A 288,358-nucleotide genomic window follows, 5' to 3' on the forward strand; every position below is an offset into this window, starting at 1 on the left:
GTAGAAGAGACCATTGACCACTTGGTGAATGATTGTCCGATTTATAAATTTCATGATGGTTTCCAAGCTATCCATTCAGTTTCAGATTCTTTTTTAGAATGGGTAGTTAACTTCAAATCGATATAATGAAAACTAATATTTAGTACTCCTTTCTGCTTCTTTTTTTTTGTTTTAGGATCCAATTGGAAATTATAGAGTCGTCAACCGAAAAGAGAGGATAAAGAAAATTTTGTTTTGGTTGAAGAGGAAGTCTTTCAATATAAATTATGTCAGCTTATTCTGTAAACGTTTACACAAACCAGTCACTACACCGATACGGGGAGACAGAGTTTTTGCTGAGGTTTTTATCTGTTCTCTTGTATCATACGTTGAAATGTATGATGCCCCGTTACATTTCCTCTGCTAATACTGAGATTCATCGACACATATGCTTGATTGTTTGAAATTAATATTTTGTATTGCTCTTTCTCAAAAGAATATATATATATACTATTTTTGTACCTAGAATTGACTGAAATAATAAAAAAGATACGTTTGAAAATCTTGAGTTTTGATGAATTTGAGTTGTCCAAGTTCATCATCTTCTGATAAACTTACAATAGTGCGTATTTGCAGAATCGAAAATAAAAAAAAAATTTTCGAAAAAAAAACATTTTTACATTTTTGGTCCAAATCGCAAACAGTCTTTTAATACTACGTATTTGCAGGATCGAAAAAGAAAAAAATTTTTTCGAAAAGAGCTTTTTCCGCCGAAAAATTTAAAAAAATTTGAGTCCACATCGCCACCATTTCTTTCATAAGAATCCCATTAACTCATGAACCGTTAAGTTTTCACCCAAAGTATACCTAATGATGCAATAATATACAGGGTGCGCCATTTGAAATAAGGAAGAAGTAGTCTGTTTCAGGTATAACCGGGAGTTGTAGAGATCTGAAAACATTTCAAGGAGAAATATCATTGTCTCAAACCCCAATATGCAAATTTTCAGCTCAAAATTATTATTAGTTTTTCATAAACGTCTAATTGACCATCTCGGTGAATCACCCTGTATATTATGAATAGCCGAAATTTATATGGGGTCATCTATAAACCAAACCGGATACCAATTTCATCATACTGTGGTGCTCTCCTTGATAACTTCCACCACTTGGAAAACAAGCCCAACAATTTCACGGAAAAATTAACCACGCTCCTCTATTTAGGTGGTGGGTGTATATGGCAAGGACCACTGAGGATCCAGGGATAAAATACCGCAATTGTCAGAGAGAGGGCGCTTCATGATAGATGGTCGAGAAGGTCTCATCAAAATACCTACCACATCATCAAAATCGTATAAGAATCGTAAAAGTGAACAACTTCTTGTAGCGGCAATTTTGGACTGGCATAGAGAAATGAATCAAAAGTTGTTAAGAAAAGTCTTAAATTCATTTTTATAATAACTCCGCCTGTGGTGGGTGTTGGGTGGATTGAGTAGCCCAATAGCTGCCACTGCCGGTCCCAAGCCCGGATAAAGGAGGAGGGTTGTAGGGTGAGGCTAGCGACCTACCCTACGTAATCAAAAGAAACACTGCTCACAGAACCCAAACCGAGCCTCGGAACACGACGGATTTACTGATAACGGACCAAGCGAGAGTAAGGAACACGAGAGGTAACACGAAGATGAGAAGGAAGAGGAAGAGGACACAACTGAGGATAGGATGCTGGAACGTAAGATCTTTTAGTGGAAGAGACCAGGAAATCATTCTAGAACTGCGAAACAAGAAAATAGACATCTGCGCAATCTCCGAGACGAAGAAGAGAGGGAAAGGAACCGAACAGTATGGCGACTACATCTTGATATACTCCGGGAGGCCAAAAGAAACTAGAGCGACGTCGGGAGTGGGAGTACTCATAGATTACAAATATCAGAACATCATCAGTGACATCGAATATCGGAGCGATCGAATACTAAAAATCAGTCTGAAACTGGAAAACCACTTCACACACATAATATCAGTTTATGCACCGGATACTGGAAGGCCAACACAGGAGGCCCTCGACTTCTATGAGCAATTGCAATTAACAGTTGACAAGATACCCAAGCAAGACCAAATTATTATCATGGGAGATATGAACGGGAGAGTGGGTAACGAGGTAATTCCAGGAATTAAGAACGTATTCAACGAAGAAATCATAAATGACCGGGGAGAGATGCTCATCGAATTCTGCACCTACAACGAGCTAAGAATCAACAACACATACTTTCGTCACAAACCTCAACATAAGATTACTTTCCGTGGGAGCAGGGGTGTAACTTCTACAATAGACTACATCCTTACGAATAGAGCAATTGTACCAGAACAAGTGTTAGATATTAGATCATTAACATCGGCAAACATAGGGTCTGACCACAATTTGGTGCTAGGTGTGATATCTGGAATGAGAAGACCAACAAAAGCGGACAAACAACACGATCCAGTAACAAAGTTCAACATCGAGTCCCTAAAAACAGAGAGCATACTCGACTTATATAGGAGACGTTTGACAAACAAAATAGAGGAAACAACAATCGGTGACCAACATACGGTGAACGAGGCGTGGAAAATACTCCTAAAGAACATAAATGAAGCAGCCGAAGAAGCGCTGGGGAAGAGAACAATCAAGGCAACCTCACATCAGCGGAGAGAGAAGCCCTGGTTCACATCGGAAGTAAAAGATCTGGCACAAGAAAAGAAGGAGGCACATCTAACCTACATAAATAACAAGACGCCGAGAAACTTTCTAAAGTATACTGAAATTAGGAACAGAGTCAATAAAAGAATTAGAGAGATAAAGAAAGAACACTGGGAGAACTTTAGTCGAGAGATGGAAAATGACCTATATGGAACTCAAAAACGCATATGGAAGATGCTCAGAGCCGCGAAAAAAGAGGTAAATGAGACAGTGCAAATACATAACATCACCGCGGATAAATGGAAAGAGTACTTCACAAATCTGCACTCCCAGGATAATGACCAGCCACTAGAAAGGAGACAAAAACTGCGGCGAGAATATGCAATAAGCTTGGAAGAGGACAAGCGGGTTACAACAGAAGAAGTGATGGACGAGATGAAACATCTCAAAAACGGAAAAGCTCCCGGTCCAGACAACATTCCTAATGAACTGTTGAAACAAGGAGGAGTAAGATTGGCTGAACAGCTCACCAAACTATTCAATAAGATTCTAGGGAGCGCAGTAATACCAGACGAATGGAAAGAGAGCATAACAATACCTTTATTCAAAAAGGGAAAAACATCAGATCCAGCAAACTACAGAGGAATATCATTGTTGAACACCTCCATGAAACTGTTCACTCGTATACTGGGACAACACATATTGCAACACACCAAGCTATGTGAAGAACAACAGGGCTTCCGCAAAAATCGTTCCACGGTCGACGCTGTATTCGTTGTTAGACAAGTAATAGAGAAATCCATTGAATATGACAAACATGCGTACTTGTGCTTCATAGACTTGAGTAAGGCATTCGACAGAATACAACTGACGGATGTTGTGGAAGAACTGAAGCACAGAGGAATACATCCAAACATTGTAGAGACGATAAAACAACTAAACACAGGCAACACTACCACAGTCAAGACAAGAGCAACCACAACCGATAAAGTAAAGATCAACCTAGGAGTGAGACAGGGAGATAGTCTTAGTCCACTGTTATTTAATCTGATAATGGACAGGATAATACACAAAGTACGAAGGGTGAACCAAGGATACAGAATGGGGAACGAACTATTGAAGATCTTGTGTTATGCAGATGACGCAGTACTATTTGCAGATAGTGAAGACGGGCTGCAATGGTTAATACAGGCATTTTACAGGGAGGCTCTAGAACTCAATATGGTAATATCAATCCCTAAAACTAAGAGCATGGTGATCGCCAGGGAACCCCGCCGATGTAAGCTGGAGATAAATAACAAAATCATCGAACAAGTATTCTCCTTTAACTATCTGGGCGTAACGATATCGCCATATGGAAGCTTAAAAGATAGTGTAAGACATCAGATGAATAAGGCAGCCAGAATATCGGGGGCCCTAAGGAATATCATCTGGAAGAACAATTGCATGACAACAACCAGTAAAGTGAGAATTTACAAAGCATGTGTCAGACCCATAATGACATACGCGGCGGAAACAAGAGCAGAAACAGCTGAAACTAAAAGAATGGCACGAACAAACGAGATGCGAGTTTTGAGGGCAATCACAGGAAACACATTGAGAGACCAGAGAAGAAGCGACGAGATCAGAAAAGAATGCCAGACGGAGGACGTAGTTAGATGGACCCGCGCGAGAAGAAGGTTCTGGAATGAACATGTCTCACGTATGTCAAGCGACAGAATAGCGAAAATCGCGAGAAACGGAAGACCAGCATCCAAAAGACCTGTAGGGAGACCCCCAAAAAGGTGGAAGGACAGCTGGACCTCAATATCTCAAGAACGAGAGGAGGAAAATGGGTGAAACAAGCTAGCAAGCTTTCGTAAAGTAGAAGAAGAAGAAGAAGAATAATTTCTATATCAGAGAACATCAAACCGAAAGTTATAACAAAGCTTCCTCCTACCTTTGGTAGACATTTAAGCAATATGGTATATAAGCTTTACATGTAGGCATAATTTACAAGTAGGCTCGAAGGCTTACCTATACATTGATCCAAATAAATGAATATAGATTGAACTTCTGTTCAGAAACAAAGGTTTTTTTCAATGGTCATGATAGCAAGTTTCATTTTCAACTTCAAAGGATATGGTCACTATTTATATTAAGGCTGTTTACTTGCTTTGAGTTTTCGAAACTGGTAATTTATCTGCATGAATTTCAATAAAGGTTTCTAAAAGGAAATACTTCTCCGAAATTCATCCAAGTATGAGGGAAACATAGATATTATGACAATTGTTAGGAAGCGTATGCTATTTGGATTACGCAAATAACATACATTCAAAAATTCCCTGATAAGTAGAGAGAGAAGATACTTTAGTAAAAATGTTAACATTCATGGCGACAGTTTCTTAAATTTATATAATGTGTAGATCCTACCTATATTTATCTACATAGCTCTTACTCTATTCAATAGTAAAAACTATAAATTTTATATAGGAATTACGGATTTTGGTGTAACACTTGATCCTCTACTGGGTTTTCTCATATTTGATCAAATAGCAAATAGGTACTTTGGGCGGGATTAGTTAAGCATATTATGGTCCCTATCACATACTAGAACAATAATTAAGATGTAAGGTATTACTCTTAAAGTGTTCTTAAAGATTTTATTGTATGCCGTCTAGCATTATTAAGATAATATAAATTCGAAACAACTATATGCAACACACATTTTATGAATATCGTAGATTAGGTTTATTTTCAAACTCACGAATATTACCCATTTGGAGAACAGTTCTGTGAAAAATTTCTACTTACTTCTATATGATATATTGTGGATGTTGAGGATGTTTCTATGAAGTCAAACCCTTCAAAAAACATGTGAATACAAAAATACCGTATCCATTTAAAACATTGAAATAAACATTAATTTTAAATCTGTTTTTTTTTGTCCTTATTCAGAGGCTTTTCTTTATTCTATATAAAGCTATATTTAAATTTCCTTGTTTCACTCGTATTCTTTCCCACTGGAAAATCGTTGTTCAGAAACATTAAATTTGTACATAGATACGAACATTTTAAAACAAGAAATATTCGTGAGTTTGCGAAAAAGTATAGGTAACAACATTTTTTTTATGATACTTGGAAGATATCGCATCAAATTCGGCCATTTGAATATAATATATGTTAATTTATAATACTGCAAAAACGAGTTTGTGAATCGTTATTGTCGCTTACAAAACTAATTTATCGACAGACTAGAAAATGAGGAAATGCTTGGGATGGATCTTTCTTCATTTATAACCTGAAGAAATTGAAGAAACCTTTTCCTTTCTCTGGTGGTGGACCCATTAGCATCGGTACTTGGTTCTTGTGGGTGATTTTTATCTGTAAAATTGATGTGATAAATTCGTTTTTGCCGAAATTTTTATAAAAGGCGGACTACAACAACTTCTTATGAAGAAGATAGGAAATAATTGTTTCCAATAATTAGAAAATTATCATTTTGATCAAAATGAGATCTATCTGAAAGAAAAACAATTTGAATTTTTTTGAAGAGGTACTTAGATGCTGTGAAAATTTATTTTCATTACTAAGTAAGATAACAGTAATCAATCGGTAGACACTCATGCCACTTTTGAACGACGTCCATTATTTTTTAGAGTGCTACACATTTTGTCAGTACATATGTGTTATGCCATTTTTAGAATATATTAAAATATCGAACAAATAAGTTATCCCAAATTTTGCATTTGCCAATGAGATGTCATATGTTGAAAAACTGAAAATAAAGAGCAATTTCATCAAAAGCACATGAACAAAATGAGCCTCCAACTGATCTAAATCTAAAATCACAAAAAGATCGTCAAAATTGATCATTCGAGTAGATCGAAATGATATACTTATATATTTTTTTTTTAAATCGTGGTATTGTGCACTCTGAATTTTCGTTGGAATATGGAGAAAAAAATTGTTTCTCCGATTGACAGCAAATATTAATTCTGAAAACATATATATATATATATATATATATATATATATATATATATATATATATATATATATATATATATATATATATATATATATATATATATATATATATATATATATATATATATATATATATCCATCTGCAAAGTATTACTTTTCAGCAGAGTAACTACTTTCCTGTCAATCCTGTCTAGGTAGCAGAATGATTATTGGAATAAAACTTTCGACATTTTTTGACAATCAATATCCTACATATATCATTATAAACAATCGAAGAAAAAATTATATGTTCAACTCGGCAGCAAAGTAGATTGACTGCCGCGGCTGATAGTTCATAGCCGAGCATAGCGAGGTTAGGAATTCAGCCAGGGCAATCTACTATTATTATTTTTATTATTTGAACTGGGGCCGTTTTGGTTCGGTAAGCCTTCCGGGAACTGCGACCATGTAGACCTTTTGTTCTCTACCCTACTCAATCATAGAAACCCAGGGAGGTCGTCAATTACGTTAATGAAACTGACAACCTCCTTAGGGGTCTTGGCCGTAACCACTCTGGTATCCAGGCCGGCTTACCAATGTAATTGGTTCTTAGGCCAGCCAGCTCCGGCCACTTGCATACCAAGTGTTCGGCTGTTTCTGCTTCCGATCCACAGAGCCTGCAAATCTCGTCTGCTGACTTTCCCATACGGTACAAATGATGTTTGTACCGACAGTGACCTGTCAGCAGTCCCACCATCACCCGAAGCTCGGCTCGCGACAGCTTCAGGTGCTTTTTGGCGTAGGTAGGTGAAATCTTCACGAATTTCTTTGCCTGAACAAGTCTAGGAGTGTTAGTCCAGTGGATTGTCCTGTTGTGCAACTCCCATAGCTGCATCGCAGGTTTATATTGGTCTTTTTATATCCCACAGAAAGGCTCAGGTCCAGCAGGTGTTAACCTTGATGCACTTTTTACAAGTTCATCAGCTCTTTCATTTCCTTCAACCCCACAGTGCCCTGGTATCCATTGTAGTAACCTTATATCCTCTGGCCAGTAGCTTTATGGTGTTACGGCACTCCCAAGTCAGCAGAGACCCCTGGCAACACGATTCCAGGGATCTCAGCGTGGTTTGGCTGTCCGTGGTGATGTAGATATGCGCCCCCTTGAGGGCAATCTACTACTTTGCTGCCTAGCAAAACGAATAACTATAATCTGAGCGTTATTTTGTGTTTGAGAGCATAATTATCAAGAAAGACCATATTTGTTGATGAATTTTCCATCACGATAAAGCACCATCTCATAAAATAACATTTTTTACAAAACTCAAATTATAATTTCTACTGATGTAGAGGCAGTGAAATGAATTATACAAATTTTGTGACTTATTTGCCAATTCTCGAAATTCTTTGAAAAAAGGTTAAATTTCGTACATTTTCTGACCTGTATTCACTGTCCTTGCGAATATACAGGGTGTTCTGATTTGTTTCCGACAAACTGAAACGGGTGATAGATCACATCATTTTAAGCAAAAAAGTTCCTATGAACATGGGTCCGGAAATGCTTCGTTTCCGATATACAGAGTGTTAAAGTTGAAAAAATAATTCGCGTTTTCTTAAATATCTTTCGACTGATTCCAAATAATTGCATGAAAGTTGGTACATAGGGTTTTTTGAGGTGAGAAATTCAAATTTGTGGTCGATTTGGTTGTATTTTCTAGAGGGCGCCACTGGCAATCATTTCGTCCCCTTTAAACCGTAGCAACTTTTCTGTGCTACCCTGTACGTCATTCTGGACTAAAAAAATCGATTCCCCTGACTTTTCTAGTTAAAAAAGGTATAACTCATTTAAGTTGCTAGGGGCAACCGTTTCAGAGAAAAACGCATTTAAAGCCAAATCCATATTTTTGTAATCTCTAAAAAATGTAGAAACAAATTTGTAATAATTTTAAATTAAATATTTTTTAGGAGTAACAATTTAGAACAAAACAAAATAACATAATAATTTTTAAAGAAGGTGTTCGAAATGTCCACCGTTCTGTTGAATGCTCAAATGACATCTTCGAATGATTGATTGTTTTACATTCAACAATTGTTGCGGCAATAGATTTAAAATGGCTATACACAATGACAGATTTAAAGTGTGTTAGGTTCAGATGTCATTAATTATAATTATAGTTAACTAAGTTAATAGCTTATCAACAAATACAGGAAAATGGTATTGGTTACCAAAGGCCCGAACGAAGCATACAAAGAAGAAATCATCTACAGAGAAATAGGATTTTACAGACCTTCGAAGAAAATAAAGCCTCAGTATTCGTAAAGCATCCCAACAACGCAATATTTCAGGAAACAGAATATTCAGAACACTTAAAAACAACAATTACATAGCATACCACTTCTACTTATTAGTGGGCAATAGAAAATCCGCATGCATTTCGCCTTAGAAATTTTCAAAATGAATTTAAATTTAATATTTGAATAGGAATAATTTCATGAAAGGATTTCGAAGCAGTCAAAACATATTAAAGAAAACGCGAATTATTTTTTCAATTTTAACACCTTGTATCTCAGAAACGAAGCATTTCCGGACCCATGTTCATAGGAACTTTTTTGCTTAAAATGATGTGATCTATCACCCATTTCAGTTTGTCGGAAACAAATCAGAACACCCTGTATGTATCTAAGCGACTTCCGAAATCTGAATGAATGTAATCCGGAATCCACCTCTGCTATTATATAGTTCCGCCGATTTTTCTAGAATCCACATGAATATATTGACATTTTCCACCGCACCGTGCCAGAGGCTCACTTATAGACTGGCTCTTTACAATTTCAAAAAAATAGAAATGGAATCTCTTTCACAAGCATTCTTACCGTCGTTGGAGGCTGCATCCAAGGTTCTCCATCAATCTGCATTGGGAATGTTTTTTTAGTTTTTATCACAACCGAAGAGCATTGGGCCAATCTTCTTCCGCTAGCTCTCAAGCCAGTACGTACTTGACCCATATGTAAACAATTCTCCAGTCCTATGACTTCAATCAAACCATCGCCAATATCTGAAATGAACACAAAAATCGAATTAACATTTTATTCAATAAGACACCAAGTTCCCTTACCTTGAACAGCACCTTTGAGATCGATTGAATTAAAACTACTAGTACTCATATCTTTTTGCCTCTTCTTCTTCTTACTCTTCTTCTTCGTACCTGTCAAATTATCACCCCATAAGTTCGAACCTCCATGAGTGTAGGGTATATTCAAGAGGGCAATTCCTTGTAGAGGTAATCCGTTTGCTAAATCTAATGAGACGTTGTCGCACTGAAAACAAAAAGAGACATCTGATCGAATCATTCAAAATTGAATACAATGAGCGATAGCTCAAAAACGGAAGCGATCCATACGAGTCTTGGATCCTTTGTCAAATAGAACTTTCGAGTAGTTCGCGAACAAACTAACTATATTTCACCTCTAGGTTTCTAAGTAATTGAGGATATAATGAAGCCATGTTGGTGGCTTCTTAAAGCGTGTTCTACAAGTTCACCTTATTATTTACAACCAAACGCTGAACATTGAGTTGTATTATCTTTCAATGGAACAGGCGCAAGGCGCAATGCTTACTCGATTTTCGATCACTAAAATTTCCATGAAAGCATTCATGATCTAACCTGAATTCTATTGCACAATTTCATCAAAATCTAACAAATAGAATGCAAGAATTTCAGGTTACAGGAATTTTACATAGGTGTACAACTTTGCTTCCACCGTTTTTTCCGAAATTCGAGGCTTATTTGTAAAAAAACTGGTTATACATTTACGATTCAAAGTATTGTCTATCGCTGGCCGCTACTTTCTCTCATCTTTCGGGCAGCGTACGAAACCCGCTTTGCAACTTCAAACTTATTCCTAGTTTGTTAAGAGTTGGGTTCAGTGTATCAGAGTAAATCTATATCTCATTGTGATAGAGTGCTAATGGATGGGTTTTTAGACTCACAATATACACTGGCTGGTGAGGCCTATCCTAAACTATTCATCTTTGGCGAGGTAGACTTCTATGGGGAGGTCTTCTAACCGCACCATAATAGAATGTGTGTCATCGTTATCAAGGAGTGGTTATGAAGATAGTACATAGAGTCTGGAAACAAGGACAATGGGTTGATAGCGAATTATTCAAGGGAAATCCGAGAAAGCTCTAAATGGAAACAGCGGAGCACCAGAATCAAATTTGATGAAACGTACAGTTTAATTTTTCCAGACAGAGATCGATGTTTCCACCAAACAGGCTTCTCAAACCTGAAGGTCCCACTAGATTCACTCAAATCTCCTGTAACATCCACAGGGATCGGTGTGGAGATTGTGAGGAAGACACTGTTCAATTAGGTAGACAGAACTGTTTGTCATTCTTTTATAGAGAAGCATTTCTGAATCTTGTGATAGTCAGAGGATATTAGAATATCTCTCTTATGTGAAGAGCAATTCCTACCTAATAGTGGAATCACAGGAAAGCTCTGCTTCTTTCACGGTTATATTGAGGCAGATGCATTATCTAAGAGGGGGCTCGATAAGATTATGGATTTTTCTGTCGTAAATCTATCAAAAGCTCCTTTAGAAGAAGGTTGGACCGAAAACTTTTTTCTGAATTGAGCAAAATGTTTAATCTTAGGCGATCAAGGATCAATTATTGGGAAGCCGTCCTCTGAGTCAGAGATCAAAACACTCCTGACTCTTGATAGGATACAACTGGTTACCTATCTAATGAATATTTAAATCGAATGGGATTAACCAGTTGCTTCTTGTGCCATTGATACAGGAACACTGTTGAACATACCTATTCTGTTTGTCTAAGCCTAGCCTTACTGACATACCTAGGAAACTCAACACTCCTATGGTAAGGACTTTCCCTTCTACCCTTCTTCTAGTTTGAGTATCTCTAATATCAAGAACATTGGACCACTAGGCCTCAATTCAGCCTAAATTGATACCTCAGAGGAAGAAGAATGAGATATTTTTGTTTTCATTTCCATAAGTGATTACCCCATGAAGTTGGACATATTTGATCGTGAACATCTTGTTCCATTGGTACAGGAACAATGTTGAACATATTTTGTTTGTTTAAGTTAGCGTTACTGACACACCTAGGAAACTCAACACTCCTATGGTGAGGACTTTCCCTTCCACCCTTCTTCTAGTTTGAGTCTCTTTAATCTCAAGAACATTGGATCACTAGGCCTCAATTCAGCTTAAATTGATAGTCATCCCATGAAGATGGACAAATTTGATCGTGAACACCCTGTACACAATGTTAACTTACCTCAATATCGATATGTTCGTGAAGATGTTTGCAAGAGGCTGCAAATTGTTCTGAAGTTGCGTATTCGAAATACCATAATTTGTTTTTCATTCTGCTGTTGAATTTTTCAGGATTCTTCTCTCTTTCGAGATGGAACTTCACACAAATGGCAGCATCCTGGGGAGAAAATAGACGTTAGGTTATATTCTTGTGGGCTCATATATTTCGAAGGAAATTTATCGACTATAACAAGCGAAATATAAAATATGGCGATATTTTATTTTGGTATTGGAACGTAACGAATGCTGAGGAAGGCATAAAGGTATTCAAATTTGTTTTATACAACTCCGAGCTTTTATTATGTGAGCATGCGAATTTTAGACGCAGCTATATTATTCTGTATGGAATAATTCAGAAGAATATATTCGAAATTTCACTCTGTACTAAGAAATATTCATTCAGTATCATTTTAACAATTAGGTTCTACTACGTATAAAGTAAACATGAATTGCCTGAATTGAATGAATGAAAGAGAAAATGAAGTACAAAAAGATAAGGACAGTCCCTCGCAGAGAGATGCTAACCGTAGACACCTGTTTCGGGTTTTGATCTCTCATCAGTACGGTGAAAAAGTGTTAGGATGAGCAACACTTGAAAGAAAAAACAAATAAACAGAGTCAACAACAGAAGCTAGCAGTCCATTTGTGGTTTCAGCAGGAAGACCCAATGGATTTTCGGGAAAGGACAGAGGGACTGTCCTTATCTTTTTGTAGTTTGTTTTATGAACATTTTCCCTCGTCATCCTTTCCACATGATACAGAAAATATGTAGGATTCCTTGCAATCAATGAGGTTGAAATAAATATACATCTTTTGGTATTGAAATGTGAATCTAAAACAAACAATTCTTGGATTCGAAAAAATGCATACCAAAAGTGGAAAAGCCCAAAATGATTCAATGTATCAGCGAAAACTGTTGTACCTATTTTAAATGAAAATTCAGATGGACGCCTTTTAGGTTTCGACAAAGATCCAGTAGATGTAATTCACACAGAATCCTTGACGTCATACACCCATAAAATTCATATTCTGAACAAAGAAAGTTTCGTTAAGAATTCTGAAAGGATTTACATTATTCATATATCAAAGGATTTCGCAGGAGAAGCAGGTGATTGTTAATTCATCCTTTTCCATTTACTGAAATTGCGAAGGGTGTGAAATATTATATAAGTTATTGCATTTGCGTCAAAGGTGGAGGACACAAAGTGCAAAGAAATTGGTTTGTTTGTAGTTGTGCTGAAGGGCTTACGAGGACAGAAATTTCTCTGCATTTATTTAATGACTTGCTTGATGTTGAATTGGATAATTATTCGATAACGTTGCTGCCATTCTTAGAAACTCAGAAGGTAAATTGTTACTGTGGTTATTTTAATATTGAGCATTTTGCTTTTGTTTAATTACTACCTTTGACTAGTTCAATATTTCTGCCAATTTTGATCGAGAATCTTTAGAGCCTTCTTAGTTGTTCATATTTTATGTCACGGAGTGTACATTGAACAAACTGTTTGGAAATAAAAACTGTTGTCGCTTACTGAAGCCTATTGTTTAAGTGACAATAGAAATCACATTCTGCACGAAGTCTCAAATTGTTATCTCATACGAAAATTTCAACTAGGTCGCATCGTCGCTGAAATAATGAGCATTATCTCTTCAATATTCTTGTTATACAGGGTGAACTTAGAAGGAAGTGTTAGCATCACTCATTTGCTGTTGAATGAGCCATATTTATTGATAACCAGAAATCAACATTTTCCGAGATATTTGAGTTCTTGCGATTTTTAATTTTTTTTTTTCACCTCACTACATTTTTCGTCAATTTTTTGTTGTCCAAGTTGGATTCAAATTTTGAATTATTTTCATCAGAAATGGATATGATATGTATAAAGAAGCAAAAGTATGCTGAATTAGATGATGAATAAGAATTAGTATGATCTGAAAGTTGGTATATGAAGAAAAGAATATTGAATTTTCAATATAAATTTGCCTGCAACTTTCGAATTCCTTAACTTATGTCCAACAAAATTATTTCAAAAATTTTCCAAATTCCTTTTTTATTTCCTAAGAAAGTTTTCGTTAGTATGCAGGATTGCAGGCACTAGTTTTGCTTCATAAGATTTTTATTTGAAACGGGAAAGAAGCAAAGAAAAAAATAATTCATCAATATTTTTTATAACAATTAAACTCGAAATTTCAGTAGAAAAAGTATTCATTAATTATGTTTGAAATGACGTCCACCATTCCTTATACATGCACGTGCCCTCTTTCTTACTTTTTTCAGTTGTTACTTTTCGCCTGAAATATTCTCTCGATCTTCTCTCATCTGCTTCGTCTATTCTAACGGTGTTCGATACGGACTTCTTGCTGGCCACGTAAATAATCCAAAATTTCAATTAAATTTGGTCAACGTAGAAGAAATTGACGAAAAATGAAGTAAGTTGAGTAATCTTTCAAAAATTCTTGTGATTTTTGAAAGATTAAAGAAACCAATTTGGCTCAAACACCAGCAAATGAGTTATACTAACACGTTCACCAAGGTTCACGTCTAATTTGGAAACACTCTGTTTATCCTTAAGTTTCGGGCCTCGGAGAATTTAAATTTATATCCTTCTTGAATTTAGTGTGGTTCCAGTTATGTGATCAGTTTCAAATTTGGCAGGAAGATTGAAATTATTGATATCTACGCCAGTTGTCGATTTGGGTACTTTCATTGATTGCAGCTACGCACTTGTTAATTATAACTTGTTAATTATCTTTTATATGATTCGCGCAAACCAGTGCCGTCTGTAGGGATTAGGAAATGAGCATTTTTACTCGATATTATTAATTGTTTTTAGTATTTGGTAAGATGAAGTATATCCAAATTCACTTGAAATAGGTAGAATATTTCTAATATACAAGGGTTTTCCGAGTTCCTTAAAATTTATTACGGACAATTTATTGTCGTACCAGGCGATTGGAATAAATCCCAGTAGGGCAGTTGATTGTCTATCGAAATAGTATCGATTTGGTCACTTTCATTGCTCGAAATAGTACACGTGGCAATTTGATCGCTCTTATTGGTGGAAGTTGTACTCATCTTCCATATCTCCTCAATACAACTGGTTTGAGGAGTTATTAGTAGCCGTTCAGAAAAATTTAATTAAACACCGATAGGATTCTATGTCATCGAAAAAATGAGAGGCTTTTAATGATTTCGACGATGACGATAAGGTTTGGCAAAATTTTGTGTCACATGTAAAAAAACCGAATATTTTGCGATCAAATCTATTCCTTCAGTTACTTTCAAAGTCGCTAATGATAAGTTTTGAAGAAAGTGATTTTGCATTCTGAGAACCGTCATAATAACATCAAAGAGAAGATTTTTGGTGGAACCGAAAATGACTAAGTGAGATTAACTAATATAATTTCCTCTACAATTCCATCAATGTTATTATTAATTTACTTTTACTTTATCTTCAGACTGTCTTAATACTTAGTTGATAATGTTCCTTGCTAGTATATTAAAAGTCTATAATATAGAATATTCTAATTATAATACAGTAGCATTAATAATGTTACAACAAATGATATTCACATCGCGAATCATCTGGAAGAATTTTGTTTTCAACTCTAGGGCTTAAAAAGTGTACACCCATCTGCACAAGCGTTTTTATGGAGTAGTTCAAGTAAAATTGAAATAACCACATACCGTCAGACAGCATGAAGACAAAGTTGTCGAGAATAATCTGAAATGCATTTTGCATAATTTCAAATTGGAGTCCCAAAAAAAAGTGATAACAGAACTTCTTCTATCTTCGATAGACTCGAAATCAAAAAAAACATCAAAAACTCACCACACCAATCGAGAAATAATTGTTGATGATGTTGTAGGGTATCCTGGTGTCAGCCTGGTTCAGATCTGGATCAGGAGGGTCGCTATCCGTCAGTTCGATGAGCCATCTGTCGAGCATCACGGTTGATGCCCTCGCTATCTTGTGGAGGATTTTATGAATGGATTCGCCCTCGTAGCCCCCGCCCCATCGTAGGCATCTTGCCAGGTCGTTTCCGGTGCCGAGAGGAATGACACCAACAGCCGGTTGGCAATCAAGGTCCACTTTATCTGAAAATGAGGGATTATACCATCCGAGAACTTGAATATTGGCCTTAAAATTCTTTTCCGGCACGGCTGAAACGGCCGGATTGGAGGGATTGTTCAAGGTAGAGGAGTGGGGGGTGCTTTATGAATGGCGTTTTGGTTTATTATTTTTAGTAATGAAGGTGAAGTTGACGGAATATGCGTCAGATTTTTACGGGTTGGAACTTGTTAGCTGCTAGAAATATTCAATTCTTATCATACCTGCATTATATTCTTTGTTTTATTGACTTGAAATGATTAAAGCATCACGTGAGGTGAAAGGGCTTGTACTTTCATACGTCAATTAGACCCTTAGAGGCCACATAACTATAAATCTATACGTATTTCCAAAGTCATGATTGGCGTATGAATGAATGAACAATGATCACCAAAAGCTCATGTCTTCACGTCGGTGCTTCTTATGCTAGAATCCCAGCTAGTTCAAACTTTTTTTTTCAACATAAAATAATAGAAAGAAATAAAAAAAACATTCATATTGATAATTTTTTCGATATTTTCTATGGTTCTGACGTCGCTTTTGACTCGAAATTCTGTGTGTAGCTTTGGATTTCTATTCTAGATATACACGTAAAATTTCAACTGGATCAAAACTGTAACTGAAATATTGGGTTTTTGTTTTTCGATCTTCTGCTTGAATGATTTATGATGCGATGATCTTAAGATGCCATTGAAAGATGCATGAAATTTCGCAAGGAGCTGGAAATGGTTATTCTTTATACAGGGTGGTCCAGATTTTAGTGCAATAACTTTTTTCTTGAGAGAAAATTCATCAGAACATATTAACATGCATCGTTTTCGGAAAACAGGGTGTTGAACTTCAAGAAAAAACCAGTTTTTTATTTATAACTCTAGATAATGTAATGTTTAGAATTAGGTAAGTGTCTCCTGTCAGTATTATTCAGTCGTGTAGATATAGGGGTGTAATATTCCTTTTCCTATTGAAAATCTACGGCATTGTTTGTTTTCGAGAAAATGATTTCGTTTCTGAAATCAAACGGGTTTCACTAAAAGGAACCTCTATTGATTTTTCTTCATACATAGGCGTACAACTTTGCTTCCGCCGTTTTTTCCAAAATTCGAGGCTTTGGATACATTTGAATACATTCAATAGTTATACATTTATGATTCGAAGTATTGTCCATCGCTGGCCACTACTACCCCCCAACTTTTCGGAAAAAGTACGAATCCCGTGTTGAAAAAACTGGTCATCTTTGAAAGCGATCCACGAATCGATCCAATTTTTCCCTTCTTCATAAGACCGGAAGTGCTGGTCAGCCAGGCTGTGTGTCATTGATCGAAACAAGTGATAGTCTGAGGTTGCAACATCTGGAAAATACGCCGGGTGGGGTAGGACCTCCCATTTCAACGTTTCTAACATCACTACATCATGTCTCTCAATGTATTTTCTTAATGCTCGACCCAAACGCATTAATTGCATTCGATAACAATCGTCTGTGATTGTTTCAGTCGGTTTTAACAATTCATAATACACTACGCAGAACTGGTCCCACCAAATACTGAATATTCGGTTTGGCGGTCGACGTGGAGCATGACCGGGATATTCCCATGATTTTATACATTTGGGGTTATCGAAAGTAACACATTTTCCGTCTCCAGGCACAATGCGATGCAGAAATCCCTTACGTCTTAGCTTCGCAAGCAGCTGTTCACAAGCAAACAAACGCCGTTCAACATCTTTCGGCTTCAACTCATACGGCACTCAATTTCCTTGTTTCTGAATCCCAAATAACAAAAATAGTAATAAATAACAATATGAATAACAAAAAAGTGGAAAATACGAGGGGGCGTTAAAGTAAAGAATTACCCATTCCCATGACTTTCAGGCATTTTGACATCGCTTGTTGCGTCACTCCCAATGATCCTGTCAATTCTTGTTGCGTTTGACACGAGCCTTGATCGAGTAATGCCTCCAATTCTGCATCTTCGAAAACCTTCTCTTTTCTACCGCCATGCTGGTCTTCGACGTTCTCTAGCGTTGAAACCACTCTCGGTACGTTCTTTCACTAATAACGGCCTCACAATAGGTATTTGCGAGCATTCGAAGAGCCTCAGCCGCAGATTTGTTCATATTAAAGCAGAACATTGAAACCTCCCGCAAATGACGAGAATTTGGCTCGTAAACTGACATGTTTAATCGAGAATAACTTTATGATGCATACACAAATCGACTAATATTTCGATGGCGTTATGTTGAAAAATACCAACCTTATTGTATGACATTTACGATCTTTTTATTTCGACTACCACTGCCATCTATTGCGAAACGACGGAAGCAGAGTTGTACACTTAATAATGACGGAAATAATAACTAGGGCTAGACCTAAAGTCTATAGATTACACAGGTGGTCTCGTAACTTAGGTTGAAAAGTGGAGTAACGCGTCATCCGGTGTCTGTAAAGGTCTATAGGGTGTCTGTATCGCCATTGACCATCTTTGACAGACATTTTATCGTAGCTATTTTATGATTGAAGATATTGAAGACTATATAGGATAGGCTAGAAACGATGTACGCGATTAAACTAATAAAAAAATCCGTGAAAAGCCACTATTTTATTGCGATCAAATGTTATTTATTTGAATGAGTACACCGAGTGACGTCACGAATGGTTGACGCTGATTGGTTGAAAGTTACAAGGCTACCTGTCTAAATCTATAGACCTTGCTCTAGACCACTTAGAAGGAATTGTACGGCTTCGAGTTGAATCAGACAGATGGATATAAGATCCACTCTAAACTAAACAAAAACGAGATTTCTTTCGCATCGAAATAATATAATGACTACGTTGCACAGAACATAGACCGAAACGAAAATTCCCTAATGAAACCGCCGAATAGCTTTTCCTCCATCGATCGCTGGCATCTGTTCCCGCAGGACGCATCAAAAACGAGAAATACTGCAGATAAATTCCGAGATATTCCAGGTATACACAGAAGAAATCAGATTCGTTGTTTTCCTCCCACAGGATCGTTATCTGATTCCGTTTCCGTGAATAAGCTGCTTTGTTATTTCCCCGTAACGATTCCAGGCAGATTGCAGGCCGGATCTTTTCTTGCTCCTTTCTGGAACCCACCCCGACTGATGGCCGCATCGCGAAGGCTGGTTTGCTCTCTTTTCCGTCCGAAATAATTGAAATATCGAGGAATCACGATCACGTTCTGTCTCCTGCGGGAGATGCCAGACCCGTAGCCAACTCATCTCCTGCAGAAATTACGAGGGCACGTAAACGAGCAGCGCCTGCTATCTAAAACGAATTATGTGGGTTTAAATCTTTCGTTGGTGGTTTTGAAAGTTCATTCGAAATTATTTATATAGTAGTTTTATATTCCTTTTGAGTTCAGATGAATTATGTTTATATTTCGTGTTATTAGATGAAGTAAAAAGAAATCTATTATTTTTCCAATGAATGGCTTCAGTTATCTGTAATTCGCGTTGTATAAGTCTGATTCGGTTCTACTGGATGGCGTTACAAAAATGAGATTTCGTACTACAAAAACTTACCCGACAATTTTGTGATTAGTTGACTCAATTTAGTTTAAGTGCGCGTCAATGATGGACACCAGCAATGAGAAAATAAGCTATATTTTACAGTTTTTTTTGATAAAAGCAAAAATGCAAGTCAGGCGACTGAAATGTAAAAAGTGTTTATGGCGAATCATGCGCAACTTTGATTTCGTCGATTTCGTTTCGGTAATTTCGAATTCAAAGATGCACCACGCACTGGAAAGCCAATTGTCGAAAATGTCGATAAAATCATGGACATTGTCGAGTCCGACCTTCACAAAAGCACTATTTCGATTGCCAGAAGCTAAGGCTCACACAAAGAAGCGTTCGGAACCCTTTGCATAACACTTGTCTCAAGAAGAAGCTTGATGTTATCATTATTATTATTATTAAACATCGATTAAAGTTTAGGCAATGTCTATAAACTCACAGAAAAAATATTTTTTTTTAAGAGGAGAACAAGGTAACAAAGTAACAAGTGCTTGAAAAGCGAAAAATAAAAAAGATTATCTGGAGAAAAAAAATAACACAATAAAATTACACACTTTTACTCGAATGCCAAGGTGTTGAAGACTGGAGCGAGAAGGAATTCGTGACCAATTGTAGATGTGCTGTCGTACCTCGGGATCACGGGTGAAGCCAGGATTCAGCAGGCTAATTTAGTTTTTTAGCTGTTTGGTATCTGATATATTAGTGATAACAGAAGTACCAGATGTCGTCCGAGATGCTGCAATTTCGGCAGTCAGGTTTATTTTTAATCATTGTTTTATTCCTCAGGATCTTAGTAGCAATCATTGGGTTAGTGAATGAAACTTTTAAAATCCTTGGACGATCGGTAGAAGGGGCGCCAATTCTTGCAACTGAGATTCGGTGCGAGTTTGCATCAGGAGCTACACAATCAAGAATCCTCGAAACAACAGAGGAATCCTCATTGAAATTCGTCTCGGGTACACCACGGATCAAAACATTGTGGGATCTCTGAAGACGATCAAGCAGTTCGGATGGTTGCATGCTTGGATTAGGACAGGTAATAGTGGAGAGCTTAGACTTTTCAAATCTTGATAGCCTTTGATTAGAAGAATCTACAACGTCTTTGAGTGACCTGTGGCTCTCAGTCAAGAGATCAATCCTGGAGGAGCAAGTGGCAATATCCAAACCATGCTGATCAATGGTTTGAGAATGGGTGGCCAAAGTATAGTTGTGACGAAGTATTTCAGACGAGTGCTTCTCGAGTATGGATTTACACTCAGAAAGATCTGACTGAATGATTTGTTAGTTAGCTTTAATTATGGGAATATCAGTAGATATCTCATTCAGTTTTCTCATGAGTAAAGCAAACTGATCTGAGCTCAGAGAAGCCGACTTTAATTGTTGAGAATCGACCAGCGCCGACGAGGAGGATGATTTACCACGGAGAGATCTACCCTCCATCTCAGAACGTAGAGGAAATTTGTTCTGAACAAAGTATAAAGGGCAGATTTTTGTAGCAGGAATAGAATAGGAAATCACAGAATTTCACGAGTCCCGACTGTACTATTGACAATTGGACTGTCTGAAGGAAGCAATCGCCCAGAAGTGGCCAGCTTCGACCAATAGGAATTATGTTCCATCAGGACTACGCTAAGTCACACCTCGCAAGATGTTCTTATGCATCCACCTTATATTCCGGACCTGACATCGAGTGATTACCATCTGTTCCTGTCCATGGCGGCCAATTTTGCTGGTGACAAATTCGCTTCAACAGAGGCTTGTGAAAATCAACTGCTTCAATTTTTTGCCAATAAGGACGAGGGCTTCTATGAGAGTGGCAAAATGATATCTCCTTCAAAATGGCAACAAGCTATCGAACAAAACAGCACATATTTGACCTGAATTGGATCACTAAGTAAAGTCTTGTTTTTCATGCAACTTACTTTTTTCAAAAGAATACAAATAATGAAAAATCTGTAAGTTAAATACTTCAAAGTAACCAAGTTACTATACAATACGAAATATATTCTTCCTTTCAGCTCTATATGTCACACGTTGTACAACTTCAAACTTCTATACCTCATACAACATGATAGATAGATAGATAGATAATGCTTCTTTATTTCGAATAAACAAATACAATGTTATACAAAGAAAAAATTTAAGTGAAATGGTCAGAACAAATAAACTAAAATACTCCATTGGGTCGATTCGACAAACCCACAGTGGGAAATAAGGTTGCGAAACCCACAAGCAAAAAACCTTTCGAGACTCGGAAAGAACTAGCTCAATTTGAACCTGAATAATTCCTAGTCTATATTGGACGCTGCTCGTTTGTGTGATCGCGTAATTCCTGCAGGAGATGAGTTGGCTACGGGTTCGGCATCTCCCTCAGGAAACAGATCGCGATCGTGATGTCTCGATATTTCAATTATTCTGGGCGGAAAAGAGATCCTAGTTACCATAACTAGGTATCCGCGGTCTAACTCGCAGTGAAGATGAGGTGAATTACTTAATCTGGTAACTAAACGAATAAAAAAGCAGGGAATAGCCTGCTTGATTCTCAAAAATTTTCAGAAGTATCGGAGAAATTGTTACTAAATTACATTGACATCATGACGAATACAAATCTTCACACGTGGAATTGTCAGATCCAGCTCATCTTTGAAGCTCCGAAGGCTCGGACAGGAAGTTTTTATGCATCCACCCTATAGTCCGAATCTGACACCAAATGACTAACACATGTTCCTGTCTGGGAACAGGGGATACAAATTTGGCCTCAATTGAGGCCTGTGAATGTGTTGTCCGAGTTTCACCAATAGAAACGAATCGGAACATATTTGACCCAAATATGATGTTTGTAACACATTTTATACAGCATTGAAATGAAGCGAAAAATACGAAATTAATTGTTACCCAAACTGATATATCTAAATTGGGACACGAGTCAAGATTAGCAAGTATCAATACATTTTTGCATTTAAGTCTTCGACTTAACAATGGATCCTATGTTTGTGCTCACACCGTAGAGATTCACGGTTTGACTTGAAATCAAGTCGAGTATTAGTTTTTCAATGTCAAGTCAAGTATTTATTTATCAAGTACTTGAAGTATATCAAGCTACTTGATTTTTAGCAGTTTTATTGTGTAGTATGCACATCAATAAAAAAATGATGAAATGAGAAGAAACCTTGCAAAAAACACTTTTATTTATGGAAATCATTATATACAAGAACCAAAAATATCAACTATTTCAAAATGGAAGCACAAATAAAATCACTATAAAACATAACAAAATATTAAAAAAAAAATTGTTTCTCAATATTGAGAAACCTTCAAGCACAATCCAATCCATTTTCCATCCAGTATCTATATATATAAGTTGAAAGATTGCTATAATTGCTGTATTGCCCTCGAAGGCAACTATGTTGAATAATAAAATCGAATTATGCCAAAAAAAATGTGTTTTACTATGGTAGACTGGGGACTTTTCAGTTGGCCTGTCACTTGAGGCATTTTATGGAATTTTCGCCTTATCTATTGCGTGTTTTTGTAACAGTAAGAGCAGCGCTGAAAAATTGTCTTCCAATAGGATCTGAAGATGCTCGCGTTGATAAAAAATCTTTGGCCGTTTTAGCCAAGTTTGGAAAACATTTTCGTCACTCTTCCATCATTCCAAAATATATTAAGAACTGTCAGCACGTAGTCCAGTCAAGAATTTGTCTATTTCATGATGCCAAGACATTTTATTTGCTCGATTCACCGGAGATTTCTTGAATAAACTTAGGTGATCGATGTCAAACTCACCTATTTCTACTTTTGTAGTGACTCTACATGCCCGAGAGGTGGCGTTACTGGCATCTCGTAACTCTCTAGTAATGCATCGGTGCGTTCATTTGTGCAGAGTTACCTCTTCACGATGGTGTGAGAGGGTGTGCCTTGGCAGAGATCGCTGGATAGCCCAACTGATGAGTCCACCAGCGATCTCGGGACGAAACACCATAATCCCTTGAGATAGGACACAACTTAGGCTCGAGAAACTTTGAATGATCATTTTATCTGAGCGCGCATGAGCTTGAAGAAATATTTGCCGTGTGACTCGTAGGTATCTAGCTCAAGTAATATCAAGTAGTTTGATATCAAGTCAAACAATTAGTATCTCAAATCAAGTCAAGTTCAAGTATGTAATTTGTCTTGACTTGATGAATCCCAACTCACAGGACTAAACTTAAGATTGTCTGATGGGATTTTCACTATGCAAAAGTCTATCTTTACTTATCTAATAGATAAACATCCAATTTACGATCTGAGTTGAAACACTAAACAAACTTTTCCAGCTACAAGATAATCAAACGAATGTTTCATAAAGTTTGTTCCTCTTGTTAGCAAATTGCTTCCTGCAAAAAAAAAATTGGCCTCTTTTACCTACTTTTATCTGTTTCGTTTCAAATACGTTTTTTCTCTTTCTCCGAGTTTAGTTTCGAACGAACGAAGCCCATCCTGTGAACGGGCGAGATGCTGAGTAATGAACTAATGGGATCTGCGAATTCCATACGGATGAACGAATGATGATGCAATTTGGCCCTTCGTTAAATTGCCCGGCATATTCCGGTGACAACAGCTACCGGATAGGGATTTATAACGAAACTCTAGAGTTTAATTGAATAACAGAGGGTCACCAACTTTCCGGGGCATCAACTGCAAATCGAATCGGGATGGTTCCGAAATCAAACTTTCTTTGAACTCATATCGACGATCGGACTGACTGAGGCGTTATAGGTAACTTTCAACGTTATGGATTTTATTTTGTGTCAATCGGTTCTGGCGAAAGTTTCAGGCAGAACCATAGAGTAATAAACATAGATAGAGGGAGTACGCAATGGTTAGATTACGTTGTCGGATTGTGATATATTTTCAAATCCACAATTTTACTATATCGTTATCAATGTATATTATATTGAATGAAATTTATTTATTTGAGTGATTCCCGATTAAATATGCAAATTTGAATATTTGGAATCGGCTATTTCTTCTAATTGTCGAACTCATAATAAGCAGAATATTCATTTTTTTCTGGATCTACCTACTGGAATCCAATTTTGGGCAACTTTTGCTCTTCTAATGTCATCTGTTGTTTCACGTCGTTTGGCGCGCTTGAAGTTTGTTTTCTGAATTTCTGATATATTTAGGTATTCATCTCAATAAATTTTGAGTTGGTATGAAACGTTGATTCACTATGGGACATAAAAAGGGCGTTCTTTGTGAAGAAACTCGCGAATTGAATGAAATATCGTATCACTGATATGTTTTCGTTTCCGCGCGCTTCTTGTCACATTTGATAGTTCATGTTGGGGACAAAATTTGCTTACTGAAAATGACATATGCTCCAGCTATCTAAGCTTATTATTCTGAGGCTAGAACCAACGACAGGTTCATGAGACTTTTGTGCACTCGTTGGTTAAACACTTCCCAGAGAAATTAACGCACAGCCGAGTAGGCAACAGTTTAGTATACATTTTCGTCAAAACTACTTGTCCGATTTGGACTTTTTTTGCAATGACATCTTATATTATTCTTAACGATGGTTTGCAAACAGTATAGGCATAGTAACCTCTATTCTAAAGAATAAAGAACAGAATAGAATTTATTTGCTCTCAAACATGAAATATAAATATAGGGTGTAGCAATTTGTAACTCTGTGGAGTCTAACAGTTACATTATCAAGTTAGAATTAATTTTACACTTCAACCTTCACTCTGCATTATTTTCTTTTTTGATTCACTTCATTATCTCCGAATTGTTAATCGATCTTTTGATATAACTAAACTACAATTGATTATAGCTATTGACTCAATCCACTGATCAAAAATATAGTACGCCTTATGAATAGTGTTCTTCAGCACTGTCAAGTATTAGACGGTTTATAGAGAAAAGTAGTACCATTTGGTAGACTTCAGCGTTGTCAAGTGGAAGATAAAATTTTCGTTTGTTCCTGATGAGTGGAGCTTCCGGCCTTCGGAGTTAAGATTTTAGTGTACCATCCAAGACATGTTCAGTTCTTGTAATATAAAACTGTATAATGTTTTTCGTTATACATGTGTTATTCTTGATTCCGCTACCAGGGTATGGCCAGCTAAGAGTCCAGATTTAAATCCCAAAGAGAATATCTGGGATATTCTTGGAAAAATATTATACAAGGAACGTTACTTGAATACTTTGAAAAACGTATGGTAGAGACTGATTGAAATTTATGAAGACCTGGAGTGAAATGACAACGTCTCTTATTTTGAGTATGTTCTATCATTGCCAATAAGTTATTCGTACCAGAGGCGTACATACTCGTTACTGACAATATCGTTTAACTTGTTCCTTTTTATTTTGTTCCGTTTTTTCGTTGTTAAATTTGGATCTTCATACTCCATAAAATCAGGTTATGCTATGAAATGGTGTTACTCGGGTAATAAGAAAGATAATGAAGTGAATCAAAAAGGAAAATGTTGAAAAAAGATGAGGCTGAAGTGTAAGTTTAATTTTGACTTGATAATGCTACTGTTACACTCTACAGAGTGTTACAAATTTTATAGAAAAAAACAGACTATAATTGCGACACCTGGTAATGGTAAAATAGAGGTTTTTATGCCGATATTCAAGATCATTTGTGATATCTTAAAACATGTTTATGAAACACATACAGAAAATATGCATATAATACGATCTAAGATCCGCACTCATCTTCGTTTCTTTCTAAATTATTGAAAAGGGAAATTCACAACTAATAATAGATAGATATATGTAGTCTTTTTTTTAAACCAATTAAAATTAATGATAGTCTTCATTTTCTACCTTCATTTTCCTTTCATTGGTGAAGGAAATTCAGAAAAACACGATAAGTCCAGTTTTTTCTAGCGATGAGTCGAAACCCACAAATTTCGTTTCTTCAAGAAGATTACTATACTATAACAACCTTGAACAACAAATAAAAATTAACATTCCTTTGTTCAATGGAATGCTGCTTTTCCAAAGGAATATTAATGCTAGTAGTAGCATTCCTAACCTCAAAAACTCACCCATAGTTTCCAGTACCCAACCAACAGTGCCGTCGCCACCGCAACATATGACCTTGAAGTTCGGCACGTCCTTGAACATATTCAACCCCTGCATGGGACCACCTGTGGCCAGGTTGTGAACCTGTCTAGGGTTGAGGATGTATTGGAACTTCCTCATTATGCGCAAACCTTGCCTGCCTCCAGATTTGGGGTTGATGAAAACCAGAAGGGGGGCAGTGTTTGGGGTTGGCGTTATTTGGAAAGAAATGGCCGGTTGCTTGTTCGCTGTCGTGTAGGTGTTCTGGAAATGAGGTGAGAAATAATTGTTCTCTCTTCGTTTGAGATATTACGCCGCTTCAAAGTACGCGAGTGTGTGTATGTTGAAGTTCCATGCGAACTAACCATTAGGTCAGTAGGACTAGAGGTTTTAATGAGGGAACATTCGTGATTACTAGAAGGATGGAGGTGAAGTAATTTTGTGTGTTCATTATGGATGCACTAATTATGATGAGAAAAACTTGATGTTCCGCCTGGGTTTAAGTGTTCAAGATGAAAAATAGGAAAATATTCTGAATTACAAGGCTTCCAAAGAACGTGGTAACGCTATATTTCAATTACAATTATACTTTTCACTTCATCTATGTGATTCGAATCTGATTTAAGTATAGCCTATGAAAATATATTTGGATATTGAATGTTGCAGGACTATTTCTTCCTAAATGTTTCTGATGATTCATTAATCACATATAACACACTGAGTGTTCTATAAGTTCTATGACAAACTTTAACAGATGATGGTGGTGCTCATTTCGAACAATTTTTTCCTTATATAAACATAGGTCCAATTCGCTGTCGTTTATAAGTTAAAATAATTCGAAATAATTTACTTTCATGTTTGAATACAAGGTCTATTTGGGAACTTTACGTTTGGAATTGAAGTCGAGGAATAATATACTTCAAAAATTAGTTGGTTCTTCATGCTCATGCCAGCACTCTTCGTACGGCAGCTTTGGCCTTGGATTTTTCTGCTGCTGAATACGGTTGTTCTGTATGGTTCAATAGTGCTCATGTTCATAAAATAGATGAACAGCTTAACGTTTCTATGAGAATTATCAGTGGAACTATTATATCTACACCTTTCCATTGGTTACCAGTGATATCACATATACTTCCGCCTCATATTCGAAGACAGATTCCAGTCAAGAAATCTCGGGAAAATTTTCATTTCAACTCGAACTTGTTTCCATTTGTATCTTACCTCCCTTTATGGATTAATACTTTCCTCCAATCTAATGAAAGTGACAAGGAAATTTGCTGTTCGGAATGGTGCTCTTGTAATGTCTTCAAAAAAGTGTAATCGTTGATCCTTCACAAAAAGTTTCAGGTTTCAATCTTCCTAGAAAAATTCGATGTATTTCAAATCGACTTGAGAATGGTCATGGTCGTTGCAATAGTATGCTCTTCAAATGGCATTCTATTGAAAGCCCACTAAGTGAGTGTGGTGTAGAAGAAACTATTGACCACTTGGTGAATACTTGGCTCTTTTATAAATTTCTTGTTGGTTTCCAAGCAGATTTTTCTACAGAATGGTCGCTACATTCGCTACATTTATTACACTTTTCTGGTTATCGTCTTTTTCGTTTTCAGATTCAATTATAAAGTCATACACCGTTGGTGAAGATAGAGGATGTAGAAGATTTTGTTTGGATGAAGTGGAAGCCCTTCAATATGAATATTTCAGCTTATTTTGTAAACAAATACACAAACCAGTCACTGCACCAATACGAGGAGTCAGAGTTTTTCCTGAGGTTTCTTATCTTGCTGTTGTATCATACGTTGAAATGTATGATGCTCCGTTTACATTTCCTCTGCTAATACTGAGATTTTATCTACATGGCTTGTTGTTTGAAGTTTATAATTTTTGTGTTGTACAGTTGTTCGTCCTAGAATCAGAAATTGACGGGTCCGAGTGATTTTCCACCTTGTCATTTCAAAGCCGAAAAATCGAGTTATGTTTTCGTTGGACCAAACTGGATTTTCGACATTTTTTTTCATATTCTTGTAACTTCTAAACGAAAACGAACAAGACCTATGTTCATAGGAAAAAAGTGTTGAGTGCAACTATTATCTGTTGAAGTTTTTTTATCGATATTCTTGTGGATTTTTTCTTGTTCTGGTGAAGCTGTTGAATTTTATATGAAGCTTGAAATATCACATTTCAGATCTAAATGCATCATTTTGTTTGTCAGAAGGAGCAATTTTCGAACGGAGAGAATTGAATTCGAATACGAATTCGTCATCAGTGGGTCGAAACATATGATATTGAAACTATTACCGACTCACAAATCGAAAATTATTGAGCGATATGTTTGAAAAACGACCACTCAACAAGAATTTTTTTGAACTTCCCATGTAGAAATGCGTACTTCATGTTACTTCCAGAAATCATCTGCCAACTAATGATGAATCCTCACGAGACCACACTGCATTGAAGTAATAAAACAAGTGTCTATATTAAGGCCAAGATGAATATTTCTACAACGAAGGCTTTGAGATGCAAGAGGAACAATATAGTTAATGCATATTCTCCTGAAGGAGATTATGGTAATGAATGAATTCTAAGGGAATTACGTAGTGACATGTACAGGTACAGTACGTAATCTATGCGCGTAATCCAGTGCGTTATAATCATGAGAAATGATCCGTCAAGTTCTCGCAAGGATTAATTAAAGCAAACTCACATTGTCAGGTCCGTATTTCGAACCACGTTTCTGCAAAGATCTCTGTCTGTCTAAAACTATCGGACATATGGCCGTTGGAGGAAGGATATGAACATTATGCTCTCCCAATCCACATTCAGCCTTGACTTGGGAAACACATTTATTATGGAGCTGAAAAAAAACAAAACGGAAATATAAAGGGTGTTTTTTTAGAGCTATGTAACTTTAAATTGCAATAAAACAATGATGGCTTATTCGATTGACATGAATTTTATTTATCCGCAAGATAATCTTGTGGCATTACATTTTGAATATGATTTCTGGCATATGACCGCCACGGCTGGCTCGGATGTAGTCCAATCTGGACGTCCAATTTTCGATGACTTTTTCCAACATTTGTGGCCGTATATCGGCAATAACACGGCGAATGTTGTCTTCTAAAGAGTTTGTGGCTTATCCGCATAGACCAATGACTTTACATAGCCCCACAGAAAGTAGTCTAGCGGTGTTAAATCACAAGATCTTGGAGGCCAATTCACAGGTCCAAAACGTGAAATTAGGCGGTCACCAAACGTGTCTTTCAATAAATCGATTGTGGCACGAGCTGTGTGACATGTTGCGCCGTCTTGTTGGAACCACAGCTCCTGGACATCATGTTTGTCCAATTCAGGAATGAATAAGTTAGTAATCATGGCTCTATACCGATCACCATTGACTGTAACGTTCTGGCCATCATCGTTTTTTGAAGAAGTTCGGACCAATGATTCCACCAGCCTATAAAGCGCACCAAACATTCAGTTTTTCTGGATGTAACGGTGTTTCGACATACACTTGAGGATTAGCTTCACTCCAAATGTGGCAGTTTTGTTTGTTGACGTAGCCATTCAACCAGAAGTGCGCTTCATCGCTAATGGACGTAGTGCGCGATACTTATTCCGCACAGAACCATTATTTTCGAAATGGAATTGCACTATTTGCAAGCATTGTTCAGGCGTGAGTCTATTCATAATAAATTGCCAAACCAAACTGAGAATAAATCACTTGACAGCTATTGAATCGGTCGCCATCTCGAACAGTAATTCCAACTTAAAGTTATATACCTCGAAAAAAAACACCCGTTATAATATTGGTCCAGCACACAGGGATCTGACATGTACTCACAGTATTTTGGCACCACCTGCAATGAAGACCCGTTATGCCCCCCTTGACAGGTTTCCGACATCTAGCACATTTTCCGTGACAGTTGCCTTCCACCCAGAAATGGTTCAGGGTTTGTGAAGACTTTTTACTTTTTACATACGTCGCTATACAGCTGGCTGGTGCTCTGTGGACGCATCTTTCATGCACCGTGAATTTACAAACTGAAACAGAAGGAATATAGATTAGCTGGTTCTTGTTATAACTTCATTTTCGAGCGCTCGTTCACCGAACGCCTAGGTCGTATTTGACTCACTTATGACGATTCAAAAACGTCAACAAAATGGTTATGAACGCACAGGATTTTTTTGCATCGATATGTGATAGTAGATAAAACATGTATTCATTAGTAAACCCCAGAAGCTGTCATAGCTATCCAAAGTGACCAAAACCTCAACCATCAGTTGGCAAGGTTATTTTGGAATGTGCATGGTATACAAGGTGATTCACGAAGTTTTATAATAATATAAAACTTCAGAGGAATTGAAAAAAATCGCAGGGAAAATTCAAAATGAATTTGTTTAAATGCAGAATAATAATGAAATTAATTAATTAATTAATTAATTAATAAATGACTTTATTCCAAAAAACTTTTGGAAATAACTATTTCAGACCTATCATTGACTAGGTTCATTGTTCAAATGATATAGGTCTGAAAAAGTTAACGCAAAGAGTTTTTTGAATAAAGTCTTAATATATGCAATAACTGAAGTTCCCTATGGATTCGGTACTTTCCTTGAAAGCTGAAGTAACTACAAATCAAGTAGTAGTTTTTCAATGTCAAGTCAAGTATTTTAGATCTAGTACTTGAATTATATCAAGATACTTGATTTTCAGCAGTTTCGTTGTTTATTTATTTTCATTTATTTATTTCACTGATGGTAATATGTTCTTTCCAAATTTCAACATTCCTCAACCCTTGCGAATAATATATATAGTTCGTAAGGCATATTAACCTCGATTCTGGGATTAGTGGTTCCTCATTGCGGATAATCTTCAGCTTTCTGGATCACTTAGTAGATTGAGCGTCGAACTAGTTATTCGGAGGTTACGGGTTCGAGTCCCGCTCGAGGAGGCACTTTTTTCATAATTGAAAATTCATCTGAATGCCGTGAAATTGATTTCATTATAAAAAAAATATGACCAGAATCTGACCCATAATAAACATCAATGATCTCTTACTAGTAAATCTCAAAAATCATTTACATACTTACAAGTACAACATAACCCCTTCTTTCCAAGGCCGACCAACATGTTCAAACATAAATTACAATAAGCCGGTCTACTGAAATGCTTGAGTCTCCATAAGTGATTGCCGTCCTCTTTCACATTCTGATCTAAGCCCAGAAGGACAAGCAGCGGGATTGTGGTTAAACCACCACGTTTCCACTCTTCGAGGGATACTGTGCCATCCGCATCGTAATCGATCTCTATCATCATGTCCTGGAGGATCTGCAAAAGAGAAATTCGAATAGAAACCTAGATGTGAAATAAATTAGCACATACTGTCAACGAAGGTCATTTTGATTTGAATCAAGTCCATAACTTGAATTATTGAAATTTGTGCAGTTGTAGGAAAAGAATAGTGTGCAACATGTGGAGAAAGTCCTTTTCTCGCTCGTGTGTTTGCGGCACTCGCCTTACAGGCTCGTACCACAAACTTCCACACTCGCGAGAAAAGTTGGACTTTCCCCACTTGTTGCACAATATACTATTTTCTAAGATTGTAATGAAATATTGCCTTTATATGATCATCTACTTGCATTGAAAACGAAAGATTTTGCATGATATACGCAAAAAGCATCATGAAATGATCGAAATCACCTCAAGGATAACAAGAATTCAACTTACATTCAATAAGGATTCACATTTTACCTGGATATTCAGATAAAATGAAAACTTTTATTATTAGGTGTACAACTTTGCTTTCGTCGTTTTGCAAATAGATGGCTGTAGCGATAAGTGGTAGTCGGAATAAATAGATCGTAGATGTCATACAATAAGCTTAGGTATTTGTTAACATAACGCCATCGAAATATTTGTCGATTTGTGTCTGCATCATAAAGTTATTCTTGATTAAACATGTCAGCTTACAAGCCGAATTCACGTCATTTGCTGGAGGTTTTGATTTTCTGCTTCAATATAAAGAAATCTACTTATGGTGAGGCCGCTTTTAGTGAAAGAACGAGTCGAGAGTGATTTCAACGCTTCAAGAACGTTGATTTTGACGTCGAAGACCAGCATGGCGGTGGAAGAGAGAAGGTTTTTCGAAGATGTAGAATTATAGGCATCACTTGATCAAGACTCGTGTCAAACGCAACAAAAATTGGCAGGATCATTGGGAGTGACGCAACAAGTCATTTCAAAATGCCTGAAATTCATGGGAATGATTCAGAAATGAGGAAATTCGTTGCGTTTCGAGTTGAAGCCGAGAGGAGTTGAAAAATGTTGAACGGCGTTTGTTTGCTTGTGAAGTGCTGCTTTCAAGGAAGAAACGGAAGGGATTTCTGCATAGCGTTGTGACTGTGGAGACGAAAAATGGGTTCATTACGATAATACCAAGCGCAGAAAATCATGGGGTTATCCCGGTCATGCTTCTACGTCGACGGTCAAACCGAATACTCACGGTTCCAAGGTCATGCTCAGTATTTGGTGGGACCAGCTCGGCGTAGTGTATTATGAGTTGTTAAAACCGACTGAAACAATTACAGGCGATCATTATTGAACGCAATTAATGCGTTTGAGTCAAGCATTGAAAGACAAACTGCGTAGAGAAACAATTGTTATCTTTATAATAAAAAAGTGAGAATTAGCATAACCTGTAATGAATATCAATTAACCAAAATGACAGAAGTTTCAACAAGGAGTATTGTCCCATATTAGTCACATCGAAGTAGAATTTTAAAGTATGAAATTGAGTCTGCGGACGATAAAGAGATCCTTATATGTATAAAACAATATACAAACAGTGAAATTCAATATGTAACATCGATAGGAACACTAAATCTATTTATCAAATTTCCAGGATATTGAGGAGCTGATAATGATTTGAGATATTCTACCAGGAAATAATTAATCATAAGGTAAAATTCACAATGTTTTTCGAAACTTTGACACATCAATGCCTGAGATATTTCTCACACAGTAAAAAGTTTCAATGGCTATTCAATAAGAGTTATTCTGATCTCCATTATTATTTCATTATGCAAATAACTGTAATAACTATTATTTCGAATGCGAATAACAGTTATTGAAAATGTAGGAAATATGAAAGAGCTTCTGTGTTTCTGAACAATTCCTATTGACATAATGAAATAGAGGAGGTTAAGACAGTAAGAAATCTGAAAAAGATACAGTGCAGCGAAACAATTGTTATTTACATAATGAAATCATCGAATTCAGAATATTTGATGTCAATTAAATGGATTTTCACCAAAGTAACGACGAAGTCAATTAAACACATTTGACAGAAGTTTCAACATCGACATTATAATCACATCGAAAACAGTCAAATTTTTCAGTATGAAATTAAGCTGTGAACGATAAAAAGGTCCTTATATGGAAGAATATACCAGAATTCATATAGAGAACAAAATTCCATATAAAGCAGCGATACGAACACTAAAAATCCATATCAAAATTAATAGTCGGATATTAAGAAACTAGTAATGATTTGTAATATTCTACGAGGAAATAATAAACCAAAGTGAAAATTTGCAACGGTGAATCAATAACCGATATCTTTTTCACGTAGTAAAAAGTTTCAACTGATAGTTAATATGAGTTTTTCTAATCTCCACTATTTTATTGAGAAAATGACAATTGTTTCGCTGCAACTGTGTAGCGAAGCTACTGAGCTTCGTCAGATTTCTTTCATTTTGAGTAACTTATCCAAAATGTAAGAAATCTTAAGTGTCTATGTGCAGAGAAATCATTTCAACAGTTATTTGGCTACACACACGCAGCTGTTTCAGATTTGTTATATTTTGAATAACAGTTATCTACTCAAAATAAAAGAAATCTGATGAAGCTACTGTAGAGCGAAACAATTGTTATTTTCATAATAAGAAAGTGGAAATCAGAATTATATTTGATATCAATTGAATGTATTTTCTCCAAGTGAAGACCTTGTTCTTCAAATACTTGAAAAAAGAATTAACATCGATTATTGTCCCAAATTAATCTCAACGCCAACTTTCAAGTTTTAATTAGTCCTGCAAACGATGAAGTTGGTTCTTATATGAAACAATAAACCGAAATCGATACAAACAATAAAATTCCATATACACCATCGAAATGAACACTTAATCCATTTATCAAAATTGTCGGATATTAAGAAACTAATAAAGATTTTTAATATTCTATGAGGAAATAATAGGTGAATTAAAGTGAAAATTTGCAATGATGAATCAATGACCGATATAATTTTCACGTAGTGAAAAATTTCAATTGATATTCAATAGAGTTATCCTAATCTCCACTATTTTAATATGAAAATAACAATTGTTTCGCTGCAACTGTTTAGCGAAACAATTGTTATGATATCATCTTTCTTTCATTTTGAGTGAGTAACTGTTATTCAAAATTAAAATAATAATAATAATAACAGGTCCTCATTTTAACCTCAGCGAAATCAAGAAATCTTAAGAGTCTATTGTACAGCGAAATTATTTCAACAATTATTTGGCTACATAATAGTTCTTTCAGATTTCTTTTATTTCGAATAACAGTCATTCAAAATGAAAAAAATATGATGTAGCTACTGTAGAGCGAAAGAATTGTTATTTTCATAATAAAACAGTGAAAATCAGGATTATATTTGATATCAACGAAATGTATTTCCACCAGCTAAAGACCTTGTGAATAAAATACTTGAAAAAAGAAACAACATCGATTATTGTCCCAAATTAATCACAACGCAAACTTTCAAGTTGAAATTAATCCTGCAGACGATAAAGATGGTCCTTATATGAAACAATAAACCAAAATCGATAAAAACAATAAAATTCCATATACAGCATCGAATTGAACACTAAATCCATAGCAAAATTGCAGGATACTGAGGAACTGAGCCAAATAAAAAAAAAACATCACATACCACTCCGATTCTGACGTGACTGATATATGTTAATACTACACTCGCATTAAAAAGACTAAAGCAGATCAGGACGGCTAGATGTTGGAGTGGCAGCCCTGATGGAGGTATTGCTGCCTAGCTGACCAATTTGAATAATTCATGAAGGATTGACGCATTTCTATATCCCGTATGGATTCGGAACGGGGTATACATTCTGCATTGTAATTTATCGAAAAATAGAACGAGGAAAAAACGACGCTGTTGAATGTTCGATAAACCCCACGCATTTGGCCTTTCTGTTTTGACATACAGATAATGGACGAATGGATTGAACAAGGTGTAATCCATCGGATCATAACGAGAAAGAAACAGAGCTTTTTTTGCTGGATTACATTTGCTTCAAAACAAATGTTTCAAAAAGTGGGGTGAGCGAATGGAAAACTTGCACTGAAAGCTGTACTCTTTCACTTCAGTTTTTGATGCAGCTATGTATAATACTTCATTCTTTTAGTTTGAGATTCCGATCTATGAATGCTAAATCACCAAGAATCAGGAATATAATCGACAATGAATTCATAGTTCAATTTAATATATGATTTATTCAAGAAGAACTGCTTTCTTTTCGTTAGCATCTTTTTTTGATGATTTTAGATATTTTACGAGAAATCAATGAATCATAGTGAAAAATTTGCAATGTTTCTTGAAATCTAGAGATATCAAATAATGGAAAATCAATGCCTGATATATTTTGCACGAAGTAAAAAGTTCCAATTGATATTGAATATGAATTATTCTGATCTGCACTATTCCATAATGTGAATAACAATCATACAGTAGCTTTTTCAGATTTCTTACATTTCAAAAAACGTCGCTGTTGAATGTTCGATCAACTTTACGCATTAGCCTTTCTGTTTTGACATACAGATAATGGACGAATGGATTGAACAAGGTGTAATCAATCAGATCATAACGAGAAAGAAACAGAGCTTTTTTTGCTGGATTACATTTGCTTCAAAACAAATGTTTCAAAAAGTGGGGGTGTAGCGAATGGAAACTTGCACTGAAAGCGGTAATCAAGCATTACTTTTTCATTTCAAATTTTGATGCAGCTACAGTAGCGTACCCATCCATAAGCCATAAAAATATTGGTTATTCGTTTCCGATGTCCAAATTTACACTTCTTGAGATTGATGTTCACCTGTCGAAGTGTCAGCTGTTGTATTCAAATGCAAAAACATAAAGATTCGTCTTCTTTTGAAGAAGTTTTCCAAAGAAGTTTCCTTACTCATATTAATATCGTGATATATAAGGTTGTCACTTATGATATATATTCCCATTGGGGGAGATATATCCCCCTCACCCCCCTGGGTACGTCACTGTGCAGCTATGTGTAATACTATATTCTCTTAGTTTGAAAATCATATATATATAAATTCTAAATCACCAAGAGTCAGGAATATAATTGAAAATGAATTCATTGCTCAAAAAACATCAATTTAATTTTTGATTTATTCGAGAAGAATGACAAAAAAATGTCAGTAACGGCTGAAATAGTCATTCCAAATTTGAAGGAGTTGATTTTTGAGTGTCGATATGAAATAAGAATTTTGGACGAAGTTGAAATTTAGTATTCGCCTCCTGCCATATTGAGATCATTTCCATAGTAACATTCTTGGACGTTCGCCAAAAAAAAAAAGTCAAGCTCAGTGCAATGTCATTGCATTGAATCATCAAAATGGAGTGCTTAGGTTATACTTACTGAAATTATTCGTTAAACAGGGTGTTTCATTGGGAAACAAAAATACTTCACAGGTGCATAGGTGGCACCAAGGCGGTTCTGGAGATACCCCATTTATTGGGTCTTACTGTCTTAGTAGCCGAGATACAGGGTGTTTTATGATTTTTGCCCGTTTCTTTCTGAGGCCATATCAAACGAACCACCTGGTGAATTTTCTTCATATTTGGCGAATATGTTCCTGATTGAGAGCCCAAACGTATCATGCAATAACCGCCTTGAAAATCCAGGTCCGGGTTAACAAAAAATTATGAATCGTTTGAATCCTCGAAAAATTTCCCTTCACATCAGAATTTTGAAAATCACTCGAGCTGTGCTGTTGTGATGTTTCGCGAACTACGTTTCGTGAATCGATGCATAATCGAATATTGTCTATGCTCTTGTGATATTATAACTATTTATTTAACGAATAATATTTTTGATTTCTATAAATATAAACCAAAGTGCTGCAATTTGAAAAATTTAATGGCATTTCACTGAGCTTGAGTTTTATTTGTTTTTTTTTCGGCAACGTCCTAGAACGTTACTAAGGAAATGATCATAATATGGCAGTTGGTGAAAAACCAAAATGACTATACCACGTCTCCTAGTAGGCTCCTCATATTTCTGAAAATTTTTCTGGAGCTGTTTCTCTATCTGAGTAGTAGATTTAGAAGGATCTTAGAAATCTGATTCCACCCAGACGTTATTGTATAAAGAGGAACCAGTTTTGCAATCTCATACCATAGCATAACGAAAGGATAGTAAGCCAGTGTAGTGCTTTTTTCGATTCTGTTGATGTTGAGCGATATCTAGTTGTACTCACGTTTAACTCGAATTTTACTGTCAAAAATTGGTCCGTAAAGTGAAGCCCTCTGAAAAAATTTGTGTTATTTTGAAGAACTAAAATATTTGAAATAGAGTGGTCAGAAGATTTCTATATTTTGAATAAATATTCAATGAATATTCGAATATTCAAATGTAGGGGTAACTTAATAATAACATAAAAATTGTTGGCAATGTCATGCGAACCCTTTTCAACCACGCCACTGAATGAATTATCGTATTATTTCTGCGCCATCTATAGCTCATGATTCAGCGCCATCTATTATCGAGTTACTTCTCCACTTTGGGTAGTCACCAAATCCAAATACAGTAGCGACCCCTGGTGACTATTTCCTTGCCGTCAAACGGCGGTTGGCTTACTATCTTTTCCTTATACTATGCTCATACTGAAATTTTCGATAAAATATTTCCGAGAATCACCCAGTCTTGGTTGTTCGTAAATGAACAAGAATTATGTTTATTATGCAACTATATAGTGAACTATTTGACTTCTATCAATTTGTCAAGCTATCTTGAATTTCAGAAATATCAAAATTTTATCGCTGTGAAACGATCGTCGCTATAGACAGTTTATCACTAAAAATAGAAGGAATGAAATAGTCAATTCAAAAATCATGGAATTTCTAATATCCACCCGATTTATATTCGAACGAAACACCGTCATATAAAATTCAAGACATTTTTATGGATTTTATTTACTACCTTACGAATATTGGGTAATATCCGACAATTTCACCCCATAACAATAGCCCCATTTCCCGAATTGTGTAACTGAGCCGATGAAACACTGAACTGCACGTATCATATTTTCCCCTGCTGAGTAATCGATTTCCCGAATACGTATTCGTATATTTTTAGGACTCTTTTATTTGCTCATTCAACAGAACCGTCAGCTGTTTCTATTCACTTCTGCTTTCACGGAAAAGCTTCCGGCTTCATTTCTGCACTCGTTATTCTCTCCGCCCACCTGACGGAACTGTCACGGAAAATGATACTTCTGGGGATGTTTTCGAGAAGTCGGGCGTGAGAAGCCCTTGGCAAGAGGAGACATAAACCCAATGTGTAAGAAGGTATCGAAAGGAATATCACTCGAAATTCAGTCAGAAAATCGTGAATTGGTTTGTATAAGGTGTAGTTACAAGAAAATCATTATTTATGCATGAAAAACAAGGCTTTGATTATCATAGTACTGAACGGTTGTGTTTAGAATTAATATAATCAGTTTGAACCCTTATCATACTCCGCCTATGAGTTTCATAGATTTTTCTAGAAACTGTAGGGCCGTGTGCAACCAACCCCACTTGAAACCACTTGAAACCTTGCGAGTCTATGCCGGAACGCAAGTTATTTAGTCCATTATACAGTCCACTAGCATAAGCATATATATGTAACCATCAGAAGTGAATATATTATTCGTTAACAAATAGCGTTTTTTTATCGTAACATAAAGTTGAGAAAATACCCAACAGATTGAATATGCGCCGTTTTGTTCGATAACTTATTGCCATTTTGAAGGTAATATCATTGTGCGTCACTCATAGAAGCCTTCGTCCCTATTGGCAAAAATTTGAGACAGTCGTTCTTCACAAGCCTCTGCTGAAGCGAATTTTTCACCAGAAAAATTGTTCGCTATGGACAGAAACAGATGGCAATCACTTGGTGCCAGGTCCGGACTATAAGGTGAATGAATATGGAACTCCGATCTGTTTCCTGGATTTCTAGCGAGTCACCATCGATGTATGTGCTGTGGAGTTGTTCTGCTGGAACACAATTCTTCTCATATTGACCAAAGCTGGCCGCTTCTGGGCGATTGCTTCCTTCAGAAGGTCAAATTGTTCACAATGCAGTTCCGAGTTAACAGTTGTGCGTAGGGAAGCAGTTCATAGTAGATAATTCCCTGCCAATCCCACAAAATACACAGCAGAAACTTCCTGGCCGTAAATCCTAGCTTTGGCAACCGTTTCCACCGTCTCACCACGTTTAGACCACGACCGTTTTCGCTTGACGTTGTCGTGAGTGATCCATTTTTTATCACCAGTCAACAACCGCTTCAAAAATGGGTTGGTTTTGTTGATATTCAGCAACAATTCACAGATGGAAATTGAGCCCATGAGGTTTTCAGCATTAAGCTTCTTCTTGAGACCAGCCTTATGCAAATGGCTCTAAAAGGTTTTTTGTGTAATCTTTAGCTCTTGAGCGATCGAAACAGTGATTACACGATGGTCAGACAATGTCCATGATTTTATCGACATATTCGCATCACCGAAACAATAAATTATGAATTTTTGGAAGTTTTTTTGCCATTAAGTCAAAACGGGAATGAGGTGTGACTTTTTATCTTGCTGGAACCTCATATCTTTCAATTTATACCATACATTTCGGCCAAAAAAAAAAAACGGTAATCATTTAGCTATATCGATGCAAACTGAAGGTTTAATTGACACCTTCTTCATTTTCGAAGAAGTAAAGGTCAATCATTCAACTAGACTAAATTTCGCATCGTACAATTATGTTTTGTGGTCTCTCGGCAGTTATATGAGGATATTCATTGCACCATATCAGACAATTTTGCTTGTTTACATAGTCACGAAATCAAAAATGCGATTTGTCGCATTTGAAAAATCGCCATCCAAACGTTGTTGTTCAATCACCCAATTGGCATATATTCTAAGCGTTCCAAGGTCAGCTGGCTTCAGTTATTGTATCAACCGAACCTTATAGGGATGGAAATGCAAATCTGGATGAAAAATACGCCATAGTGTGCCGTGAGAGCGCGCCTAATATTATGCGCGTCGACGAAAAGATGAATTTGGATCTTCTTCAACACTCCCACTTACAGCAGCAATATTCTCGATCGGGCGTGCATTTTGATTATGTCGACCATAACCTGCCTGTAATATACGAAATGTACTAACTATAGAATTTTATAGTATGTTTTAACATTCTTCACACGTTTAGCAGTAGATGAAAGATTCATATTATTAAACAGCTCAACTGAACATATTACGCTTAGGATGACAGTCCTGGATACCCGTGAGGTAACGGCCAAGGCCCCTAAGAAGGTTGTCAGTTTTATCAACGCCATTGATGACCTCCTTGGGTTTCCATGAATTAGTAGGGTAGAGAACAAAAAATCTACATTTTCGCAGTTCTCGAAAGGCTTACCATCAAGCCACAACGTCCCCAGTTCAAATAATAATAATAGGATGGCAGTTCTGTTTGCCATATGTCATTGAAACAGGGCTGTGAAATCTGGAACACGCCATGGACAACCTAGTGTAACCTCCACTCAATAAGTACCAATAAACAATTTTTTCTTGAAAATTGGACTGCATTCGTCAAAAAATTTCTGAAGTGGGTATCATATAAACTGGGATGTCAATGTCATCCGAAAATTATAATCAAGAGATAATCGGACTACGATCTTTAGATTTGAGAAGAGATAACTTTAGCATTATGCTTATTTTCAAACTTATCAATAACCTCATCGATTGTAATTATTTAATGAGCAGAATAAATCTCAATTGTAGTCCAGCGCTCCTTAGATCTCGAGAGGTTTTTCACATTAGCTTTGCGCCAACAAATTATAGTGTCCACAGCCCATTATCTAGAGCTCTTCGCCTAGCTAACAAATGTCAGGCTGATATATTTTCAGTATCTATATTCACCCTGAAGAAGCACTTCGAATCCCAAGCTCTTACTAGCCCGCTGGCATCTCAGATCTGATTTTTGCCTATTGCACAAAATTAGTGAAAACATTTTTGATAGTGTATATTTCTGGAAATTTGACTTTATGATTGAGTTCTTGTGATACTTATGTGCTTGTTTATCTATGTTCTTATATATTATAATGAAGATTGTTTTTGTTAAAATTTTTCATCAATGTAAAATGGCTTTGCCGTCTGATCAAATGAATAAATAAATAAAAAAAGACACCTGCGAGAGTGATACATGTAGCCCAAGAGCCCACGACGGCCAGACCTTCATCACTTTCGAAGAGCTTAAAGTTTTTCCGTGCATGTCCACATCACAAGTAAAGAAGACCAGTGACTATAGAGTATGGGTTGTGGTTACTTCGGCTAACAGGTAGTGAAAGTGTATGAAATCATACCTTAATTTCGTTGAAGTATAAAGCTCCATTTTTTATATTTTTGTTGCGACAAAAAGCGATTAAACATAATGTCTGTGTCTAGCCGAAATTGTCCTCACAATACTTAATATAAATTTACCTAAATTAGTGTAACAAAAGTCTTTCGTGGTACTTGTGTGCTACAACTTTCTCATTCATACGTTTTCCAGAAAGATACAATAGAGAATATATTTTCCTTACCTTAATAAGTGTGCAGGCACCATGATTCCATTGCGACAATTTAGAGAATAAGAAAAAGAAGAAGAAATTCACGGTGTGCAATATGATTTTATGTTTGTAACCCAGGTATAAAACTGGGAATGAAAGGAGTTCAGTAAAGTAAGTTACGAGGTGACCAGTTGAGTTAGTAGAGTGTTCAATAATGTTTCCAAGTGCTGTACTACAATAACGTTCTCGTCTGTCGTCCATCAGTGTTTTAATAATCTTCACGAAAACGCGAAACCCCAAACTTTCTTCGGGATAACTTAAGACAACAGGCCATCCATCGTCGGATACTAATGACAGTTGCTATCCCATGTCAAACACCATGTTCAATTTGACCATGGTTTTCATCGATTTGTGACAAAAAGCCTTTTCCTGGTGGAAGAGAACTAGAATTGAAGTCGAGGACAGAATCGTTATAAGTGAATGGATCTTCATCGTTGGAGACCATTCCCGACTCGAAATTCTGAATGAAATGATAGAGTGAACTGTTCGGAGAACGAGCTATGTGTTCATCAAATATCAGATACCCTGCATCATCTAAATGGTTGAGTATTTGCACTTCAAAACTCGTTTATATCAGACTGTTATTCAGGAACTACACTAGATATTATTTACATTTATGGATATTTTGATGACGACGCCGAAGCTGTGAATGGGGATTATAATATAAAATTCAAATAAAGAGAATATTTATCGTCGAGTATTGCTTTATTCCTGCCAACAAGGAACTTGTGAAATCGATAGCGAGAATTTCTGAAATGCGCCCTTATTGCTGTCGTGATAATAAGTTGTGGGATCAGAAGATATACAGGGTGTTTCCTAAACATGCGGCAAAAATTCAGGGGGTTGTTACTTGGACTATTTTAAGCATGTTTTGTCCTTGGATGATTTTTGAAAAACCTCTTTGTTTCGAAGATACAGGGCGAACAACATTTTTCATATTTTTAAAATTAATAATAGTTTAAATAAAAATGCGTACCGCACTGTGTTTACTAAGTAGGTACAATTTATTTTTAAATTTGTTTAACAACATTCCAATTACTAAAAACGGCCAGTTTTTTGACTAAAAATTGATAAGTGCAGATGGTAAAGGAATACAGATTAAACACGGTTTTCATTTGAATTCGTTTTGTGATGTATTAGCAATTAACATTTTATCTTTGATTATTATGAATCGCTATACAAACACCGAGATGACTGACATGCATTTCATTTATGGACTTGCTGATGGAAATTCATTAAAAGCTAGTAATTTTTCATAATAAAATGTTATTATCTGAAATTTTGTTTCCCCTATATCTTCGAAACAAATAGGTTTTTCAAAAATCATCAAAGGACAAAATATTCTTAGAATAGTCCAAGGAACAACCCCCTGAATTTTTGCCGCATGTTTAGGAAACACCCTGTAGATGAGCTCTCCTTGTTTCTAATTAGCTTTTCAATATGCAGGGTGTTTCTAAATTGATGCGACAAACTTTAGGAGATGCATGCTCGTTTGTAATTAAGATGGGTCTTTCCCATAACAAAATTTCCTCAGCCCATCCCTTTCCGGAATATCACCCTTAAAAGGAGGTGACTAAAATTCAATTTTTATTTTTTTTTTAAATTCCAGTGAAGATAGAAACTGGAAATTCTGTAATTTTCGTGCACTAGCAAAGGACTAACCACGGGTATTTTCTCAATATTCCTGTTACATTATACGGGGGAGAAATTAGCAACCTTTACTTTATTTCATATCAAAACTTTTTTCAAAATGAAGGGTTGCTCATTACACCCCAGTATAATATAACAGGAATATTGAAAAACTACCCGTGGTTAGTCCTTTGTAAGTCCTCAAAAACTACAGAATTTCAACTTTCTAGCTTTACTGGAATTTTAGAAGTGGAATCAAGCTCTTTAGCACAACAATATATGAATATGAATATATAAAATATGAACTACTTGATGCTATTAGTTTTTAAACAAATTTCTGCGAGAATTTTAAAAATGATAGCTGACGATGTGGCAGATCATCTAGCACATATGATCAATCTGTCCATCTTAGTGTTTTTTCCAAGGTCATTGAAAGAGTGGTAATGAATCTTATGACTAATTACCTGAACAAGTACAATTTAATTTCTAATTGTCAGCACGGTTTCGGAGCTAAGAGATCCACTCTAACCGCTGCTCTCCACTTTTTTGATCACATTTATCGCTCTTTGGATAGAGTACTTTGCGTATGTAGTATATTCTTTGATGTCACAAGAGCTATTGATTATATTGCGCCACAGTTTATCATCAGTAAATTGTACAATCTGGGTTTCGGAGGAATTTTTTGGATTGGATTTCAAGCTTTTTATCTAATCGAACCATGTGTGACAAATATGAAACTGAGTTAGAAGTTCCCCAGGGTTCTGTTCTGGGGCCGCTACTGTTCATTCTCTTCCTTAATCACGTGCCCTGTCACATTGTTGATGAGTGCTCAGTAATTTTTGTCGATGATACTTCTGTGGTGGTCTCGGCACCGAGCCGTGTTGAGCTTCTGAATCACTGTGAAATTATTCATTTAATTTTTTTTTCCTCAAATATTTACAGGAGATGTCAAAAAGAGTATAGATAAAAAAAATTTCTTCACAATAGTAATAGGTATAGTACACAACATGAAACAATAGTTGCGACCTTCGTACATTGGTGTCAAACTAATGCTCTGATTGTCAATATGTCTAAGACAGAATCAGTCATATTCGAAATAAATGAATAAATTCTTTGGCCGAGCCACTTCGTCCACAATATCAAAACATAGTGTTGAAATCAAGCGATTCAATAAAGTTTTTGGGTTTATACGTTGATAAGAACTTGAGATGGTATGAACACGTGGATCATGTTTGCTCATCATTTTACGCTATTAGACGCATTAGAGACTCACTTCCCTTTAATGCAATTTTAAATGTTTATTATAGTTTATGTTACAGCCATATAGCCCATAATATTTTGGTATGGGGTAATTCTGTTGAATTCAACAGAGTTTTTATATCGCAAAAGAGAATAATTAGGATGATGTTCAGGCTGGGTTATCGAGATCATTGCAGACCTATATTTATTGCAAATGGTATTCTGACAGTACCTTGTATCTTTATTATTTAGTTCTTGCAATATGTTAAAGAAAATGAATCACTATTTGTCAAGTTGTCTAGTTTTCACAGCTACTCTACAAGATGCTCATTGTATCAAATTATGAAACTTTACAATCATTTACCAGATTCTATCAAAATTTTGGATGAATTGAAATTTGAAACGAAAATTAAGTAAGTAATGCTTTGTAGAGCATACTATAGTGTTAGAGAATACTTAGATGATAATTCTCTTTCGTGAATGTATATACATAGATTGACTTGTCCTATACATATAATGTCTCACAGGATCAAAAAATATTATTATTATTGATAGTTCTGGAAAGGAACACTTTCCATAATGGCGTAAAACAATCCCATAAGGTATATGGTATTGCACCCCAAAACTTTAATGGCCTCTCGACAAATTTTGGAGAGGGTAAGAGAAAATATCAATGAAGACATAGAATCGCATTAAACCTATATAGCGTCGTTTCAGAGAGGCAATGAAGGGAAGTTCTCGAATGTAACGTCGTTTACACTCAGTGACCGTAAAATATTTCATCGAAGTAGGAACAACCGCATCGGAAGTAGACATTTTACGATTTTATTGGAGTCACTCACCGGCTTCAATTCGGAAACATCCCATCCTAGATACTCGGCGACAGCCATCATTTGATTTATGATCGAATCCATCTCGTTCTTGTCCAAGACACCGTTGCCATCGGTGTCGTAAAGCCTGAACATGACTGCAACAAAAGAAGAAAATGATTCGATTTGCTGAACCATAACGTGTGTCTTGTTGGAAAGGAGAAAACGGAAAGAATCGACTGATCTTTCGGATATTATTTTACAATAGGTATGTATGAGGGAATAAGGTAGGAAAGAAGGATCTTCTGCTAGCTTGTTCAACCAGATATAAAGGGTGAGTCTTCGACTTCTACATATATTTTAACAGTAGATTATTGTCGAACCCTTTTTGCTTGCATTTTTTTTCGCTTCAGTCTAGATGAGATGGTGTAGCCGTTGTGAATTCTCATAATGGCTATGCCACCCCTAGAAACCTGCAGGGTGAAGTTTTTATGAGTATATATGAGTTACTATTCAAAAACAAAACAGCGTGAACTCACTTATTCTATTCCATTTGGCGAACGCCAATTTGTGACGTGTCGACTTTGAGTAAGCCGGGTCATAAGTCTGAAAATTCGACTCGCGACCGCACTCAGTGAAGATGGAAGTGAGTTCTTTTGAAATTAGGTGGTAACTAATAATGGACGCCAGGTAGAGATGTGCCTGTCTTAAGAACAAATTGCGTACTCCTCTATCAGAGTATCAATAAAACTAATGACTCAATGTCAAACATTCATTTAAAATTACAATTTGCAGTGGTTGGTATATAAAACAATGAAAAAGAATTCTCTCAGTTACCAAGGAACAGAAGGGCTTCCCAAAAACTTCACCTAACACTGGACATATGCCAGAAGGGCTTTCTATAAACTATACCTAACACCAAATACCAGTAGGGCTTCTTACAAACTATAATAACTAACCTAATCCTAAAAACAGAAGATTTATATCAGCTTAGGCTAAACCTTAAACTTAAGTACCGAAACTTAGCATAAACGGAGTTCAACAAACTCCAGCTATACCAGATATTTACTACAGATATTTGCATTTAATAGGTATTCTAGACACCTACTCATGATTTCTTCGATAATTCATGATAATAATAAAAAAATAAAAGAAATGATTTGTATTTCAAGTATTTTATTCAAAAATTTGGAAACATAACATAGGTTCTCGAAAATGTTGAAAGCGAAGGATGCAAAAGTAATAACAACCACTCAGTTAAAAATGAAAACAAAGGAAACATAACCTACACGAAGGATGTCCTCAGTCTGAGAATCGTGCAATCAGCTGAGTATAAACAAAAAATAAAACAGTAAAAAGGAATGAAAAAATATGGAACAATGTATGAACTGATTGTGTCAACAAATAAAACCATAAATTATAGTCATAAAAAAGATAAAATAAAAATATGGAGAGTAATGGAAACAAGAAACATAAAACAGTGTATGCTACAAAACTAATTACAGTCTCTTGAACAGGGGGATGTAGTTTTTGTTCAAATTTAAGTTTGTGTGTATGTTTAAACAATTATCGTTCATCGATATTTCATCCTCAATATGAATATTCTCCAAGAAGTCTAATTTCGTGTAATTCTTCGTGTTTGCCTGCAGCAAAATTTTTGCATTCTCATTCGTTGAATGAAATGTGGTGTCCAAAGGCAGATATGTCCGGGTATCTCAGGTGTTCCTGTATTCTTGTCTTAAGTGGTCTACAAGTTCTACCAATGTATGTGGCGGTGCAATAATCACACTTAAATTTGTAGACGCCACTTTTTTCGAGGGTGTTCGTTCTGTCCTTAGCGTTATTTAAGGATCTTCCCAAAGTCTTAAATGGCCTCGTGGAAATCTCAACATCCGGGCAGTCTCGCTTCAAAATCTCGACTGATCCACACCAGATTTTATTGATTATGAAAGGCAGGGAAATAATTCATGATGATGACAATTAATGAACTGTTTTATTGTAGCTTGGAAGCCAAATAAATGATTTATTCAGTGGTTACCGAGGTGGTTACTAATTGGTTGATCACGTTTGAAAATACGAATGAGTGGAATTAGTATGTTCTCTCTAAGTGCTAATAGCTATTTATTATCATTCAATTATTGATGTATTTTCGAACTCTGTTATATGTAAATGCAAATATTCTATTCGATATATTCTGACGTTATGACGTCATTGATTGCAAATCCGAGATGCCAACTTTGCTGAATTCAGCTCAACGACGCACGCAAAACCGGGCAATTTCTAAGATTTGTACTGTCAACCCTTTGGTATGTTGCCAATGTACTTATTTCATTTAATTCGTAATATGAATTGTTTTTGATTGTTTTCGATTTGGTTTTGAAGTTTATCAGCATTAATATAAAGTTTTATTTCATATTGATTCATCATAATTAATTTTCCAGTACACATTTAAATGTTTCCAAATTAAATCTCGAAATTTGTTTAGTACGCATTAGGATGTTTTTGACAGTCTGGCAAACTCATTTTCCTACAATTGCTGAAGTCATGCCATTGCTTAAATAAATGAACTATATTCTACCATGGAAATAATTGGTTTCACAGATTTCCATATGGAGTTGCCAGTTATAATTTGTAATTATTTTGTGAAATTAATTCATCTCCGTCTTGTTATGAATATTTGAACGAATTTAAAGTTGAAATTTAATTATTCAACTATTTGAAAATGCGGTCTCTTTTTGTTATGATTGCATTATGTACGTTCTCATTTTCTGTATTTGAAATGTTATAATCCAAGATGAAACAAACTTTTCTCTTGTAGTACATCTCACAACCTGAACAAATCGCTCATTTCATCACGATGAAAGTAAGTATTTTATGGTTCAGATGTCCGACAGGCCGCAAACATTAACTTTCAATCCTAATAAAGCTTCCGTAAATATGGTCTTTCGAAATTTTGTACGGATTATCGAATGCAATTTTGTACAAACTTTCATACATCTAAATGTACCATAAGAAGTCAAAACTTCATGCTGAATTTCATGTTCATCATAACTTCATGCTGAATTTCATGTTCATCATGTATCCAAAGCCAGAACAAATTCAAGAATCGAGATGAAATTTTGTAGGCAGTTTTTTTTTATTTATTCGTTTATTTATGTGTCGTACAAATGTGATCATAATAAAAAATGATCTTTAATACCACATCAAGGCCAGACAACCTAAGCGCTTGTGTGGCTTGTTTTGCACCTATCCTACCCTTCGACCTGATTTCTAAATCTTCTCAAACATCAATATTCAACCTAACTGAAAAATAAAAGTGCTGAACGTGCACAATTTTGTATTAATCGTATCGTCCGAACCATAGAAAGTCCAGGATAAATTTTCAACTAATCACTGGTTTTTTTTGAAGTTTTTCAACATAATTTTGTTAAAATCTGTTTGACTGAGAAAATATAATTGTTCAAATTGTTGATTATTTTCCATAATCAAGTACAGAACCAAAAGTAAAACAGTTCATTAAGTCAATATAAATATAACACGAGTACCTAGATGTACCTAGAAGTAGAATATACTCACGACTCCCTTGAGTCTCCTGAGTTTGCAAGATTATGAATTCAAAGTATAAACATCTATTTTATGCAAGGTGGTAAGCTTCTGCTTGTTATTGAGTATACACAGGATCGATTCCAACCGGAAGCAGAAAGAAGAAGAAAGATGTGTCATAATTTCACTATGAGTTTGAGTAACAAAGGTGTGACTCAAGTTGCTGAAGGACACAGTGATGAAACCTACGCAGAACACGCCTACTTCAAACAACTCCGAGCTTGCGAATCTCACAGAAGACTATTAGCAAAAAGAAGGAGTAAAATACAAATTCAACAAACTCCTGTTTCACAAAAAAGTAATTTTCTCCTTTTTCCTAATTCAGAATGAGTTATTTTATGATGCTTTTGCAAGAGAAGTTGCCATTTTATTCAGGCAACGTTGAATATTCCGGAAAAGAATAGAAATATTATCTCACTGTTGTATAATATAAGGGACATTTTGAACCACCCCTCTTCGCTAATCAAATTTTGGGGATAGGGCAAATAGGTGGAAAGATATGATGATGGTTTTTATTTCAGATGGCCCCCTAGAGAACAGTGTTGACATATCTGGGCGATTTCCCAGAATTATATTTATTACCCTCGTGAGAATCTTTTGTTGAAGGGATACATTGGATGAACTCTTCAATAAGAGAATAAGAAATTATGATAATTTTTAATAAATATTAGGAATTTGTTCGTTCAACCGGATGGTTGAAGAGATAAGAACGATTAGTCGAAGGGAAATAGGTAATGATCTTTTTCTTTTTTTCTTTATAGGGATTTTCATGATGTAAAAATTTTTTCACATATTTCCTGTGACTCTTCTCATTCCAGAACTATGAGCAAAAAATTTGGAATGGTTATCATCGAAGCAAACTATTCTGTTTTTCATAGGAGGATGTTCACCAAGCTTGGTGAAAGAGTATTTTTTTACTTTGCATTTGAGGACATTTTTATTAATTTCTGTACTCATTTGATCCAATAACGTTTTGTTTATTCACTATCGCTCGTTTCACTTTTGTTGAGACAGTCAATGAACCGTAGTGACCCTGCATGACCAAGAGATGGCGTTACTGGCTTAGCGTGGCACTCAAGCCCGGCACCGGTCGGTTTTGTGAAACTTACCGCACTGCGGCAGAGTCACCCCTCCACGATGAAGAGGGAAGGTGTATTAAGCAGAGTGATCTCGCGATCAAACATCGCAATCCCCTGAAAGAGGACACCTTCAAATTTGAATCGAAAACTAATCACAATAACGAACCAAAATAGGAATTCCAACTTGCCAGCTGATATTTCAGATTTTGGTCGCCGTCATCGACTGCTTTTCGCTCAGCTGACGCTTTATTTGACAAGAGTGTAAGTGATGAATCCTACATTCAAGGTCAGCAAACCATAATTTAACCGTTGTTTTCAATGGAGCAGAATCTGAATAACATTTAACAAGTTTGCACAGTATTTTCCCAAGCTTGATACTAACGAAAAGAAAAATTTTCATACTGGTGGCACCATCTGTGCATCATACATCGGGAGTATTGTAATCACTGACTAGTGCTATAATCTACCAGCAGGCATGCGGTGTCATTATTTTTAGTCAAGTAGTGCAATGATAGACAACGTTAGATATTTCCAATCATAGGAAAAAGTCTTCATAATCTAATCTTTAGAGAATTTCAAACAATCTACTGAACAAGCAGCCAGTTGAACAACTTCAATAATTATCCAAACATAATTCCAGAAATTTTGCAATCAATTTAATTTCAGCCTGAGGAACTTGTGGAGTATACTGTTTAGGTAAACTTTATTCGGAACCATTCAGTATTTTCATGCATCGTCGAGTTTTGTTGAACTGTCTGCATATTTTAAAGTTTGCCCAATTTATGGCGTTTTTAAGCTGAGAACATCCATGCAAATTTACGAGGAGGATTCTGAGTGATCGATAACGAATGCTAACAAAATAATTTTCGGTGTGCTATGAATCGACTTTCAGGGTTTTAATAAGCCTATTTTGTGAAAGCCTTCTATAATATAGTCTTTGGATATATCTCGAAGTAATAAAAATAGATAGAAGGAGACCTATACACAATTCGTGTCTCCATTATGGTTATCTGGTTATACAATGTGTCTCAAAAGAAAGTTAATATCTAAAAAAGCTATTAGAAAAAACTAGTTGTCAAAAAATGTTTATTAATTATGGAAATATACAACTTCATTTCGAAACTTTAATTCACGAAGGAAGTAAGAAATGTGATCTTTGTGTCAAATATCACAGGTATCTGAAATGTCTTTTGATTCCGATCAATATGTCAAATTTGTTAGCACATCTATGCTCCCTCTATATTTATTACTCTGAGGTTACACCCCATCCCAACCTTTGTTAAATGTATTGGGGTAAATTACTTTGACAAATTTACGCAAGAGCTCTAAAGGCTTGAAGTTTCAGTATAGGTTAGCCCCATCTGTCATTATGGACTTGTGCTCTATCACACACTAAATTTCCTAGATGAATTATTGGGATAAAGAAAGAGGTCAATCGACCAAATAGACCAGATTTATGAGATTATGGAGAAAATCATGCTTACGGGAACCATCTACAATCAATTTCTGAACTGAATGGAGATATTAGTCAGTCGTGTATTATCGATCATAGGGTCAGGTAATGGAAAATTTGAACAGAGAAAGGATTTCCATGTAAGGGCCATGTGCACAAAGGGTGCTTTAGGATGTTGTAGTGTAATGCATTGTTACAAGCGATGGTGGTTTCGTTTTCATTGACCGCCAGTATAGCAGCTATTATATTCAACAGAGGACTACTAGGAACTGTGACATCAAGGTAAATACGAAAAATTCACTAACATACACTTACTAACTAGGTACACCGAATTTGAAAATTTCAATTAAGATATTGAGAGAACTTAAAAAGTATTTCAACCAAACCACATACGCCATCTCTTTCCTATTAGAAAATATTGAGGGTTATTGAAACCCGAAAGTGGTTTTGGCGGAACAATTTGATCATAGGAATTCTTGATCCCTTATATAGAACTCAAAAATCATTTAGGATTATTCAAAACTCTCAATTTCTTAAGCTTGGGGGCTTTAACTGTCGTTTCATCATCACCTTTTGAAGTAAATTTAATAATACATTATTTCGTGAATAATGAACCGATTTTGAAAATTCCAACCTTCAAACTTACCAACAGTCGACTTCTCTTTATATTGAAAAAAAAATTTTTTTGGGGTTTGATGCCACCTTCATGGAGTTGTTGAACGAACCCATGATGGAAATTCGTTCCCCTCAAAACATAAGCTGATCCTTTTTTTTTTTTATCTTTGAAACTTCTTCGTTTCTGAGTTCTGGGGGTGGGTACAATTTTCGTTGGGAAAGACTGTATAATGAAAATAACTTGGTGTATATGTAATGAATGTGAATGATAATTCGCAATGAGTACAGGCTCATTGAAAGGATATTCAACAAATTCCCGGTTCTATCCCAGTAAAGTGAACGCAAACGAAGTCGTTGTCACCCCTCACATTTTATTAAGCATTAAATCCGTCATCCTGGCTTAAGATAAACACCCCAGGGTAGTTGGCACTGTTGATATCCCACGATACAACAAGTAGGTTCCAATTTCACACGATTAGTACAGGATGTCAAAGGCAATAAAAATGTAGTCGTAAAAACTCTAGAGAGGTTTAAACATAAACAGAACATAAAAATCTGTTCTACTCGGAGAGGGACCATCAACGCGGTGGTCCGCGTCCAACAAAATGGTTTCCAATTTAGGCGGTACCAACGGAACAACCCCATGTCAATAGTACATAACATGGGGTGGAACCAATAATCTAGGTACATAAGGACAATCACTCTGATTGGACGAAAGAAAAAAAAGATAGACGCTTAGAAAAATTTGGTAGAAGGAGGGTGACGATTATTCAACGATAAAAAACAACAGTTTTCAATTCGGTAGTTAGTTAGAGTTAGAAGTTAGAAGTTGGAGTCAGGGGGTTAGAGTTGAAGTTAGAAGTTAGAGTTAGGAGAGTTAGAAGTTAGAAGTTCGAGGGTAGAGAGTAAAAGTTCGGGGTTCGGTTGGAAGGTGGGACCAAAAGGGGAATTTGGTTTCGGAGTTCAAGTTCGATTCTTAGTTGAATAAAGTTCAAGTCGGTTTGCGGGAACGGTTGTCAGGAAAGTTACAGATAGGGAATTTGTTGAAAGATTTATTTGAACAGTGATTGTGATATCCAGGGTAAGGACATTTAATTTAATTTTATAAATATTGGTTGATGATTTGTCTCCTCATAAAAAAATTTACCAAAATAGTCCAAGATTGTCGAAGGTTATAATTTTTTTCTTATTTTTTGTCATAGGCTAGTGATGTGCAAAATTTATTGATTGTATTTTTTTCTCATGAATTATTTCAATATTATTAAACTTTGTTATCTAATAATACTTGGTCTCATTCAGTGAAACACCTCCTAGAAAAGATCAAATATAAGACTTATCCTAGTGCATAAGCCGGACGCACGAAAGGTTCTTTCGAAAAAGAGAAATTGAGTTAATTTCAACATAACTATACTGGCTGGAACTATTAGAAAGCCGCTCTTCTAATAAGTTCCTATTTAAACATTAACACCCAAGAACAGGCCAGTTTATTACAATGGTGACAGCGGTGGGATCTATTTTGATCTTTTTCTGAAAAAAAAAACTCTGAGGACTCACAATTGGTATTTTTTTGGGTTAATAATACAGATTTATTTCCAGGGAAATTTGATTTCCAAGTGATTAATAGTTCAGATTTATTTAAGTAAATATTGTTTGGCGAGGAGCAGTAAGAGGATTACGAGATCGGTGTACAGGAATTTGTTGTATGCATTGATATAATTTTTTTTATGAGAAAATTTGAGTAGAAATTTTATTCCTTATTATTTTACTAGAAATTTTGTACTAAAAAAAAATCATTTTGTTTGTTTATACAGGGGTTAGCTCAGAAGACACTTACAATGTTCCCGACGGTTAGCAGTAACTCTACGGCGATTACAAGTAGTTTATCGCAAATTCCATTTAGATACCCTTTAGGAATGATCGCAACAACTTTAGATGATTTTTCAGGCAAGGACTCAACCAGATATTTTGAAATATTTGAGCTTAGGTCAAAATTAGACGGGTGGAGTGAAAATGAGACGTTGACACTGCTTAAATTGAAACTCGTAGGGGACGCGTATAATTTTTTTAAATCTGATATCACGTTGAATTTTTTATCATATGCGGAATTGAAAGTTAGATTTCTTCAGAAATTCACTTCAGTTAGGTTGCCTTGGGAAAATCAATGGAATTTGAATAATTGTTTTCAGAGACAGGACGAAGACGTGTCATCTTTTTGCACTAGATTGCGAACTATAGGGACGGAACTGTTAAGTGAAGATTTGGCCGGGGCAACGAAGGATGAGGAATCAGGTATAAGAAAGAAAAATAGGGACTTCATTTTGAATCAATTCAAAATTGGCTTACGTAAAGACGTTATGAGGGAAGTCGGTATGTTTTTATTACGCGAAGAAAATTTAGATTTGGAAAAAGCGGAGGAACTAGTAAGATTGCAAGAAACGTCTCATAAAATGTTGCAAGGGAGATTATCTACAAGAAATATATCGACAGTTAATTTCGGAGTAATATGTCAATTTTGCGGAGAAGTAGGTCATTCGGCAAAGGAATGTAGAAGTACTTGGGCAAATTGGAGGAACGTTCAACAAAACGTCGAAAAAGGCTGTTATTCTTGTGGCAAACCGGGCCATTTCGCGAGGGAATGTCGGACTTTTGGGAGATCGGAACGAATAAATCAGGTAGTATGTTTTTCCTGCAAACGGACAGGACACTGGTCGAGAGAATGTCCAACGAAAAATTGGAGAGAAACCCAATATCATAATAATCATCATTGTCAAGGGAATAAAGAGTTAAAGATCGGAAATATCAGGAGAGTTTACCTTGATCAAAATAAGTCGGAAGAAATACCGAAAAATGAAATAACGGAAATCCAGGAGAGTGAACCTCGCATTGAGAAGAGGAGCGCGCAAGCGGCCGAAAAAATAAATGACGATATTTTGACAAAATCAAATGAGGTTAGGGAACTTGAGGTGGAGACGCAGTATAGAGACATGGAAAATTCGAAAAGGAGAGAAGTAAGGGTTTGCGGTATTACACGGGAGAATATAACGGATTTCGAGAAACAGGAATCGCCTTTCCGAAAAGTGATGAAATATGAAAAGTTGAGAGACTTTGAGCTCGGGTCAGTTGATTCAGTCGTGAAGGCAAAGAAAAAGCGGAAAAATGATATCACTTCAGAAACAGGGGTTGTCATTCCGGTTCGTTCGGAAGCATTAATACCGGCAGAATTGAAGGGCAATTCGGAAACCAACAACTTATTCGGTGAAACATTGAAAAGTGAAGTTTACGACCGAATGTACGAAAATACTGGGGATGCAAAATCCGCAAGGGTTACAAGGTTTAATAAAAATATAGTAGACCCTCAGTTCAATGTGGGAGATTTGGTATATTTGAGGAAAATGAGCGCAAAAAAGGAGTTATCTAACAAATCATTGAAAAACTGGGGTGGGCCGTATAGATTAACCGAAATAATTGGTCCCGTGACGTGTAGAGTAAGAAAATGCGGAGGAAGAGAGGAACAAGTTGTTCATGTAAATAGATTGAAAACGTACACTGCACGAGGTAATGAAATGAAGGAAAAACTAGAAAAACGCGTGAGATCGGGATATACGGACCTAGATACGGATTCAGATGAAGCACGGAAGGAAATAGAAAAATTCCCCCCGTTTTTGATCCCCACTTGGACAAACCAGTATGAGGATCAGGGGGAAAGCGAAGAAGAATCGGTAGAAGTAGTTGAAATTCCTGTTCGACGATGTTCAAATAGAGTAAGACGCCCACCAGATCGATGGGGCTACTAGATACTAACGGCGAAAGACAGCCTCAGATACCGTGAGAATTTTTTAGTTTTATTGTAGTTTTTGGGTTACGTTTAAGTTAGGATTAATTTAGTTGATAGAGTAAGATAGGATAACTTCGCAATGGGTAACGTGGGGAAAATCTTAGAGATAGATATGACCTTCAGGAGATGTGAATCGGTTCCTGCCCTTTTCGTAGATTCCAGGGACTCGCTGACTCAGAGAGCGACAACCTGATTAAGGTACCCCTTCTGGGTTTTGGATATTTTAGTTGAATTTAATTGGTATCCATGGTTTTTGTATGGTTTAAAATATTCTTGAAAGAAAAGAACATTGTGGTCGCTGAAGGACATCCCTCGCCTGCAGTTTCAAAAGTGAGCACAATGTTTTATTGTTTAGTAGCAATGGGTGGAATGTTCTATTGGATGTGTAATGTTTTGTGTATTTCATTTTAATTTAAATATTGTATATTTCAACGAACTTTGTTGAGAGGTTTTTTTTGTGTCCTGTTGTAATTCATATAGGGAGTACGAGGAAGAAGAAATCAACCGTCTTGAAGAAGGACCAACTCGTAGTTAAGGGAATAACCTTCCTCCCAAGGGTGTGTGTCTACCGCGAATAGTATAGGTGCGGAAGATAACAATTAATTAACGTGATTTTCCGATGTGTCGAAAGCGACAATGAACTACAGTTTGAGTAAAACACCTGAGAAGTATAGACAGTTGTGTTAAGGAAACAGGCGAAAGGGTTAAGTTAGAGGCTATGGAAGAAGTTGTTCAGTTGTTCATTAATGAGATGAAGAGAAGAAAGTCAGCGAGAAACTGAGGATGCAGAAGAAGTTTACACAAACCGTAACTTCGTACAAATCCGACCAAGATATACACTACGATTTACGAATATACTGAAGAAGACATCAACGATGCCAAGAGAATCGTCAAGATTGATACCGAACGAAACCATCGAACTAGAACAACATTTCATAGTACTTTAACTACACCCTAATGGATGGAGAAGCAGACTACAAGTCTTACGCTCAAGAAGTGAATCGCGAAATACAAACAATATGTGTAATGATAGTGCGAATTTCACGAATTATTGCGTTACATTAAGGACAAGTGACACTATGTCCCTTATCTATCTTTGGAGGTTATTCCTGAAACAAAGGTTGGGTCCAGGAGAAAACGAAATATCGTCCTGAATTTTCGAAAACACTAGGAGCCGGCATGACGACACCAGTATGTACCACGAAATCCGACAGTGAACTCACAGCACTCCAGGTTGGAGACAGTGAAATGGTCAAGGAAAGAATTTTACAAAAATGATAGATGAATCTTGCCTTTAATTTTAGGTTGTAGATTTTTGTTTTTGTTGTTGAAGATTTTTGAATTCGATATGTAGTAAGGGAAAAGAACATACCACCTTAGTGATAAGAGATTTTTTTTTGAGGGATAAATTTTAGATATGTTGATTCACCTTTTTTTTTATATATGTTGGAGAATGCTTGATTGCTATTGCATTATTATAGGTATACACTTATTGGATATATGTATGTGTTCGAGGGACGATAAATTTGGATTATTGATGGTAGTAAGGGAAAAGTTATGACAACCGATGTCAAAACTTTTTCAAAGAGGAGAGTAATGTAATGAATGTGAATGATAATTCGCAATGAGTACAGGCTCATTGAAAGGATATTCAACAAATTCCCGGTTCTATCCCAGTAAAGTGAACGCAAACGAAGTCGTTGTCACCCCTCACATTTTATTAAGCATTAAATCCGTCATCCTGGCTTAAGATAAACACCCCAGGGTAGTTGGCACTGTTGATATCCCACGATACAACAAGTAGGTTCCAATTTCACACGATTAGTACAGGATGTCAAAGGCAATAAAAATGTAGTCGTAAAAACTCTAGAGAGGTTTAAACATAAACAGAACATAAAAATCTGTTCTACTCGGAGAGGGACCATCAACGCGGTGGTCCGCGTCCAACAAAATGGTTTCCAATTTAGGCGGTACCAACGGAACAACCCCATGTCAATAGTACATAACATGGGGTGGAACCAATAATCTAGGTACATAAGGACAATCACTCTGATTGGACGAAAGAAAAAAAAGATAGACGCTTAGAAAAATTTGGTAGAAGGAGGGTGACGATTATTCAACGATAAAAAACAACAGTTTTCAATTCGGTAGTTAGTTAGAGTTAGAAGTTAGAAGTTGGAGTCAGGGGGTTAGAGTTGAAGTTAGAAGTTAGAGTTAGGAGAGTTAGAAGTTAGAAGTTCGAGGGTAGAGAGTAAAAGTTCGGGGTTCGGTTGGAAGGTGGGACCAAAAGGGGAATTTGGTTTCGGAGTTCAAGTTCGATTCTTAGTTGAATAAAGTTCAAGTCGGTTTGCGGGAACGGTTGTCAGGAAAGTTACAGATAGGGAATTTGTTGAAAGATTTATTTGAACAGTGATTGTGATATCCAGGGTAAGGACATTTAATTTAATTTTATAAATATTGGTTGATGATTTGTCTCCTCATAAAAAAATTTACCAAAATAGTCCAAGATTGTCGAAGGTTATAATTTTTTTCTTATTTTTTGTCATAGGCTAGTGATGTGCAAAATTTATTGATTGTATTTTTTTCTCATGAATTATTTCAATATTATTAAACTTTGTTATCTAATAATACTTGGTCTCATTCAGTGAAACACCTCCTAGAAAAGATCAAATATAAGACTTATCCTAGTGCATAAGCCGGACGCACGAAAGGTTCTTTCGAAAAAGAGAAATTGAGTTAATTTCAACATAACTATACTGGCTGGAACTATTAGAAAGCCGCTCTTCTAATAAGTTCCTATTTAAACATTAACACCCAAGAACAGGCCAGTTTATTACATATAACTTTGCTTCCGCCGTTTTGAAATAGATGGTTGTAGCAGTAAGTGGTAGTCGGAATAAACAGATCGTAGGTGTGGTACAAGAAATTCAGGAATTTGTAAACATAACGCCATCGAAATATTAGTCGATTTGTGTCTGCATCATAAAGTTATTCTCGATTAAACATGTCAGCTTACGAGCCAAATTCTCGTAATTTGCGGGAGGTTTCAATTTTCTGCTTTATCTAATATGAAGAAATCTGTGGCTGAGGCTCATCGAATGATCTCAAATACCTATGGTGAGGCCGCTATTAGTGATAAGCCGAGAGTGGTTTCAAAGCTTCAAGAACGGTGATTTTCACGTCGAAGACTAGCATGGCGGTGAAAGAGAGAAAGTTTTCGAAGATGCAGAATTAGAGGCATTACTTGATCACCACTCGTGTCAAGCACAACAAGAATTCAAAGGATCCTTGGGAGTGACGCAATAAGTCATTTCAAAACGCCTGAAAGTCATGGAAATGATTCAGAAACAAGGAAATTGGGTGTCGTACGAGTTGAAGCCGAGAGATGTTGAACGGCGGTTGTTTTTCTGTGAACAGCTACTTGCAAGGCGAAGACGGAAGGGATTTCTGCATCGCATTGAGACTGGAGACGAAAAATGGATTTATTACAATAATCCCAAGCGTAGAAAATCATGGTGATATCCCGGCTATGCTTCCACGTCGACGGCCAAACCGAATATTCACGGTTCCAAAGTCATGCTCAGTATTTGATGGGACCAGCTCGGCGTAGTGTATTATGAATTGTTAAAATCGACTGAATTAATCACTGGCGATCGTTTATGCGTTTGAGCCGAGCATTGAAAGAAAAATGTCCACATTACAATGACAGACATGTTGCGAAAGTGGTCAAGACATACTTGGCAACGTCGAAATGGGAAGACCTACCCCATACCCGCCGTATTCTCCAGACGTTGTTTCCTCGGACTATCACTTGTTTCGGTCAATGGCATACGGCCTGGCTGACCAGCACTTCCGGTCTTACGAAGAAGTAAAAAATTGGATCGATTCGTGGATCGCTTCAAAAAATGACCAGGCTTTTCAAGGCAGGATTCGTACGCTGCCCGAAAGATGGAAGAAAGTAGTGGCCAGCGATGGACAATATTTTGAATCATAAATGTGAAACCAGTTTTCTACAATAATTCCGGGAAAAAACGGCTGAAGCAAAGTTTTACGCCTATGTATATGGAGGGCAGGTTTTGTAGCATGATACATTGCAAATTGAATAATATTCAAGAAAAGTTGATAAAAATCTGGGCGTACGCCAATGCGTATTTTCGTTCATATGTACCCGATACAGTGAAACTGTCAAATCATTTCTTTTCCTGGTTTCTTTGAATAAATAACGACAATTATCGCAGCCAAATTTATATAATTTTTTTCCTTCATTCGTGAAACCCTCAAAAAAGGTTTTTTTTGGTATTTTTTTTCTATACTGAATTCCTGATTGAAGTTCCTGATGAAAGCAGAAAGTAAGATTAATACATTGAGAGTCCTTGTCAAAAGACAGCCCAACGACATTGTCAATTCTCAGCTTACAAGCCGAAGTATTTATTGTCCATTCTCAGCTTACAAGTATTCACTCTCCTTACTATTGAAGAACTGTCAGACCTGAGTTCTTTTCAATTTCGGTGGAGAAAGATTGGCTCAGTATAGAGCTACGACTTTTATCTCTTTCCCTTCCATTTGGTGAATTCAGAGAACGACCCAAAACAATAGACTGTGCTCGGGCATTTTGAGTTGTAATAAAGAGGTTACAGTCTATGTGTTGGCGGTCTAGGATTGATTCACTTCATAAAGAGAATAAAATACAATTCAATTGATTGGTATGAAAAAAACCAATAACACACGTTTCCTCCCACTCAGTGATCCATCATCCACGTCCCGTTATTCTACAAAAAAAACTTTCAATCGGAAAGCCTCACTGATTGCCGCAGCCGAATTAACGACTGTCCGGCTCAATGCCGGCAAAATTGCGTGAAAGGCCTGATTACGCCAATGCGAACACAATCGCAACAATTAAACTGTCGCAGCTGCAAACGCCAACGGGCTGAAACAGGTTGGCGTTAGAGATGAGCGATTCCGTGATTTTCTAAATCACGTTATGAAACGTGAACGTTATTTTATGATATCTGTGAAATTGAAGCGTGACGTGATCACTACTTAGAAATCAGATTCAGGAAACAGGTTGGCGAAAGGGATGAGCGATACAGTGATTTCTAAATCACGTTGTGGAACGTGAACGTTATTTTATGATAACAGTGAAATATAAAGCGTGACGTGATCACTGCTTAGGAATTGCGGATTTGATTACGTTCCATGCTGTGGTTGTTATCAATATTTGTATGAATTACCCCAATTTTCACTCGTTTATCTCTGTATCTCGATATGCTGCCTTTTTCTGTTAATTCTTAGCAGGCGTAAATGAGCATAGCCAAAGATATCTATTCTTTAGAGCTAACAGATTTGTGAAGTCCATATATGGATATGAATAATTTTGAACATCGAATTAAAAGTAACATACACACAATAAAACTCAAATATATAATGGAAAAAATAAACAAATAATCAAATTCCAATTTTATTGCCAGCACCAATAAGAAAGTTATTCAGTAGATACTATTTCTTCGTACCAAGTAGGCAATCCAATTCCGCAAATGCGGAATCCCTCTGAAATTCTGCGGCATCAAATTGCGGTATTTTTCATGCGGAATCTACGGGATTCAATATTAAAATTGCATATTAGACAATAAAGGCGCGAACGTCTTCTGAAACGTCCCAGAAAGCAATAAACCACTTATAAGTTACGGACGAAGATGCAACACTAGTTACTGCTGAAACTATACTACGATTCATGATCAGCAAATTGAAAAGTCATTATTGAGTAGAGAAATGGTTGAAGCTTTATTTTCTGGGATAAAAGAGCGTCGTTTTCATTAATGACAAGTATGGTACTGTATTTGGAAAACCCAGGCAAATACTCGGCATTTTTGAGATAACAGTCAATGTCTACAAATGGCCAAAAAGATACATTTTTACTTCATGGTAAAACGTCTTTAGAAGACAAAACACAATCCCAAACCGAAGACCATTTCACTTATGCTGATGATGAAGTACCTTCATCTAATCTAGCAACGAGATGTGAACCATCGTCTTTGAATTCAGGAGAGGAATCGAATCATAGTATTCGTACTGCGTGGGTACCAGAATCAAAGGCTTCTTCTATTGCTGTACGAGCACGAGTATGTACAACACTTGACCAGTTATTAGAACATGAAATTAACCCATTTTGAATGCAGACGGAATAGGGGATTACATACTTGGAAGCTGTTTACAACTCCGACCCTCGACTTGATTTCCATCAATCACAAACGCTCAATTTTGAATAACAAATGGTTTCCAGATGGAAAAACTGTGAGACAGCACTTGTCGGCTGATTTACCCGCAGCAAAACTTGACAGCTGTTGCCATGAAATAAACACTTTTATACTATAATATGTTTTTAATAAGACCTGTTATGAGCAAGTTTAATAGGTTGAGTATAAAGAGTATATCTATACATGTATTGTTAAATATCCCCCATTCTTGCGGATCCGCGGGATTGATAATTTCTATCCCGTGGATACGCAGGATTGATATTTTGATGTGGGATTGGATTCTCTAGTAGCAAGTATTATGATTGAACACCTTCTACAAAATACTCTCTAAAAATATACAATTATGCTAGTGGGAAAAGGTTTCAAAGCAAAGGAAAAATCTGGTTTTGAAATTTACGATTGCAATTTGCAACAAGGAATACAACGCTAAGAGAATTATGATACGAACGGTGATATCCCCTGGAACTATTTATATGTGATCTGTTCCAACGGTGATCACGTCACGTCTGTATTCGTTTTGGGGAACTGCGACTACCTGTGAAATACTGATTTCAGTGATTAAATCACAGTTCTTGAAATAGCGCTCATCTCTAGTTGGCGGAACGACGACAGCACTGCAGTTTGCAACGCGGGGACTCCGGATCGAAGTCCGGGACCTTTGACATTTGGTCTTCGCTCCGTTTCCGTGAACACGGAAGCATCAGCGATTCGCGGATTCGCCCGAATCTCGAAAGTTTCTGAATTGCAATCTGCCGTTACGCTACTGATTCGCTCGAAACTCGTATGAGGCGGTGTTTGCGGGAAATAGAATCCGGGTTTTTTTGTGTGTGGGAGAGATGGAACTTTTTGCACGGTATAGCTTTCTTGGTTACTTACGTTATCTGTTGGTAATAACTTTGCCTTCAACAGTGGAAAATTTTCAATTGAAAAGTCTAACAAAACGTTATATGTTATTTGGCTATATGTTATATTCCCACAAATGTTATTTGACAGTAATACATTATTAGCAAGATTAAATGAAATGTTGAAAATACCCAAATCTAACCAAAAGACCAGACAACGTATTTTCAAATTTCCATTTAATCTTGTATATAGGGTGTTTCCAAATTAGACGTGAACCTTGGAGGATGTGTTAGTATGACTCATTTGCTGTTGTCCGAGCCTTATTTAGTGATAACCAAAAATCAAGAGTTTACGAGATATTTTAATTCTGATTATTTTTGAACGATTTCTTCCCTTACTTCATTTTTTGTCATTAGAATTTTGAATTATTTTCATGGCCAGCGAGAAGTCCGGATCTAACACCGTTAGAATAAACGAAGCAGCGGGAAGATTTGAAGTAAATCACAGGCGGAAAGTAACAATTGGAGAAATAAGAAAGACGTGTTTGTATAAGGAATGGTGAAGGTCATTCAAAACTTTATTTATAAATACATTTTCTACTGAAATTCTGAGTTTAATTGCAATAGAAACTATTTAATTCTTTCCTTTTTTTGTTTCGTTCCCCTTTCTAATCAAAATCTGCTGAAACAAAACTAGTGCCTGCATTCTAACGAAATCTTTCTTAAGGAATGAAGATAGAATTCGGCAAGTTTTAGGAATAATTTTTTCATACATATATTGTGAAATTCAATTGAAATATTCAACATCTAATACAGAATAGTTTTGCATTTTTCTTACATGCCATATCCTTTTCTGATGATAAAAATACCAAAGTCAAATCAAACTTGGTCAACGTAGATAAAATTGACGAAAAATGAAGTGAGATGAGAAATTTTTTTAAAAACACAAAAATTCAAATATCTCGGAAAATGTTGATTTTCGATTTACAATAAATATGGCGCAATCGACAGCAAATGATGATACTAAAAGCTCCTTTAAGGTTGACGTTTGTATAATGAAGGGTTTTCTAATAAGAGGATTCATTTTGACGTATTGGGGGAATCTCAAATCGTAAAAGCAAGGCATTGTGGTGAAATGATGAAGAAAAAAAATGACGAATCCGAAGAATAACGCATATTTGAAATGGTTAACAACGAAAAAATAAGAAGATATTCATACCTTGAGGCGAAAAAAAGAACAAGAAGAATGACGCAAAAACGCAGCACACATTGACAAAATTCCCATGAACAACTGGGTTTCATTTTACAAACAGCTATTGAAAGAGACAAGACAAGAATATAGCACACAGGATTTTTAACAATAATTCTTGGATTTTCCATTTCAATGCATTGTTGAAGCTTCAATTGTTTCATATTTAGTAATGCCTCAGTTTTACTAGTCAAATGTCGAAACATGACAACTTCAAAAGTGGCAGATAAATAGTGGAAGATTCAAAATGAAACCTCCAGTTGGAAAACCTCTCAAGTAAGTGTTTTCACAGACGATTGATAATTTACACGTGCTAGCTTGCCTATGATCACGCCACTTATAATAATAAGATCAGAATAATTTTACAAAAACCAAAAGATGGTAGGTCTCATATATCGGCTACTAGGCCACTGGTAATGTCACTAGAATAATTGAATTTCACAAAAAAGCCGATAGATAGATATATTTATTAACAGAATAAATTGAAGACACAGCAAACGTAAAAGTTGGTAAAAAAACCCTGCAAAGTCACTTAACCAAAATGAAAAGACATTTGATGTTTTGCCGCTTCCATAGACGTGTGTACATCGGGCCCAACATTATAAGTAACAGCAAAAAAAGGAAATGGAAAATGAAATCGCGCAGTACTATTTTATTTATTTCCTGTTGAGACACTAATATGGCAATTTCATTACTATTTTTTTTGATGATTTTTTCTTATGAATTTTACTTTATTTGTTGGTTGTAAAAATTTCAATCACTCAAGAAAAAATTAGCCAAACTTTCACCTATTGAATGATAAAATATATCACTATCAACAATTGAAGAAAGCTGAAGCATTCAACTCATACATTTTGATGAAGAGTATTTTATGGCTACCTATAAATAACATCGCAGGTAGTTGAAATTCCTAAAGTTCCAAGGATTCTATATCTAGTATACTCACATTCAAGCTTATCTTCCGGTCTACCGGCTTCAAGGAGGGATAAATAGCATACGATGTCCTTCAGCGAAACTTTTACGCTGTTGACGTCTAGTGTGCTTGTTTTTCTAACGATATGTCTGACTTCTGAAACAAATAGATGAAATGAAAGTGAAATGTTCAGCATGAAATTTGGTGGAAAATCTTTTGGCGTATCGCATTAATCCTACCAACCTGAGGATCTCATTTATCATTATCACTGAGATAAATTTAGAGGTATTTAATTTCAACATAGTATAAGAATGCTTCATGAACATAGAATGAGTAATGTAAACAAACAATAAAACAGAACTTAATTTCTACATATTCATTTGTCTCGTAGACAAGTTTACATTTTAATTGAAATCGAAGAAAACTTACAGCCAGTCTATTCATAAAAACAAGGAGATAATAAAATTCACAGGTAACTTAGAAATCATAAGAGATCATAAGAGATTCAAGAAAACGAAGTTCACATTCGTTTTTCCTTTCGAAGAAATATTTCGGAAATTATACAATTAAAATATTCTCTTGTCAAGTCAAGTTCAGGGTGATTCACTTATCTAACCCTAGTTTTCAACCGAAAACGGCTGAATATTTCTTTATTCTATGAACAAAATTTTGTACAAGTCAATGTAGTTTTGAGATGCGCATTAAAATTGGCTAAACATTTTTTCCCCAAGAACATACCTTGTTTATTATGCCATTCGAAAGATGATACAATTCGAATTTTTTCTTCGAAATACATTTTTTTTTTCATTATGAACCGTTAGCGATCTCTTTGTCAAGTTCATTCCATTTTATTTTTTGAATTGTGAGAGTGTGCCTTGTTTTGGAGTCATAGATACTCGTAATTGGGGTAATGCTTTTTCGTGGGGATTATTAAAACACTGATGGACGACAGACAATTCTACTAACTCAACTGTCATCATCTCGTAACCTATTCCATCAAACTTTCTTTTCCGAGTTTTACACCTGGGTTTCAAACATAAAATCATATTGTACACCGTGAATTTCTTCTTCCTTTTCTTATTCTCTAAGTTGTCTCCCTGCTCAATGGTATCATAGTGTCTGCACATTAATTAGGGTAGGGGAAAGATATTTTCTATTGTATATGTAGAGTTTTTTTATGGTTGTCTAGGGGTTTATATAAAAAGGCCACCGGTACTAAACTATTGTTTATTTACACTATGTACAATTCAACTTCAATTGAATGTACAGCCACTGAACTTTCGTCTATCGAACTATCGAAGCTATTTTATTCCGTCTAATTGTTAATAGTCTAATTATCAAATTATCTAACTCGCTGCGTCTACTCTTTTACGTTGAACCATATGCGTCTATCACGTCGAATTCTTCAACTTTTTCCGTCTAATCTCTAACGTCGAATACTAACTATGTCCGTCTATTCCCTAACGTCGAATTCCACCCTCGTTCCTCTGTATCGTACCTCAGTCCTCAAGTCTCAAGTACCTCTTCCCCTTACGTCTCCCTATATCGATAAATCTGCATGGTCCAACCTTTTAGGGTCGATCGTGTAGTTCTCGTTTCGTAAAGTCAGTACCGTATCATTCAGTCGGGTGTTAAGAATTTGGATCCCACATATATTTCTGAGAACGCTATGAATGATAAGGTTCCACGAAAAACCATTCTTATACTGATGCAGGTAAATTTATATTGTGGCGACAAATTAGTCTAATTGCTTTTTGTCGCCATATATATAATTTTGTAAATTGAAAATCAAGGAGGCTTCATAACAAACTATTTCTTGTAGTCCTTTGTGTGATCAATTATTCCATTCATAGCAGCTTACTGATTGAATATTTATGATAATTTTCCAGAGGATTTTGAGAGCATTATTTGAATTTTTTCTTCTCGAAATCGGTAGCAGATACTACAAAATAACAAGAAACCAAGAATTATCAGACTACATTTTCTCTTTATATTTTTTAACTACCAGTGGTCCACTAAAAAAAAGTTCTGCAGGAAATAGGCCATCGAAATTGGCATATCATGTGAACTTCAAATTGCAATAACTATGCCAAATTTCGGTTGAACTTGAAAAAACTTAACTTTAACACCCTGTATTCAGAAAACAAAGTGTTTGCGGACCCACGTCTACAGGACTTTTCCTTCTTGAAATTACCCAGATAATCTCCTTTTTTCATTTGTACGCCCACAATTATATGTTTTATGCTTCCATTTTTGAGCGTACGTTCTCTGAACTTGAGTGGAAAATTACATCTAAAGGCATTATTTCTCTCTCTTGAAGTCCGGAAAGAGTATCAAAGTCATTCCGTTAACCTAGCCTATTAAAGTACTCGAGCAGAACCTCACAAAACTTTCGAGTTAACCTGCTCGGAACCAAGTATCTTGAATGCCAACAGAATACCGCAAAACTACTAATTGTCCCACTCATATCTTTCTCTATGATCCTGCGGTTGGAAGTTTAGCGTGAACTACAACGAAGTTAGCTGCACTAATCGCCAAAGACCACACAATGTCATTCATCTTATTTTTGGAACAAGGAAAGATGAAGGGAAATCGTTACATATTTCAGTAATCAACCTGACTCCAATATTCAAGGGTTTTTGCACAAAGAGCATTCTTCATACGTTCCAAGTAAATAATAATAATAATAATAATAATAATAATGTTTATTTGAGAACGCTCTGTTACAAATAAACTTAATCACAGAGATAGATAATCTATCTGTGCGTGATACAACATTGAACCAAAAAATATTTCTTGCAACTTTCCAATAAAAGAAAAAAAATATATATATTTAAATATCTCAAAGTAATTGTATGGAATTCCTGTCCGATCCAAAGGCATTTGCTCGATTGGGGCTCAGCTGCGCCATCTCATATATTATCAAACAAAGTCATGATCATCAATGACCAGTCAGATGAAAATTTCCATGCATTCCCAGGGATATCACGCTTGATTAACTAAATCTCTGCAGAGCAATCTTTTTTTTTCGTAAATCCAAATTTTTGTTTGTTTTATAAATTTCTTGTGGTGGCAGTTTTTCTCAAGGTTTGCTGGTAATATATCATAAATTCTGGGCGCAAGATATGAATAATTTCTTTGTCCGATTCTTTTGAGTGCTCTAGGTCTATGATGTTTCTCATAATTTCTTGTTCCATACCATGAAAGGTTTATTGTAACATATAACATATTGAAGTGAGTAGGTAACTAGAAATACTTCTCTAAAAACATTAAAAACTCAGAAAACAACCGATGATAGATCACGAGATATAATGCAGTATAGATGCCAAAGCTCAGGAATTAGCAAATAATCTTCTCATCACAAATTCCAAAGTGAAGATAAATATCGCAGAAAAAGTATTGAATATAATATACATTTTCAATAATAATATATTTTTTAATAGTATATTCTAAAACAAGTTGCAGAATGGGCTTCTATGCCAACACGAATGCGAAATTCTTATTCGTAATTTAGAATAGTCGATTTTTGGGTTTAGTGGATGGATAAATGAGATTATTGGGTGGACAAATATGGACCTACGATGGACAAACGATCCTGAAATTATGCATTTGGTGACAACTTCACACTTTTCAAAATTTCGAATGATCGATATTTCGGTTTCTGTGGTTGGACAAATGAAATTATTGGGTGGACAGAAGTGTACTAATATTGGACAAACGCTCTATGGAATTTTGAATACTTTTTTGCAATTTGGGGGTGCTGCTCAGAAAAAGAACGAAATGATATATTTTCTTATATCGCTCGAACGGTTCCTGGACAAATGAAAAAAAAAGGGTGGACGATCGTGGACCTACGATGGACAAACGATCCTGAAATTTTGATCCCAAAATTCGCATTTGGGGGTGCCAGCTTCACACAGCCTTCAAAAGCCGCTGTTGCATGATTTGACAAGTAGAGTCAAAGGCTCTCCAAGGATACGTATAAGGATCGAATGCGCTCAAACACCTAAGGTGAGGGCGCTATTAGTGAAAGAACATGCCGAGAGTGGCTTCAACGATTCAAGAACGGTGATTATGACATCGAAGACCAGCATGGCGGTGGAAGAGAGAAGTTTCCGAAGATGCAGAATTGGAGGCATTACTTGATCAAGACTCGTGTCAAACGCAACAAAAATTGGCAGGATCATTGGGAGTGACGCAACAAGCCAATTCAAAACGCCTGAAAGTCATGGCAAAGATTCAGAAACAAGGAAATTGGGTGCCGTACGAGTTGAAGCCAAGAGATGTTGAACAGCGTTTGTTTGCTAGTGAACAGCTGCTTGCAAGGCAAAGACGGAAGGGATTTCTGCACCGCATGTGACTGATTACGAAAAATGTGCTTCATGCCATTATAGATCCAAAACTTGAAGAATCTCAGTTGAAAATACCATAGAACCTGATTCTTTCTTCTTCATGTCAATTAGGGATTGATCAAGCCAAGTAGCTTGACATTTTTACCAACAACTTGACCTGAAAATCAAGCTCGTGTAAAATTACATACTCAAGCTTGACTTGAGTTGAGTTTGAAGATTTATTGCTTGACTTGATATCAAGCTACTTGATATTCTTGAGCTTGATATGCACGCGTCGCACGGCATATATTTCTTCAATCTCGTGCGCGCTTAGACTAAATAAGAGGATTTCTCGAGCTCCGAGAGACTGAAGCATTCGCCAGTTTGACTTAGTAGTGTTCTCACATTTCTATAAAATCTATTTGTAGATTTTGGTAGTTTCAGAAATATCATTCCAAATTTGGCCAAAATAGACATGGAATTTTCATCAACTCCAGCATCTGCAGCTCCTGTTGAAAGACAATTTTCCAGAGCTGCTCTAACAGTTATAAAACCCGCAATCCATTAGACGACAAATCTACAAGGTTTCTCAATATTAAGAAACTTGATTTTTTTATTATTTTTCATTTTGTTATGATTTATAGTGATTTACTTCATGTTTCTATAAAAAAAAATTATATTTTCGGTTATTTTTTGACAATAAGTTTAATAAATAAAAGTGTTTTTTGCAAAGTTCCTTCCCATTTCATCATTTTTTATCGATGTGACACTACACAATAAAAGTGCTGAAAATCAAGTAGCTTGATATGATTCAAGTAGTGACTTGAGCTTGACTGGAAATCAAGTGAGCGTAAGCCAAGTAGCTTGAAAATAAGGTCAATCCCTGAATCCCCAATGTCAACAGACTGTAATTCCTTTTTCTCCACCTCTCACATCGGTATTCAAGCAAACCTCTCACAAGTTTCAGCTTCACCTACAACCTACAAGGAATCAAGTGTCTTAAGTTCCATCAGACCACCGCAAAACTACTTAATTGCCCCACTCATATCTTCCTCTATGATCCTGCGGCCGCAACTTCAGCGCGAACTACAACGAAGTTAGCTGCTCTAATCGCCGTAGACCGCTTACTGTTCAAGGACCGCCGATAAAATAATTCCATTGCGCTGCTCCAGATTCGTAATACCTCATTCGTGGGGGATCAGGACGTTAAGCCTCCGAAATAGATTGTTATGAATTCGGGATCGGGAGTTTCTTGCCCCTTACTCAACGACGTGTATCAACAAAGTGCCTAGACATTAAACGGATGATGCAGGATATGCCGGCTTCGGTATGACGATCGCAGTGTTGCCAGAAATACAGATTTCTCCGTATTTTCACAGATTTTCGAGGTTTGATACAGATTGCATTCTAATATAAATTTTTATACAGAATTTTCCCATATTGATTAGAATTATCATAATATGTTCAAATTTCATTTAGTATAATGAATTATTAACTCTAAACTTGAACAAGGTGGATAAAATAAAGAAAAAAACTTAATGAAATGGGTGAGAATAATAGGGTCTTTATAGTCTGGGTTCCCGGCCACCCGGGAATCAGAGGGAATGAGGAGGCCAACACAATTGCCAAAAAAGGTGCACAAAGTCCTTTCATCGGCCCGGGACCTTTCTGTGGTGTAGACAAATGCACCTACAAGAGAGAGTTTCAGGAAAAGGAGTTAACCGAAAGAGAAAAACTCTGGCGGAATCTTCCTGGTCTGGATCACTCCAAAAAGTTTCTTTGAAACTTTGACTCTACAAGATCCAAGAAGTATCTGAATCTTAGTAAGAATATGCTACACCTCCTCACTGGATTCCTCACAGGGCATTGCAGCCTTAGGAAACACCTAATGAGAATGGGTCTAACAGAAAGGGACGACTGCAGATTCCTTGGAGAGGAGGAAGAAACTCCGAATCACCTGGTGACGGAATGCCTCGCCATCGCTGGCCAGCGCAAAACCTGCCTTGAACACGAAACTTGTAGAAGTGAGGAATTATCCTCCTTGAAGCTATCCCAGATATTGGAGTTCAACAGAATTCTGGAACTGGAAGGCGAGCTGTAGATAACGTTATGAAGAGAATAGCTCTGATGGAGGGCATAATAGACCATTATGTCGCATTGAAACGTAATCTCCTTAATTATGCGCCCAGGAGTGTCTCAAAATGAACCTCAAGGGGGCACATATCTACATCACCACGGACAGCTAAACCACGCTGAGGTCCCTGGAATCGTGTTGTCAGGGGTCTTTGCTGACTTGGGAGTGCCGTAACACCATAAAGCAACTGGCCAGAGGAAATAAGGTGACTCTACTATGGGTACCAGGGTACTGTGGGGTTGAAGGAAATGAAAGAGCTGATGAACTTGTTAAAAGTGCATCAAGGTTAAGACCTGCTGGACCTGAGCCTTTCTGTGGGATAGGAAAAGACTAATATAAAGCTGCGGTCCAGCTATGGGAGTTGAACAGTAGGACAATCCACTGGACTAACACTCCTAGACATGTTCAAGCAAAGAAATTCGTGAAGATTTCACCTACCTACGCCAAAAAGCTCCTGAAGCTGTCGCGAGCCGAGCTTCGGGTAATAGTGGGACTGCTGACGGGGCACTGTCGGTACAAATATCATTTGTACCGTATGGGAAAGTCAGCAGACGAGATTTGCAGGCTCTGTGGATCGGAAGCAGAAACAGCCGAACACTTGATACGCAAGTGTCCGGAGCTGGCTGGCCTAAGAACAATTCACATGGATAAGCTGGTCCTGGAGACCAGAGAGGTAACGGCCAAGGCCCCTAAGGAGGTTGTCAATTTTATTAAAGTCGTTGAGGACCACCCTGGGTTTCTATGAATGAGTAGGGTAGTGAACAGAAGATCTGCATGGTCGCAGTTCCCGGAAGGCTTACCGAACCAAAACGACCCTAGTTCAAATAATAATAACCTCCTCAATTAAATCTAAATCTAATCTAAATCTAAATGGACCAGGTTTCTCAGATTTTAATCCCTTTTTATTCGATTTCTGTATCGTTTCTTATGGCGCTTACGTCATTTTTCTGTCAATTTCGTTTTGAGGTTAAATCGAAAGTCGATCAACTTTTGACAGAACAAATGAAAACTTCAAAAATAATGCCGTTGATTGGTCAATTATTGGTATAGTGTCACCTTAAGGAAGAAAAGTTGAAAGGGACCATTGCCGAGCCGAGTTGCCAGTATTTTAGACATCTTAGGTAGATCCTAGATATTTTGCATAAGATGCATAAGAGATTATCAGATATTGGACATCGCGCTCTTTCAAAAATCGATTATTCGATAATAATTCATAAAATGGAGTCTAAAAAACCGAGATTGATGCAAAAGTTCAATCATTACTGAAAAATACATTTGGCAAATCCCAGCTTCTATGACCTATTATCTACCCCGGAGAAAATATTTATCTCAATAGCTGTTAAGAAATTTAGTTAACCTAAACAAAAATTCGTTTTGTTCTTTAGATGTCCGGGTGTCAAAGTGAACACCCCAGTGTTAATAATGACAAAAGAGAATTGAATATAACTACAGATTTCCGTTGCTCTTGAAAAATTGTTAGATCAAACCACAAATAAAATGTTCTATGATCATACAGATTTTATACAGATTTCTGCTACTTCAAATACAGATAAATGGCTTCGGCCACCTGGCAATACTGGACGATCGTTTGAAATTTCAACACGATTTAATTTATAAGTGGGTGGTGGGGGGAATTACGCGAACCTTTGACATGTAATTTGAATACGTGGAGTGTTAACCCAGATAGGAGTTTAATGCGCGTGGTAGTTTTCATGTAATGCTGAGAAGGTTACAATGTCGTTTTCTTGAATTTTGGTTGGGGGAAAATCGTTTTATGTGCTTTTATAGGGGTGGCAGGGTGATGAAAAGGGGAGAAATCTGCGAAATTTGAATAATAATTTCATTATTTTGCTTGGTTAGATAATTCAAATCTAGCATGGAAATTTTGAATTAGTACGTTGTGTGTCTAGTTGTAAGAGCGATGTTTGAAAATAATAATAATAACTAACACTATATGAATCCATTTAAATGCAGAACTATAACAAGCCTATCAACAATATACAAAATCAATGCATCATGTTGAGCATCTAGTATCTACAAACATTGCGAGAAAAATAATATCTATAATGGCTATACAGCATAAAGGATGTTCCAAGAACGCACTAAGATCGAAGGAACAGCTGTAAATAGATTCCATCATATGTAACCAACCCTTCAAGAAACATAGAAACCTTTTCATGAGATATTTTTATTATAAGAAGGCTTTCGACTCACTTCCACATAGCTAGCTGACAGAAATTTTGGAAGATCAATCCAATTATATCAAATTCATCGGCCCGTAACCTTTCTGTGGTGTAGACAAATGCACCTACAAGAAAGAGTTTCAGGAAAAGGAGGTAACCGAAAGAGATAAACTCTGGCGGAATCTTCGTGGTCTGGATCACTACAAAAAATTTCTTCGAAACTTTGACTCTACAAGATCCAAGAAGTATCTGGATCTTAGTAAGAATCTGCTACACCTACGCCTTAGGAAACACCTCATGAGAATGGGTCTAACAGAAAAGGACGAGTGCAGATTCTGTGGGGAGGAGGAAGAAACTCCGGATCACCTGTTGACATACACATACACTACTCTAGAGTGGAGAACATTAAACAGTAGTAATTTTATTGATTTTCATATTGTTGAACTGAAATTGATGCTATTACATAATAATAGGTTCCATATTATAATGCGTATAAAATATCTTTCCAATGAATGCATTTGTTATTTTATATAACGTCATACAAAATTTTGACATACCCAGTATTATCTGCATTATTATTATATTATTATGCCTGAGCTCAAGCGACGCAACGTGCCACTAGTGTTTTTTTGTGTTATCCGTTATTTTTTTGCTGTTGTCCCAGATCTGTTATCATCATGCAATTGGTATTCTGGTAGCAATTGTTTTCGATGAATTATGAAGTTATTAGGTTTACTTCATCATATCTTCACTATGAATAAGTGAGTTTCAATTGAATTATTGGTTGGCGGAACTCTTTCATTACGAAAAAGGCTATTCTATAGATGAAAAAATTTAGGATTTGTAAAATATATTTTTCAACATAATTATATAGTATGACCTGATTGTGCTATGTATATCAAAAAAGGGAAATGATAATAAATTTATTCAAAATAATATATTCCTACCATATTCTAATATTCATGGCAAAAGTACTTCTTCTGAACTTAACCTAAAAAATTTTTAATCTAAAATTTCAACAATCAATTCCAATCGAGTTCAACTTGCATTTGTTTCAATTACTCGCAGTGTGGGATCATTAAACTGTCATTAAAACTTCTCAAATTCATATTATGTATGTCAGCTTCATTCACATCTTACATACAAGTTCAAATGCAAACGAAATTAATGATAATTATTTTCCCAGAAGGAATACCTACAGCAAATTCATGAAATTCATCTGAGTGCACAAGCGTACAATGCATTATCTGTGCCAACAAGACGACTTCTGCTCCCATTCATACTTCCAACTTTCAGTTTGGGGAACATTCATTAATGTGAACTAGGAAAGCATCAGTCAACGATGGAGTTGATCTTATTCGAAATCTAAGTACTGTGTACCAAGATTATTGTTGTATAGTTTATTCTTCTATTTATGAACGACTTTTTTTACACAATAGATATTTAAGGCTTTCTTCATTCATGAAATTTGGAAATACTGAAAATTTGACAGAAGTTCATTGAATACGTAATTATCATATCATCAAAAACAAAGGGTTTTTCAAATAAATTACTATTTACGATTACAATGGCATTGCGTAGAAAATCTTTTTTTTTACCATCGATTCGTTTATCGTTGTCATAATCATAACTATTTTCGATTATCTACCTATCTCACAAAAGTATTTAAAATGGATAGTTATGATGTTCAGATATGCAGGACACCAACAGAGTTGGTAAGTTCTTCTGATAACGTCATCTTGAATTTGTTGCCGATTGAATCCCAGGAAAAATATAAATACGCTCAGAAATGTTTCATGGATCATTACCAAGAAATTAAAGACGACCTTATTCTTCTCCCATTTCTCTACATCTACCTTATGGGTAAATTATTCCATGCTGAAAGCTACAGTACTATTTGAATATGGATGAACAATAAATATAAACCCAAAAACTTTGACTTATCAACAAATCGAGGCAATCATTACGCAAGCATCTAAGAATTTTAAAATAAACTAGTTGTTAATGTAGGGTTCAGTTTTCAGGCTTGTAGTCGTGATGAATTATACATAGGCGTATAACTTTGCTTCCGCCATTTTTGTCCGAAATTCGAAGCTTTATTGTAAAAAACTGGTTATACATTCATGATTCATAGTATTGTCCATCGCTGGCCACTACTTTCTTTCATCTACCAATAGCAGCCTCACCATAGGTATTTGAGAGCATTCGATGAGCCTCATTGACAGATTTCTTCATATTAAATTAAGAAAATTGAAACCTCTCGCAAATCACGAGAATTTGCCTCACAAGCTGACATGTTTAATATAGAATAACTTTATGATGCAGACACGAATCGACTGATATTTCGATGGAATTATACAAATACCTAAGCTTATTGTATGACATTTACGATCTATTCATTTCGAATACCCCTTACCGCTACAGCCATCTATTTCAAAACGGCAGAAGCAAAGTTGTACACCTAAATTTGAAAAATATTGAAGATTTTGGATCTATCTTTTGTTCCAAATACTCGATAACAATCTGGAGAAGCCAAAATCATTTTCAATAAACGAAACTCATATGATATAAAAAATATGTTGCCTACCGTCCGGAGAATTATGAAAGTTGTCGCTTTTTTCTTCTAAAAATCAAATGAGATAGATTACAGGCAAATGGTGGAAATTCATGATTTTGATAAAACTCCGGAAATTGTAGCTAATGTTTTTCCACATTTTGGTCAATACTGGGACATATTTAATTGCTTCAATAACGAGGCGTGAGCCTAAACGATTGCCGAAGAATATAATGAGGAGATTCTGCAAATGTCCTCTATTTTTTTGAAACACATTACCACCACACATAACATCCATAAATCAGAATTTTCAGATACTCAACTCATTTGTGCATACGCTTTATGCACTTGTGCAATTTCAGTAAGATGTTGCCAAAAAGTAGTTTTTGATCTATTCAAAATCTTCTTACATTACCTTCTAATTTTCCGTTATTGACTAACAGCGAGTTGTTAGATTTTTTCGATGAGTTTCTTGATATCTGACTATGCGAGGGTGATGATTCAGTGCTTTTCTTTCCCAAAACCTCATGACAGGAATAGGAAGTGTGGGTTACTGTTAGCATCGGATGGACTGTTCCTGGAATAGAACCAAGCATGAAAGAACACTATTCTGATTATGAGAGAAGCTATAATAAAACTCAAACTGAACAATGTGAATGCGTCTAGTAACTCAGATGATATCTACCTGTTTTTCCAGCTCTTGTCGAGCAATCACTATCTGATCTGTGATGTCCCATCAATTTCTCGTGTATTCCGTGAATTTTCTCAACGAGCATTTCTCCGTATGTCGAAGCTTTTTCCACACATGAATTTCTATCCACTATTTCACAAATCGAATTCACATTCGGTGCTGATCCTGAAACAAAAAGTTTCGGGTAAGAACCAAAAAGTGATCGATATTTGCCATTAAGAGGGAACACCACCACGTGCGGCTCAGTTCAAAATGAAATTATAGATATTTTTTCTTACAAATCACCGGTTTATTTGAGGTTTTCACATAATTTCTTTTAACAGAAATCTACATGGAAGAAAGTGAATATTTTTAATTTTCGCATAAAAAATAAATAACAAATTTGTTAACTTTTCGTTGTTCGCAAAAAAAGTGATGATATGTACTTTGTATAAAGTACTGATATATTTTTAAAATATTTGTGAAAAAAAAACTACCAAAAATCATTACAAAAGAAGTTAAACTATAATTTCTTGTAAGTCGTTGTACAGTGCTGCCCTCTTATTATTTGCTCCGGAAAAAAGAAAGAAGATGAAGTGAGTGTACAAAGTTTGGCCATCGCAGCAGCGCCAATAGGGGGATTGGATGGGTACCAAAGTTTGACTGACACGCGAAAAACCACGTGGTGGTAATCCCTCTTAAATGAGTTACGGAATTATTATACGTGTCGTTCAGATGTTTGAATGAATCAACCCTCGCCTTTATTGTTATATTCTCATTTCAATGTAGAAGGGGTTTATCTTCTGATAAATTTATCGATTATATAAAAAAAATGTCATTACTTCGAAGTTATTGAAATATGAAGTGAATGATCTCCTTCTACATTCTCTGAGATTTTTAAAAATTCCAGTCTCAGTTGAAATGAGTGTGTCAGTGGTAAGGTTGATGAATTCTAGATTTTTCATTCAGATATCAGTTATTTTCAAAAATTGAAACATCAATGTTTGGATAGGTAGCAGCACAGATTGAGTGGAAAATAATAAATGAAAAAGTTCTATTTTTTTTTATACTTGCTAGCAATGTATATTGTCACAAAAACAAGTAAGAGACTTATTATGATCTTCAACGAAAACAGATGAGTATAAATATCGTTTTGTATTTTGTATCTATTGAGTTTGCAGAGGAGTACCAAGGTAATAAGCCAACTCGGTTGAAGAGATGAGTGTAGAACTGCATTTGAATATAATAAAATTCTTACTATCTCTTATTATACATGTTACATTGTTTTTTATATGTCTCATGTTGATGAATATAGGACAAACCAAGATGTGCATGATCACAGTTCACGTCAAAGAAGGCATTTTTATGTAGGATCCAGTCATTGTTCCCTGTAAATAACTGACATGGTCAACAGGATGCTTGGAGACCTATTAGTTTCTTCAAGAGTCGAGGACATGACAGTTTCAATGAATTTACAGGGAACGAATTGCTATTGTTCATAACGTAAAAAGGGAAGTGTTAATTCTTCGAGATGTCAAAGACATGTCAGGTCGATTACTCGATTGTAAATCTTCGGAGATTTACTGGAGTTGGGAAAGCTTGAAAACTAGACGATGGTATCGGATGTGTCACATCTGCGTATCATCTGCTGGTCCTCCGAGAATATTCCATGATCCATGATGATGATGAGATTTCCAGGAATCCTCTAAGAGCTTTGTGTGGGCGGAACGGCAAAACTCTTATTGGACTAGGGTTGGTACTTGGTACTTTCCCCCGATATCGGAGTGGCGCTAAGGGTTTGGCCAAGCTGGAAGAAGGGAAGTCGATAACCAGGAAAGGTCAGTAAGTTCCAGCGAGTAAACAGTTCAAGTTAAGTCTAAGACGAGTTAAGAGCAAGTTCGGTCGATCAACTTAAGACGTACGACGTAAGGACGGTTCGCGGACTAGATTAGACGAGATGACCGAAAATAGAATTAGTTGATTGTGTCAAAACTCAGTGAAATGAGTCAAATATTTTCGAGATATTAAACAAAATTACTAAATTTTTGCACTGACCTTGAGGACCTTTTTGTACAACAAAAAACTGAGTTCAATTTCTCAAATGACCGACGAAATGATAGACCTCATTCACATAACAGGTGCACTTAAGTTTAAACAATTTTCCGTATAATTCCATCCTAAATTGATGCGCCATATTCGATGTTCCTGGGTAAATATACTCCATCTACTAGTATGGAATGAAATTGGTCAAAACATCGTTTCACGATCGATAGATACATCGCTTGGGGATACCACTCAGCAATCACTTGATAGCTAACTTTAATCCTCTGGGTAATCAGAGTATAGGAATTTATTATGATTATGATTACGCCAGCAATAATCAACTAGGTCGGTCCACCTCCATCAATTTCCAGATTCTCCATTCGATAGGCAAACACTTTCGCATATTGACAATGAAATTTCGATGCTCATATGACGAGAGGCCAGAGTCGGACTCTCGATATCTTTCCCATGATACGGAATTTGAGAATATATCGATACTTGAAGAGCTTTTTGCATGTACGGTAAAATCTACATGCAAAATTTCAACTCTGTGGGATCTGTGGTCACTGAAATATCAGATTTTGTTCTATTTCTGCTTGAATTTTATATGGTTCTAATGATGCGATCACAACTTTATAAATGGAGTGAATGTTTGATGAATTGAATAACTACATTAACATGAAGATAGACGTACGTTTCAGAAACTTACGCAATTTACAAACTTACAACTTCTATATTCATTTCACTAACTTCTATTTGAGGACACAGCATTTATTAATTAGGGTTAACATCAACCAAAAGGTGCAATTAAGATTACTAAAATTGATATTTCAATTGTAAATGGTGATTTGCATACCCATTTCACAGAAGAGTAAGAGAGAAGATCTATGACTATCTGTTGAGATTGCTATCTCTGTAAATCCTATATATCTGTTTCTCCTCAAATCCAAGTTAGTGAAATGAATATATTTACAAGTTGTAAGTTTGTAAATTAATCAACTATAAGACACTGATAAGGTAGAATTGTATAAAAAAATACAAAAATATCGAAACATAAGTCTGTCTGTATATTCATTTAGTTATTCAATTTACCGTTTACTCAATTTGCATAATTTTGGATATTTTATTCTTCTTTTGATTGATTATAATATTTTGTCAGTTGGAGTTGTATTTCATGTCAAAAAGTATATATCGAAAGGATATACCAGATAGCTTTGGCACAATGAATGATATTTATACAAATAGATACTAAAAATCAGTTCTTCTATAATGACCGAATATGTATAGTTTGGTGTCTTTATTTATGGAATATGCGAATAATTTAAATCAATTAAATTTACTGATGATTGAGATTGAAGATATATACTAAGGGAAGGAACTATTTATTTTTTTATTATGAGTATTTATCAAATGAACATTTTAGCTAAAAGCTAATGAATCTGTACATAAGTATAGAATGCCAATGTCAGCTCAAAATTTAAGAACTGCTCATTGAGATATCGCGATAAAGCACTCTGTTTCAGAAACATAAAGTAAAAATGTTTTGTGGAAACAATATAATTCTTTCATTAAATTGCATACATTACTCAACATTTGCAGAGTTTTGATATTGTTTAATCACAAATAGTGAGTTAACAGGCCAATTGAAAAGTCCCCGGTCTACCATAGTAAAACACATTTTTTTGGCAAAATTCGATTTTATTATTCAACATAGTTGCCTCCTTGGGCGATACAACGATTATAGCGATCTTACAACTTTTCGATACCATTTTTGTAGTAGGATTTGTCTTTCGCTTCAAAATAGGCCTCAATTTCGGCGATTACTTCTTCATTGGCGCTAATTTTTTTCCAGCGAGATTTTTTTGAGATCCGAGAACAGGAAAAAGTCGCTGGGGGGCCAGATCTGGCGCTGGTTGCAGAAGCAATTCGAAGCCCAATTCATGCAATTTTGCCATTGTTTCCATTGATTTGTGACACGGCGCATTGTCTTGTTGAATGATATGATGTACACGTTCAGATGATATCTTCACAATGTCTGCTATCTCGATCAACTCCACTTTACGGTAATTCAAAATTATTTTTTCGGTGACAGCCTCTTTTGGGCGTCTACTGCGTTCGCCGTCTTCGGTGCTCATTTCACCACGTTGAAACCTAACATACCAATCAATGATGATTGGATTTCTTGTTGCAGACCCCGGAAAATCTTCATCAAGCCAAGATTTTGCTTCAACTGTATTTCTTCCCTTCAAAAAGCAATAGTTTATCAGCAAACGAAATTCTGTTTTTTTTATTTTTTTTCAAATAACAAAAGTAGCTACACTCACAACGAAATATCTCACAAACTAATGGTCGGACTGCTGTCAAATTTTGACATGTATCGTTTGAAGGTTTTTACTAACTAAAAATCATATGGAATTCATACTAGCACCGCCATCTGTGCATCAGACCGGGGGCTTTTCAACTGGCCTAATATCTACCCACGCAGGGATCTCAAAAAGTACAGGCATTCAAGACATAAATGTAAAAAAACACAATTACTAGCACGTAGCATTTTAGAAAGCAATAAACTCCAAGAGTTTAGATTCACTCTAGAATCGGAAACGAATATCATATTTTCCAAGTTGAAGTACTTACTTCTTCGAACTGATAAATGGGTTTTAATGAGCAACTTTTCTGTTTGGGGATACACATTCTTCTTCGCTTCGACTAGTGAAACTTTTCGTTGAATCGACGTGTACGTCTGAAACCCAATGAAAACTTTCGAGTAAATGCTCGGAATTTGTAAGCTCACCGCCAACTTTCTGACGATAAAGATCTTAATGACTTTTCGGAAGGCTTAAATGGAATTTAAATCTCTCATTCGCAAAAGATTTCGCCTTAATTTGAGAGCCATACAAAAGGCTGAATTCGTCGAGAATCGGGCAGGACCAGGTGAAGTTGTTGAAAAAATTTCAGTGCTAGTTTTTCTGATTCGATTATATCGAACGATGGAATGGAAGTAAAGATGAGCAGACGTTGAACTTTTCAAATTCAACATTGATGGTACCAATTTTACTTTAGTTAGTCTATGAAATGTTTAAAAGATGTGTGTGTGTGTGTTGTGTGGGATATTTCAATTCTCAAAAACGTCAATAATGTTATAGTAATAGTAGATTGTGCAACAAGTGGGGAAAGTCCAACTTTTCTCACGAGTGAGAAACGGACTTTCTCCATATCTTGCACACTATACTTTTCCTACAACTGCTATGAAAAGTAGCGTATTCTTCATAGCTTACTCAATTTCAAAACTATTTATTGCTCATACTGTGGGAAATATTACTTCTCACAGCACTTTGCCCACACCTAGCTTGGTAGACCAATGAAATTGGGCTTTTGAGAAGTCGTTTCCATGGAAACGCAAAGAATGATCATATACTGTCAACGTAGGCCATTTTGAATTGAATAAGGAACATTACTTGAATTATTCGAACTTATGCAGTTGTAGGAAATAGTTTATTATGCAACATGGGAAGTATTCCTTTTCTCACTCGTGAGAAAAGTTGGACCCCAAAATGATAATAACATCAGTCAATAATGATAGCATTTTCCTAAAGTCTACTCAGTAATATTCCAATGTAATAAATTCTGCTTAATGTATACGACCGATTTATCGATTGATGACTATCAAAGAACAATTTTATTCGTCAATACTTGTTGGGAAACTACAAACCTACAAATGTCCAACATGAATTGTGGGTTGAGTTCTGTATTAATTTAGGGAGGTATATATTGCTTCACACTTGCAGAAAAAGAAGTACAAATCTTCTATGCATTTGTGTCCAAATTGTTAACCCCTTTGAGCCATGTATCTTTACATTCTGTTCTCTTGGTTTCTACCGGTATAAGAAGGTATATTGTATGGAGTAAATATTAATTATTTTATATTTGATATCTGTGTGTAGTCATTAACAGTTATAGTTTAGTGATATCTTTTGAAGTGGAAATACTTATGTTACTGAAGCCACTATTGCGATTGGCGAACTAACATTTCTATCAAAGGTTTAAAAAATCAACTGTATTTTTATCTCACGAACCACCACCTGCGTGATATCATAAATCATTTCTGATATGAATGTAATACTATTCAATGCAAATATTCCAATCGAAAACATAAAATGTCTAATAGTTAAATAAATAAGTTGTCAAAAACAAGTTTGTATTATCACTTTAAGGAGATGCAAAAATAATATTTCTCTTACCAATTGTCTTCATTTTTATTTATCTTAATACACGTACCTACACTATACGTTTTTCACTGACACTTGCTTTCATGTATATTTTGTTTTCAGCGTATTATTATATGATAAGTTTCTTGATCGCAACAATTCCCTGAAGAAATTTTGAAAGAAATAGTTCAATATTAACATTATACAGTCATCATAAACTAAGATAAGAAGACACATATAAAGTTTAGGAACATATCTAGTTCAACATTCTCACCTAAAAGAGTCTATAATTTCCACCACGAAAATGAAAAGAAAATTATTCAGTTTTCAGATGCACATCAGAGAATAATCCAATAATCGAAAAAAAAAAATTTTAACACATTTCTGGAAACGATTCAGCACTCGCCAAATTCTCTTTTGCGTCTTTTAACCACTGAAAACGGTTGTCTCAAAGTGTTAATTTCAGTCTTAGTGAAAGTAAAAGTTGAAAAAGATATCTGGGGAACATGCTGTTTGTCCAATTACAACATTTTTTCTCGGCAGACTTCATAAGAGCCAACTGAACTTATGTAATTAATTGTAAACTTGTATTTCTTCAATTGGAAAAGATGTGTATTATAGATATTCATGAATTAAAAAAAAGATTGAAAAAACCAAAAAAACATAAATAGGTGGATATCAGACATGCTATTCTAGAAAAAATTGAAGAACAAAAATAATGAACAAAATTTCACAACTCGATATCATATTACATCCATTTCACTGCAAGAGTCTATTGAGCCCTTTATGTACCAAAACAACAATTATTTTGAAATTGTTTCTAAATGTACAAATTGAATTGATTCGACTCGTTGCAAATTAAAAATTGATAAACTATATTCAATGACCTAATTGATTAATACAAACCTGTTCTTGACCTTTGTCAAAAATGTTTTTATGGCTTTCGAAATAATTTTAGAGAATCTGCATTCACCTTTACCTTAGTTTTAGTGTTGGTGAACATATTTCAAGATTATATTCAGCTAATATTTTGAGAGGAAATATGAGAGGTATTAAATAATTTTCGAAATGAATTTCCATTTTGAATTTAAAAAATAAAAAATAAATTTTTTCTTTATCATTAATTGTTTATACATTAGTCTGAATTATTTTTATCGAATACTTGTAGATTTTCCCCAAATCAATATATTCAATTTCAATATGAATAAACATTCTAACATATAGATAACATATTAAGGGAGAGCTTTCTATTTGAATTGCTCCAGAGACATTGGCACTACTGTGACAATTCAATGATCGAACTTTCAGTTCACAGCTTGCTTAGATTTGGTTTCTGTCCGTGAGTTAGGTTCAATTATATTAATTAGTTATCCTTACCTTTAGTGTGGGATGTTATTGGAGCACAAGCCGTAGTAGAGCTCAAAACGGTCATCTCCTTGAATGCTTTGCCCTCAACATTGATTCCTTTGACAAAGGAAAGGAACAAGTGCCTGCAGAGTTCATCTGGGCTTCGAACCTCCAGGAAACTGTCCAAGAACCTCCGAAAACCCTCGAAATCGATTTCCTGGAACAAGAGGTCAATGAGTTTAATTGTACTTTCAATATAATTGTTCTCTCCAATATTGGTGGTTTGACGAGTTATTGAGCACCAAATTGGAATTGCTAATCCTCGTATTCAATAACCGTTATAATAACAGCGTTTTTCTTTTAGGTTTTGAATTTTTAACTTCGATTAACCTTAAAAGAAAGAGAAATTGATAGAAAATCTACAGGAGAAATATTATTCGCCTGCTGGTTTTATGAAAAAGAGCTGGAAAAATTCCGCTGAACGGAATATCAGGGCAATATGGAAAATAAATGAAACAAGCTGAAATAAATTTTATTATTCTTGACGTTAAAGCAATCGTATAGGAATTGAAGCTATTTTGAACATTCATTGTTATATAAAATGAACACGTTTATTTCAAGAGAAATCAATGGATGTTTACTTCATCGTAGAGGGGGTATGCCATAAACGATGGAAAATTATATCAGCCAATTGGTCGCCATAGCTACGGTTGTAGCACTATAATCTTTCCAAGAAATTTTCCATGACCTTTTCGCACATTTGCGGCTGTATCTCCTCAATAACTGAAATCTAAAGTTGTTGAATCACAAGATTTCTGATTCTGAATTGTGATAACGAGAACTTTTTTGTGCTGCAATATAGTAAAGCAGAAATATTCTCAGTTGTTCTTGGACAATGTAGGCGATTTAGAGTCTTCACATCACTAACTTGTCCCAATAGCTCAAATGTTTTACCAGTTTCACCATTACCGGTCGAGAAGGTCCTCCACGACGACCAAAAAGTACTTTACTGTTGCGAACTGTGACTGCGGAATTTTCACCATATTTGTAGTGAATTTTAATAATTTCAATTAATTCTTAAAGCGTGTATATGCTGTCAAATATATGAAGCTCTAATCTGTCAACAAAAATAAATAAAATTTCAATTGAAACAAGAATATAAAACCTTTCAGTCAGAACCTTCTAGTGTTATAATAAGACATTATCAATGTTATATCTGAACTAATAATATTATTTTCATTATCATTGCTTGAGATCAAATTTCATATCAAAAGACTCTCTTGTTATTTCACCATTCAAAAAGGAGGACCCCCTAGATATAGACAACTAGGGATTCAAGGCTTGGTTTGATATTCAAGCTACTTGGCTCAAGCTCAATCTCAAGTAGCTTGAGCTTGACTTGAAATCAATCTAAGATCAAGTCAAGTAGTAGTTTTTCAAATTCAAGTCAAGTATTTATTTATTAAGTACTTGACTTAACATTGAAAAACTAATACTTGAATTGATTTCAAGTCAAGCTCAAGCTACTTGAGATTGAGCTTGAGCCAAGTAGCTTGAATATCAAGCCAAGCCGTGAATTTCTATGGACAATTACAAACAGATTTCTTTGCTGAATAGTTTCGCCATTTGTGAGGATTATGTTTGATCAGATGTAGATTTTGTGGAGCCCAAAAATGTTCTCAGTGGTGCACAGCATTGCTTTCGAAGAAATCATTCCACCGAGACTGCTTTCAATTCAATTCAAACTAAACTTGATGTTCTGAAGTATATCTATGCGGTTTGCGCTGACCGGGGAGAGTCGTATTTATCAAATAGGAGAATGGAGTTGAAGCTGTGTCTCTTAATTTTTTTGGGTGTTCCCCAGGGGTTCAACCTGGGACCTCTTTTATTTCTTTATCTAATGACATTTCATGTTTTATCGATCAAGGACGTAGTATAAGATATGCTGATGATGCAACTGTGATGGTCTCAGGTTGGACCACTGAGGAGGTTGGTGTTAAGGTTAGGTTGAATCACAGAAAAAGTGAAGATCTAAATTTCTACAATGCTAATCCTATTTCTGTCGCAAATGTTCGTTTTTCTGCTGGTTTCAGGTATCTTGGTGTAATGTTGGATCCATCACTTGGTTGGGAGCTATTTTGCAGAGTTGCAGCTAGGAAATTGCTTGGGGAAGAGTGCCTTGATCGGTGTGTACTATAGCTTGGCTTAATCTCATCTATATTACAACATTTTATTATGGGCTAATTGTTCTCATAGAATGTTTGTTGCTCAAAAAAGAATAAATCAGCTTTAGTACCTTAGACCATTTAATTCTTGAACGGCAATATTTGAAGCCAAATCATTATAGATGGTTCCTTCAATTTATATTTTTAAGGTTGCGATATGTGCAAAGCTGTGACGAGTACCTACTGATAGTGCTTCGAGCAATAAGCACTAAGCACCAATTTCCACAAAAGAATCGCGAATACGCTCTGTGGAAGTAATTCGATATTTCGAGAAGGTTTCGTCCAAAACGAAATTCTTTTCATCTTGATTTTTTTATTATAATACTCTATTTTCGTTGCCAAAAATGCGGTTCTTCGCGAACCAGTATCAATTATAATAGAGGAGAACAATGATTTCATTTATCAATAACATCAAAATCACCAATAATACAGTTAATAAACTGTAGTTGCAGAGAGAGAATATGTATTTATTCATTACATTATATTATTCATTTAGCTCCATTATTCTCCAAAGTAATAATATATGTCATTATAGAGCAACATCACAAGTATAAATCACTAACATGATACATAAATCATAACTTAAGAAAGGTTATTGCATCTCCAAATGAGATGCATCACAAACAATTCCCCTGAGTGTTTTTATTGTTATATCCCACAGGCAAGTTCAGACTTGTTGCATATACCGGAACAAAACGATACTATCTCTACCATGCCGTAGTGGGAGAATCCATTCAAACACCAAGGACATAATGCATATTTCTACTTCCTGAAATGAGCATATTTCAGCGGATTTTCCGTTCTGAATATTCTGCTCATAAATAAGTCAAGTCAGGGCGTGCTTTGCTGACATCAGCCGAGTATGCGGAATTTACAGGCTGATATATTTGAGGCACGATCACAAACCTGCGAACCCTGTTTCCTTATAAGCTCCCTATAAATATGACAGGCGTGTGGGTAATTTGTGACTTTATGGGGCAATATGGAGGTTTATAGATAACATCCTATTTTGAAGTTGTTGGGCATGCTTGGGTCCAATATCTATTGGAAGATTGATAACGCGGAAGAATCACTTTCAGTTTCATTCGTTCGGTGGGGAGGAAGACATGCAGATAATGGCTCTAAGCGTCAGACTGATGCTGAAGAAAATACTGTCAAATGCCAATCGGATATTGTTGAAAGGTATACATTGACTTGAGTAATGAGTAGTTTTTGATGAGATATCTCCATATTTTGCGAACACATTGTTCAAAGTTATTCCTCTATATTTTATACAGAGTGTTTAATCATAAATTGGACAAACATATACACTGTGTCCGTAAAGTATGGAACGAATTCATCTTTAGCTAAACAGACCATTCTAAGAAATAATCCTGAAACACGTCGATTTTCGATTTTAATTTACCGTAATTTGAAATATTAATCTAATATACAGGGTGAATTACTTTCGAGTAATGACGTCACCGTCAATTTTTTTAAATGGAACACCCCCATTTTGTCTCAATTTTCGGATTACTCGAGCTGAGCTCATTCCAAAAATGTTTCACATGTTGATTCCAATCAGTACAGGGTGGAAAAAAATACAATAGTTTTGTGTGTACTCATAAAGTAACGCGTAACATTCTTTATTAGTTAAATTAACAATATTATCAAAAATACTTATTGTCTAGCGGCAATTGGTTTGAATGTAACACCCTGTAGTTTGTTACATTTTTAGATTAATAAAAATGAGCTGTTTCAAAACATGTTTGGTACTTGTGGTCTAGCAGACAGAATACGAGCACACACAAAACTATTGTATTTTTGTCCACCCTGTACCAATTCGAATCAACATGTGATACATTTTTGGAATCAGCTCAGCTAGAGTAATCGGAAAATTGAGACAAAATGGGGGTGTTCCATTTGGAAAAAATGACGGTGACGTCATTACTCAAAAATCGACATGTTTCAGGATTATTTTATAAAAAGGTCTGTTTAGCTGAAAATGCATTTGTTCCATACTTTACGAACGCAGGGTATAGTCGCGTAGATGACAGGAAAATCCTTTTTGCCTTATTAATTTTATGTCGTTTTCGAAGCATAAACTAGATACAGGGTGTTCCATGTCATTTCTCAGCAATATTCTACGAGTGTAGTCAGTTTATAACCTTTGAAGTTACGATTTCTGGTACATTCGAGTGTTCAATCCATAAAAGGTGAAGAACTCTGTAAAAACATTTCAATGTCTGAAAACCTGCAATATTCGTGACTTTTCATTTTGGTTTTCAAATTGAATTTCATTTTCTGAATGAACTCAATTTCCTGATGAAACCTGTGAAAAAACTTTCCATGAATCGAAAAAATTTTTCTTACCTACATGTTTACAGCGAAAAAAATTTCACCCGAAAGTTTAAATGTTTCGCAATTGTATTTTTTTATATGAATATGAAAAACAGAATCGCAAAATATCAAATGGTTTTCCCAATAAAGACATTCAAATTTGTCCTTCGATCTAAACTGGTTGGGCTATGACGGCCAAAATTTTGAAATTGAGCTGTCGAAGTATTCCAGATATCAATATTAGAAAAAAATTCAATGCAATTTCACTGAATCTCTGTGGGGAGTCGAACTACTAACCTTGACGTATTTCCGCCTATGGAATAAAAATTTTAACAAATCCAAGGATATTAATGGCTTCAATGAAAGAACCGTTCCAAATTCTTCAATTTTGTTTTCATATTCATGTAAGGTATAAAAAATTCTCAGAAAATTGAGTTCATTCAGAAAATGAAATTCAATTAAGAAACTGAAAAAAAATATTACGAACATTGCAGATTTTCCGCCATTTCGTAATCTTTCAATCAGAGTTCTTCTTTTCAGAATTGAGCATTCAAAAATACTCTGCTGTGACCAAAAATCGTAACTTCAAAGATTATACATAACTGACTACACTCAATAGAATATTGCAATAGAATGTAGTTGAACATTGAACACCATGTATTTCGCCTAAGCTTCGAAAACGAGGTAAGACAAAAATGATATTCCCGGTGACATGTACACGACTATATATGTTTGTCCAGTTTATAATGAAACACCCTGTATATCAAAATACATGTATTTAATTAGTTGTTTCGGTTATTAAAAATTACTAAGATGCCTAGGAGTTCAAAGATTCATAAAGGTATCAGGAAATAATAACTTGCTTCTCCTAAGTCACGTGAGTTTCAGCTCAATCGGTCATTCACATTGCTCCATTTTGCCTCTCGACGATGTTTTCTGAGAGTTTAACAATGAATAAAAATAAAGAAGTATTTTGAATTCAAGATTCCGAATGAAATGGACCATTGTTCCCCTAAATAACTAAGAGTTGAAAGGAATACGATCAGGCCATTCATAATATTCCTTGGACGATGATTTGTTCCTTTATTATTGTGTAAGGTGAATGACCATTCCGATTAAATCCCGAACAATAAGGGTTTTCTTCCTTTTCATGCAGTTTTACTATTTTGTCGTATATTTGTTCAGGTAAAAGAATACGTTCATTCAGCAGAGAGCAGAAAACAACGTACAGTACTTCTACAACGTAAATATGTAGTAAGACCTGATTTTGCTATGCACCTCAAAGAAGAAAAATAGTTAGAAGTTTATCGAAAATAATGGAATTATACATGTTATGTATTTTGTTTGTAACATGTATTTCACTCATCCATGTAAGTCATAGCAATAAAAGGTTATTTTATTACAAAATTTTTGAACTTGAACTGAGAAATATGGAATCTAAAAGTTCAAAAATGAATTTTAATCAAGTTCAATTTGCATTTGTTCAAGAAGGTAACTCCAATTGAGGATAACTCTTCAACACAACTTACTACTCTTCAACAAGCTTACTAACAATCTTTAAACCATCGTATAAAGCATATTCGCTACGCTCGCCGAAGGGGCTCCGCCCCTTGTACCTCGTCACTATGCAAGTAGATTCTTCACTGTGCATCCGTCAAGAAATTCCATAGAATAAGTAGACTTGTTCGTCAAAATTATCCGCAATATCCAGTATACTCGAAAACCGCGAGGAAAATCGAAGGTTTGGAAGTTTTCCTGGGGCCTGGAGACGATTTCGTGGGGGTTCTTATTCTTGTCATTTTTGCTCTAGATGGTCCTGTTGAGGATGTGATTTTGTATGGCTACATACTTGGATTCTTAGTGAAAGGGCTATATCTATATAAGACTTGCTATGCTATAAAAATTTCTATCATTGAAGAAAACATCCAACCTCAAATATCGGGATAATAACTAATCAAATATAAGAATGAGACTTACATGTCAAAATAATCCGCAACACCCCGTATACTCGGAAACCACGAAGAAAATAGAAGGTTTGGAAGCTTTCCTCTGGCTTCGAGACGATTTCGAAGGGGGACTTATTCTTGTCATTTTTGCTCTAGACGGTCCCGTTTAGGATGTGGTTTTGTATACCTGAATAAGATTCTATATAAAATGCTTAAACTGTTGTTAAAACTTTTTAAACTGACATGCCGGCTGATAAATTATGTAAGTATCATTCACATACATACAAGTTCAAATGCAAATGAAATTAATGATCATTATTTCCCCAGGAGGAATACGTACAGCAGATTCATTGAAATTCATCTGAAGTGCACAAGCGTAACATGCATTATCCGTGCCAACAAGAAGAGACTTCTGCTCCTATTCATACTTCCAGCTTTCAGTCTGAGGAACATTCATTAATGTGAACTAGAAAAGCATCAATCAACTCCATCTTTGTTCATATTTGAAATGTAAATAGTGTGTAGCAAGATTTGCTGTATATAGTGAATGTACCACATTCAAGAGTTTCTTCATTTACGAAAATGGAAAACACTGGAAGTTTAACCAGGTTTATTGAATACGACTAGAGGCGTATCTTGTTTGAACTGTTAAAGAAATAGGACCGCCATACTCATATATGCTGCTCCACAAAAGTTTTGGAAGTTCAGAGATTTTGAGACTGTTTCTCACCTATCTAAATCATATTTTTGCCAATTCCTTAATGAGTTTCACAGTTTCAGTTGGAAATTTATTTTAAGTATTTGTAGTATAAAATCAGTTCACTCAAAAAATTGGAGAAATTAAATTCAGTAAAGAGTGTTGCCTTCTCAAACATGAAGCATAGCTTGACAACGCCTTTGCATTCTTTCGAAAAGATTGTTGAGGGAACCTTGATCAATTTCTTTCCAGAGTGACGGTAAAAGCTGTCTGAGTTCTTGAAGAGTATGAGGAGTTGGTTGGAGAGAATCTGAAACTCTTTTTAGTTGATCCCAATTAATAGGATGTTGAATGGAATTAAGGTCTGGGGACCGAAGGGGCAAGGCCAAATGCAGAATAACAAGGATTTCCAGAGTTTCATTGAGAATTGGCGCATTATCGTCCAAAAACAAGAAATTTGGCCCAATAGCAGCATGCAACAATGGAATAATATTGTCAATAACTTGCTCCATGTGAATTTGGGCATTCATGGTAGCATCAAGCACCAACCTCCATTCAAAAAAAATGACTCCTAAACGGTAACTGTACCACCTCCTGAACCGGTCTACGATTTCTGGGCACCAGAGGATGGATCCATACTCGAACACGCCGACTATCCGCAAACCGTCCATATCTCGACTTATCTGTCACCAATACAGTTCTCGATCGATCGTTCCAATTCACGTGCTCATTGGACCATTCCAATTGCAGTCGCATATGATTTTGAGTTGATGAAATTCTTCCCAAAAGTCGTCGAAAATGTAGATTAATGCCAAGAAGAACTTTTTCAATCGAAACCAAAACACCAGAAGCGTTCAAAAACCGCTGTTGCATGATTCGACAAGTACTCAATCTTGTGTATGAGTGGTAGATCTTAGGTGTCCACTTCTCGGTCTTTCAGGCACGTTTCCAGTTACTTGATATCGATGGACGAGCGGGAAAATACGCTTTAACTAAGAAATTTGCAACATCTCTCTGATTACGTTCCGCCTCGATCATACCAATTGCCTTCATCTGCGCTAAGATTATGTCTTGGCATATTTACGAAACAAATTTTCAGATTTTGAATCAGAGTTGATTGTAAAAACGTAAAACAACAAGTAATACAAAATTATTAGAAACGCCAACGAAAAGAACATGCCTGAAACTGAAAAAGTCATCAAACGAGGATCAAAAACCATTCAGATATAAGAAAGTGAACACTTTATTTCTCATAAATAAACATTTGGTAGGCAAGAATCGGCAACTTTTGAAACGGCCACAAAATTTTTGAACTCCCTTAACTTTTGTAGAGCAATATATAACTTAGTACATTATGCATGTAGTAGTTGAAGCGGAAGACAATTCATGAATTGTTGGCCGAACAGTAAAGCCGAGGCCAACGAACGGTGGAGATAAAATTAGGATTTTTCAAATAAATAAAGATTTTCGATTGCAATCTCATTGCCTATGGAATCATTTCCTTGATGCTTATCGTTGTGACAAAAGTTAGATAATCGTTATCAAAGATTACCGATTACACATGAATACGCATGATATTGTTTCCATCGGCCATCTGCAACAACTTTGGATAATGCTGGAACAGATTCAATGCTTTAAAGAGGCTTGAGGGATGGAAATCCTCAACGGTTGTCGAAGGACATATTGAGAAATCATTCGGAAATATAGTGAAAATCAGCAGGTAACATATTTGGAGTGGAAAGTGAAAGAGAGAAATCTCTGAGTACTATTATTACCTAAGAAGAAAACAGCAATTTCGCTAACTATTCTGGAGATATAATGAATAAATTTAGAGAGGCCAGGGAGAAAGAAAGAACGAACCTTGGACGATTTCATGAAAAAATAATATTTTCAATAAAAATAACCAGAAAATAACAAAGAAACACTCAGTATTGAAAAACGACCTCAATTCGAAAAATTCCTTCTGAAAGACGAAGGACTAATTGCATTCTCTCTCCAATCGCTCCAGAATGTAAATTTCCCCATTTTGCACAAATACTTAATCGATTCTTCTTCGCCGTCTAATTTCAACTCCAATCACTCCAAAACGAATTTCTCCCGTAGCTTTGGAAAACGTCCTCTCGAGCAGAGCAAACCACTTGAACCCATCGAGGAAGAAACATTTCGCACCAGAGGAACTTATTAGGGCTCAATAACAATTATTCAACGGGGAATCCGAACTCGGAGAGAGCCTTCAAGAAAATTGAAACGAATGGAGTTAATAACTGCGGGGTTTTATTCTAGGTGTGTACTCAGCCAAATTACTTCGCATATTTTCTCGTTCTGGGGTGTTCGCCTTGTGTACACTCTAAATTTTATCCGCTTCCGATCGGAAAGGATGAGAGGTGGGGGGATCTAGAGAGGTAGGTATATATGCTATATGCCTTTCATTTGGTAGAATGAATTCGACTTTTGAACACGCGTAATTTGGCAAACATAGTTACGAGAAAAAGTTAGGATAGCACTGACATGAAGTCGGAACCTTTTGAGCGCTCGTCATTCATACGCCAGTTGCGTATGCTTGAATTAACAAGGGCTCAGCAGATCCTGACTTCACGTCTGTGCTTTCCTCATGTGTTTCAATTGTGGGTTGTGGTCCTTTACTGTGACTAAAGTAGTTCACGGCCAAGGACAAATTAGGGAAATAAAAGAACGGGATAAAAACACTTATTCAATTTATTTCCAACCCACTGAAAAATGTATGAAGAAGATGATATTTATATCTTATCGATTTTAAGGGCCGCTGGCCACTTCTCATTGCGGCTCGGTCGCAGGTACTTTTCTTGCCGGTCTCGGGAACAGATGTGAAAATCTTTACTCTTCTCGTTGTCGGTGCAAGTGTTGCACATATGTTGTAGTTGTAGACTGGACTGAACTCAATTGAATAAGCCTTTCAACGGATCCCTTAGGGGTGTGGCTTTAATCTTTCCAAGTTTTTACACCGAGTTCTTTTGTTCTTAGCATTTTGGTTCGAAATTTAACTTAACTCGAATATTTTCGAGGGAATCGAAAATTCCCTACACTATATATTCTGTTTGAATTTTTTAGTTCTGACGACGCTATTAACACGAAATTTCAAAGATAGCTTGATTCAATAAGTAGCGGGCCGAATCAGTGAAAACACATTTTTTTTTAATTGGATTTCATTCGTTAACATAGTGGCCTTCAAAAGAGATACATGTATAGGGTGTCCCAAATTCGATGCTCACTGAGAGCTTCTCTAAAACAATAAGACTTTGGGAAAAATCTTGAAGGACCCCTGAGGCCTTTTTTCGAAATAAGTGGATATCAAAACCAAAAGGCAGATCATAGATATCTTGATTCATTCCTGAGTAACAGGGCGTTGCTGAAAAAATGGTGTTTCAAATATTTCGCTATTGTATATTGGTTTCTGTTTGAAATATTCAAAAAAATCTAAAAAATATTTCTCAGTAGTTTTTATGATACTAATAACAGATCATAGAAATTAATTACCGTTTTGAAGATGTAGAGCAAAGTTGGTGTATCTTAAATGGGGCACTCTATTCCTTTTCAGCCGAAGATTTGTCGAAAAGTATTCCGTTATCTGTTTTTCAAAGATGTCATTCTTTCCTTTAATTTATTATATTGAGCTAACTTTAATTATTATACAGGGTGTTTCCATATTAGACGTGAACCCTCTCAAATCAAAATATGCTGAAACAAAACTAGAGCCGGCATTCTAACGAAAAATTTTTCAGGAAATAAAGAAAAAATTTGGTTTTCGAAAGTTGAAGGCGAATTTATAGTAGAAATTTACCATTATTTTCTTCATGTGTCTACCCGCCTATCGGTTTTCCTCAGAACCTGCTTTTGAGCAGACACTGCATGAATAGTTTGAAATGTCGACGAGAATGTCATTCAGTTGTATTTACTCACAAACTAATAAACGGTGTCATTAAAGGTCCTTGCATTCTCGAAAAACTAAATTTTGCTATTCCAAGACCAGTCTCTAGAGTTGGAAATACTATTTATATAATTAAAAATATCCAAGTGAGAACTTATAGTATTACAGGCATCACACAAATTATAAAGAGGTGAATACTTCAATGTATTCGTTCGAGGTGTCGGCATATAAAATGTATAGTATAAGATCCCGATATAGAACGACCTTCACCGAGATGCTTATTTGATAAAACGTATTTTATATTTAATTTAACATACCAATAAATATATCACATATGGGTTGCCTAACAAATTTCAGTCCAGAGTAGGTTTAATTAATAATTAAAAAAAAATTTTTTTTCGAACATTGCACCGGTTTGCTTATTAGATAAATTCTATACCAATCGAAAGTACGAAGCCCATAGAATGTGCAAACGTTAGGTTGCCTATTTTTTTCCGGTCACAACTCTCGGTTGCCAGGTATAAACAGGTGAATCTATACTAGCATTTTGCAACGGTCTGATTATTCAATCAAAATCAATATGATTAAAGATTATTTTATTATGAACACGGTGGTATAGGGTTGCCTGCGAAAAATCAGTCCAGAATCCCGGTTGTCGAATTTTGAAAAGTTAAATATTGCTGCGAGTGAGTACACAGCATAGCAGCTGTTTATATAAAATACGTTTTATCAAATAAGCATCTCGGTGAAGGTCGTTCTATATCGGGATCTTATACTATACATTTTATATGCCGACACCTCGAACGAATACATTGAAGTATTCACCTCTTTATAATTTGTGTGATGCCTGTAATACTATAAGTTCTCACTTGGATATTTTTAATTGTTCTATTTTAAATATCAGATCACATTATTTTGACTGACTGAGCATTTTTGTTATCGTTTTTTTTTCTCAGAATATGTAATATTAGTGTATACTTTATTTTTCATATGTAGTTGGGTTTAAACCTGTGGAACATTGTATATATATTAAATAAATAAATAAATAAATAAATAAATATCCTCCTTCTTCAAGGTTCACGTCTAATTCAGAAACACCATGTATAATGCAGGGAAAATAAAAGGAAAACAAGCGTCTCATGAAAATGAATCTCATGACTGAAAAGTCTTAAAGAATGGTTTGATTACAGTTGAATAAAACAATCATTTAGAGCAACTGCCTCAAGAGTCAGGATAGCTATGATGATTGCAAATAGGTTCAAAGCTGTATAACAAAAAATGTTATGCGTATATCTTTTATATTCTCTTAGAAAAGGTCTAGATGATGTTCGACAGACGTTTGAATTTGGTCTATTCGATTTTTGGATGGTATACATTCCAAAACATAAATCATCTAAATTTTCTCAAACGATTCCAAAGACCATTATTGAAAATTTATCAACCAAAAAGCAATCGAACATCTGTATTTCCTGATAACAAGGAATGACAATATCCAGACGATGAAACCGCAAACCTAATCCACTCGCTTTATACGCCTAACGTGCGGATCTGCCCTAAAAATATATATATTTTCGGTTTTCTCATATTGAATTTCCTTTTTTCTGATTTCCAATCACATCCATTCGACTGTGATAATCTAATGGCGATACCTCAATTTCAGTCAACCTACACACCGAAGGCTAGCCACAAATGGATCTAAAAATAAGTTGTTTTCTTTCTTTCCGCTCAAAGCTATTCAATTGGGACAGAAATGTCAATAAATCATGTTTGTAGAGATCTTTTGCATCGATTGGATGTAACTATAAATATGAGCTAATTTGTGTCTTATTTCATGGGAAAACATAAATATAGCGGATGATTTACTTTGGTGAGCGATGAAGATACGTTGAAGGAATCAGGTAAATAAATTTTTTTCGAAGATGCTTCAATTGAAAAAAAAATAGGGTTACAGCTATTGATGATCATATAATGATTCAACTCTCGTGAGGTTATAGATCCAATTTCAAGAAAAATTTTGAAGACAACTTTTTCATGTTGAAAGAGTTGAATATTCGTTTTCTGGGTTGGAGAAGGATATCTAAGGCAATGCATTTCCTATTGGATATTCTGGATGAAGGCAGAAATAAAATCTTGATCTTGATTTTCATTTGGAGAAACGGTTCAACTGAATCTATAGAACATAGGTCCAAATTCAGTTGACCATAAATACCTTCAGTAAGAGTAGGAGGTAGAAAAATCAAAATCAATTACACAAATCTATCAATAAACAAGTGGAAACAGAAGTACTTCAAGGCTCAGTTCTAGGACCTCTATTTTATAACATAAGTACAATATTTCATGGCACCTAAAGCGAAGTTAAACTCCGAAACGTCGCTCTAGGATCCAAAGTGTTTTATTCGGTTGCTTAGACCAAGATTGAATGTCATTCATAAAATTTGGGAAAAATACGGCACTGAAAATGATCCAGTCAATTGAGAGGCCTCAACTAACGAATGGTGCAGCAGCATGATACTTCTTCATCGTCAGTCTCCACTCATCCAGTTTCGGACATAAGCCTCTTCCAGTTTCTTCCATTTTTCCTGTCATTTGACGTTCTGCTCCATTGTTTTCCTGCTATAGTGTCGTCTATCCATCTCTTCCTGAGTCTCTCCTCTTGGTTATTCGAGGTCTCCAAAATGTATGACCATTTCTCCATGATACTATGCAGCCCAAAAGCTATATCAAGAAGATACGAGTGACAGAAAATGAATTGTTGAAATATGCCAGGCTCGTAAGAAGCCAACAAATCCACACACAAACTACTGACTACAGACGAGCTAAAAAGACAAGTTGAAGATGTGATTTGGTTTTAAACCTATCACTTAACACCCAGAGATCAATTTGAAGAAACAGAAATTGAGTAGAATTCAATTCCGAATATCAAAAGGAAGTGTATAATCTAATAAAGACAGGTATATACCAAAATCACACATAATTCGTGAAATATATACAAAACAAAAAGAGTCGAAATGTCAATAGGCAAATAGATGTCCGGAGCCTTAAAAACAGTAAACAATGTTCCAAACAAAAAAAAAGAGTAGAAAAAAAAAACAAATGTGAATATTCCTCTAACCATGAGCCACCTTGTGTATTTCTATGGGAAAAAAAATTCAAAATGGATATTGGATGTATTAAACGTATATTTATGATTGATTTCACTGCAGGACATTCAGTGGTTATGAACGAGCCATTCCAAATGCGATATGTTATCCTGATGGACAAAATATTTCCACTACATATGATTTCCTGGACATTGATATACATACGATCGATTGAATGGGAGTGAGCCTTTGATATTATTCGGAAATGCAATATTGAATTGGAGTTTATGATTGAAGTCCATCATAACTCATCATTTTTTATTTCCACTGAGATTTGTATCGACATTTTGTTCTTTTGATGTTATTCGACAATAAATTCATGTATATGTCAAAACCATACATATAATTTATATGGCAGCAATAAAGATGGAATATTCGAATTGTAATTACTACTATAATTAATGTACCTAAGGTATGATTAGTATAGACGTAAAAAAGAGACTAAACCAGGTCATTTTCAGTTCATTTGACAAGTAGAACCCGAAACAAGTCGAAATTTGTCCGATTTTCTTTTTGAAATAGAGCTATACAAAAAATTATAAAGTTCAAATATAGATCAGATAGAACTACGTTCGAATTATGTGAGATTCGAAATTTCGTGATCAGAAAAAGAATTAAAAGTATGCGCAATAGATTTTACCATCTAGGTAACACATCGTAAAATTTTCAACCTTGTGGAAGATTGTCAATAATGCTGTTAGTAAACGATATTAATATGTGTTACACCACTCTCTTTTTCTCACAACAAATAGTTTTACTAGGAACAATCTCGAGTGAAACCTTCAATAGATGTGTTAAGTAGTTAAAGTGGTTATAGGAATAATATGCCTAGTTGAGATGCACAGAGGCAGTCTTATATTGAGTTCCATTATGAACCACTTGGATTATAATCTACACTTTCATTTGTAAGCCGCCCAAAATTGTACATACACCACCTTTAACCAATGGCGTTATCCTTAACTGAAAAATGTATTGCTAGCCTATTTTTCCGAATTCTGAGACAACCCAGCAAACACTGGGAGGTAACTGTGAAGTACCATGGAAGTAACTTTGCAACTAAAAGCTCGCATGCGATGTATTAAAAACATTGCCTCCCGCTCGCATTTGCAGCGAAATGTCCGCGACATCATGTACGCATTTCAAGTCGTTGTGTTGTTCAAATTGAGACATGAAAAAATATCCCCAAAAAAACATCCATTTGTTGTCACTTTTATGGAAGTTTTTGAGTCAATAAATGTCTTTTTAATAACCACATTGGGTCGTTTCATGCGAGGTCTCTTTGATATCTCTATATTCCATTCCCTTTTTCACCACACATAGAGAACATTATATCAATTTCAATAGGAAGTTCGATTATGATTTCATTAGGATATCATTATTAGACTTCTCAATTCTATTCTTTTTTCACTTCACATAGAGTACACATACTGACTTCCATATAAGATAAAATTTAGAACTTAATAAAACTTTTGGGACAGCGTGACAACTTGGTCGATGGTGGGGTTTGATCAGGCCTCAATCTGCCTACTCCTGATTAACCTCGGGATAACTATAACGGGACATGCGCTAACTAGGGTCTCAATCTGCCTAATCCTAGTTAGCGGGAAAAATAAATGGTTTTTTAACTAGGCCTTTATCTGCCTACTCCTAGTTAGACTGGGATTCCTCGGCTTATCTCCGTTTAAGATGCTTACTTCGAGGCTTAAGTAGATTGTTGCGCCCTCTGTTGGGGGAAGCGTTAACCTGGTTGGCAGCGCTACCATGACCGTAACGCAGGAATCTGTAATCCCCACAAAACATTACTTTTGTGATATTCATAAAAAAGTCCCTTTGGCACTATACAGTGTGTTTCCAAATTGTATGTATGACTTTGTACAAGATATTCTACCCATTGAATAAATGATATTTAATATAGGTCAAATGCCTTGTATTGTTCAAATTCGGACAAGGATTCCTATATAGAATATCATTTATTTAATGTGTAGAATATCTTGTACAAAGTCATACATACAATTTGGAAACACACTGTATAGTGCCTAAGGGACTATTTTATGAATATCACAAAAGTAATCCTGTAGAAATTTGTACATACAATTTGGAAATGGGAAATGAAGTAATGAAACATCCATATAATAAATAATTATTCAATCTAATATAAAAAAACAAACGTCACAAAAAAGTGAAATTATCTCTCATAAAATAATAAAATTAACAAACAGAGCCGGTCTTCATTTGACCACTTATAAAAAAATACTATATATATTTTAATTTATTGGTTTTTTGGTGATATAGCTATATCACCAGCCACATGGCAGACACCAACGCACAAATAAAACTGAAAAAACGGGAAGCCTTTAGCTATTGTAGTTTTCGAAATATCGCTCGATCAGCCAGAAAACGGACCAAGTGAATACGTAATCTGTATTTTGTTGCAAAAATGCTTCTATTAGGATCACGTTCTGGTTTCACCGACGACCTCTCGGATTGCTCTGAATCGTTTGTTTTTGTTTATTACATCCAGATGAAGGAGAATAAATAAATATTCGTCGGACTCTTTGAGGGCTGGATATTTCAGTGCCACAGATGGATAATTAAAAATAATAATGTGCAAAGTATTACTATTACATTCACCAGAATAAACAGCCACATTGGGAACATAAAGTGACCCACTCAAAAAGGATTTGAAATATCATCCAATTCATGTTAACATTGTGTAGTTCTCAAAAAGACTTCGTTGCGAAGTCGCTCGATGGTAAACTTTTTAACTACTAATTTACCACTTTCTATGGGGATGGCATTGTGGTTATTTATTAATATCCTCAAATTATTATCACTGCATCTTCGAATTGTTGTTAACAAAGCAATGTCGCAAAATAAATATGTTTAGAACAAGTATGCGTAATCGCAATGAAGATATCTGTCAATGTGCAATTTGAGACTTCGCGAAACTGCCAAGTGATGTAACGTGTTTGCTGGGAAGTGAGTGCAAAACATTGTTGAAAGAATAAATTTTTATGCATCTCCCGCTAGTCGATTTACAAACTTGTTCACGAGAGTTTATTAATTTTACCATCACTAATTCAAGTATTATGATAAATAAAATTACCCATTAAAATCTGTAATAAATAAATTAGTAGTGGATAAATTAGAGTATACTACTCGCCGTATTGAATTTTATTACCTTGAAATGCTGCTAACGATTATGAGGCTCGCTGCATATTTATTTTATCACTGCTCTTTTTTAATTCAACTCATGATTTATCCCTTAAAATTCATTTGGTAAGTGGCATTTTTATTAGTATTATTCTTCTTATCATGTAGCATTGGACCACTGGAACTGATTGACTGCAGGCAAGCAGCTAATATAAACTGACCAGTATTTAATGGATTCGGTCCTTACTTGGCGGAAATTCATTATAAATAAAATAAAACGAAGTAATTTCCACTATGTTATTTAATTGTTAGCAACAATTGTTTCGCCACACTGTGGCTTCATCAGGCTACATTTCTGAACTGATCAGTTCAGAAATGTAGCCTGATGAAGCCACAGTGTGGCGAAACAATTGTTGCTAACAATTAAATAACATAGTGGAAATTACTTCGTTTTATTTTATTTAAACTGACCAGGTTAAGACATCTATATATTAGGCATATTTTTCATTGACTATCTTTAGAGAGGTGAACCATCAATAGTGAATATTTTATAACGTTATTCAGTCGATTGAGTGTAGAAACTGAGAAAAAACTTTCCCAAATGCAAAAGAATTTTTCTTTTATCAAAACAATGCTTATCATCATGAATGGATTAAAATGATGGTCAAATTGTCCTAATTGCGCTTGACCATGCACCTTATTCTTCAGATAGAGCCACAGGTAATTACTGTATTTTGGTCGATTTCGAGAATTCTGCAAGAAAAGAAATTTGGTCCTAATGAAGAATGGATTCTCGAGGTTGAAGCCTATTTTCAAAGCAAAGAAGTATTCAAGTCAAGCAATAATTATCTCAAATCAAGTCAAGTTCAAGTATGTAATTTGTAACGAGCTTGATTTTGAAGTCAAGTAGTTGGTTGAAATATTAAGCTACTTGGCCTAATGAATCCCTACCTCCAACGCTTCTCTACCTTTCCAATAAGTTTTTCACAGAAAACGCTCTCGCTGAAAAACTCGCGATAGATTAGGCAAAAAATTCATAAAATGCCTCATGTGTCCAGATCCTTGATGGAAAATGATGTAATCAAAGATTGCTTGGGGATTTCTCCATATTAAGAAACTGTATTATTCTAGGTTATTAAGTTAAAATCATTGTAGGTTTTAAATTCGTTTATAACTTGAGAAAATTTGGTCACGTTAGCCGGTTCAGAGATGCTCTCAACCTACTGCCCATTGGATTGCGTCGTAATTGGCATACTCTGCTTCTAGGCTATAGGGTTTTAAAATGTCGCATACCATCTTATCTGCACTGCAATACTCAACCTCTCCGAAGTTAGGATCATCATACGAGAGCACTTGGCAATCTCACCTTAAGAATAAACGCTCATTCCACCAACTCTGTTCGTAACTGTTTCTCTGTAAAATTCCCTCAACTTTGGAACCGCATCCCCGTAGATATATCTCATGAGCCTACTGTCAGGTCATTCAAGATTAGCCTCAAAAGATAATTGAAACAGTCCATCGGTTGAGGTATTTTTTTTTTTTGGTTCTAGTTTACTAGTTGTTGTTTTGTCGATATCTCCCCTCATTTTCCTTTCCAATCCATCCCTTCTATATCCCTGACAGGTAACACAACCATTATATGTCTTTTCTTTTTTCAAATTATGTTTAGAGATCTACTACATGTAATGGAAATGCTGAGTTATAAAGGGTTGGCAGAAGACATCGCTCGAAGATATCGTGGGGATATGCCCACCTATTGCACATTTTATACACACTTCTGTAATATATGAATTTGCAAGAAAGAGTTCTGATAATAATAATTTTTTTTATATTTTATATTTTTTTATGTTCTATAGTAGTCTGTGTTTCTATTTTAAAATAGTTTTTTTGGTTCTTGTATATTATAAGTCTCATATACCCAGTGTTTTTAGCAAGGTTCCCTCTCATTTCATCATTTTTCTTATTGGTATGCACAATAATATAATAGGGGGACTGGGGAGGGTTGATACATTTTTCACAAAATTGTTAATTAAAAATTTGTGTTTAACATTTACCAATCCTTTTATGTCAGAGTGAAATTTAAGGACTTCGTTTAAATGTTTAGCAATAATATTCAATAACTGAAAATGGAAATTTCAACCTTTATTTTGAGTTTTTGAAAAGGTCGGTGCAAAGTGTCTCAAACCTCCCTATACATAGGAGGCTTGATACACCGAAAGGAAGGATTTATACAATAAGAAATAAGGTACAAGCAATAATAAGGAAAAATCATTCATTATTATAACACTACATAATTCCTACATAATTAGCCACTGAAGATTTTTATTTTACTACTGACTCTTGCACAGGCTGAATGGTACTCCATTTTCTGATGAAGATGACGACTCAGCTTGCATCTACTGCATTATTTTCTGCGTTCATCAGAAAATAGATTTTTTTCATTTTCGTCCTCAAGATCCAAGTCCTCAAACACATTTTTTTTGTATTTCTGCATGAAACTTTTCTTTTGAGGTGAGATTCACTGTATCAAACCTCCCTAGAAGACAAATTTATAAAATAAAGGACGTGAACATATTATGATATTCAATTGAAGATCTGTACTACTGGCGTTTTTGTTCTAAATGAAATGTTTTTGTTGATAAAGAGATAAATCCTTACGTTTGTTATGCAAATTCTTACATCGAATATGTAGAAAGAGCTACAAAATACTTGTTCCTGACGCGATAATTGCTAGATTTCAACTAACACTATTTTCATAGTCATAGAGGCACTGCATGCGATTACGTCTTCTCTGAAGAACAGAGGCAGGAAATTCAAACGTGTATCAATCCTCCCCTTGTATCCACCCTCCCCAGTCGCCCTACTATAATGTTCATTCATTCAAAGAGTTTTACAGTTCACAGAAGAATACACTCAATAGAACCGTACACAGTAAAACTGATAAAAAGTAAGTACCTTGATAGAATGTACTTGATTTTTCAAGTACTTGACTCGAGTTAACATTGGAAAACTATTACTTGACTTTCTTTCAAGTCGAGTCAAGTCAAGTAGCTTAGATATCAAGTTAATCTCTAGTATATCATTCTTCAGGATGACTATGTTGAGCAACAAAACCGAATTTTCAATGAAAAATTTTTTTACTGATTAGGCTCCAGATTTATCGAGTGAAATGTTACCTAAAATAAATGAACTTGGTATACTCCACAACCTGCAGAACATTCCAACCACCAACCAACTCCGTAATCCACCCACTAACTCAACCACCTCCGCCCACCAATCTGCAACATCGGACATACCTACAACCCAATCAGTCCTAGCAGCAAAAAAGTTCGATACGGCTAATCCCATCCCGCAACAGTCCAATCAATCCATTTCGACCCGATAGATGGAACAGAGCCAGAGAGAGGTCACTTCCTCCTCTATGCACGAGGGGACTCCGCAAAGTCGTAAATAACCAGCAGGACTTAATTCCTCCTGACAAAATGGAGCCAGAAACGTTAGAAGGCAATAAAATGTCGATAACATTTGTGTCATTTGACTGGAAAATCTACTGGTGAAATAATGGATGCTAATAGTAGGTGATCGTTGGAAGCGCATAGAGTGATAAATCAAGATTAATGAGATGATGGCTTGGCTATCGTCACGATTGATGCACGGTTATTCTCATCGTGATCAAATTCTACGACTTATTTTGCGTTCGGGAAATCGAGTTCGGCACGTGGTACTTGGGTTTTATTTCCGGTAAGAAAAGCTATTTTCACGGTCGTTAAGTTTACATTTCAATGGAGTCATATCGATTACTACTTATTCCTGACCATGAAGGAAACACTGCAATTTCAACACAATGGGTTATTTTTTATTGCTATTTCTTTATTCCCTCAATTTGTAACATTATTCTCAGTTTTTGTTCAATCAATTGAACGTTCTAATCATTTCACTCAAACTCTAGTCAATTCCATATTCTTTATTTCCATTCAACGATTTCGGGATTCAGAATTGTTTATTTTGTTGCCATCAACTTTGATGTAATATACCATTAGTCAAATACCATGGAAACTACATGAATTGGCTCAAAAGGGTCGGTTTGTTGAGTGGAAATGAATAGTCTATGACGACAAAAAGCATTAAGACATAATGTCTGTATCTAGCCGAATTTGTCGTCACAATACTTAATATGAATGTACCTGCATTTGTGGTCTTTCGTGGTACTTTCTTATTCATAAGGTTTTTAGAAAATACAATAGAAAATATCTTTTCTCTTCCCTAATTAGTGTGCAGGTATCATGATACCATTGCGCAGGCATACAACTTAGAGAATAAGAAAAGGAAGAAGGAATTCACGGTGTACAATATGATTTTATATTTGTAACCCAGGTATAAAACTGGGAAAAAGAGAGTCTAGTGGAGTAAGTTAGGATGTGATGACCAGATTCCATGTTTCCAAGTGCTCTACCATAATTAAGTTCTCATCTGTCGTCCGTGAGTGTTTTTATAATCCCCATAAAAATGCGTTACCCCAAAAGTCATTGATTTTTACACTTGCTAAAACTAATTAACTAGTTGCAGCAACAACTCCTCACCTAACATCCCGTTATTTCCAGTGGAAAGGTGAATGGAGTTGATATAGGTAATCCCTTAGGTTCAGCCATAGCAAACTTCTCCATGGATAAATTCTAAAATGATGCCTTCAACTCGGCTGAGATATGTAGATGGCATCTTTTCCATCTGGTCTCATGGTGAAGATCATCTAAACCCTCCCTTTTAAGCCATCTGAATACTAGACACCTGGACATTTTATTCACCAAAGCGAAGGGAAAAGATCGTATTCTACAATTTCTAGACATCTTAGTAGAGAGAAACTCAAAAGGTGAATAATTACACAGGTTTTACAGCTCACATAAGTAGATATATGTACAAGGATTCTCTCCACATCCACAACACAAACGGAGAGTGATCTAGACTGTGGCGACAAAAAGCAATTAGACATAATGTCTGTGTCAAACCCAAATTGTCTTCACAATACTTAATATAAATGTACCTGCATTAGTGTAACAATGGTCTTTCGTGGTACTTGTGCATACAACTTTCTCATTCATGAGGTTCTCAAAAAGATACAATAGAGAATATCTTTCCCCTACCCTAATAAGTGTGTAGGTATCATGATACCATTGCGCAGACAAACAACTAAGAGAATAAGAAAAGGAAGAAGAAATTTTCGGTGTACAATATGATTTGATGTTTGTAACCCAGGTATAAAACTGGAAAAAAGGGAGTTCAGTGGGGTAAGTGACAAGATGACGACCAGTCGAGTTAGTAGAGTGTTCAAGGGTGTTTCCAAGTGCTGTATCACAATTGACTTCTCATCTGTCGTCCATCAGTGTTTTAATAATCCCCACGAAAACGCGATACCCCGTAAGTCCCAAAAAATTCGTGGTACTTATGCATACAACTTTCTCATTCATAGGGTTCTCAGAAAGAAATAATAGATAATATCTTTCCGCTACCCTAATTAGTGTGCAGGCACCATGATACCATTGCGCAGGCATACAACTTAGAAAATAAGAAAAGGAAGAGGAAATTCACGGTGTACAAAATGATTTAATGTTTGTAGCCCAGGAATAAAACTGGAAAAAGGAGATTTCAGTGGAGTAGGTAAGGCGGTGATGACCAGTTGAGTTAGTAGAGTCTTTCTTCATCAGTGTTTCGATAATCCGAAACAAAACGCGATACCCCAAAAGTCTTTGATTTTTACACTTGCAAAAACTGTTCAACTAGGTGCAGCAACATCTTTCCCAACATCAAGTTTCAACATTTTCAGTGGAACGGTGACTTTTGGATGCAGTTACTATTTATTTCGTTGTCGTTATAATTTGTGAGGAATCTTAAATAGGTGTTTCATTATACTCAGCTTTAGTTAAAGATCGATTATGATATGATGAATTATCACGAAACAAACAAGGGGATAAAAATTACTGTTTTCACAGTTGTTAAATTCACATTACATTGAAGTATCATCGATCATTCGATTAAGGAAAATGGAAGGAACACTGCAGTGCAGTTCTGAGTTCACATATGTACAATGATTAATTATTTCCTGCTGTCTTATAAAGGTATATCCTCGGGTTATCCACCATTTGAACTGGGAACTTTTGGATAACTGGGCTACAATCGTTGTGTAAGATTGTGAATCAGGTTTCTGTTTTCTATTCATCTGGAATTACTCAATTCCGATAATATTCAGAGTAGGACTTTGGGATTGATCATTCAATATAACCATGTCTTGCGTTAACAAAGTTGGTTCAGACATTTCCCAGAATTCTTGGTACGTAGTGTTGTAAGTTTCACTAAGCGTTTTTTTTTTTAATCTGTCAGGGTGTATAATGTATTTGAATACTCCTATATAAATATGCACCAGCATTATGTCATTCTATTCCCTCTAAACATCTGTACAAACTGTTTCATTAAATATTAAGGAATTTGGACCCTTTTCATTTCAGATGACAGAAACACTGCCAAGTGGGATTCAGGTCAGAAAAAGAATTATCTCACAATGTTTAACCTTTCCTACCAGCAATTCCTAAGAGGAAAAACTTTGTGAGATAACTTTTGTTTCGCTATCCGACATATTATTTCACACTATTTTGAAGTGGATATTTTATATAAAAATATAATAAAGTTTATAGAATGAAAACATATCGGGTTCTTTTCACAGTTTCAATTCAACCAAACATTGCCTCCACCACTGCTCTATCAACAAGAGAAACCTAGCCCAATTTCAGGCCACAAGAATCCGCAGTATTAAGGCATTTCTGATGTTACCCATTTCTGATCTAATACATACCTAATTCGAGTTAAAACTCGAGCTTCTCCAGTTTCAATCTCTCTGTTTCTAATAAACCAACACATTTCTCTGGAGAGATCCACGAATCGTTATTATGCATTGGAAGCGAATTGCTAACTTTTTCTCGGGGATCTGCAGACTCCAGTGGCGTAGCGACCGGGGAGCGAAAGGAACAGTCCCATCAGACTAAAATGGTATAAACAATAATAAAGAAGAAAAAGATATTAATTTTTGGTTTTGGTTCCTAGGAGTGCGAAATTGTCTTACAACTCGAGTTGTGTACTATACGTTTTTCACGACCACAATCATCCCTAAAAACTTAGGCAAATCCAAAAATTGTTGGCAAATAGCGGCACAATTACGAAACGTCAAAAAGTTATCGGCTACGAAGGCTGTTTGTTATTTGTTTCCATGGCAACTTCTAAAGGTTTTATCTTATTGGTTATTCGCCATGCTATTTACTTTACAGTATATTTAATATTTATTACCGTATTGGTTGTTGATCGTGCTTTCTGTTTACGGTAAAGTAAATTGAACAGTTACTTTTTCTACGACCTCTTTCATTTCCATAAAAACTTAGGCAAATCCAAAAACTAATCTTCTAGGGCACAATTGGTGCATTCATAATCTAGCACTCGAAAAGTTCCTGACTTCAAGTCAATGCAGTAATCATTTCTTCTTGGCATTTTATCTCCTATAATTAAGAACAATATACAATTCATAAATTTTTTTCTCTATTTCAGTATTGTAATGAGTTCATTACAGTTCTAGAAACAGTCCTGTAATGAACTTATTACAGCATTGTTTTCAGTTATATTTTTCGTTTTGTGGTTTTCTTCACAGACTTCCAATCCTATCAAAATTCAACACACGTTAAGTGTAAATATGATATAATTTGGATTAAGTGAAATGATTTGCGACATTACTCGCATTTTCTCTTAATTCTTTTTGTGTTAAATCGATTTCGGCAGACATAGTTCACGAATTCAATGCGTTACTATAAATTATTACAAGATTCTAAACGTACGATTCAAATTCATATTCCGTAATCTGTCAATTTTCGTAAGTCACACCAACTGTCATAATACAATACAAATGTCACTAGAATGTATTACCTGAATTTTTCATTGAATTTCTACAATATTTCACAAAACTTGACTGAAATGAGAAAATTTCGTCTAATACATGTTGCAGAAGGCAATTCCAACACTCATGCGCTCAAAAAATTGCTCCTTCGTCGCATTCATGTTGGAATAGGAGCCCATTCTGCAACTTGTGTTAGAATATACTATTATCTGCAAAAAAAGAACAAAATGCCTCAAAAACAGCATTCGCCCCAGATGACTCCCTGAAGACATTTCTGAGGATTCTACATACATACCTATGTTTCTAGTTGAAACTCGAGCGTCTCCAGCTCCAATATTTCTATTTCTAATAAGCCAACTCATTCCTCTGGAGAGTTGCACGAATCGTTATTATGCATTAAAAGTTAATTGGTTACTCCTTCTTTGGAATCTGAACACTAAACTTAATTTTGGTGCTTCGAATGTCGCCCTACGAAGATTCCAACTAGGATCTTTATATTCATGGAACAATTTAAAACATGTCAGTAGCTCTAGCTCTAGCCTCTAGTGAAAGGTATGAGATAAGAAAAGATTATTATGTGGGTCGATTTGCTAGAGCTCCGTCTTCCAGAACTGCGTTCATCTTAGATCTGTTTGTTCTAAACCCAGCTCAATCTGTCTTGAGTCGAGTTTGGGACAAAAACTTCATTCCAGAACCGAGGTTCGTACAGAAATTTTATTTTTTTCTGAAAGCAATAATATACAATGCGTTAGGTATTACTTCCACCAAAGCACAAATTTCATCGTCATTTGCTGACCATATGCAGCATGTAAATTAATTTTTCACGCCTGATTCAGTGAACAGCTTACTGTCTGCCTGTATTCTTTGATTTGGAGCAGGAAATATAAATTATACCAGGATAAGCTCATCTGGTAAGAGGAAAATCTCTTTGATCTCACAAAAAACATTCAGTGTGAATGCGCAATACATACAAATTGAGCAATCGTTCGAAACTTTTCTGAAAGGAGACTCAACGGTGAGGTCTACCGTGGTTTTTGGCGAAATATTTTTCCTCGCCTTCAAAGCGAATTTCTCCCAAAAAGGAGTTATTTTCAAACATGATGGTGCACCACCTCATTTCTTATAAAAAGTCAAGTATTATTTGGCTAGCCTGTATACTAATAAATGGATTTTGCGAGGAAAAACAGGCATGACCAATTCTCCTGACCTAACTCCACTTGACAATAGCGTATGAGGAACTAATCAATAACATAGATCAACTTACATCAATACACTTGAGAATATTATACATGCAAACAGCTGGAGTTTTTGCCTGCAAGACAGAGGGTTAAAGGAGCCTGTTTTTTTTTGTTGAGCAGAGGGAATACTCATGGACGAACTACCTTATGAAGGTTGAACAGTGTGGAACTCCGCACATAACCTACCCACTGAATCTAACCTGCATGTACAAGTCATAGACTGATTTGTCTCTATCTGAGAGGGGTTAAATGGCAAGAAATGGGATTGCCTGTCACATATGAGAGGGGATTGAGTAGTACAGTTCACTGACAGAAAGATCGAAAGATTCTATCTGGAGTACAAGTATTGGACGTTTGTATCTGGAAGAAGATTTGTAATTGTTCCCTGACTCATCAATTGGGTTGTATTTCTGCTTTCCAAAGAGTGTCGATAGAGATTTCTTGAAGAAATTCCTTCAACGGCGGTAAGTTCCTTCAAATTGCTGGACATTGCGAACAAACCAGGCCGTGTTGTTGGCGGTCCTGGAGAATTTATTTTGATTAATTTGTACTTCGTAGAACTTATTTACGCACTCCAACACGTTGAAGCGTAATTAACATCAGGACAGACAATTTGGCATGGATAGCCTCAATTAAGGCCTACATACCACTATGCTAATGCCCCTCTTCGATTTGTGTGCCAATTGTCCAATTGATTTTCCAATTTCACAGCGCTCTGAAGTTCACGAATGAACATAAAGGGTGTTTCGAAATCAAATGTAATTGGCATTAAGTTAGCCAAGCGGCCTGAATTCAATTGATTCAGTATTCTCATATGTGTCACCTAGTTTCCATTGAGTTGGCAACTTCAGGTCGGGGATCTGCAGACTCAACATAATTTTCGATACGTACTTCGAACGTCGACTTAGGACGATTTCAAAGAGGCTCCATTTACTCACGGAACAATTCAAAACATGTGAGGAGTGAGGAGTTGCAGCCGTAATAGAAATAGGAAGACAAAGGTATTGGAAATAAGTTCGGAACGAACTTTGCCGTTGAAGGTAGACAGCTACAACGGTAGCACTTTGTTAAGGGATCTCCTGTATAGAGTAGTACAGTTCACTGACGGTTATCGAGAGATTCTATCTGGAGTACAAGTATTGGACGCTTGTATAACCTGCTGTTTGGCATGTAAGAGACATTGACTGATTTGTCTCTACCTGAGAGGAGTTGAATGGCAAGAAATTGGATTTCCAGTCACATATGAGAGATGATTGGGTAGTACAGTGCATCCCATTTTGGGTGAGACTGCCAGGTTTCTCGCTTGTTATTCAAGATAGAGCCTTGCGGTTTTCACGTTCCTGTCCTACTTTTTCGTGAAACTCAAGTTGGTCTAATCAGATTTTGCATAACTGTTTCCGTTCAAGAGATACAGGGCGATTTTGGAAATTGATACTTTTCGGACCCCTCCTTTATCTCCGAAGTTATTAGAAATAATGCTGAGGTAAAAACTACGTCTGAATCAGAATTTTGCGTAGAATCCAGTGGCGTACTCAATTTTTTTTTCGGGGTATGGTTTTGAAGATTCAACACAAACCTATATTTTTTTCAATGGAACACCCTGTATATCATTACTTCGTTGAATTCGTTATTTTTTTCCCTTCAAAATAATGTATGATACTATATAGGTAGGATGGTCAGAAATGTTAAAAAAAAACACTAAAACATCAAATATTGATGATTTTTTGCTAATGAGCAATGGATTTTCCATATGAAAAAAAGGATTAATTGGATAATTTTCATTTGTGATTTTTATTTATAGTAGAGCAAGCAAACAAATATAATACACTCATCACTAATATGAAAAACAAAACGTAGGTACCTACCTAATAGCAACAAATGAATAATAAAAAAATTCATAAACATTTCATAATATCTTACAGATTAAACTGTTCAAATTGCTGTCCATTTTCCCTAATACATATAATATACTACAGTAAAAGACATAACAGTCTCGAAGAACTTCGTGCATCAACAGAGGCAGTTTTCCAGGATTTACAAAACCGCCCTTTTATAATATTAAATGCACTCAGGCGTATTGAAAAGTTTTGTCTATTATGTATTAGAGGAAAATGGACAGTAATTTGAACAGTTTAAGCTGTAAGATATCATGCATTCCCTGACTCATTGTTTTTGGTGTATTTTCGCTTTCCAAAGAGTTTCCATAGCGATTTCTAGAAGAAATGAAGCTTGACATTGCGAACAAACCAGGGCGCGTTGAAGGCGTTCCTGAAGAATTTATTTCGATTAATTTGTACTTCGTAGAACTTATTTACGCACTCCAACACGTTGAAGCGTAATTAACATCAGGACGGACAATTAAGCATCGATAGCCTCAATTAAGGCCTACATACCACTATGCTAATGCCCCTCTTCGATTTGTGTGCCAATTGTCCAATTGATTTTCCAATTTCACAGAACTCTGAAGTTCACGAATGAGCATGAAGGGTGTTTCGAAATCAAATGTAATTGGCATTAAGTTAGCCTGAATTCAATTGATTCAGTATTCTCATATGTGTCACCCAGTTTCCATTGAGTTGGCAACTCCAGGTCGGGGATCTGCAGACTCAACATAATTTTCGATACGTACTTCGAACGTCGACCTAGGACGATTTCAAAGAGGCTCCATTTACTCACGGAACAATTCAAAACATCTGAGGAGTGAGGAGTTTCAGGCGTAATAGAAATAGGAAGACAAAGGTATTGGAAATAAGTTCGGAACGAACTTTGCTGTGGAAGGTAGACAGCTACAACGGTGGCGCTTTGTTAAGGGATCTCCTGTTTGTCGAGTCGGTTTACGTATAAGTTCTCGGCGAGGTTAATAATTTATCAGGGAATTGCCGCATTGCTTGCTTATGAATTAATAAATAAGAGGAACTCATGCTGGCGGTAATCGAGCTTTGGTATGTTTTCTTTGGTTGGATACACTCCTATTTGCCTTCACGCTAGCAGGAAACATTGAGTATTATACACGGAAGTTCATTGTTTCTGCGACTTGCCATGAAAGGCTTCCTTTCCGTAACAAAACTTTAAAGGAACCCTTTGAAAAAACATTTTATGCATGTGGTTATGTACGTGTTTATTTTTCATTTCATTTCAATTAGTAATGCCTAACCAGAAAAACTCATGTTTTCTTAAAAATTCAACTTCATTCGTCAATCTTCAACAGTACTCAAAAGATCTTTTAACTTTTCCATACCTACCTTTTTTGCAGAAATATTCGTTTTTGATTTTGAAATAGGCTTCAACCTCAGCAATCACTTCTTCATTAGAGCTCTATGTTTTATCATCGAAAGGTATTGAAATGTTAAAGGGGTGTTGGAGTACATAGATATATCTTGAGGATGACTAAGTTGACTAATAGAGTTGAATTTGAAAGAAAAATGGGTTTTTCGGCCATGACTTATTGAATTGAGTGCTTATTCTTCAGATCTGGTTCACGGTGATTAATGGCTTTTTGAGGACCTCAAAAAAATGCTGAAGAGGAAGAAATTTGGCTCTAATGATGAATAATAATGAATAATGATGAAGTTTGCAGCACGAGCCGCAGGCAAGTGCTGTAATTCATCAAGTGAGTTATGACCATTACCGCAAGTTGAATACTATACTTCATCTACGACTATATCAATAAATACCAAGAAAAAAATACTGACTTAGAAGATAGACAGAAGGAACGGGAAATAAACATATGTGCTCGATCCCGAGTACAAGAGAGATGGAAACTTAGTGTCACCTGCAATGACAATCGAACTAGCTTCGGCTAGCTCGAATCAAATACAGAGTATAGACATAGAACTTCATTGAAAAGCCTTAATAGTTGCCTATAAAAATGCATTAAAATATGCCAAAAACATTCCCTATAAACGATGACTTGATGATCTTACCGCTACACCAATCTTGAAAATTTTTTCAAACTTCTTTATATTTTTTTCGGGCAAGTAATCTGTATGGTAACATTAACTGTTTGTCTTTTGGAAATGTATACCTATCTAATATTTCATCTTCACTATCTGAATTAATCGTTTTCAGAAAAACATTCACAATAATTAGATATCAACTTAATTTGAAAACGTCAAAATTATTAAAGTGACATTCCCTCGGACATTCCTCTCCACAATAACAATAATGGAATGTTCCTTTTCGGCCAATCGAATAGAAGCACAGAAGTATAGAAGCACAGATCCATCTTTTCCGATTTATTATAGTGAGTTATAGAAGTGAGTTATTATAACTCACGCTGTTTGTTAAAAGATACTATTAATTGCTCAAAAGCAGTTGAATAATGAATATATAATTCAGTAGGAGTGGATAAAGAACCTAAATTACGCTGATTTCTAGGAAGAGTTATAGTGACTCGTTGAAATAATGTTGACCTAAGGGAAATTCGAGATATTCCTCCGAGGAAACAAAATTCAAAAATTAGACATCATCAGCGCAAAACCAACGCTAACGTTCTCGGTGGAAGGGCAATCGAGAACTGTATAAAAACGGAAATAGGTCGACCAATTTCTTCCAGCTCGCGCCAACTCAACTGCAAATCGAATTAAATAGAATGAAGTTATCAATTTCTTCTTCGAAGACACGTTTCGCCGGAATTCGGGAGTAGGGAAATAGGGATAATCATCCCATAAATCATCCTGGACTACTCCATGAATATCCCGACTGAAGAGATTAATGATGCCCGCCTTGAAGCGCAAGAATTCGATGTTTTGTGGAGTTTATGGGATGAGCACCAGAAGTATTGATAACGTAGCCCGAGGCGTATTTGAAATAGCTTCTTCCTGGCATCTGATTGATAAAATGACGTAATAATTTTAAAAATTAGAATCAATTATTATAACTTTATTTTTCAGCAATAGAAAATTAACACAGGACAACAAAAAAAATGTTTTTTTGGTGCCTGGGATTTCAGAGCTCGTTTTAACTACATTTGGGACGCTTAATCTGTAAATGCAATTCGTTTTTCTCTATTACCTCTACTTTTTTAGATGCATCAACTTATCCACAAATGTGGGTTTCATTCAATATATTCATTTACTTATAATATTTCTTAAATTATTATACAGGGTGGCCATTTGAAAACGAAACAGACGAGATTACAGACGAAATAAAGTTTTTCGATAGAAATGCTCGGACAGGTCGATTTCTGTTTCGAGGGGGACAACTTAAGATGTAGGTTACGAACGCATAGCGCTTCCACCCTTGCTGCTACAACCCCCACCTCCAATTTTTGAATACGGAAGATGGGGTGAGTGATACCTAACTCCTTCCTAACTAACTAACGCATGAATATTTTGAGAACTAATGCATAAAATGAAAAAACAATTACTGTGCTGAAATCAGTATAAAAATACCTTTCAAATGAGGTATCACTCACCCCATCTTCTCTATTCAAAATTTGGGGTTGAGGGTTGTAGTAGCAAGGGTTGAAGCGCTATGCGTCCGTAACCTACATCTTAAGTTGTCCCCCTCGAAACAGAAATCGACCTGTCCGAGCATTTCTATCGAAAAACTTTATTTCGTCTGTAATCTCGTCTGTTTCGTTTTCAAATGGCCACCCTGTATATTCATTAATGTAGGTACAATGGTTCTCTTGTCAGTATGTAATTGAGTTAATTCCAGGTAAATCTATAAATAGTGTAATAGTAAATTGCCCATCAGGTACCTGAACTGACCCTTTTAATCCCTTAACTCGGGTATGTAAGAGAAACAATCTTACTTCCTCCGTAACATATAAAGTTGGGTTTAATGAAGCATTTATAAAGGCTCTTGATAAGAATGGGTCATGTTTTGCATATATAGGGGTGATAATGCAAGAGTTTAGCACAGAAAAACTAAAAGCAGGGATATTTGACGGCCCACAAATAAGACAATTAATTAAAGATCCGGGCTTCATATATTCAATGAATCAAGTTGAACCAAAAGCTTGTACATCATTTGTTGCAAATGTAGAAAATGTTCTAGGCAAACATAAAGCTCAAAACTATGTTCAAATAGTTAACAAGATGTTTAATAGTTTCAAATCCTTAGGGTGCAATATGAGTATTATAATACACTATTTACACAGCCATTCAGACCGTTTTCCAGAAAATTTAGGAGACATGAGAGAGGAACAAAGTAAAAGATTTCACCAAGGTATTGAAGTTATGGAAGACCATTACTAAGGAAGATGGGACATGCACTTGATGGCAGATTACTGCTGGAGTTCACAAAGGGACTGTTTAAAAAACAGGCGAAGGTTAGTCTTCAAAAATGAAAACAGCCAAATGGCTATCATGACTACATTTGCATCACCATATTATCATTTTCATGAAATTTTCCATTACTGCATTGGGGCAGTATGTTCTCGATAACTTCACGCATTTACTTTTTGAGGTGTTGAATCGACTGGGGAAGCATTGTAGTATACTTAATCTATCACATATCCTCACGAAAAAGAGCCTGAAGGAGTTAAATCACAAGATCTCGGTAGCCAATTGTGGTGGCCTCTTTGAGAAATAATACGGCCAGGAAACTTCTGTTGTAGATTTGCGTTTGTTTCGTTGCTTAGCGCTGTCCACATCGATATCTTTTAATTCTGACCATACAAAATCATAGCCCGGTCGCTCAATCCATTCACCGTAAATTTTCGAATGAGTAAGGTGTAGTTACAGCACCAGCCCAAAAACTGCACCAAACAGTGAAACTTTAAGGATGGAGAAGCTTTTCAGCAATCCTTCTTGGATGGGGCTCATCACTGAAGACGATTCTAATGCATTGCAGGACTCAATCAGCGAAGATCGCCCGCCTTCAGTAATTATGTTAACTGAACTTTGAAACTTTTATGACCTTTTTTTCCATAATCATAAGTTTAATAATCCATGCGAAAAAGCTCTCTTGGTGAAGACTGATTCATTATAAAGTAGCCTTCAAAGGGAGCTTGAAAGTGGTCCCGGTTCCATAAACATAATCCGAGCGTCTTTCGGAGAAAGCTTCCTTTCATTCATAACTGTCAAGTTTCCTAGGGTTGGTTATTCTGGGAGGTAGTGATTTATTGCTTGCATTTGGTAATATTTCGTAGTAATTGAAATTTTTTCAACAAAAAGAAGAAACATTGATATAATATTCAATTTATATAGTCAAAGTAAACGAAGGAAATTGACACGACAGAACTTGGTAATGCTAGAGAATCCGTAAACAAAAAGGATCCTCTTTCTTGGCACTATCTGGACTTTATGACGAAAGACACTCCTAAGCATTCTTTAACCTTATATTAATTTATGGAACTTGTTTCATATGTAAGAAAGAATTTTGTTTATGGAACTGGCTCTTATGGTCTTTATGCGAAATACGATGTAATGTCGCACCTCAAATTTTTCCACCAGGTTCACTTTCTAGTTTTGCGAACTGCTTCTGCAAAATTTCCACCATTTTTGAAGTGAATTCAAACAATTTGAATTCGTTTTTGAAGCGTGAATTATATCATTTTCAGTAATAGTTTTTATTTGAAGAATGTCGAAAGATGCCCTGATAGCGGGCTATTCAAAATAAAACCTCCCTTTATAATCCGAATATTTACCCAATGTTAACGAATGTTGTAATCACAATGAAAAAGAAGAATAGGGGATATTTTATCCCTGCCGCATAAAACTCTATGGTTTACTACACGCAGTTCATACCGCCTCTCCCTCTCCAACCCAATAGGTTGACAAGTGAAGTTTCGCCACCAGGGTATCGAATACGCTAAAAACGGGGAAGATTAATTACGTCCATGATTCACGATTATGATCGGTCGCGTCCGTTGTCACTTCATCCCCGCAAAAATTCAAGAACCGCGTGAAGTGACTAATACACCGCCATAAATCTGTAACCGGAGAGGGGGGAGGATAATAGCAGTTGATAACGAGAGAGTGGAGGACCTTGATCAAATAACTCGTTGACGAAAATGTCAAGGAATCGCCTCCGAACAGTGTTGCCGGAAATGCAGTATTTTCTGCAATATGCAGAATTTCAGCCTCCTAACAGAGCTGACGAAGAAAAGAAAAATAATTTACGAAAACTACCTTCTGTAGCACAGTGGTTTGGGAGACGGCTGTGATGCTGAAGGTACCGGATTCGAATCCCGGCTAGGTCATGGATGTTATGGTATGATGAGGTTACATGTAAGAATAGCTTCAAGCTAAATGTCGCCTTGTTGTATCTAATTGAAGAATTAAGTCGTTAAAAAAAAAAAACCACTGAAATATTAAAAAAAAATTAAACTCGCATTTTTTGCAATTGACCAACTATTTTATTCATTTTATAACTTAAATATGTTCTACATTTTCTTTGATGCCAAAACAGTTCTAAGTCAGCATTCAGCAGCAGACGTATCTTTGAAATTTTGCAATACTTTCATTGAAAACGGTGAAATCCCAATTGATTCCACCAAGTAATTTATCTATATATGAAGAGTTTATTCAGGGACTGGTTGAACCGAGAGTTTATTTAGGCTGTAAAAATGCCTGTCGCTGAAAAGCATTTGAATTCATAAAACATTTATATTGCCAATAATGTTTTATGTCATACAATTTTTTGTTCTGCCCTTAAAATATTAGATGTAAAACTTTGCTTCCGCCATTTTGCAATAGATGGCTTCAGCGATAAGTGTTAGTAGAAATAAATAGATCGTAGATGTTATACAATAAGCTTAGGTATTTGTAAACATAACGCTATCGAATTATTAGTCGATTTGTATCTGCATCATAAAGTTATTCTCAATTAATTATGTCAGCTTACAAGCCAAATTCTCGTCATTTGCGGGAGGATTTAATTTTCTGCTGTAATATAGAGAAATCTGCGGCTGAGGCTCGTCGAATGCTCTCAAATACCTATGTTGCGGACGCTTTTAGTGAAAGAACGTGCCGAGAGTGGTTTCAACGCTTCAAGAACGGTGATTTTAACGTCGAAGACCAGCATGGCGGTGGAAGAGAGAAGGTTTTCGGAGAGGCAGAATTGAATTGAATTGGCAGGATCATTGGGAGTGACACAACAAGTCATTCCAAAACGCCTGAAAGCCATGAGAATGATTTAGAAACAAGGAAATTGGGTGCCGTACGAGTCGAAGCCGAAAGATGTTGAACGTCGTTTGTTTGCTTGCAAGGCAAGGACGGAAGATATTTCTACATCGCATAGTGACTATAGACGGAAAAAAGGTTCATTACGGTAATCCCAAGCGCAGAGAATCATGGAGATATCCCGGCCATGCTTCCAAGTCAATGGCCAAACCGAATATTCATGGTTCCAAGGTCATGCTCAGTAATTGGTGGGACCAGCTCGGCGTAGTGTATTATGAGTTATTAAAACCGACCAAAACAATCACAGGCCATCGTTATCGAATGCAATTAAAGCGTTTGAGCTGAGCATTGAAAGACAAACGGCCGCAATACAACGAGAGACATGATAAAGTGATTTTACATCATGACAATGCTCGAGCTCATGTTGCAAAAGTGGTCAAGACATGCTTGGAAACGTTGAAATGGGAAGTCCTATCCCACCCGCCGTATTCCCAATGGCACACAGCATGGCTGACCAGCACTTCCGGTCTTATGAAGAAGTAAAAAATTGGATCGATTCGTAGATCGTTTCAAAAGATTACCAATTTTTTCAACGCGGGATTCGTACGCTTCCCGAAAGATGGACGAAAGTAGTGGCCAGCGATGAACAATACTTTGAATCATAAATGTATAACCAGTTTTTTACAATAAAGCCTCGAATTTTGGAAGAAAACGGCGGAAGCTAAGTTGTACGCCTATGGAAAATATTAATTACGTACTAACGGTGAGTGGGTACTCCAAAATGACGTCTCACACCACCGCAGAAATAAGCAGAATTTTTGAGGTTAAATTGACGAAAATTAATATGACGAATCTGGCAACACTGCTCCCGAACGTAGTGAATCGAGCCGTTCCCCCCAATCTCCCATCTCTCGATCCCGCTCTTTCTCCCGCTTTGACGTCACGGCGTGACCCATTTAGACCCACTGGGGCGTAACTTCTTCCGCCCGTCTATGACATGGCATTGACGTCACGGAATAACCAAAACAAATTTCGGGACGAGATCGATTAGAGGATTTATGGATATTGGATTTCGTTAGTTCGAGTGTGTTGGTATATTTCTGAGCGGAATTATACCTATAAATTTTCAAGTTTCGATGCTGTTATTTTGATTGCTAGCGTATAGTGAGATACGACGACTTTATTGTGGTCCGTTTTTAGATCGGATGGACTTCGTGGTTATCGATTGGTTTATTAAGATTTCGGCGGTTTGGGCATCTGATCCGTTCGGAGTTTTAGGTTAGGTGTATGGAGTTTTGACGATTTCGTTGCTTTCGGTCATCCAAAGTGATATTGTTTCGAGAAATCTCCAGGAATTGATGATCGATGGTATCCTAGAATTGTTTTTCAAGTTGAAGTTCCAAATTTAAAATATAAGGAAAGCAAACATGAATGAACTTTCAAAAGCTCCTGACTTTTGAAAGTTCATTCATGTATCAATTGCAATTAGGAATTCTTCAAGTCAAGTAGCTTGATATTCTAATCAACGATTTGAATATCAAGTTCAGAACAAATTACATACTTGAACTTGACTTGAATTTATTTGAGATATTCATTGTTTGACTACAAGCTACTTGACATCACTTCAGCTTGTTGTTTTAGGTTGGATGTAAAGAATTTCCACGATTTCGTTGCTTATTGGTCATCCAAATGGATATTATTTTAAAAAACCACCATGAATTGATGATCAATGGTATCCTAGACTTTTTTTCAAGTTAAAGTTTCAAATTTAACGAGGAAATCACTGACGTGAATTTAGAGCTTTTGAGAGTTCTTCCATTCATGTATCAATTGCAATTTACATACTTGAACTTGACTTGATTTGAGATAGTTATTGCTTGACTTGATATCAAGCTACTTGATATTACTTAAGCTTGTAGTTTTAGGTTGGGTGTATGGAATTTTCACGATTTCGTTGCTTTTTGGTCATCCACAGTGATATAATTTGAAGAAACCACCAGGAATTGATGATCGATGGTATCCTAGACTTTTTTTCAAGTTAAAATGTGAAATTTAAAATGATTAGGAAAGCAATGACGTGAATTCATGAGCTTTTGAGTGTTCTTTCATTCACGTATCAATTGCTATTAGGGGTTCCTCAAGTCAAGTAGCTCCATATTTCAACCGTCTACTCGCAACAATCGAGTTCAGGGCAAGTCACATACTTGAACTTGACTTGACTTGATTTGAGATAGTTATTTCTTGACTTGATATCAAGCTACTAGATATTATTTCAGCTTGATATGCACGACATATATGTCTGCAGAATGTGCGCGCTTGGACAAAATTATCATCATCTAAGGATAAATAGGTGAGTTTGACATCGATCTCCTAAGTTTATTCAAGAAATCTCCTGTGAATCGAGCAAATGAAATGGCTTGGCGTTATGAAAGAGACAAATTCCTGACTGAACTACTTGCTGATTATATTTTATAATGGTGGAAGAGGCACGAAAACGTTTATCCAAACTTGGCTTAAATGGCCAAAGATTTTTATCAGCACCTTCAGCTCCTATTGAGGACAATTTTCCAGAGCTGCTCTGACTGTTACAAAAACCCGCAATAGATAAGGCGATAGATGCCTCATGTGTCCAGATCTTGGATGGAAAATTATGTTATCAAATAGGGCTTGCAGGTTTACCAATAATAATAAACTATATTTTTTTCATATTTTGTTTTGGTTCATAGTGAAAAATCACAAATAAAAATTTGTTTCCAATTTGAAAAAGTTGATATTTTTGTTCTTATATACAATAAGTTTCATAAATAAAAATGTTTTTTTTTCCAGGTTCTTACTTATTTCATAATTTTTTGAAACTACTGAAAATCAAGTAGTTTAATAGATGCACTTAATTTTTCAAGTACTTGATAAATACTTGACTGGACTTGACATTAAAGTTGACTTGATTTCAAATCAAGACGTGAATCTCTAATTGCCCCCTCTCAATGTAACTTCTTCTGAGAGAAATTTAGTTTCTTGGAGGGAACCAGTGGCGGATCCAGGAGGGTAAAGGGGGTAATTACCTCCAAGCCTCGTCGAAATATTCATGGTTTTAGAGCTTCCAACCAAGTGTAAATGCTACATTTTCATCAAATATGAACGAATATGAGTGATCAAAAATGTAAAGTAAATGCATTTACGTGTACTCTTTCGTTGAATGCAACGATTCGAGGAGAAAAGTATTCAGAATTGAATATGCGATCATATCTGAGAAGAAAAATTAAAAAAAAAATGTTTTTGGATAATTTTATTCCATTCCTTGTTATAACCGAAAGAACTAATGCTTCAAGAATATTACAGTTCGGTAGACAATTTCGAACAATATTATAATCCCAATTTCCAGATTTCAAATAGGTCCACTTCTCCAAAAACGTCTAATAGGTACTAAAACTTGTGATACTTTGTATTTCGTGTTCATTTCAAAACTACATATGTGATCGAGATGAAAATGCGCATTTATATGTGATATTGCAATTTCAAGCTTCATGCAAAATTTCATAAGTATCTTTCGCGTCGTTAAAATCTCAAAAAACCTTTTTTAAGCATTCCTTCATTCATGCCTGGGATATACCTAATACAGCTCTGTTCTCTTCAAAAGAATTGGAGCATGAATGAAAGCGCTTCATACTTATTGACACCAAATCAGTACTTTTCTCAAAATTTCATTCTTCACCTTCTTAATTCAGTTTCCAAGTTTATAGCATCTCATGAAATTGAAGTTCCTCCATAGCGAGAGATCATTGTTAACAATGAACTAACAGAAATTGGAGGAAATAACCTGAACGAAATGCACTGTAAGCGCATCAAATTCCAGTCAGTTGCCTCTTGAGAGTTAAAAGCTTTTGACACCTCGTGTATCGGATATATCCTTTGTTAGGTCTTGGGAATTAGGGCGAATGATGTAATTAATGCCACTGAGACACGTTCGTTGAAGCTGTAAACTCCAAAGCGGCGTATTTGCCTCTAATTGATCGAATTATTTCTGTTCATTGGATAGGGTTGTCGTTCTGCAATGCGTGTATTTGAAAATTTTGGAGATTTCGAATACAATGAAAATTTCGAATTATATTTATTGGACTAACGAATTTTTGGAGCGTGATGCTGAACGTGCAGTTTCAGACCTTTTTTCGTATAAGGCATAACAAAAAGTTACCGATATATTATATAAAATGTACTACGTATATGATAATATTAGGTGTTATAAAAAAAATCCATCATTTTTCAATGGATTTATCTATATCTCGCGGTGTATGGTTAGGGTTCCATTGGATGGCGTTAGAAAGATGATATTTCGTACTACAAAAAATTGTTTGACAGTTTTGTGATTAGTTGGCTCTGTTCAGTTTGAGCACGCGTCAAATATAAACCCAAGCAAAGGGAAATGAACTATATTTTACTATTTTTATCTATAAAGCCGGAAAGGCAAGCCAGACGGCTGAAAATGTAGAAAGTGCTTATGATCCTGATATTGTAATATCCAATCACGTGTAAGCTTCGTCTCGTCGTTTCCGTTCCGATAATTTCTATGTCAAAGATGCATCTGGAAGGCTAATTGTCGGAAATTTCAATAAAATCATTGACGTTGTCGAGTTCATTTTCATAAGGCTGGTATCAAGAAGAAGCTCGATGTATGTTAACAAAGAAGTAAAAGCAAAAAAACCTCATGGATCGAATTTCCATCTGCGAATCACTGCTGAATCGCAACAACATCGAACAATTTTTTAAAGTGGTTGGTGACTGGTGATGAAAAGAGGATCGCTCACAACAACGTCAAGCGAAAACGGTCATGGTCGAAACGGGGTGAGCCGGCGGAAACGGTGACCAAGCTAGGATTGACGGCCAGGAAAGTTTTACTGTATGATTGGTGTGATTGGCAGGGACTTATCTACTATGAACTGCACCCCCACGCCACAACTGTTAATTCGAAACTGTACTGTCCACAATTGGACTGTCTGAAGTAAGCAATCGCCAAGAAGCAGCCAGCTTTGGTCAATAGCAGAGGAATTGTGTTCCATCAGGACAATGCCAGGCCACACACATCGATAGTGTATTCAGAAGCTCCGGGAGCTTGATTGGGAGTTTCTTATGCATCCACCTTATAGTACAGTTCTGGTTCCATGGTGAACCATTTTAATGGTGAAAAGTTCGCTTAAAAAGAGGCTTGTGGAAATCGATTGTCTCATTTTTTTGCCAATAGGGGCGAAAGATTCTATAAGATAGGCATAATGATATTGCTTCAAAATGGCAACAAGTTATCGAATCATTATTATTATCGGATCATTTTAACTTTGGTAATTAAAATCTTGTTTTTCATACAAAAATAGATTTTTTTACTACACCTTATAAATAATGAACTTCTGGTTCATGTACTCACTGCCATTTAACCTTATTCTGTCTTTTTTACTTATCACAAAATTTGTCAGATTAATACTATCGTAGAAATAGTATACATTATTTGGAAATCATTGACTAATGCGTTGTGTTTGTGTTTTTGTATTGAGATGGACGATTGTATTTTTTTTCTTCTTGTAGACGTCCAGAAATTATCCAAATAAAAACAGCATCTACCTCGATGCCAAAATAATCGAAATATGATCTAGATTCTGCCCTGTAGTGCATCCAGAAGAAATACCCGTTCTATCCTCCAACAGATTTCCTGAACTCCCTGGAGATACAGAAATATCGTCTGATGAAGTTCAATAATTTGAAGCAGATTCAACAACTTCGCAGTATTTCTATCAAAATGAACTGAACGATCTCGTAAGAGAACTGTTCCTCTCAAAGGAAACTGCTGCAATACTTGCATCCGCATATTGAACGAAAAAACCTGCTATATATCCAGCTACTAAGATTACATTTTATCGTCAAAGAAATAATGATCTGCTGCTCTTTATGGCTAAGGAAAATACCTAGCGTTCTTTGCAATAGCTGCAAAAATTGGTTTGAATCATACTCACCAAGCGAATGAAATCTTTTTATTGACAGTTCAAAACATAGTTTGAAATGTATTCTACATTACGGTAACAAATATGGTTCAATTTTTAGTGCTTATTCTATCACCATGACTCATGAGAGAGGAATTTGAAAGTGATTAAATATGGGCAATTTATGTTTTTTTTTAATGGTAAACTTTCTCATCAGAAAACAAAGTGGATATACTGAATATTTTTGTTTTTTATATCTTCGGGACATCAGAGCTGAATATGATCACTGTATCAACAGAAATTGGCCTTCTACAGATGTCATGTCTCAAGTAAAGCAAAACGTAATCAACTGAGCTTTGGTTACGTGAGAAAAATTATAAATCCTGCCAGGACATTAAAACTGGAAGATCGTTATCGGGGACAATCTGATATCGACATGATGACCGGGTAGTTTTCAGCAAAAGCACCCTACCAACCTCATTGCTAGAAAGTCATATAAAAAAAAATTTTTAAGTGATAAAGGACTAACATATGCAAAGAGAGATAGCAACCAAATTTATTGATCTTGTAATCAAATAGCTATCGAGTGCAGTTTTTCAGCCAAGTATTTACAGTTTTATATTATACATTCAATTATAAATTATTAAAAAATATAGGAAACAACTATTTTTCTATTGATTTGTGATTGAAAAGTGGTAACTTTGCTTTTGGTGCAGTTGCTTTATTGTTGTGTTGTATCAATGGTTCCATTATGTTTATATTCAAAGAGTTTTCAAATAGTGGATTCATATGTATGCAAATTTTGTGATAAATTATTCTATATTTTTTCTGGAACTCGCAATAGTGATAGTTATAACAATGAAATATACATATATATATATATATATATATATAAAAGTTGAAAATAAAAATTCTAAATGAGAGCTATTTATGATTCTGCACCCAAAAATTAACCAGGAACAGTTGAAAAATCGAGGATAAAGAATTTTCCACTGGCCTGTGTAAGCAATTGTAGAAAATCAGCAAATTTTTCTCTTAAAGAGATGAGTGTGACGACACGATAAAGGAGATATTTTTACTGACGGTCTATCATTTCCTCACAATGTTCATCAATCTGTAATGCCATCCAACCGTAGGCCGTAAACACGATAACTTTTGTAATGAAAGACTTGGGAATTTTCAAGGTACGTTCGAACTATGAATGTCTTGGGAAGGAGATTTATACAGCTATCTTTCATTTCATTTTCCCAATAACTCAAAAAAATACAATTAAAGCGAATATAAAGTTAGTTCTTACTTGTGAAATAATAATAAAAATGAAATTTTGTGAAGATCGTTCCACTAAAAACATAAAAAAGTTAATCTAAAAAAATGTTCACCACAATCTGCTTAAATTTCGTGAGAACATAGTGGACATCAAATAAGATTCATAGCTCAATTAAAATTAGATTTTCCTGAACGTTGTATTTGAGTTTTACTCCTTAGTAATAGATAAACGAGCTGCCTTTTTTTAAAAAAGAATGAAATAAAAATAATAAGAATTTAATCGGAAACAACAATGATATAACAAATCAAAATAAAAAACTATGAACTACATCCAAACCATAAAAAGATATTGAACGAAACTTATATCGCAGATGAAAACATAATTTGATCCCCAATATCAAAGTACAATTACAAGAAAAAATAAATGAAGACACTTATAAGCATACTAGAGCTATTCCATTCCCATCTCACAGTCATAAAACTCATAGAATGGTAACTGGTAATGTAACATAGGTTTACGAGTTTGATATGCAAATCACTCAAGCTTCGAAATGGCCTTGTACATAGATTAAATTTAGTATACCGATCACATGGATTACCATACAGGGTATTGGTTAATATATAACAAAACTTCGAGAGGTTATTCCTCGGTTAAAATTAACTCTGTTGTTCCAATTTGTATTTTCTGACTCGATGCTAAAAATTGTCTGCATTTATAGAGATGTAACTTGAAAAGAAAGGCATATTCAGATGTCCCTAATGGAAAAATCTTGTAAAAATAAAATCTGTAGCCTTTGTGTTTTCTCCGCATTTGCGGACAACTTATTTCTGATGAACCAGTCCATTGCTTGTTGTTCTGATTTTCTTGCCTTCTCTTCAAGAGTTGCCAAATGTTTTGACTTGTTTATAAACGTTGAGTCATCCACAAAAAACTCAGCCATGTCAGCATCAACACCACTCACCAGGTCATCCAAGTAAATTATGAACAGTATCGGGCCCAGGATAGAACCTTGCGGCACGCCATGCTTGACCCGAACTCTAGGTGAAATATTTCCCTTCCAGTCTACTACTTGGAATCTATTGCTTAGGTATGACTCTATAAGTTCGAGTACAGGACCCCTGACACCGACTGACTCCAGTACCAATACCTCAAAGAAATGCTCACACACAAGAGAATGATGATTTGGTAGCAGAAAGTGTAAGACAAAAGCCAAATTTATCGGCTTGGCATCGTCAACTATTATCAACTATTAAATCTTTCTGAAACTTCAACATGAAGAATTTTAAGAAAATATTTCGATTCATATTCTCCAAGTGGTTCAAGAACTGAAGCCATCAAGCACAATAAACGTCGTACCGATTTATTGAAAAAAACATTGGTTATCAAATTATCTGAATAAATGTTGCAGTTGATTATCCTTCCAGATGATGTAATTCAACACCTTGTGAGCTCTATGATAAATTGAGTAAAGAAAAACTTCGAAATTTCACAAAATAATATATATAATCAATTTCTAAAGCTGAAAATCATTTTATAAAGTGAATGAAAACCTTTGAAATATCAGGAGGTGACTAATCTCAAAAGGTTGAAACACAGAAATCACGAAAGATCAACGTATCAATAATTCACAGATAGAAAGATATGCCATAAAAAATTCCAGAAATATATTGCTCTGTGCTTTGAGTGACAAGAATTAATTCTGTCATCATCGGAATAACAAAATTCACTATGAAGTACAGCATTGAAATGAATCCTTAAAAAAAAATCAACGTAAAAAAAAAACTACAAAAAAATTGCAAAACTCGGCCGATTCAAACATGTTCAAAATATTGCGGAGATTCGTACATATCACTAAAAACTTGAGATGTGAATACAACAAAACTGGTGGTCAACTGGATAAAAGAAGGAAAGCCTTAGAAGAAGAATACTTTCACAGACAAAATAAAGATTTGTTGAGAAGATTGCACAAAAAGAAAACTGAGAGGGTTACAAAATCCATGAAGGAAGAAGAGAGGAAGCAGACTACAGAAATTTCTTCGAGTTCGAAGGAATAGAGAAGCTGCTTGGAATGCTAAGTATTGAAATAATAAGGATCTGATTCTGAAGTGGTTCTGAAATTGGATACAACTTTTTTGGTACATCTAAGTACTCTACTATTGAGGCCAATGTAATAAAGGTTTGAACGGTTATATTGTGTTTAAATTCTTCAAAACACTAAACATATTCGATAATTTCACACAAGAACTATCAGCAATTCACTTTATAACCTCCAAGTATACAGAGCGCAGTGTCATACCATCTTTTTCTTGTTGGTACCGAGCTTCAAAATATGCGTGTCAAAATTTCGGAACATAAAGCTAAAGTCTGTATCAAGATATTGAAGTTTGAGTGAGCTACATTTGTTATTTTCAGAAAAATAGATGTAAAATAGTTTCGTGTATTGACAATGCTCCTCATGACAAATTTAATAAAAATTATATTCAAATTGAACTAAATGCGCTTCCAACTGCTTGACTTCCTTGCTCATCTGCGATTACTGAACTTTTACAGACCTCAAAGGAATGCTCTAGGAAAAAAACAGGCCGAAATGAATTTTTCTACAGAAATTTCAAGTTTTCAAGGGTGTACACAACCTCTTCTATGGGTTCTTCGGTGCAGATTCATTTTTGGAAGAAAACTTCGTAAAGCAGTTTAGTTCCCAAGATTCATCAGAAACGATAAAAAAAAACTAGTAATCCAGAACTGCTTCTGAAATTTCAATTGACAAAGTTATAAAACAACAAACTACAGTATTGCTTTAGTGAACCTGAATTCCGTCGACATCCAACTCCAAGTTTCAAGTGGGAAACTAAAACAAACAATAATTCCACCCTTATCGCCATAATTTCGGCTTTCAGTTGAACTAATCGCATTTGAACTATCTATTGAATTGTGAACACTTCTGTTCGAATTTACTTTTCGAAATCCCATCATAATAATTATTAGGCCCAATCAAAAGCTTAATCGGCATGAAATCTAATTAAACAGCGCTATTAACGTTCTGATATTCATGGTCAAAGCACATCATTAATGTTATTATGAATGGATTGAGCAATATTTGGGATCCTTATTTCTTGGTTTGAAAACGAAATTAATATTTAAGCTGAGGAAGGTTAAAATATAATCACGTATAGAATTCAAACACTTCAACGTGAGTGAAAACAATTCAAATTTTGGTCTATGATTCATTATTTCCTCCTATCTCAAAGAGTACAGATTTACCGAATTCATGGAAAAAAAATTCGAACAGCACTTGGCGTCATCAGCTTCTCAGCAGTTGATCATTCATGCGCCTTTCGGGCCCCTTAGAGCACCTAATGGTCCTAATTCGGAGAGGTTTATCAGGAAATGATGAGTGCAGATTCTGTGGGAAGGAAGAAAAAACTGCTGACAGAACTCACTTCCACAGAATCTCCAGCCATTACAAGACAAAGCCTAACATATTTTGGGCGAAAAACTTGTAGGAATACGATGTAACCCAGCAAACACTGGGAGGTAACTGTGAAGTACCATGGAAGTAACTTTGCAACTAAAAGCTCGCATGCGATGTATTAAAAACATTGCCTCCCGCTCGCATTTGCAGCGAAATGTCCGCGACATCATGTACGCATTTCAAGTCGTTGTGTTGTTCAAATTGAGACATGAAAAAATATCCCCAAAAAAACATCCATTTATTGTCACTTTTATGGAAGTTTTTGAGTCAATAAATGTCTTTTTAATAACCACATTGGGTCGTTTCATGCGAGGTCTCTTTGATATCTCTATATTCCATTCCCTTTTTCACCACACATAGAGAACATTATATCAATTTCAATAGGAAGTTCGATTATGATTTCATTAGGATATCATTATTAGACTTCTCAATTCTATTCTTTTTTTCACTACACATAGAGTACACATACTGACTTCCATATAAGATAAAATTTTGAACTTAGTAAAACTTTTGGGACAGCGTGACGACTTGGTCGATGGTGGGGTTTAATCAGGCCTCAATCTGCCTACTCCTGATTAACCTCGGGATAACTATAACGGGACATGGGCTAACTACGTCTCAATCTGCCTACTCCTAGTTAGAGGGAAAAATTAATGGTTTTCTAACTAGGCCTCTATCTGCCTACTCCTAATTAAACGGTTATTAAATAAAATATTAAAATTAAAATACAAGACACAAAATGCTACATGATGTAGGTTGCTATTTGACTGGGATTCCTCGGCTTATCTCCGTTTAAGATGCTTACTTCGAGGCTTAAGTAGATTGTTGCGCCCTCTGTTGGGGGAAGCGTTAACCTGGTTGGCAGCGCCACCATGACCGTAACGCAGGCATCTGTAATCCCCACAAAATATTACTTTTGTGATATTCATAAAAAAGTCCCTTTGGCACTATACAGTGTGTTTCCAAATTGTATGTATGACTTTGTACAAGATATTCTACCCATTGAATAAATGATATTTAATATAGGTCAAATGCCTTGTATTGTTCAAATTCGGACAAGGATTCCTATATAGAATATCATTTATTTAATGTGTAGAATATCTTGTACAAAGTCATACATACAATTTGGAAACACACTGTATAGTGCCAAAGGGACTATTTTATGAATATCACAAAAGTAATCCTGTAGAAATTTGTACATACAATTTGGAAATGGGAAATGAAGTAATGAAACATCCATATAATAAATAATTATTCAATCTAATATAAAAAAACAAACGTCACAAAAAAGTGAAATTATCTCTCATAAAATAATAAAATTAACATTTGACCACTTCTAAAAAAATACTATATATATTTTAATTTATTGGTTTTTTGGTGATATAGCTATATCACCAGCCACATGGCAGACACCAACGCACAAATAAAACTGAAAAAACGGGAAGCCTATAGCTATTGTAGTTTTCGAAATATCGCTCGATCAGCCAGAAAACGGACCAAGTGAATACGTAATCTGTATTTTGTTGCAAAAATGCTTCTATTAGGATCACGTTCTGGTTTCACCGACGACCTCTCGGATTGCTCTGAATCGTTTGTTTTTGTTTATTACATCCAGATGAAGGAGAATAAATAAATATTCGTCGGACTCTTTGAGGGCTGGATATTTCAGTGCCACAGATGGATAATTGAAAATAATAATGTGCAAAGTATTACTATTACCTTCACCAGAATAAACAGCCACATTGGGAACATAAAGTGACCCACTCAAAAAGGATTTGAAATATCATCCAATTCATGTTAACATTGTGTAGTTCTCAAAAAGACTTCGTTGCGAAGTCGCTCGATGGTAAACTTTTTAACTACTAATTTACCACTTTCTATGGGGATGGCATTGTGGTTATTTATTAATATCCTCAAATTATTATCACTGCATCTTCGAATTGTTGTTAACAAAGCAATGTCGCAAAATAAATATGTTTAGAACAAGTATGCGTAATCGCAATGAAGATATCTGTAAATGCTTTATTGAGTATGAAAATCTTTGGAAAAATCATAGCCTTTGCAGATGATGTGGTTTTAATGGCTGAAGAGAGAACATGGGAGAAACTAAAGGAGAACATAGAATTTGATCTAAGTGTTGTTTCAAGATGGTTCAGACAGAACGGATTGACCCTAAACGCAAAGAAAACTTCCTACTTACCTTTCACATCTTACGAATCCAGTCAACCGGATTTAGGTCCTTTGAAGATTGATGACCAGGAATATATCCATGAAAGTACAGAAGGCCATATTAAGTACCTTGGTATATATATTGATAAACATATGAGATGGGACTATCACTGTGAACATTTGGCAAAGAAACTTCGTGGACTGCTACATACATTTAGGTACCTGAGAAAGCAGATGAATAGTGAACAACTCAAAACTATTTATTACGGTTTGGTGCAGTCACATTTAACATATGGGAATGTTGGTTGGGGAGCTGCACACGCTGTTCATTTGGAGAGACTACACGTCATTCAGAGGATGATTCTCAAAACGATGTTTGGAAAACCATATTTGTTCCCCTCTGTAGAAATTTACAAAATATCAAGAGTTCTGAACATACAACAACTTTACTTTTTAAAATTGACTAGTCTCGTCCAGAGGGGAAAGATAAGACTACAATCGATTGATCACGAGTACCCCACTAGACATAAACTCAGGAATTTCAAGACGATACGTACCCAAAAGACGGTTGGTCAGAGATGCTGGTGGTATTTGGCACCCAAAATGTTCGCTTTTCTTCCTATGGAATGTAGAACACTAAAAAATCGTAGATCATTCAATAGGAAGGTGAAATTGTGGCTACTGAATGGAGATGCGAAGATATTCAATGATTAGGGAATTCAGTGGGTATTGGTGTGGATTTACTTACCTTATTATTCATATCCATCATGTCTAAACAAAGAGTTATTAAGTGCCCTCAAGAATAGTGACAAATATTTACTCATGATTAAGACATTTTTACCCCGAATTGGACAAAACTAAGAACCAGATTTTGACAGTTTCAACCCGATAATAGACTTTTAGATTTTATATGATTCCATTTGTATTATTGTTCATACCAAACGAAATTTTTTTTTTTTGTATAATGTTGTCATGACGTTCAAGGAAGAGAATTTTTGTATTTTTTTCAGAACTAACAGGCGAACCTCTAGTGAGCCTCTGTTCATCGTGTTTATTTGCAATAATTATTAGAATATTATATTAGGTTGTGTTGAAAGCAAATAAACTTTATTATTATTATTAATGTGCAATTTGAGACTTCGCGAAACTGTCAAGTGATGTAACGTGTTTGCTGGGAACCTCCTAAAAGCCCTCATAGATTCATTATAAATATGAAATTGAAAGGCAAGATCTAAATGGTACAATGGTGAGAAAAGCTCTAGGGGGGAGACCCAACTGGTCTCAATGAGACGGTGTGAAGTAACTCTTTTGTAGTAATCTGTAATACCCTGCTTACCAGTACCACAAAAACTGGCCCAACCATCGAGATCCTTGGCATTCATGAAATGATAACTTAGAGCAGGCTTTCCTGAATATCTGCTCTTTAGACTGCTTTCATTCCAATTCTGTTCAGAATGTTTTTGTATCGAGAAAGCATTATGATTTGTACAATGACCTGAAGCTCAGCTCGTGGCAACTGCATGTTTTTTGTTGTCAGGGTTTTTCTTCAAGATGGTTTTCTATTTTTAAGCTCCAACTTCTGGTCAGCGGTTGAACATTCTAGATGATGACATATTATCTATATGATGACACTTTGGTAATTCAATTGAACATCCCTCAGTATCTTTTATAATTGTTGGCAGTAATGGTCGGTTCATGGGTTGTAAACTCTTCTCATTCACACTGTTTGCAAGACCGTATGATGGCACCGGAAACTTCTCTCCATGCTCCATGCTGATAGTCTATAAAGCAGGCATTACAGATGATTCTTTATGTAATCCCGGAATGAAACACTACAAACCCCTGAGAAAGGGGGAGCCATTAAAATTAGTGCAGAACACCTCGCTAAAGTTCGTAATCGTTGTTAATAATTTGTTTGTGTTATATCAAGTTTTGAGATATTAAACATGCAGTAATATTAAATGTTAGATTCTACTTAAACCTTGTTTCACTTTCAGATAGAAGTTCAATAAACAAATTATTTGTACTAATATAAAAATCTATCTGCCGAGAAGAACTCAATGAATTAGGCAAGAATAACAAGGTCTTCGGACACTCGAAAATTAGAGGTTATGGAGAGGCAAACACATATGCCAAAAAAGGAACACAAATTCCTTTCATCGGACCGAAACCTTTCTGTAGTATAGGCAAATGTACCTACAAAAAAGAGTTTCAGAAGAAGAAAACACCAAAAAAACACAAACACTCTGGCGGAATCTTCCTGGTTTGATTTTGACACTGCGAGATCCAAGAGGAATGTCCTCACAGGGCATTGTCACCTTACGAAACACCTCATGAGAATGGATCTAGCAGAAAATGACGAGTACAGATTCTGTGGCGAGGAGGAAGAAACTCCGGATCACTTGGTGACGATATGCCTCACTATCACTAGCCAACGCTAAATGTGCGTTGGACAAGAAACTTGTAGAAGTGAGGAATTAGCCTCCTTGAAGCCATCCCAGATACTGGATTTCATTAGAACTCTCGAACTGGAGAGAATGGCTTTGATGGGGGACATATTGGACTATTAGATCGCAGTGAAAAGGAACGAATCATATAGATTCGTGGAATCATATAGAAATGTGGACATATCAATGAATTCTGAACTAACGAAGATGTCTTAAGAAAAATACATAAAGATCGAGAACTGATCCACACAATGAAAATAAGAAAGACCGCTCACCTTGAACACGTTTTAAGAAATAAACGGCTCATAATACAAGGGAAAATGAGAAGGTAGATGTAGAATTGGCAGTAAGGAGCTATAATAGATGCGTAATATAAGAAACTAGACAGGCTTGAACTTTGAGGAGCTTATTAGAGCTGCTACAGATCAAGAGAGTTTTAATACGTTATCGTTAACCTCAGTTGACGAAGAAGGCGCGGAATAAACCAATAGCATAGCAAAAACCGATACCTCTACCCAATGTTGTTCTCGCAAAAAATTATCAAGAATTAAACTCATCAGCAAAGTTATATTTAGATTCTATTTGCAGATTCTATTCAATCGAATTAATGGACTACGGAAAACTCGAGAAAATAAAATATAGTTTTCGTTCCTCCAGTCAAAAGGTATCCCAATTAAAAAAAATGATGTTATCATAGCATCCCCTTCAAACATGAAAAATAATCACGCAAATTAAGTTCAAGGTGCAGCAGCTCAAAGCATCAAATAATCGAATTCGAAGTATTCTCGCAACATTCGAACAAAAGAAATATCATTCGAAGACTCTTTCTACCCACTTCTTTTCTTCCAGATACCGACGCCACCTACATAATGCACTAGAATTAGACTCGTATTTCTCAATTAGCGTTATAACCTCTCTCACGTCAGACATTATGTAGCAAGTAATGAATCTTACTTATACAAAATCCTTTTTGATCTCCTTCGAGTTCACGTTTATGTTCTCCTCAATTTTTGTCAGTGCTGCAGTTCCCTATTCATTCACTTGACTCACTGCAAAGCTTTCCCACGAAATGGCCGGTTGGTTTATAATGGCTTGTTATTTCGAGGGAAATAATGGCTACGTTCCGAAATTGTTACACCGTTTGTTTTCGAAATGGGCCAGACGTCGAAAAATAAGAAAAGCACTTAAGTGTAGTCGAGAGCTTTTGAGCGCTAGTTCTTTCATGCGCCAATTGCACCCTTGAAGACGATAGGTATATATGTGGTCTACAAGGGTTCAATTGGTGCGTGAATGACGAGCGCTCAAAAGCTGTTGACTCCTCATCAGTGTTTGTAGTGCTAGAAGCCCGGTTAGCACACTTTTTTTCATTTTACAATAATAAAGACATTTTTTCACGTGCAATAATAAAAAACCAAGAAACCAATTAATATTTCACCATTCTACTATTTTCATGGGGGATCAAAATCAACTCTTCAAATGAAATTTTATACTACCTGACAAAGAAACTGGATTCTCGAACCAGTTAAGGTAAGGGAGAATATCTGGCATCACTATTTCTTGAAGTTCACACAGCGCTGTCATGTTACCTCGAATAAAGACTAAAGTTGACCTATTTGCATGTGCAATAGCACCCCCATACTATAACGTCTACTATCTGGTGTACATGATGCTCAACATCAAACCGAGGTTCATGTCTCTCTTCCCGACGTCGTCTTATCTTTCTTCGGCCATCATGTGCACCCAAGGAGAATTCATCAGAAAAAAAGACCTGCTGCCATTCCACATTCTAATGTTGACGTTTTCTGCACCATTATAATCGTTGCCGGCGATACTCAACCGTCAGAGCTAACACAAGATGTGGTCGATTATACTGTAGTCTAAAATACCTTATCCGGCGTTAAACCATTCTGACAATAACAGGATGTTATTTGTTCTCCTAACCACTCATCAGCCAAAGATCGAGTTGTCGCTAATCGGTCTCTAATGACCATAAGTCTTAGGCGTCGATCTTGAACTTCATTTGTGTCCCTTCAACGTCCAGTGCCTACTCTTCTTCATTTTGGGCATTACCAAACCACGCTTGGCAACATCTCATAACAGTAGTTGGATATCTGTTCGTTTCTGGTTGCGATTTCTCGAAATGACAACCTCGCCTCCCGTAGACCAATAATTCAACCTCTTTCAAATTCACTCAGATGGCGATAAATTCCGCGTACACGTACTCTAGGCATTTTAACAACAACTAAAAATCGACCTTGCATCTCCTCGAACAGCTGGTTTGTTGTAAAATTCAAAAAACTAGCAAAAAACGACTATAATATGTAAGTATCAAAAATTGTTTACATGAAAAAAATCTTCACGATTTTTTCTCCATATTCAATCATGTACTCTTTGCTATACTATCTGTGTTTTACCAACAAAAAAAAAATTAAAACAGTTCTGGGTTTGTGAGTGTTGCAGTTTCTTTGTCAGTAAGTATATATTTTCCTATGAAGAGTTTTCCAATAAAAGCTGTAATCACCATAACACTCACAAAAAGAAATCAAAATCGATAAGAAGTAAACTTTCGTAGACATCGTACAGTTAAAATGTTACATTTCCGTTGAAATAGCACTGTTTCCTTAATATCAACGATTCTCATGATTATTCCGTTGATGACATTCAATTTGGCCCTAAATTTGTATCTGTCAGAGTGCCATATTCCCATTCCGTTTTAATAAAAGAAATATAAGTCCGTTGTATTTTCTGTTGAGATCTAAATGATAGAGCATGTCGCTCGCCATCTCCATATCGAAATTTGCATAATATAAAGATATAAGAATACGTGAACATGATGGAAATACCGATTTTATGCACAGGAAAATTGACTTCTCAAATTCTCCAGTTTCTTCCGAGGTCCCCAGATTAGTCTTTATGAAGAGCGCATGAAAATTTCTTCGTTTCCATATATCTGATAGCCACAGCTGAGCTTCAAGGTTCATCCATTTCCTTAATGGTGGGATATCTCACTCCTGCCAAATGCAGAACTCAAAACTTTCTTTCTTCCCCGAATCTCTTTGCACAACCGAACTTTCCTTTCTTTCATCATTGCGTGGAGGAATATTATGGATAGGCAATTTTGTTTGTGAAATAAAACCTGACTTTCCCTTTGGAAAGTCTTTTTTAAGAGGTTCAAGATAATAGAACATCCTTCATATTGAATCATGGTAGCTTTACTCTCTCCATTAGAAACGTTTATTCGATATTCTGACAAGCTTGACAACTTCAAATACTCATCCGATAGCTGGTGTGGCATTATGTTTCTTAGTTTTTTACTGTTGAAAACTCAGCACTCCACACTGCGTTATTTTGACCTCGTAACATTATCAGTTGATTTTGGTAAATTATCGTGTTGAAGTTGTTACATTTGTAAGATTCACTCTCTAAAATTCCGCTCTTATTTGGTAACACCCTGTATATTTTGATTTCAACTACTTCGATTTTGAATAAATTTGGTATAAGTTTTAGGATTGCAATAAAAGTTAAATAGCTATTTCTAGTTTTTTTAAATAGGCAGTCTACATTGCACATGCGTAAATAAATATCCTCATGAATAATAGTTTAACAAAATAGAAATACTGTGGAGACTGATTTTTCAGGAGCGAAGGACGAAAAAACATTGGGACACGCATATTGCCATAGTTTTTTTGTCTGCTCCAGGGAGAAGATTAGGGATTCACTGCTTGGCTTGATTTTCAAGCTACTTGGTTTGACTTGATTTCAAGTCAAGCTCAATTCAAGTAGTAGTTTTTCAAGTCGAGACAAGTATTTTTTTATCAAGTACTTGAATCATATTAAGCTATCTGATTTTCAGCAGTTTTATTGTGTATAATAGTGTTACATCAATAAAAAAATTATGAAATGTGGAGGAACCTTGCAGAAAACATTTTTATTCATTAAACTTATTGTATAAAAGAACCTGAAATATTATTTTTTTTGGAATAGAAACTCAAATTAAATCACTATAAATCATAACAAAATAAAGAATAATGAAAAACTGAATTTCTCAATATTATGAAACCTCCAGGCCTAACCAATTGCGGGTTTCTGTAACTGTAAGAGCAGCTCTGGAAAATTGTCTTTCAACAGGAGCTGAAGATGCTGACGTTGATGAAAAATCCTTGGCCAAAATCGCCAAGTTTGGAAAGATATTCCTGAAACTACCAAAATATGCCAACAGATTGCATAGAAATGTGAGAAAATTACTAATAAAGCCACACTGGCGAATACTCCAGTCACTCAGCGCTCGAGGAATCCCCTTATTCAGTCTAAGCACGCACGAGATTATAATAATAATAATAAAGTTTATTTGTTTTCAACACAACCTAATATAATATTCTATAAAATATTGCAAATAAACATTATGAACAGAGGCTCACTAGAGGTTCCCAGTTAGTTCTGAAAAAAAACAAAAATTCTTTTCCTTGAACGTCGTGACAACAGTATACAAAAAAAAAATAAAAATTTTCTTCGTTTGGTATGAACAATAACACAAATGGAATCATATAAAATTTAAAAGTCTACTATCGGGTTGAAACTGTCAAAATCAGAAATATATGCCGTGCGACGCGTGCATATCAAGCTCAAGTAATATCAAGTAGCTTGATATCAAGTTAAGCAATAAATATTCAAAATCAAGTCAAGTCAAGCTCGAGTATGTAATTTTTTTTCACGAGCTTGAGTTTCAAGTCAAGTAGTTGGTTAAAATTTCGAGCAACTTGGCTTGATGAATCCCTAGAGCTAGAGAAGATTGTACAGCCAATTTCTATATTGCCAGCACTGATTGAATAGTTCGTGGTCCCTGCCTTATACACCACGACACCTCCGAAGCGGAACAAGGTGACATGGCTAATAAACAGTTCATTAAATATATCAAGTTTTTATATACTTTGAAAATACCTAGAATATATACACACATCGATAGCTAATAACCAAATCAATCGATAGCACCAAACTATAACCCCTATAAGAAAAAAGCAACTTGCATAAATCACCGTTTGCTCAACAGATGGCACCTCAGGGCAACACGCCCCCGAACTGATATTCAGTTCGAGGAAAATAGCTATTCTATCCTATATTGTTGTTGTTTCAAACTCTTCCGTGTAGGCATAATAACCGTCCAATATTACTCAATCAGCGGAAAACATAAATTCCCCAGCGATGAGGAAGGCAGGTTCAATATTATGATTAATTTTGTGCCCTACCAATTCAATCATATTGGAAATTGTGACGCAAACGCCACAATGAGCTTGAATAAAAAAGCTCTACTCGTGATTGATTGGAGAACTTCGCAATAATGAAATTCGCTTTTGATTGATCAGTTTTTCGAAGATCTGTGGCGGGGTGGATGCTCTTATTGCATTTCGTGATTAATTTGATGAACAAAGAGTAGTTCAGACGTTATCATGGGAAAAAGGGATTCTGTATTTATCATGCTCGCTTCTCAGATAGATTAACACGAGCTTTCAATTCTGTATACTTCGTTTGTTCGGATTTGATGATTTCTTTGAGAGATATTTCTGTAGCTTTAGATCAGTAGCGACGCCAGGTTTTAAGAATAGGAAGTACCAAGATTTACAGGTCCATCAAGTCCATCTAGTTTGAGTTGATTTCATGTTTTATTTTATTTTTTTGGTCATGCGATATTTTTATGGGATGGGTCACCCTTAGCCCCGTCTAGAATCGCCACTGCTTTTGTATTCCAAGACAAAAATTAACCAAATACATGTAGGATCCAGTTTATTGTTCCCTGTAAATAATTGAGATGGTCAACCGGATGCTTGGAGACCTATTAGTCTCTTCAAGTGCCAAGGGCATGACAAATTCAATGAATTTACAGGGAACGAATTGTTATTGTACATAATGTAAAAAGGATGTATAATTCTTCGGGGTGTCGAAGAATGTGTCATGTCGGTTGTAAATCTTAAGAGATTGGGGTTGGGAAAGTTCGAGAACAAGACGGTCGTGCCAGATGGTAACATCTGTTTATCAGGTTCTAGTCCTTCTAGAATATTCGATTTCCAGGAATCCGCGAAGATCTTTGGGGGCGGTACGGCAAAAGCCCTTATTGGACTAGGGGGATGGTACCTTCCCCTAAGGGTGTGGTCAAACCGAGAGAGGTCTATATTCGAGAGAGGGTAGTTCCAATCAGCAGAGAGCACAGTTTAAGATTAAACCGAAGACGGGTACAGACGGTACAGTTTAACTCAAGCCGAAGACGAGGCAAGTTCGGTCGGTCAACTCAAGACGTAAGACGAAAAGACGTTTCGCGGACTAGATGAAGACGAGTCGCGAACAAGTTAAAGACGAGACGGCCGAAAACTTGGAGTACGACGAAGACGTGATAATCCAAGACGTTTCGAGTAATTAAAACTAGAGTTAAAGACGAAATTCAGTACCGTAGTGAGAAACTTGTAATTAAGACGTAATAAAGATCTTCTCAAAACTGAGTTTGTACTGTATAATTGTGGCTTTGTAAATAGATGTAAATAATTCAAAAGAGTTTAATTATTACAAATTCAACAAAGTCACGGAGAAACAGACGAAAGGCCAGTTAATCGAATCATACCTCTAGACGATCGATTAACCAAGCCTACATACATATTTCATAAGGGTATATTATTGTGGGGGGAATGGACACAAAGTTGTCAATTTTTTCATACTTATATTGAATTTTCTTCATCAAGTAGAGTCAATAAACTTTTATAATATTTCATCAAGATGAATCTTTATATTTTTGCTCAAGAATCTATAGTTGAAATATTTCCAATTACTTAGGACACACCCTGTATAGAATTGCCTTTTCAAGTTTCAAATTTCGTGTTGATATCGTCGTCAGAACCATAGAAAGTTGCAAAATTAACAAAGCACTCACGTGGAGTCAGGAGCTTTTGTGCGCTTTTTCATTCATTCGCCAATTGCGCCATGGAGGCTACATTATACCTATATGTAGTTCTGTGGTCCCCATGGGAGTAATTGGTGCATGAATGATCGAATGCTCAAAAACTCCTAACTTCATGCAAGTGCATTTTATTTATTAATGAAGTAATAATAATATAATAATAGTAATTGTACGATTTAAGGCCAGTTTTCGAGCTGCACAGAATTGCTGTTAAATTGTATTGGAAGATCAATATTTGCGATCTTCATAAACAGGACTCATATAAACATCAAATTGTGCTTGTTGAAATTGGCAGCTTGTTACCTGAACTTCTCCTATCATACAAGCCATCACTGGGGGATTACTCCAACAAATTGGGTAGTTACGGCCTGATATCTTATAAAATCCTCCAAATCCTGAGTTCTCCTAAGTGTATTGAATGTTGATATATAATACCAAGAAACGATATGTAATATCGCGTATATACAGTTTCCGAGTACATAACGAAGCCCGGAGGAATAGAAATGTACATCTGACGTAAAAACCACCAATAATTATCGTACGTATGCTGAAAATACATTTTTGGAATCGTTCAAGAAAAAATATTCTTTCTTCCGCCTCCCATTTTTCAAAGCCTTTCGGGTGAACTATAGGAGATTTTTGCTTGAAAATTAGTAAAAAAAAATCAAATAGTATACCTCAATGACCCTGCTAGTAAATGAAACAACACTGTACTAATATTAAAAGGAGTAAATGTATTAATACGTATCGAGGCTTGGACGGGGATCTTTAGGAGTATTGAGAACTTACGGTATCTTAACAGCTGTCAATAAAATAGTTCTTATTTGGGGTATCGCGTTTTCGTGTGCATTATTAAAACACTGATGGACGACAGACGAGAACTTTATTGTGGTACAGCACTTGGAAACATCCTTGAACACTCTACTAACTCAACTGGTCATAACCTCGTAACTTACTCCACTGAACTCTCCTTTTCCCAGTTTAAACTGGTACAAACATATTGTACACCGTGAGTTTCTTCTACCTTTTCTTATTCTCTAAGTCGTATGCCTGCGCAATGGTATCATGGTGCCTGCACACTAATTAAAGTAGGGGAAAAATGTTTCCTATTTTATCTTTCTAAGAATGAGAAAATTGTATGCACAAGTACCACGGAAGACCATTGGTACACCAATGCAGGTACATTTTTATTAAGTATTGTGACGACAATTTCACAGCTACTTGGCTTCGGAAGGTTATATTTTATTTAGTTAATTTTTCATTTTTGTTTTGTCCATCCCTGCAGTTTTTCAGAGCGCGTATGAAACCACGGGCTTCAGCTAGTCTATAATATAAAAAGCGATAGTTTTAAGGCTAGCTTAAGCACTTTGCATGTAATGAAACCGGGTGAACTAATCATTTTCTCAACCGTTGTTTCAAATATTTTTTATTTCCTCGAGGAAATAATATATCATTGTGTAAAATTGTGCATTTTTTTTTCAATGAATGTTGAAAGTGTGATATGAGGAAAACTTACCCCATCTGGATTATGTTGGTATGGAGGTCCTGTCCCACAGAATTCCACCAATACATCCTGCAACTTCCTATTTGAATCTGAAAGTTAAAGAACACTCATCATAAGCTTTTCGATATTTTCAGACAATAAAAATTTAATTCAAAATTAAAACTCTAATTGTCACGATTCGATCATGCGTAGAAACACAAGTCGACACTAATATAGATTACGTGATCTAAAAATAGTTCTCTTCTTTAGTTTATAATAATCATATATTATATTTGCACGTTTGTTTTGTAATGTTTCTTAGTTATATTTTTAGATTCATCCCGTATTGTTAAAGATTTTGTATTATTCATTGTAGAGCCTTGAAGAAAAATTTTTAGTTAAATTGAAACTGGTCAGCCTTGTTTTGAGAAATGGTTTTATTCTGAAAACAACCTGACCTTTTTTCCTGCCAACCAAGAATTATTGAATAACAAAAGTCTCGAATATACATTTGTATCAAAACATAGTTTTTGTTTACCTCAGACCATATTCAATTTCAGTGATGATCAAAATGTCTTTAGGATGAATGGTGATCAAAAAAAGGTGTTTTTAAGAGCGTTTTTCAATTTTCGATGGTAATGGTGGGAAATGGTAGGGGAGTAAGCATATTGAGAATAATTAAGGTTCATAGAGGTAGTTTTTTCGAAGCAAACTCATGATGAGAATTTGTTTTCCTCAAAACAGAAGTTGACCTGATTTTTAAAATCTTCGAATATTTTTCGTTCCTGAGTTTTGGGAGGGGGGTCAAATTTTCGTATAGATGTGATGGCAGGGACATGAGTCTATAATTTCCTATATCCATACTTTCGCCATTTTTGAATAAAAGCACGAGTTACTCCAGCTAGTGAGGATTTAACATAAGAATAGGCATTTATTCGAAAGTATTCAAACTCTTTCCACCGCATTTCTGTAGTCATTCGATCTTCTCCTGGGCATTTGTTATCATTCTTTTGTGATAGTGCTTTTCTGATTTCGTCCTCTATAATATCAGGAAGTTCTTCATTCAAATTTTTTCGAGTTCCGAAATCTAGACGAATACAGGTTAGTATAGAAAAATTCGACTGCTCGAATTATATCTGGAAAGGTTAGGTAGCTTTATTATACGAAATAATAAATGCAAGGTTAATGTTTGATCATCGATATTTTTTCCTGTTTCAAAGATAAACATATAAATGGATATAGTCCATATATTCCCGAATCTACGTTTCTCCTGAATGAAAGTTTTTAGGAGTCTTCGCCCTCAAAAAGAAAACAGAATTCTGCAATAAATCTGCTCCTGAATTATTCATAAGTCAACAAGGGTTCCAAGGCAAGACAGAGTTTCAGGAAAAATGCTGTTTAATAGCCCTATATTTTCGTCGTCGTTCATTCCAAGAATCATTCATGGTTGTTGTCTATACGTCAAACGAAAAATAAATAAAGATGAGAATGTGATACTTGAATAGCATATAAGTTTCTTCTTTGGATAATGATGAAACTTTGGATATAATTCTGATCCTAGTCATCCAAAAAGATTCCTTCCTCTTTTGTAATTTGCTCAATACTATACTAACTGACAAATCCTGTTTCTCTGATCCTACACCACCAATCTATAGTGAAGTTAAATTTTGGATCACCACTTCAGATCTTTTTTTGTGTCAAAAATTATGACTTTTTCCATTAACTGACTTTGCGCCCCGGCAAAATGTACGGTATGAAAAATCTAATTACCAAGATCAACATACCAAGGGTTTTCGTTAACACTACGGAATTCAAAAGGAATATTCTGAGTTATTATTGAGCGACGCGTACGGTTTCAATTCTTCACATCACTAACTCGTCCCCTGAGGTCAAATATTTCCACCAGTGTCACTATTGCCGGCTGAGAAGGTGCTTCACGACGACCCAAAAGTGCTTTAGTCGTGACAGCCAAATTCTCACCATTTTTGTAGTGAATTTGAACAATTTCATTGCATTGTTGTAGCGTGTATCGTTTCATTTTCAGTAATATCTTAGTTTTTGCTTGTCAAATGTCGAAAGATGACAGCTTCAAAAGTGACTTTTGCCCATATAGCGGACTATTCAAAACGAAACCCCTTATTGGAAAATCATTCATTGAAATTCAATTTGTATTGATTATATGTCATCGTAAAAAATGCCAAATTTCTAACAATAAAAAGTAAAAGCGAGTATATGTCAACACACTTGTTGAGCATCCCACGACAAAACGAACTTTCATTATCGATTACAAGTTTGACCTTGTCGAAATGAAGCTTAATATAGATATTCATATCCATTTCCGTTAGCAAAACTGCAAGAGTTGATTGATTATATTTGAAGGTAATAAAATTGAGTGGGAACTGACAAGCGAGATCGATTTCTTGATTCCCATTGGAGATTCAGCCAGGTGAATTTGATATTGTTATAAGGGAGAAGCGTGGAAAGTTCTTTGTTCCTTCGTTGCTATCTGTAGACAGAAAATGTAGACATTCTCAATGGATGATAAGATTAGAACGTTCTGAAGAGCTCTTAATCTACTCGATATACCTAATTATCAAGTAATGGGATTTATTTGAGTTCTTTGATCTACGTTCTAATCATTCAGACGAACGTAAATTTGCTCTTAATACATTTATCAAAATGTCTCTGCGAAGTCGATTCTCTAAGGAATTTATGTTTAGTTGAGTATTTCAGTGGATGTAATAATTTTGCCTAAATATCTGTCATTTTAAAATTTTGAACAAATTTTTTTCGATATTCTGCTTGAAGTTTCTATGGGTCTGACTACTGGTAGTTTGATCGAGTAGGTACTACACTTATAGGTTTTTTGTAGTTCCATTATATCTGTTACTGATTTCAACAAACCATTTCAAAACGGCAGAAAGTCAGGGGAATGATTGAGAAACTAAGAAATTGGGTGCCATACCAGTTGAAGCCGAGAGATTTTGAACGGCGTTTGTTTGCTTGTAAACAGCTGCTTGCAAGGCAAAGATGGGGGGAATTTCTGCGTCGCATTGTGACTGGAGACAAAAAATGGGTTCATTACGATAATTCCAAGCGCAGAAAATCATGGGGATATCCACGTCGACGGCCAAACCGAATATTCACGGTTCCAAGGTCATGCTCAGTATTTGGTGGGAACAGCTCGGTGTTGTGTATTATGAATTGTTGAAACCGACTGAAACAATCACAGGCGATTGTTATCGAACGCAATTAATTCGTTTGTGGCGATAGATAAATCTCCGCAATGGCGCAATACAGCGAGAAACATGATAAAGTGATTTTACAGCATGGCAATACTCGACCCCATGTTGCGGAAGTGGTAAAGACATACTTGGAAATGTTGAAATGGGAAATCTTACCCCACCAGCCGTATTCTGCAGACGTTGCTCCCTCGGACTATCACTTGTTTCGATCGATGGGAGAATGTAGTGACCAGCAGTGCACAATACTTTAAATCATAAATGAATAACCAATTTTTTAAAATAAAGCCTCGAATTTCGGTGGAAGCAAAGTTGTACGTCTATGTAAAATATAATATGTTGATATTTAATTGAATCTCTTAATTTTATTCTTTGTAAATGTTGAAATCGTTCAATAAAAAATGTATTAGTATTTCGAACTTAATTTTTTGTCTCATTTTACTTCAAATAATCAATTATTCTCATTAGATCTTATAGATTCATTACATTGAAAACTTCTGCTTGATCAGCTGGATATAATAATAATAATAATAATAATAATAATAAAATTTATTTCAAAGTATGTTTCACAACAATCTATAGATCAATCATGAGCATAAGATGAAATATCGTCATTCAAGTTTGGATCATCCATCAAAATATTCGCTTAGACAGTACAGTTCCATCTCGACCAGCAAATTCTTCACCTTCGTCTTGAATAGGCCCATAGATGAACATGTTTTCACATTATCTGGCAGTTTGTTAAAAAATCTTAGACCTGCATAATTTGGATGCGTCTCTGTTATGTGTAATTTATGCTTGGGATAGCTAATGTTAACTTTTCTTGTATTATAACTGTGAAAAGAGCCTACTTCTGGGAACAAGTTTGTATTTTTGTAATATAGAATAATATAGATATAGAGTTGTTTCGAAAATTTTCAACCATGTACCGGGTTTTTCACCAAAATTTGACCCCCCCTTTAACTTTGTTACTAAAAGAGGTACAAAAAAATGTTTTTTACAAAAGTTTCACAAAATCGACTAGTGTTTTTTAAAATGATTTCACAAAACGAAATATATACAGAGTGGGCAACATATTGATTGCAACTTTATTTTTTCGAATGGAACACCCTGTATATTTTTCTATATTTGACATGCTCCTTTTTCCCTGATTTCGAATATATAACATATGTTTGGCCTATCTCCCTTATTCTGGGTACAACAGAGTTTCAAATTTCAAGAACCAACTGGCAAGCTAAGTAATCAGTTTTCAAGTGGAAGTCTGTAATAATTCAAAATGCCCTTTTTTGAGTTATCTCGTTGGCAACGATATACATAAGACATACGTTAGTCATTGAATGAAACTATTCATCGAATATACACTACACAGAAGAGGAAAAATTTGAAATATTTTTTTGTGAAGAACAATAAAAATAAGAAAGCTACAAGGAGAGAATATATGGAGATGCATCCAAATCATCCAATTCCAATTTATAGTGTATCTCATACCGTTGCCAACGAAATAACTCGAAAAAGGGTATTTTGAATTATTACAGCCTTCCACTTGAAAACTGAGTACTTAGATTGAAAGGTGGTTCTCAACATTTGAAACTCTGTAGTACTCAGATCTGTATAAACGTCTGATTGGTATCCGAAAATTATTCACTCTGTATAACCACTTTTTTCCTTAAAATCACCCAAAGAATTTCTCATTTTTCTTTAAACCTCCAATTTGGAAAAATCTTGTATAAATGATAAATGACCACTTCCAAAATTATTTCCACTATCGCCACATCTCTTGGCTGCGTATTTTTCATAAAACGATTCTGATTTCGCACACGCACGCACATCGTTGGTTTCTAATTTTAGCCGCCATCCGTGTAGATGCAGAGAGCCTGCCTTCCTGGGAAAAATTCTGGATTTAATAAAAATTTCATCAGACAAATCAAGAATTCCATACATTCCAAAGTGAGACCATGAAACGGGGTCGTGGAGGCGAAATGACGGAAATTATTCCCGGCTTATTTTGAATGCCGCAAGAGGGCGGACCGAAAGAAATGACGCGTCAATCTCGACCGAAGCGTCGGCATATAATAATGGAAATAATATTTCAATATCCTCGTTCGCGAAATTAGCACAGGAAGTTGGGGAAATTCGCGTTTTTTTGCTGTATGGTGCTTCCTAGGTGCGGGCGGACGTTTGGAAAAAAAATTGAATATTAGAGAACGCTGCAAAATGGTCACAGGTTAATTTTTCTGAATTTATCCTATTTTGTAGGATATGAGGTCCTTATTAAGAAAATCTATGGGTCCAAATCAATCCTATTACTAGATTCCGAGATTCAGGGTGTCGGAGTTGGAAAATTGGATTTGTCAATTAATCGTATCATATCGTATACCATCGGTCGGAACGCAGATGCGCTGATCTAGATAGAATCTTCTGAAAAATTTTCAATGATTATTGAGACTTCAGCAAGAATACGTACCTAAGATTCAGATTTCAGTCATTATTAATTTAATTTATCGGCGAGAATTGTGTCGGGATTCTCGGTAAGTGTTGACATGAATATTTGTATTCAACAAGTAATAATCTCGCCAGAACGAATTAATTTAATTTGAAACAGCCGTTTTTTTTAGAGTCATCCATCTTGTCGAAACGTATTTCAGGTTTGGTAGGATTCTTCTTGTGTCAAACAATTTCCTTTTCAGGTTTGTTTGATAATAAATTTAATGATTTCTTTGTAATTTCTTGGTCAGAAACCCGAGAAGGAGTTGTAAATTCAGTTAACATATTCTAATATCGTTGTTCATTTTCTCAAAGCACCTCCCGTGGAATCGGAACAACAGAAACCTTTCTTGGGATTGAAAAATATCAAAAAGTACTTCCTTAAGATACAGAATTTGGAATAGTACGTATGTTAAACCACTTTAGTTCCTGAATCTGAAAGAATACCTGCGTAAAACCTGGCATTATCACATCAACTTCGTTGAATGGGGATTGGAGTACTATAGCTTCCTGATAAGATCTGGTGTTCAGAAGGCTGAAAATAATTTACAGAAGAGGTTCCATCCTTATAGCAGACTAACTCATTAAAATCCGAACTAAGTTAAGTTTCTATTTCATTATTGGTTTAGAGTGAAAAGGATCGATCATTGTATATTTTAATTTTATTAAATTTGTAAAAACCTGGGTAGGAGTTTTGTTGCCAAATAAGCCAAACCATCCCTAGAAATTAGTCTTTAGAGTCTCATGGGCAATTGTAACGTTACTGTGTATTATGAGTTGTTTGAACCGACTGAAACAATCACAGGTGATCATTATCGAACGCAATTAATGCGTTTGAACCGAGCATTTAAAGACGACAAACGGCCGCAAAGAGAGACATGATAAAGTGATTTTACAGTATGACAATGCTCGACCCCATGTTGCGAAAGTGGTCAAGGTTGAAATGGGAAGTCCTACCCCACCCGCCGTATTCTCCGTATTGCTTCCTCGAACTATCACTTGTTTCGATCAATAGCACACGGCCTTGCTGACCACCACTTTCGGAGAAAAATTGGATCGATTCGTGGATCGCTTCAAAAAATGACCAGTCCTTTCACGCGGGATTCATACACTGCCGAAAGATGGGAGAAAATAGTGGCCAGCGATCGAGAAAAAATGTATAACTAGTTTTCTACAAAAAAGCCTCGAATTCACGGAAAAACGGCGGAAGCAAAGTTGTACGCCTATGTAGATATTATCATTTCATTAAAAAAGTAATCAATTATTTGTATAGTATATAACATTACTAGCAAGGTAAAATGGTTTTTACTGGCGAATGGAGGATATAATTGACGAGCCGCAGGCGAGTCAGTTACCTCCTTGAGCCAGTAAAACCCGTTACCTTGCGCGTATTGTTTTATATTTTATTTGTTTCTCATTTGTAAAAAGGTTAGATAAATTCCAAAAAAATCTCAATGATTTGTCTCAAATGTCGTAAGCTAGCATAGATATATATTTATATAAGTCTATGTAAGCTATGGAAGCGTTGCCATGAACATGTCTGTTTATTTTTCTTTACATTTGTTTTGGCGAAAGCGAGAATGAATGTACCAAAAGAAATTATTGAGGCAGCCAGTAGTGTAGCTTCAAGTTTTTCACCTGCAAAATCAGCTTCAAGGTACGAGCGAGAATACGACGACTTCAAAAAGTGGCAAAACAAAAATAGTGTGATTGGGGTAACTGAAGATGTTTTGTTGGTCTACTTGAATCAACTATCAGCTAGATTCAGCCCTAATACTTTATGGGCAAAATGGTCTATGCTGAAAAGCTGTTTGGAAATGAAAGAAAATGCCCTTGTTCGCAGGTTTGTTTTCCTCAAAAAATTCATTGAAAAATATGACGTTTAGTTGTCATTTGCAGATTTCAAAAGATAATAGCGTTTCTGAAACGAAAAAATGAGCGTTATACGCCAAAAAAGGCTAAAGTATTGAGTAAAGAAGAGGCTGAACCTTTTACATGCTTCTGATGACCAGTGGTTGCTGGCGAAAATTGTAACAATATTTGGGATTTTTGGATGTTGTCGATGTGAAACATGAATGATGTAGAAGATATGGGAAAATACGTTATATGACGATAAAACAAAATTTTCTAATGTAAATAATACGACTAACTTGTAAAAATTTTGCAATTTAACTGTCAGTTTTACAAGTTAGTGACTTGATAAAATAAACTTTCTTGATTAATATTGTGTTTTTGGAAACTGACGTTTACAAATGAGAAACAAATAAAACTGTTTTTACTCTTTTTTCGAAAGAATTATTAATAGTGAGCATCAAAATTGGTACTAAAACTGAAGTTTTGTGTTTTTCTACTTGGAATTTTAATAAATTATGTGAAATATACTTCATTTTCCATGAAAAAAAACGTTCAGATGTATAGGGTTATGCAAAACTTTCGAATCTATATGTATTATGATAAAACCCCTTCCTAGTGTCGCTTGGAATTTTTTTGTTGGTACTGGCGTTTCGATAGATTTTTGCATTATTTAATTATTATTATCACTTATTATTATTTTCCTGAGTTTCTTTCGAAAGAAAGTTTATTATGGGTAATAAAGTTCATAAAGAAATTGTTCAATTTATTTCTTGAAGCAACTCAATTAAATTGAAAGAAAAAAAATTCAACAACGTTAATTTCGTAGTCATGAAAATATCGATTGAATTTTTAAATTGAAAAATCACAAGCATTATGACGAAAAGATAAAGCGATTAATTCGGAGAACGAACGCTCAAAAAAAGCTTGAAAATTTGCTATTCGTTTCCTGTTTGCTCCGATAGTTCCCGAAATCCTTTCACAAAAAAAATGATCACCCTGCACATTGTAATATTTCTTTCGAATATGAGAAGATACCTAATTATGTTCAGATCAAAATATGTTGAAAACACACTATTTCACATGATTTTCCATTCTTTATGAGGGAAACAAAAGAAATTCATCCCGTTATATTCAATGCAGAGAAAAATTTGCAACTCACATGCTGCCAAATCCTGTAATTGTTGGAATTCCTGCGGTGACAGCTTTTCCCATTGCTGAGCCATCATGCGGCTTTCGTTCTGTGTCATCTGAAAAATGTGAGTGAAATTAGTCAACAGAAATGTTTTCCGGACGCAAGAAAAACATCATTTTATTGTTTCACATAACTCGCGGTATATCTGAACTCATTCGAAAAAATTCGAATATAAATATTTGTCCACTGGGTTTCCGTCCATTGGAAATCAAATTCCCGACAATTGTATTCATTTCCTATTACATGGAAACAGTAGATATTTCAATATCATGGTTTAATATCGTATGATTCTTCGAAATATGCGAAATGTAATTCTTCGAAATATGTGAAATTATATACCATATATTCTAACTGAAACAAATTTGAATTGATTTGGGCAATTTGTCATATCCAGGAAGTACAACACGAAGTTATTAAATTTAAATGATGATTGCATTGGTTTGGTAGTAATACGTAAATAATCCTGAAATTCTTCCGTACAAATCAACATTTCTTTCTTCATACCGAATGATTTACCATTTTTTCCTCACCTCGGTAATAGTAATTTACGTAACAAGTCCGGAAAATAGGGTTTTTTTGGACGAATAGACAAAATTCCAGGACGAGCGTAAGCGAGTCCTGGAAGTCTGTGAGTCCAAAAAAACCATTTTCGGGCGTGTTGCGTACAATATTTTTTCGGCAACCATGTAAAATAACACTATCACTGCTGCTTTCCATATTTTATTGCGATTGCGATCAAAAAACATGCAAATTTTTGACAACTAATTTCATATGAACTGTCAGCCGTTATCTCGGTTGCTATGGATTCTATGATTCTTTTCCGGCCTAGTCCGGGAAGTACGTACTTTCCGGACTAGGCCGGGAAATGCTACTTTCTCAGAGAAAAAGCATCCGGGAAGTGAGCACTTCCCGGACGGTTGCCGAAAAAATATATTTTTTCATATTGAGAACGTGTGGGTATTGTTTTGAGCGATAACGTTTTATGCTCCTCTCATGATTATACCACTGTTATCAAATTTTAAAGTTTTTATTTCCACTAACACCATAGCTCTGCAACAAAAGTCCTTGTAGCAATAAATAGCATAATCAATGGATAATAACCTAACATATTCTGGCACCTAATGGATTATTTATGTTTGATCTGCGCTACTCTAGGTTTCACATCTTCAAAACACGAGTCGCATCCTTAAGCATTCCTTAGATATCCTTAGTTCTATCTTGACTAATAACGTCCCTAAATCAAGAATAATATGAATAGAATATTCTACATATATTGACAAATTCTTACTTTCATCCATATTTCACATAAATCTTATTCGTTACCTCACAGCACCATCTGGTACTCTACAGTACTGTCAAGTGCTGGAGTGTTATTCAAGACCAGGTAGTACTACATAGAACCCTTCAGCGCTATCAAGTTAGTCGGACATGATTAAGGTCGTTAAAGATAGTAGTACCATATATAACTCTTCAGTGCTGTCAAGTAAGCATTCGAATTTAAAATTTGCTGTGAACTAATTTTCGAACCTACATTGTTCATTGAGTAGTTCGAAAAATTCTACAAATTTTCGGCTTAAAATAGGAATCCAATATAATTTTTATGTTCAAAACTTCAAGAAGATAAAGAATGATGCTCATCTATAGAAGTTGAAGTAATCTGAGATTGAAACTTGTTGAGGACTATCAAGTTAGACGCTCATGATTAAGGTCATCAGAGATAGTAGTACCATATTTAACTCTTCAGCGCTGTCAAGTAAGCATTCGAATTTTAAGTTTGCAGTGGAATAATTTTCTATTCTAAATTGTTCATTGAGCAGTTCGAAAAATTCCACAAATTTTCGGCTTAAAATAGGAATCCAATATAATTTTCATGTTCAAAACTATAAGAAGATAAAGAATTATGCTCATCTATAGAAGTTGAAGTAATCTGAGATTGAAACTTGTTGAGGACTATCAAGTTAATCGCTCATGATTTAGGTCATTAGAGATAGTAGTACCATATTTAACTCTTCAGCGCTGTCAAGTAAGCATTCGAATTTTAAATTTGCTGTGAACTAATTTTCGATCCTAAATTGTTCATTGAGTAGTTCGAAAAATTCAACAAATTTTCGGCTTAAAATAGGAATTCAATATAATTTTTATGTTCGGAACTATGAGGAGATAAAGAATGATGCTCATTTATAGAAGTTAAAGTAATCTGAGATTGAAACTTGTTGAGCACTATCAAGTTAATCGCTCATGATCAAGGTCATTAGAGATTGTGGTACCATATTTAACTCTTCAGCGCTGTCAAGTAAGTATTCGAATTTAAAATTCGCTGTGAACTAATCTTCGATCCTGAATTCTTCATTGAGTAGTTCGATGAATTCAACAAATTTTCGGCTTAAAATAGGAATTCAATATAATTTTTATGTTCGTAACTATAAGGAGATAAAGAATTATTCTCATTTATAGAAGTTAAAGTGATCTGTGATTGAAACTTGTTGAGGAAAGAAAAACGAGTATTCCATTGAGAAATTGGCTTCAACCAGTGGAATATCTTCTAGGTCATTTTTGACAGACAAATTCTACTCGATTAACATTCGGGAATATTTGAACAGCCCATTCACCCTTCCGGCTCGAATTTATTGCCTTGAACGTGACTTTCATCTCGGTTGTCGAATTTTCCGATCCCAAAGTGTCATTTGCAATATTCGTTTCGCCTGCAAAACATTACTCCTCAAGACGTTCTGTGCAAACGTTTTCTATCCGATAAAATATCTGCAAAGTGTGAACCAAGCCCGGACTGGCCCAAACGGCCGATAGGCTCTTGCTGACAGCTCTGGTGAAAAATAATCCAGATACAAATCTCGCTGAAATCGTTATTCGCTAACAAATAAAAATAACGACTATTTCGTTCATTAAAAAAATACATCTACTAGGTTAGTAATTTTCAGTTTCTAATGGTGAGAACAATACAAATTGAAACTTCGAAAAAATCAAAGTCTAGTTACTCCAACCTTAGACTTCCCAGACTAAATCTTAGAATGAATACGAGTTCACATCTTCTTTCAGCAGCAATATAGGTCGAATGTTACATTTATCAAATTCAGTCTCAACTAATTTCTATGTTGATGAATTGTCCTTTTTATCAACTTATTGATATCGACTACAGTTATGTATAATATTTCAGCTTCCTGAAGATGGTCACAATGATGACCGAAAGCAAGGATGATACAATAAATGAGATAGATCTTATAGAGTTTGACTACCACACCCGATATCCTCGAATTGTCCTTTTAATTATTTGCATTGGATGGAATCCTCCAGGGCCTCCTACAAGAACTCTTATCTAGACACCTTCATTATGTGTGCACCACAATTTTCTATCGCTAAAGAATGATAGGATATCCAGTATAGTTTTCCCAAAAATGTTTCTCATTAATTAAATTTTTTCAACAGAGAAAGAAATATATATGAATGAATTGTTCTAGAATTGAATATAATAAAAAAAGCTGAATTTTTTGCATTTCCATTCTGAGAATGAGGAAAATGAGTTCTCTTTATGAAGCCTTAAGCTTAAATTCAGCCTGAAATCGTTTATCCCTATATTCAATTTTCACTGAATCCCTTGGTTAGGGGAGCTCTATATAATAGAAGGCTCCACTGAAACCAGTCCTGACCTGGTATGACCCTACGAAAGTTTATTTCCTTCGAATTTGAGACGCCCGATTCTTATATTGGCGATTCGATCAGTATTGTTGATTCAGCCAGAAAACTAGTTATTCAGACTCTGCTGACTTTTGAATATGAGATTATGTCAATGATGCCAAACCTGAGTTTTTCGGTGGAAACTTCTTTACGATATTCGCGATTTCTCTCTTTGGACTATTTTCTATGATAAATCTGCCCGAATGGCCGAGTCAGCTACTTTTCCGATATCATTTTCTCTGAATATTGCCTAAATGTGTTCTAGGTCACATAGATAACAAATACCTCATATGTTCATTCAAGTACGAACATTCGAAAATCAGGGGTGAAAAACTTCACATTTGTTTCACACCTTCAGCGAGACAATCGTCAAAAACTTGAAAGATATTAGAAAGGTTAGAGATGTTAACCATCTTCAAATTCACCCTATCTCTTCAACAGTTAATGGCATCTGAAGACCATGTTCAGATTCCTATGTGGCAAAGTTTTTTTAATTTATACCGAAAGACTAAAGCATTGATAGTTTTGAAGACAATTTTCATCTAGCACCCTCTCTAGGAATCTTCAGTATGGCAACTTCATAACAGAGCGTGATCAATTAAAATTCGAAAATACAGAATTCGTGACAAAATAATTCAGCTCTCTATTTTGAGAATGAACTCTCAAAAATATGATGAAATTATGCAGAGGCAAATATCCACCAATGCTGAATAAACAATATCCAGTTTGAAACGATTACTTAACCACAACATTGATAAAGATAAAATAAAATTGCTTGGACATCTGCTGAAACACAATAAAATGAAATATTCAAAAGAAATACGAAATACGTGGAGCATCAAGTTAAATGAATATTCAGCTACAACAATAAGGTCCCGCATTTAAAATTACCCTAATAGGGGGATTTGAAGTAATCTTGATGAAGCCATATCGTTCTAACTTCAATTAAAAATTGTGTAAATCAGTTTATTATTACCCACTATAAATAATGATGGTCTTCTAATTCAAAAAAAGGTATCTACAGCGTTGTTCTAAACTATTTTTATCTAGAATGGTATCAATATGAACAGAAAATTCAGAACACCTTACTGTAAAGACATTCGTCGATCATTTGAAAAAGAAAAACATTCTATACGACCAGAATTATTTATAGATAAGTTTACACACATATGTGAATTTAAAATGATTTTTGTCTTTGAACTGCTCCACAAAACTTAGAAAGTTCTAAAATTTTGTCACTGTTTGAAAATTTGCCGATTCTTGTCCACCAAATGTTCGTTCATGAAAAATAAAATGTTCACTTTCTTTAATCTGAATGTTTGAACTTTTGTAGAACAGTATATATTTTGCAATCTCTAATTGTAGTAGATCTAATCCCAAAAACGAATATGTTTCAGTAAAAGAAACGTTGAAAAAAAAAGCTTATTTCTCAGAATAGAAGCATTTTCAGAAGTCCATACAAAATTTTCATTAAAAATCGTCGAACAAATGCATTCCCAGAATAACCCACCATGAATGAAAGTAATTATAAATTTCCAGGAAACGCTATTTTGAAGCAGCACAATACATTACTCTCGACCCTGCAGGACATGACACAATAACTTCATCGCTCATAAATAACCATCGAGATTGAAAACCACAACAATTTCATAAAATCAATTTAAATTCGCTGAAAGTATAGCAACCAACTAATTCAATCGCGGTGGCTTAGCGTGTCGCCGTGGGTTGGCTTTCAAAATGTAATTTTTCGGGAGGATCGATATGAATATTGCATAGGTTACGCCATGAAAAATGGAATGCAGGTAATGAAAATTTCAATTGGAAAACGGGGAACAGTAACAGCGGGTCTGATTTAGCTGAGTGCATTCAATTTATTCATGGGCGAAAGAGAGAGATGGATACAGCGAATTTCACGGTCGATTTCTGGATATTTTATTGTTGAATAGGTTGGAAAATTCGCGTGCTATAATGGAAAATCGGCTCTATTTCACTGTTACCGATTCACGGGAAAGGGACCTGCTTTCTGTAGTGATAAACAACGATCGAGAATATGAAAAACTTCATAATGATATATTCTAAAACAAGTTGCAGAATGGACTCCATGAGTGTTGGAATTGCCTTCTGCAACGAGTATTAAACGATATTTTCTCTATTCCAGTCAAGTTTTATGAAAATTGTCGAAATTCAATGAAAAATTCAGATTAAACATACTAGTGACTTTTGTATTGAATCTTGACAGTTGGTATGACTGTTACGAAAATTGACAGGTTAAGGAATTTGAATATGAATCGTACGTTTCGAATTTTGAAATAATTTACAATTAGGCATTAAATTCATGAATTATGTCTGACGAAATCGGTTTAACACCACCAGAATTAAGAGAAATTGCGAATAATGTTGCAAATAATTTTTCCTACAACTGCTATGAAAGTAGCATATTCTTCATAGCTTACTCAATTTCAAAACAATGTATTCCTCATACTGTGGGAAATATTATTATTCACGGCACTTTGCCCACACCTCGCTTGGTAGACCAATGAAATTGGGCTCTTGAGTCGTTTCTATGGAAACGCAATAAATTAGCACATACCGTCGACGAAGGCCATTTTGATTTGAATCTATTACTTGAATGATTGAAATTTGTGCAGTTGTAGGAAAAGTATAATGTGCAACATGTGGTGAAAGTCCTTTTCTCGCTCGTGTGTTTGCGGCACTCGCCTTTCAGGCTCGTGCCACAAGCTTCCACACTCGCGAGAAAAGTTGGTCTTTCCTCACTTATTACACAATATACTATTCTTATAACGTCAGTCGGTATCAAGACCAAAACTCTTCGTGAGAGTGTTTCATTTACGCTATTAGAAAAAATATTGTTCATAACTCATGTGGTCAATGTCTTTTCCGCACTCGACAGCTTGACCGAACTCTGCTTCGCGTCGTTCGTTCAACTGCAGTATCTTGCGGATAAGTATCACTTTCCACACTTGTTAGGAAAATAAATATGATATAATGTAGTTTGTGGAATGGCTAATTCCCACAATTGACGAAGATCGACAAATCTGAGTTTTCGTCAAGACTACGTGCTTCAGCAGCAATATTCTCAGTTGTTCTTGAGCGACGCACACTTTTTTTCTTTCAATTATTCACATCACTAACTTTTACTATTTCTAACGAAGAGGGGGCTTCACGACGACCCCAAAGTGCTCTAATTTTGCGAACTGTAACTGCAAAATTAATACAATTTTTGTGATGAATTTCAACAATTTCAATGCGTTTTTGAAGCATGTATCGTTCCATTTGAAAAACCCTTCATTTCAATCAATGAAGTATACAAATAATTCTTGTTTTCATCGTTTTACTAGTGAATTTAAGATTCATGCTTTCTTATTACATTCAATATCTGAACATTATCAGAATTCCGATCGTTCAACGAAGTATTCGAAGTATAGAAGTGATTGTGTAGCTGAAAAAACACTAGATGCGGTCTTGTGAACTACTCATATGAACGAGCATTCTCATTAAAAGTATAAGCATAACTGTCTTTTATTATCTGAAGAACCACAACCTGCATATCATTATCATTTTTAAAAAGTATAGTCCACTCCATTGAAGATCGATAAATCCTGTAGTTGGCCTGCATAAGTGTTGAGGAAATCATTAAATTTCATCATGAGATATTTAAATCTCAGTACTTAATAGCCCGAAATGAAGGTATCATTCTCAAGCTGAAAAAACCTTCCCTGTTTATGCTTGAGCTAAATCAACGATTTTCCCTAGCCTATACGTGAAAGATAGGGCTATAAGTTTTAAAAATTCACAACTATTAATAACATTGATATCGAAGAAAATTCATGCGAAGTGTATTAAAACTTGAATTAAAAAATTTGATTATTATTTGGTAGATCGTTTAAAAAAGTGAGAAATACAACGACTTTTTCAAAACATTATAACACTTCTCAGGGGATCGAATCTTATAACTACAGTTATTAATACTTGAAGCAGCTTGACTTTATTTTGACCAGGAAACACTGGTTGACTAGAAGCAGTAGCTCGTCAACTATCAAGATAATGAGTAAGCCAATATACTCTTTATATAGTCAAGATTGAGTATACACTTCTTATCGAAATAAAGCAAAGCATGCGGCACATTGTAAGCGATATCATCAGGTTAACTTCAACACACACCAGATTCAAGGGTGGGGGTTATTATTCTCAGATGGGTTTATGTTGACGAAGAAGCAAGATAACTATAGAGGAACACTAATTGCGAAAGGATACCTGAGGGATATTTTGTAGCATTATGGCATACCATACGTGGAAGGCGAACATTTTGTCTTTATACGCGTCCTATTTCAAAGATATTATCGTGAAGGGATTGGCACGGAGTAGCCAATTAGCTGTATTAATACAAAACTGAGCTTACTCAGGTATCATTCACTATTTTTTCTGATATGCTACATTTCGATTTTGGTTTTTTAAAAATATTTTGAAGTTAACCTTTTGGAATGTGGAGAATCTAGAAATGGAAAAAAACTGGCCGTCTGGCGTGCAGGATATACATATATTGTTGACCAGTGACCTTTCAAAACCTACCTTTAGTATTCAAAGGAGTCAAAGTACGTACATGCTCTAAAAGATCATTTATCACAATAACACGCAGAATTCTTTTAAGAAACTGTTATGCATGAAATATGACACAAAAATCTGTTGCTAGACCGCATTCATCTTTCTAGCTCGAGAACACGATCGATGTATTCATAATACAAGTGCAGAAGGCATTGATAATCTTTCAGGAGTTCAAAATTTTAAAACGTGCCACGAAGAGGCGAGTTTTTTATGGAAATATTGGTAGAATGAGCCTTCTGTACAAGTATTATACATTATTTACTCTAATTCACTGAATTTTCATTGAAATTAATCGAATATTTCCATAAATATCGTTCAGTGATTTTTGCATTGATGTGGGTTGGCGGAACAGTTTTCTGTTTAACAAATTTGACAGATAATAGATAATCCATGGCAAGTGAGTTCCTAGTACCAGTACAAGATCTGGCAGAATCAAGGGATTGGCCACATAATTAGACAAACTAATTGAGTATATCGAGCCAAAAATTTACATCCGACATTTTCATGAACACTCTTGAAATTTTCAAAGTTTGCATTCCAGAATGCGTAGAATTTAACAATTAAATAAAACTGAGTCGGTTTGAATACCAAAGCTTTTCCCAAAAACTATGAGAGCTATAAAAAAGGGTTTCCCAATCAAAGGTTTCTATTTGAATAACCCTTTATCTTGGCAGCTGTCAATTTTGACATTTGACAAGAAAAAACCACGCAATAACTAAAAATAGAATGATAAATTCTTCACCGATTCAATGAAATTGTTGAAATTCAATTCAAAAATGGTGGAAATTTTGCCATTACAATACGGGAAACTAAAGCAATTTTGTGTCATCGTTAAACAACTCGGCCGGAAATAGTGAAACTGGTGAAAAAATTTGAGGTGTTAAACTGAGTTAGTGATGGGAAGATTCAAAACAGTGGGTCTCGCTCAAGAACTGCCACTGTAGTCCTTATTCGAAAATGAATCCCCTGGTGCAGCTGCTAAGGTGAATGCGTTGCGCTACCGTGCTAAAATTAATGATTTTGTATGGCCAGAATTGGAAATATTGATGTATACGACGTTTATTTTCAATAAAACTGCGTTACGTGACACATAACCAACGAAACAATCCCAATTTTGTAAGAAACGTTTCCTTGCCGTTATTTTTCGAACAGGTGATCACAATTGACTACCAAGATCTTGTGATTTTTTCTTTGAAGCCACTTTGATGTCTATGCGAATGCTCCACAATAGATTCAAGACCTTAATATAAAATTCGGGAAGTTATCAAGGACTTACAGCCGCAAATGTTCGAATAGGTCATGGAAAATTTCATGAAAAGGATATTGTGCTGCAACCGTAGCCGTGGCGGCCATATATAAAGTATATTTTTCTAAGGTTTGACATAGTACAAATGAAAGCCATTCATTATTTTTCGCTATCACATGCCAACATTAAACAAAAGCTCCAGCGTTAAAGTATTGACTTTTGACGTGTAAAATCTGAGTTCAAATCCACCGTGATCCAATTTTTCTATTCATTTTTCAACGGCCGGTTGGGAAAAATCTAATTTGAGTACGGATTCATCATCAGTGAGTCAAACCTTATTGTTTGAGACCACTCCTGGCCCCACAATCGAAAAATACAGACATTGTAAAGAAATGATAGAGCGATCGGTTCGAAGAACCAATCATATTCAACCAAACCACTTATCGTTTTGCTCGAAAAAGAAATCAAATTATCCTACCCATATCGTGAAAGTTCTACGATACGAAAAACACAATAAAATCAGTTGAAAACGAAGTATTTCCTTTGTTTTATTTAATCATTCCCATTAGCTTTCGACCAGAATGGAACACAAATAATTCAAATGCACTTCCTTTCAACGAGAAACCCATTCTGTAACTTGGCTTTTATGTACAATTTACATTAAAATATAAACAATGAACAATGCTTCCCAAAATGCATCACGAATTGTCCACCGCCATAATGTGGTAACTACGTTATAAATGAAAATGTTGCTTTCGGTTGTTCAAAGCAAACACGGTGTCAGCTAGCAACGAACTTGCGTTTATTACTTCCGTTATTTCTAATTTTACAAGATATTACAGGCAGAGTTTCGCGTAAATAATGCAAAAACTATATTTATATGTTTCAAGTCTAAGGATATCTACATTGTTATTCAATGAACTGGAAAGTGGTATTTTATAAATACTGAATGGGCTACATGAGTTTCTCTCCTGTTTCCTAAAAACAACATTATTTCAACACTAAATTCTAGTTTGAATGCAAATAAAAGTTATGTTTCTATCTTATTTGAATTTTGAATCTAACGTAAAAACACTCATAGTAGTTATGGCTTCCGCTTATAATAATATAATAATGTCTTCATTCACAATAAACAAAACCGACGAATCCACTATCAGAGGATGAAGGAAGACTTAACAACTGATATCATCAGGAGAACCACCAAAACCTCAACAGCAAGAACATGAAGAGAGCCATCAACACATATGCATTTTCAATCCAAACATACCCTTCCTGTATAATCCATGGATTTCACATAGATCTCCAACGCAAAATGAGAACTTTGATGACGAACGCCCACAAGCACCATATTTTCTTCTGGCCATCCAAGATCAAGTGATCTGTCACTCTTGAAGCTGTTCATCTTTCGACATTCGCTGAAATATTGGATTCTCGAGCCGGTTAAGGTAAGGAAGAACATTTGGCTCCACTATTTCTTGAAGGTAACACAGCAGCGGTGTCATGTTACTTCGAATAAAGACAGAAGGTGACCTACTTTCATGAGCAATAGCACCCCATACCATAACGCCTACTGTCCGTTGTGCATGACGCTCAACATCAAACTGAGGTTCACGTCTTTCTCCGCGACGTCGTCTAACCCTTCTTCATCATGTGTACCCAAAGAGAATCGAGATTCAACAGAAAAGACGACCTGATGCCATTCCACATTCCAATGTTGACGTTCTCTGCACCACTGTAATCGTTGCCGGCGATACTCAACCGTCAGAGGTAACATAAGATGGGATCGATAATGCTGCAGTCCAAAAGACCTTAACCGCCGGTTAACTGTTGGGACAGTTACAGGATGACCTTGTTCTCCTAACCACTCATCAGCCAAAGATCGAGTTGTCGCAAATCGGTCTCTAATGACCCTAAGTCTCAGACGTCGGTCTTGAACTTCATTTGTACCCCTTCGACGTCCGGTGCTTACTCTTCTCCGATTTTGGGCATTATCAAACCACCACCAACCAGAAGTTGGATTTCTCTAATTCTGTGGTTATTCCGTTCATTCTTCCACATCTTGTAGAACAAAATCGTGCGAGAATATATCAGAAACGCACAGTTTTCATGGTTATATTTTATTATTCTTTGTTGGTACTCCGAACTTTCCGCCACGGCTTTATCTGTCAATTCATCAATTTGCCTTAAAGAAATCAGTTCTGCCAACCAACATTTTTCAATGCAAAAATCACTAAAATATATTTATGGAAATATTTCATTAATTTCAATGAAAATGCAATGAATTAGAGAAAATAACGTATAATACTCGTACAGAAGGCTCATTCTACCACTCGTTCATTCCAAAACTCGCCACTTCGTGGCTCGTTTTTGAATTTTGAACTCGTGGAAGAATATCAATGCCTTCTGCACTTGTACTATAAATAACTATTCTGTTCGTACGGTTAGCGATTTCTGGAAATGACAACCCCGCCTCCCGTAGACCAATAATTCGACTTCTTTCAATTTCACTTAAATGACGATAAATTCCGCTTACATGTGCTCCTATAGCATTTTAATAATAACATCGACTTTGGATCTCCTCGAACAGCTTGTTTGTTGTTAAATTCAAAAAAACTTGCGAAAAACGACTACAATATTTAAGTAACAAAAATTTACATGAAATAACCTTCACGAATTTTTTCTCAAAATTCAATCATTTACTCATTGCTATACCATCCAAGTTTTACTAAAAAAAAAATTTTAATTTGAACAGCTCCTTCTGGGTGTTGCAGTTTCTTTGTCAGTTAGTATATGTCACTGGTACTGTTTTTGGGCTGGTGGTGTGATTGTCACTTACTTATTCGAAAATGAGGCTGGTGCAACTGCTACCGAGCTACTATTCATGATTTTTATAGCCGGATTTGGAAGATATTGATGGGGACGACTTCTATTTTCAACAAGACACACAAGCACGTCTCAAAGAGGTGATCACAATTTGCCATCCAGATCTTGTGATTTAACATCTTTAGACATTTTTCTTTGGGGCCACATGAAACATAAGGTCTATGCCAATGCTTCACAAACGATTCAAGATGTTAAAGACGGAATTCATGAAGTTATCGAGGACATACTACCGCAAATGCGCGAATTGGTCATGAAATATTAAATTTCATGAAGAGGATATGATCCTGCAACCATAGCCGTGAGGGACCTCTTTACAATGCAATAAACACCCATTGATTTCTCTGAAAATATACTCAATTTTTTTTAAATCAAAATGAAACCTCTTATTGTAAAGGGTGTTTTTTTTAGAGCTATAGAACTTCAAATTGCAATAAAACAACGATGGATCATTCGATTGACATGAATTTTATTTATCCGCAAGATAATCTTGTGGCATTTAAATATAATTTCTGGTATATGACCGCCACGGCTGGCTAGGATGTAGTCCAAAATGGACGTCCAATTTTCGATGACTTTTTCCAACATTTGTGGCCGTATATCGGCAATAACACGGCGAATGTTGTCTTCCAAATGGTCAAGGGTTTGTGGCTTTTCCGCATAGACCAATGACTTTACATAGCTCCACAGAAAGTAGTCTAGCGGTGTTAAATCACAGGTCAAAAACGTGAAATTAGGCGGTCACCAAACGTGTATTTCAATAAATCGATTGTGGCACGAGCTGTGTGACATGTTGCGCCGTCTTGTTGGAACCACAGCTCCTGGACATCATGGTTGTTCAATTCAGGAATGAAAAAGTTAGTAATCATGGCTCTATACCGATCACCATTGACTGTAACGTTCTGGCCATCATCGTTTTTGAAGAAGTACGGACCAATGATTCCACCAGCCCATAAAGCGCATCAAACGGTCAGTTTTTCTGGATGTAACGGTGTTTCGACATACACTTGAGGATTAGCTTCACTCCAAATGCGGCAGTTTTGTTTGTTGACGTAGCCATTCAACCAGAAGTGCGCTTCATCGCTAAACAAAATTCGCTTTTGAAAATCGGGAACAACGGCTATCTCATTTTGTGCCAAATTGCACTATTTGCAAGCGTTGTTCAAGCTGAGTCCATTCATGATGATTTGCCAAACCAAACTGAGAATAATTCACTTGACAGCTGTAAATCGGTCGCCATCTTGAACAGTAATGCCAACTTGAAGTTATATACCTCGAAAAAAAAAACACCCTATACAACCCTCTCTCGTGTAAATGAATGATATCTCTGCTATTCAGAACGTTAATACGAAAATTTCACGGATTCGCACGAACGAGTAAGCTCTATTTTCTCCAATAATGAACTAAAGGTTGGTCCTGACTCTCCGAATTGGTTTGAAATCCTGCAGTGCACGATCCGAAACTTCTTCATTATGTTACTTCACGCTCTTTACTTGGCGGTCCCGAAACCCAAGACAGATATTGAAGGGTCAATTCGATTCTCCGCACGATTTCCATTTAACAGTCCGACTTTTCTTTCGACTCTTCCATTGAACTGCAGAATCCAGAACGTTCTCGATGCAGAGGCATGAAACGCTATTATGATGTCTTCCTTTTCGATTCCCAACCGACCTGTATGTGATGTGAAATCTATAATGGGGGAGGACAGCTATTTCCAGTTGTAAACATGTCGAATCGATTGAATGAAATAGGGGATGTTCCGAGAACCTATGAATCTATATCTTTTCGCAGTTATTTTCGATATTTCTGGAGCATTTTATGGTGAAAATTTTCACCACATCTACAAGATATTGTATGAAGATTTATGGTGGGTTTATGCACCATTCCTAAGACTAAACCTAAGAACTAGGAATTAAACGCTAACAAATCAATGAGGGCGTTTATGCACTTTACCTAAGAACTAACACTAGCACTAGAAAGTTGACCAACTTTTAACTAAGAACTAAGGGCTCAGGTAAAATATAAAAGTGCGCAGGCGCCACATAGAATTTCAATATTAACGAGTACCAGTTTCTATCATTTTATTTTCCGTTATTCGTGTTTATCGATGGAAAGTATTACGTGTATTCAAAAAAAAATAAATTTAATAATCTTCACAATTAATATCAATGTCTAACATCGAAGTATAGAATAAATAGAAAGTAGTTCGAGCACGTGCGCATGCCTTAACTAAGAACTAGCAAGAAAGTGCAAAAACGCCACTGAATTCTTAGGTTTAGTTCGTACTGTTCGTAGTTCTTAGTCCTTAGTTCTTAGGAATGTTGCATAAACCCACTATTATTGGGTGTCTTTTTGAGAGCTTGAGAATTTTAAATAAATATACAAGATTGAAATATTATTGAAATTAATTTTTTATTATTATAATCTGGTATATTCGTGGCTTCTATTTTTTGAATATGATTCCAGGCATATGTCCATCCAATTTATCACTACTTTTGTCAATATATCAGGAACCCTATTCTCGAAAAGTGATCTTTCAAAACTTATACGTTCTTTCCGAATGTCACATGTTTTGATATTCTTGACTCGTGAACTTTGAAACGTACACTTTTTCGATGCGAATGCTCACTGCGTGCGCTTTTTGGCATTCTTCTTGATTCTTTGACAATCTGAATTGCATAGAGATATATTCATAAGTTAGTACGAAACTACTCCAGTTGCTTGCTCACTAGACCAATTTTGTATTTTTATCAATGTAAATTTCCTCAATTTGTAAACATTGTTATGGCGTAAAACGATTCACGATGAATTCCCAAATCTTACTGAAAAGATATGATGACACACTTCGACATTCAACACAAAACAAACAAAAAAATAAATCATGACTGAAATATCAGATATAATTGCAGAGAGATGATCCCAAAAATGATAATTTGAATTATCCGGAACGAGGATAATGACCAACCCCGAATTAACAGTCACCTCCACCAGGAATACTGAGAGATATAGTGATCAAAAAGCCAAAAAGATCTCAACCGCCCCACGTTGGGCGCCAAAATTATGTGTAACCTTTTTGCTACAACTCAAAATGCCCAAGCCCAGTCGTTTGTTTTGAGTCGTAGTTCTGATCTCTGAATTCACCTCAATGGAAGGGACAAACACTCAGGTCGATCAAACACCTCTTATATTCACACAAGTATTTCACAATCTGAATTTCTTAAAATATCTGGTACCAGAAAAATTTACATACAATATTTTACAAAATGGAAATATATATGAGTGAATTCGAAATTTATATATGTACAAGAATAAAGAATGTAATTTTGCAAATTCACACATAACTTCCTTGAAGAGACAAGTCCTAGCTCTATACTGATCCAATCTTCCTCCACCGAAGTTGATAAGAACTTTGGTCTGACAGTTCTTCAATGGTAAGGATAGTAAATACTGCGGCTTGGAAGCTGACAATTGACAAAAATGTTGGGCTGTCTTTTGACGAAGGACTCCCAATGTAATAATCAAACTTTCAACGTTTATCAGGAACACCAATCAGGAATATAGTAAAGAAAAAATACCAAAAAAAACCTTTTTGAGGGTTTCATGGAAAATAACTTTATGAATTTCCCTTCAATTATTATCAATAACGTCCATTCAAGGAAACCAGGAAAAGAAATGATATGACAGTTTCACTGTATCGAAGATACGCAATGGCGTACGCCCAGATTTTCATCAGCTTTCCTGTTTACTTGAATATATTTAATTCGCACTGTAGCATGCTACAAGTTACAGAATACCAATTCGAGACGATTCCGGTGCATTTTTATTCGATCCATACGATCTCTATTCGATTTGAAGTTACAGAATAGGATTGAATTTATGAAATATGTTTTAAATAAAATACACTGACTACGTTCCACTCTATATTTTGATATCTTCACTCCACTGTTAGTTGGGATTTGGGAACGACTGAACTTTCTCGTAGTGAAAACTTGGTACAATACAACTAAATTTCTCCTAGAGTGAAGGACAGTTACCAACAGAGCAGGTACCTGGTAAAAGTTTTAACGATCGTAAATGTCAGCATCTTAGTGAACAGACTGCATAGAGCTTCGCGCCAAGGGAAATTCAGTTGAACTATCAAATATTATCGATATGTAAAGGGTGTTTTTTTTAGAGCTATAGAACTCTAAATTGCAATAAAACCACGATGGATTATTCGATTGACCTGAATTTTATTTATCCGCAAGATAATCTTATGGCATTATATTTTAAATATGATTTCTGGCATATGACCGTCACGGCTGGCTCGGATGTAGTCCAATCTGGACGTCCAATTTTCGATGACTTTTTCCAACATTTGTGGGCGTATATCGGCAATAACACGGCGAATGTTGTCTTCCGAATAGTCAAGGGTTTGTGACTTATCCGCATAGTCCAATGACTTCACATAGCCCCACAGAAAGTAGTCTAGCGGTGTTAAACCACAAGATCTTGGAGGCCAATTCACAGATCCAAAACGTGAAATTAGGCGGTCACCAAACGTGTCTTTCAATAAATCGATTGTGGCACGAGCTGTGTGACATGTTGCGCCGTCTTGTTGGAACCACAGCTCCTGGACATCATGGTTGTTCAATTCAGGAATGAAAAAGTTAGTAATAATGGCTCTATACCGATCACCATTGACTGTAACGTTCTGGCCATCATCATTTTTGAAGAAGTACGGACCAATGATTCCACCAGCCCATAAAGCGCACCAAACAGTCAGTTTTTCTGGATGTAACGGTGTTTCGACATACACTTGAGGATTAGCTTCACTCCAAATGCGGCAGTTTTGTTTGTTGACGTAGCCATTCAACCAGAAGTGCGCTTCATCGCTAAACAAAATAAAATGGACGTAGTGCGCGATACGTATTCCGCACAGAACCATTATTTTCGAAATAAAATTGCACTATTTGCAAACGTTGTTCAAGCGTGAGTCTATCCATAATGAATACCAAACTGAGAATAAATCACTTGACAGCTGTTGAATCGGTAGCCATCTTGAACAGTAATGCCAACTTAAAGTTATACACCTCGAAAAAAAACACCCGTTATATCTGTGTCGCCATCTAAACGAGGTAGGGTTATGTCTAACATTATTTTTTCTGAAATATCGTTTTTATGGTAACATTCACTTGCATTAAAAAATATCCTGCGAGGTTTGTGCAAAAACCAAGTAACATCATACGGTTAAGACATGTGAAAAATCTTTTCTCACAGTTCATATACAGAGTGATCCACCGCAATAGCCTATTAGACGTTTATGGAAAATTAATCATAATTTTGTGCTGAAAATTTGTATGTTGGGATTTGAGACAATGATCTTTCTCCCTAAAATATTTTCAGGTTTCTACAACTTCCGATTACACAGGGCATAAACTACTACTTCCTCATTTCAAATGGCACACCCAGTATATTATTGGAACATTAAATAGCTTTTCTAATGTCAATTTTAGTAATATGCCATACCTTGGGTATAAATTCAACGGTTCATGAGTTAAAGGGATTCTTCTGCAAAAAATTGTGGATACGAGGACTCACATTTTTTTATATTTCTGCAGAAGAATTTTTTTCATTTCCGATATGCCAATATGTAGTATTACAGGGTGTATCAGTTCTAATCATCAAAAATTTAATGGGATATTCTCCTCGTTGTCCTGATTCGGAAAAATATTATGTACCTCTATCTCGATCCCTAAGAGAGATACAGGATGTTGAAGTTTACAAGAAAAAAATCATTTTCATGCAATAGCTTCCATAAAAAGGTTGAATTCAAACAAAATGGCTACCCTACTCCCTAAAGGCTATTTTATGAAGTTATTTTCGATTTAGCACGTCTTTCGAATAAGCTAATCATCTCTGGATCTGGAATTTCAAATTTTGTTCTGTAGATGTAATTTATATTCCAGATTGAACAAGCAGTTCAATATTGCTTCGTTCATTCCTTCAAAAAAACAGCGGTATACTTTTTTCTTCGAAATACTTGAGATATGACCGAATTGCACGCCACTGGTGTTGCCCCAAAATCGAAAATATCTTCATAAAATGACTCTTAGGGAGTGGGGTGGGCATGCAAAATTCCTTTTGAATCCAAGCTTTTTTATGGAAGCTATTAAATAAAAATTATTTTTTTTCTTGTGAACTTCAACACCTTGTATCTCTCTTAGGGATCGAGATAGAGGTATAAAATAAACATTTTTCCAAATCAGGACAACGAGGAGACTATCCCATTGAATTTTCAACAATTAAAACTGATACATCCTGAATATTGGGTGCGCCTTTCGCAATAAGTAAATAGTAGTCTGCTTCCGTTATAACCATAAGTTGTGAAGATCTGAAAATATTTTAGGGAGAAACATCATAGTCTCAAACCTCAATATGCACATTTTCAGCATGAAATTATGATTAGTTTTCCACAAACGTCTAATAGGCCATCACAGTGAATCACCCTGTATTATCACCGTTTTTAATAAATTCATTTGACTGAACCCTCTACACCAATCGAATTCTAGAGATCCATATCTTCAAATTCCAATATCAAGCTTGGAACCCTGTAAATTTCAACCACAGAGTCGTGCATTAGCATTATCCTTCCACTCAATTCATACGAGGATCAAGACTCCGTGGAAAGTCGGATACGCTTTTGAAAATATTCAATTTCGCTGGGGAAAACCAGGGATTCTCGCTTGTTTATGACCCCGTGAAAACCGCGCGATAACGAACGTGAAATGACGATGAAGAGATAAAAAATGTTTTCATTGCCACTGGAGCACGCAGAGGCCATAATGAAATTTTTATGGCTTATGTCAATCACTTTCAGGACGTATTGTTACACAATGTTATCGCAGAATTTAACGCTGGATCTACTACGAGCCTACAAAGGATTCCGTGTTTCTGAATGAAATGGCAGAGTTTTTCTCGTTTGAAGAGAAACGAGTTGATCAGTGAATTTTAATCAAGATGGCAGTTTTTGCTTCAGAACCTACCTCAGAGTAATAAACATAGATATAGGGAGCATATGTCATTTTCATTAAGCAAATTTTGTCCCCAACATGAACTATCAAATTTGACATGAAGCGCGCGGAAATAAAAACATATCAGTGATACGATATTTCACTCAATTCGCGAGTTTCTCCACAAATAACGTACTTCTTATGTCTCATAGTGAATCTACGTTTCATATTAACTCAAAATGTGTTGAAATAAATACTACCTAAATATATCAGAAATTCAGAAAACAAACTTCGAGCGCGCCAAACGACGTGAAACAACCGATGACACTAGGAGAGCAAAAGTTGCCAAACCTTGGATTTCAACAAGTAGATACAGAAAATAATAAATATTCTGCATACTATGAATTCGACAATTATGAAAAATATTGCATTCCAAATATTCAAATTTGCATATTTAATCGGAAATCACTCAAATAAATATATTTCATTCAATATAATATACATTCATAATAATAAAGTAATATTGTGGATTTGAAAATATATCACAATCCGACAACGTAATCTAACCATATTGGGGACATGTAAAAATTGCGTATACTTCCTCTATGTTTATTACTCTATGGAATCTACTGAATGTGATTTGATCTCCTATTTAAAAATTTCTTTTCGAAAAATGTATTTAAAACCTTTCTATAACTTTGGTTTCGTCTATGTCTACCTGTCTGTGTGTCAGCAAATCCTTTCAACGCGCCTAAACCTATTTTTAAGCGGTTTTGATGATGATGTCGTGAACAGTTCCATAAGAATTTCAGTTCTTTCTGATACATGATATGTGCTCAATATTCACAACCATATAATTCCTGAAAACCCAACATCTCGTGTTCTACTGATCTTCTTCTTCTTCTTCAGCCCGTGTCCATCCATTGTCGAATATAGGCCTCTTCCAGGTTTTTCCATGCCACACGATCTGTTGTTGTACTGATCTGATTTTCATGAAATTTAGTATTGGTATTCGGTTTAGGCATTAATTCCTGAAAGATGGGAATTTCTATGTCAAAATAGATCGTACAAATAGCCAAGTGGAGGCGGGAGTGACTCAAGGCTCAGTTCTAGGGACTCTACAACATACATATATATACATATCAATAAACCCACGAAATTTGTCAGCTCTATAAGCAGATGAAAAGGGAATAGTAGTCAGATATCGACGAACAGGAGTCATATTAGGTCTAGTAAAAACAAACATAATTTTTGCATGAAAAACAAGGCTTCAAAAACCATAGTCATAATAATCCGATTAGCCCAAAGCTGACCGTTTCTAGGAGATTGCTTTCTTCAGACGGTTTATCTGTTGACAGTACAGTTCCTAGTTAACAGTTGTGCCGTAGGGAAGGAGCTCATAATAGATAATTCCCTGCCAATCCCACCAAACACACTGCAAAACCTTCCTGGTCGGCAATCCTAGCTTGGTCATCATTTCTGCCGGCTCAGTCTCGTTTAGACCACGACCGTTTTCGCTTGACGTTGTCATAAGTGATCCATTTCTTCTTATCACCAGTCACCAACTGATTCAAAATTGGGTCTATTTTGTTGCGATTCAGCAGCAATCCGCTGCTGAGGTTTTTTTTGAGTTAACTCGTGTGGTACCGATAAATCGAGATTCTTCTTGGGCAATCGAAACAGTACTTACATGACTGTCCATGATTTTATTAACATTTTCGACAATCCTTCTTGTGCGTGGTTCATCTTTGACGAAATTACTGGAACTGAATCAACGAATCCAAAATTTTGCGTAATTGGCTGTTACAATATAAAAGCCATAAACACTATTTATATTTTCAACGACCTGGCTTGCATTTTTGCCTTTATCGAAGAAAAACTGTGAAATATAGCGTATTTTCTCTTTGGTGGTGTCCATCTTTGACGCGCGCTCAAACTAAACTGAGTCAACGAATCACAAAACTTGTACAACACGAGATACAGACAACTAACGCCAGCCATTGGAAAAATAATGGATGTTTTCATTTCACCTAATATACAGAAGACTGCAAGATGTACTTAATGAATGTTTCTTTAAATAGAAAAATCAAATAAAGGGCAAAAAAACAGGCTATTCTCTCACAAAAAAAGACTAGAGATCAACTCATATCTAAGGATAGATGGAGAAGATATAAAACGGAAAAATGAAGTGAAGAATCTCGTTGTAACTGCAAATAATAAACTCGGACGTAAAAACCATATATAATATACAGTGAATAAAACAAACTCAGCAATGAGAAGAAATCATATAACTATACGAGGAAAAAGCCGAATCAACCAAATATACGAAGCTGAAAATTATCATGTCAATACAAGATTTCTATTTACATATGGATCGGCAAAAGGCGGCCAAAATTCAATAAGATACAAATGACATAAAATAAACTGTTAAAAGCTACAATGGATATGCCTTGGTTCATAAGAAACCAACAAATCATCAGAGTCTCAGAATGAGAAACTGTCACCAATTTCCTGAAGAGAAAAGAAGAGAAGATTTTTGAAAAAGCAAGTCAAGATCTCAATGACGAGCTAAAAAGACTAGTTGACTACAACCCTGTGGAAGATGTGATTAGGATACCAACCTATCCTGAAAGACTCAGAAATCAACTACGTAAGATCAGAAATTGGATAAAACTCTATTTCAAATATCGGATCTCCCAACATATTTACACACTAAGAAAAAGTAGTCGAAATAGAGTCAAGAGGTTAACAGGCAAATAGATGGCTGATGTTCTTCAAACATGGAGTCACAACGTAAGATCTCGCATTCTAATTGTCCGATATTAGATTAAAGATATTATTTTAATTGGGTCATCATTGGTTTCATAATAACTTAAGTTTTTCGGGATATAAAGCATCCGTACTGTTAAGCGCAAACATGAAATTGCTAGAAGCTCAATATTTCACGTTCTACTGATCCAACTTTGATGAAGTAATTCGAATTGGTTTTCATAAGAATTTGAGCTTTTCAGTGGAAGCACAAACGTGATATTCCAGTAAACTGAGATCACGTTCTACAGTTTGGATTTTGATGAATTTTGGTGAGGCTATACACACTGAATCGTAAATGGTTTCAAAGGGGTTTATCAGCATAAGCTCAAACGTGAATTCTTAGAATTCCAATATTTCGTCAGTTCAACATGCCCAATTTTAATGGAATTTTGTATAGTTATTCAGATTAGGTCGTGAGTAGATACGTAGAAATTGCAGCGAGTGAAGAACGATTTAGAAAGTGAAAACATATAGTGCAAAACGAAGAAAGAGAACATCGATTCATAACTCTTCTAATTAATCATTTTGAGTTATTATTTTCACTTACTCAAAATCGTTTGAGAAACTGAAACAATGAAATTTAATTAATTTGCCAAATTTCTGTCAATTAGGTACAAGACATTGATAATTCAAAAAGCTGACCCAAATGTGTTATCGAATACCTTGTATTTCTGAGTTCACACACTTCTCAGAGTGTATCATTCCATTTTCAGTAATGACGTAGTTTTTACTTGTCAGATGTCAAAATATGACAGCTTCAGAAGTGACAATTGCCCATATAGCGGTCTATTCAAAATAAAACCTCTCATTGGAAAAATCTTCATTATAGATAAATACATGTTTTGTGAAGTTTGAGTCGAAACACCTTATTTTAACGATTATACAAAATCTCATCATGATTAAATTGTGTCTTTTGTTTGCAGGAACAATGGGTTAACTCTCCAAGTTACGATAATAGAATAAATCTGAAACGATTTTCCAGAAGTCTTTTGATCTTTCCAGCCCCTTCTTAACCCTAACACTTTTTGCTTTTTGGTAGCCTCATTTAGGGCTTTTCTTGATTTGTCTCTACGGTATCGGTTTAGGATCTGTGATCTTTATGTTCGACCCTCCTTGTTGCCGCTCATAGAAATCAACTGAATATCCAGAGTATACAATCACTTCGTTGAGTCGAATTTTTTACTCTGGATTATTCTTTTGGGGTCTGCAAAAAGGCAGTCAGTTTTGGAGAACGAGCTCTGTGGTCAAGCAGTTGGAAGCACAATTCGTTCAATTCGTCCATGGTTTTCATCAATTTGTGAATCTGTATTGTTTTGGTAAGCATATGTTTCGCTAATTTTGAGTCAAAAATTCTATTTTTTAAATAATGAACAAAATTTTATTACGGTAAAATTGTGCCTTTTATTTTCAGTAACAACAGGGTTCCTCGCCAGAATTCAACCCATATTCCGGTAGTATTTCGTTCTTCCAAGCCCCTCCTCAATTCCAACATTTTTTCCTGGATTAAGCTTCAAATTCCGAATGAATTGGTGAAATAATCAACTGCAAATAACTTACAGTTTGGCATATATGATTTTTTGAATGTTGCATTTGTATCGTGTCTCTGCTACAATTGCCAGGTGTTTAGGTTAGATCAGGTTATGTTAGTTTAGATCAGGTAGGGTCCTGAACTAGTTACATATATGATTTTATTGTGATTTTGGTGAGAATCCTATAATTTTATGGAATTCTTTTCGAACCACATGAATAGAAAAAATCGGACTTCATTCAACAGTTACTTCTGTGCCTACGGATTTTCGCTGATCACATCCGGAAGATCCAGATGCCCATCTTAACGAACATTTTACTTCGCACACCATCAAAACCAAATTGTATATATTTTAATTCAACGAATTTCAAAACATTTTTTAATTAAGAATATCTCACAGTCATCAGATCAAGAAAAAGCTTTCAAAAATATTTCAACGATTGTATTATTCGTGTTATTTCTAAAGAGCGATAGGTACCTACAATAAATTTGGCTGAGTTTGTATTCTATATTTTATTCACGAAATTTCTGTATTGTTTTGGTGAACATATGTTTGGCTCACTTCGAGTCAAAACTCAATTTCTTAACGATTGCACAAAATATGTGCCCCTTCAGTAAAAAGAGGGTTCTTCTCCAGATGAGCCAGTAGTCTTTCAAGCTCCTTCTTAATCCAAACATTTTTTCCTAGATTTAGCTTCAAATTCCGAATGAATTAGTGAAAGAGTCAACTGAAAAAACTTACAGTTTGGCATATATGATTTTTTGAATGTTGCATTTGTATCGTGTTCTTGTTACAATTACCAGGTGTTTAGGTTAGATCAGGTTATGTTAATTTAGATCAGATAAGGTCCTGAACTAGGTATAACAAAAAGTGAAAAATTCATAGGTACATATATGTTTTTTTTGTGTTTTTGTTGAGAATACAGCATCCTATAATTTTATGGAGCTCTTGCAGAATCAAATGAACAGAATCAATCGGACTTCAATCAAGTTACTTCTGAGCCTACGGATTCCCGTTGATCACATCCGGACGAACCAGATGCCCATCTTAACAAACACCCTACTTCAAACACCATCAAAACCACATCGTATATTTTAATTTGCCGAATTTCATAACAAATAATATCAAATTATGAATGTATCACAGTCTTCAGATCAAGAGAAAGCTTTTAAAAATATTTCAATGATTGGATTATTCGTTGGAATAAGTGTGTTATTTCCAAAGAACGATAGGTACCTACAATAAATTTGGCTGAGTTTGTATTCTATATTTTATTCACGAAATCTCTGTTTTGTTTCAGCAAACATATGTTTTGCTAACTTTCATTCAAAACCCCCATTTTTTAACGATTGCACAAAATATGTGCCTTTTATCTTCAGTAACAAGAGGGTTCCTCTCCAGATGAGCCTGAACTGATTTTCCAGTTGTCTTTCGTTCTTCCAAGCCCCTCCTTAATTTCAACATTTTTTCCTAGATTAACCTTACATTTCTTTATTAATTGGTAAAGGAATCAACTACAAAAAAATTACAGTTTGGCATATATGATTTTTGAATGTTGCATCAGGATCGTGTCTCTGTTACAATTGCCAGGTGTTTAGGTTAGATCAGGTTATGTTAGTTTAGATCAGGTAAGGTCCTGAACTAGGTATACCTAATATAAAATTGAAAATAGTTACATATATGATTTTTTTGTGTTTTTGGTGAGAATACAGAATCCTACAAATTTATGGAGCTCTCGCAGAACCAAATGAACAGAATCAATCGGATTTCATTCAACAGTTACTTCTAAGCCTACGGATTTCCGTTGATCACATCCAAAAGATCCAGATGCCCATCTTAACGAACACCTTACTTCCCTCACCATCAAAACCAAATCGTATATTTTAATTCAATGAATTTGACAACATTTTTTAATTATGAATGTCTCACAGTCATCAGATCAAGAATAAGCTTTTAAAAATATTTCAATGATTGGATTATTCGTATTATTTCTAAAGAACGATAGGTACCTACAAAATTTGGCTGAGTTCGTATTCTATATTTTATTCACGAAATATCTGTATTGTTTTGCTAAACATATGTTTTGCTAACTTTTAGTCAAAAACTCCATTTCTTAATGATTGCACAAAATATGTGCCTTTTATCTTCAGTAACAAGAGGGTTCCTTTCCAGATGAACCTGAACCGATAATCCTGTAATATTTCGTTCTTCCAAGCCCCTCCTTAATTTCAACATTTTTTCCTAGATTAAGCATCAAATTTCGAATGAATTGGTGAAAGAATCAACTACAAAAAACTTACAGTTTGGCTTATACAATTTTTTGAATGTCGCATTTGGATTATGTTTCTGTTACAATTGCCAGGTGTTGAGGTTAGATCAGGTTATGTTAGTTTAGATCAGGTAAGGTCCTGAACTAGGTATAAGAAAAATTGAAAATAGTTACATATATGAATTTGTTGTGATTTCGGTGAGAATCCTATACTTTTATGGAATTCTTTCCGAACCAAATGAATATAAAAAATCGAACTTCATTCAACAGTTACTTCTAACCCCACAGATTTCGTCGATCACATCCGGAAGATCCAGATGCCCATCTTAACAAACACCTAACTTCCCACACCATCAAAACCAAATCGTATATTTTAATTCGTCGAATTTCAAAACAAATATCAAATTATGAAAGTATATCATCACGATCCGTCCGCAAGATAAATATAATCCGAAAGCCAAATATATTTACATAGAGATGAGAGCAGATGAGGCCACTTACTCCATAATATTTTCGGTCCAGCAAACGTGACAGTCTAGTTTTGTGTAAACACGTCGGAATTTAAAAATAATCGCGGAACCCCTGGTGGCGGGATAACTCACCGTCAGCTAACGCGAACTTAACTGACGGAGGCGCCGATATCTGGCGACGGCTCACGCTGGACACGGCGTTTTCAAGACGAAGCTGGAGTTGTCATGGAAACGCACCGGGGTATCCAGGATGTAGGATCGGATAGAGCGGTTGGTTGGCGGCGTCGGCGCCATCTGGCGGATGGAGTTGGAACTGGTCGTTTGTGGGAGTTTGGAGGTAGGTACCGTTAAATTTGTGAGGTGGAAATATTGGTGTCCGGGTGATTGTTTGGTGTCATGCCGCAACCATGGGCGAACGATTTTTAAATTCTAGAGTTGAAATAGTATAATAAGTATTTGATAGTTTGGAGAAGGAGCGCAGTGACGACTCCAATTATTGTCTGAGATCGGTAGTCCTTAACTTCCGAGATACTTTCGAGATACGTTTTTTACACGATAGACACACTTTTGACTCCCGAAATCATTTAAATCCTCTCTCATGTTCTCGATAACTGTAGAATCCGTCGGTGTTGGATTGATTTTCCTTAAACGGCACTTAGTAACTCTCCAAAAAAGTGTTATTTTTGAGATGAGCACAACTCTCACCAATAAGAGTGATCATATGCGACGCGGCAGCACGTGTACTATTTCGAGCAATGAAAGTGACCAAATCGACACATACTATTTCGATAGACGATCAACTAGAATATTGGTATTAATTTAAAAGGACTGGTAAGACAATAAATTCCCTGCTCCTTGATACATTTCTGGAAACTTGGGGAACTTTTGTACATCAGAAATATTCTGGCCTACTTGAAGTAACTTTGAATAACCTTTATCTGATCAATAAAAATCAGTCCCAAAACGAAATTAAACCGAAAAAAAATGATCATTTCATTACCAAATTGGCATCCGGCGGAACAACGACTATATTTTAGCCAATAGAAAAAAACCAAATCGACACATTCTGGTTGGGTTTATTTTATCTCATGTTGCAACCATGGCTGAACGCTTTTTAAATCCTAGAGTCGAAATAGTATAAAAAGTATTGAAGACAATAGTTTGGAGAAGGAGCGCAGTGATGGCTCCAATTATTGTCTGAGATCGGTAGTCCTTAACTTTCGAGATACATATAGCGTTTTTTGCACGATAGGCACACACTTTTGACTCCAAAAATCATTGAAAACCTCTCTCATTTCCTTGATGACTGTAGAATCTGTCGGTGTTGGTTTGATTTTCCTTAAACGACACTTAATAACTCTCCAAACCAGTTCTATCAATGAGATGAGCACAACTATCACCAATAAGAGCGATCATATGCGACGCGGTAGCACGTGTACTATTTCGAGCAATAAAAGTGACCAAATCGACACATACTATTTCGATAGACGATCAACTAGAATACTGATATTAATTCAAAAGGACTGGTAAGACAATAAATTCCCTGCTCCTTGATACATTTCTGGGAACTTGGAGAACTTTTGTGCATCAGAAATATTCTGGCCTACTTGAAGTAACTTTGAATAACCTTTATCTGATCAATAAAAATCAGTCCCAAAACGAAATTAAACCGAAAAAAAATGATCATTTCATTACCAAATTGGCATCCGGCGGAACAACGACTATTTTAGCCAATAAAAAAAACCAAGTCGACACATTCTGATTGGGTTTATTTGATCTCATGCTGCAACCATGACCGAACGCTTTTTAAATCCTAGAGTTGAAATAATATAATAAGCATTGAAGACAATAGTTTGGAGAAGGAGCGCAGCGACAACTCCGATTATTGACTGAGGTCGATAGTCCTTGACGTTCGAGATACTTAAAGCGTTTTTCGCACGATAGACACACTTTTGACCCCCCGAAATCATTAAAAACCTCTCTCATTTTCTTGATGACAGTAAAACCGGTCGGTGTTAAAATGAATTTCCTTAAACGGCCCTTAATAACTCTCCAAACCATTTCTATTGATGAGATGAACACAACTCTCACCAATAAGAGTGATCATATGGGACGCGGTAGCACGTGTACTATTTCGAGCAATGAAAGTCACCAAATCGACACATACGTTTTTAATTGACGGTCAAATAGCATACTGAGATTAATTCGAAAGGACTCATTCTAGCCCACTTAAAATTTATTTGAATAAACTTTATCTGATAAAAAAAATCAGAGTAGGTGTTATAAATGATCGTTTAAATGCAGATTATTATAAAAATTGTAAGAAGCAAAATGTTTCCTTTCTTACTTTGATGATGTAAAGCTCAACATCTTTGGAAATGTATGGTGTCAGCTCGATGCTGCATCACCACACAAACAGAGACAAGTAACTGCACTAAACCAAGCATGATATTAGTGGTAATATCATGGCCACCTAGTTCACCTGATTTCATTCCCTTAGATTTTTATTTATGGAGACATATGAAGCAGTTTGTTTATCACATTGAAATCACATCTCATCAACAATTACTTGGTAGAATCCAAGATGCCGCAATGCCAATTAAAAACGACTTAACTAATGGATTTATGTGGGCAGAATATAGGGTGAAAATGTTATATTAAGAACTATATGTCAAACTTACCTAATAACGAAATGATAGAAGTGAAAAAGCTCACAACTAAAGGCACGAATTCCGCATTTAGTATTGGGATTTCAAGTGATGTACTTCTCAATAAACTGAAGGACCCAACCTCTTGGCCTGCAGGTGTCATGATTCGTGATTCTCTAATTTTTTTTCGTAAACAAGGAAACCAACAGTAGCTTAGACAGTAAACATAAGAAATATTTGAGAACAATAAATCTCATTCACCAAAATGTTCAATCGATGGGAAATGCAGTCATAGGTTGGAAATGCTCAGTCATATTCATAATGATAATATAATAACAATTTCAAAACACTGGAAGGACTCAGAACAATTATTAGCATATCAAATGAAAGGTTTCAAACTTGTCTTCAGTTTCTGTAGAGAACTAAATCAACATTTATTGTGAAATTGATATCAAGACTAAACCTAGAATTGATCTTACTCGCCTGTCAGTACCGAGAGTTTTTGAGTTCGCAGCTTGTGAATGCAACTTTGAAGTAATGAAGGTAATTATTATAAATATCTATAGACCAAATACCCCACCTTATGCAGACTTCGATCTATTTCTTTCAAAATTCGATACCATCTTGTCAACTTTTTGTAGAGAAAATGCCAATTTTATCATTAGTGGTGATTTCAATGTGAATTTTCTAGATGTAACGAACACCAAAACCCACAGTTGACAAATTTACTCGAGGATTTTAAAGTTAGTCTTAGTCGGTGAACCTAATTTCTTTTTGAACTGACCAGCCACGTGGTGGTATCCCCTCTGTATCCGTTCAATTAATCATTCACATGAAATTTTAGTCATATATTTTCCAACTATTCGTTGAAAGGATGAAAAACATTCTGCGGCTTGACGGAGAGTTCTACTACATTCCAAACAATAGAGATCCAATTCAATTTTATTGTTTTCTTTCAATTGATGCATTCTTTTTGATTAATGGGTATTATGAACCAAAACCAAAATAATTTCGTCATTTTCAAATAATTGAAAACAAAGAGTTCTGTGGGAAAGGTCAGAATTTCATATGAATGATTAATAGAACGGATACATTAAGGTCATTCAGACGGAAAATTTAAAATCAATTACTGAGCCATCTGTGACAATTCGTGAAAAATTATTAGTACTAAACTTTTGTTTTTTTACTTTTGAAATTCTAAAGCTGACCTCAATCCTCCCACAAGAGCTATTGGTGGATTTATGCACCATTCCTAAGAACTAAGGACTAAGAACTACGAACTAAGAACTAAGCTAAGAATTCAGTGGTGTTTTGTTTATGCACTCTCTTGTTAGTTCTTAGTTAAGGAATGCGCACGTGCTCGAACTACTTTCTATTTGTTCTATACTTTGATGTTTGACATTGATATTGATTGTGAAAAAATTTAATTTAATTTTTTCAGATACACACGAATAACTGAACATAAAATGATAGAAACTGGTACTCGTTAATATTGAAATTCTATGCGGTGCACGCGCACTTCTATATTTTACCTGAGCCCTTAGTTCTTAATTAAAAGTTGGTCAATTTTCTAGTACTAGTGTTAGTTCTTAGCTATTAGGTAAAGTGCATAAACGCCCTCATTGATTTCTTAGCGTTCAATTCTTAGTTCTAAGTTCTTAGGTTTAGTCTTAGTTCTTAGGAATAGTGCATAAACCCACCATAAGTGAATGAAAGAGATTTCACCATAAGTAGACTTTCCTCTCAAAACCATCAATTTTGTATTCGAAACATTTTTGCGTCAGATGTTTCCTTTTCGAAATGTTTGACTGATTCACCCTAAAAAATCACCTGGTATGTACAGGGTGGGCAAATAAGCGAGGTAAGCGGCTATATCTCAGGATCCATTCATCGTAGAGACTTGCGGTAAAAAATTTTACCACTAAAGTGAACAAGAGAACACACTGGAAATTGTTTTGAAGTTCATACCTCTACCGCAAGGGGGCGTAATAGCTACCGTCGAGTAGAAAAATGAATTTTACTCGAAATGTTTCATATGAAGTTGAAGAAAAAATATCATCACAGTAATCTTTGGAAAATTCTCTATCTTTTTAAATTGTCACTTTCGATTTTACGAAATCAAATAAGGGTAGGTGAAAGGAAGAAATCTGACTGTTGAAACGCCTGTAACTTCAGTTTGGCTCAACATTTTTGAGCAAATTAGATCTTGTCTGAAAAATAATATCTTGTTGATTGAGGACAAAATATACTCATGATGAATTTGTTTTTGCTGCTTTCGATAGGGGGCGCTAAGTCAGAAGTTTATTGTTTTGTTCATTTTACTCCGAAATTTCAAATGTAATGATAGGATTTTCTTAACGGAAACAGAAATTCCATCAAATTTGCATAAAAAACCTGAAGGTCGCAAAGCGATAATTTCAGGCGTTCTGAAGTTATGGCTGAAAGAAGATATTCTTCAACTGATGCACCGCGAAAAACCGAATTGTGTAATATAAAAGGAAAAAATATATAAACAATATAGGTGAATTCGTAGTATTTTACTTAGGTATTCATCAACATGAAGAATGAATGATCATTCTCATATAATTTTATGTCATAATCGTCAATAGTGATCAGAATAGTTTATCTCAGTCTGAGAAGAAAATGAAAACAATTTTGGTTTGAAAATGTAATCTATCAAATCATCGAAAAATATCTCTGTAGAATACCTAATAGATAGGTACATTTTTACTTTATTCGTATCAATATCTCAAAGCATAATAATAGATTCAATTTGTGAAATATCCTTTAATTATATGTTACCAATGTCCCTATAATAAATCCTTAAAATAAATCAAACCAACTGGTTTGATATTCATTTCATTCGTTCACAATAGTGTGCATTATTTGAAATAGGAGTCTAATTTTTTTGTATCCAGGGTATATTTGAGCATTATTACTTCAAAATTTGTATGTAATAACTGATTGTCTTCCTGAAGAACAAATTCCATCGTTTCAATTTGTGGACATTGAAACCTACATGTAATTTTCAAGGTCAAACGACAATTAAACAACAGGTCATAACAACATTACCTATCTCGTATCATGAAGTTATTTCGAATTGAAGTAAACACCATTGATTTGTTTCAATTCAAACGATAATAAATTAGAAGTGCTATATTTGTCGCGATATAATTTCACCAAGTACGTACTCTATCAATATCTACTTCGATAAGCTTGATTTCACTGAATACGGATCTGAACGCGAATTTTACATGAAGAAGCGTCATGTACAAATTTCATTTCGTTCAGTCGTAAAGTACCTATCATTCGATGCGGTGATAGAAAATCAAAGACAAAATGAATGACTCGCTAAAAACTTTGATCAATGACCCTCTTTACAGGAGTTATTTCTATTATTGCTCGATATTAGTGCTCAAAATGTTGATGATGTCTGCACTGACTGGAATAAAAAGAATGATTTTCAGAGTAAGTCGCTAAGAAATTTCCAATTATTTGTATGTTGGTAATCCGCAATTTGAAAGTCATTTCTAGCGGCTTTTTCCACGATTAAGAGTACCTACCTACCTTCATACAATTTTATAAAACGTTTGTCATTAAAAGTGATTCCTAAATCTAAATGAATAAATGAGTAAAGATACAAAAATTTCAATACACCCACAAAAATGTCATAAGTAATAATTTCCATAAACAATTCTTTCATTAATTTTATTCAAATGTAACCAAATGTTGTGTGAAAGTCAACTTGAATGTTACAGAGAATGATAAGAATGACTTAGAATTTGCGGTTTCAACTTCAGCGTCATGAATTTCAAGATCTGAGATAAATTCATAAATTTAGGTATCTTTTAGATTTCAAAGGCATTTGAAGGCCTTTCGATACATTTAGGTTTTTAGGTAGAGAATTATTATACAGGGTGAGTAAATAGTGCTCGATAGGTTAATAACTCTTGTGAATGTTGGGCTAGTAGAATGATTCAAATTTTGACGGAATCGACAGCACTCAGAGCATAAGCTTAAATTATTTTTGACTCTACAGGTTGGTCCAAAAGTGGTGAAACATGATACAACCCTGTTTTTCCGAAATACCCCACTTTTTCGGATTTTGAAAAATTTCATGGTGATAATGGTTTAAACTAAATATCATATCTTGCAAACCCTTCGTACGATATACTTTATTGAATTCCCGAAAAATTTTTAAGTCTTCTCCAAATCTATGGATCACTCTACAGGTGGTCCGAAATACTGGAAATTTTAGAAAATGACCTTTAAAATTGTCAATAAATAGTCCATTTTCTCAAATAGCATGCCCTAACTTTCATATCGGATAACCTAGTGAGTGATCTTTCTGTCTAGAGATGTGCCTAAAAATAAGATTGCTCAACTCTACTAGCGCAAAAATCTCAAGAGTTCGACCGATCGAGCACTATTTACTCACCCTGTATATTCAATAATTATATTATATTATTTTATATTATAAGCAATACTGACAAATAATTCTCAAAAATTGCTTGTATATTCCAATTTACGATCACGATAAAAATATGAAGTTTGGCTCATTATTTTCAATGATAAATCTTTGGGCTCGTTCTTTGAAAAAAATCAATCCTCCTGAAATGTTCACATTTAATGTTCTGGAATGTTGAGAGAACAGACATCAATAAACAATTCCGATCTAGAGCTTTTCTGGGAAACTAGTTCTATTTTCATTGAATTCGTTAAAAAATATGTTGTATCACACCGATTCTGGTAGTTCAAGAACTCTATCCACGAACCGAATCGAAGAGAAAAGAATCAAAAAAACAAAATTTGAAAAATTAGTTTCGCATACATATGAGTTGAATATTTTATGTCATTTTGACATAAAATTACAATTGAAAACATGTACTATGACGATAATACTAAAATACAATATTCTCACCGCAATGTTTTAGCTCTTATAGTTTCGGATGACCACTAATTCAAATCCCGCTGTTAAATAGTTATTGAAGCTTTTTCTGTTGATATTCTCATATTTTTACTCCATAAGTCGAGATATTATGTATTTTAAAAAAAAATTTCCTTTGGAAGCGTGTCAAACAAAATAAATGTAGCAGTATAAGTTGAGAAATTGAAAGAAAAAAGTTTTCATGTAAGGTAATCACATTTTATTCGAGTTCTTTGAAAAAACAAGTTTGAAATCATAGTAGGCATAATTGATATTCTGAATTGACATCTTATTATATTTAGCATGATTTCAATTCAAGGTAATCACTTTCGGAGTGTTTTTCCATGCAAAATAGTTTTTATTGGCGAATATTTTTTGCATGAAAATGATTATCTGTGAGTAGGTACCTAATATTTCAATCGGAATCGCATCGAATATTTCATTCAGAATAATTTTAAATTTAAATTTTTAAATTGAATTCATATTTTAAAATCCCGATGAATTTCTTGTATTAGTCCGACGTTAACTGATCACTCAATAATTCCCAGGTCTAACACCTCCAGTGCAATACCTCTTTTTTTTCGTTAGTACCAAGCTTCAAGAGAAGCGTGTCAAAATTTTGATGATTATGTAACGTTTTGTTGTTGTTCAAAAAAATGTTTAAACACGAATTTCGTGTATTAAAATACCCATCAGGATCGAAATAGTTCACTAGTTCTCAAGCGTTTCATTCTGATGGAATTTGATATTTTGGTTGGGACGTTAGATCTTCCATTAGAATGTATGATTTTATGAATTTATCGTGTTTTGCACATGCGTATTCTGTAAAATATATATTATCTCTCAGCAAGATATTATTTTCAATGATTTTTGCAGATATTCATCAATCCTGAGGACTCAGCCGTATTCAAAGCTAAAATTACAACAAATGAAAGAGTGGAAAGAGTTAGGAGGTAAATGTATATTTAATATTTATCTAATTATATTATTATTTTGAGATGTTATAGCTTGGTTATAAAATATAAATTTCGATACTAAACAATTTCCATGTTGACTTATTTGAGGCATAATATTTTAACACAATGCTACACAAATTCACATAGATACTATACAATTGTAGATCTTTCTAAAATCGTACTGATATTCAAAATTCCATTTTTGAATCTTTATTAGTAGAGCTTCAAGCTATACAGGGTGAGTTATAAGCTCACCGACAAACATTGCCATACGAAATGTCATGTAATTTCAACAAAAAAACATTATGGAAATATACAGGGTGTCCCGGGAGTACATACCCATATCAAGCAAAGTAGGACTAGGGGAGTAGGTACGGATATAAAAAAATCATTTCTGCCTTTCCTCAGAAAGCTACAAGGTGAGTTTTCATATTCATGAAAATAATGAAGTCATCATCAGAACAAAATTCATCGACGGAATTCATTGAAACATGTTGAGAGATATTGAAATAATCAATATCTCTCTGACTCGACCTCGGCATGAGTCAATAACATCCCAAGTTTCAATAAATTCCGCCGATAAGTTTGGTTCTGATGATGGTTTCATTTCATGAATATGAAAACTCACCTTGTAGCTTTCTGAGGAAGGGCAGAAATTAATTTTTTGTAGTAGTTTTTTGTACTTCCTAGTCTACCTCTGATAAAATTATATACAATTACTCCCGGGACACGCTGTATGTTCGTTTCCAATTATTCAAAGAAATAAATGGCTTCAAAAATTTCAATCATGTCTATCGATATGATTTATTAATAAGAAATAAGTATGCTTAGAAACAAGCGTAAATACACTCGTTCATCAAAATGAAGTATGAAATGAATAACAACTTGACAAGACTACTAATTATTATTCTCGTCGAGTTGAAATCAAATTAATTTAAAATACCTAATTTATTTCATTTTCAGGGCCCATTTGAATGATTTGGAAAACATTCCATTGTTTTTCGTAGCAGCATTTATCTTCTGTCTGACAGGACCCAGTTTAGCATGGGCTACACTGCTATTTAAGACGTTCACCTATACCAGAATTGTACACACTTTAGTTTATGCCGTCTACCCAGTTGTTCAGCCTACTAGGATGATAGTTTGGACTATAGGTTACCTCATAATTGGTTATATGGCTTCAAGTAGTGTTTTGTATTTCATGTGATAGAATAGATGAGATTTTTTTATAAAATATACGGTTTGAAGAGGATATTGCAGATTTTTTAGCCTTAATACAAGGGTAATTTTTCCAGATCTATGAGACATAGGTATTTGTTATTCGAATTCCGATATATCGTTTTGAAGTAGCTGTTTGCTATTTACAGATTGATACCAGGGAGGACCAGCTTCCAAAATCTAAGAGGAAAAATATTGTGATCATATTACATCATCCAGAACAAGGTGTTGAATCTCAGAAAACCCTAAAATTGAACTGTTTCAACCATTACTGTTAATAAAGAATGGCGGTAGGCGACAATTTGCAGTTATAATTATTTTAACACTTCATTGAGAATAATAATTAATAAATTAAATAACTCAAATACGGTCGCCGTTCTGATATATTTCAATCTGAATAATTTTCTTTTTTCCTCTCATTTCCTTGGCGACCGGTAATTTGATTCAATAATCTAGAATAACTGAAACATTTCCAACAATAACTATTTGGTAGTTGATCGTGATTATACCAAATTTTATACTTTCTATGTTTTGACTAGGTACCAATAAAATTGGATGTTAACAAGACTGCATTGTGTCTCCGCGAAGTTTCGAACTAATTTCAGTAATTTCAAGTTCGACTGAAGATTTTCTAGGGTCTAGGGATCGTTCTAGGGTCTATAAGTTACATCTGCCGACTAAATGCTTCAGCACGCAACAAAGCATCTCAAAAATTATAAATCAAATATAAGGAAAACATCAAAAAACACAGTTGAAAAAATCGCATATCTAAAAAGCCAATCCACAGGAAATCAACAAATATGAACTGTACTCGGTTTGACTTCAATAAATAAACACTCGAATCTTATACCCTGAGTATATCAAGTTTTTCAATGTTTAAATTAGTTAGATTGATTGAGAGGAAACACCACCACATGGTTGCTCACCAATTTTTCTGAAGTTTTGACATAATTTCCATAAACAATAATCTACATAGAAGGAAGTAATTATTTTCAATTTGCAAATGACAAACAAATTGGTAACTTATCGTTTTTCGCGAAAAAAATGATGATATTGTAGTAAATCGGAAATTTGGAAATTATTGAAACTACTGAAATTATTGGGATTATTATTATTCAGAAAGAATATACGTTAAAATTCAAAAGAGCGATCGTGACTTGTGTAAACTGATCTTATCTTAGAATAAGGATGTTTTATTTTTCAATCAATGCTTTTCTTAGTTATCGTCTCACTGGGTTGGTAAAATCGATATATTTTTTACGGATAAAAAAAATAATTTAGATATGGGAAAATCTTGACTTATCTCAGATGACACAGCAAAAAGTTCGTTAGGCAAAGTCGAGGTATGTTTCTTGCTGTGATCGACAGAAAAAAAATTTAGTTTGAAGTAGGGGAAGAGTCTCTTATTGAAGAAGGATAAAAAATTTTCTAACCAATGATCTAATTGGCATGGTAACTTGGGCAATTGTTGGGGCGGTCTTAGATAAGTATGATGTTACGATTTTTGTGGAGGTCGAAGGAAGAAGTCAGTATCGCTTAGGGTCTCTTATTGAGAAGGGTTGAGAATTAGAACGTCGGTCGCGAAACCGGACTTAGATCAAAACAATTTCTTTTGAAGATCAGAGTAATTTTTAACAAGGTTGAATCAAAAATAAAGGCAATTTAATAGATGATAGAGAGTTGAAGGAATTTTAAGTTTTTAAGGAAGGAGAAATTGTTTTAACTCTAAGAACGGTTGAATTAGGTCAGAAATAGTAAAACAGGGATTTTTTTTTGGGACAAAGTTTAGAAATTGTATTGGTATAAATTAGATTAGATCGGAGTGAGCGAATCGGGAGTGAAGTTATTAAAAAAGGAATTACACGTTTGAAGAAATTAAAACTAGGTTTAGGCACGGCCTAAAATACTCACCCTCATCGCGGGATAAGGGCAAGTCTTTTGGCTATTCAATTTTTATTTTTAGTTGTTGATTTTTGAATACCTTTCGATGAAAATAAGTTCAGTTGAGTAGTCCCGATTCTCCCAAGTTCGAAGTTGGTTAATTTGTTTCTTTTGTTGGAATAATAGATTATTTGAGATAATTTATTTTATCATAAAGTTTTGGCCGTTGAGTCAAAAATATAGAAATTTCGTGGATACTGTAATTTTGGATATATTTTTTTTTCTTTATTATATTTAAGTTTAAAATTTCAATCGACTTTCATTGACCCAGAAAATTAATCCTGTCCCTAGAGAAAGAAAGTCAACTTAAAAGACCTGTCCATTGAAGCGACGGGCCGGACTCACAAATAACATCTTAGTGAAACTTACATAATTATTAATTCTCCAAGACCTCTGAAAAGCCGCTCTTTCAGGGGTTAAAAGAACATCTCAACCGGAGATAAGCGAACGTTGGTCAACATTCTTTGACCAACCCGTTCATGACAATATGACTGATATGTTTTTTAAATATTCTAGAAGAAAAACTACCAAAAATCATCACAACTTGTCAGAGCGCCAGAGAGGAAATAAATGAGTTTGACTGATACGCGAAAAACCACGTGGTGGTTATCTCTCTTGAGTATATTCGATAGAAAATATTATTTTTGGTTTTTCCAAACGTTTTCATTTTGCCAATGAAAATTATGTATCAAAATAAAAAGTTCGAGACGAAATTCAGACCCCAGCAGGGAAAGAAATTTTCTAGTTACGAAAGACCATAATCACAAAGCCTATATAGAATAGGTACTACCGGTCTCCTAACCAGAACAACCTCTTAGCACCTAAGAGGTTTCACAGAGACCTAGGAGAGTTGGGATGGAAAACATTGAACACAATTATTTTAACAAAAAGTGATAAGCTTTATGAAATGATGCATGGGACTTGAATTCCAAAACTATTGAGTTATTAACAAAATTATCTAATAAAAATCCATAAACTAGATTTCGAGTTATTCATCTTCAGAATCGTTTGTGAGGAATTATGTTCATATTAATTTTTTGTCATTATCAATATTATAGAGGATTGAATTCCCTACAACTTCTGATTGACAATTTTTTCCATACGTTTTATCGTTTTCCAGATAGAGGACGAAGAGCGTGGGGTTACAACATTTGAGGTCAACTGGTAGTCCCGGTTAAAAAGGCGCTCGAAAATCCAAATAAAGTCCATTCTTCTTCTTCAGCCCTCTTTCATCCTGTGTCGGGCATAGTCCTCTTCCAGTTTTTCCATGCTTCTTTGTCTTTTGCTATTCTCATCCATTGCTTGCCGGCTACATCGACTATGTCGTCGGACATCTTTTTCTCGGTCTTCCTATGCTTCTTTTTGTCTCTCGAGGTCTCCAAAAAGTCACTTTGTGTGACCATCTCTCCACACTCTCCCTTGTTGATGTTGTTCATTAATTATTGATAAATCCATAATTAATTAATAGCGAAAAGTCCACAGGAAAGGAGATATTTGAAAAAAATATTGCGAAAAATCGATTTTTGTAACCTTTGACCTCAGTTTTCAATTGGCGCGGACACCCTACCATATGTAGGTTTTGAAACATATTTCAGGATTTCAAATTTATACGAGTTCATAGCTGGGTATATCAAATTCCGAGATTAGTATCTAATTTGTGCTAAGATGACTGGACTACAATTTAGTTATTGGTGAGATATTGCCTGAAATGTGCAGGCAAGTCATCGAAAATTACCTCAAAAGGATCAAGTCCTGTAAGAGATCACGCGTAAGACATTTGAATGATGTTGTATTCCACACAATATCACATAATGGCAAAGTCCAGGCATTATATTGAAATGAAAATGTTATCTATATTCTGAATGAAAGTGATTTATTTACGTTTACTTTCGAAATTACAAAATGGATAATCCTTTACGATCCATCTAAAATTTACCAAGATCACTTAGGTCGTTATTTTACATTCCTACATTTTAATACAAATCTATTCTGTTGTTACAGAAATATTGAGTAGTTGTTTTAGGTATTCTACTTGAATTTTCTATGGTTCTGACTGATTGAAATTTGAATGATCAACATGAAATTTCGAATGAGGTTTAAAACTGTTATTCTACATCTAAATGCAGCATTTCATCTTCAGCAAATCATTAGTTTCGAAATTTTTAGGAAAACAAAATTTTGAACTATGTGGACTTCGTCTCAACTGCGGCTTTCCATATTCGATCCTACTCTGAAAATATCAAGTTTCTAAGTCTTTCCTTTCGAGAGTCATCATGTTTACGGACGGACTACCGATCGGACGGACGGGCTTCGTTATCTGTGAGCCAAACTTAAACTTTTGAGATCAATCTCGTCTCAAGATTATAAAAATACAGACTTCGTGACGAAATGATATAGCAATCTGTTCAGGGAACACGTTCTCCGTTCTTCGACAAAGGAAAATTTCTGTGTAAATATACGGAATTTTTCCTGGAAGTATTACGTACGGAATAAAGAAAATACGTCTCTTTGTATATATAACCCTAAATTTTATAAACAATATTGCAATAAACAAACCGGATAAACGTTCTTATTCATACAAATTTAAAAGCAATAGTTCATTCGAAAAGTTGTATAAACATGTGGAATATCAAATTTTTTGATCGGCCAAGAAACAGAAAGTCCATACTTCATACAATCTCCCCAATCTCTATTTTAATATTTAAGATATACCGTTAGGACATCCAAAATAAATATTTGCAGTGGCTTCCTATTATCTGCATTAAACGTTCATTATTTCAAGACCTGACCTTTCGAACTTTTACCATCTCCATATTGAAACTAATCGATAGTGATCAATTGAAATATGTATGTGTAATAATAGGTCCGTCCATTAGTTGATCTTCTACAGTGCGAAGTGAAATCAAAAAATGAATCGGAAAATGTGAGTTTTTTCTCAACTTTGTATCCCTTCTACTTCAAACACTCATAGCAATACTGGTAGTATTATTGATTCATTATCTCTATTGAATAATTTCCAAAGATATGTAAGAATAGGAAGGGGAAAAATCCTTTTTTTAAATTCACTTCATCTCTGACTGTAAGGATTAAAAATACTAGTCATCATAATATTTCTCAATACCATACACTTCAAATGGTCGTTCATGATATTTTCCATATTTGTATGTTAATTTTTAGCGATCAAATTGCATATATTGATCATATTTCAAAGTTCGGAGGATGAACGCAGAATAGCAAAGCTTCTATTGTTCTCTACGAAAATTTTCAGATAATCTTCATTTTCATTTCTCAAGATCCAGTTTTTCAACTGAATTTTTGTATAACCTCTGAATACAAATCTGAAGACAAAACTTCAGAATACAATTACCGTACTCATTGATCCGTGACATGCACTGTCCAAATACCTCCAGCCGTTTGGTAAAAATGGATTAATTTAATCTTTTTAACAAATATGAACATCCTGTATATAGTTTGTGAACGAAATATTCACCGAATATAGTTTATTGAGCAAATTTATATAATTTTTCGGACTGGATCACACTGTATACATATTCACTGCAAATTCATCCTAAAATGTTCGATAGTCTCTTCTTCAGAAAGTTGTTCTTTTTAACATACTATTAAAGAATAGATTTCAATGCCCACGTCTTCATAAAATTTGGGATTATTCATATGGTAATATGATAAAAAATGAATTGTCATTCCAGGAATTCTATTTCCGTATATTTCATTTTTGTGCTGTTCGCTTCATCGTGTTGGTCAGCCAATGCACAACAGAAAGAATTCATCGTCAAAGATTACACAGGGCCAATAACAACGGGAGTGATAGAATCACTCAAAAATGCTGAAACCTTAGAGATAATCAATAGTACCATCACCGAATATCCAACGAGAATATTTTCAAGATTGCCGAAAATCAAGAAAATCGTTGTTCTGAAGAGCACCTTCAATATTATGGATCCCAACATATATGACGGTGAGTATTATGTTGAGTAAAGTTCACATTAATTACCTTATTTAAGATTAAAACACTTTGTTCAAGAAATTATTCGGGACAACATAGAATGTTGTCAGAAATAATTTCATGAACTGAGTTCTTTATTTTTTTAATCTTTGATTAACTGAGATAAATTTTAGATTGATTTTCATTGAATAATTTCAAAATTTTTTTTCTTGAAACAATGAACCAGAATTCATATAATAACTAGTCACTAAACCAGTAATACTTCTCGAAAAATATGTAATTTTCGAACATTCTTGCATAGATAATCATAGATCAATTTTTCTTCACTGAATTACATAAATTGTGTATGGGAGGAATGCTTGGTAACACCATCCTGCTACTTGTCGTAGATCTATCAACTGAGTTTCGCTAATTAACAGTAAGAAAAAGAAGATACATCATTCAAAATTATTTCAAGTGCGAAATCGGCATGCTTCTGTTTCAAGGATCGAATCTATTATTGAGTAACACCTCATGATTTCTAATAAAAAAATCTGAGAATCGTAAAAATAATCTATCCCAATAAAATATTACCTTCAATCTTTCTGTGTATGAGCAATTTGATAATCTGAATTTGAGTTAATAAATTACCAACAATAGCAATTATTCTGTTGGTATTATAATTGAGAATATATTCTTCGTAATTTCATCATAATATTTATTTCCTCATCAAAGGTGCTCCCATTGTTGTATAATTTCATGTTTTAACGCCAAATCATAATTATTATTTTACGTACCTACACTACTTTTTTATAGAGAAGATATTTGTTAGTATTTCACATAATTATATCGAAAATTTTGAGTAGAATATAATTGCGGTGATTAAACATACAACCTTCATTTTTTCAGCGTTTACATTTTATATTTTTCTTAGGCAATTACTGCATTATTCAAATTTTTGTTTATTGTTTTACCGAATAGATCGCCCTATCATTTCGTTACAATGTCTATCTAAGGTTCAACTCATTGATGAGGAATCCGTCCTCAAATTCGATTCTGTCCGTCCGGCTGTAAATATGATTCTTCTTATATCTGGTAAAGAAGTATATTATCTATGGATTTTAAAATGAAAAAAAGCGTGTGTGCATAATTTTTTTCAATGAGAACTTGAAAACCATCAGAAGTAGAAGCGAAAAATATATGTCTAAGGCAAATTCCATAATCAAAAGTAAAGTTTCCTTTTCCGTGAGAAGTCTCTTTTAGAAATGAAACGTGTTTCATAAATCAATGTTATGCTTAAAGAAAGCTTTGAACTGTCCATCATAAAGACCGGATAGTAGAGCTTCATGGCAAAAAAAGGATGCTTTTTGTTCGGGCATGCTCTATGCTCAATTTTCCCATTTAGGTACTTTCACTTTTTACTCAGAATAGTATACCAATTTTCCTTTTTTTTGTCAACAAAAGTTAATTTTTCTGTGAAATATTACTAAATAACTTTACCTTTACGAATAAAAGGAAGCTTTCTCTAGAAGAAGGTCCGCTTAGCTCCCTTTTAAAGGCGCCTTTGTAATAATGCGTTCTTTAACAAAAAAAGCGTTTTCGCATGGATTATGGACCTGGCCCTTGGAAAAAAGTATTTTATTTGACTAGAGAAATCTCATAACAACTCAATGACTCTCCTGTATATGTAATTCATCATAACATTTCGATTTCTCCAACATATTGACCAAGATCTTCGAAGTGGTCCATTCTACGATGGTTGCTCTTTATTTTTCATGAATGTATAGAAAAACACACTATACATATCATTTGAATGGATTTATCGTTTCTCAAATTATTCTACTTACGTTCCAACCAATGTTCAAAACAATTTTTCCACTCCGAATCAGCTTACTTCAGAACATTCATTTTGAAGGCATCAACTGTGCCTCTTCAGGTGTTGGAAAACCCTCGCCACACAAACTATTCTTTATGTGAGGGAACAGTGGGTACTAAATCGGGACTATATGGGAGGTGACTCATCAATTCAACGTATTGACCACTCACAAATTCTCTTGTGGGCTGCGTATCTTTCGGAAAGTCATAACACTTGTGATATAAACTTAACGTTTTTAAGGCAAAGTTTCCGTGTTGAAATAGCGCAATCGCTTGAGACAGGGTGCACCTTCGAAAACGCCTCGCCAAAACAATATACTTTTATTGAACTTCTTATTGCTACATCATTGGGGAAACATTCAAAAGTAACAACCCTAAAATTTCCCGAATAATTTAAACACAATATCTCTTTTCAGATTCAAATCATCTGGAAAGTATCCTATTCGCTAAGAACAATGTGCCCAGCCTACCTCTCACTCTTCTCCGCAAGACAACCTTCGAAAAAATAATAATATCCGATCAGAGCCAGGTCAAAATCATACCCGAAAATTTCGCCAACGAAACGAAACGTCTAAAAATATTCGAATGTTCAAGATGCAACATCGAATCTGTGGAACAGGGGGCGTTCAACAACTTGGGCGATCTCGAGGTCCTGAACCTGATGGAAAACTCGATCAACCACTTGCCCTCAGAAATCTTCAGACCTGTTGTCAACTTGAGAGAGTTGAACCTGAGCGGGAACCACATCGAGAAGTTCACAGCCGACCAACTCCGAAAGAATAATCTCGTGGAGGTCATCGACCTAAGCAACAATCCCCTGAAGGATCTCCACCTCTTGGAGGTGACCAAGGTGGCCCCGAAACTGAAGAAGTTGGATGTCCGAGGAACGAAACTTTCGAAGAATCATCTGAAGGAGCACATCGATAAACTCCATAATGTTGAAATATTGTCTGATTAGTTGTAGATTGTAGATGTTAATTTGTTGAAATAATATAATGTGATGCATTTTCCATTTTTATGATCATCGCGTAATATGCAAAATCAATAGTTAATTATACCCCGAGTGAATAATGATGGATATCATTCTCAGAGAGAAAAAAGCATTCGAGGTGATAATTCTCATTATTTCTTCATCTAAGACAATGAACAATTCTCTTGTAAAAAATATTGAAATCAGAAGTCTGTAGTTGTAGTAAGTACATATTATTATTAATTATCGTAATAAGACAGATAGAGTATTGAAAAATCCAAGAACTAATGGTCTTATAGAGAATAAAATAATATTTTGAAAGGCTACTCAAAAATTATTCTATTATAATTTAAATATTGAGATTAATAAGATTTTCAATAAAATGAAAGTATACAATACAGCAATCTTACATGTCACCTGAAACACCAATCAAAAAGAATGACGTCAATTTTAAGTGTAACCCATAGAAATACCTACGTATCTTGAGGGTTTTCCAATAAGATGTTTCGTTTTGAATAGCCCACTAACTGTGCACCTGTCACTTTCGAAACTGTCATTTTTTGACATTCAACAAGTAAAAAAAAACTATTTGGTGGAATTTTGCAGTCACAGTTTGCAAAACCAAAGCACTTTTGGGTCGTCGTGAAGCACCTTCTTCGGCCGGCAATTATGAAACTGGTCGAAAATATATAGTATGCAGTCAAGTATAAAAATACTCGGCAAGGTAAGAATGCCTTCCCTCGGGAACAATTCCCTACAGCTTTGTCGCCAATGCACCCCGCACAGCACCCTCAAAGCGATCTTCTGCTTTCTGAATATCCTGGCACTCTCAGAGGAATCGCCCCAAAAGAGCACGCCAAAATTGAGAGCACTATGGAAGTGTGCAAAATAAGTCAATCTTATAGCTTTGGGTCCCGCGAGCTTCCTGATTCTTCTTATAGCATAAGTTGCTCTCGATAGTCTCGGAATCAGCTTATCAACATGAAGTGAAAAGCTCTGGTTGGGCATCAATGTGACACCAAGAAGTTTCAAGGAGCAACCGGAAGAAGACGGCTTGGTCTCGAAGAGAAGCCTCTGGGTTTTATCAATGTTTATCATCATCCCATTCGCATCAAACCATTGCTTTCCTTCCGCCATTGTTTTCTCATCTTTTGACCGCAATTCCTGATCTTGCATTCCTGAATTAATTCAAGAATGAGGTATCATCGGCAAAGAGAATTGATGTATTTAGAATGTATTTACAAACAAGATGGGACCCAGTATTGACCCTTGAGGAACACCGTTGTCTATTTTTAACCAGGATGAACTTTTCTCATCTAAACAAGTTTTTTGTGTTCTATCCGTAAGATAACTTTTCAGCATTCAATTCCTCGTCGGTCTTGGAACTTGATATGCATCAAAATGATCCGGATTTTCATCGAAAAATAATCTTCAGTGATTACGCCCATTTTCACCTCGCAGGCTACATTGATGAGCAAAATGATGGCATTTGAGGTTCGGAAAATCTAAGAATTATTGAAAAAGCCTCCACATCCTCAACATATCACAGTTTGTTAGGGTTTTTCGGTTGGAGAAGTGATTGAATCTTCCTTTTTCGAAAATGAGGCTGGTGAAACCGCTACGGTAAATCGATTGATTAATGATTTTTTATGACCGGAATTGGAAGATATTCATTTTCATTTATTTCATCTTCAACAAGACGGCCCTACACAAGCAACGAAAAAATCGCAATTTTGCAAGAAAAGAGTACAGGCCGTTTTCTCATCACATCGAGATTTTTTTGAATTAACATCTTCATATTTTTTCCTATGGGACCACGTGAGAAATAAGGGGTATATCGATGCGCCACAATTAATTCAAAATCTTAAAGCAGGGGCGGATCCACGGGGGGGGGGCCATAGGGGCCATGGTTCCCCTCGCGGACCTTATAAGAATGTATCCTGAATTATTGAAAAATATGCTTGGGCACTCACAAGGGTGAAAGATTGGATATGATCTAGAATGGTTGAAGACAATGGTTGAATGAATTGGCATTAATGCATATACACAGGACCATTGACGCTAGTCAAAAAAATAGGAGACCAGAATTTCTTATTAAGTATTTAATATTTGATCATATGTTTTTATTTAATAGGTGTAGTGAAAAGGAATCCATTATGTTTCCAATAGATGGCTTTAGTCCCATCGGGTTTCACAAAAAAGATGCTGTATCCGTAGCCGAGGCAGTCATTTGGCTGATATCGTTTACCACCATTAACAAGGGTGTAAAAATGGGGGGTACTGGGAGTAATTACAAAGACGAAAAACAACCCTACCTTTGCTTTCGAATTATTTGCCGATGTTTAGACATTCAACATATGAAAAATTCCTACGATTTTGCGTTCCAAACTAGTTACTGTTAAATGCCAAATGCTTTCAGCAGAACACATATTTGTAATCTCAATTAGTTTTCAAAGCAATACTGAAACTTTGCATACCCTACCGCCCTTGTGCTGTGAAAGACTGAAAGCTAATCATTCGTCGAAGTTTCGCAGTTTCATGTGTATGTGAAAATCAGTAGTAATAACGCATTATTTATCAGCACCAGGAGCGCCGAAAAATTCTCTGCTCCACACGCAAAAATTAATCGCGCCGGCCCTGTGCATAATGCAGTTGCATTTATAAAAAAAAATTCATTTTTCTAATATATCAAATTAAATTTATTCATACTGAAAAGTGAACTTCAAAATCATTTTCGACGAAATGGAAATCTGCTACAATAATCTTTTTTTTTGTCAATACTTATTATAATTATAATAATGAAGTTTATTTATGACCCTCTATCTCTTCGAAAATTCCAGAATTACAAAAAAAGGTTAAATTATGTTTTAACAGTGAACTGAAGAGGTCACTGAAATAATCCAAATAATCTTATAAGATTGACGGAAAGTTTTATGGTTCGACCGCCTCGTCCTAACCTCAACTTTAACTTAGTGGATTTCCATATTCGGCCAACTCGAACTTTTCTTAGTACTCAAGCTGTGCCAATTTTATCCCCTGGTTTTTGTACTTTTTGGAAATTTTAGTAATTATAAAAAATGACGATAAAATTACATTGTGATAAGTCGAATCCTCCATTAGGTAATCTTAAATAATAAATTCTCAAGAAAAATTACAATCCTTTTATTTTTCAGGAGCACTGTTAGCTTCAAATTTAATCAATTCAAGTAAAAAGGATCTGATTACAGTTGAATGGGGTCAGAAAAATTGTATAGAAAATTCCTCCAACAAAATATTATGTGAAACACCTCAAGAAGTCTTGAGAACAATAGCACAAACATTCAAAGAAATCAATTTGTATGGAGTATCTCCACTTGAAAGAACACAAATTGATCACTGGTTATGTTATACTCTAATTGTTAATAATGATTTTTCATCTGCATTAACAAATTTGAATAAAATATTAGGTCCTGTAACTTTTGTTGTCGGAAATCAGATTTCTATTGCTGATCTTGCAATATTTTCTTGTCTGTTTGGTGAGTTTCTTTCAATATACTTATGTACTATTTCAAATTGAAATAATAGGTATCAAGTCATCCGACATTAACCTGATTCATTTATTTTCAGTAAATAAGCAGTGGCAAGCTCTTGTTTCAAAGAAGGCAGCTCCTAACAATATTTTAAGGTGGTTCAAATTCATTGAATCCCAAGACTTTGTTAAAAAAGAAATAAGTCAACTAAGCCCAGCAATTCTAGAAACATTAAAGAAAAGTTCGGAAGACGTTAATAATGAAACTGAACAACTTACTGCTGGAGGACGAGTTAGAGAAGGAAAATTTGTTGAACTGCCAGGTGCTGAAATGGGAAAAGTTGTAGTAAGATTTCCACCAGAAGCTTCAGGGTATGTTATGATTTAAAACCTATTTTTTCATCCATTCATTCATGGAAATAATTAAAAGCAGCATAATTCTCTGCTATTCACTATATCTTCAATGAAATGGATTTTATTACAGGTATTTGCATATAGGTCATGCAAAAGCAGCCTTATTGAATCAATATTATCAACAAACTTTTGATGGTAAATTGATTATGAGATTTGATGATACCAATCCTGCAAAAGAAGATACCCACTTTGAAGAAGTTATTCTTGAGGATGTAGCTATGTTGGATATTAAACCAGACCGATTCACATATACATCAGACTACTTCGATCTTATGTTGCAATATTGTGAAAAAATGATCAAAGATGGTAATGCCTATGTTGATGACACTGATGCCGAACTTATGAAGCAAGAACGAGAGCAAAAAGTAGAATCAGCCAATAGAAGCAATTGTAAGTTGTATTTTAAAGTGAATCAGTAATATCCACTTATGTCGATTTAATATTAAAGCAATCGAAAAAAACTTCAAAATGTGGGAAGACATGAAAAAAGGAACAGAATACGGACAAAAATGCTGTGTTCGTGCTAAAATAGACATGAAATCTCTCAATGGTTGTCTGAGAGATCCAACAATTTATCGTTGTAAAAATGAAGCACATCCAAGAACAGGAACTAAGTACAAGTAAGTCAAAATACAATTAAATTCTGGCTTAAACTGATGTGATTCAGAATGGAGTAAATTATTAAAATAATAATAATAAGATTGTTATTATAAACAAATAACTTCTATAATGATTTTTTGCAGCTTTTATAATATAAAATGTGACATTTAAATTTGAAATCACTTTTAGGGTCTATCCTACTTATGATTTTGCATGTCCTATTGTTGATTCCATTGAAGGAGTCACTCATACACTAAGAACGATGGAATATCATGACAGAGATCCTCAATTTTATTGGTTTATTGAATGTCTTGGTTTGAGAAAGCCTTATATTTGGGAATATAGCAGACTTTCAATGACAAATACTGTACTCAGTAAAAGGAAATTGACATGGTTTGTAGAGCAAGGACTAGTTGATGCATGGTAAGTTTTTTAATTCACTGTACTGCATTAAAGTAATTTACATGATGTTACCAATGAAAAATCAGAAGAGCACTGACTCAATATACTTATAATTAAAATACATATCAATTAATGTAGGTTTTATTGGTCTATATTAAATGATAGAATTCAAGTTTAGAATCATTGATTTTGTAGCAATCTTCGAAAAAATCCTGCTTCGCAGATACCTTATTAGAAACTGAATTCTATTTAAAAAAAAAGAAGGTAAGCAACATTGCTTCAGCTGTGTTTGGGAGTGGATCCATAATTATAATATAATTTGTTGAAATTTACACTGATCATTCAACCTTGAATATCTCCAAAATTTTGTTTTCTTTTGTTAATTTCATTTTCTGGAATTTCTGATTATTTTAATAGTAACTTTGGATTATCTTTTATTGCTTTTTTTATGCTAATTCCAAAGGGTTCTATGAATCGGCGAGGCTATAACTTGGAAACTATTAGAAGTAGAAAAAAATATATATATTACAGAGAATTTATTTTTTTTTTAAACCTAAGCCGAATCTAGAAAGCTCAAAAGCTCTTGACTTGACATTAGTGCTTTCCTCATTTTTTTTTATTTCTGCTTGAATTTTTGATTTCTATAAATAGGTAAATGCTAAATTTCAACTCGGTCGGAACTACGATATTCCTATGGTTCTAATAATGCTATCCTCGCAAAATTCACGCGATGCTTGAAACCGTTATTCTTTATATATAGACACAAAATTTGAGGAGTTACTGCATCAGCCAAATAATGTTAACTGTTCAAAATGTAAATTTTTGACTGAAACTCAGATGAGTATTACTGTATATCGAATTTTGAGTACGGGTATTCCTAAGGATTTGAAAGCCAGGTTTGTCTACAGACGAGATGTTCACCGTGTTGCTTTAAGGCATGGGCAGGGGCTCATGCTGCCTCGATTTGGTTCAGCCATGTTTCAGCGCTCTTTCACCTTTAATGCGGTGAAATTGCATAATGAGATGCTGATTGCATGAGGGGGTTCTTCTTTGAACTCATTGAGAAAAGAATTGAAGAATGTTTTATTTTTGAGCCAGTTACGGATTTTGTAGATGAGTTTCATGGTGATATTCATGATGTATATTATTTATGTTGTATTTCCTTTCATTAATTTCAATTTTTGTTTTTTTCTTTATTCGTATTTTGTCGGGGGTTGAGTGGAGTAGCCTTGGCTAGACTTCGTCCCTAGAATTTGCCAAATAAAGACACTATTATTATTATTATAAATTATTTGAATGGTTTAAAAAATATTTCATTCATTCAAACCTTTTTAAGGGATGATCCTAGAATGCCAACAGTAAGAGGAGTTTTAAGAAGAGGTATGACTGTAGAAGGTTTGAAAGAATTCATTATCGCTCAAGGGTCTAGTAGGTCGGTTGTTTTTATGGAATGGGATAAAATATGGGCTTTCAACAAAAAGGTGAGAAAAAATATGTTATTATAAAAAAATCATAATAAGCCATTTTAACTATACCATCAATCTTTTTTCTTCAATTAAAGAAAGAATGCAATAACATAAAACTTTCACCCAAGGCTGTTTGCCTTAATTATGAAATATCAGTATGTTTTCTCCTATTTATTATTCAAATCACAAAGGCTATTCTAAAATAATAATTATATTTTCATTTTTATATCACTCCATCTTAAATTTTTTTTCATTCGGAATGTTCACACTAATAAGGGTTTTTAGGTTATTGATCCAATTGCTCCGCGTTACACAGTCGTTGATTATGAAACACATGTCCCAGTGATCGTCCATGGAGCCAAAGAAGAATGTTTAACTGTTCCAAAACATCCCAAAAATCCTGATGTGGGTACAAAATCCGTTTGGGTGGGACCTAAGTTAATAATAGACAAAGCTGATGCTGAATGCTTGAAAGAAGGTGAAAATGCCACTTTCATTCATTGGGGAAATTTGATGATCAAAAAAATCAATAAGTAAGTTATAATGGTTCAAAGTGGCGTTATAATTATTAAATTTTTTTATCCTATTTCAGAAAAGACGGGAACGTTATATCAGTAGAAGCTGAACCTAATTTGGATAATAAAGATTACAAGAAAACTTTGAAAACTACTTTCTTGTGTGATACACCCAAAGCAAAATTCACTCATACCTTCTGTGTGTATTTTGATCATATTATTAATAAACCTCTTCTGGGGAAGGATGAGGATTTCAAGCAATTCATTGGACATGAAACAAGAGTAAGTAAGAACAGTTTTTTTTTTTCATAATTCTTCATACTCCTTTTCTTCTAGAAAGATCTTCAGGTTGTGGGTGATCCAGAACTGAAAAATTTAAAACAAGGGGACATAATCCAAATCCAAAGAAGAGGTTTCTTCAGGGTAGATGTACCCTATGGTGAAAGAAGTCCTTTCACTTGCAAAGAACAACCAATTATTTTATTTTATATTCCTGACGGTTCAGCAAAGGACAATTTCTCTACTATAACTGCCAAGCAAGATAAAGCCGTTAAAAAGGTAAGTCAATTAACTGAAAATAAATATATAATAAGTATTTATTGTGCCATATCTTTTTTATTTTAAAATGAATAACTTATAGGAAGAAACATCAGCTAAAAAAGTCTCTAGTGGGAAAGCAGCTTCAGCAAAAGAAAATAGTGCTGAGAAATTGAATGACGATATTTCTAAACAAGGTGATATTGTTAGGGACCTTAAGGCAAAGAAAGCTGTTAAATCAGTTATAGATGAAGCAGTGAAGGTTTTGCTTTCTCTGAAAGCAGAATACAAACAAGTAACTGGATCTGATTGGAAACCAGGTTGCACTCCACCAAAATCAGCAGATGTGAACGCAAATGAAAACAAAGAAAAAGGTCAATCGGCAGAAGCAATAAACGAAGAAATCACTAAACAAGGTAACATCGTTAGGGACCTTAAGGCAAAGAAAGCTGCTAAATCTGATATAGATGGAGCAGTGAAGGTTTTGCTTTCACTGAAGGCAGAATACAAACAAGTAACTGGATCTGAGTGGAAACCAGGTTGCACTCCACCAAAATCAGCAGATGTGAACTCAAATGAAAATAAAGAAAAAGATCAATCGGCAGAATCAATAAACGAAGAAATTACCAAACAAGGTAATATCGTTAGAGACCTCAAGGCAAAGAAAGCTGTTAAATCAGATATAGATGAAGCAGTGAAGGTTTTACTTTCTCTGAAAGCAGAATACAAACAAGTAACTGGATCTGATTGGAAACCAGGTTGCACTCCACCAAAATCAGCAGATGTGAACGCAAATGAAAATAAAGAAAAAGGTCAATCGGCAGAATCAATAAACGAAGAAATTACTAAACAAGGTAATATCGTTAGGGACCTTAAGGCAAAGAAAGCTGCTAAATCTGATATAGATGGAGCAGTGAAGGTTTTGCTTTCACTGAAGGCAGAATACAAACAAGTAACTGGATCTGAGTGGAAACCTGGATGCACTCCACCAAAATCAGCAGATGTGAAAGCAAATGAAACTAAAGGAAAAGGTCATTCGGCAGAATCAATAAACGAAGAAATTACTAAACAAGGTAATATCGTTAGGGACCTCAAGGCAAAGAAAGCTGTTAAATCAGATATAGATGAAGCAGTGAAGGTTTTACTTTCTCTGAAAGCAGAATACAAACAAGTAAGTGGATCTGAGTGGAAACCAGGTTGCACTCCACCAAAATCAGCAGATGTGAAAGCAAATGAAAATAAAGAAAAGGTGCAATCTATAGAATCACTGAACGAAGAAATTATCAAACAAGGAAATATTGTTAGGGATCTCAAATCAAACAAGGCTGGTAAGTGGTTTTTTCTCTGTCTCTTTTTCAAATATGTTCAATGAAATAAATTTTATAATAAAATAAAATAAAAAAAACTACAGTACACCTAGCAAAGTTCCTTTGGAACACTATAAAAGCCATCTAGCTAGATTCCTGTATGCTAATCTTATATATAAATTTTTAAACCAAAAGAATCATCAATTAAAAATTTGGTTCTCCTATCTCCAAATGCTCTAATTTTTAAGGCTCAAAAGAAGAAGAAAAAAAGGAAGATTTCAGAAATCCATTTAATAAAAATAATTTCAACCTCAGCGAAGTTATGCTGAAAACTTCACTACTCAACCATAATATACATTAGTCACATAATATTTAAACACATTCGGCAGATTTACTCATAAAACAAATAGATATTTTACTCAATTACATATTAAAATAAGTAAATACTCCTAGATAAATAAAAGAGTACATTCTTCTTAAAAAAATAACCACAAAAAATTACTTCTACTTGTGAGGATTACTTTAACATACTCAAAATAATACAACTTACTATGTTTGAAATATTCAATTGACTCATTCTTCACTGATAGAAAATCATTCATTTTAAAATTATTGTTATTGTTTTATTTTCAACATCCTTTATCTATTTAACGACTTTAGTAAAAACTGCAATAGTAACGTCGACTTTAATAATGTTGCTGGAAGCAAAATGCTGTAGATTAATCGATATTCTACCAACGCCTTGAGAAAATCAACTCGTAGCATTAGTGTTAAAAATTTTCGCATTACCCTCGTACATATTGAACAGGTTATTGATCTTGAAAGTCACGATCCGGTTGGACGTGGCGGGAAATTCTTTCTTTAAGCTTTCAAATCGTACAGCAAAACTGATAGTGTGTGGTCCCCCATAATACAATAATACATAATTCACGCCGATTATTACCTTTCACTTGAAGATTTGGAAACCACGATGGCGTATAGTTCTATCGACGTAATCGAATCAGTTCGCCTTGCGGACTTATTTGAGATTGTACCTCATTGTTTCAGATAAAGCAAAAATAGGAGCTGAAGTTCAAATTTTGCTCAAACTGAAGGAGCAGTTCAAATCTTTGAGCGGAAAAGATTGGAAACCAGATATGACACCAACATCTGATCAAAAAACACAAAAATCTGTTAACAATAGCGGAGACGCAACCAATGCTGCCGATTTAACTTTGAAAATAAATGAACAAGGAAATAAAGTGAGAGATTTGAAAACAAAAAAAGCCAGCAAGGTAATTTTTTAAAGAATTTTCACGTTTTTTTTTTCGATAACTAATGTATCAAATGAATTTTCAGGAAGAAGTAGATAAAGAAGTTAAAATTCTTCTTGACTTAAAAGCGGATTATAAGAAAGTCACTGGTACAGATTTTCCTGTAGGAGGAAGAACAAATGATAAATCAGCCAATAAAAGTAATGCTAATAAAGAAGCCAAGCCTAAAGATAAAAAAGAAGCAAAACCAAAAAATGAAGCAAAACCAAAGCAGGAACCACAAAACGTAAGCATAGTTTAAAATTCTTCAGAAAATTTTATTTTATTCCTCTACTTCTAGAATGAAGACAGGAATGTAAAAAAACAAACTAGATTAGGTCTAGAAGCTAAAAAAGAAGAGGACTTGCCAAATTGGTATTCTCAAGTATTGACCAAGAGTGAAATGATTGAGTATTATGATGTTTCCGGATGTTATATATACAGGCCTTGGTCTTATATGATTTGGGAAAATATCAAGGATTGGTTGGATAAAGAAATTAAGAAGTTAGGGGTTGAAAATTGCTATTTCCCTATTTTCGTCTCCAAAGCCATGTTGGAAAAGGAAAAAACTCATATTGCAGATTTCTCACCAGAGGTAAGAAATTTACTAGAAGGTAAACAACTCTCAATCATAGTTCGAACAAGTGGAGCTGTTTTTCTTCAACGACATTATAATTGTGTTTCGCGTCCGAATCTACTGAAAGTAGTGCAAGTTTTGTGAAATTGAAAAAGATAATAAAATAATAATAATAAAAAAGATCATTTCTGATTTTAAATTTAATATTATCAAAAAAGCCATTCTGAACAACTTTGGTTTCATGTCTGTCTGTGTGTCTGCAAATCCTTGTAAGAGCCTTAACTTCTACAATTCTCAATTCTCTCAATTTTCAATTCAATAAGGGTATCTTGTTAGGGGCATAGATGTTTCTACAGGAATTTTAGCTATAGGATGTGCGTTGAGCAAATGCTATTGTGAACTTCCCAGGATCTCCATATCCGACATTTTACTAATCCCGTTTTGTTAAAATTTGATTGAATCGTAAATGGCTCCATAAGAATGCTCTTTCTGATATACAGAGTGCATTATGCTTGCGCAAACTGCGGTTCCCATTTTGATGAATTTTGTCTAAAATCGTTATAATTTTCAAGAATTCGGAATTGTTGTAAATTGAGCCAATATCAAACCACAGTAAATAAATTTAACTTCATTGAATTGTTCTTGTATCCTTCCGACAATTATTATAAGCCTGGACCATCATTTTCGATGAAATAAAAACTTTCAACCATTCCACTTTAGGTCGCTTGGGTAACAAAGTCTGGAGATTCAGATATGAGTGAACCAATAGCTGTGAGACCAACTTCTGAAACGGTCATGTACCCAGCCTACGCAAAATGGATCCAATCTTACAGAGATCTTCCGATCAAATTAAACCAATGGAACAATGTAGTGGTATGTTTCATAAATATATCCCATATGTTGTTTTTTCTTCATAATTTATGTTGCAGAGGTGGGAATTCAAACATCCACAACCTTTCTTGAGAACAAGAGAATTTTTGTGGCAAGAAGGCCATACAGCCTATGCTACGGTCGAAGAAGCCAAGGAGGAAGTCACTGTTATTTTAGGTTATTAATTTTCTTATTCTCACACCCCATTCTAATATTTCCTTTGAATATGCATTAGTTGCTTAGATTGGCCTATTTTAGCTGATAACTCATTCAATTTTCTCAGATCTCTACGCCAAAGTGTACACAGACCTCCTTGCTGTGCCAGTGATCAAAGGAAGGAAAACTGAAAAAGAAAAATTTGCTGGTGGAGACTACACCTATACAGTTGAAGCTTACATATCTGCTAGTGGACGCGCTATCCAAGGTGCCACTTCCCATCATCTCGGACAGAATTTCTCTAAAATGTTCGATCTTACATATGAAGATCCTGAAACGCAAGAAAAGAAATACGTTTACCAGAATTCATGGGGTATAACTACTAGAACTATTGGTGAGTGGTTTTTTAGCGAATTCCAAGATTTTCTAGATTGTCAGGTTTTTTTTTTTACAAGTCAGGATAGATCAGGATATGAGGTTTTTTTTAAAGTATGATAAGATAGATCAGGATAAGATTCAATATATCCTCATGGGATAGCTCCATGATGGCAAATGAGATAAATCAAGATTTGGAAAGCACTTGACACATTTCAACCAGCTTTACTCTATAAATTGGGTGTCTCATTAAAAAGTGTCCACCCTCAATAACCCAACAACGAATCAGAAGTTGTGAAAACTCTCAGACAGATTGATTTTTGATGACAGAGGAACACGATCTGGGATACAAAGCTTGTCTCTACTAGCAACCCACTGGAGAGGGTTGCAACCCCATCAGGAATTTGAAAAGGGAAAGTGGGTAGTTTTGTAGCACAAATGTATGCTTGGATTCAAATCTGTATGAACCTGCAGTTTGTGTTCTATAAAATAAATATTCACAATGTGCAGGGTGTTTTTTATGGAATGGACTAGTTTTCATTTTTTTGTTAAGGATTAATTCTGAAAATTTAAGTAAAATAAAACAAAAATGTGGAAGAATCATTGAAATATCTCTAGAAATGAAAAAGTTATGGGACTTTGAAGTTGCGCTTGGAAGAATAATTTCATAGTACGCAGCGTCTAGTGTGTGACGTCACGCCACTTACACGAAGCGACTGGTATTCGCAGAGTGCTTACGAATTCATTGGTGTACAATCACTTGTGCCGTTCGTGTCGTGTTTTGTTCGTTACACGATGGCTGAAATTAAAAAAAATCCTAGAAATATTGTATTGTGCCTATGTGTGCAAGCACGACAATTAAAAACCCCAATAAATTGTTTTTTCATGTACCAAATGACATGAATCAAAGGCAGAAGTGGTGCAAATTAATGAGGCGTGACTTTTTTAAATAAATCATCGTTATAAGTTGAACCATGATGAAGCAAACTCCAAAGTAGATACTTACTTGAAAAGTTTAACTCCTTTTATTTCAGCACTGACATAAGATGGATTTGAAGAAAAAAACTCCATCACTGCGAATATATCTATTTTTGGCAAATTGTCACTTTGTCCTTTCACGAAGCCTTCTTCCATTATGGTGACATAAAAACAAAACTCGAGTTAAAACTACACTGTACAACTACAAACGGCGCGAGAGCCTTGGCGCGGCTAAGTATTTAAACGTAATTTATGGTGTAGCGATCACAGGCAAGTGGCGTGACGTCACAGACGAGTCGGAGACCAAAGACGTTCCGCGCTAAAATACGTAAATTTAATCTATTTCTCAGTCATTTATTGATGGATTTTCAAAATTTTTTTCACTGATTTATCAGTTTTGCTCTATATTTTAACTATATCGTGTCAAATATAGTATTATCAATATCACTAAACTAGTCCATTATGGTACCGATAAAACTAAATGAAACAGAGATGTTCTAATTGATCATATAATTTTTATTGAAAGAAAAATAATTTTAACAAACGGTATTAGTAAAAATTTACTCGCCATTAGATTCACAGGTCTACCGAGATAAATCTCGGTATTAGCTGAAGAAATGTGGACGGGGCATCATACATTACAACCTATGATGCACCAGGAAAGATAAAAACCTTAGCAAAAACTCTGTCTCCCCATATAGGAGAAGTGATTGGTTTTTGCTCTATGTTTACCATCTACTGCAATCATGTAGATTCAAAAAGGTTTAAACCAATCTACTAGTTTGCCACGAGAAAGAGAGTGTTATGTTCTGTGGGGGTGTAACTTTATACAATATGTTTTCAGAAATAATTAACAAGTTTCAATTTTAAGTAATGAAAATGAATGTTGAGCTCTAACAATGTTTTTCTTTTAGGTGTCATGATCATGATCCACTCAGACAATCAGGGTCTTGTTCTTCCTCCAAATGCTGCCAGTGTACAGGCTGTGATCGTACCTTGCGGAATAACTACCAGTTTATCTGAAGAAGGACGTGCAAACCTTCAGTCCTCTTGCATATCTTTAGAAACGGAATTAAAATCTGCCGATGTCAGAGTTAAAGGCGATTATCGAGACAACTATTCGCCTGGTTGGAAATTCAATCATTGGGAATTGAAGGTAATATGGTTAAGTAAAAATGTCTAACCTCAATATATCCTATCTTGGTTTCTATAGGGAGTACCAATCAGAATTGAACTTGGTCCTAAAGATATCGAGAAGAAACAATTGGTGGCCGTACGAAGGGATACAGGTGAAAAATTAACAATTCCTCTGAAGAACGCCGTTGATGAAATCAAAAAACTGTTGAAAGACATACATGAAAATCTTTACAAAAAGTGAGTAGAAACAAGCAGCAAAATGAATTTTTCTTGACGTTTCTTTTTAGGGCAAATGAAGATATGAAAAACCATGTGGTTATCTTTAAGAATTGGTCCGATTTTGTGCCGAATTTGGAAAAGAAAAACCTGAACTTAGTTCCTTTCTGTGGAAATGAAGACTGCGAGGACAAGATCAAAGCTGATAGCACAAGGTGAATAATCTGTTGAATAATTTACCCATTTAAAATACAGGATGGGAGTATTCTAAAGCATTGTAAATCCAGATAATGCTTCGTTTCCATTTAGAAAGTCCTCTTATAGGCTTCTGCTTATAGACAGGTTAAATATTCAAAAGATGCTTCAGATCTAGTTAAAAGAAAATTTTAAAAACTCCTATTATCACGTAATGAGGTACTTGTGTCATTCCCATTTTCGTTTAGTGTTTTGCTGTGAATTTTCTACAATAAGTATATGTTGAATATTTTTAGTCTGAACAGATTCATTTCATTCAGAAAGCTCATTTAAAACTTATTGAATTTAACTCAATATTGAATTCTAACCTCAAACAAAGTGATCCCTACAATGAACTACTATTAAATACATAATAAGTAATATCGATAAAAGAATTGAAACACTTGGCTATAGGTTTCACAATTTTGTAATGCAAGCATTTCATGACTTGCAATAAATTACACGAAAATAATGAGTAGGTTTATTATTTACATCAAAATTATCTTAACAAAAAGGTTGAATCAGTAATGACAACAAACTCTTTTTTATTTGGTACTGAGTTTTTTGTGTTGAGTAAATTGGATTTTGGCAGCTTCTTTCAATAAAATTTTTTTAGAAATATTTAAGCTAATTGAAAATGTTTATTCGAATAAAAATCCTCGTATGCGATATGACCTTCAATGCGTTAAAAATGTTTAAATATCGTCGGCAATAGTCAAAGATTCCCGAATACGTTGCGCTAAGTAATAAACTACACGTTTTATCACTTGGTAGACATTTGGATCATTCAGTCACCGGGAAAAATTCATTACTCAGCTGAATATGCGTCTTAGGGAAATCACTCTGATGTCTGAGATTTATGTCATTCATGAAAATAATTTTTCTATTCCATTCACACCAATAATTAGGGAATACTTGAGTTTCTATTCCAAATTTATTTAAACTGGAGTTGAAGTTTCATAAATTGTAAATAATATGCATTTGGCATGTCAGAGTGATCTCAACAAAATAATACATTTTCTGATTTGAAGTCAGAAAAGTACGAAGCCATTATTGAATTATTAGAAACCTTTATTTCTATAAAATAAAAAGGGATAGGTCTCATACATTTCAGTTCGAGTGTTCCAATGAAAGTAATTTCATCTTCGAACTATCCATTATTTCCGAAAATAAAAATGCGTCCTGAAGCCAAAAAGTCATTTGTTTGGAAATAATTCAGCAAAGCTGATAATCAAATGGCTGTGTGTCTATTTTGTGAAAAAATTTCCAAATATACTGGAGGAACAATCTTCATTTTTCCGTTTCAGTTTCTATCATTCAACGCCAATAAATTCAAATATACATCTCAGTTTTCAGTAAGGTGCTGCGAAATATTCCCAAAAAAAAAGATCACCCACACACATATTCTTCGCTGATCAATTCCAAGTTATTTTGTTATTTGTTATTCCTAAATCCTAATTCTTTCTTATCCCGATTTAATTTACGAGCACGAGAATCGGAAAGGTACACGAGGATTCCTTGTCGAGTACGAGTAGATACAGCATATGAATAACGAAATCAAACGAAGACTTTCGAGATGCGAGTCTCCGCACTGAAGATAGAGTGCCGAGTATTTAGCGATGCGAACATTTCGATGCTGGGATGTTACCGAGCATTTTAAAAATCGGTTAACCGAGTATTTCTATCCGAGGATGCCCATCACTATTTTCAAGTGCTCAACACACTTCGCTGAATAATTTAACAGAAAAACTTTTCAAAAAGTTTGCACTCTATTACTTTTTACTCAAAACAGTTCAGAAACACAATTAGTGAAGAAATAGGTATATTCAGCAGTGGTCTAACTTAATTATGGGGTTTTTTGTTGAATTGTGTATTTTAACTGATTTTGCATTTTGGCTGTTTTATTTCATTGTAAAGATTTAGATATCTTTTGCAGAAGTGGAATTAAGAACGATTAAAATGCTTCAAGGCGCTAGTCTTTCCTTCGTTTGAAGAATTTTTATATAGTTATTTGATTTAGGTCTAGGTAGATAGTTCCTCATTAGTGTGAGGTCAAAACCTTAGATCTTGAAGTTTGAACCTCTTTTTTTTATTGTATTTCAGGAATAATGAGAATTATTATTGTTTCAGGGATGATGCAACTGCAGATACTGCGGCACCTTCAAGTGGAGCTAAATCGCTATGTATTCCTCTAGAGCAACCCGCTTCAATAGAAAATTCTGATAAATGTATCCACCCCAGTTGTAACAGGAAACCTCAATTCTACACATTGTTTGGTCGTAGTTATTGAGAGTTTTTCATTTGAAGAATTGAAATAAAAAGCCTTATTTTTAAAATTTTTGTTTATTTTCAATTGTGTTAGTTAATTAGAAAATCCCAATTTCCAGCTAATGAAAAGTTTGTACAAGTTGGCCATCAAGCAATTCTATGCCAAGTGGCATAGTAAAAAGGTCACTCGGTAAGTAATTGTTTATTTCAATAATTTTCAGTATATGTAGGGAGAGAAATTGCAACAAAGCTTCCACAAAAAATATATCTTTTTACTAGCAATTAACTCTTAACCTCTGGTAGTTCTCTTAGGAAAAAGAGAACATATAAATCATACTGTTTATTAATAGATTGAAATTTTTCTGAAAAATTCTTTCAAATCTTCTCTGCAAATAACCGAAATAATTCAAAACAAGTCAATGTTTCCCAAAAGATATTGTATATCTCAAATTTTTCAATATCTCATTCTAACGAACTTTTTATAGGTACATACAAAATTTCACTAAATTCCGAGATAAAAATTTCACAATTCTTTTTAATAATATACCAACTATCTAATTCGCACGAAATTTTCTATCAATATCCATTTTGTAACTGACATTCTCGGCTCAAATGTCCAAAATTACAGATATTTCGGCGAAATGATAACAGGTTGTTTCGCTGGAACAAAAACAGAAGTATACACAAAATTATTGAAATAAATGAAAATTTACTAGGTGTCCCTTTTCCTAGTGTATCATCTCCTTACAGTCTTTTCACAAGAGAGATAACTATAACTATCTCACTCAAAATAATCACTTGCATCACAGAACGGAATTGTTTGAATTACAAATTATTGATTTAATTCATTGAAACGCGAGGTATACTACAGAATAATACAAATTTCCTTGACATACAAGATTTTTTATCCAAAGCTAGTTAATTATATTCATTATAGTATTGATTGAAAACTGCTTCAGTTGTGTAATTTTTATTAGTAAGATAGGTGGAATAATTTAATTGCTTCAGCCATTAGAAATTTTCAATTCAAAAGCAATAACAAAATCAACCTAATAAAATAAATATATGGAAAATATTAAACTTAGGAATCATAATAGATAAAAGAAAATAAGGAATTCTTCTGTAGTTTGATCAAAAGACTCCTGAAAACTCAGTTGAGGTTTCATTTTCTGGGACGCTGTGATCTCCATCATCAATTCGGCGATATTCTTTTTTAATCATGTCACTCAACTCCCCCTGTAATAAACGATATATTAAATAAATATCAACCCAAAAATTAAAACAATAGTAGATTCATTTTAGGAATGGCATGTGAAAAGGCACAAAAAACTGGCCAATTGATAAATTTTGGAAATCATTTGATTGTCTGGCAGACATTTTCCTTGAACTATAATAATAATAATACTTTACTTTATTCAAAATCATTTCCTACAGTGTGTTTAGCAAAGAGTTACATGAAATGAAACAGTGTCCAAAAAAAAAAAAAAAGATAGAAAAGTTGCTACAAGTTCCTCTCAATTTCTTTCATCGAATATGGTTCTAAATCCAGTAGTTCCTTATATATGTGCCTTTTAAAAATTAGAAAAAAATCAAAATCAAATCAAATACACACATAAAACATAAACAAATGAAAAATCTATGAGTTGCACCATTTGCCTAAACATAAATTACTTTATGATTTCTCTTGCACCATGTTTTAAATGACGTTTAATGTGGCCTAATCACCGATTACACTAAACAGGAAAATTTGGACGTTTATTTTCCCGATTAGATTAAACAGGGTTCTGCTCATAGACTTCATATCAATTTGATATTAGGTCTATGGTTCTAACCAACCCAAAACGTCGAAACATATGACTTATTACATATAAATAAAATAAAACGAATTAATTTCCACTATATTAATATAGTGGAAATTAATTCGTTTTATTTTATTTATAATGAATTTCCGCCAAGTAAGGACCGAATCCATTAAATACTTATTACATAACCTGAACATTATTTCTTTATGGACATAACCTGATGGTGTCACGTTGTATATTTCTGTGTTTGCTTATGTGACGAATTTCAGAATTGAAATATGGATTCAGATTCAGATCGTGACTTATAATTCAATGACAATTTGTAATAATAATTTGTAATTTATGTTAACTTTGTCACGACAAGAACAGAGAACATTATACCATAGTATAAGGAAAGGATAGTAAGCCAGTGTAGTGCTACTCACGTTTTACTCGAATTTTACTGTCAAAAATTGGTCCGTAAAGTGGAGCCCTCTGAAAAAATCGGTGTCATTTTGAAGAACTAAAATATTTGAAATAGAGTGGTCAGAAGATTTCTATATTTTGATATTTTTTTCTGCTCTGTAATAAGCATTTACGCCAGTGGCGTATTTGTGATAACTTAATAATAACATAAAAATTGTTGGCAATGTCATGCGACCCCTTTTCAACCACGCCACTGAATGAATTATCGTATTATTTCTGCGCCATCTATAGCTCATGATTCAGCGCTATCTATTATCGAGTTACTTCTCCAAATCCAACTACAGTAGCGACCCCTGGTGACCCCTTGCCGTCAAACGGCGGTTGGCTTACTATCCTTTCCTTATACTATGATTATACTAGAAAATTGATAGTCCTGATTTTTCTATGATCACCGTCCATATTTTGAAATATTGCCAAACATATCTCCTGTTTAGCTAAACATCGATTATTATCAATTGGTGCAATCGGTAGAAATAATAATCATCGATTAGTACTAAACATTGATTACGTAAACAGCGTTTATTTTTTGAATGGTGCAATTGACCCTAAACATTATTTCTCCATGGACATAATCTGATTGTGTCACATTGTGTGTTCCTTGTTTGGTTTTGTGAGGAATTTCAAAATTGAAATATGGATTCAGATTCAGATTGTAAATTATCATTCAATGACGATTTATAATAAATTATAATTTATGTTAACTTTGTCAGCACAAGAACAGAGAACATTATACTAAAAAAATGAAATTCCTGATTTCTCTATGATCACTGTCGATATTTTGAAATTTTGCCAAACATATCTCCTGTTTAGCTAAACATCGATTACTGTTGAAACTCTCAATATGCACAGATTACCGAATCAACCAAATAATTGGAGAACGTATAATAATTCTACTTAATGAACAAACATTTTTTGATTACTTACAGCCCAACCTAATTTTTCAGCTAGTAACTGACATCCGTCATCACAATCTCCCAACCAGAAGACATCTCTTTTTGTTTTTGTATTTTCGAAATCCAAACCTCCTCTTACACCCATCAGTGCCATTAGGCCTGATCGCTGACCTGCCTTTTCTCTATTGATGAGTAGCCTTGGACAATCTCTAGGCACTCTGAAATAATAACAGATCGATTTTTATCATGTCGGTCTAAAAGCCTTTGTCCGGTGTATTCCCATCACCTTTTACCTTTTTACTAAATATAACTGACAACATGAATTTAGATACAAAAAAAAAAAATTACCATAACATCGACTTCAGCTGGCAGCTAAAGATTTTATGCTATATATACTCAAATAAATTTTATTTCTTCAAATAGTTACAAAAAAAATGTAGGAACTTACCGATCAACTAATGAAGCAAATGGTTGAACTGCCAACGAAGAACCCATAATAATAAGAAGATCGCATTTTGGAAAATCTGAGAAGAGCATCTTGTGGAATCTGCCTGGAAGATTTTCCCCAAAGAAAACAATGTCTGGTTTCACAACACCACTGCAAGCTTCACACTGTGGTACTTCATCTCGAAAAATTATTTCTGGAAGTAAATTTTCAATATCAAAGTTGATTATTTGCAATCAATTTGAAAATTTTCTGCACTTCTGAATTGTTGTCAATGTATTGTTTTGCATTGATGCTGATAAGATTGTGAACAGTTTATTATTCTAATAAGGTACCTTTCATCCATTCCTGGGGATATTCCTTCTGACATTTCAAACAGTGACCTGTGTGAAATGTTCCATGAGCTTCAACAATCTTATCTCCAGGTATTCCAGCAACTCGTTCCAATGTATCTATATTTTGAGTATAATGCCTCAGAAGAATACCTTTGTCATTCAATAATTTGATGAAATAATGACATGCAGTTGGTTTGAATCTTCCAGGATACAATTCCTTAGCCAACTCAAAGAAAGGCCTTGGATTCTCATGGAAAAAACTCAGCTCAAATACAGCTGTCGGATGTGGCAAATTGTATTTTTGTAAATTGTGGTACAGGCCACTGCCAGGTGAACGGAAATCAGGTATACCAGCAGCTATAAAACAATGATAATCCTAAAAATGTATATAAAAATAATGGAAATTGGTGGATGAATATTCGTGTAATGTCTAGATAGGTCAATCATTAGGAATAATTTAAATGTCCAAAAAATGTCATATCAAGTATCATTGTTACTTATGACATAATTTTAATCAAGGAATTCTTCAAAATGATATAAATTAAAAAGTTTTCCATATATGAATTAGTCACTCTTCAGCCTTGATGAAGTTTTAACACAAATGATTTTTCTAAAATTCATATACCATCAAAAATAATTTCTTTGTATGCTTCATATAAGAATGTTTAAAAGAAATAATGAACAAAGTTAAAAATTGAAGAACTTACAAGTGGATATACCAGCTCCTGCCATTGTTATGATATTCTTGCATTTGTTTTCTTGTATGTACTTCACTATTCCATCTAAAGATTGCTCATCCAGAAGCTAAAAATGTTGATTTAAACGATAAAGGTTATTGTTAATGAAAATTTTCCAACTCACTGATATAGGATATTCTTGCACACAACAGAAATATTTCATCATTTTGATAATTTTTTTAAAATAATGACAGTTGTGGCATTAACTACTTTCCAAATTTGACATTACTTTCGATGTGTGTCAAAGAAGCAATGACTATAAGATATCTCGTCTTCAAAGTGGATTCAAAACTGGGAAAGTTTATAATGATGTTAATTTCCAATTATGCATAACCTTTACAATGATTATGACTATACTTACTTGAATTTCGTTCTCTTCTTGTTCATCATCATCTTCATCGAAACCAATTCTTCCAAGAAAAAAATGTCGTAGATTATCAATTGTGTTTTCAATGCTTTCAGTTAAATTATTACTCTCTACACCATACAATGAGGGGCCCGCTTCATCATTTAAGTCTTTCGAAGTTTGATAATTAGAGTCTGAAAATTAAGGTGGATAGTTTAGTGTAAACCGAGGTGTAAACTCTATTAAAAAACATTAAAATTTTCAGTATACAAAAACATTGCTTACATTCTTCTTCGGACATCTTAAATAATTCTAATTGACAAAGGTTTTTATGGATTTGTGAATTAATGAATACTAAGTAACATTTGATTATTGTATATATATATAAAGCAATAATTATGGCAAACTTTAATTAAAAATTATTGCATTTTGTCACTAGTCGTGACAACTGACAACCTGAAATATGCTAATTTTATATTCTATGTCGTCCGCAGTCCCACAGAAGAATATGGTGAGTGAATTGATTGAAACCACGAAAAGTGATTATTTTAAAAAATTTTAAAAAATAATATAATCATCATTATATGGTTTTGATAATATAAAATGAGAAAAGGGGGGTTTAGTTGAAGTGTTTTACCTGAATGTTGTGATTTACAATCTCCAATAAACCTTTGAAGTAATTCGAAGAAAACAAAATTCAACCCCTCCGCCTTAAATGTAGGAAAGCGCAGGGTAGTCCTATAATTTTTCTTAAAACCCCATTTTTTACCGTTTTGATAAGGCGTTCTCGACCTTTAATGGGGGAATTGCGTTGTTGCATCCCGAAATCATTAGTGAAATCATCAGTAAAAAAATTCAGTAGCCCCTGCCGTATACACCTCTACTTCGCGGAGCGTGGGAATGGCTGGGTTTATGTTCCAAAGGGTACCGTTCTGCCGAGTATTGCACAGTATGCGGTGCCATCTCTCAGTACGAACCTTCAAACGATACGTGTCAAAATTTGACAGCAGTCCGACCATTAGTTTGTGAGATATTGCGTTGTGAGTGTAGCTACTTTTGTTATTTGAAAAAAGATGATGAAAAAAAGAATTTCGTGTGCTGATGAAATATTGCTTTTTGAAGGGTAAAAATACAGTTGAATCAAAATCTTGGCGCTGTGTCACAAATCAATGAAAACAAGGGCAAAATTGTATGAATTGGGCTTCGAATTGCTTCTGCATCCACCGTATTCGCCAGATCTGGCCCCAAGCGACTTTTTCCTGTTCTCAAACCTCAAAAGAATGCTCGCAGGAAAGAAATTTAGCGCCAATGGAATGAAGTAGTAACCGCCAAAAGTGGGGCGTATTTTGAAGCGAAAGACAAGTCGTACTACAAAAATGGTATCGAAAAGTTAGAAGATCGCTATAATCGCTGTATCGCCCTCGAAGGCAACTATGTTGAATAATAAAATCGAATTTTGCCAAAAAAATGTGTTTTTTTTTTCAATTTGCCTGTTATATGTATGTAGTCTTCCAACCACCAGCATAATCATACTGACTCCATCTTCTGCCAGAAGAGTTGGTGATGCTCGACGCAAACAGTGACAGACAGTGTATGTTTTTCAGTATTGGACAAATCCAGATATTCAGCAATGATACGTATAATTTTGCGAAATTTGTTTTTTCCAAATGGTTGTATTATACTACGGATCCGTCTATCTAAAGGTCAGAAATAGCTTATTTTCTTGACAATTCCCTGGGCGTAAACACATGTATTCCGTTTTGAGCTTCAAATCAAACTATTAATTTCGTCTTCGTTCAATATTTGTGAAAACGTGCTTTTTATCGTTTTGTCTTTTTATGATAATTACCTAATCCTAATTTATCATACCTACCAAATCAAAGCCTTCTCCTTCAGCGTAGTAAGCATCAGAGTACCCCGGTCTTTCAAGTTCATAGTGCTAAATTTAAATCTACAGGGAACTGATTTCTTAAAATATTCTTCATAAGATAAAATACATATTCTTGGTTTGTAAATAATGCACACTAGTTTCTTCATATATGTGTGATTCTAGGAGAAGTTTAATTTGGAATATTATGATTTCAATGATTTAATTTAGCGGTGTAATTGAAAACATTGGACAGTAGGGAAAACCTAGAAAAAAAGACAATTTTAAGCACGGAATGAAAAAATAGTGGAATATTCAATGTTTAATAAAAAATTTTATCGTCTGCAGCATAAGCAAGTTTGATGCACATAAGCACATAGCGAACGTAGCATATTTTTGACATTACATTAGAAGTAGACATATCCATAACCACAAATTTATTTGCTTATATGCCGTTACTCAGCGTTTCCTCTGTACTCATTGTATGAAACCAAGATTATTTTTTCAGTAGAATACTGAATCTGAACAAATATCAACTGAAATTCATTGAAAATTAATCAAAAAGATGGCAGAAGTCTCAGTACCAAAACCTAAAACTGATGCTAAAGCACCTGAGGATGAAAAAAATGAATTGTCCGAGGAAGATAAACTTCTTCAAGATGAGTTGAATATGTGTGTTGAGAGACTCGAAGAAAAAGATGAAAATTTATACCTTCAAGCTCTGCAATCTCTTGCAAATCATATACGTATGTCTACAACATCTATGACATCCGTACCAAAACCTTTGAAGTTCATGAAACCCCATTATGGTACAATGAAAAAGGTACATGAAAAGATTGCGAATAATGAAGTTAAAAAAGTATGTGCCGATGTAATATCAGTTCTGGCAATGACAATGGGTGAAGGTAGAGAATGTTTGAAATATCGTTTACTAGCAGACCTGAATAGTATTGGTGAGTGGGGTCATGAATATGTAAGACATTTAGCTGGAGAAATAGCGGCTGAATGGCCAGAGATAGATTCAGAGGAAAAAGTCAATAATGTCATTTTATTAGTAAGACAAATTGTTCCATATAACCTTGCTCACAATGCTGAAGCCGAGGCTTGTGATCTTCTCATGGAAATTGACAAATTAGAATTGTTGGAAGAGTTTGCAGATGAGAACACTTATCAAAGAATTGTTTTATATCTAACAAGTTGTGCTCCTTATGTTGCTGAGCAGGATGTTCAAGTATTGCTTCGTGTGGCATTGGCCTTGTGCCGTGAATTTGATCAATATGCTCAGGCACTCAGAATTGCAATGCAAATGAATGAACTAGTTCATATTGATGACATTTTCTGCTCATGTCCAGATATTGCCATTCAGAAGCAATTAGCATTTATGCTTGCAAGACAACAAATATTTCTTGAAATAACAGATGTCTTACCAGAACATGAAGATCTTGTTGACATTATGTCAAATTGCCATCTGAGTAATCACTTTCTAAATTTAGCTCGAGAATTAGATATTATGGAACCAAAAACACCTGAAGATGTGTATAAATCTCATTTAGAGAATACAAGGCCACAGTTTGGTGGCAGTCAAGTAGATTCTGCTCGCCAAAACTTGGCATCAAGTTTTGTGAATGGTTTTGTAAATGCTGCCTTTGGTCAAGACAAACTTCTAATGGAAGATGGAAATAAATGGCTTTATAAGAATAAGGAACATGGAATGTTGAGCGCAACAGCTTCCCTGGGTTTAGTTCTTCTTTGGGATGTTGATGGAGGTTTAACACCAATTGATAAATATTTGTATTCTTCAGAGGACTATATTAAGTCAGGAGCCCTATTAGCATGTGGTATAGTCAACTGCGGAGTGAGAAATGAATGTGATCCAGCTTTAGCATTGTTATCCGATTATGTTCTTCACAGCTCTAATATAATGAGAATTGGAGCAGTTGTAGGCCTTGGATTGGCTTATGTTGGCTCTAATAGGGAGGCTGTACTCAGTCTTCTAATTCCTGTATTGAGTGACTCCAAATCTAGCATGGAAGTAATTGGTATGGCTGCCTTAGCTTGTGGAATGATTTCTGTTGGATCAGCAAATCACCAAGTAACAAGTGCCATAATACAAACATTGATGGAAAAATCTGAAGCTGAGCTCAAAGATACTTATGCGAGGTTCCTACCCTTAGGTCTAGGTTTATGCATGTTAGGTAAGCAAGAAATCTTATTGAAAATTTTGAGAAAAATGTGAAGTATATTTTTGCACAATCCAGCTTTCTTGATTACTCACCATCATCTCCATAACAATACATTTGATTTCACAAAAATTAATTAATTTATTCAAATGAAGGAAAAAAATTATTGCATAATGTTTTAAGCATCATAAATGTCAAGACATACCGATCTCAGGCAATAATTGTCTTCAATCAAAAAAGATGCTTTGTGTTCTTGATACTTGATATGCTTTAGAAAATATAAAAGTTCAGCTGATGAAGTAAAATTTTAACATTTTATTTGTTTTTTCAGGAAAGCAAGAAGGGGCAGATGCAATTCTTGCAGCTCTAGAAGTCATACCTGAACCATTCAAGTCAATGTCTACTACCATGGTTGATATTTGTGCTTATGCTGGTACAGGAAATGTTCTAAAAGTTCAACAACTATTGCATATATGTTCTGAACATTATGAATCTTCTGACAAAGATGAAACAACCAGCAAAAAAGATAAAGACAAGAACAAAGAAAAGGAGGATAAAGACAAGGATTTATCATCAAAACAAGCCATTGCAGTACTTGGTATTGCACTCATTAGTATGGGAGAAGAGATAGGAAGTGAAATGGCATACAGAACGTTTGGACATCTGCTGAGATACTGCGAACCTGTCATTCGTAGAGCAGTTCCATTAGCTCTTGGTTTGATCTCAGTGTCAAATCCAAAATTGAATATTTTGGATACACTCAGTAAATTCTCGCATGACAGTGATGCAGAAGTTGCGCATAATGCCATATTTGCAATGGGATTGGTCGGTGCAGGTACAAACAATGCCAGATTAGCAGCTATGCTCAGACAGCTTGCCCAGTACCATGCTAAAGATCCCAATAATTTGTTTATGGTTAGGATTGCTCAAGGTCTCACTCATCTGGGCAAAGGAACTCTAACACTGAGTCCTTATCACAGTGACAGGCAATTGATGAGCCCAGTTGCAGTTGCAGGACTTCTTGCTACTCTTATAGGTTTCTTGGACGTCAAAAATATCATTCTTGGCAAATCCCATTATTTACTGTATACGTTAGCAGCTGCAATGCAACCTAGAATGCTCGTGACATTCGACGAAGAACTGAACGCACTTCCTGTCCCTGTAAGGGTTGGTGTTGCAGTCGATGTTGTTGGTCAAGCTGGTAAACCTAAGACTATCACTGGTTTCCAAACGCATACTACTCCAGTTCTTCTGGCTCATGGTGAAAGAGCAGAAATAGCCACAGAAGAATACATTGCACTTACACCCATAATGGAAGGATTTGTCATTCTCAGAAAGAACCCTAATTATAATCCCTAAGCTAGTTTTTATAGTGTGCTTTATATAAAAATCGCTAAGTTATACATAATTCATTTATATAACATAGAATGGAAATTATTTGAATTTAAGAAATAAAGAATGAGAAGTACTGTTTCATAAAAATGCAGTTTTTATTCCTAATTTTTTTTTGTCTACAACATTTTGAATTCAATCGTTTATTTTTTGTTTGAATTGCATTATTGCTTAAAAGCTATTATGTCAGATTTTGCCATTTGGGTGACGGAAATGAATCAATAAATTCAATCCCTTCATTTTTTTTTAATTTAATTCAATAAAAATTCATGCTAGATAACAAACAACCAAAATTTGTATAGCATTTCAATAGATTAAGAGGGATTACAACCATGTGGCTTTCTGCGTATCAGTCAAACTTTGGTAGCCATTCATTTCCCCTCTGGCTCTTCTGCAATGACCAAACTATAGGGTGTATGAGGTTGTATATTCACCTTCTCTTCTATCTCTTTTCGAGGCAACTAAGCAGAGGGCAGCACTGTACGACAGTGGATTATTTTTTTCACGATATTATAGTTTTACCTCTTTTATAAGGATTGTTGGTAAGTTTTTTCACGAATATTTCGAAAATATATCACTGCTATGTACATTTTTGATATCACCAATTCTAAATTAAAAATATTTACTTTCTAGAGTGTAGATTATTGCTTAAGGAAATTATGTGATCATAAAAAATCGGCGATTTGTAAAAAGAAATATCTCTAATTTTGTTTTGAACTGGGCACCCACGTGGTGGTGTTCCCTTTTAACTCTTATAGGGTCCTAACTGCTACTCACAGAGAAAATTTATGTTGCTGCCGAGCATACCGAAAGGGGATTGTGATCACTTTCAGGATGAAAAAAGTTTTGATCTCTTATTTTAGATTTCCCATACACAAAATGGATTTCAAATCATCCTGTACAACTTAGGTTTTGTGGATGTCTTAGCTTTCATTCAATTCAAACAATCCCCTATAAAGGGTATTTATTAAGCATGCAGAAAGATGAAATTCCTGGGATTTGTATATCTCACGTTCTATTAGTCTGATGTTGATGAAAATTGGTATGGACATTCATATTGAGAATTGAATGGTAGGCGCACCACACAAATTTCAATCCTTTCGATTCTTTAGATGATGAAGATGTTGATGTAAGTTTAGATCAAAAACAACTTTCAAATTGAGTTTTAATAAAAACAAAATGCTCTCTCTGGAAGAGGAATAACTCCAAGAAATTACATCAACCAGATATATCATGTTAAGTATACAAAATTTCAATAAATTCCAGATTAGAGATAATATAAGCTTACATTAAACTATTCACAATTTACAGATATTCAAATATTTATCACAGGCTTCTTTCTCTCCAGACGTACAAATAATGTATATATTGTGTCCCCTATAATACTACAAAAAGATTTAATTATTTCTTAACAATGATTGAAAAACCCACTTCTACTGATACTACCAAAGTACATCATCAACATACATGAAAAAGGTATAAATAATCATATTTCCTTCAAGTAAAGAGTTGCAATTTCGATAATAGTACATTTCCTGAATGCTTGGAATCATAAATATCTATGTATGTATATACATTTGATGAGCCGAAGGAAAATTTTTAACTTTTGACATTTTAAATTGAATTTATCATATATTCCAGTAATAGCTCAAATGAAATTTAATTTCATGAACATTGATTTGATTTTCTTATTGCTAGTGCAATATATGATATGAATTTTTGAAAGTTATTATGATCAAACAAGACTGAAATATTCCACAGATATCAATAAACAAGTAACATTTTGATAACAGTCAAAAAATATTGAGAATACTTGTTGGAAGCTTCAAAAGACAAAAGTATATTTATTTCACAGTAAATCCATATTCTTGACAAATAGTGTAGTTCAAATGCCTGTAATTCCTTATTATAATTGGCATAAAATTGTGCAAAAGTAATGTATTATGTGTGAAACAATAATACGTTTTACTACACGATAATTTTTTCTGATAAATTAACTCAAAGACACAAATTTTGAGCGTAATTCAAATTTATTTTCTTCAAAGTATTTCGAATACATTTCTACATATTGAATTATGTGGTTAATAATGAAAGACATTCGTAATTACACTCGATTAATTATTTCGTTTCTATCAGCTTCTTTCAATTGTTGAGAATGACAACAATTTCAAAATCACTATAAAAATTCAACGATAATACCATGAAATATATTTTGCTTCATATTTTCAAACAAACTGTTCAGAGTTGTTCGACATATTTTGAAATTCTAGAGAATTTCCCATATATTCATGCACACATTTAAAGCGTGCTGAACACATAATATATTGGTGGTGATAATGTAAATCAATCCAGAATTGAAAGTATTCACATTTTATTCATAGTATGATGCAGCATCTGCAGTATCTCTGACGATTGCCCCCTGCTGATGGGGGAGGTGTTACAGGTGCAAAATATGCATGAACTTTTATATTAGGAAGATGGCTCTGAAAAGAAATATATTTTTTTCAAGTACACAAAGAGAATACTCTTACCACTTGTAAAATCGCAAAACAAACTTGATAAAACTGACAAAATAAAACACTAAGCAAAGTAAACGACTGATAAACTTGGTGGCAAAAAAATTCAATAATCCTCATTCAAATGTTAAGGTATTGTATGTAGATATATTTATTTTAATACGAAATAACATACAAATATTGTCTTTCCACTCACCCTTAATCTCCTAATTCCATATCTTGTGATTAGTTGACAATCGTATAACTCTACTCGTTGCAAATTGTGACAGGATGTAAGATGTTCCAAAGATACATCCGTTATAAGCGGACAATTATCTAATTCTAGTACAGTTAAATTTTCAGCGGCACAAGGTGACATCGACAAATGTCGTATGCCTTCATCTGTGATCAATTCGCAATGTGAAAGTGTCTGAAAACAATAAACGATCCATTTTAATAAGAATTCAACTTTCTAGAAGAGATAACACTCACTAGATATTCTATCCTTGGACAACCAACTGCCAAATGAATTAAAGTAGAATCCGTGATTAGAACACACTCATCCAAATCCATTTTTTCTAAATAACGGCAACTCTAAAATACAAATTTGGATTATAGGATTATGTTCGGTTGAGGATTTTTTTTATTACCCTTGCTAATGCCTGGAAGCCCGCATCGGTGAACTGGGAACAACTAGCTACTTCCAATGTTGACAACAAAGGGCACTTTTGAGCTAATGCTATCAACGAGGCATCTGTTAAAAATGAGCATCCAGAAAAACAAACATAGTGCAAATCAGGACATTTTTCAGCTAAAGACTGGACGGCTTCATCCCTTATGGACTGCAAAAAGATTTTTGTCAAGCAACAACTTCAAATTTTGTCATTAGTATTGAGTATGGACATCAAAATGTCTTCTAATAGTACATGAATGTTAAGAAGTTCAATAAATTACAATTATACCTTACCAAACTATAAAAATAAGTAGGCACAAGATTAGCAGATAATATTTTCTTTGGGAGAGACCCCTTCGATAATAGATATATGATCACTTTTGGGTTGAAAAAATTCGGTATCAGCTCTTTCGGATATAAGTTATGCTTCTTGCCCTTGCGCCAACATGAAAGACACAGCATTCCTATATTCCATGTGTTACTAGTTTGAATTTTATGAAGTTTAGTATACATATATGGGTTGAGACATCAAAGGTTCCACGGAAATGTTTAACTTCTCCAAAATAATGTATGCGTTGTTCATGTGGAAATTAGAATTTCTCGGATGATAATAGCTTTTCAAGACATATTCTGTGAAATGCAAAATTTTCAGCAGTGAAAGACCAGACACTATTTTTTTTTATTCCACCAGAAATCATCAATATTTTATACATTTTGCAGTTAGTTAATGACAAGAGTAAAAAATACTCTGTGCTTCCTCGTTCTTTCCTCCTGAAAGAAATCTCCATAGTACGAAAATTTTGAAGGAAGTTAATTTCTAGTGGAAACATTTAAGTCCTAACTTGAATAATATAATTTCTTTACAATCATATAAAAATTCATCAAAACGGCAAAAAGTAGAACATGAGATATTGACGTCCTAGGATTTTTATGCTCGAGCATGAAAATGCTCATACTTATCTATTTAAAAATTTCATCGAAATCGAGGACAGTAGACCGCTAGATATGGAGGTATCGTGAATTTCAAGTTTGAGCATTCCATAGAGTAATAAACATAGATAGAGGGAGTATACGCAATTTTTACATGTCCCCAATATGGTTAGATTACGTTGTCTGATTGTGATATATTTTCAAATCCACAATATTACTATATTATTATGAATGTATATTATATTGAATGAAATATATTTATTTGAGTGATTCCCGATTAATTATGCAAATTTGAATATTTGGAATCCGATATTTTTCATAATTCTCGAATTTATAGTATGCAGAATATTTATTGTATGTACCTGTTAAAATCTAAGGTTGGGCAACTATTGCTCTTCTAGTGTCATCTGTTGTTTCACGTCGTTTGGCGCTCTTGTAGTTGTTAATCTGAATTTCTGATATATTTAGGTATTCATCTCAATATATTTTGAGATAATATGAAACGTTGATTATCAATGGTACATAAGAAGTGCGTTCTTTGTGGAGAAACTCAGGAATTGAGTGAAATATCGTATGTTTTCATTTCCGTGCGCTCCATGTCAAATTTGATAGTTCCTGTTGGGGACAAAATTTGCTCACTGAAAATGACATATACTCTCTCTATCTATGTTTATTACTTTGAGGAGCATTCTCAAAAAGTACTCTTGAGAAAAAACTGAAATTTGTTTAGGACCATCTACGGCCTAAACAAGATACTCACATCAAATTCTTTCAAAATCAGATAAAACTGCTGAGTTGTTACAATGTTACAAAAATTTTCGGACACAGACCAACAGACATACACGAAACAAAGTTATTCTTTGTCTGGAAAATCTGAATGTTATATGGGATCATCTACTGCCTAAATTAAATACCCATACCAAATATTTCTTCTTCCCAAAAGTGACCACTAGAAAGCAAATTTTGAAAATCGAAAACATGTCTTTTCTTTGGTACTTACACAACATCCCAACAAATTGATAACTTCCAAATGCTTACAGAACCTAGCTAAGCAAATGACTGCTCTAGAAGTGACTTGTTTACATCCTTTCGATATAAAACTCTTCAATCTCGGACACCCTCTGGCTAAAGCCTCAACTCCATTTTCGGTGATGTTACTGCACCAGCTAACGTTGATGTGTGTGAGATTCGGACATCCATCACTAAGAGCCTTCAGTGACATGTCAGTGATTGCCGCACAGCTATCCAAATTCAACTTTTGAAGTTTACCGCAGTATTTAGAAAAAGAGTTACAGGTCGAGTCGGTCAATTTCTTGCAGCCATTCAGGTTGAGATCTTCCACATTGGGACATTGCTGAGCCAGGGTTTTCATTGAGCCATCGGCAATAGATTGGCATCCCCGAAGGGAAAGTTGTCTTAAAAATCCACCGCATCTTCGAGATATGTTTTCTATTATTGGACCCTAAAATAATTTTTTCCGTGAATCAAATTTTTCACTAGATAAAGACATAGTTTTGTGAACATAACTTCGACATTTTAAATGTAGAACAAAATCATAGAATGGGAAACATTAGAGATTAATAGATTCAATAAGAAACGAATTGTAGCCAACAGCCGAACATACCTGAAAACATATCCTATTCAAAATAATGGTTGTGAAAATTATTTGAAAGTGGAAATGTTTATAAATGATTTTGCAATTAAGTATTACCAATAAGCATCTTTATGTTCTTATGTATTCCTTGAAATGCACTTCGTCCTAGAGCTTAATTACCTCAACATCCTTTTGGAAATCAAATAAATCAATTCTTTGCCAGTTTGATCCATCCAAGGCTAGAATATTCCAAGATTTCGAAACTTGAGCACATCTGCACAGGGAAACCACATCTAGGTATGAGAAAATTCTCAACAGCAGCTCTTTTGGTAATTTTTTGTTTATCATTGCTTCATCATCGTTGAAAACCTTATTCAACTGAAAAAATCAGAAGATATTCATTAACATTCGATATAAATGAAGAAGAGTGAATAAACTAAGAAAATGAAAAAAAATACCTATAATTTCTTATCTTAATTCATCTGATGAAGGAATAATTTCTTTTACGTGATTCTGAAGTAGCAGAAAGCTTCTGTATGGTAATCCTATAGTTTTATCTTTAATATTTTTTGGAAAACCAAATGTAGCTCTTAGATTTGTGAAGTTTATGAGATTTGAAGAGAAGTAGAAATTTGGCCTATCGAGAAATAAATTGTCTTGTTAACCGAGTACATATTTCTTGGAATGATAAGACCGTCATGGAAAGTAACGTAATCTTTGTTTTATGTTCAAGTTCAAGGCATGGTTTAAGAGGCTTTCCCTAACATAATTATTCATAACAAAGTTCAATTTTGACATAGAAATATCGAGTTGAAAAAATTACTTTTTCTGCCTGTGAAACCACTCGATTGAATAAAAGATGAATTCATACGAAAATATATGATGGTGCATAAACACGGGCTGTGAATAAATAAATGAAATATTCATTGTAATTTGTGTGAGAAAAAAAAACGCACGAACTGTTTTGATTATCCGATCGAGTTCATTTGCAATTCCAAATATTCTACATTAATTGACTCACCTGCTGCTTTACTGTATCTACAGCCATTTTGCGGAGCAATGGGTGGTTACTCGGAAGAGCAAACGTAAAACGGATATTTCAACAATTAGGGCATTAGTATACCTAATCATCCATAATCTCAAACTGCAAGTCCTAGGATCGACCTGGAAGAAAATTATTGTTTATTTATTCTTCTTAATCAATGTCAAGTTTTGGGGTAAAATTTCTCCTGATAATCTGCCGGTGAGTCATTGTCCGAGTAGATACAAATGAATATACGTAGAATGATAACGTCAGGTTTCAGAGTATATAATAGTAGACTCCGTAAAAAGTAGCGAAAACGATAACTTTTATCTACCTATTATTTAATGAAAACGTTATTATTTGATGATGGAACGTTACCTACCGAATAAAATCTTGAAGTTCTTTCAAGTTCAGCATAAATTGAATAATAAATACATAGGCGTACAACTTCGCTACCGCCTTTTTTTTCCGAAATTCGACGCTTTATTGTAAAAAACTGGCTAAACATTAATGATTCAAAGTTTTGTCCATCGCTGGCCACTACTTTCTCCCATTTTTCGGGCAGCGTACGAATCCCGCGTTGAAAAAACTTGTCAACCTTTGAAGCGATCCAATTTTTCACATCTTCACGAGACCGGCAGTGCTAGTCAGCCAGCCCGTGTGCCATTGATCCAAACAAGCGATAGTCCGAAGGAGCAACATCTGGAGAATACGGCGGGTGGGGTAGGGCTTCCCATTTCAACGTTTAAAACTATAGCTTGAAAACTTTCGCAACATGAGATCGAGCAAAGTCATGCTGTAAAATCACTTTATCATGTCTCTCGTTGTATTGCGGCCGTTTTTCTTCTAATGCTCGGCTCAAACGCATTGATTGCGTCCGATAATGATAGTCTGTGATGTTTCAGTCGGTTTTAACCACTCATAATACACTACGCAGAGTTGGTCCCACCAAATACTGAGCGTGACCTTGGAACCGTGAATATTCAGTTTGGCTGTCGTCGTGGAAGCATGGCCGGGATATCTCTATGATTTTCTGTGCTGGGATTATCGTAATAAACCCATTCTTCGTCTCCAGTCACAATGCTATGCAGAAATCCCATCCATCTTTGCCTTGCAAGCAGCTGGTCACACTCACAAGCAAACAAACGCCGTTCAACATCTCTCGGCTTCAATTCGTACGGCATCTAATTTCCTTGTTTCTGAATAATCTCCATTCAGGCGTTTTGAAATGGCTTGTTGCGTCACTCACTCATCAACACCGATTATTATATAGCGTTATTAGATCGTTTAAAGGATTAAATCGTTGAAAAACAGCCCCATTTGAAAAGAAAAAGGTGCTGTTTCATCAAGACATTGCGCCGTGTCACAAATCAATGAAAACAATGGCAAAATTGCACGAATTGGGCTTCGAATTGCTTCTGCATCCACCGTGTTCGACAGATCTGAGCCCCAGCGACTTTTTCCTGTTTTCCGACCTCAAAAGAATGCTCGTTGGAAAGAAATTTAGCGCTAATGAAGAAGTAATCGCCGAAACTGAGGCCTATTTTGAAGCGAAAGACAAATCGTACTACAAAAATGGCATCGAACAGTTGAAAGATCGCTATAATCGCTGTGTCGCCCTCGAAGACAACAATATTGAATAATAAAATCGAATTTTACCAAAAAATGCGTTTTACTATGGTGGACCGGGGACTTTTCAATTGGCCTGTTATTTCACATAGACAGAGCGAGTCTTTGACTTGTACATAGATTCCTGAGATCAGAAAAAACACTTTTTTTCCCATTCCATTTTTTTCGATTCAGCTCGGTTGAAAAGATACAGGCTGTTGAAAATCCATAAAAAACTGTAATTTTTAGTCATTCCTCGCAAATGGAATGGAATCGAAGTCAAGAACTTACCCTGTATAAACTGAACTGAAAACAAAATTTACTCTTTGCTGGGATTCATCGAGAGTTGAGGATTCAATACAGGTCATAAATACCAAACAAGTAGAATGGGAGTATCAGGTAAAATTCCTCAAAAATTTTCGGGTAGTTGTATCTAGCGGAATTACAGTTTTGGCGCAAAGTAGGTAGTCTACGACGAGAAAAAAATTATGGAAAAATTTTAAGAAATGAAATGCTACGTGCTTTTCGATTATGTATATGAATTTTTGATTTTTTTTTCGGATTTCGCAACTAATGAGTCGGACTCGAATCCCACCGCTTGATATTCATCAATTTTTTTTAAATTGATGATTTCACATTTTTTTTCCACAACTATCGAGGTATTTTGCGTTGAAAAAAAATGTTAAACTGTACTGTTTAATTTTTTGTGTTTTATGTGATGAATGAAGGACGATGAAGCAGAGTGCTGCGCATCCATTGGCAAAGTATTTAGAATATTTAGATTCTAAACATTCCAAAACATAAAATGTGATTTTTATTTGATCGATTCTAAAGGTCTATTACTAGAAATAATAATCTAAATCTATTAATAGAATGACTGCGAATTCTTAAAATCGTTTATTATTTCTTCATTTTATAGAATGTTATCTAACGAACGAATAAAAATAAATCAATGTATCAACACGACATCAAATATTTTTGCAAATTTGGCTATATGCCTATTTGTACACAACCACCTAGCATTATTATTTCAGAGCAAACCTACTTTGATGTTAGTTTATTGTAATGAAATGAGTTGTGAAAATTTGATGGAATATTTTATTTTATTCCAATAGGCATATGCATTAGATTTTCATAAAACAAAAAGTGTCCACAACCATATCTGTTACAGAAGTATTTCCCTACATTAATGTATTTGACAAAATTTTTTAAAATAAATTTTTGTGTCTCAAATCTTAACAATCTCAAAATTATTAATCTAATCCTCATTTTCCAAATTAGATTGAATTAAATCATACTTACATGAACACTTCTCCAACATTTAGACAGTATCAACATTCATTAATTTCACCTTAACAGTATAGGTATCTTAACATCTTTATAAAGAATTTCACTTTTCAAATAGACGATAAAGACTTCTTCATTAGTATTACTGGTTTGAAAATTTTGGAATAACGTAACGAGTTCTATTTTCTTATACCTTGTTCCTATCAGTCTTGGAAAAAATTCCTCTCATTTTCTTAACTCTAAGCGAGAAATTCATCATTTATGGGAGGTAATGGAGGTATAGTTAGAATTATTGTCCTGTATGAAAAACTATTGTTTCATTTAAATAATTAAAAACATATTTCCGAGTACCTACAGACGCAACGCAACAATTATTTATTTTTAAGTACCTATAATTGGTTTTTGTGGAAAAAGAGTAAATAAAAAGATGAATAAAATAAGCTAAGTCCTTATAAATGTTATAGGAAGAAGTAAGAAAGTAGCAATGTACGTTATGGTTTATTTTATGTCGTCAATAGGTGGGTATGTTTTTTTATATGTTCTAATATTATTTTTTTAGTTTTTGAAAAAAGCTCTGGATAATGGATATATGTATGCGGATTTGAGTTTATTATTTCAAATAATGAATCTCTGGAATTCTTCAAGGAAAAAAATTCAACCCCACTAGAAATGTTAACGAATTAGGTTTAAAGATATGTAGAATACAAAAATCAATCGAATAAAAAAATCAGTGCGTCGATCAAATTTTTTTTAAATTTGGAAAGAACGGAATTGCATAGGTTGGTGTTTATTTCTAATTGTAAGAAAAATCCAGTAATATCATATCACATAGGAATCGCAAGGCACACAAAATTTCGAATGCACGTTTCAAAAGGCTATCTCATACATTTCTTTGTTTGCAATGACTTGCTTGGGTCGTATTCAAGGTCTTAGAATAACATAATAAGCTCTCCTTGACTGCGGTTATTTATCATTAGAATTAATATAAATAAAATGAACAGAATATTATCGATAATTGATTAAATTGTAGAACATATCCGAATCGTTGAATTGAAAATTTAAACAATTATTGGATTGATCTATCAGTGAATTAAATATTGATCATTCTCAATTACCAAATAACTAATCGAACCCGACAAACCCATCGGTAAATATTGAGAAAACAACAAATTGTAATAGAAATACATATCTGAAACACTTCGTAAATACAGGGAATTCTAAGACGTAGAATAGAATGGCAGACATATTTGCGTGATGATTTATGTATAACAAGACATCAGGTTCACTCACCTTAAACGAAAAGAACGGTAAAGTACGTCACATTCTAGAAATTCTTTTTTTAATGCAGAAATGAACGAAGGAATGCCGAAAATACTGGCAATAACAAGGAATACACATGGGGTTTGACAGTCATGCAGGTCGATCAGCTGTTTTACATCAAATCAACATACAAGACATCACGAAAGCAAACAAATGATTGATTCGTGGAGAAACAAGTCAAAATAGGATATAACCTTATCTGTACTTACCAAGGTTCATCCTTATAGAAGATCTAACTGCATTATTTGAAAAATCACGCAATTCTGAAAGCACTAAAACTTCGATCAGTTGATGCAAGTTTCAATACGCAGAACCGAGAAAACCTTTCAACTGAGCCAGACAAGAATGAGATCGCCGACTATTGAAATGAAATGCAAAACCTGTACCCTTGGCAACGGCTCGTTCTACGTCGAATGAGAACCGACGATTTTGTTTATTGCAACTGGATTGGACCTGTCGGCATTATACAGCCGTGCAGTAGTGACGAAAATCGCTTGCAACGAGATGCACTTTCAACAGCACCATAACAAACAGCAAACTCCAGACGACTCGAGTCAAATATCGAAGCCGCGTCGCGCCTGAAAATTCATCAAAACAAAAACAAGGGATTTCCTTGCCGTGTTGCCAATTGCTATACAATTATGGGAGGAAATTTCTGGAGATTTTCTATACAACCAAAATGTTTGCAGATTCTTTCAGAGATCGAAATAGTAATTTACGTATCAAGTCCGGAAAATAGGGTTTTTTTGGACGAATAGACAAAATTCCAGGACGAGCGTAAGCGAGTCCTGGAAGTCTGTGAGTCCAAAAAAACCATTTTCGGGCGTGTTGCGTACAATATTTTTTCGGCAACCGCGTAGAATAACACTATCGCTGCTGCTTTCCATATTTTATTGCGATTGCGATCAAAAAACATGCAAATTTTTGACAACTAATTTCATATGAACTGTCAGCCGTTATCTCGGTTGCTATGGTAATGATCAACTGCATTTATTAAAAATATACCTAACAAGATTTTCATATTCACAATGACACGAACGACGTGATTCTTTTCCGGCCTAGTCCGGGAAGTACGTACTTTCCGAACTAGGCCGGAAAATGCTACTTTCTCAGAGAAAAAGCGACCAGGAAGTGAGCACCATACACCCGATCGGGATGAGATTGTTATTCAACAATTTAAAGCTCCGTGCAAAATTTCGAGTTGATAACGTCATCAGAATTCGAGCAGAATTTTGAAAAAATTTCCCCTTTACCGCCCCCTTGGATTCGTCACTGGACTACATATCAGGTGTATTAAAAAGAAATCCATTATTTCTCTAATAGATAGCTTTAGTTATCTGTATCTCGCGTTGTATAAGTCCGATTGGGTTCTACTAAATGGCGTTAGAAAGACGAGATTTCTTACTACAAAAACTTTTCGGACAGTGATGTGATAAGTTGACTCAATTTAGTTTGAGCGTCCTTCGAAGATGGACACTAGCAAATACCAAACACGCTATATTTTAAATTTTTCTTCGACAAAGACGAAAATGCAAGTCAGGCGTGTGAAAATGTAAATAATGTTTATGGTCCTGATACTGTAACAGCCAATCATACGCAATTCTGGTTTCGTCGATTACATTCTGGTAATTTCGATGTCAAAGATGCACCACGCACTGAAAGAACTATTGTCGAAAATTTCGATAAAATCATGAAAATTGTCGAGTCCTATTGTCATATAAGCACTGTTTCGATTGCACAAGAGCTATACAGATTGCACAAAAAAACGTTTGGAGCCATTTGCATGAGGCTGGTCTCAATAATAAGCTCGATGTATAGGTATAGTATATCCAAAGTCACTTGAACTAGTCCATGAAAACGCTTGGCCATAGATGTCCCTTTGAAGAAGATACCGCGATCTGCTAAGTACCGGGGTTCATTTGAAAGTATTGTTAGGCAATAAATTCACTGGCACTGGGGAATTTCTAGAAACTTGGACAACCCTTGTATAATCGAAATATTCAGCTTCCTCCAAGTGATTTTGGATATACTATACCACACGAGTTAACGCAAAAAAACCTCATGGACCGAATTTACATCTGCGAATCGCTGCTGAAACGCTACAAAATCGACCCATTTTTGAAGCGGTTGGTGACTGGTGATACAAATGGATCACTTACGACAACGTCAAGCGAAAACGGTCGCGGTGAGCCCGCGTAAACGGTGGCCAACCTAGCATTGACGGCAAGGAGAGTTTTGCTGTGTGTTTGGTGGGATTGGCATGGAATTATTTACTATGAGCTGCTCCCATGGCTCAACTGTTAACTCGGAATTAGACCGTCTGAAGGAAGCAATCGCCCAGAAGAGGCCAGTTCTTGCCAATAAGAGAGGAATTGTGTTCCATCAGGACAAAGCTAGGCCGCACAAATCGATATAGTGACTCGTCAGAAGCTTCGGGAGCTTGGTTGGGAGGCTCTTATGTATCCACCTTATTTTCCGGATCTGGCACCAACTGATTACTATCTGTTTCTCTGCATGGCGAACAATTTTGCTGGTGAAAAATTACTTTCAACCGAGGCTTGTGAAAATCGACTGTGTCAATTTTTTGCAAATAAGGTCGAGTGAGAAAGGGTTTAAAGATATCACCTTCAAAATGGCAATAAGTTATGGAATAAAACGAGGCATATGCGGTCTGCAAGGATAAAATAAGTGCATAAATGCACGAACACCTATAAACCTCTGTCTTCTTATTTTTCGTTAATTATCAACTTCGTCATTTCCTGCTTTTGACCAAATATTTTTCATTTCCGAATAAGACTTTTCCCTTCGAAATTATACTTTTCCTGCTCGGTATTGAAGTTAGAGTTCGAAAGAACAGAGTGAAATGAATAATCCGTAACTGGAGGAAATTGGGAAGAATCGACAACATCCAAGGAGACACATGACCTAGCGCCAGAGAGCAGTCGCCTCTAGAGGTCGACGTTCCCGCTAGACGAATTGATAAGGCTAGCGGTAGCTTATCCAGCTACGATGAAGACAAAGCGGAAGCAAAAAAATTTCAGGTGAACCTGTGCAGCAGGAAGGAAATACGATTGTGTCATTTTTGGTTACACTGATATAGGGTAGATAGTAAGAAAAAACATTGTTGAAGGATTTTGTTTAGCATTCACTTTATAGGCTTAAAAAGTCTCTCACAGAAAAAATTTAAACCAGTCTAGGTACGTTTCGAAAACTGTTAATCTAAATATCGAATAGAAAAATCGGTTATCCGCCACCTAGGGCTCATCTCGGAAACTGTGATAACTATTTGAATTGCATTCGAGAACATGCATGATCCTAGAGGTTTAAAGGTAAATGATCTGAATTGCATTTTGGGATTGGAAATACCGAAATCGGTGTTTCATCTCAGGAACACTGATGGAATCATCAGTGTGGCAACAAAGTGATCCCTGCCTTATACACCCTCCGCCTCTATAGCGGAGTATGGTGACTTTGACGTAGAATAGTTAGTTTATGCCTCAAGTGGTGCCGTTCTTCCAAGAATTGCATTGCCTCCGATGCAGTCTCTCGGGCTAGCAAAGAGCCATATACAGAGTGTTCCACCATTAACGCGAAGCTCTATTACGGTTAAGCACTGAAACATTTTTTTCGACACAATATCATTAGACTCCATTAGAACTACATTCTCAAATTGTTTGGATATACACAGGGTGCACCAAAAAAGTTGAAATGACCAAAAACATATTTTTTCTTATGGAACAGCCTATTTTTATTGAACATAAATGAATAATTCACTCAAATTTGTTCAAGGTTTCATATGTTTAAAACTGATTTATTGATATTTTTGCTATATTTTGATTTCTCATAAATTGGAGAGTCTTTGGACAAACCAGCAATGACAGCAAAATTAATTAATTTATTTGAATGATTTTTTGAACAGGAGTCATTATTAGGTTTTTCCAAAGAACCTCCAATTTGTGAAAAAACGGTAAGTTTAAGCCTCTGGGTAATAAACATAGATAAAGGGAGAATATGTCATTTTCAGTAAGCAAATTTTGTCCCCAACATGAACTATCAAATTTGACATGAAGCGCGCGGAAATGAAAACATATCAGTGATACGATATTTCACTCAATTTGCGAATTTTTTCCACAAAGAACGCACCTCTTATGTACCATAGTCAATCAATTCAAATGAACGCTCGTTATATTCGACAATTACGAAAAATATCGGATTCCAAATATTCAAATTTGCATATTTAATCGGGAATTACTCAAATAAATATATTTCATTCAATATAATATACATTCATAATGATATAGTAAAATTGTGGATTTGAAAATATATCACAATCCGACAACGTAATCTAACAATTTTGGGGACATGTAAAAATTGCGTATACCTACTCCCTCTATCTATGTTTTTTACTCTATGGTTTAAGCATATGAAATGTTGAAGAAACTTGGGTTGATGTATAACAAGCAATCTGAAAATTCAATAAAAAACTGGATGTTCCATGAGAAAAAAAATATGTTTGGTCATTTCCACTTTTTTGAAGAACCCTGTTATTTCCAAACAGTTTGAGAATGTAGTTCTAATGGAGCCTAATGATACTGATGTGTCGAAAAAACATCGAAATTATGAGCGCTTAATCGTATAATAGATCGTTGCGTGAATGGTGGAACACCCTGTATAATTGAAATATTCGCTCTAATGAATTTCAGCAAGAAATTACTAGAGGCCTTATTTGAATCAGAATGAATAAGCTTAAACTTTTTTTGTGAAACAAATTTTAGGGGTGCCATTTTTACCCTTTGCCAATGATTGCAAAGGGTAAAAACACCAGCAAACATTCACCTCCACTCGAAATGTCCCCTGAATATCATTCTAGTCAGTTTTTGTTTTTTCAGAAAACAATTAAAATTGCTTTTCTGGCCAGGGTTGTATCTAAAAAGGGGCTGTTCAAAAAATATACCCTATAACTTTGGTAGAGGTAGACTCAAAACCAACATTATGGTTTTCAGTGATCGTTCTCCAGTTTGACACTGAATCGTAAATATCATAGCAACGAAATCGACAAAACGTCTCAAATTTCCCAGAAATATCAGAACGAAAGAAATCTATGTGAATATTCGACACAAATATTATTTTCCTATGAATTATGTCGAAAAATAACGAACCAATGATATGTACCAGAAATTCAAGTTATCATATCGATTATGGCGTACCAATAGTGGCCAATAAAAGTACAGATTATAGGACAACAACAAGCTCTTTTCACGATGGAATGCCATCGAATCCAGACGACTTCGATTGTGTGAGTTAATTAAATTCAAAATTAGTACCTAAAACCAGTTACCTCACCAATATCAGCAGTACCTACCTATTCTTCACGATAAGAGTATATTACTTGATCCGAATATATTTGTTTCACAATACTCATTTATGTGGATATACTGAAAGTTTAATATTTTTTTCTTTCTAAGGGAGTAAGAGTTCAAAAAACATCTAAATTAGCTTTTTGTGAAACCACTTGCTACACGATTTCAATATATTTGGGTTTCGTCGATTGCGTTCCGGTAATTTCGATGTCAAAGATGCACCACGCACTGCCCAAGAGCTATAGATTGCACAAAAAACCGTTTGGAACCATTCGCTTAAGGTTTGCCTCAAGAAGAAGCTCGATGTATGAGTACAAAACGAGTTGATGCAAAAAAAACCTCTTTGAACGAATTTCCATCTGCAAATCACTACAAAATCGATCCATTTTTGAAGCGGTTGGTGACTGGTGATAAATATGGATCACTTACGACAACATCAAGCAAAAACGGTCGTGGTCGAAACGAGGTGAGCTGGCGGAAACGGTGGCCAAGCTAGGATTAACGGTAATGAAAGTTTTGCTGTGTGTTTGGTGGGATTGGCATAGAATTATCTGCTATGAGCTACTACTCTACGGCTCAACTATTAACCCCATCTGAAGGAAGCAATCACCAAGAAGCAGCCAGCTTTGGCCAATAGGAAAGTGTTCCATTGAGTTGCCCTACCGCAAACCTCTATTATTATTATTATTTGAACTGGGATCGTTTTGCTTCGGTAAGCCTTCCTGGAACTGCGACCATACAGATCTTTTGTTCTCTACCCTGCTCATTCATAGAAACCCAAGGAGGTCGACAATGACGTTAATAAAACTCACAACCTCCTTAGGGGCCTTGGCCGTTACCTCTCTGGTATCCAGGACTGGCTTACCCATGTGAATGGTTCTTAGGCCAGCCAGCTCCGGACACTTGCATACCAAGTGTTCAGCTGTTTCTGCTTCCGATCCACAGAGACTGAAAATCTCGTCTGCTGACTTTCCCATACGGTACAAATGATGTTTGTACCGTCAGTGCCCCGTCAGCAGTCCCACCATCACCCGAAGCTCGGCTCGCGACAGCTTCAGGAGCTTTTTGGCGTAGGTAGGTGAAATCGTCAGGAAATTCTTTGCCTGAACAAGTCTAGGAGTGTTAGTCCAGTGGATTGTCCTGCTGTTCAACTCCCATAGCTGGACCGCAGCTTTATATTGGTCTTTTCCTAGCCCACAGAAAGGCTCAGGTCCAGCAGGTGTTAACCTTAATGCACTTTTTGCAAGTTCATCAGCTTTTTCATTTCCTTCAACCCCACAGTGCCCTGGTACCCATAGTAGAGTCACCTTATTTCCTCTGGCCAGTTGCTTTATGGTGTTACGGCACTCCCAAGTCAGCAGAGACCTCTGGCAACACGATTCCAGGGACCGCAAACCTCTAAGAGAAGGCGCACCTTAAAAATTGGCTGAGAATGGCTCGCCAAAACAGTAACAAACTAATTACCCTTTTGTCCTTCCTAGTTGAAGTCAAAACATTTATTGTAGGAACATAATAAATCAATCTAATAAGAATTTCATTTCAGAGAGTCAAGGTCAACTTAAGGGATGATTGGAGATTTACAGATGTCGCTCTGAAGAATTCTACATATGAGAGTATCAATAGGGAAGATTTCGTAACAAAGTACACACAAACAAGAGTATGCGATAGTTATAGGAAGGCACCAAGGAAAAACAAAGATTATACCAGAACTATAGAAGAGAGCGTAAGTATCTAAGGTGTGCAAGTAAATTAAGGAATTAGGTAAATAATCAGAAATGAAAAAAATTGTCTGGCACGACAATCTTTGTTTTATGATGTGCAGCTTTCGATCGATCTTAGAGTAATAAAGAAGGGTGATATAAAGTAATTTTTGAGTGAGCATGTGTTCATAAATTTGATAGATGAAGCGTAATCAAAATACACTTCAGGGACCAACTGAGATAAGATATTTAAGTCAATTAACAGGTTTCTCCACAAAGAGTATCTACACTTCTCAAGTCCCACGTGAATCGAAGTATTGTAATAACTGCAAAAATATTGTAACCAAAATTTAAAAGTCAAGGAAAATATAGAAGACCAAAATTTTCCATTTAAATCCAGAATCCTTCGAATGAATAGATTTTATTCAACAAATTCCACATTTTTAATAGTAAAATTATTATCGTGCATTCGAACATAAACCGTGTTACATTGGAATGGAAACAGAGGTCTCTTCGGTTAAAAGCAAACATTTAGGGGGGGTTTGGCTCTCCCTGGTCCCCCTTTAGCGACGCCACTAGTATATACAATAAACCCTCAAATTCCTTAACCTTTATTGATTTTCTCGTAGATGTTCGCCCATCCACCAAGGCCAATAACACCGAAAATATCAGAGATGAAAGACAATTTCAGGATCAACTATGCAAACCTAGATGCTAGGGAAGTTATAGCACCAGCAATTTCGGCCATTTGTCCTGTACGTAAACACTGTTCTGTTCATCTCCAAGCGTCCTCTTTTCACCACAGTCTGCAAACAGGTTCAAGGACTTGGAAGGGACGAGCAACCGCCAGTAAGACCTGAAAATCCTGGTTTCTGGAAATGGTTGGATCCTTACATGACGACAAACAAATGCATGCACATCCAGTTCAGTAAAAATCAACGCAAGGATGCCAAGAAAGATTTTCCCACTTACTACAACACCAATGGAAAATGGCCGGTATCAAATTAAACTTGTATTTTTTTTTTTTTTTGAGGAATATTTATTGTATCAAGTCAGTTCAGAAAGTAACAGAACACTACTCCTTGACATACCTATTATTATTATTATTTGAACTGGGGTCGTTTTGGTTCGGTAAGCCTTACCCAACGGTACAAATGATGTTTGTACCTTAGAACATCTATCTATATTCTAAGGTTTGTACCGACAGTGCCCCGTCAGCAGTCCCACCATCACCCGAAGCTCGGCTCGTGACAGCTTCAAGAGCTTTTTGGCGTAGGTAGGTGAAATCGTCACGAATTTCTTTGCCTGAACAAGTCTAGGAGTGTTAGTCCTGTGGATTATCCTGTTGTTCAACTCCCATAGCTGGACCGCAGCTTTATATTGGTCTTTTCCTAGCCCACAGAAAGGCTCAGGTCCAGCAGGTGTTAACCTTGATGCACTTTTTGCAAGTTCATCAGCTTTGTCATTTCCTTCAACCACACAATCCCCATAATTTGCTGCTAAAAAATCAACCCTTCACAATACATCACTCTCGGTATCGAACTCTGTTAATGGGCTACCTTGCAGCGCCACCTTACGGTCTATTGTGGCCCCTATCAGAGCTTTTCTAACCACTGCACTATCTACTGCTCCTCTTACAGTTGCATTTCTGGGATGGCTTCAAGCAGATTACATCCTCACTTCTTCAAGTTTCTCTTTGAAAGAATTTTTATGTTGGCCTACAATATCGAGGATAAAGGAAATTTTGTTTTGGTTGAAGAGGAAGTCCTTCAATATAAATTATGTCAGCTTATTCTGTAAACGTTTACACAAACCAGTCACTACACCGATACGGGGAGACAGAGTTTTTGCTGAGGTTTTTATCTGTTCTCTTGTATCATACGTTGAAATGTATGATGCCCCGTTACATTTCCTCTGCTAATACTGAGATTCATCGACACATATGCTTGATTGTTTGAAATTAATTTTTTGTATTGCTCTTTCTCAAAAGAATATATATATATATATATATATATATATATATATATATATATATATATATATATATATATATATATCGAGGTCAAGTGAGCAGGAGTTTCTTTCATCTCCCCACAAAATCTGCCCTCGTCAGTTTCTGACACTATTATCATTATGTGCTTTCTGAGACAGCAGAGCTCTGTAAGGAAGACCGTGAGGAGGTGAAGCAAGTTCTTGCTAAAATCTGAATACTTTTTGGATCCTATAGTAACTTTCTACTCAATAAGTCGCAGGCCTCACCAGTAAAAACATATTTTTTCTTGAAGAATCAACTTTATTCGTTAATATAGTCACCTTCAAGAGTGATTAATGTGGTTTGACGTTCCTCAAACTTTTCAGTAGAAAGATTCGTCTTTGTTCTCGAAATAGGCTTTATCCTCAGCAAAGATTATAATCACGGGAGGTCAAATCTGGAGAATAAACGGGTTGATCAAGCAGTTGGAATCGCAATTCGTTCAATTTGGCCATGGTTATAATAGATTTTTGTCATGAAACATTGTCTTGGTGAAAAAGAATGTTTTTTTTTTGTATTTAGGGACGTTTATTTTCAATTGCCAGCTGATTTTTGAGATTTTAGATGCTTTGGGCGGCTTTCCACTCAGCTGACGCTGTCTTTGATTCAGGAGTGTAGTATATATCGACGCAAAAACCGCGATACCCATTTCGAGTAAACCTTCCTCATAGACAAATGTTCACGCAAAATAGTGAATACACTACCTTCTGGTAACTCCAAACGCTATCTCGCGCAACTTCAATTTATGATCGCTCAAAACCATGGACTTCCTTGATGTTCAACACACGATTTTCAATTTCTTTTCTTTCCCAAGGGCTGGAAAATGTGCCATCCATTTTCTCTGACTGCTGTTATTCCGGAGATCTCAGCATTAGGAATCGAATTTGAACTTTGAAGCATTGTAGCTCAAAACCATTTCTTGGACTTCCTTGATGTTCAACATATCTACTATTTTCAGTTTGTTCCCTTTCCCAAAACTGGAAAATGAGCCATCCTATTTCTCTGACTGATGTAGTTCCGTAGATCTCAGCATTAAAGATCGAATGTGAACTTTGAACCACCTTTTTTTTGCTTAAGCAAACAGGAAAGCCTCGGGACGGCAATAGATATTGTTTTACCAGTTCAATTTGAGAATCATTCAGAAACGATTGGCGAGTTCGTGTTGCCAAACAGGATATCGCTAAATAAGTCTATTGATAAAGAGAGAGATACATCATAAGTGCATCGGCCATCTAGTAGGTACTCAAAATATAGATAGATAGATTATTAATGTTCTAAGAGTAGGTATGTCCAGAAGGGACACAGAAAAGTTGACAGATTCTTCTTTTTTATTTCACATGCTCGACAATTTTTATTTCGTGCAATTCAAAGTGTAAAGTTATTTTCTGAACAAACACTTTTTACGCCAACGTAAAAAGTAATGTTTAAGTTTGTTATTTGCAGGATTTTATTTCATACTTCTGCTACTCATGATAGATTGACAAACAATAACTTTTTCGCAAAACACCCAATAATCTTTCACTTATTCCTATAATTCTGTAGGGATTCAATGAAGTCTTACCTCCTGCAAGTGGAAATAAGACTATTATAGATCACATTCCTTTCAAGCACCAATTTCCAAACAGAAATCTACCGAAGTTGGTGCAGAGGGTTCCTCATTCGTGAGTAACACTTTTGTTGAAAACACATACTATTCAACTATTTGTAAGTATACGCTTCCATGAGGGTTTTTTTTTGTATTGTTTGTTGTATTTAATATTCTGAGTAATTGAGGTTTTCGTTCGTTAGATGGCGCTTCACTCTATACATTTCCAGCACAAGCAGCACATGTGAATTAAATTCATTCTCGTAACAAAGAGTTTTAACAACATTTTTCTGTTATTTAGCATCTATATATCTGATCTCTTAACGTATTTCAGAGGAATCACATCGGAATACTCTTCAAACTATCAAATCAACTCTAAATCTAATCTGGCGCCTTATATCCAGGCTCCTGGTGAAGAATTTCCTGAGGCTTTAACTGGAGCATCAGCTTGGCAGAACCTTGCAGCGCCTGGCATGTACTGTACAGAATATTGTCAGTTGGGTACATCTAGATCAGCAAGAAATATCATAGCGGTAGATAAGCCAAAGCCCCTTGTTATACATAAACCATGCCGTTTCAAATTCACTGATAGTTACAAGTGCTGATTTGTTAGTTGAAATAAGAGAATAGGTGATTGAATAAATGCTATGAATCACTATGAATTTCATTTGTAATCTTCGCTAAATTGACACTTTTATGTTGGCAAACACATTTGGTTTATCTATTATTTCCTGTCATGAAGGAATGAAAAAAAAAATTGGAAATTTTCCTCTTGAAATGCCAAAACATCTAGACATGCGAAAAAAATACAAATATGGATGTAAATAATATCAATGATTTATGTCTATTATATCGAACGTGAACAGGATAACTAAAACTGAAAGTGGAAACACCTACGTGATCTGTCAATATTTGCCAGAAGAGGTATAAAAAAAGTGCGGTATTGCCAGAACGATTGGATTATCAGTAGAAGTTAGGAATATTATAATAGTCCCAACTCTCGTTAGAAGAAGGTTCTTTAAGTTCACGGGTCTTAAATTATTTTCAATTTTCACAAAATTAGAGTTTCGCCTCTGTTCTAATTAGATTTTTTGTAGAATTTGTTTAACGAATATTTTTAAAATACATCAGAGCTTTGTAGGGATACCATATCATCAATTTTATTGCGAAAAACGAAAATTCACCAATTTTTTTCATTCGCAATCGGATATCGGTATCGTGTTAATGTGAAGTGAGCAATTTGCTAGAGAATCACGAGCGCTCAAAAGCTCGGAAAATTTTCAGTTTTATTAAGAAATAATTTTTATTCCTAATTAATGGTAGTGTAGTGATCATAGTTCAAAATTTGATGACAGTTCATAATTTTTTTTTTAGAATCTGTGAAAAATGGCAGAACCCAATCCAGATGAATCGAGCTCGGTTGCATCTACCAAAGAATCGATAGATGTTACTGATGATTCTAAAAAAGAACCACCATCGGAAGTGGCTTCTGTAGCTAATTCAGCTGAGAAAGAATCCACTATTGGAAATGATCCTTCGATAACAACTGCTACATCAGATACTAGTTCTAGTAGCAGCACAGAATCTGAAGAAGAAGATCAAGAAATGTATCCGATGGTGGAGGAGCCGGTGATCAAGAAAAATCCGTTGGATGGTAAACATTTGAAAAAGTAGGTGTATAAAAGGAAAAAATGCTTTCTTCCTTTTTTAGATTTACCAAACGAAGAACTCGCTAGGGTTGTCCACGAATTGCAAGCAGAATACAAGCACATGACAACTGAAAATGATATGTTTGAGCGATATTTGAATTTTAATGATCCCCAGTTACTTGAAGGTAGATATTATTTTGATGAATAAAAAATAAGGCACATCTAGAACCTCTGCAAATCGGGATGAATAAAATTGGAGTGATTATTTTATATAATATGTAATTTATATTTCAACCTATCTGGATCTGATGTTACAGATATATTAGGTCATTTCTCATGATATTTGCCAAGAGCCAGTCAATCCAACATTGCGTATAATTTTTATTGAGTGATTCTCTAACGTCATCACTAAAATTGTTCTATTCACTGTTGTTTCGTCTAATCTTTTAGAAAACTGAATTTTATATTTTCCTTTTAAGGAATGGCTATGACGATAGAAAATGCAATAAAGATGCAAGGCACTGAGGTGGTTAGGAGAACTACATTGGCAGATACCTACTCAGTGAAATCCTATACATCAGCTACCAAAATAGAAAGTTCTGTCACTGGAACAAATTCTATCATAGATAAAGGACCAAGGTACAAATAGATTTCAAGTGAAAATTCAGAATAGAGAGCTATTTTATTGAGAAAATTCAATTTAAAACAACACAATTATCGCTCACATATTCAATTATAATACTCTCTCCATCTAGGATAACCTGACTGTCTATCAAATTTTTAATACTATCTGACATGACATGAGATAAAATATTTTTATCTGTTTTGAATAGTCTTAGTTTGAGCTCACCACTTTTATTATTATTGTTTTTCAAGTGACATATTTCTGCAATATAATCGATGGTCCTTCCTATGGTCCAAACATTAGAAACATAAACAGCTTTCTCTGATTTTGAAGGTAAGAGAATATTGAAATAAACTCTTTCTGTAGGTGGTATTGATTGGAGTCCAACGGCCTTGGATTTCAGACGCATCAATTGTACTTTCAGCGCTAATTTTCGTTTATTATCGTTTTTCATAGCATTCTCAATTTTTTTGTTTATCTGTAAGAAAAACTTCAGATTAGAGAACTGAACAGAATACAGTTATTTGATATGAATGTAGACATACTTCTCTATCAGAGTTAGCCTTTGCTGCATTGAATTGGTTAGTAGGAATAGCTAGTATTTCCCTTGCTGCTTTGTATTCATCCTCTGTCTTTTTAACACATTCACCAATATGCCGATGTTTGACACAGAAATGTTTACTGCAGTTTTGGCATACTAACGGTATGATACTTCTTTCATGACACCCCTCTTCTGAACATGTAAGGAAATTTTCAATTTTTTTCAATTCAGAAACAACATTATCCCCAATTTGGCAATCTACACTATGAGCAGTAAAGTGTTCTAGGCAGAATGTTTTGCAACAAGTACAAACATAAGGAAGAAAATCGAGTGCATTGCAGTTTTCTTGACAACAATGAGCACCAACAGAAGGTAATTCCATATTAGAAGAGTTAGACACGTTCAGTGAGCGCATTTAAATTGACATCAGACCACCTTTGTTCCTGCTCTTTCAAACTAGTGTGAGAATCAGCTGTGTCAGCTTCAGGGTCAGCTAATTCGTGAGCAGGAACCTCTATATCTTCTGTGGGTAATTTATCGTTTCTCCACTCGTCGTCTATCAGATCTACCAAGTAACCATCGATAAACAGAGTTCTATCCATTTGAAATTTCAATTATTTTGATAAACAGCTGAAATCAAATCAACTGAAGAGTGAGGTTATATCACAGAATAGAGAGGTATTACAGAAGCGACACTCTCCCTTTTTCATGGTACCCAACCGCCATATTGTCAGTAGTTATGTTTACATCTTTCCACGTGTTTCAGGTACAGGAAAGGTTGCATTCATACTAATTATAACATACAATTCCTTTACGGAAAGACAATCAATTGAGGAAAGATATTTTTTCCATGAGATGATTGAATACTTTTTCATTTGAAATGATAAAATTGAATCAGTGGTTACTTAATTAGTACGATATATATATAAAATTATTATTTATTATTATTAATGTATTCTATAAAAGCGATTTTATTGTATTTCAGGAAATTCAAGTAAGATAATAAAAGTCGGAAACTCACCATTAATTCAAATTCTGAAATGAAATACAAATTTAGGCTGAAAAATATTTTGAAATAGAATTACTACTTCTATTCAATACGCAGTCATGTCCCAAATATCATACAGTAATCATACAAATGTAATTTCAAATGGACCGCCATGTCATAGAATTGAGAAGTTTCAATATAAATATTTACTATTCTGTGGTCATGTAGAACTACCAGCCTTCTGAGAGTTCTTCAAGGTCACCAAAATTGGTTACATCGAGAACAAAGGAAATGTCAAAGAGTGTCGCTTCTGTAATACCTCTCTATTCTGTGGTTATATGTCAGGCGTCCTTGCTCCTCTGTGCACATTAACACAGCATTTTTTTTCTTCTTTCCACTAACTCTATAAAGTTTGGTCTAGGCAATCACATAAATGTGCAAGATTTAATATTTTAAAGCCTCATCCATTCAAGGATTTTTTTTTCAGAATAAATTTAACACAGAAGAGCGATATGGTCATGAAAGAAATGGAAGAATTGCAAAAGGGTTTGAATAAGTTTTATAAGGATTCGCATAAAAAAAAATGCATATTGAAGGCGGAGCTGGAAGAAGTCGGAATAGAATTATCGGAAACAGCAGATGACTTAAATCAGTTTGAACAGACTGTTGTTATCGAAGGAGTTGATCCATTAACGCAAAGGATACCCGCGGAAAAGTTCATAAGGTGACAACCATAGACTCCAAAATAATAAATTAATAATTATATTCAACAGATGGATTGATCTCTATGTGATTTTTCACCAGTGTTTCTTCTTGGGTATCATGATTTGCGTTTATAAACCTAATTTTCACTTTTCTAGATACGTGCAAGAATGGCTGAAATCATCTCTGGCAGTTATCCAGAAATACAGACTGAGGCAAAGCACGCTTACAGCGCATTTGAAAAAATTGAAGCAAACTCTCAAGGAGAAGAGGGAATTGGGAGAAAGCTTGCATGCAGTCGATTTCGAAAAACTCCAGATAGAAAATAACCATTTTTTGAAAGAGATCGACTTGAGAACTCTTCAACTGATCGATTTGAAACGAATGAACGGTAAAATCTGTATGCAACACTTACCTGTTTTTGAGCGCTCTTTCCCCGAACAGGGCCCAATAGCATTATTTTATGATGTCTGTATTTTTCGAGCCGGAAATGGTCTCAACCGATAAGGTTTAACCATTTTCTGTTAGTTATTTCAATACAAACCATACGATGTTATATATTTTTGAAATCAGGAAAAATTAATCTTTCAAAAAATGGCACAGAAATCTAGTGTTCCCATATGAAAAAACATAACTTTGGGTTATAGCTTCGTAATTAAAAACCCTTTTGAAAAGACGAGCACGCCACTGGATTCTACGTCAAAAAGTGCCTGTATAATGTTTCAATTCCAGAGCTCTATCATCAGTATTAGCGGAGATATAAATGTTTTTCGATATCGTCATTTTTCCAATTTTCGCTTATAACTCGAAAACAGAAGAAGATGGCTAAAAATGAATACTACCCTTGTTAGTTTCTCAGGAAATAGACCGAGAATGGGGTATCAGATTTTGTCTATCTCCTCTGGTTTAAAAGTTGTAGTGCTAAAACATCGAAATTTGCCCACCCTGTACATAAAAATACTTAACAAAATTTCCATCATTCAAATGTTGAATAGCAATTTCAGTCTTTATGCAAAATTTTATGTTGATCGCGTTACCGGATCCAGAGAAAATTCGAGAAGAATATCGGTGAAAAACACAATATTCCAGTGGCAATAGATTCGATCAGTTGAAAATTTTGAGATTTTGCGTGCAAATAAAAAATAACAGTTTCAAACTTGGAAAACAATTTTTTTAACGTCATCAGAAAAATAGTAAATTCAAGTGGAATATCGAAAAAAACTAATGAATATTTCAGTGACAACTGCACATTCAACCCAGTTTAAATTTGGGTTGTAGATGTAAAATAGCAATTTCAAGCTTGATGCAAAATTTCATATTGATCCCACCACTGGAACCATAGAAAATTCATCCTACAACAACAACAACAAACGCAATTTATTGACAAAAGGCCAATAGGCCATCGACAGTATTAGTCCTGCAGCCAGGTCAATTCATTCCAAATATTTAAAAAAAATGTCTATAGTATTTTCGTAACAAGATCGGGCTAGGTTCAAATTTAATCCAGTGGCGTGGAGTTCCAAAATTTCATGAAGGTCATGTCGCCAACAGAACATCAGAAAATCCAAGCAGAATTTCTGAAAAAAAAACATCTTACTTGTGTAAACAGATTTGAGTAAGTTGAAGTCTTTTGGGGATTGCGGTGTTCCATCTCGGAACCATTGATAGAGTCGACAGTATGGCCACTCCGTGGTCCCTGCCATGTACACCCTCCAAGTATTGCGCAGTTTGCGGTGCCATCTCTCGGCATAGTAAAGAATCACCACATCACAAACATAAAAAGCTTCGAACTGTCCTGTCTCAATTTTTTCCAGGAGGGGCAAACTTGATTCTGACCAATCAAAAGAAATTTCTCATGAAGCAGATCAGTGAAATGCAGAAAATACAGAGGGATATAGATGAGACGAGGAATAAAATTGAGGATTTGGAAAGAGAAACGGAAAAGGCTGAAGAGCAACTCGATAGAGTGAAGGTGCACTACGAAAACATAAGGCAGATGATAGAAGAATATAAAGTAAAGAATATTTTGTTTTCATGTTGTACGTTCCTTTAAAATTTAAATTTTTGAGGTTCCTGAGGTTATGGAGTATGTGAGAATCAAGGGTAAAGTCTACGAATTGCAGAAAAATATCAAGATATGGTCTCGGAGGAGTCATCTGCAGGATGTAAGAATTAATTTTATAATATAGTCAGAGAAATTAGAGATGTTAGGTACATGCAGAAGGAATAATTTCCTCAACTCGAGCTGACAATATGGATTTCATAAAATTTTTTAGTGGTCTTTTTCTTGCAACAGATCGCTCTATCATTTCGTCAGGATGTATAGGTATTTTTCGAATTTTGGGTTGGAAATGGTCTTAAACACTAATGACAACTGTTGTAGAAAAGCAAGTCGTCGTATAGAGAGCAAAGGTTATATTAGATACCATTACATTATGTAGGATCCAGTTTATTGTTCCCTGTAAATAATTGAGATGGTCAACCGGATGCTTGGAGACCTATTAGTCTCTTCAAGTGCGAAGGGCATGACAAATTCAATGAATTTACAGGGAACGAATTGTTATTGTACATAATGTAAAAAGGATGTGTTATTCTTCGGGGTGTCGAAGACAGGCGCGGATCCAGGCCCCACTTTTGGGGGGGGAACTTTTAGATACTCAAAAGCCAAAAGATACTGGAATTTTGGAGAATGATAAATTGAGTAGCTCCCAATAAAAACACCATTGGCAAAAATATTTAAGAACTGCATTCATAGAAAAATAGTGATTATTTGAGCCTTAGTATGTCAAATTCTAGAAGGCCGGCAAAATTTAAGAGGTGCCCGGGCCATTTAGGGGGGAACGTTCCCCCAGTTCCCCCCTCCCCCTGGATCCGCGCCTGGTCGAAGAATGTGTCATGTCGGTTGTAAAACTTAAGAGATTTATGGGGTTGGGAAAGTTCCAGAACAAGACGGTTATGCCAGATGTGTTACATCTTTTTCTCAGGTTTTAGTCCTTCTAGAATATTCGATTTCCACGAATCCGCGAAGATCTTTGGAGGCGGTACGGCAAAAGCACTTATTGGACTAGGAGATGGTACCTTCCCCTAAGGGTGTGGTCAAAACCGAGAAAAGGGAGGTCTATATTCGAGAGAGGGTAGTTCCAATCGGCAGAGAACACAGTTGAAATTAAACCGAAGACGGGTACAGACGGTACAGTTTAACTTAAGTCTAAGACTGGAGACAGAACAAGTTCGGTCGGTCAACTTAAGACGTACGACGTAAAGACGGTTCGCGGACTAGATTAAGACGAGTCGCGAACAAATCAAAGACGAGACGACCGAAAACTTGAAGTACAACGAAGACGTTTCGAGTAATTGAACTAGAGTTAAAGACGAAATTCAGTACCGTAGTGAGAAACTTGTAATTAAGACGTAATTAAGATCTTCTCAATACTGAGTTTGTACTGTATAATTGTGACTTTGTAAATAGATGTAAATAATTCAAAAGAGTTTAATTATTACAAATCCAACAAAGTCACGGATAAAAAGACGAAAGGCCAGGTAATCGAATCATACCTCTAGACGATCGATTAACCAAGCCTACAATTATACAGGGTGATTTACCGCGATAGCCTATTAGACGTTTATGGAAAGTAATAATAATTTTGTGCTGAAAATTTGCATCTTATGGTTCTTTCTCCTCAAAATGTTTTCTAATCAACTTCCGGGTATACCGGAAACATACTACTACTTCCTTATTTCGAATGGCGCACCCAGTATATTATTGCATCATTAGCTAGCTTTTTTTATCACAATTTCAGCGATATCCCATACCCTGGGTAAAAAAAATGGTGGCGACGGAGAATCACATTTTTTCGAATACTTCTTCAGAAAAAATTTGTTTCGAAAAAACCTTTTTATTTTCGACTCTCTAAATATGTATTATTATTAGACTGTTATTTATAATTTATGAAATGTAAAATTTAGTTATGGAAACATCGAATTTTTCTTTCTGTGTTTTCCGGAAGTCACAGACTACTCCACACAGTTAGAAATTGCGGCTTTTCCTCATTGAAAGTTCTTTTTTGATAACTCTCAAAATACTCCATTGCTTAAGTAACCACTCTTTTTATAAGTAGAATAGACTGAAATAATAAAAAATATAGGTTCTAATTTGAAAATCTTTTGTTTTGATGAATTTGAGTTGTCCAAGTTCATGATCTTCTGAAAAACACCCTGTACATTTTTCGTCCAAACCGCGAACAGGTTCATAATACTACGTATTTGCAGAATCGAAAATGATAAAAGCTTTTTCGAAAAAAACTTTTTCTGCAGAATTATTCAAAAAAATGTGAGTCGTCATCGCCACCTTTTTTTTCATAAGAATTCCATTAACTCATGAACCGCTGAGTTTTTACCCAAGGTATGGCATATAGCTGAAATTGTCATCAAAAAAGCTATCTAATGACGCAATCATATACTGAGTGTGCCATTTGAAATAAAGAAGAATTAGTATGTTTCCGGAATAACCGTAAGTTGTAGAGATCTGAAAATATTTTAGGGAGAAAGATCAATGTCTCAAAACCCAACATGCAAATTTTCAGCACAAAATTGTGATCAGGTTTTCCATAAACGTCTAATATGCCATCGCTGTGAATCACCCTGTATTTGGTGTAAGAATAATTTTTTTAAGGGCAAATCATTCCTTCTGGTTGTAACACTTCTAATGTTACCGAACGTATTTATTGTATGTCCACTGATGGACTTTCTACTAACTGACCAATTTTTTCTACTAATAATTTATTTAAAAATTTTAATAACACTCTAAGTATAAGTCGATCAAAATGTATACAATTTATTGAAAAATATTTAATTTCAGGTAGCTCTCAACTCGTCCATCCGAGAAATGAGAAATATAACTGGCAGCAAAAAAGTATTGGATCACTGGTTTGAAATGTACGTACCTCATTTCGCAATTTTTGTAGTAACTATGATTAATTCTTGCGAAAAATTTAAGTAGTCATCTAATTGATATAAAACCATTATAATTATGAAAAATTTTGAGATTTTGTGTCCCAAAATTATACACTGAATCGGATCCAGTTGCCACTGGCACATCGAGTTTTTCTCCGATATTATTCAACTTTCTATTCGCCATTATCTAATTGAAAAATTTCATCTCCATCGAATCCGTGTAGTTTTGGAATAATCAGGAAAACCAAAATTCAAAGGTTAATATTTATAGAAGTCGAGTTTCCAGGTTTTTCCGATCGCTAACTCATCATCAGTGAGTCTTTCTATACCTAGTCATAGATTGAGCATATTTGAACATGACCCTGCCTATATGGGTATTGTATTATATAATAAGTTACCTAATTCAATTAAGCAACTGCAGAATAAAATTGTCTTTAAACATACTATAAGAAATTTATTAATAAAAAAGTGTTAAAAAATAATAAAAATAAAATAATTTATTCGACCTTAGGTTTTGAATAAACAATAATCACAGAGACATATTATGTCTGTTCGTGATGATTCAACTTAGTACTAATCCTACAACCTAAAACAAAAATCATTCTAAATTTCTTAAATAATCTTCATTGCCAGGTTAAACGTCTTGATCGGGAGTAAAGTGTCACTGTCGGGAGTAATGTCTGTCACATCCGGTGTTATGTCTCTTCCATTTCCATCATTTTTCACTACCTCGTCTATGAGCTATTTATTATTCTGAAATTGACTTCTCTGCCTGTCTCGAATATCCACTGCTTTGTCTGCTTCTTGAAAGTACTAAAATTCTTTATTTTTCTGATGTTCTCTGGTAATGTTGCATATATCCGTGGAGCCAAGTATGCACCACTTCGCTGGCCAACTCTTTTAGAGGCTATGGAACTCTCAAACTGTGACGTCTTTTCTCTTGTTGAATAGGGATGGTTCCTCAAATTAACAGGAAGCTTTCCGCTGAAAATGTTTGTAAGAATTTCCATTGTGAATAATTGATAAGGTTCCAGCATTCCTGATAATTGATAGATCTCATTGCTTGGGAAGATCAGTGGTTTACCATACATAATTTTCAAAATCCACTTCTGCAGAGTTTCGACTTTATTCATGTGGGTGTCATACGCGCCTCCCCATCCTATTATACCATATGTTAACTGAGACTGCACCAGCGAAAAGTATAGTTGTCGTAAGTGGGGAATGTCTAGATATTTTTTTAGATATCTGAATTTATACAATAGGCCTCTTAGTTTCTTAACAACGTTGTTGATATGTTTATCCCATCTCAGATTTTGATCAATGGTAATACCCAAGTATTTGATCTCCGTTGCTTCCGGTATACAAGTTTCCTCATCAACTCGCAGACATCCAAAATTGGGAGCGCCAGATCTGTAAGACACGAACGTAATGTACTTTGTTTTCTCTATGTTAAGTGTCAGTTTATTGTATTTGAACCAGTTTTTAATTTTTTTAAACTCCACCTCTACCATCCGCTTTAGCCCCTTCCAAGTGCCGTTCGTGTAGAGGATCGCAGTATCATCCGCAAAACTGATGATTTTTCCATTCTGTCGCATCAACAAAAGGCTGTTCATGTACACCAAGAAGAGGACAGGTCCGAGAACGGTGCCCTGGGGTACTCCAAATGTCACAGACCTAGATTTGCTTTGATACCCTTCTATTTCTACTATTTGCTTCCTGTTTTTTAAATAACTCTCAAACAGGTCGTATGATTTACCTCGAAACCCACACACGTACAATTTTCTGAGCAGCTTTTCATGAGAGACAGTATCAAATGCCTTTGCCAGGTCAATAAATATGCATAATGCGGCCCTCTTTTGATCCAACAACTTATAGATCCCATCTGTCAACTCGAATATGGCATCCCTTGTTGATTTGCCTTTTCTGAACCCATGTTGACTTTCTGCGATAATTTCATGTTTTTCTAGAAACTGCGTCATCCGTGTTTTAATGATTTTTTCAATAATTTTACCAAAGTTTGAAATGAGAGAGATGGGTCTATAGTTTTGAATATTGGTTCGACTTCCAGCTTTATGAAGGGGTTTTATTATAGCTGTTTTGAATATTTTTGGAAATGACCCTTGTTCGAAGCAGAGATTGATCAAATATGCGATGGGTTCTGATACTTGGTCCTTAATTTGTTTAAGAGTAGTAGATCTTATCCCATCAATACCCGGAGCTTTTCCCTCTTTAAGGTCGCTTATCACTTTTTTCACTTCGGTTGAGTCTGTGGGATAAAGAAAAATGGTTTCCTCCAGAAAATTCTCATGCTCCTCAAATTCCTTAGGTTCCCTTATTTTATCTGCATATTCTTTTCCAATTCCACTAAAATACTCATTGAATGCCTCAGCAACGTCCTCCCTTTCTGTTACTTGACGACCTCCCACCTCTATGTGCGATATATCCGTTTCAGACTTTGACTGGTTGCATATATCACTCACAAAGTTCCACAGTGCTTTCGTAGATGATTTAGTTTTGTGCATGTAATCTTGTAAATGTCTCTTTTTCGCTGTTCTTATAAGTCTGTGTAACTGGTTTCTATAAGCGATATACTCCAGTTTGAGTTCTTGATTATTTGGGTATTTTGTGGTCCTTAGATATAATTCATTCTTTCGGTTTATAGATTTGAGAAGTCCGGTCGTAATCCACCCCTTCTTACCAGTTTTCTTAGTATTTATTCTTACTGTTACAGTGTTTTTGTTAATATATTTATAAATTTTTGTGAACAGTTCCGTCGCAAACTTATCAACATCTAGAGTGTTCTCTGAACTGTACCAGTCAATTTTCTCCAAGTCCGTTTTTAATGCATCATAATCTATAGATTTTCTAGTTTTCACATTTTGTTGTTGATTTCGTAGTTCTGAACCTTTAAGACACAATATAATTGGGTAATGATCAGTGATTACAATGAATGACTTGACTTCATCAGCCTGAAGAGGGTTCTTTGACTTCACAAAGAAGTGGTCTAAGCATGTTCCACTTGATGGTCTAGTGGATTTATTAATGTACGAGACAAACCCAAAAGAGTCCACTATGTTTAAATATTCAGCTATGAAATCATTATTTGCCAAAATATTAATATTTAAATCGCCTGTTAGGATATGATAATCGGCTCTTTCAGTTCTTTCTAAGTATTTATAAAGGTTTATGTTGAAAACACTAGGACAGGAATGCGGAGAACGGTATATACATGTTAACTTTATGGAATTTTCTTCTGTCTTCATGTTTACTTCAACTGCCTTGATGTCGCCAAATGCTATAATTGAGTAGTCAAACTGCAAATCCTCTCGTACAAATACAATGACTCCGTCGTTTCTATTGTATATCCCTTCGTTGTAGATTGTTGAATAACCGACCATGCCAAATATCTGCGGATCGCTCATCTTAAATGTTTCAGTGAGAACTATGACATGAAATTCTTCTTCCATATTCTTCAAATGAATTTTTAGTTCGTCTATATTCTTTTCTATACTTCTTATGTTGATTTGTAAAAATTTGAGATGATGCGACAAATTATAACTTTTTAGGTCGATGAATTTACTTAAATATGAAGTTTCATGGGTATTTATCTCATAGTCCCTTATATAGGGATCCATTGTTCTCCAAAAAAAAAAAAAAAAACCCTACCCCCTTCCCTGCATCATTTTTTTCCCTTCTTTTTTAATATTAACAGAATTTATCTATGGAAAAACAAACAAAAAAGAATAGCTTCCGGATATTTAATTGTTCTTGTCTGTTGTAGACCTGTGTCGCAGTTTCATACCAATCAAATTATCCTTTGTTGGGGATTTCTTCCTATTAGTAAATATTTTTCTGTGTGTAGATAAATGTGGCGTAGAAAATTTTTTATCCCCGCCGTTTTTCAATTTGTTCGATAGTCCCGACTCTGATTTCAGTTCGTTAGTGTTCGATTCATCTTTCTCAAAGATAATATTGCTAGTTATTGTAGGTGTATTTGGAGCACTGTTCGATTTGGTTTCCTCCTCTGGACCCTCCAGTTCCTCCAGAGTGTACGTTCTTTGACCAACAAACAGTCGGTTTCCTCTTATGAATGATTTTTCCGTTGAATTTGCTCTGGCCTTCACTAAATATGCTTTCAATTTATTTATCTCCTGGCGTTGTTGTACCGTCAAATCGTTCGAAACTGATACATCTGTGCCCTTCAGACTTTTGACGTGTTCGAAGATGAGCTTTTTATTTTGATATGAGCAGAATTCTACCTTCACTGGACTGTTTTCACCTTTGCCCAAAGTATAAAAATCACTAATTTGTGACGCGTCAATACACACATTCAATAAGCGATTCAACTCTCGGCAAAGAAAGTCTGCCGTTAAGTCAGACTCCCTCCTTAATCCAAAGATTACTATGTTATTTTTTCTACACCAACGTTCCGTTCTTTCTAGCTTTTCCTTCAAACAATTGTTTTCTTCCTCTAATGCCACATTTTTATTTTTTAGATGTTGTATTTCTAACAATAACCTAGTTTCCGTTGCTGAAATGCAGTTCTTGACCTCTTTTCTCGTATCTCGTATTTCCTCCAGAAGTTGTTTCAGTGATACCTGTTCCTCGTTTGGCATTATCAACTTATTAACGTTTATTAGTTTCCCAATTTGAGATTTTTGGTCTTATTTTATGGATAATTTACAAAGGACACAAGCTTCACTCCACTGAGACCGACCAGGGAGACTTTACTTTATAACACATACAGGAAGGTCTAGGTTCAATAAGGTTATAAATTACAAAGGTAACATGCAGAGGAAAACGACCAATAATCTACAAATCGTGCAGTGTATGGAAAACTATACTCCCCAAGGATGATCCGATCTATGTGTAGAACAGATGTCACGCCGATGGATACACGAAATGCGGCAAGCAAATCCCAACCTTATAACAATCTCAAGATATAAACAATATTATTTCTACGTAAAAAATCTTACACGCAATACTGTTGTGTTGCCAACAATTTACTATTGTGTTCAAGAGTTTCTCAATGATAATGAGTTACATTAGAGCTAGGATGGCTGTTTTTGTTATGTAATTTTTTTTAGTTTATTTTTTTGAGCCTTTTTTTCCTTGTAATTGACTTGTCCTATATATTGTTATGTCACAATCCACAGGATCAATAAATATTATTATTATTATTATCATCAGTGAGTCGAATCTTATCATTTGGGACCATTCCCGGTTTAAAATACGGAAAATACAGGCATCGTCAAAAATGATATTGCGCTCGGTCTGTTCGGGGAAAGAGCGCTCAAAAACAAGTTCGGCAATTATCTTCGGAATTCCGTTCTTCTGGATAACTGGCAGAGATGATTTCAGCCATTCTTGGAAGTATCTAGAAAGGTACAAATTAGATATGTAAAGGCAAATCAAGATACCCAAAAAGAAACACTTTGTGTTTTAAATTTGTTCGATAACAACAACCTCTGTTCAAACTGATTCAAGTTTTCTGCTAGTTCCAATATTTCTATTCCAACTTCTTCCAGCTTATTTTGTTTTAAATATATATACTTATAGCGGAAAAATTTTATTAGTCACCACTCCATCTAATTTATATAATACCATTGTTATTATGAAGATATGTTAGCGATCTTTTTTTTTTCTGGAATGGTTGATGGAATCGATAGATACTGCCATAACAAGTCTTACTTCATAGGTATCATCGTTTTATTTCCTATTACAAGAGAACTTAATTACCTTTGATTTGTATTTATTTTACCGGGAATAAAAATCAATTATATAGTGTATTTTGTGAATTGGTTTTCAGTGTACGGCTTTTAATTTTTGAAAGTTATGTCTTTGGGTGGAAAACCTAATTGAGAATGATAAAAAAATGTCTAAAATAAGAACTGCTGGTATTCACCTCGTTTCGCTGTTAAACATACGCCATACAGGATTTAATACAGATTATTATTATAATTTTCAGTTCACACCCTCAAACAACAACTTCAGATTTAGAATTGAAAATAAAACAAAGGAACTCTGAAGACGAAGAGGAAGAGGATTCGGCGAGTGAAGAATTCAAATTCGATATGTTTTGATTTGAAAATCAGGTTGAATTGTGAGAATTGTAATAAATTTGATTATGGTAATGGTAAATTTTTCTCATAAGGATATTTAAAGGCAAATAAATCATAAGTTGAACTAAATTTGAGATTAAATGTGCTAATTAAAAGACATAATATATAATTGTGTAGTGACTGTCTTCTAGCCCGATAGATGGCGTTGTGAGCTGCGCATCTATCGGAAGATAGGAACCGATTGGGATATAAACCTGACCGTTCTACGGCAAAGTCATCATCATAGATAAGAATCCTACGTATGTATTTATCTTTGGTCACCAAGCTCCGCTATGCAGATGGAAGGTGTATATACCAGTTGAGTCATCAGTGGTGATGATATACACTATAATCCCATATACGTATGTAAAATAATGACTCGAATTTTTAAAGGATCGTTTCATTAGAATTCCTCTTCATAGTAATCATTATAAATCACATCCCCATATACCGATATATATCTATATACAGTTCTGTGGTCCCCAAGGGCGCAGGAATGATCGAGCAATCCAACACCTGAGTAGTAGAACCATTTCTCGAATTCATTGTAATCTATAACTATTTTATATTACCTACACTAATTTCTTGAAATTTTTTTTTCAGTGTACAGACACATATGCTCTTTTATACACATGTATAGGTACCTCTATGTATACCAAACAGCCGATACAAGTACCATATGAATATAAAATGTTATCGTTTTCAAACCAGATTCATACGTTTCAACAAATAACTACACATTATTAGCTATAAAATATGTAAATACTGTTCACAACATCAGAATTCAGAACAGTACACAATGAAGTTATTTCAGTAGAATATTCAGTTGTTGAGCAGTGTATATATAGATTCTCGATCAACAGCACAAGTGATTCATTTGTAGTGATACTGAAATTGTTGCTATGATGTTGCTAGGAAACCACAATCGTAGCACTGACTATCCAACACGTGTAGAGCTTGTCATAAAAACTTCGTAAAAAAAATTGAAAACAAATTAAAATGGAATGGGATATTTTGAAAAAAGAACAGGAATATTTGAAAGAAAATGAAATTATCGAATCGAAAACGAAGGCTTTATTGAGGAAAGTGGATGATGCTATGGTATGTTTTTCAATTTTATTTGGTCAGAAGTTTCACTATATCAGAAATTCGTAATGGAATAGTTTCAAAATTTCAATTAATTCAATATTGTAGTGGTAATAATTAAATTTAATCGGATTCCTTTCGAAGAAAAAATATCTTTTTAAATTTACGTATTCCTTTAATAATTTGTGTTGATTTTAGATCACTTTTATAAGGCATTATTCTATTCTCTCCTCTTAAATGATTAGAACGATATTCAACTATGTCCATCGTTGCAGAGAGCGCATGCCCACGACTATACAAAATCATTGCGTGTATAACAATACAATATCAATTATTTAAACAAAAAAACATAAAATAAATATTATCTGCAAATACGTAAATATTCAGCTCTAGGGTTTGAACCCATTGTTATATCTTCGTTACAAAATCCGAATTGAATTTTCAAAAATTCCTAAACTAAAAGTTTTACAATTATAAGTTTCATTTTGATATTAAAAAACGAGTATATCTTTTAAGAGAAATCAATGGATGTTTATTTCGTTGTAGAATGGAAGGTATGCCATTAATAATGGAAAACAACGATATCAGCCCAATGACCGTCTCGGCTACGGTTGCAGCACCATCCTTTTATTGAAATTTTCCATGACTAATTGGCACTTTTGAGGCTGTATATGTCCTCGATAGCTTCGCGAATTCCTTTTTTAACGTCTTGAATTGCCTCCCTTACATCTACATGTGAGAAAATGTAGCCTGCTGGAAGCAATAAGAATTTCCCTTAATGGAAAGATCCTTCCTGGAAACTGGGTTGGACATATGAGGATACTGAATCAATTAGATTCAAATCTCCTCGCAAAACCATCGGATGTTATTCCAACCACCTACGATTTTGAAGCGCCCTTTGAAACGGTTATAAATGGTTATCCTAGTGCAATAAGTCTCGTAAATCGTCTGGACAAAAAGTCATCCATATGGTTCACAGATGGATCAAAATCAGAGAAGGTCACCGGCATTGGGATATATGGACCTAAACTGAGGATCTCTAAAGTCCTGGGAAGTGAGCCCTCGATTCTACAGACCGAGATAATGGCTGTTTATGTATGCGCTCAGGGGTGTATCAAAATGAACCTCAAGGAGGCGCATATCTACATCACCACGGATAGCCAAACCACGCTGAGATCCCTGGAATCGTGTTGCCAGGGGTCTCTGCTGACTTGGGAGTGCCCTAACACCATAAAGCAACTGGCCAGAGGAAATAAGGTGATTCTACTATGGGTACCAGGGCAATGTGGGGTTGAAGAAAATGAAAAAGCTGATGAACTTGCAAAAATTCATCAAGGTTAACACCTGCTGGACCTGAGCCTTTCTGTGGGCTAGGAAAAGACCAATATAAAGCTGCGGTCCAGCTATGGGAGTTGAACAACTGGATAATCCACTGGACTATCACTCCCAGACTTGTTCAGGCAAAATTCGTGACGATTTCACCTACTTACGCCAAAAAGCTCTTGAAGCTGTCACGAGCCGAGCTTCGGGTGATGGTGGGACTGCTGACGGGGCACTGTCGGTACAAACATCATTTGTACCGTATGGGAAAGTCAGCAGACGAGATTTGCAGGCTCTGTGGATCGGAAGCAGAAACAGCCGAACACATGTTATGCAAGTGTCCGGAGCTGGCTGGCCTAAGAACCATTCACATGGGTAAGCCGGTCCTGGATACTAGAGAGGTAGCGGCCAAGACCCCTAAAGAGGTTTTCAGTTTTATTAACGTCATTGACGACCTCCCTGGGTTTCTATGAATGAGTAAGGTAGAGAACAAAAGATCTGCATGGTCGCAGTTCCCGGAAGGCTCACCGAACTGAAACGCCCCCAGTTCAAATAATAATAATCATAAGGTCTTGAATTGATTATGGAACATTGGCTTAGACCCTATCTTTCACATAGCCCCAAGATACTTAAAATATATCTTTTCTCGAACGATTCTTAATTAATATAAAATGGATTCGGTCCTTACTCAGCGGAAATTCATTATAAATAAAATGAAACAAAATAATTTACAATGGATTCTTAATTAATTAACGCTTCATTATTGGCAATAACAGACATAATATTCATTTATTTATTCAACTCTACGAATATTTTAGAAGATGCAAGAGAATCTCCTGAAAGAATCGACTATGAAAATAGATTTACCCAAAAACTTCGTAGCTCATCAACCAAAAGAAGTGGAAGAAATCAATATTCCAAGAATCCCTTTGAACGATCCATCAGTACCCAATGAGGATATTTTAAACGATATGGGACAAAAGGGAATGCATCATTTTTATAGAGCGAAAATAAAGTCGCTAAAAGAGGAAAATGATCAACTGCATGCTGATATAAAAATTATGGTAAGCATATCAAATGAACTCATATATCTAGAAATAAGGAACAATAGTCAGAAATATAAGATAGTGAACAAAATTAAACAAACATTATCTACTGCCAAATACTCCTATACTATACAGGGTGTCCCTAAATTGGAGGTACAAACGAAAATGAGAGATTCCTTGGATAATTTAAAGAAGAAAAGTCTGCAAACGCTTTGTTTGCAAGATGCAGAGAGAGTTTCTTGTAGTTCTACTTTTTGTGATGATTTCATATATCAGTTTATCCGAATCTTTATTGGTGATCTTCGGTACAGATTGGTAAATAATTACCAGAATTTATAATTAATTCATTCATCACAGCTTATACTAACTGGATCTTTATAATATTTTAGATTTTTCTGAGGATTACTAGAGAATTGTTAGAAATTTTTTCTCGAAATCGGTAGCAGATACGACAAAACTACAGGAAACCAAAAAGTGTAGTACTGGACCAAAGTTTTTCTTAAACTACCAGTGGTCCACCAAAAAAGTTCTGGAGGAAAGAAGCGGGCATAGTGTTCCAGAAAAAATATCACCCTGTAGATTTGCATTTAAAATTAGCATATAAACATATGAAAACTTCAAATTGACATAGCTATGCCAAATTAAAGTTAAATATCTTGTGAAGGGAAGGTGCTATGAGAAAAAAACTTGGAAAAAATAAAACACTAACACCCTGTTTATAGGACTTTTTTCTTCAATTTATCCGAGGAATCGGTCATTTTTGTTTGTACCTCCAATTTAGGAACACCAGTATAATATTGTATAATGTTTCGGTTTTCCACTAATGTGTTTTGAGGGCTTTCAAATATCGAATATCTCCAGAAAATTTGTACTGAAATTCTAATATGATTGTTATAAATTCATATTCAATATCAATTATTATAATACACATATATGACTCTAATGAATATAAATATCCATTAAATTATTTCACCACTTAGAATTCAGATACTAAACAACTTCAAAAAGATCTTCAGCAATGCACAGAAGATAAAGATAAATGGTTTCTACAATACAATTTAGGAAAATCTCAAATAAGTAAACTTGAACATCAGGTAAATAATCACTAGCCCTTTTTCATCAATAAAGTTATATATGGAAAGTCCTGTTGCAGATTTCACAGTTGAATACAAAACTTCAAGCAAAAGACGCAGAAAATATCGCAATGAAAAAAGAAATAGACGCTTTGAAAAGGGAACTGAAAGCAGCAACTCAATGTACTAATGCCAACGATTTGAAATTGAATAGAGCTTTGGAAGAAAATGAAAAGAACAAAATATTGTTGAGAAAACTGAAAAAAGAAGAGAAGGTTGGCTGATTACAATTGAAATAGAATTTATTCACAATTTATTTTTTTAGGATTTGAGAGAAACTCATAAGAAAAAAGTACAGGAGCTCACATCTTTGGTACAACAGATAGAAAAGCATAAAAACGAACTGATTCATGGGTTTAGAAAACAACTGCAATTGATAGACAATTTGAAAAAACAGAAAGTAAGTGTAATCTATGGAGCGGAACATCATTTTGCCCTAATATCTGTGCGGCCACAGCTGTCTTTATTATTTATCTTGGAGACGCGGTTATTCGAAGTTAAAAACAATTTTGACGGGACCCAGTGTACTTTTATTAGAGGCTTGTAATATTTAGAGTCCTAATATTAAATTATTAATTGAAAAATAAATAAAAAAATTGAAAATAATAAAAAAATAAATAAAAATAAAAAAAAAATAATCAAAAAAATTAATTAAGAAAAATAAAAAAAAAATATCTCGGTCGAGCTCGTTCATACCTATATGAAATTTGTTATCTCAATAATTGAAAAAAAAAACTATCAATTCGAACTGAAATTTCAAATTATTAGGTGAACAACTTTGCTTCCGCCGTTTTGCAATAGATGGCTGTAGCGGTAAGTGGTAGTCGAAATAAATAGATCGTAGATGTCATACAATAAGCATGAGTATTTGTAAACTTAACGCCATCGAAATATTAGTTCATTTGTGTCTGCATGATAAAGTTATTCTCGATTAAACATGTCAGCTTACGAGCCAAATTCTCGTCATTTGCGGGAGGATTTAATTTTCTGTTTTAATAAGAAGAAATCTGCGGCCGAGGCTCATCGAATGCTCTCAAATACCTATGATGAGGCCGCTATTAATGAAAGAACGTGCCGAAAGTGGTTTCATTTCAACTTCAAGAACGGTGAGTTTGCCTTCGAAGACCAGCATGGCCGTGGAAGAGAGGTTTTCGGAGATGCAGAATTGGAGGCATTACTTGATCAAAACTCGTGTCAAACGCAACAAGAATTGGCGGATCATTGGGAATGACGAAACGAGCCATTCCAAAACACCTGATTGTCATGGGAATGATTCAGAAACGAGCAAATTGTATCAATTGAAGCCAAAAATGTTGAACGGCGTTTGTTTGCTTGTGAACAGCTGCTTGCAAGTCAAAGACGGAAAGGATTTCTGCATCACATTCAAGACGAAAAATGGGTTCACTACGATAATCCCAAGCGTTGAAAATCATGGAGATATCCCGGCCTCACTTCCATGTCGACGTTCAAACCGAATATTCACGGTTCCAAGGTCATGCTCAGTATTTGGTGGGACCAGCTCGGCGTAGTGTATTATGGGTGGTTAAAACCGATTGAAACAATCACAGGCGATCGCTATCGAATGCAATCAATGCGTTTGAGCCGAGCTTTGAAAGACAAACGGCCGCAATACAACGAGAGACATGATTAAGAGATTTTACAGTATGACAATGCTCAACCCCATGTTTTCGAAAGTGGCCAAGACATAGTTGGAAACGTTGAAATGGGAAGTCCTACCCCGCCGTATTCTCAAGACGTTTCTCCCTCGGACTATCACTTGTTTCGATCAATGGCACAAGGCCAAGAAGTTAAAAAATTGATCGATTCAAAAGATGACCAGTTGTTTCAACGCGGGATTCGTACGCTGCCGAAAGATGAGAAAAGGTAGTGGCCAGCGACGGACAATACTTTGAATTATAAAAGTATAACCAGTTTTTTACAGTAAGGCCTCGAATTTCGGAAAAAAAAAACAGCGGAAGCAAAGTTGATATGCCTATGTAGTTTTCGATGTGTTCATTAATAGCTGCTTTCCAGTCAGGTGCGTGTCACCTCGGGGCTCGGCCCACTAGAGCTTCGAGCCCTTGCTGTGAGTGGAACGCGCCGAAACGAAACTGTCAAATTGAACGTAAACAAACCAGTGTTCTACAGCTGTCTTTATGCGAAGTTTCTCTCTCACACCCGTCAGGGCTCGAAGCCCCACAAATTCGGGGGGGTCCGTCAGGGGAAGGCATCGAGGTAGAATACTCTCGATGGGGGAAGGTAACGCGAGGGCTCGACGCCCTGTGTACTGGAACAGTACAAGTGCGCTTCGGAGCGCCCAACGGTGGCTGGAAAGCACTTCAAGTCATGAGAAGGTATTTACAATAAAATATTTCCCAAAAAAAGCTTTCCCTTCTTCCTCCAACCAAGCGAACAATTGTAGAGTATAATTTGACACATTGAAGGATGAAATTTGGGTTGCCTGACAAAACGTGATTTAGAAAGTGACCATTTCTTTTTAATAATATCGAGTTGGTGGGCAAAATCCATTCGATGGTTCAAAAGCTAATACCAAGATTAAATTTTACTTTCCCAATAATTGAAAGAAAAAAAAACGAAGTACTGAAATTTAAAAATCAGTTTTAAAATAATAGTTTTTTCCAGATCTATTCAAGTTCTTAATTTCTTTTTAGGCTCATCTGGAAACATTCAACCTTGCTCAAATAGCAGAAGCTGAATTCATGAAAATATTGGACTGGAGAAGTGAAAATTGAGTTCATAAAGACTATATTCCATCAATTATATTGCTATTAAAACACTTATTATCACTCGGTAATTTCAGGTGAACAGTATCAATAATCAACACAAGGCATAAACTGAACATTCAAAGAGTAAAAATTTATTAAAAATAATTAACATTCATTCTGCTGAACCAAGGAAACATTCTAATATAAAAATAAAAATTGAAAAAAGAAAACAAAACTTATTTATAAGAAGTAGAGTAATGTGTTAAGGCTAGGATGTGCAGGTCTGTGCAAGCTTTGGGCAGTAAGGAACGCTAGTTTATGAGCGTATTGGCATGGTGCTGGAACTCTAACTGTTCCACTCCAGTTGAAGTACATATGACACATTTTGTAAGTCATGATTTGCAGTTTGTCGGGGTCGACGCCAAAATCGGTAAAATCAATGATGTTGAAACTCGTGGGGGTCACTGTTCCTTGATTAACACACTGACTGACCAAGAAGAAGTCAAACCTAGAAAAAGAAAAAACAATATAGAACAATACAGTCATTTCAACAGTAAAAAAAAAAAAAAAAAAAACAGTCACAATATAACAACACGACAACATTGACTCACCTCTGCGGTAACGTTATGGTATTATCAACAACGGTACCAGGTGGGGGATTTTGTTCTCCATAGAAGATCCTAGAGTTTATCCTCTTCGTAACAATGATGAAACACATTTTTAGCTCCCTCACCCCCGGATAATGTTTTTCCCTCAACTTGTCCTTGACGATCTGTACTTCACTTTCGTAGACGTAAGGAATCTGCCCATCGCCGACACCGTCACGGTAAATTAGAATTCTGGTAGGAAGCCTACCGTTGGTCTGCCTATATTTTTCACAGGCGTTGCACACGAAAGCGGCGAAATTATGAGATAGCTCCTCCGAATATAAATGTTCGGACACTGCAGAATAGTAACGACTGCAATTATTGTTCATCGAAGCTACCATACCGCCGAAAGATTTCTGTTTGCTGAGGGTGTCTCTGCACACATCGTAACCGACCACCATCAGATCGTGCAATGGGACACCAATACTCCATGGTGTTCCGCCAAGCTTGCAGTTCATCTGTATTGCTATTTTGCTAGCAATAGACATAACACCCTTTGCTCGGAATTGCTTCTCCAAAATAACCTGAAAGTATATCATAACCTATAATGTATGAAGTTTTAGGAAATATTTTTTATATGGAATAAATTCTCATTGACATTTTACAAACAGCGATTTTTTTGTTTTAATTAATTAAGAGGGTTTACCACCATGTGGCTTTCTGTGTATCAGTCAAACTTTGGTACCCTTCTGGCGATTTTGCGATGACTAAACTTTGTACGGTGTACGGAGTTGGACATTTAATTCATCTTTTTCCTTTTTAAAAAGCATATAAGTAGAGGGCAGCTCTTTACTATGGTCGTTAATTATTTTTTTCACAAAATTATAGTTCTACCTCTTCTGTGATGATTTTTGGTAATTTTTCTCACGAATATTTCAAAAATATCACAGTGCTTTGTACATATTAATTTTTTTGTGAAAAACGAAAAGATACCAGAAAATAGTAATTTTTCGGCAACCGTCCGGGAAGTGCTCACTTCCTGGACGCTTTTTCTCTGAGAAAGTAGCATTTCCCGGCCTAGTCCGGAAAGTACGTACTTCCCGGACTAGGCCGGAAAAGAATCATAGAATCCATAGCAACCGAGATAACGGCTGACAGTTCATATGAAATTAATTGTCAAAAATTTGCATGTTCTTTGATCGCAATCGCAATTAAATATGGAAAGCAGCATAGCGATAGTGCGATCAAAAAGCATGCAAATTTTTGACAACTAATTTCATATGAACTGTCAGCCGTTATCTCGGTTGCTATGGATTCTATGATTCTTTTCCGGCCTAGTCCGGGAAGTACGTACTTTCCGGACTAGGCCGGGAAATGCTACTTTCTCAGAGAAAAAGCGTCCGGGAAGTGAGCACTTTCCGGACGGTTGCCGAAAAATATTTTTTCCATTCGCAAATTGAAAGTATTTATCTACTCATATTGAATTATATTTTCTTTATTCAACTGCTTTTGAATAATTAATAGTATCTATTGACAAACAGCGTGAGTTATAATAACTCACTATAATAAATAGGAAAAGATGGCTCTGTGCCTCTATACTTCTGTGCATCTATTCGATTGGCCGAAAAGGAACATTCTATTATTGTTATTGAGGGGAGGAATGTCACTATAAACTTCAATTTTGACGTTTGTAGATAACTTTTGGGGTTTGCCAATAAAGTTCATTCTCTATTCTTGTATTTTAGTATTTATTGTTATAGTCGTAGATAAAGTATAGTATTCAACTTGCGCTAATGGTAATAACTCACTTGATGAATTACAGCTCTCGCATGCGGCTCGTGCTGCAAACTTCATCAGCGTGAGTTGTGACCTACATTACCGCTCGTTGAATAAACTATTACTTTCTACAATGTAGGTTATTGAAATTATGTGAACACCCCAAAAAAATCGGTGATTATCTCCAATTTCCGTCTGAGCCGAGCAGCCAAGTGATGGTTTTCCCTCTCAAGATAAAATTGAGAGTTAGGACGAATATAATCTTACCTGATTGGGAATTCCCCTGTCTACGATACACCTCTTTTTGATAGCATTATACCTCTCGGAATTTCTGTTGGGCACAATACATATGACTAGAGTCATGACTCCTTTCTGTATTCTTATATTGTCGATGGCATTCAAATAATCTGGCACGTTAGCTCTGCCTATGTTTTCCAACGTGAAACGTGGCATTCTCCAGCCCATTCCACCGCCTGCTTTGGTGATGGCACCGATGAAATTCTGTGTGTCCTTTATGTTTGGATGTAATACTATCAACTGATCGAACTGTGCCAAATCCAACATTCCCGACTTGCAACTGTTCATCCAGTCGGCTTTGTGGCTGGTAGGTGTCTTGATTTCTTTACTTACTTGAATCACTGTGAAAAAAATGATTAATAGCAATTTAGATCAAAGAATTATCAATAATTTTCTTTCTGTGATTTCGGGAAGTAACAGACTGCTCCAAACAGTAATGAATTGAGGTTTTTATCATTCGAGGTTCTTCTTTGATAACTCTTTAAAGTATTCATTTTAGGTATAGCGTTTGCTTAAGTAACCCCCACTATTTTCGTTCGTAGAATCGACTGAAATAATGAAAAATATAGGTTCTAATGAATTTAAGTTGTCCAAGTTCATGGTCTTCATATAAACACCCTGTACATTTTTGGTCCAAACCGCAAACAGTCTTATAATACTACGTATTTGCAGAATCGAAAAAGAAAAAATATTTTTTGAAAAAAGCTTTTTGTGTCGAACTTTTCAAAAAGAGCGAGTCCTCATCGCCACCATTTTTTTTATAAGAATCTCATTAACTCATGAACCGTCGAGTTTTTACCCAAGGCATATTGCCGAAATTGTCATCAAAAAATCTATCCAATGATGCAAGAATATACTGGGTGTGCCATTAGTAGTAATCTGTTTCCGGTATAACCGGAAATTGTCGAGATCTGAAATATTTTAGGGGGAAAGATCATTGTCTCGAACCTCAATATGCAAATTGTCAGATCAAAATTATGATTAGTTTTTCATAAACGTCTAATAGGTCATCCTGGTTAATCAACCTGTATATCCGATACCCACAAAAAAAAAATTTGGCTGTTTAATTATAGATGAACTAATAGCAACTGCTGAAAAAAATGTATAATATACTCACTTTCATTTGGCAACACTCTTCCTTTAAGTTGGACCAAGTTATTGGCAAGTTTCAAATCCCACTTTTTAATCTCAGTCATGGCCGTTTGGTTCGATGTTAACCTCCTAGCAAATTGGATCAATTTCTGTTGTCTGGGACCAGGTGGAATTCTCGTTTTCGTAGCCAGGGCCGACATAAGATGGAAGTTTGCTCGTTGTTCATCAGTCAAGCCAGTCAGTTGACATAATTCGGGGACCAAGAGATAGACATCGGGGCCACCTGCTCTCCTTTCTCTCTCGTGAGCTTTGGAAACCAAAAGTGGCTGGTTGTCTACTTGGATTTTGATTTTATAACGCTGAAAACATAATACGTGGAATTAAAAATATATAAATATTTTCGAAATTAGGAACAGATAACCCCGAGTTGATATTTTCATATTTTTTCTTGACTTTTCGAGATATTTTGCAATGAAAAAGGAAATAAAAAATCAGTGTAAAATTTGAAGTATACTTTCAAACAGCCGTTTGTCATTTCTTGTCTGGGGTAGAACTAAGATGCATAAAATAACTGGTTTGTGTATTCATTTGATTTTGTTTCAGATCTTTTGAGATATCCACCTGTTGCTTTGGTGTTCTGCTTCACCAGACATCTATAAAGAGCGCTCTTCAAAAATTTTTAAATTCCCACTATCTGCCTGGCGCCGTTCAAAAATGAAATACTGATTTTAGACTTTACAAACTTTCACAATGAATTACAATTCAGTTCCTACGAATTTTTAATAAAATGAATGGAATATAATGAGAGAGTATACAAGATTGTTACGAGCATAGAATAAAAAATATTATTGTTCTATAATAAGATGTCTAAAAACATGGTGAATGTACTCGTCAAATTTTGAATGCAATGACATTCGACCAAATTGAAAATATTAGTTTTAGTTCGTGGCAGCGCCGCAATGTCATATTTGTCATTTCGATCTTTTTCCCGTTGTTTTGATTGGATATATTAATTAAAACCAGATACTGACCAATCAAAAGCGATGTGTAACCGATTATGATCGTGCCGAGGATCGTGCAAAGTCGTGAAACAAAACACGAACCGTTTACTGGAATGAATTCAAATATTTGTAATAGAGAGAAAGTTTATTGGTATTTCAATTACAAGAATTACTTCCATAGATCATAACTATAATGAAAGATATACATATAGGTACATAATGGCACAAAACTCATAAATAATAAATAACAAGAATCTTAATTTGTTGATAGCGCTACCTACAGTTGACATAACGAAGCTTAACTAATATTCTCAAAATTGGCAAAACTAAAGCTAATCAGTTCATACACCTGGTTTTTAGACATCTTATTCTATAATCAAAGGTCAAAGAGCCGAGAATCAAGAGAAATGTCAAATATAAACGATGTATGCGCCATCTGAAAGTGACGCGATAATCAAGTAAGAAGGTAAAAATTGAAAAATATCCCGTTTTGTTTAAAAGTTTTACAGGTATAAGTACACACCGGGTTTTCTACGCATCTTAGGTAGAACTCATCAGAATAAAATAAAAATATGACATTAAAATCTTCCAATATTTTGGGCTTTATTTGGAGGTCAACATTCTAATAGATATCAAGATGCACACATGTATTCTTAATTTATTCACGTTTGATCTTAAGAGCATGCTGATTGCTGATCTTTGATACAGATTTGGAAAACTAAATAGAAGCATAGAACAGTTCTTTATAATACAAGTGCAGAAGGCACTGGAATATTCTTCCAAGAGTTCAAAATTAAAAACAAACTACAAGTGGCGAGTTTTTGAATAAACAAGTGTTAGAATTAGACTTCTGAACAAATATTATATATTATTTTCCCTAATTCATTGATATTTTAATTAAATTGATGGAATATTTCCATAAATATTGTTTAGTGATTCTTTAATGGCGGTTGGCAAAATTGTTTTCTGTATCTAAGATGTCTAAAAACCAGGTGTATGAACTGATTAGCTTTTGTTTTGCCAATTTTGAGAATATTAGATAAGCTTCGTTATGTCAACTGTAGGTAGCGCTATCAACAAATTAACTCTCTCTCTCTCTATTACAAATATTTGAATTCATTCCAGCAAACGTTTCGTGTTTTGTTTCACGACATTGCACGATCATACTCGATTACACATCGCTTTTGATTGGTCAGTATCAGGTTTTAATTAATGTATCCAATCAAAATCAACGGAAATGACAAGTATGACATTGCGGCGCCGCCACGAACTAAATCTAATATTTTCAATTTGGTCGAATGTCATTCCATTCAAAATTTGACGAGTGCATTCACCATATTTTTAGACATCTTATCTGTATCATAAATTTGACAGATAATAGATTTTTTCTTTGACAGAATTTTGGAGGTTATGAATGGTTGATCTCTTTTGATCTGTAAACAACTAAAAGTTCTTAATGGCTCTGAAGAGCATTTGTTTCATAATTGAAATAAAGTTTTTGAGTGTTAGATGTCATGGAAAATGTTCATAAACAATAATCTGAAAATTATAATGACAACTGCAAAGCCGAGTGGGCGTGGTTAAGGTACATAACCAGAATAAAAGTACGGTTGCTCTGGTGGCAGATAACTCACTGAAGTTTCGGGAAATTGTCACTGGTTTTTGAGGAATTTGACATATACAAACCACCAACTTACTAACCAAGGTAATATACGGACCAAGATATTCCCGCACAGTTTTGTTCTATAAGGTATGGCAGAATCAATGGATCTGCCACAGAATTAAAAAAATGTTTTTAGGAGATCCCTTTATGGTGGTTGGATTTATCGAAATGAACCATTTTGCCAAAAACCGCATATATTTTGTTAAAGGCTGTTCAAAACATGACCATACTCTTCGAAGAATTATAAAAATAAAAAACTCCACAATAGTGGATAATAATCAGGAATCTTACCTCATAGTAATACTGTTTATAGGAAATTTCGCTGCCATCCTTTTTCTTGAAGGTACTCAACGCATTCTGCTTATCATCGATGTCATCGACCTTGTATGTTTTGTTATTGTAATAGGTGAGAACAATGCTTCCTGTCAATTTTTTCTTGTACTCTTCCATGTTGGGTCGGTTGTTTCTGCCCATACAAGTGAGGAGCAAATCGTAACAATTATCCTTTCTCATTACTTTGAAGCACAAATCGACGTTCATCATGATCTTCTGTTCGTACTGTCTGATTGAGGTGAAGTACCCTGGCCAGACACGGATAGGATGATTTTGAATATCCTCCTGAAATTTAATATCACCATTTTCAATAGAAAGAAATTGCCCCCAATCCTCGTTTCTCTCAAGCCAGCATAGTGAATAATACTTACAACTGCATTTGCGTCATAATAATTTCTCTGGATGAGTTCGAAATTCATTAGATGGAGACATTTTCTTATGAGGATATTGAACACTTGAATGTAGGTCCAGTCACCCCAAGCCAAAACGCCAGTCTGTTTGATGGTGATCCTGACAGTTCCAAAAGCTGAAAATTAATCAGAAATCATTATTTATATAAAATATCTCAGTTAATCACAGGCTAACAAGAATTCATTTATATTATACGGTTTTATCTTAACTAATAAAGAATAACTTTTAAAAGAACTATTAAATTCTGAATGATCCTATTTAGGGTGTTCCTACATTAGAGGTACAAAGGAAAATAAGAAATTCCTTGGATAATCTTAAGAAAATGATCGGAGGAATCAGTTATTTTCATTTGTACCTACAATTTCGGAATACCTAGCATTTCAACTGTGGTATTTTTTTTTTAACTCCCTGCATAACCAGAGAAGTACTCATTTGCCAAAAATATTTTAGCTCGTTAGAAAATATCAAATAACATCATAATATCAATTTTCAAAGAGGCCCAGTTGTCCAGAAACGTCCTATAGGCACTCGAACTTGGGACACCCTGTATATCATATCTATCAATTAATGATCAAAAAGGCCGACAATGAAATAATAAAAAAATTAAGTCAATATCAATTTGGTTGTATACAAAATGCTTTTTCCCTTGATATCATTAATTAAGAAAATAAATTGAGTGGTAATGAAATCTATTACTTACCATCCGCTGCCACATGCTTTTCAAGGGGATCAGAATGTATTCTGAATGGTGTAAATAGAGAAGATCCATCAAAAATATAAGCCTTAGCAAAATCTTCTTCTTTAATGGCAGTATACATCAATTTTTTTTTCAACCTTGTGTCGTCAATTTCTGGTGCATATTTTACTTCATACTGAACCAAATGCCAGGAAGCGTGTTCGATCAGTTCAAAAAAGTTAGCTGTCAATGTAATGGGACTACCGCTATGACCTAAACGGAGAAAAAAAAATTATGAATGGAATTCAATTGATTGCACTATCACCAAATTGTCAGTGCTACAGACATTTTTAGAAAGAGAAATTTAAAAAACATTTATACAGGATGGAAGTGAATAAGTGTGATATAATCTTCTAGGAAGGATTTGCATGAAAAATAATTATAGTTTGCAAATGCTTCCTATTCAGAGATAACGAAGAAAGTTTTTCTTAAAAATTGTTCATATATTGCTCTGAAACTGGTCGAGATATTTAAATGAAATTTGATGGGTTTCAAGGTTTATTGTCCATTTATTGACATGATATAAGAATTTTATGTTTGTCATTGGCGACATGCAATCAATGACCACTTAAAAAAAAAAAAAGAGCCACCGAGATATTACAAACTGAAAAGCATTTTTGAATTCCCCATTCAATTAGTGATAAAAAATTTCTCATCCCTTTGTATAGAGTACAGTTTTCATACACGAAAATAAAACACTGTAACGCACATTTTCATTATATTATTTGATAATGTATCGAAGTTCAGATGTTTTATTTTTATGTTTGAAATCGAAAAAAGGGCATGAGAAATAACCGAAATGTTTGGAATATCTCAGTGGCATACCATTTTTTCATTCAAAAATTGAGAGCAATTAATCCAGTTTTCAAGAAAAACATGCCCTGTATCTTAGAATACAAAGCATTTACTAACAAAAGTTCTAGAGCAAAATTGTCTTTTTTTATGCAGAATCACTCCCTGAAATTGCTCTTAATTACTCATGACACCCTGTTTAAGTAATAGTTTACAGATATAAATATCTTATTGCAATTTCAAGTTAGAAGGATCAATATGAATAGCAAAATATCAAATACAATATGAGAACAATCTGAAAGTTGTACAGAATTGGATAAAATTGTCAAATGATACCAGAATATTATTCAGAGATAGCTTAACTTGAGGGTCAGCCAAGCCAAGCAGATTCATCTGTTTTAAAATTATAAAACTCAATTTATGAGTTAACATCGATAGTAAAATAACACCAAAGACATAATGCAATTCTGTAGTATATTTCAGTCGCCTATTTTACTATTCATTTTGGCACTTAAAAGCCACCAGATTAAAAAGCTAAAAATAGTGAAGATATTAGTTTTTTCAATTCAACAATTTAATTCATTCAATTTAACAAATCTGGTGAAACAATAACATCAAGTAATAAAGACTGCCAGTATAACAATATAATCTACTGAAAATAGGTACTCCACTATATTAGAAGTACTTACCCATTTTTCCCTCGCTTGTCAAGCCTTCAGGCTTTGTAACAAGAATTTCGGCTCTGTTGATCCGGCCTCTGACCGCGCCATTTCCGCCACCCCTTTCTCTAGTAGCTCCAGCCCTAGCGGTTGCCCCCGAGCTAGTGGCTTGATTCGAAGAGCCCTCTCCCTCTCCCTGCCCTCGGCCAAGAGTAGTCTTTGGGAAATCCTACAATAAATTGACATTGATAATTGAGGATTCCAACTAAGATAAATTTGTTACACATGTATAAACAACATTAAAAGCAAAAATTCAAGTTTTAAACCGAATCGACTTTATTGATATCAATGTTATTTCAAATACAAGGCACAAAGAATAAGATGGGGAATGTGTCAGTCAGCTTAGAATCGAACCGCAATTTATGAAAGAGTAAAAACTTACCGCAGATGGACCTGCTTCCGCAGGAGGTTGTTGAGATGCTGCTTGAGGTTGTTGAGGTGCTGCTTGAGGTTGAGGCTGTGACTGCTGACCTTCTCCCCACTTTAACGCAGGTTTATTACCCCAGGAAGAAGTTGCTTGCTGTGGAGCACTTTGAGTTTGAGATTGTGGCTGAGGCCACTGCGATTGCTGTTGTGGTGGTCCCTGAGATCTTTGTTGTGGACCCCACTGAGGTTGTGGTGGTTGGGACCTTCCCCACGCACTCTGTCCACCTCCTTGTTGCCCTTGGCTACCTCCCTGTTGGCCACCTCTATATTGGCCTTGGCCTCCCCTTTGGCCCCCCCTGTGCTGACCATCTCCTTGTTGGCCGCCCCTGTATTGGCCATCTCCTTGTTGGCCACCCCGGTACTGACCACCTTGTTGGCCACCCCGGTACTGACCACCTTGTTGGCCTCCCCTGTACTGGCCATCACCTTGTTGGCCCCCTCTGTACTGGCCACCACCTCGATTATGTCCCCCTTGTCCTGGACGACCAGAGGACTGCTGCGATTGTTCATTAGAACCCCGCGATCGTCCCCCTCGTTGAGCTCTTCCTCGGCCTCTGGGCTCCATTGTTCAAATTAAACCTTCAACGGAAATAATATATTAAAATATTTATAATATTCCCGAGTTCAAAACATCAAACAAAAACATACAATTAAGTCACTTTTAAAATGTCCATCGACAAAAATAAAATGGCGAACTCACATGTATTTGTTAATGAAAAAATAGAGCTATAAGAATTGTTAATAGAGTTTTTATATTTGCTTATGCTTACCCCTGAATGTCCTCACAAAAGAGTAATTCAAATCATAAGATAAGATAAAAAACAATGTGCCTCAATAATGAAAACGGATAGTTCACAGAACGCGTTCCCCAATTTACTAACAAGCATAACAAGCAATTCCCACCAAAACTAACCCGTTGAGTCGGGTACGTCCGTGAATCGTGAAACAACTCGGTTGAATGAAATGCTAAGACCAATTTATCTTTTTCTTTATTGTGGATCTCGGCAAAATAGAGATAATAAAGTTTTTCCAAAATATAATGAAAAACTGATTTTACAATTGCTGGTTACCTAAAGTGAACCCAAAAGTAGTCAGAAACATGTTTCATAGATGTTGATGAGAATTTTTTGAGAGTTTTTATGTGATCAACTTATGTGATATCTAAAAATATTTAAAATTTTTAGAAATAATTCGATTCTTCAAAAAATAAGTGATAGGATGGTAGGAACAATTTTATTTTCCGGGTACAAATACATAATTTTTATATCAGGGGTTCTTCTAGGGTTGAAGCGGAAACAGTTTCAACATAAATGGCGGTAAAATTTGAAAAAGAGATCAAAATAATCCGTTAGTAGTTCTGGATTATTTATTGCCATAACTTTAAGAACATAACAATCAAAATCGTTTATAATTATTACTTTTAATGATAAATCTACAAATTGGAAAGGTCTACAATCTGCATGTCCCATAACATACTGAGCTAAAAAATAAACTTTAACTTACATAGCGAAGCATTGGGATTTAAAATAACGGACAATGTTTAAACTTAATCATATGCTGAAATGACATGATATTTAATGAAGTTCTAAAGTTATTCGAAAAATCTTTGAATATCGCACGAACATAAATTGAAAAACGAGTGCCATCTGCTCTTATCATAACTCATAACTTAATAATTCATCTACTACTACTACTTAAGTAGATGAAGTATCTATTATAAGGCATACGGAGGAAAATTTATACTGCTATAAGAAAAATTCGTATCCCAGACAATAAAACAAGTTTTCCGTTTGTATTTTGTGAAATCAGCTCAAATTGTGCACGGAGTTTGAAATCGTTATTTCAAATCAACAAACAAAATCTGAAGTCAGTCGGTTCCAGGGGCGTAGTAATATAAAATTGCAGAATTCTCGCAAAGACAAACAACGAAAATTTTCACATTAAATGAATCAATAATCATTTTACTTTCCTTTGAAATTCACAAGTCAGTAAAAAATCGGACCCTTTTACGGTTTATGAGTTTATTATCGCTTTCAAGATGAGTAGGTACCTACTTTTATTGCACTACGAGCACGTCTATGTCCGAGGTTTATTATTCTCCTTCAACTATTCGCTTTGTCGGCCTTTTATTTACCATCTGTGATTTTTGCATTCGTCATCGGTATTCTCTTAACCGTAGTTTTCGGTTTTTTACATCATTCTTGTCACCAAATTTCAATACTGTAGTTGTCAAGATCCGAACTGACTAATTCGAATAGAAAAATTGTCTGGGCTGTGTTGTACAATTTATTGTGATTCATTCAAATTGCAATTTATTTGTGAAGACATCATGTTTGAATTGAATTCATCTACAGGGTGTTCCTAAATTGGAGGTACAAATGAAAATAACAGATTTCTCGGATCATTTCAAGAAAAAAAGTCCTATAACTTGAGTCCGTAAACGCTTTATTTTTGAGATACAGGTGTTCAAGTTTTTCTCTCACAGCACCTTCCCTTCACAAGATATTCAACTTGAATTGGTATATATATTCAAATTTTAAGTTTTCATCATGTGATATCCTAATTTCGAATGAAAATCACAGGGTGAATTTTTTTTGGGTGGGTGCCTGCTTCTTTCCTCCATAATTATTTTTTTGTGAACCACTGGTAGTTCAGAAAAATTTCAAAAGAAACTCTGGTTCAGTATTACATTTTTTGCTTTGTTGTAGTTTTGTCGTATCTGCAATCGAAAAAATTCAAAGAGCTCTCTATAGAAATTCTCAGGAAAATTATTATAAAGATCCAGTTAGGTAACTGTGATAAATAAATTAATTATAAGTTTTGGTACTTATTTACCAACTCTGTAGCGAAGAGTCGATAATAGTTATTTATAATAGAAGTGCAGAAGGCATTGATATTCTTCCACGAGTTCAAAATTCAAAAACGAGCCACGAAGTGGCGAGTTTTGGAATGAACGAGTGGTAGAATGAGCCTTCTGTACGAGAAGTATACATTATTTTCTCTAATTCATTGCATTTTCATTGAAATTAATGAAATATTTCCATAAATATATTTTAGTGATTTTTGCATTGAAAAATGTTGGTTGGCACGTTGGCAGAACTGATTTCTTTAAGGCAAATTGATGAATTGACAGATAAAGCCGTGGCGGAAAGTTCGGAGTGCCAACATCGAATAATGAAATATAACCATGAAAACTGTGCGTTTCTGATATATTCTCGCACGATTTTGTTCTACAAGATGTGGAAGAATGAATGGAATAACCACAGAATTAGAGAAACATGGTTAAGCATCACAAAACAGTAGGACTATAAGAAACACCATGTATCTCGAAAACAAAGCGTTTGCGGGCTCGTGTTTATAGGCCATCTCATTTTTAAAATTATCCAGGGAATCTCTCATGTTCCTTCGTAACTCTGATTCAGGAACAACCAGTATAAAATAAGAACAATCGAATTGGTAATAAAAAAAATATATTTCCAGTAATTTGTTTCAAACTTCGTTATCAAACCTCTTTTTCTCACATTATAGATATGAGTAAACAAGGTCATCCGCCTAGGGCGGAAGTTTGGCTAGCGACGGCCCTGAGAAATAAACCCATTTCATCATTTCCATGTTATCAGTCTATGGAGAATTCATCAGATAATATTTTTTTGCATTCTGCATAGTTGACTTTTTTAGGTTTATGCCTATAGGGCAGCTGTGCTGCTCCGGATAGAGAAAGCTTTGTTAACACTTTTGGGATGAATAACATTTTTGTTCCCCGATTTCAAAGTTTCTGCTTGCAAAATAATTTTCGAACGAATTTTGTCTTCAAATCATAATTTCTACTGATTTTGATGAAATTTGGTATGTGCATTCATCATGGTTTATAGATAGTCTCATATCGGAAATTTAAAATGCTAAAACATTGAATTCTCTATGTTTTCATATCTCGCGTTCTATTTGTCTATATGAAATTTCGCACGAGGCTATAAATTGTCATTCTATCTAAATTTGCGGAAACCCTATACGGATTTTGCCATTAACGTATTTACTTCTGTTTACTTTTGTTTCGTTTTTTTTTAGAGAGGTGTTTGCAATTCTGTATCTTTTGACCAACAACATCGGTCTGGTTTTTTCACAATAACTTATCTCAGGATTTATCACTAATTTCTAAGAAGTAAGGATCTCAGAAATTCTACAACGGAATAAACGTTCTATAAGCAAAGGACAGGGGAAGTATAGGTACCTAATAAACAATAACTGTTTTCCATCGCTTTCTATTTGTAACTTTTATTTTTAGTTTCTTCTCTAGTCCGTTTCAGAGAAGGTGCCGACAGGACAGATGGTGGTCATTTTTATGAAATTTGAAGCTTCAAATCATACTCGCAATGAATGTTCAAATATTTCAAAGAATTCTAATTGTTGACAATTAAAACTTTAAAGGAACTTAATGAACTGAATTGAAGGTACCATGGAAAATAGGAGATCCCTTGGATAATTTTAAGAAAAAAGTCGTATAAACATGAACACTTGTGTATTTTTTTGTGATGACTATACCAGCTATCGAATCGTTATCAATCTTCGCTGCAGATTTGGTGAATAAGTTCCAAAACAGCTTACTATAACTGGATTTTTATAATAATTTGAATTTTTCTGAGGCTTACTAGTAATTGTTTGAATTTTTTCCCAAAATCGTTAGCAGATACGAGAAAACTACAAACCAAAAAGTGTAGTATTGGGCCAAAGTTTTTGGTACATTCTGTAACTCAAAAACAAAACGTTTGCAGGCCTATGTTTTTAGGACTTTTTCTTTCTTAAAATGATTCGGGGAATCTGTCATTTTTGTTTGTTCCCTTCAATTCAGGAACATTCAGTACATTACATATTGAGTGGTTGAGAAACTCCCAGGGCCTGCTCTTGAGGCCGGCAAATTGGTAATCTGCGGGGTGGAAAATATAAGAGGGCGGCATTTTCAATTTTTTTCCAAAAATCCCAATTCCTAGAATAATTTCACACATGATTTTTTTATCAAATAAATTAGTGTTGGGGTGGGCGCATTTGAAGTTAAAGTAATGGTTCATCCGTATGTTCCATACCTACTATCATCTCCAAGAAAAAACAACACAATGTTCAAGCGTTTTATGAAGTCGAGTATCAGCAGAAGAACCTGAAACAACAGAGCCTATTCTAGAGGGGCAAATATTTTTCTACTTTTTCTTTTATCTCCTGCTTTATCAGCGTCCTCCTTGTTTTGACATCTGTGATTTTTGCATTCGCCTTCGGTATACACTTACCCAGTGCCAGGGCTGCCGCCAGGAGCGGCAAACCGGACATTTTGCCGGGACGCCAAATTGTAGGGGCGCAAAGTCAGTTATTGAAATAAGGCATACTTTTTGACATGACATGTTTTTTTTTGAAAAAACCACTCTTTGTAGTGAAATAATAAAATTGCCAAGCGCCATTTTTTTAAATCGACTAGGCGCTCTCAATTATAGTTATGAAAATACTTTATAGGTCCTAAAATGCACCTTTAAAAGATAGAATAGGCGCTCTCAACTGGCAATGAAAAATACAAGTAGGTACTAAAATCTATTTTTTTACTATAGAGAGTCGTACAATTCATGAAGTTTTTTAATGGAATCGACAAACGTCCTTCGATAAGGTGATTTCAAGTTAAAAAATACGTTTTCATATGAAATTGAAAAGATACCTGGGAGGAATAACAGAGGCTCCTTCTAAGAAAATTCAGAAAAAAAAGCAAACCAGGGCGGCAAAATTTTATTTTTTCGATTACAACAAACCCCCCTCCTCCCAAGAAAAAAAAAGATCTACGCCCTTGGAAACAGGTTCTTCAAGCCATTTAATTTTCCATAGATCTAATTCACTTTTCAATAAGTCCCATTCTATAAAATTTTTATATAATATAAAATTGTCCTCCTCAATACTGGGCTGTTTTTCGCAATAAACTGATCAAAATATAAAAAGTTGTCAAGGCAGATTAGTAATTAACCGATTATATAAAACAGATCTGATTTCATACATTATGCTCAAGAAATACACAATTTTTTATAGCTTCTTAGGTTTTTTCCGAGAAATGTCAAATAACCCGAGAACTTGTCAAGACAAAATAGCTTAGGATCCGGAGTCCGAACCCCCCTTGGCTACAGCTCTGCTTGCAATTGCGTAAGGGTGGGTACCAATTCACCTATTCAAGTTGTTTGAATATCATAAACTCATAAACCGTAAAGGGGTCCGATTTTTTACTGACGTGTCGATTTCAAAGGAGAGTAATATGATTATTATTGGTTCATTTTATGGAGAAATTTGCGTTCTTTGTCTTTTCGGGATTTCTGAAATTTTATTTTGAAAATTTTCGAGAGGTAATTACCCCTACTACCCCCCCCCATTTCTACGCCCTTGCATTTAACTTGTAGATATACAATCATCAAGTATTGGGCCGTCTACGTTATCTGAATCATAGAAATTAAATCAGCATATAAAAAAAAAAAATAATAATATTTTTGTATCCGAAGATGTTGAGATATAAAATTATAATTTCAAGCTTCACACAAAATTTCATGTTGATTGCTTAACCAGAGCCAAAAAAAATCAATCAAAATAACTAAAAAAAAATCATTTTACGCAATACATCGTAGAATATGTAGTTATATTATTATGTATAGATTTAGATGCGAATCAAGTTCAATTCTCACTATTGATGTCATTATAGTTTTTCGTTGTTAGACAAACAAAGAGAGAGGTGTGTGCATGAGATAAGGCAGATAAGATAGATGAATTCAATTATAAGAAATTTATTCAATAAAGATTCATTAAATGACGAGAGTAGGTAGTTTACGTAAAGAAAAATGTTCGAAGTGCTAGTTTCAGAGTATGCCAATAACTGAAAAAATATGGCTAATAAATCTGTCAGAGAAACTCAAATCAGTGTTATCGATGAAGTGGTTTCATCTCAACCAGAACTTGGTCCCAAAGTACCAGATGGTGGTTATGGGTGGGTGGTTTTTGGTGGCACGTTATTTTTTCAGGTGAGTGGCAGTGGCGGAGATATAAAAAATCCCAGGACAGCCAATCGTTACACATTTTCTGATCAACCAAATGTGTCACATTGTTTTTGTAAATACTATGAAGGTATGGATTAGATACCTATGAGCAAATATGTGATTTCTAAATCACTTTCTAATTGTAATTTGTCAATCATTGTTTATTCAAACGGTGATTGTAATCATTGTTGACCTGAATCACATATGTATACACCATAAATTAAATGATGCCTGTCAATGCTTCTGAATTTTGATATTTGCACGACCAAATTATTTTCCTATTTTGATAATTGAATATGAAAATAAGTAAAATAATATCTTGCTGAAATTTCTCTAAAGATTGCAATTACTAAAAAGAGCAAATGTTCAGAAAAAATGAGCAACATCTAAGTGCTCGTAAACATTCTCCTCTGTCAATAATTTACTCCACAGGGTGTTTTGAATAAAACCTCACTTTAAATTTTTTTTCACCTTTGTATTACACAAGCATATAGAAGCATAGCTAGAGAGGACTTTGAGGCTGCAAATTTCAGACAGTGCTTTTCTCATTTTATTAGGAAGTCATGTTGTGATGAAATATACAGGGTGTTTCCAAATTAGAAGTGAATCTTGAAGGAGGTACTTGTACCACTCATTTGCTGTCAATTGAGCAATATTTATTGTACCTAATCGAAAATCAACAGTTTCCGAGATATTTGAGTACTTGTGTTTTTCGAAAAAATTCTCAGCCTACTTAATTTTTCGAAATTTTTTTTACTTTGACCAAATTGGAATTGAATTTTGGATCATCACGAAAGGATATGATATATGTAGGATCCAGTTACTTATTGTTTCCCTGTAAATAATTGCGATGGTCAACCGGATGCTTGGAGACCTATTAGTTTCTTTTAGTGTCGAGGGCATGACAGTTTCAATTGATTCACAGGGAACGAATTGTTATTGTACATAATGTAAAAAGGATGTGTTATTCTTCGAGGTGTCGAAGATATG

The 288,358-nt window shown here is 35.1% G+C and overlaps 13 protein-coding genes across 19 annotated transcripts in view; 8 read left to right on the plus strand and 5 right to left on the minus strand.

Annotated features, from left to right (window-relative positions):
- Positions 1-4,541: 4,541 nt before the first annotated feature.
- On the minus strand, positions 4,542-180,549 carry LOC123671281 (diacylglycerol kinase 1). 4 transcript variants are annotated; one of them, XM_045605025.1, is made up of 17 exons: positions 180,254-180,549; positions 153,680-153,767; positions 144,974-145,050; positions 85,607-85,793; positions 77,997-78,167; positions 77,727-77,888; positions 66,143-66,265; positions 46,300-46,424; positions 31,750-31,987; positions 30,500-30,699; positions 29,360-29,509; positions 26,640-26,919; positions 15,778-16,043; positions 11,907-12,062; positions 9,715-9,916; positions 9,473-9,654; positions 4,542-6,016 (listed from the first exon to the last, which is right to left on the minus strand). In XM_045605025.1, the coding sequence occupies exons 2-17, from the start codon at positions 153,765-153,767 to the stop codon at positions 5,927-5,929; spliced, it is 2,697 nt and encodes an 898-aa protein (XP_045460981.1). In that variant the 5' UTR covers positions 180,254-180,549; the 3' UTR covers positions 4,542-5,926. The 4 variants fall into 4 exon arrangements, with proteins under 4 accessions (XP_045460981.1, XP_045460982.1, XP_045460983.1 ...); XM_045605026.1 differs by having other exon boundaries at positions 180,224-180,549; XM_045605027.1 differs by lacking the exon at positions 77,727-77,888.
- A 5,539-nt stretch (positions 180,550-186,088) lies between these two features.
- Positions 186,089-190,005, plus strand: LOC123671282 (microsomal glutathione S-transferase 1-like). The gene is made up of 3 exons (XM_045605030.1): positions 186,089-186,338; positions 188,674-188,750; positions 189,717-190,005. The coding sequence occupies exons 1-3, from the start codon at positions 186,210-186,212 to the stop codon at positions 189,958-189,960; spliced, it is 450 nt and encodes a 149-aa protein (XP_045460986.1). The 5' UTR covers positions 186,089-186,209; the 3' UTR covers positions 189,961-190,005.
- Positions 190,006-194,516: 4,511 nt separating this feature from the next.
- On the plus strand, positions 194,517-198,737 carry LOC123671285 (carboxypeptidase N subunit 2-like). The gene is made up of 3 exons (XM_045605034.1): positions 194,517-194,835; positions 195,620-195,888; positions 198,147-198,737. Exons 1-3 carry the CDS (start codon positions 194,822-194,824, stop codon positions 198,686-198,688), a joined length of 825 nt encoding a protein of 274 aa, XP_045460990.1. The 5' UTR covers positions 194,517-194,821; the 3' UTR covers positions 198,689-198,737.
- Positions 198,738-201,658: 2,921 nt separating this feature from the next.
- Positions 201,659-215,620, plus strand: LOC123671283 (bifunctional glutamate/proline--tRNA ligase). Its single transcript, XM_045605031.1, has 21 exons — positions 201,659-201,820; positions 201,874-202,215; positions 202,307-202,580; positions 202,693-203,012; positions 203,071-203,242; positions 203,412-203,645; positions 204,961-205,105; positions 205,376-205,623; positions 205,683-205,887; positions 205,942-206,163; positions 206,246-207,470; positions 208,497-208,723; positions 208,788-208,988; positions 209,043-209,336; positions 210,039-210,191; positions 210,248-210,365; positions 210,472-210,738; positions 212,612-212,853; positions 212,911-213,071; positions 213,122-213,265; positions 215,415-215,620. Exons 1-21 carry the CDS (start codon positions 201,778-201,780, stop codon positions 215,572-215,574), a joined length of 5,397 nt encoding a protein of 1,798 aa, XP_045460987.1. The 5' UTR covers positions 201,659-201,777; the 3' UTR covers positions 215,575-215,620.
- An 886-nt stretch (positions 215,621-216,506) lies between these two features.
- Positions 216,507-221,037, minus strand: LOC123671284 (NAD-dependent protein deacetylase sirtuin-2). 2 transcript variants are annotated; one of them, XM_045605032.1, is made up of 7 exons: positions 220,861-221,037; positions 220,591-220,769; positions 220,200-220,296; positions 219,493-219,849; positions 219,161-219,353; positions 218,744-218,930; positions 216,507-216,788 (listed from the first exon to the last, which is right to left on the minus strand). In XM_045605032.1, exons 1-7 carry the CDS (start codon positions 220,874-220,876, stop codon positions 216,684-216,686), a joined length of 1,134 nt encoding a protein of 377 aa, XP_045460988.1. In that variant the 5' UTR covers positions 220,877-221,037; the 3' UTR covers positions 216,507-216,683. The 2 variants fall into 2 exon arrangements, with proteins under 2 accessions (XP_045460988.1, XP_045460989.1); XM_045605033.1 differs by lacking the exon at positions 220,861-221,037 and adding an exon at positions 220,354-220,520 and having other exon boundaries at positions 220,591-220,731.
- A 1,777-nt stretch (positions 221,038-222,814) lies between these two features.
- LOC123671286 (26S proteasome non-ATPase regulatory subunit 2) lies at positions 222,815-226,104 on the plus strand. The gene is made up of 2 exons (XM_045605035.1): positions 222,815-224,637; positions 224,954-226,104. The coding sequence occupies exons 1-2, from the start codon at positions 223,008-223,010 to the stop codon at positions 225,979-225,981; spliced, it is 2,658 nt and encodes an 885-aa protein (XP_045460991.1). The 5' UTR covers positions 222,815-223,007; the 3' UTR covers positions 225,982-226,104.
- A 1,061-nt stretch (positions 226,105-227,165) lies between these two features.
- LOC123671288 (F-box/LRR-repeat protein 20) lies at positions 227,166-237,488 on the minus strand. 2 transcript variants are annotated; one of them, XM_045605036.1, is made up of 8 exons: positions 237,155-237,488; positions 232,728-232,870; positions 231,887-232,084; positions 231,113-231,574; positions 229,160-229,351; positions 229,002-229,103; positions 228,727-228,939; positions 227,166-228,497 (listed from the first exon to the last, which is right to left on the minus strand). In XM_045605036.1, the coding sequence occupies exons 2-8, from the start codon at positions 232,752-232,754 to the stop codon at positions 228,390-228,392; spliced, it is 1,302 nt and encodes a 433-aa protein (XP_045460992.1). In that variant the 5' UTR covers positions 232,755-232,870; positions 237,155-237,488; the 3' UTR covers positions 227,166-228,389. The 2 variants fall into 2 exon arrangements, with proteins under 2 accessions (XP_045460992.1, XP_045460993.1); XM_045605037.1 differs by lacking the exon at positions 237,155-237,488 and adding an exon at positions 236,916-237,079.
- A 4,500-nt stretch (positions 237,489-241,988) lies between these two features.
- LOC123671289 lies at positions 241,989-248,284 on the plus strand. The gene is made up of 6 exons (XM_045605038.1): positions 241,989-242,241; positions 243,849-244,028; positions 244,635-244,760; positions 244,822-245,001; positions 247,580-247,698; positions 247,957-248,284. Exons 1-6 carry the CDS (start codon positions 242,086-242,088, stop codon positions 248,225-248,227), a joined length of 1,032 nt encoding a protein of 343 aa, XP_045460994.1. The 5' UTR covers positions 241,989-242,085; the 3' UTR covers positions 248,228-248,284.
- A 683-nt stretch (positions 248,285-248,967) lies between these two features.
- Positions 248,968-263,214, plus strand: LOC123671294 (coiled-coil domain-containing protein 113-like). Its single transcript, XM_045605045.1, has 9 exons — positions 248,968-249,276; positions 249,334-249,456; positions 249,751-249,910; positions 251,913-252,149; positions 252,286-252,518; positions 253,942-254,141; positions 254,197-254,292; positions 256,986-257,062; positions 263,049-263,214. Exons 1-9 carry the CDS (start codon positions 249,009-249,011, stop codon positions 263,161-263,163), a joined length of 1,509 nt encoding a protein of 502 aa, XP_045461001.1. The 5' UTR covers positions 248,968-249,008; the 3' UTR covers positions 263,164-263,214.
- LOC123671298 (AN1-type zinc finger protein 1-like) lies at positions 249,935-251,101 on the minus strand. The gene is made up of 2 exons (XM_045605048.1): positions 250,442-251,101; positions 249,935-250,374 (listed from the first exon to the last, which is right to left on the minus strand). The coding sequence occupies exons 1-2, from the start codon at positions 250,850-250,852 to the stop codon at positions 249,967-249,969; spliced, it is 819 nt and encodes a 272-aa protein (XP_045461004.1). The 5' UTR covers positions 250,853-251,101; the 3' UTR covers positions 249,935-249,966.
- Positions 263,215-263,906: 692 nt separating the features above from the next.
- On the plus strand, positions 263,907-270,573 carry LOC123671295 (testis-expressed protein 9). Its single transcript, XM_045605046.1, has 6 exons — positions 263,907-264,282; positions 266,406-266,651; positions 267,614-267,727; positions 267,787-267,981; positions 268,032-268,166; positions 270,439-270,573. Exons 1-6 carry the CDS (start codon positions 264,181-264,183, stop codon positions 270,517-270,519), a joined length of 873 nt encoding a protein of 290 aa, XP_045461002.1. The 5' UTR covers positions 263,907-264,180; the 3' UTR covers positions 270,520-270,573.
- Positions 270,574-270,617: 44 nt separating this feature from the next.
- LOC123671291 (piwi-like protein Siwi) overlaps positions 270,618-288,358 on the minus strand; it is a 21,935-nt gene continuing 4,194 nt past the window's right edge. Inside the window, exons 1-10 of one of the 2 annotated variants that reach the window (XM_045605041.1) lie at positions 281,096-281,382; positions 280,282-280,904; positions 279,870-280,068; positions 278,353-278,601; positions 277,613-277,767; positions 277,200-277,526; positions 274,270-274,603; positions 273,123-273,493; positions 271,104-271,663; positions 270,618-271,000 (exon numbers count right to left, since the gene is read on the minus strand). In XM_045605041.1, coding sequence (XP_045460997.1) covers positions 270,733-271,000; positions 271,104-271,663; positions 273,123-273,493; positions 274,270-274,603; positions 277,200-277,526; positions 277,613-277,767; positions 278,353-278,601; positions 279,870-280,068; positions 280,282-280,890 — 3,072 coding nt within the window. In that variant the 5' untranslated portion in view covers positions 280,891-280,904; positions 281,096-281,382 and the 3' untranslated portion in view covers positions 270,618-270,732. Of the gene's footprint in view, positions 271,001-271,103; positions 271,664-273,122; positions 273,494-274,269; positions 274,604-277,199; positions 277,527-277,612; positions 277,768-278,352; positions 278,602-279,869; positions 280,069-280,281; positions 280,905-281,095; positions 281,383-288,358 lie in introns of those variants that run through there. The other variant, XM_045605042.1, reaches the window with a different exon arrangement.
- The window catches only part of LOC123671293, a 9,993-nt gene continuing 8,755 nt past the window's right edge, over positions 287,121-288,358 (plus strand). Inside the window, exon 1 of the mRNA XM_045605044.1 lies at positions 287,121-287,353. Coding sequence (XP_045461000.1) covers positions 287,219-287,353 — 135 coding nt within the window. The 5' untranslated portion in view covers positions 287,121-287,218. The remainder of the gene's footprint in view (positions 287,354-288,358) is intronic.

This window comes from Harmonia axyridis, chromosome 1 (assembly GCF_914767665.1).
Source record: "Harmonia axyridis chromosome 1, icHarAxyr1.1, whole genome shotgun sequence".
In the NCBI taxonomy this organism is placed as follows: domain Eukaryota; kingdom Metazoa; phylum Arthropoda; class Insecta; order Coleoptera; family Coccinellidae; genus Harmonia; species Harmonia axyridis.

Excerpts from the sequence above, each read along its gene's own strand:
- LOC123671281 (XM_045605025.1), bottom strand. The coding sequence starts at position 153,767 with ATGACACAGAACGAAAGCCGCATGATGGCTCAGCAATGGGAAAAGCTG. Across the intron at positions 145,051-153,679 it reads ATTACAGGATTTGGCAGCAT|ATTCAAATAGGAAGTTGCAG; the intron begins GTGAGTTGCAAA and ends TTTAACTTTCAG. Across the intron at positions 77,889-77,996 it reads GACAAGAGCTGGAAAAACAG|GAACAGTCCATCCGATGCTA; the intron begins GTAGATATCATC and ends GTTCTATTCCAG.
- LOC123671282 (XM_045605030.1), top strand. The coding sequence starts at position 186,210 with ATGAATGACTCGCTAAAAACTTTGATCAATGACCCTCTTTACAGGAGT. Across the intron at positions 186,339-188,673 it reads TAAAAAGAATGATTTTCAGA|ATATTCATCAATCCTGAGGA; the intron begins GTAAGTCGCTAA and ends TGATTTTTGCAG. Across the intron at positions 188,751-189,716 it reads AGAGTGGAAAGAGTTAGGAG|GGCCCATTTGAATGATTTGG; the intron begins GTAAATGTATAT and ends TTTCATTTTCAG.
- LOC123671285 (XM_045605034.1), top strand. Across the intron at positions 195,889-198,146 it reads GGATCCCAACATATATGACG|ATTCAAATCATCTGGAAAGT; the intron begins GTGAGTATTATG and ends ATCTCTTTTCAG.
- LOC123671283 (XM_045605031.1), top strand. The coding sequence starts at position 201,778 with ATGACGATAAAATTACATTGTGATAAGTCGAATCCTCCATTAG. Across the intron at positions 203,013-203,070 it reads ATCAGCCAATAGAAGCAATT|CAATCGAAAAAAACTTCAAA; the intron begins GTAAGTTGTATT and ends TTAATATTAAAG. Across the intron at positions 213,072-213,121 it reads CATGAAAATCTTTACAAAAA|GGCAAATGAAGATATGAAAA; the intron begins GTGAGTAGAAAC and ends GTTTCTTTTTAG.
- LOC123671284 (XM_045605032.1), bottom strand. Across the intron at positions 220,297-220,590 it reads AAGAAGAGAACGAAATTCAA|CTTCTGGATGAGCAATCTTT; the intron begins GTAAGTATAGTC and ends CAACATTTTTAG. Across the intron at positions 219,354-219,492 it reads TCCCCAGGAATGGATGAAAG|AAATAATTTTTCGAGATGAA; the intron begins GTACCTTATTAG and ends ATTTACTTCCAG.
- LOC123671286 (XM_045605035.1), top strand. The coding sequence starts at position 223,008 with ATGGCAGAAGTCTCAGTACCAAAACCTAAAACTGATGCTAAAGCACCT. Across the intron at positions 224,638-224,953 it reads TCTAGGTTTATGCATGTTAG|GAAAGCAAGAAGGGGCAGAT; the intron begins GTAAGCAAGAAA and ends TTGTTTTTTCAG.
- LOC123671288 (XM_045605036.1), bottom strand. The coding sequence starts at position 232,754 with ATGGCTGTAGATACAGTAAAGCAGCAG. Across the intron at positions 232,085-232,727 it reads TAGATACAGTAAAGCAGCAG|TTGAATAAGGTTTTCAACGA; the intron begins GTGAGTCAATTA and ends TGATTTTTTCAG. Across the intron at positions 228,498-228,726 it reads ATGGAATTAGGAGATTAAGG|AGCCATCTTCCTAATATAAA; the intron begins GTGAGTGGAAAG and ends ATTTCTTTTCAG.
- LOC123671289 (XM_045605038.1), top strand. The coding sequence starts at position 242,086 with ATGTCGAAAAATAACGAACCAATGATATGTACCAGAAATTCAAGTTAT. Across the intron at positions 242,242-243,848 it reads ATCCAGACGACTTCGATTGT|AGAGTCAAGGTCAACTTAAG; the intron begins GTGAGTTAATTA and ends ATTTCATTTCAG. Across the intron at positions 247,699-247,956 it reads GTGCAGAGGGTTCCTCATTC|AGGAATCACATCGGAATACT; the intron begins GTGAGTAACACT and ends AACGTATTTCAG.
- LOC123671294 (XM_045605045.1), top strand. The coding sequence starts at position 249,009 with ATGGCAGAACCCAATCCAGATGAATCGAGCTCGGTTGCATCTACCAAA. Across the intron at positions 252,150-252,285 it reads CCCGCGGAAAAGTTCATAAG|ATACGTGCAAGAATGGCTGA; the intron begins GTGACAACCATA and ends TCACTTTTCTAG. Across the intron at positions 254,142-254,196 it reads AGATGATAGAAGAATATAAA|GTTCCTGAGGTTATGGAGTA; the intron begins GTAAAGAATATT and ends TAAATTTTTGAG.
- LOC123671298 (XM_045605048.1), bottom strand. The coding sequence starts at position 250,852 with ATGCGCTCACTGAACGTGTCTAACTCTTCTAATATGGAATTACCTTCT. Across the intron at positions 250,375-250,441 it reads AGGCTAACTCTGATAGAGAA|ATAAACAAAAAAATTGAGAA; the intron begins GTATGTCTACAT and ends TTTTTCTTACAG.
- LOC123671295 (XM_045605046.1), top strand. The coding sequence starts at position 264,181 with ATGGAATGGGATATTTTGAAAAAAGAACAGGAATATTTGAAAGAAAAT. Across the intron at positions 264,283-266,405 it reads GGAAAGTGGATGATGCTATG|AAGATGCAAGAGAATCTCCT; the intron begins GTATGTTTTTCA and ends CGAATATTTTAG. Across the intron at positions 267,982-268,031 it reads AACTGAAAAAAGAAGAGAAG|GATTTGAGAGAAACTCATAA; the intron begins GTTGGCTGATTA and ends TTATTTTTTTAG.